This window comes from Vicugna pacos, chromosome 2 (genome assembly GCF_048564905.1).
Source record: "Vicugna pacos chromosome 2, VicPac4, whole genome shotgun sequence".
Lineage (NCBI taxonomy): Eukaryota > Metazoa > Chordata > Mammalia > Artiodactyla > Camelidae > Vicugna > Vicugna pacos.
The window spans coordinates 27410185-27698542 of record NC_132988.1 but is presented as its reverse complement, the minus strand read 5'-3'; the positions used below and the strand labels follow the sequence as shown (position 1 = coordinate 27698542).

General features: G+C 34.0%; 2 long non-coding RNA genes across 6 annotated transcripts; both read right to left on the bottom strand.

The window, feature by feature from the left end:
• Positions 1–1342: 1342 nt before the first annotated feature.
• LOC140700033 (uncharacterized) lies at positions 1343–40024 on the bottom strand. Of its 3 annotated transcripts, XR_012078246.1 has the most exons (6): positions 39946–40024; positions 38423–38504; positions 17603–17704; positions 3964–4101; positions 3071–3136; positions 1343–1542 (listed from the first exon to the last, which is right to left on the bottom strand). It is a non-coding gene; the product is annotated as an uncharacterized lncRNA (long non-coding RNA). The 3 variants fall into 3 exon arrangements; XR_012078247.1 differs by lacking the exons at positions 1343–1542; positions 3071–3136 and having other exon boundaries at positions 3583–4101; positions 17603–17707; XR_012078245.1 differs by lacking the exons at positions 1343–1542; positions 3071–3136 and having other exon boundaries at positions 3583–4101.
• A 14560-nt stretch (positions 40025–54584) lies between these two features.
• LOC116285909 (uncharacterized) lies at positions 54585–286376 on the bottom strand. 3 transcript variants are annotated; one of them, XR_012078248.1, is made up of 8 exons: positions 286143–286376; positions 284481–284619; positions 284139–284225; positions 280226–280445; positions 188825–189033; positions 113158–113189; positions 54745–54823; positions 54585–54648 (listed from the first exon to the last, which is right to left on the bottom strand). It is a non-coding gene; the product is annotated as an uncharacterized lncRNA (long non-coding RNA). The 3 variants fall into 3 exon arrangements; XR_012078249.1 differs by having other exon boundaries at positions 284491–284619; XR_012078250.1 differs by lacking the exons at positions 54585–54648; positions 54745–54823; positions 113158–113189 and adding an exon at positions 183734–183943.
• Positions 286377–288358: the final 1982 nt, after the last annotated feature.

Sequence of the window (288358 nt, the reverse complement as noted above, 5' to 3'; positions counted from 1 at the left end):
TGAATCATAGGAGACTTTTCACATCTCCATCACAGTTGTTTTACAAAGATAATTTTTGAGAGAAGTGTTAAGTATATTCATTATGCTAGCTCCTTCCCGCAGAATTCAGTAATTATTGCTACAAAGTGTGGCCCAAAAATGTGATTGCAATACTGCCATAACTTTAAAAATTGCTATAGATCATAGATCCCATCCTTATTTTATACTATATTAAATATTCCATACTTATAATCAAACCTTTGTTTCTTTCTCTTTCTCTCCTTTTCTTTTTCTTTCTCTCTCTCTCTCCCTCCATCCTTCCTTTTTTCCTTTCTTCTTCATCTTTTTTTCTTTTTTTGTGAGTATAGACTAACCTGGAGCTTAAAGTTTCTAAATGACTCCTCAGGCTAGCTAACTTTCATCTTCTATGACCCATGATGTCACCCAATGCACCAAAATCTTCTAGGGATCCTGATTCACTCACCGTATCTGTTATTCCATGTCTCTTTCTCTATCCTCACAATTGCTGCCAATATTACCCATGTTACTGACTGCGTTTGTAAGTAGAATTATAGAGGTGAAAGAGCTAAATATTATGATAAATTTCTCCCTAGTTTGAAATCAACACATAATTTCGTACATATTTTTAGGAGCACATTATGTATGACATGAGAATTATGCAAATAGATATAACACATTAGGTTCCAACTGCATAAGATAAAATACAGCAAACATTTTCTGAACTCATCCAGACGTAGTTCACTGTAAGTGATGAAAACCTTTACTCCTGCTTATAATAGCTTGTGATAAAAGCCTACAATCAGCAGCTCCTATAGCCATCCACCTGTGAGCCTGGCATCATGGAAAGTGCATCTGTGTGATTCTCGGGCTCAAAGCCTCTTCTCTGCTACAGAGAAAATCCAAGGCACATGGTCGGGTAGTTCCCAACTCTAAGCTCTGCTGTGAGGGGCTAAGTGCCTGGAATGAGCGGAAAGATACAACTTTCTCCCCTACACTACCATCCTAGGTCCAGCCAAGCTGGTCTCTGACCAGTTGTCCCAAACCTGCAACTGACACTTGTGAGGTGCTACTCCTGTTCACATCCTGCTTCCTTGACCCATCCTACCACAGCCCTCTTGCCTGCTTCACACAGGAATGAACTGGAGAAAAACGAGAGCTGAGGAAAGAGAAGATGGCAGAAGGATTTTTAATAAAATAGTGATTGCATTTGACAGAAGAAGATGTAAGCCCTGGTTGGCAAGGAAACACCGAAAGATTGTAAGGGGGTAAGGTGAGAAGGTTGTTGAAAATTTCTCCTTCAATTCTTTCAGTGTTCATAAACACCTTTTTCTGTTTTGTTTTGTTTTGTTTTGTTTTAATATATTGTCATCTTCTTCTTTTTCTGGTGGCTTGTTTGATGATTTCACCAGAAACTTGCAGGCTACAACATTATAAAGTTGCTTGAAGTCATCAGATATTAGCCGTTATTTAAAAGGATCTGTCACTCACATGTAATATTAAATCTCTGATCGTATTTTATCTCCTCTAATAGTCGAACAATTTCTGAAATAGTAAAGAATAATTCGACTTTTTAGCAGGAGCTGGATATGGCAGTGATTGATATATGTCTTTTCCTGGGCACCATTATTATCACACTCTCATGCTAAGAGATTTTTGATGTCACAAAAATCTACAAGAACATCAGTTAAAACCCCCAGGTTTCAGATAGTTTCATCCACTTCCTTGCACTCACCATTAAATATAAAGACCATTTACATATAAGTCCTTAGGAAATGAAGGCAACTGAACAAAAGCTGAGGTCCAGATTTTTACATCTCTACCATTCATATCCTCTGCAGTACTCAATGCAATTCTTTTAACAATGAGTAATTAAGAGATAAAGATAAGGTCTCAAATAGGTATTATTCCGATGGGCAACAAAATTGCACAAATAACAGCTTGAAAACACTCCGTATCAAGAGGGGTATGTACAAAGAAATACAGGGGTAGGTTGATGAGGTAATTAATGAGATCCGGGGCGTGGAGAGGAAAATGCACATCTTTGTGCAGAAGGTGGTACCTAGAATATAGTTTAAACATTGATTAGGACATAGTTTTTTGGAGGCTGAGGGTATTCATATATAACCCATGGTCTTCTTTAATATGACAGTCTTACATAGTTGAACCAGCTCTTTTCTATAGCTGTTTTCTATAAATAAAAGTTCTATAAATGTTTTTGAAAGCATTTAAAAAAGTCTTGAGGAACATTTGTATGTTCTGCAAACTGAATGTTTTTTTAATTGGAAAATAAATTTAGGCAAATTAAATCTGTACTCTGGAAATATTAATCCAAAAAAAATGAGATGAGTTCCCAGGAATCTTCTGCTTTTATTATTTCTATTTTGTGAAACTCTCTCCTTTACCTCTCCTCTTGGTAGAGTGGGATTTGGCCAGATATGGTATGCAGAATTTTAATGAAGTCTCCCCAGATTTTTGTCTCTTGAGCTAGATATCACTACAAATGGACTTTGTTGTAATTCATATTACTAATTAGCTGACTTAAAAATTGACAAACTTTCTTGGATTATCTTGGTAGGTACCATACAATTACATGAGCCCTAAAAATGGAAGAGGAAGGCAGGAGAGATGAGTCAGAGAAATTTTAAAAAGGACAAGGAAATGACCTGCTATTGTTGATTTTGAAGTTGGAGAAAGGAGGGACATGACCAAGGAATGCAGTCCATCTCCAGAAGCTGGGAATGATCGTGGGTTGATAGAAAAGGATACAGGAAACTCAGTCTTATAGCCCCACTAAAAAATTCTGCCAACCACTGGAGTGACCTTGAATGCAGGGTCTTGCCCTCAGCTTCCAGAAAGGAATGCAGTCCAGCCAGCATCCTGATATCCACCTTAGGAGACTATCAGAGAACCAGCTGAGCTACACCGTGTCCAGATTTCTAGCCCATGTAAACTGTGAGATGACAGGGGGTGTCGTTTTACACTGCGGAATCTGGACAAATTGTTAACAGCAGTGATAGAAAACTAATACACCAACAGAGCACATTCTTCCCCTGCTCTATGAACCACCTACTTGATTTTAATTTTTTCTCTGTTAATCCACAGAACAAGGTTCTGATGAAAGCGAAGTGCCACTGCCCTAGAGAGGTAGGAGCAAGAGAATCATCAACGGTGTTGAGCCACATTACTTTGAAATTTCTTCTTTCTGCCTTCTCCTGGGGAGAAGACAATTACTTTTTGTTTGAGAAAACATAGGTAGAGTGTAATATACAATTCTGTTGTGATAATACGTGTTTCAACTTATTTTACTCTGAAGAATAAGTAATAAATGGTTAAATGATCATTGATAAAGAGAGTATTAGTACTTGACTTAGAATACAAAAGGCTTTAAAGTGATCGTCCTAAATTTTTATATTTGTCTTTTAGATGAAAAAATATGACCACAAATTTGGAGTGGGATTTGAAGATGATAGACTTGAAAAATTACTTCAGAGCAGTTAATTGACAGTCTTGACAAGAAATAAACTTTTGAAGCGTGTGAATCACTTTAGTCAGAGCACACCGTCAACCATGGAAAGACATCTCTCTCATTAGGATGGACTTTATCACACCAGATCTTGTAAAAATCTGCATACAGTGGGCCCTCCATATCCACAGAGTTATGCATCTGTGGATTCTGCATCCTCAAATCCATCCACCCAAGGACTGAAAATATTAGGGAAAAAAATTCCAGAATGTTCCAAAAAGCTAAACTTGAATCTGCTGTGCACCAGCCACTATTTACATAGCATTTACATCATACTAGGGATTACAAGCAGCTTGGAGATGACTTAAAGTATATGAGAGGATGTGCTTAGGTTGTATGCAAATACTATGCCATTTTATCTGTGGATTTTGGTATCTGAGCGGGGTGGGTTGTAGGGGTCCTGGAACCACTCTTCTGAGGATACTGAGGGACGATTGTACCTGGTCTGCCCCATCTCTCTCTGGTCATTAAAAATTCTAAAATGACAGATGATTTTTTGTCTCGTCTCCAACAGCTCCTCCTGGTCAAGAATTCTTTTTGTTTACAAAAATAGTGAACTTCACAATTATTTCTTCTTTCTGTTGAATGAAATAATCAGTAAGGACAATTAAGATCTTGTTTGTTTAAAATAAAAATAAGCACTAGAAACCTAGACATGCTCTCTTAATATGATTTAACTTCCCATCTCAGCTTTTTCAGACCTTGGATTTCAGATCTTAATCTTGACTTTTAAAATTAATTCTGTTTTATCTCTCCAAATGTACTTCTTGCTGAATATCCCTGCTGCAACTCAGATGTTGGTGCTCATGTTTCCTACTTTGTGTTAACTTTACAAACAAGCTAAATTGACCCCTTCTGGACTCAAAGACATGTCTGATTGCTCAGTCTAGTCATAATACGTCAACAAATAAATTTTAAAAATTTTCTATAATGTCATCCACAGTGATAGCTTTAATCAATTAATTTAACTGTTATTTAATTTGAAATTAGTTTATGTAGTTTTTAATGACATCTTCATCTTTAATTTTCAGCACCCATCTTCATATGGTGAAGAGGTTTGTTCCAGAGCAAAATTGCCCCATTTCAGCTTCTACTTAGCGTTTGTTGTGCCTTTATTTCCTCATTTGTAAGAGAATGACATTAATACCTATCTCGTGTGCTATTTTCAGAATTAAATACTTAATCATTACAAATTGAAGGGACTACAGTAAGCCTTGAAATGTTAGCTCTTCTTGTGATTGTGATTTTAGTGTAAATTTATAATATTTTCTTTTTTTATATATTGAAAAATTATGCAAAAGATTATGCTTTCATAAATTTATTCTCATCTATTATATTACTAATTATGTTCATGCTATAAATAAAAATACATGTTCCACATTTTCTTCAAAATACTTACTAAGTAACATTATCTCCTGGGTTGGTATGTTATTAAATATGAATGAATAATTTCAGTCCAGTCTAGTAAAGATTGTGAACCACTAGATTTTTCTTATTTTAGAATGATTATCAATTTATGAATTACCTTGTATCTTTTTCTACATTTTAATCTTCACAAAATCTTTAAAACTCTAGATTCATTTTACCTAAGGCACAATTTTTTTTGTCAATGATAGTAAAATGGGATTGAATTTTAAAGCCATTAATCACTACTATCTTAGTTAAGTGCCTACCATATTTAGTCTTGATATGTTGAAGTAATACAATTTGCAAGAAATAAATAATAAGGATGTGGATGGAGACTAAACTATATGCATTTTGGATATGGACAAAAGCTGAGAGGCCCAGGTAGGAAGAATATATGAGTGTCCTCAGTGTCACTAAGGAGCATGGGTTTGTGTAGTGTCCTTGGCAGAGTCAGTGTTGGTGACCAGGTTGACAAACTCATACCACAGAAACAAATAGGCCATACATATGTTGTAATTTTGTAAGCACAAAATCATCTTGAAAGCACTATATTTTTGCCAAACAAAAGCATTTTTAAAAATGGCTCTACACTAAAAACGTATTCAAGGTTTTTTTGAAAGTAAACACAGTCCAAAAAAATCACTGCTTATTAAATTCACCTAAAACATTATTATAGAATTTTTACAGTGCTGTTTTAAAGGAAGCTTTAGAAATTTAATAGACAGATTATGAAACAACAAAAACAAATTATCATTTATCAACGATACTAGACTTTTAAGCTGTACAACAAACCGCAGCCTTACTGATAGTTTTGGAAGTTAGCAATTGCAGGAAGAAACAGCATAAAAGAAATTAATCATTCATCATTCTCCATTTTTCATGTTTATAAGTACATAAAATCCACTAGCAATTGTTGCTGTCTTGATGTAATATTAAAAAAAATGCTTATGAATAAATTTTGGTATGGTCAATTTTCAAAAGCCAGAATAATCAATCATTTAAAAATTATTAAACTCAAATTATATCTATTTTAAAATTGTCCATAGAGTTAAAATTTGTAGTGCAAGAAAGATAATTCACATTAAAGCAGATTAAAAATTAAACATTTTGAAATCGGTAAACATAGATTGCATTAATCAGAGGATATATATCTAACAACACAATCATCAAAAACATCCAGGAATCCTGGAAAAACTTGCACTTATTAAAAACAATACAAATACAGAGCATTGGAATGCATTTTTGAAATATCAAACAATTTAAAAGGATTAAACGCAATTTTAACTATTCCCAAGGTAATTCAGAGTTATGTTAGCAACTTCAGAGAAGTGTTTTAATGTCTCAAACGGAAAAAGTATCACTTATTGTTTAAAAGTAATAAACAATTTTACAACAATATGAAGAATTGAGGATTTTTTATAGTTATTTTCTAAAGAAACACAACTTACATTAGGAAGTTACTTAACAACAGAAATAAATTTCAAAAGAATTTCTACATCAATAGAATTTCATATCCTCTCATTTACTTTCATGGCAAAAAAAGTCAGAGCTTATTAATCATGGCACTTAATTTTCACATCACCTTGTTTAAATAGGATACGAGTAATAGATTTCTATCTAGACATAAATAGACAAAAGTCAACATAAAGAACTAAACTGTACAGATTCTTTTGTATCATCACATTTTTCTGGAAGCCTCAATGAGTCAAAAATAGTAAAATTTTGTCAAATTATAGTAACAACTAATTGTCTTTTATTCAATAGCTAGATGCATACAATGCAACTGTCCTACCAATTAATTTATAATAATCATGTCAAATTTATACATAAACATGTGTTCTCTTCAAGTCTTATCCAAGGCCACCCACCTTTAATTGTGTAAACTATGCAAAAGCTAAACTAAACTAGAGTGGACTCTAGGATAGGCTGCATAGGTTTATGTAATGAACCAATTTATTTGTTTTGTGATACATACAAGTTAATTAGCCTGTCAGGTTTCTCATTTGAGAATGAGGATAATAATTCACATATGCATAACTTATAGCTTTGTTTGAAATTGTATGTCACCATTATGCATGGCAGATGGTAAATGTTTAATCTTGTTACTTATAAGTGTCAACTTTTACAGTCTTTACAAATCATTAAGAAAGAAATCTTGGAAACGTAAGCAAAGGGCATACAGGCAAGCAATTAAGAAATAAGGAAACGCAGAAACAAGAAAATTCTCTTTGATGAGACTGACAACATGAAAGACTAGAATTTCTATAGCCTTTCTGAAATTTGAAAGTTTTCTATTCAGTTTTCTGCTACCCTAAAGCTTTGACCTGGTAATAATGCTCTTAAGAATCTATTTGGAATTAAACATATCTCCATGAGAGCTATATTTAAAGATGTTTACTGCAGTCTGTATTGATAAAAAGAAAAAAAAATGAAATAAAGAGGAGAGAGAGGACAAAACTCAAAACAACTTGAGTGCGTGATAATAGAGAAATGGTTAGAATAATTCATATATGCCCCATCGTTGGGCTTGAGCACATGTGATTTAGCTTAGCATCTTATACATGTCTTCTGCTCATACGTGAAAACAGTGTATCTCTGGGACTCAGCCTTCAGCCTGGATCACAGAATAAGGACACATATGGAACACTAAATGCCAAGTGACCTACAGCCTAGAGCAGAACTTCAGTTGACTGTAGCTTTCATGTAAAGTGAGTCAGAAGTAAGATTTGTTAATGGCATGAAACTAGAAATCAACCACAGAACCACAAAGGAGTTGTTGTTCTAAGACACAGAGACTCAGTGGTTATTTACTTTTACTCCAAAGGCTAACAATCTACATTGGGATATCATAAGCCTATTAAAGTACTCAGAAATATGGATATGTAGTAACCGAGACAGGACAGACATGTGTGTTTGTGTGTGTGCTTATGCGTGTGTATGTATTTATAATGCACAACTCAGAGTACTCTCTAAATTTTGACATTTCTTTTAAAAACTTGTTTAACAAGCATTTAAAATATTGTATAATAAAATAATGTGGAGAATTTGATGACTCTCTGTACTTTCTGCTCAATTTTGTTGAGAACTTAAAATTTTTTAAAAATCTATTAAAATAACAAACTATCATTATAGTGATTTCATATCATCATCATAAATCATTTTAAAAACATACGAATAAATTTTCAAGTTAAAAAATTTGGATTGTTTATTTCTATCCATGAACTCCTCATTACATTCTTCTAGCCTATAGTACTTTACCTGCATATAATATATTTTTTGTTTATCATTTTTTGACCACTTTTATCACACTACTTTATTAAAAAGTATTTAAATTGAAATTTAATATATTTAAAATTTTTCCTTGGTCTGTAAACTTCTAAGTAGTAAAACATCTTCAGAACTGAATTATCATTATGGATATTGTTATTAAAAGCTAATGAAAATATAACCAAATTACAGGCTGATTAAAATAATAAGTCCATGGTTAAAATTACATGGGAAATACATCAGTAAATGGTCTTGATGGGACTGCTGTCTTTCAATCATTTAATGTAGCCACAAAGAAGTTTTACTTGTTACTAGAATGACATTGGTTAGCAAAAATTCAGGCACCAAAGAACAAAAAGTACAAGGCTTCTGATAACTATAGGTCTTATAGAAGTCAGTTTAATGATCCTTGTTTGTTGTATTAGTTACCATAGAAGAACATATTCTGTTAGGGGTATTTTAGTAAATAATGAATGGAATAAATAAGTGAAGAGAGGTAGTTGATGAGGGAAAGCCATTATCAAGATTTCTTCCCATCACGTACTACTTAAGGATTCCCCTTAGGAGACACTGAAATCTGTTGCAATATTGGAGGTTGGAAAAGGCATCCACCAGAACTGACTTTGAACCAGTCTGAGTGTGTGTGTGTGTGTGTGTGTGTGTGTGTGTGTCAGAATATGCAAACAGAGGTCAAGATCGCCCATCTCTAAAGTCAAGCTTCCCTTTTAACAGTTGTAGGTATAACACAGGGAATGATTCATGCCTCACAGTAGTTTTTATGTTGGCTTTGAAGGGTAAGCTTCTAAAACACTGATCTTTAAAACTGTCCCTTTGTTTGAAGGTTTTACCTCTTGAGAAATGTACCAAATTAAATCTCAAGCAGAGTGAGAGGTAACGCTTTATTTAATAAGGTGGAGATAGGGTTACTCCTGAGGGCTTGCTCAAGCAGAGCGATGTAGGAAAGGGTAAGTACAAATAGAAGTTGAAGATTTAAAAATGGATTCCCTCAAAGCTCTTCATGCTGGGATAAAGTCCTTGGAAAGACTTCTGAACCCCAGGGGTTCTCCCTAACCCAGTTTGAAAAACACTTAATGAAAAACAAGATCAATTTAATTGAAAATGGTGTAGCTGGAAACAAAACCTAGTACACGACAGAGCACTAGAGGGAAGAGAATGTGAGAACATAGAAACATCAAGGGTGGAGAACTTCTTCCCAAGCATATTGGCTGTGAATGAAGAGTACAGAGATGTACTGGGGCAGGAAGAGTCGTATCAGAAAATGCTGAGGTCACCATTCAGTGTCTGAAATAGAAAATTACAAGGCTGAATTTATTGTTTACTGTAGCAATAAAGAGTTATGCTCACAAGGCACAGTCTTTGAGTGGGAAGATTGCTGAGTTTATTATAGGGCTATTGGTGGTCAAGATTTGATGAATTTTCTGGAATATGAGCAACTGGGTATCATCTGGAGAAGTTTCAGTTGGATGAGACTGTTCTTGATTGGTTGTTATATAGAGGCAAGTTTATTGGAGAGATACAGTCTTGACTGGAGGACATTTAGAGGCAGTGGGATATTACAGCTCGAATGGCTTGCAAATCCCCTTCAGAGGCAAGGCGTCCTAGATCACTCAGTCTGGTTCAAAGTCAGTTCTGGTGGATGCTTGTTATCATGGCCATAGAGACAGCCTTGGTTTTAATAGGTGCCATCATATTTCTTTGCTTCTTTTCAGCAAAACTTCTCAAAAGGAGTTGCCTACATCCACCGTCTCTAGTTCTTCTCCTCCAATCTGTCTTACAATTTACTCCCTTCAGGATTTCCCCATCCCCCACCACGAAAGCTTTCATCAAGGCCATGGGACCTCCATCCTGTTAAATCTGATGGGCATGTGAGTCTCAATCACACTAATGAGTTAGTGGCATTAGCACAGTCACTCCTCCCTCCTTCTTAGTCATTTTCTTCACTTTGCTTCCAAAACAACACAGTTTAAGTTTTCTTCTTACCTTTACATCCCTTCTGTCTCAGCTTTCTTTGATAGCTCTCATTTTTATCCTTGGAGTCACCTAGTGCTCACTGGTTGAAACTCTTTTTTATTTCAATACTCACTCCTTTAGTGATCTAATTCAGTCTACTGGTTTTAAATGCTATCTATACCCTAACAATTCTCAATTTATATTTCCCCTGAATCTGACACATGTATCACATAATCATGTGCTCAGGGTGACTGGATGACAAAGGACTGACTGGCAGAACCTCAGATACGTTTGTGTGGTAAACTTGAGCTATTTTTGGTGTGGTCAAAGGTCAGCTTCCTTCTGTGGAAACTCTTGGGGAAACAAAGTCCTTAGTGAAATTTATTCATTTTGAACAGGGAAAAGTTAGAGATGTAGGAGAGTTGATGCTTTGTGAAGAAGGAGGGCATGTATGAGAGAATGGGATGCTAAAGATTTTGGTCAGAGAAAAAGGCAGAAGAAAGTAATTGGAGATGATCAGAGTGAAGAGTGAGGGCTTGAAATCTGTGTTGAGACTAAGGAAATGTCTTGTCATATTTAGCTGTTTGTCAGCCTAACACATCTCAGTGACCTCTAGATGGTATAAACAGTCAGGTAACTCTGATTTCAGCTAGAATCTCATTTTCCTTTGACCTTCCGGTTTGGAAGCCAGTGGGGTGTGGAGAGTGATTCCGGTGGCTGCTCAGCCAGTCAGGCCTGACAGGGGCTGGGATTTTGCTCTGTCCTCAGCTTTGTGGTTTTGGTGAGGTGTTTTCAAAAATATATAGAGTCTCATTTAAGAGTTTTGGAAACTAAAAAACCTACATTGTTTCCAAAGTGTTGGGTGGGGATCAAGTCCCATTTACGTGGTCTCAGTTTCTACCTATGGCTAATAAAATCAATTTAAACTCACAAAAATTAAGGATAACCTACATGCAAAGTGTCAAACCTAAAAGCATGAATTTATCTAATTTATCCCTTTATTTTATTGAGAATATATTAAAGGAAAGTGCCGGGGGAAGAATATGAGTAAATATACTAGGTCATATTTTTATTTTTCAATTCCAAAAGAATTTGTTGGTCCGTAGATAATTATATTTGAAAAATCAATGTTGTTTATCATGTTGGTCACAAAATACACTTGCCCCCACATTATAGTGTTTAAAATATCACAAAGAATAAAATGTTTTAAAATGTAATGTCTGAAAACACATTATGTATATTATTAATATATAAAAATAGCACTAAAATACTCCAGATTGAAATAAATATTCATGCTACATTTAATGTATGTTTGTATAGTCTGTGTTTATTTTCCAGAAGAGAATTTTTCCTAAACTACTGAAATCCTTTTGCTACTATGTTTCAATCTTAAAAAGAAAAGAAAAGAAAGTCAAAGTAAAACAATCTTATTTCCAGCAAATTGTGAGTATGGCTGATTTTTTTTTTAAATAAATAAGATAAATGGTAACTATGTTTGGTAGATAACTTCAAAATATGAGATTCAATTTTTCTATTAAAATGACTAGTGTTTTTATAACAATTTAAAAATAAATTTCAACAACTTGGTATTCATCTCAGTTTTTAAATTAGTATCTTTAAATCTATCTATACATCATATAAATATATCATCTGAGTCTTTTTTAAGAATAATTATAAAATATTTTATATTATCAATGTGTTCTATGTATTTAGTTTGTTTTGAGTATTAAAATTGCACACTACACTGGATCACTAGGGTCTAGCAGGGTAATGTAATGGAAGTAACAGAAATAAAAATTAAATTTCCTATGTCCTCTTTTTCTTGTTATTTCTAAAATAATAGCTTGATCTTTGGCCTCTGACTAGGAGTATCTACTCCACTCTGTTCAAAGACATCTAATAATTCTTTAACTGGTTACAGAACATGCCATTACACAATTAGAGTACAAGACCCTGTAAGGACAAATTTGGGAAAGATAAAACATACAGTCTTGAGCCAGAAAGGAAGTGAACTATTCCTTTCATAACTAGATAACTGCTAGAGTTCTACTTAGCACCTAAGCAGAGAAAATTAAGGTTCAGAGGGGTTGCACAGATTCCTATAAGACCTTAACTGAACCCCACTTTTCATTCTGCAGTTCCATAGAGTAACAATGTTTCCTATAGTGTGACATCAAAGAATTTTACAAAAAGAACAAAAACGTGCATCTCAGTCTTCCCTCCTTTTTGAACTGGTTTCTGGTGGCCATGATAACCACCATAGAAAAATACATCATGGTCCCTCACCCCATTGTCACAGCATCTTTGGATAAGTCTGGATTGACTTCTCTTTCAATGGCCTTTTCTCTATCAGATGTACCTCAAACTCTCATCACATTTAAGTGTGGTATCCTAACTCTCGTATTTCCAAATCATTGTTTTTGGAGTTGGACTGTTCATATAAACCAATTAACTGATGCCTTATTTTGGGTAGGATATGCATACCATTTATTCCATGGGGCCATCACCATTTTTGCTGATTGTATATACGTGTGCATTCATATATAGCAACTGCTTTTGCTTATCAAAATTCTGAAAAACAATATAATACTTTTTTATTTGTAACAGCTTTTATATGCCAAGGGAAAGCCTTCAATTTATTCACATTTAACAAGTAAACGTGCTCTTTGTCTAAGAGCTTTCTAATGTCCAGAAAGCCTGTAGAGTCTTTTATTATGAGACTTTCTGGCCATGATTTTCCCAGAGAGTGAATTACACTTGCCAAGAAAAAGAGAAATCTCAGTTCTGAAAGACTCGACCTCAGCTTCAGACATGGAGCTCGTGTTGTTTTGATGGCTCAAATCCTAGTGATGGAGCTTCCTGCAGAGGGTAATTTTTTATGTGCTTTTACTGTCTCTTAAGTCACCATGTCAGTAACTCTAAAGTTAAATTATTAAAGAATCTTTAAAAGTATGAAAAATTACTGATACAACAATACTTTTATAAAGTCTTACTATGAAAGAATTCTCAGTAATGATTAGAAGGCTGCATCTATAGAATTTTATTGAAAATTTATGAATGTACTACATTAAAATTCTTATTTCTGCTCTTGAAATACAATAAAAGTTTAAGTAATTGAAATCTAGACCATCTAAATTACAAATTAATCTTAAAATTTGATTATGTTATTCATTCTGTTCTCATTTATGCAGAGGCATGTGTATAATTACTTTAACAAATTTCCCCTTTGTATCAGTCTACTTATTAATTGCCTCATGGTGTTTCTCATTTGGAATAACTCACTTTTACAATTTCTCAGCAATAAGAGCTAGAAGTACACCAACAATTATCATATATAAATGTCTATCTTAATTACAACATTCATAATGATACTAATTTCTATATTTATTCAGCATATACCATGTGCTGGGTCTTGAGCTAAATTTGTTAACTGTATTAACTTATTTGATTCTTGACACAATCCTATGAATGCAATACTACTATTATTTTTCTTTTATGGATGTGAAAACTGACTCGTAAAAAGTTTAAATCGATTGTCCCAAATTGTTCAATGATAAAATATTAGAATTGAGATGTAAATTCAGATAGTTTTAGTACAGATCACAAATTCAATAATATCATTCCTTTATCTTAAATAGGCCAGTTATGTGACATACTGAAGTGATTACTTAAGTATTGTCTTTCATCATATCATCATGTATTATTTAACTCTTCATGCCCCCTTACTATATATTAGTGATTTAAATAGTGACATAAAGCTAAATGGGATGACAGAAAGTGCTCAGGTCAGACATCAGTCTTTTCTGACATCTCCCCATCTTTCTGAGTTTGAATTTTTTTTTAATCTTCAGAAAATAATATTGATCTTTTGACTATTTGAGAGGGTGACATTAGACAGTGCAATCTATGAATTGTATATACATATTGCTTATGAAGCAGTCAACCTACAGGATACAGAAGTCCAAGTTATGTGAAATAAAGGAATGGAAAGATAGGCAACAGTACATAAATTAACAAAATCTTAGAATTTGTTTTCTGACTCATCTGTTCACTTTTCATATTTTGTCACTCTTATTCCATAACCTCCCATGAATAACCAAGTTAAATCATTACTATTTGACAGTAAATTGCCAACACGCTGCCTCATCTCCCTGAATAGTTAAGTGGATGCCTTCCTTATCCTGCTGGAGCTCCGATACTCTACTCAGGACAACACAGTTCTCCCTGCCCACTGCTAGACATGAGGCAACCTCGTGTTGTCCGAAATCTAGTGGCTTTTAGGACTTTATTGTTTATAAACGTAAGGGAAAGGAAAAGAAGAAAAAGGAGAATAATATCTCTCTGAATACAATAAATAAACCAATAAACAAATTCTGGTATAAATCAGGAGGTGATATATTTATTTATAGTAAAGCATGCTTGACTAACTCAATAAATTATATCTTCTTGAAATATTTGCATTTTATCAGAGAAGAAAAACTTTTTTTTAAAAAAGAAATGAGTATCTTATACTGAATTTTATGAATTAGAAAACTGACAGAACTTTTTCTCCAACTAATACTATTTCCTCTGAAGGAAGAGTTGTTAGATGTTGGGTATTTGGGACCTGCAGGTTTCCTGGACATTAAATCCTTAACGTAGCCATCTATTTTTTTACATAAAAGATGATTCTGACTAAAAGCCATATGGTAAGACTTAAGAGTTTGGTGAAATAAAAATTCCATACATAAAAGAAGTAAAAGACAAGCTCAAGCTACCATAGTCTACAGGACGTCGGATAACTATCCGGACTTACGGACATTGTTTTAAGCAATTTGCACGCACTAACTAACTTACATTGTATAACAATCCTAGAAAATAAGTTATTTTCTCATTATACAAATAAAGAAACTGAGGCACAGATGTTATTACAATTGCCCTCAGGCTGTACACAACTAATGCGTGGCAGACCTCAAATCCAAGCCCGGGCACCCTGCACGGGTAACCGCTGCACAACGCTGCTTTTTGGTAAGTCAGCAAACACAGTTATTGTTTTGTGCTGGATCAGAAACTTCTCTGATATCCCAGCAACTTTTTATATTAGCAAAGCAAGTGCCAGAAACCTACAGGAATTACCATATATGGTAGTTTGTGTTATCAAATTGTAGAGTTTTCATCCTGCATCATCAGAAGTGCACTTATCTATGAACAGAGAAAATAGACCTTTACTCTTATCTATCCTTTTAAGGCAATAAATGTGATAAGATTTCTTTTCACTAGGACATCTTGTTTATTTCTGACTTCCCTTTTTTTTCCTTTTCATAGAATACGTTAAAACTTGGCAGCTGTTTTTCCACTGACAACGCAGCTAATTCTGCTACTTTTCAGTAGAAAGGTGTGTGAATAGCAGTGTGTCAACCTAAACAAACAGTCAATAGACAATCCCTTCCCTGATGAAGCTCTCGTTTAAATTACCTTTGGATATTTTTCTTCTCCAAGCAATTTGATTTTTGATTTAATCAATTTTCTGATCTGAATCAGGAAATATTTACTACCATTAAAAATATAAAGAAGAAATATAACTAATGTTTTCATTATATGTATTTCCCTTAAATGCTCTTAACAATCTCAGGTCTATGTTAAATAATATATTAGTAGAAAGTGTACATAAAGAATAAGAATGTGTTTTTACTTTATTATAATACTATTCCTCCTTGTAGTATTCTTGAAAAATTTTTAAGATCTCCATTTATTTTTATTGAATATAATGACTTTCATCATCAGCAAAGCAATAAACCCCACATCTACATAGTAGTAGTAAACTGTGAAGTTTCAGTGTTTAAGAAAGTGTGATAACATCTCTTGAAAAGATAATACCACTCATTCTATAGTGCATCTTGTCAGTGTCTCAAGGCAATTAAAAATAAATGGGAAAATACTGTTCTCAGGGAGTTTTTTTCACAGCTAGGTACATCCATTTCACAGTTGAAAGTATTGGCAACAGAATGAGATTAGATAAGTTCCTAAAAATCCACGTTTTGCTAAGAATAGTCCATGCATTCTATAGACTGTTCATATTCTAATCACTAAATAATTCTTCCCTCCTTTTCCGTATAATTCAGTCTGTGAATTGATGTTTCTATGCACTGTTTTGCAGTGCAATACAAAATGTAGGAATGTCTGTGCTGGATCCTGCATTAAACTAAATCTTAGACAAAGGTTTGAGAAAACAAATTTCTAGTGTTGTCTCTACAGTTTTTTAGTAATGTAACTCTAAGCAAGTATTTTGCATTTTAAAATCTTGATTTGAAATAATAACCAAATTACTGATTTCCTTGCCACTGGCAAAAGGATTTTAGGAAAACAAACAGACTAAAAAGAATACAGAGTGAAACCATAATTATTACATATGTAGTTTATAATGGTGATAAATACGGTGAATATAACAATGATGATGATAGGGAAGCAATACATTTTCTAAAGCTGCTAAGTCATCTTCAAAAAATAATCTTTAAAATGTTTCTTATAACTTGTGGATATTTTATTAAAAGTTCAATGAGTCATATTTGCCTTGTGTTAAATATATGATGATTTATTATTCCTGGAACTCTACACAATATAGGTAAAAAACACAGAACCTTTAATTATTTTCAAAACATAAAACTTAAAAAATTGAAACATAAAATAAAAATATTGTGGCATGAATTGAGTTCTGTTAGACACCTAATACTTGTAAGAGTGGTTTCTTGATGAAAATGTGTTATTTCTATACACATAACTTCTCATAATTTTATCATCAATTTTATACAATTTCTCAAAATTGGGCTCAGAGTTACTTGTAGTGGAACCATTCGTATATAGACAGTACATGGCTGCCAATAACACCAGCCTGTCTTTTAAGATCTTGGTATGGTTATCACAAGCATAATTTTCACAGTCTAATATGACAGACCCGTGTCTGTTCCAAAACCAGTTTGAAAATAAACTGAGCCAAGTTAAAAGAAAAGACAGGAAAAAAAGTGAGTTTAGCGCATAAACCATGACAGAAGCCAAATATCTGAATGCTCAATCATAAATAAAAATAACACTTATTTCAAGAACAGTTAAGATGCTCTGTGTAATTTCAGTAAGATTGTTATTGTGTGGGAAAAAACGTTGGTAGAAATAATAATAAAATAATCCCCTACAGCTTTCATTATTAATCTTTCTTTTACAAGTGCATAGTGTGATATCAGTGATGTCCCTATTTTTGTATGAGAAACTCTAAAAGCCAGCCCATACACAAAATTAATTTAAAAAAAAAAAACTGGCAAAACTGTCAGAAGCAACATCATCAGAGCCCTGGAAACTAATCAAAAGCTTGTGGGGAGCACTTCCTCAGGAAAGAAAAAACAACAAACAAACAAACATGGAAATCTCATTAAGAACAGTGAGGTTCGTCGTGTTTCAGCTTACCCTAGATCCATGCTCTCCTCCTTGGCTCAGCGGTAGCCTTGAAAGTAACAGCCTATGTTCTCGGTACTGCAGGCCAGTAGGCAAGGGGATGACATATTCAGACTGCTTAAAGAAAAGAAAAATCTGTGAGACATAAATTCTATATCTGTAAAAATGATCTTCCAGAGATGGGGGAGGAAGTAAGACAGTCTGAGATTAAAAAACAAACTGATACTTTCATTGCCAGTGTACGTACACTATAAAAAATGCTAAGAAACTAGGCAGAAACTTGAAACCACATGAAAAAATAAGGAACTCTAGTAAAGGTAAAGGTAACTACATAGATACAAATAAAAAATAGTACAACCGTATTTTTTCGTTTGTAGCTCTTTTTTTTTTTTAAAGGAAACTACATTAAAAATGTTTGTAAATATATGTTAATGGGCACACAACACATAAAGAAGTAATTTGTGTATTTAACAGCATAAGTGGAGTTATGTGGACACAAATATTTTTATGCTATTGTAATTAGTATTAGTATAAGCTAGATTATTATGTATCAAATAGTTTTTGTAATCCCTGGGGAAACCACTGAGAAATGAATTCAAAATACGTAGTACAAAAAATGACCAGAGAATAGAAAAGGTACCCTAGGAAACAGCTACTTAACACAAAATAAGGCAGTTATGAAGGAACTGAGAAACAAAATATTGGTATATGCTACTTTATTCCATTCACTTCAGTGAGGATTCTGTCCACTCAAGTATTTCAGTATTTTTCTTGCTAAGTTTACCATTGATCTTTACACAGTCAACATGATCTTCAAATTTATCTTCACAATGCTTAGTTCTTAGTTTTGCTTTGAGTCTTTCAACAGCATTGTGAACGCCACATTTGCTTTCTCTTCTCCTTATTTAATGACTACACACACTTCTAGTTTCTTCTTACCTCACTGGCTACTTGAGTTTTGTCCATTTACTTCGCTAACCAAACTAGTTTAGATGTTCTTCAAAGTTGTGTCTTGGATCTCCTTTTTCTCACTCTCTATGTATACTTTTCACTTGCAAAACTCACTCATTCAAATAGCTGTAAACAATGTCTCTATTTCAGAAATTCTAAAATTTAAAAATCGAATCTAAATCTTTTTCGGAGACCCAGGCATTATATCCTACTGCCTTCTTGAGATTCACTCCTGACTACATTTTAGCTTTATCAACCTTAAAAAAACCCCAAACGCAACATCCTTCTCTTGTAACCAACTTGACTACACATTACTTCAGTTATTTGAGCCAATGACCTACATTTCACCCAAAGTATTTTCCTCTCTGCTTCATTTTCACTTCTTTTAAATATTTAAAAAAAATCAAATTTAGCTCGTAAAATGTCTCAAATTCATCCACTCCTCTCCTTTTCTACTGCCTATGCACTCATAATTCGACTGTCTTCTATCATACATTCATAATTTGACTGTTTCCTATCAATTATGCAATTGCTATAACCTCTTCTCTAAGTGTATACTTTCTCTTGCCATCTCTAAACCGCTAGTCCACCTTAATCATAAGCGTCATTATGATGAGAAAGATTTCTTTCTCAAACAACCAAAATGACAAGGTGTCAAAAAATATTTGTACATAGGACAAATATTCTCCAAGAATGCCACTCTTATCTCAAACTTCTCTAATAACTAAAGTGCTTTTATTCCACAGGGCATGCTGTACCCTAAAAAACTCTTTCATCCAAATTTTTCCTTGTGCATTCCCATTCATTCTTCAGATCTGTACTGAAAAGCCACTTTCTGGACTTCTCAGAACCTTCTCTGACACTTGCATGTCCAAAAGAACCTCTGTACTCTATTCTCAGAGAAAGATTCCTTCCGCTGTAGCTGCAACCACAAGGTATAATCATTTATTTGTGAGGTTATTAGTTAATATTTTTCTCATTGTTACACTGTAAGTTTTTATAGTGTAGGTCTCGTGAAGATTGTGCTCCAGAATATACTAATTTTCTTTGGTGAGACGAAGAATTCAGTTGGAGACTGAGGAAGAGATGTATAAATTATTTCAAAAAGAGGTTTGAATGAAACAATAATGATCCCATGCCATGAACTAGGTAGTATTATCAACAAAGATTCCAGTTTGGCTGTACCAAGCCTATAAATCATTTCAGGTCTCAAAGCTCCCCTGCATAAAATTTATTATATATACAACTTACGGTTTATCAGCATGATCAGAGTTTTAAATATAATATTATAATGATAATTATAAGCAATCTTTTTTAGTACAAAATTTTATTTTCATTTTGGCCAATATATTAGACATTTTTCTATAATTCTTCTTTTCTACAGAAAGGCTACCAACTCTTAACACAAATAGGTAGTATATGTAGAGAAAACTTCATGTTTTCCCTTTTTTTAGTAGTTTTAAAAGTCTTGTCACAAATTCTTTTTATGCAAATACTAATGACATACATAATATAGTATATGATATGAGATAAAGAGGAGTTTTTAAAATTTAAAACTTAAAATGATTTTCATCAACTTTCCTTTTAAAAAAGTATTTAAGTTTGCTTACACTTCTTGGAATTACATTTTTTTTATAAATGCTAACAACTTATAAAACAAATATAATAATTCCATCTTAAATAATTAGCCTAAGCACTAAGATTTTATTTAGATAAAGATTGGCTGTATAGATTTTAAATTAATATGGTAAATTGCTTTTATTTCATGCTATTTGCAAAATAAAAATTTACTAACATGTTGAATAGTAAAGTTACTATAACTGTACGTTAAATCAGTACAAATAAAAATCTAGTCTATGACACCATTTTATATAAAATTTTGAATTTTATTGCTGAATATATGATCAGGTTCAGAAAAATTAAGTATGTACGTATATATTTTGGCTTCTTGATTTCTCTTGTAAGACCATGTATGTCTAAAAGTAATGAATTAGAAGGAAAAAATAAACAAAAATTCTCTTTATTGTAAAAAATGTTCTTGATTTTTGTTTCTGTATTTAATTCTAGATGAAGCTTGAGAGAAGGACACAGAGATTTTGTTTGCACAAATAGATGTCTTAATTATTCATTTTAATCTGATATTCAGATTTAACCATGTCCTTTAATTGCATAACTCTACATCTTCTTTGAATAATCAGTCTGCAGCTAACAAAGTTCTTCTTTCCGTTAAATTCTCTGCTTGAGCAGAAATTTCATAGAAAGGGTCCATCACCCAGCCATACCCTTCTATTGTAAGAGGGAAACATTCAGTGAGTTAAGTAAAACTTGAGTCTTGCCGATATCACTCCTTACTTTTAAGCCAAAGCAGCAGTGAAAACATTTAAAAATTTTCTTTAGCCACATGGTTTTCCAAAGAGTTATTTTTCTTTTAATTCTCAGCATTCTGACACTTGATGTCAAAACCATATTCTCCAGGGGCTTGCAAGTCAAGTAGTTCCTGTGATTATAAAAAGTCTGCTAAGCAGGCTAGTTTCTGCCATCACTTTTTCATCTTCAAAAAATTCAGCTGAACCTGGCCTACCATTACTTGAAAGTACTCCTGGAAAGTACACCTTCCAGCTCAAAATACTGGTTGAAAGCACTTCTGCTATGCTGCCAGATACCTGTATGTAGCAGACCTCTGTGCTTTTCCCCCTTTCTTCCTTCCTTCCTTCCTTTCTTCCTTCCTTCCTTCCTCTCTTTCTTTTGTAGCAAACCTCTCATTGAGTCAACCATCAATGATGCAACATCATTATAGATGCTGATCCATTAGTAAACTTGTTCTTTCCTGACATAAAGAAAAACTTTATATAAATCTCAGGCTGTTAGTTTTGGACAACTTGCTGCTCTATCTGTTTTGCAATATTTATAAATCATACAAATGCTACACTGTAATATTTATTGATGAAATCTCTTGACTCATCAACCTAAATACGGGAGCTATTGTTTACTTTATTACTCAAAACCTCTTCAGCATAATGAGACATATTATTGACACAAAGATTTATCATTCTGTTGAAGAGCAGAAACTTTTCATCTGATCCTAGACTTTTGCTCACTATAATTTTAATTCCTTTATTGTTAGATTCTCGCCAACTGTGTGATTTATCTTTTTCTATGGAATAATTTCTGCCAATAAATGTGTTTCCTGAGCTGTTTCACTGAAAATGATATTTTTTAAAACAATATAGTTACAATTTTTTGAGGTTACAAAAATAAAACAATATTTTATTTTAAAATAATCAGTACATTTGCTTGTCAAATGACAGTGAATTATGACAATTATGTTTTCAACTTTGCAAAATACAAAAGGATAACTTGGAATACCAGTATACATAAAATTCACTGCTCACTATTTCTGTATGTGTCCCTTTTTGCTCAAGAGAAATAACTCAAATGACTGTGATCCTTCTTCACTAATTTCATCAAATTTATCCATAAGCCTAGGCTTAGAATCTTCTTCTAAAATCTACCTCATGTTCAAAAATTGCAACATTGGACCATCAGATGTCTTTGTAAAACACAAGCAATAATCAACTATAAAACAGAAAGGCATTAGCATTATATTAAACTAAATAAGGAAACCACAAACATACAAGAGTTTTAGCCTATAGTATGTGTCTAACCTATCTGATCCATGCTTTGCAACATTTATAACAGCAAAGCACTATGGGAGAGCTGAGGAACATTAAAAAAAAATCATCTTTTATAATGAAACTATCCTTTGATTTTCTATGACCACAGTAGAGTTTGCTCTTGTGAGTCAGTTGGTGGCAAATAAAAGAGATCAGGAGAGGTAAATCAGGAGGGAGTGGATACCATCAGGCAATCTGTTCTCCCCTGTTCAAGACAGAGTTTATCAAAACTCAGCTGCTGCCTCTGTCTCAGGTCCAACCCTGAGAACTAACTCAACAAGTGAACATGGTCCCTACTTACTGTGCACTACCAAAGGAAACTGAAAGGCTTTCAACAAAAATGGTAAAAGCCTTCTTAGTCAAGGTCCATCAGGGCAAGGTCTAGCATTTTGAAATATGCAAAACTCAAGAATCTTTATTTTTCAGTCATGATCTCTCACAAAATCTAAAGCTAAAACTCATGGGATTTGTGCGATATCCTCACTGAGAAACCCTGCTGTAAGTAACAGAATTAAAAAGGGACTGAATATATTAGAGTGAGCAGAAATCTTTCCATTATTCTGAACTATCTTTGCAGGCAGCTCCCATATCCACATACAGGAAGGAGAGGTAAGGCTTTCTGAATATCTGAACTTGAGTAGATTTCTCTAGGTCACGTCATTCACATAGCAATTGCTCATTGACCCTAAGTTTATAACATTTGTAGCTAAGCCCTTCAATTCTTGATTTCTCAAGGAATCCATTTATGAAATTCTGTCCTATTTCTTTGGCATCAATTTTCTTTCTTTCAAAGATATTATTCTTAATAACAAATATATTTTAGTTATCTATCACCTAATAAATAATAATAATAACCTCTCTGACCCTGTATGCAACAATAGATACTTTCCCAGTTTTCTCTATGAAAAAAATCAAGCTCTTCATATCTTGTGACTTCACTTATTCATGATCAATTTTCAAATTCCAGTTATATCTGGTTTCCATCCTGATTCCATTACTGATATATATTTTTTAGGTCACTATCTCCCTATTGCTCAAACAATCAACATTTCTCTATTCTTGTCTTAATAACTTCCAGTAGTGGTAGAAATGACTGTCTACTCCTCCATCTATAAACAAATATTTTCTCCTGTATGTTGTGGAATCAGTAAGATTCTAGATTGCTTCCCAACCCAGTAGCTAATTATTTTACTCTAATTTGCTGGCTACTTCTAGTCTATTCTATTTTCAGGCTCACTCTTTAGCACTCCTCTCTACACGACTCCTTGCTCTCTCTCTTCCTAGAAATCTCTCATGTTCATGGCTTAAATACTACCTCAAAAGTCAGATGTTTAAATTATGTGCTAGATTTTCTACAGCCAACTCAACTATACTACTATTCTTTCCTTTGACTTCAAATGCTATTTCCCAGAATCTTTTTTATCTATATGGTTTTGTGTTAGAGTTAGCCAATGAGAGAAACTCTTGCAAGTTTTAAAATGTGGAAGTAAAGCAGAGGCCACTGGTCCTTTGACGATGGCTAGAGCCCCTCCTGTGGGCTCGCAGGCTCACATGAACTGTCAGTTGCCAAGGTCTCTGCCAAGACTGCTGCAGTCTCAGAGATTTTTGATTACTCCAGGAGCTTCTAGAAAGACCTTGAAAACCACTCTATTCAGTGCTTCCAGCTGAGATCTTTAGTGTCAAGTCCTCTGGCCATCAGATGCAACCTTAAAATACTATGAGAATGGTAAGCATAACAGAGACAAAGCCATATTCTGGGCAAAAAGTAACCCCTCTTCTTTGTGAAGTCATTGTAGTTCATCCTGAATTTCTGTCTTTCCATCACATCTCATAATGCATATTTACACAAATTTTAATGCGTCGTACTCTAAAATTGACCTTCAGTCAGTCCAACTGCCTCCATCGCAACTATAGCCACCTTAGTTGAAGATCACCTCTAGCTAAATTCTTTTTCATTTCCTCTTTGCTGTTCTTAAACATATAAATATTTTTGCTTCATAATTATCTAATTTCTCTATGGTTTTTCATCTTTTTATCAATAATTTTTATATATAAACGTACATTATTATTGACTACACTGCACTGAATACATTTTAGTGTAAGTAAATTTTCCATTAATTTCATTTTAACTCCTTTATCTATCTACTCCCTTTAACATCGTATTTTTCTTAAAAAAGAGTCATCTGCCCTAATTGTCTCAAATTTTACCTGATACTTTTTTCTCTGGTTTCCAGGCTGGTGTTCCTTCTCATAATTCCACTGAAAATTCTCATATAAAATTAAACAATGCCCATGACTTATTTTCAATTTGCATCTAACTCAGCCTTCAATAATCTGTCTTTGTTATTTTTTTATTTCATACTTTCTCCCTAGGATACCTCATTTTCCCCATGAATTAATTATCTGCATATATATATATATATATATACACACATACATACATATATTTATATATTATTTATTTTATTTATATATATATAAAACTCCAGAATCTCTCTTTTTAATGCAGATATTGACAGTACCTGACTCATAAGCCCATGTGAAACGTCCTTTTGTGTGTCAAAAAGGCATCTCAAACTTAACATGATATAAACAGAACCATGGATTCTTATATCCCACTGCTAAATTTGCTTCTACCCAATAGGGTACATTACTAAATGTTAGATTCATCCATCCAGCTACCCAGGCTTAGAAATCATCCTTGTCATCCTCCCAAATAAATAACATCAAGTTAACCTGAACTATATCCCCAAATAGAGACCCTCTCAGTACTGCCATGGCGACAACCTTATTTCGAGCTACTATAACCATTTGCTATATTCTCCAGCTCCTAAATTATATATCCACCGCCACTTTCTCTTACAGTCTGATCTTTGTCCATATCTATAAACCAGCCTGAGAGAGAGTTTTAAGCATACAATTATGCCATATTATTCCTCTAATTAAAACTCTCTAATGCCTTTTCATTACTGTGATACCAACTGAATAAAATAATTATGAAGTCTAGAGAAGAAAGCACTCTTTCAATGTCCCTTTCTTAAATTTGACAGGCATGTATTTTACAAGTCTTTAAATTCTGTCACTACTCTCACTTCAATTATAACCCTACAAGGATATGGAGAACATATTCAACAATGGAGTGAATTAGCTTAGTCTGATACTGTGGTGATAAGAATAATGTTAGGCACAAGTACACGTAAAAGATACCTGTTAAGACTATCAAGTTGATACTTCAATCAAAGTGACCAGCAACTTTAGCAGGGGGACGACTCAGTGTTACAGGGGCTCCTAGCATTTCACAATGTGCTTGAGAAACAATGGAAAATATGTACAAAACTGTCCTTCCATAAATATTTTTCACCTGTAACAAGATAAATTATACTTCCACTTTTTCAGGAGTACTCTGGTAGAATGAAAATGTCCAAACTACTGTGATATTTTTAGTCATACTAACCTAACAAGGCCATGGTGAGAGAAAAGAAAAAAAAATATCAGGACAAAGTAATGGGTCTGAAAAGGGTTGGAAATGCCTTTGAGTGTGACAGTGCTGGAAGCAAAACCATGGAACAGTACAAGTAACCTCTGTCTTTGAGAGAAATACAGGAAATGTGAAGGTAGGTGTATAAAGCCACCAAAGTGAGCTTTGTGACTTCTCACATCTGTGAAGAACCTACCTTGTCTCCTCGTTTCTTTTGCTAATTAAATTCACTTTCCTTGTGCCTACTTGGCATTGCCAAATCTGATTTTCCTTTTCAGAACTGATTTTTCTCAGGAGAAAATTGGGAGACCGGACTGGTTTTACCTCAAGATAAATCACAGAATGTAAATTTTAGGACTTCAACTAAGTTTGCAGGAGTGCAACCCCACTAGGAAGTGTGTGATCCAGCTCCACCTTCACTGTGTATGGCTGAAGCGCTTACCTCTGGCCCCTAACCTTGCCCTTTGGCTGGCAGACTACAAAAAAACATTGAAATAGTTTAGTTTTACTTATTTATATTTATTTGGCATCCTGAAAACTCACCTTTAAAAATATTCTTCACTTTTCTCTTGCTTATTCCTTCACCATTCCAACATCTATATTCAAGCTGCAGATCTATTCTGGGTCACATGCCACCAGAAGTTGAGTGCCTACTAAGTTGCTATGGTGATAGCAGATATCCCTTATTTACTCTTGCTCCTTCACCCAAGGAGTTTTAGAGCAAACAGAAAGCTGGTTATAAAATCAACTGTGGGGTAAGCTCTTGATTAAATGACCAGATTTCTCACTTCACCTTTCAAAATGCATGCATTATCCTATGTTTCAATTTTTATGCATTTTTGGCATAGCTCTTGTAGGAAAATGATCCTGTTATGCTTTATGCTATTGTAACTCTCTAGTCTCAGAAAATTTAAAAGATTATATCTTACTAAAATACAAAAATGAATTAATCATTTTACTTGAGGCTGTAACGACTGGGGTAGAATAAATTTTTGAATTGTCTTATAAACAGTGAAGTGTTTTGTTAGGTTTTATTATCACTAAACATGCTATTCGAACAAAGTAAAGCAGGTAAGTTAATCAGTAATTGCAGTGACACTGACAAAATGATTTATGTGTGATACACACATGTATTTATATAGAGATGTATATATATTTATGTATATATATATGTGTCTATGTATGTGGTTATATCTACACCTACCATTCCATCTATATCTGTATCTCTCTCTTTAGCTGTGTATACCTATCCATATCTATCTAATCAAATACCCAAATCTATGTATCTATATATCTGTATCTATTGATGAGTTCATGGTTCTTGAGTTAGTACAAGGATAACAAAACACACACACATACTACACACACACACACACACACACATACTACACACACACGAAAAACAAAACAAAGCAAAACAAAAACTATGGCATTTTATATGGCACAAATAGAACTGGAAGATTAATTTTGAGGTATCAGTTTTCTACAGCTAATTTCTGTGTTTCAATATGACATTCTATTTAAAGGATATGTTAAATCTATAGATTTTTAAAATTTTAATAGGTTAAAGGACAGAGAAAACAGCTCTATAAATGTAAACAGTTATTTGGTTTTTCTTTGAGGAAAGTATGATTTTCTAAGGTGTAAATGGTTCTAGTTTAAAATATAAAAATAGAAAAGAAACCATTCTCTAACTTAGAAAGTCTTCTGTTGCATATAATCATAGAAGTATTAGTATAATACCTTTTTTTCTGACTGTATTTCCAGTCAGAAAATGATAAATGATATTAACACTCACTCCCTATATTTGTGATTGTTAATATCACAGGGTATTACATAATTTCTAGTGAGCTATAAACCATATTTGTCTCTCTTTCTCTTTTTTCCAAAAGAAATTCCACTAAAATCAGTGAATAATTTATCTTTGCACAGGTTCACTTTACACTACATGGTAGCTTTTAAAACTTATCTTCATTATCCATGATCCAAAGCAGAAATAGAAGCTAACAAATATTCCTTGAACAAGTTATGGCAATGAGATATGTTTCAGTAACAATTTCTTAGTGTTTTCCAAAAGAGCTAATATATTACCATATTGATGAAGATTTTGAATTAATAGACTGCAGTGTCTTGGGCAATTTTCACAATTTCTAGCTGGCTGATAGGGTCTAAGTAAAGTATAATACATTGAGAAAATCTTAAATTCAGACTTTAATGATCTATACCGCAGTAGAAAAAATACCGTATACATGCTGCCCAGTCTCTATAAACATCTTTGTTTCCTAAGTAAATTATTGACATTTGATTTTGCCAATCAAAATCTTACCCAGTTTAGTAAAATGTTCCATTCCTTTAATAATAGTCTTTGATTAACATTTGCTGTCTACATATCATATGCACAAAAAAATCTGTTCTTATTTACAAATTAAAAAAATAAATGATGAGATAAATCATAAAACAATAATAAATATAGTTTCCTACACTCAAGAAATCTACATTCTAACATAAGGGATGAATTGATGGGCAAGCAATTTTAACAATGTGCAAGTGCTACAGATTGTTCAAAGTGGGAAGGGAGCACGAAGACAGAGGGCCAACTTCTTTCAAGACTTGAGAGAATTACAGTGATGAATGAATAGTTTCCCAGGCAGCTTCTATTCCTCCTCTTTTTCTGTGCCTAACATATCCAGATCATCTTTAGCAAAACCACGCAGTAATTAGTAGATAACACTGATGAATTTTTTGTGGTATTAATCCTACACCTGTGTCCAGCAACGGAGCCTGATTGGCGAAAGTCAATTGGTGAGATCTCATCTATCCAGCTAAAGCGATTGATCCAGATTTTTCCAATCAGAACTTTTGTGTAATCATTGAATTGTAATTTTACCTACCTCTAGAGTATGAACTTGAAAGCCAAATACAGGCAACCGCATACATAGTATTTATGTAAATTTATGCATATTATATATTATGTATGTATTATATATGTATAATTGTATTATGCCCAGAGTCTTCTTATCTTCCCTCTTCACCTAGATATTTATTTTATTCATGCCTAACTCTATTCATTACTCAGTGACAGATGCTTATGTCAACTGTTCCTCAAAGAAATGCAGTCTCTTTAAGTACCATTAAGCCTTTTTTCCTTTGCATTTGTTATGAATGCAGTTTTACATAAGTTAGTGTGCTTATTTGATTAGTGTCACTCACCCACAAAGACTGCCATCTCTCAGTCCAGGAATGATTTTTTTTTAACATTTTTACTGTGTCCCTGTTCTATAACCCAGAACTGTATAATAGGTGATATGTAAATAAATATGAACATTCAGTACATCTGATTTCCTATAGGTAGTATATATATATATATATATATATATATATATGTTTTTCTGTTACTTCCATATCATTTTCTTTGATTAGGCAGATAAATCTTCCAGCTTTTAAACTTGGTGCAAGACACAGCATTCTTGAATCTTTTCTCAGTTTGTAAAGAGTAGGCCATGACTACAAAAATCTATTTTTCAAACTGAGGCTACCATCTGTAGCTTTCCAAACTCTTTACTCATAGTTTCTAATGAGAAAAAACTTCAATTATTCATGGGAAAAATATTTATTATTGAAGAATATATGCATAAGTAGAACTGACTTTGAAACCTGCATATTTTGTAAATATAGTTGCTCATTTGAAAATTCCTATATGTCCAAGCAAAGCAATCTCTCTATGTTGCCTCTCCAATGAAGAGTGAATATGATCGAAATATGGAACCACAGCTTACAAATCTTGATTATGTTAAGCCAGTCTCTTTTACTATGTAAATGACCAGGTTATTTTCATCTGAAGAATTTTTTAATATTATGAAGAAACATTTCAGAGTGACTAAAAGGTGTTCTAAAACGTTTTTCAAATATGACAACAGTTAGTGAAAGAACTCCATTTCTACCATGTTGAAGATATAACTAAATAGTTGAACACACTCAAAATACCAAATTTTAGATATTGATTCAGATGAATTCTTGAAAAAGACCTAATGGAATGAATTTTCATCATAATTCTATGTTTAGGAAATAATTCTCACTATGCAATATTTTTAGAGAAGGCACTTACTGTATTTTACCCATTCTGGTCACATGTATGTGAGTTTGGTTTGTTTATGTATGTTAATAGGAAAGAAATTACAGGGTTCAACAGCCTTATTTAAACCAGTGACAGCGCTGCATGTTGATTATCCGTAGTTTTCCCTTCTGAGCGTTAGCTGGACAGATGGTCATCAAGGTATAATTACACCTCCCAGGTTCCATTACTATTTAAGTTCTACCCAATAGGATGTGAGATTCTGAAATGATGTTTGCCCCTCCAAGGTCATGAACTTAAAGGCATATGGATGTCCGCCATTTCTGTTACGTCTCAGTGCTTTAGGAACCACTGTAGCAGGCATCATGGAGCCAAAGATAGAAGCCACCTGTACGATCAGCCTTTCACCTGCACTTTTAGACTCTTCTATGAGCTAAGCATCTTTGTTTTTAAGCATTATATTCTGGTGTCTTATTTTCTAATAATACAGTTTAGGTGGTACTTGAATAAAACAAAAACTCTCATATTATTTCTAACTTAGTAGCATAAAACTGACAAATAACCATAGATGCTTTAATTTTTATATTGTAAATATTGACTGATTTTTTTCAAAAGACATTATCTTTTATCATTTTTTAAAATATAAATTTATAATTTTAAATGTAATAACAGTTTTCATTATGCTTATATAATTATCCTCATTACATATCAAAGCATGCTATTTTTTCCTTCATGATAGTGATGTAAAACATTTATACTTAGATTTTCTTGGAGTAAAATGTGGGTCAGCCTAAATAACAATATTGAATAAATAACTATATAGATGATACATGAATATGGCAAAAATCATGAAAATGGCATGCAAATGCCACTGCAGAAAGCACATTTAAAATGTTAATGATTCATAACAAGAAGCAGTTTGAAAGAATAAGATCTATATGCTCTGCCAATGCTGTGATTCTGCACAATTTACTTAGACTCCATCTCTCACTTTAATTCTTGAGTAATTTTCTATGGGTAAGTGTAATAATCATTCCAATCCAGTAAGAGTGCAGTATGGATAAAATTTGAACTGTTTTGAGCTTTCAGAAGTTAGTTTCTGAATAGTGAGTATTCATATGGCATGGTGTAAAATGATGTGTTCTGATTACCAAAACTGAGATTCTATTGTTTATGTTATAAAACCCCCTATGACAAGAACATTTCTGATGATACAGAGCCCTAAAATGATGGCATCATCCTTCATTTGCACATAAGTTGTCACTAATTAATCTCTATAAGCACAGTCCTTCACCATTATGTTTCGTCAGGAAATCATCAAGGGCAGCTTCAATGGACTTTGAAAAAAGTCTATAAAAGTACATAATCATGATTTGCTGTTTCCTACTCTTAAAGAGCATTAAAACTGTAGAGAAAAATATAAACTGCCTCCCAAACTTAGTTAAGAAATCTAAACAATATATGAAATTCAATAGAAATTATAAAATTGGTTTTTTAATAGATAATCAAGATCATTCTAAAGTTGAACCCTGGCATTTGAACACAGGTGTTAAAGCAATGAGAATCAAACTGCTAAAACAGGGTTTCATTCTTTTATGCACTAGACTGAAAAAAAGAAAACATCCTTTGGTAGTTCTTGGAAATGGTAGATAATCAGGTGAATATAATTGTTAGTTTAGATATTTTTAGTCTGTTGAAAAAGATACTCTTGTTATAAATTCTTTAATATTTGATCTTGATGAATTATATTATGCGACTTTATGAGCACGTATCTTTTGCTTTAACATTTCAAACAAAGTCAATACAGTTCTGCTTTGCAGGACTTCTGTGCAATCTACAGACATCCTCATTTGCACTCAGGACTTATAGTTACATGGCAACACTAGCTATTTGATGAGTACTTGCTTGGACAGCTACTGGTTAAGTCAGGCATCGCTGCACATCATAATGCAATTTTACCTTCAATAAAAAGTTAATATTTTTACATTTCTAAATTTCTTTATTTCATTTACTGAGTTTCCCAATTCTGCCTACTGTTTTATTTAACAACTTAATAAAACTTGTGAGGTTTTTCCTTTGGATAGGCTTTAGGGAATAATTTCTTTATTCCATTTCCTAAGGAAGAGTTTTATTATCCAATAAGAATTATTGCTAACTTGCATTCATTCTTCAGGGAAAGAGCATACAGCCTGGTTTAATATAGAATTTAATTATTGTTAACATTAATATATGATGACCACTAAGAGAATAAATCATTGCAGGAAAAAAAAAAAGAAAAGAAAAAAGGATACTTCCTTTACCTTAAAGTGAAGTAATAGGATGCTGAGAGTTGCTGCCCAGGTAAAGTTACTGTACTTACATTGTTCCTTTTCTTTTTTCCCTTTTTAATCCCCTTTAGGTGATGCCCATTTTTTTTTCACCTGTCCTCCCTTGTTCTGGTGCTACCTTATTATTTCCTAGACCACTTTCTCCATTCCTTTCCTTACACCTTGAAAATATGCCTCTGAGAATTCAAACTCTAGTTTGATGGAGCATTTAGGTCACTATTCTAAGTTATATTGAATTTAATCATGGGGTCACTTGAACCAAGTAGCTTTGCTGTTTCTAATCTACTAAGTGCACATTTTCTCTGAGATTGGATAGGACCAGTCCTATCAGGATTTCTGACACAGAAGGTCAGTAATTCTTTATTTCATCCAGAATTTTATATTTTATTGTTCTACACCACTCAAAAGTTTCAGAGTTTTTGTGGAGAAAATGAAATATTCTATTGCTAAACTAGATTGCCATTTTTTGTCTTCTTTATGTTATCATGGGATTTATTATTTTTTTGCCTCAATTTCAAGTTTTTCACTTGGTAACCTATCTTTTATCTTTTTATCTCTAACTTGTATCTATAATATGACACATATAATGCACTTTCATTTCCACACAGTTGTATTTATTCATTTGAAAAATTCTAATTTAATTAAATTGAAATGGGTTTTAATAAAGATGGTAGGATTATAAACAATTTACTTAATGTGCTTTTTAATATCTTTTTGATGTTTTAAAAGTAATTAGCAATGCCATTCTATATGATATTTTGAGTAATTCTATGGAAATATTAAGAGAACATGTAAAACCGATCCATCATAAATTCTTTTTTAAAATTATATATTGGGAAATTAAAAGTAGTCAATTTCTAAAATATACCTTGAAACAAATGCAGAAGTGTTTGTTACTTTTAATTGGAAAAAGAGTCTTCGCAGTAAAAGCTAGGAAGGCAAAATCCCATGTTTTAGACCAGGCTGAGCCACTATTTTCTGTGACACTGGGCAAATTGTTAGGCTTAGTCATATTTAATGATATATGCAGAGCACTGTATAGTTAACAAACCCTTGCAAACATTGCATTAGATCTTCACAAAACACTAGTTAAGAAAGAACAAACTGAGATTTAAGATGTTAAATAATACAGAAAAACATTATAAAACATTTTATTAGCAAAATATTCAGTAGAACTTAGGTCTGGCATCCTTATGCCATGTATTTTCAATTATAGAATGCTGCTTCGTTCAAATCAAGACAGTGACTCTATTTCCAAACATATGAAAATAGTATGCTATTAACAAAAACAAACAACTACCTCCTGGTGTTCTTATGTGACAAATGTCAAATTGACTTTACAATTATAGAACACTGTCTAACTTTTCAGATTTTATTTTTAATGTGGTTGATATTTTTAAAAGCAAGTTGTCCAAATACACCGATGAAAGACAGTTATTGTCAAAGCAGATTAAACAAATACCAAACTACATGCCATCCACAAGCAATTTGCTTCAGATATAATGGAATGGGTAAGCTGATAGTAAAGGGGTAGGGAAATATATAAGCATTGATCAAAGGAAAATAAGAGTGGCTATATTAATATCAGGTAAAGGAGAAACAGAGCAAATAAAGTACCAGAGACAGAAATGGATAATATATAATGATGTGATGGTAAAGCCATGAAAAAGTCATGGAAATCTGAAATGAATATACACCAAACAACAGCCACAGAATATGTGAAGCAAATACTGATTGAACTGAAAGAAGAAAGGGACAAATATATAATTATAATTGTAGACATCAGCACCCTTCTCTAAATAGTTAATAAAACAACTAGACAGAAATTCAACGAGGATATGTAAGAACTCAACACTGTCATAAAAAAGTGGATCCAATTGATATGGATAGAATATTTCAACTGCCTATGACACATGTACCAAGACAGACCATATTGTGGACCATAAAACAAATCTCAACAAATATAAAAACAAAATTAAATAAAATCATGTGGAGTGTGTTGTCCAACCACCACAGAAACAAAGAAATCTGCTATTACAGATAACAAGGAAATACCCAAATACATAGGCTTTAAATAATACATTTCTAGTTAGCTTACAGGTCAAAGAGAAAGTCTCAGGAATATCAAATTATCCACTGAACTGAATAAAAACGAAAATGCAACAGAATAAATCTGTGAAACAAAGCTTAACAAATGCTGACAGGAAAATGTACAGCACTAAACGCTTACATTAGAAAAAAAATCAAATCAATAATTGAAGCTCCCACATCAAGAGCCTAGCAAAAGAAGAACAAAATAAGCCCAAATCGAGTAGAAAGAAGGAAAAATCAAAGAGTAGAAATCACTGAAATTTAAAATAGAAATACAATAGGTAAAATCAAGAAAAGAGAGTTTTATATATATTTTTTTTTCTGTATTTAAAGCCTCTGTGGACTCAGTATTTCATTTTTATTTTTTTAAACTGAGATAATTGACATATAACAAGCATTTCAAATGTACAACATAATAACTTGATATTTTCTGGACCCTCCATTTTATACTCAGTAGAGCAATTAACATGCTTTAATTTCTGGTCCTTAGAGAGTTACACTTTTTAAAAGATTAACAAAATTGAGAAACCTCTAGCAAGACTGACAAAAAAAGAGAAGACCAATTCCCACTATTAGGAAAGAAACCAGGGTATCACAACATATCCTGCATACATGACAACCAGAAAAAAACGACACATACATGAATTTGATAAATCAGACAAAATGGGGTAATTCATTGAACACCAACTATCACAATTCACTCCGTAAGAAATGGATACAATAAGTAGTCCCACTACTTTTAAGCAAATTGAGTTTTAAGTTAAGATACTCCAAACAAATCAGGAGGCCCATGTGGTTTTGCAGGAGACCATGAACAAACATTCAAAGAAGAATTAACATCAATTCTGCAGAAGCTCTTTCAGAAAATTGATGAGGAGGAAATGCTTCCCTCTTTATATTATGATGCTAACATGACCCTGTTATCAAAACCAGATAAAGCCACTACAAAAATCAAGTAAAAATACCTTAAAATAAAGTAGCAATCAATAGTAAATACTTTAAATATTCAAATATTTGGAAGTTTAAAAACAGATTTCTAAAAACTGTCTCTAGTGTTTCTTTGTGATGTTGTAGGCAGAAAATTCTAAGAAATCCTTCAAAATTTACAATAATGATACTAAAAATAATAAGAGCATTTTACAATTGTATAAGACGTGGTTATTAAAGAAAAGTCAACGGTAGTCCATAACTAAAAATAAACACTTTGAGAATGAAATAAAAACATTTATAACAGCATCATAAAATATAACATTTATATAAATAAATTTAATGAAAGATAAACAAGTCCTCTCCACTGAACACAAAAGTTTCTAATAAAATAAAGCAGACATTTACCATATGATTTGGTCATTTCGGCCCCATATATTTACCTGAGAAATATGAAACAAAACAAAAACAACCACCCTCACCACCACAAAAACAAAACAAAAAGACATTCTCAAATACAAAAGGAATCAAGTTCATACCAGCAGCCATATGACTTCCCACAAATTCTACTGGGAGATGTAAACCAGAAACAAGAAATTAATTAAAATAAAATTTTGTGATAAGAAAACTGTAGGGGAACAGACAGTTGATGGCCACTGAATCAGTTTAACATATAACTGAGAGTGCAGAACTAAATATTTTAGGCACAAAACACCATCTGAGTCTTAAAATATTTAAAAACAAAACTCGCTCTAAAAGATTAACACTTTGGTTAACTCTTTTTACATTTTAAAAGTGAGTATTTTATATGGTATATTATGGAAAATGAAAACTGAATGGACATTTTTGGAGAAAATAAAATATTCAACCCCAATCTAACTCTTTTCCAACCCTTTACTTTCCATTATATGCTTTGCTCCAGGGTTTACTCTATACATTTTAATTCATTACAATCTAGTTCAGATTCATATTCATTTGATTACAGTGAAATATAGAAATGTTATTCCTATATAACCCTGTTTCCTATTCTCCATTCAGTGCTTTGAGTCTATATATCACATATATACTTATGTTAGATATTAAATTATATATAGGTTTTCTATGTACATATACATTAGTATATATACACATGTATATAAATACATGTACACAAAATTACATAGAAATATGCATTACATATATGTTACAGTTCCTACAATATATATTGAATTTTTATTTCATGTATTTTTATGTCTGTTCAAGAAATTGAGAAAAAAAGGAAATTAAGTATATATGAACTCTGCTGTGTTTATCTTATTTATCACTTCTGGTTCTGTTTATTTGTTCCTGTGGGTTCAAAATACCATCCAGTGTCATTTCTGTACTCCATTTACAACTCTGCTCCCACTAACTTCCTTTGTGAGCTTATTATCAAATAAATGACCTTTCTTTATGTCATAGAAAAAACAAATATAATTTAACATATGTGTAAAAAACTCCTGTTTAAATAAGCTAAGAAAAGGAAGAACAAAAAACGTATTTGTACTGTCTTTATCATTATAGAATTACCTTTATGACTGTTCTTTGATTTTTAGGTAGATTTGAATTCCATCTGGATATACTTGCTAATAGCCTGGAGAACTTCTTTCAGTGCTTTTTGTAAGGCAGGAATGACAGGACCAGATTCTCTCAGTTTGTGTTTATCTGTGAATGTATTTATTTTGCATTCATCTTTGAAAAGTATTTTGCTGTATATAAGCTTTTTGGTTGACATTTGTTCTTTCTGCATGTTACGTCTCCCCACTGACTTCTGGCCTCTGTTGCTTCCCATGAGAAGTCAGGTTTCAATCTTCCTGGGCTTTCCTCATTCATGATGAGCCATTTTTCTCTTGCTATTTTCATAATTTTATTTTTGCTCTTGGCTTTTGGCAATTTTACTATAATATGTTGGAGTGTGAGTGATTTGCATTTAACCTACTTGGAGATCACTGAGCTTACTGGATATGTAAATTAATGTGTTTTATCAGCCATTATTTCTTCTAATATCTGCTTTTGATCTTTCTCCTCCTTCCCTCCTTCTGGTACACCCATCATGTGTATATCCCTGCACTTAAAAATGTCCCTCATTTCTTCAAGGCCTGCTTATTTTCCTTCATTCTATTTTCTCTCTGTTTTTCAGGTTGCATATTTTCAATTGATCTATCTCCCAATTTATATATTCTTTCTTCTGGCTTTTCAAGTCTACTGTTATCCCCTTTAACTAATTTTCAAGTCAATTACTGTACTTTTTACTCCAGAATTTCCATTTCGGTATTCCAATTTGAACACCTCTATGATAGCTGACTTGAATCTTTGTTAAATCTGACTTCTGGTCCCTCTTACTGGCCAAGTCTTTTGCTTGTTGTTGTTTGTTCATTTTTCCTGTAATGGGTCACACTGATATTTCTTTGCATGTCTCATAATTTTTGTTATGGCTGTAAAAAACTGGGCATTTTTGGTAATATATTATAGCAACTCTGGATAGTGATTTTCCTCTGCCATTCTCTGAGGTTTGTTTATGTTGTTTATTTGTTTTGTGACTTAGCTAGGCTATGTTACTGCAGTCTGTTTCCCTTGTCTATGACGCCTTTGATGTGGCTTCTTGGAGAAAGCAGTGTTGGGTGTGCTGTGACCACCCTGAGATGACAGTGATTTTAGCAGGGCAGTATTTCTCTTTCTCTTTTTCTGATCTCTCTGGTAAACTGCCTGCTTTATTTGGTATTATACACCTGCTCCTTAAGCTCTACTAATCACCGCTGATTTCTTTATTGACAATGCCATAGGAGATAAAAAATGTTCAGTAGTCTGATCAAATTGTGTTTTGGCACGAGTGGTTTTTGAGGCCAGTTTTTGAGGTTTTAACTCCAGGAGGGCTCTTTGCTGTCTCTTTCTCTGGCTTTCAGCAGTGAGCTCAATGGCCTATGGTTTAGTGTGTTGTTCTTAATTAAAAGGAACTCTTGTTTCAAGAGTGCTCTTAGGCTAAACTTTTCACACTCTGTTTACAAATAAAGTTAGTCCCTTGGGGAGAGCTTCAGAGCTCTCTTTTTTTATGCATAGCTTCCTAGGCAAACTATCTGAGCCTCTATTCTGGGTTTGGAGTCAGGAGGAACTTCTGTTCTTCATGGCTTTCCTCTCCTTGCCTCTCCAGTCTGGCCCGCCTACTCCATGCATGACCTAAGAAGAGAGCATCTGAGGCCCCAATATCTTTGGCCTGCTGTGCCTGGAGTAGGGACTCTGTCCTAAGAGGAGGGGGCTGCCGGAATATGGGAGTCCCAACCTCTGAGCTGTACCTACCAAGAATTCAGCCTCTTCAATGTTGACTTGGAAGGGATGAGAACTGCTGGTGGTCTGGCCCTCTCGGAGAGATACAGTAAGCCTGGATTGGAGCATGAGAAGACAGCAAAGGCTGTATTCATCTTTTTAGATATTTTCACCCAGAGTGAAACTTCCAACTAGCTGAGCTATGGAAAGGGAGGAGGGGGCAGAAGAAAGTGGGTGGTGGCTCAAACGTCAAAATCTCACCGATCTTACTGAGTTTTAGTAGATTATCCTAGAGAAACATGTCTTCACTTATTCTATGCCCTTAGGGCAATTTCCTGAGCTGCAGAATAGTTGAGGGTTTTTTTTTTTTTCTGCCTTTTGGTTTTGTTTCAATAGGTTTTTTTTTTTCCTCCCCACTTTGCTTGTTTTGCTGGGGAATGAGTCTGCTGAGCTGCTAATTCTGTCATCCTGGAAATGGAATTCAACTTACAAAACCTTTTTTTCCTCTCAATGCATGACAAAAGCAAAACTCAAAACAACAACAGTCTATATTAACTGCAAAATGATCTAGCAGAGGGAGCGCCACACATTTTCAAAGCCTATAAATGCATTTTCAGCAAGAGCACCATTGTCATGGTCAGCCTTGAAAATTGCTCCTCAATAAAACAGGATGGCTTCCTACCCTGACTGCACTCGATTTTTTATTCACTACATAGCATTTCTGCATATTCTAAAGTGCATACACTCCTTTAGCCCTAGTTTGCCAAAATGCTTTGTCTGTTATTCTCAATTAATTGAATCCAGCTCTACATACATTTCTACTTGGCCTTCTACATTGAAAACACTGTCATATAGGTAAGTTTCCTGGGTTTTAAAAAAAGTTATAAACATTAATAAGTAACTTGATGATATAGCTCTGAAGATGTCTCAGTACATATGTGAACAGTTAAGAAGAACAAGTCTTGTCTTCAAAATGTTTATAAATAAATTAACAAAATGTAAAAAACAAAAATGTTTTTTGAATAATGTGAAAACAAGTGAACTCATAGAGAAAAAAATTAAAAAAGCCCTGGCTAGGATCTTATTAAAAACTAGAACACATAAACAGTATAAATTTTATTACATAAAAACATCTAAAAATTGTTCAACAAATAATACTCCATATACAATTTCAATAAAATCATCTGAGAAAAAAGATATATAATTCAGTCAGTGGTTCAGTCATCCTACTAAATCAAATAGCCAGTGGAAATTTGAGGAATTCTAATTTAGAAATGGATGCAGATCAAGTGTAAACTTCATAGAGGTATTGTTAATTCAGTAAAGCTGCCAACAACCAGGAATCTCCTACCCAAGTATGGATCTTAGAGTCCATCTGTGGAGACAAAGAGGTCTCAGACCAAATGCTTAACTAGCCAGCTACTTGAGGGATTACAGCCTTCCTTCTCCTGACTGTCGACTCATATAGCACACATACACCTTTTTACTGTCTGTCTTTTTAGTTGGTATATTTAGACCTCTGATGTTTAAAATGATATAATTGCATTAATATCTACTTGTCTTAGTCCATTTAGGTTGCCATGTCAAAAGTACCATACACTGAGTGGCTTAAACAACAAACATGTCTTTCTCACAGCTCTGGAAACTAAGAAGTCCAAAATCAAGTGCCAGAGATTCAGTGCTTTGTGACAGCCTGCTTCCTGTCCTCTCACTGTGACCTCACAGTAGGAATGGGCTAAGGGAGCTCTTGGGGCTTCCTTTTTTAAGGGATTTTTTAAGCCATTCATGAGGGCCACATCCTCATGAGCTAATCACCTCTCAGGGACCTCCCTCTCCATATATCCTCACACTGAGGATTAGATTTCAACATAAGAATCCGGGGAAGACAGGAATATTCAGCCTATAGTTCCACCACATTTGGTACTGTTTTCTATTCATTGCCCTTGCTCTTTATTCCTTTTTTTGTCTTCCACCTTTGTCTGCCTTTTGTGCATTTTATATGATTCCGTTTTCTCTTCTGTCTTAGCGTTTCAGTTACGCATTTTTTTTCAGCATTTTTTAGGGATTGACTTGAAACATTCAATGTGCATTTACAACTAATCCAAGTCCAATTTGAAATAACACTACACCACTTCACAGGTACTGCAAGTACTTCTAAGAACAAAATAATCCTACTTCCTACCTCCTATCTCTGAATCATTGCTGTTACTCATTTCACCTATACATAAACACGCATAAGCAGTACGCACACACATAACTGAATAAATATATTGTTGCCATTCTTATTTTGAACAGTTATCTGTTAGATCAATTCAGAATAAGAAAAACAACATTTTAATTTTACCTTTACTTATTCCTTCTCTAATGCCTTTTCTTTCTTTTTTTAGCCCTGAGTGTCTGTCAGGTGCTGCCTATATGATCCTAATACAAACAACAGCGAGCAGAATAGGAGTAACCATACTATGCTGCAAATACCGGTAGTTACTGCTCCACATGCACCACTACTACTAGTAGTAGTAATCATAAGCAATGGTTGTAACTGTACTTCAATTAAAAAATAGTTACAAATATATCCTGCTTGCTCATCATGGTCCTAGGACCTTAGACATTCTAGCTTACTTTACTCTGCAATGATCTTGGGAACAAATATATATATATATATATATATGCATGCTTGAGGAACCAAAGGCATGGGAAGGGTGTTTAACTGGTCCAAAGTCACTCAGAAGATAAGTAATGGAGCTGAAACAAAGCAAAAGTGACTATGCATAATTACTTTTTAAAAGGCAACTCTCCTCAACTGAGTCGAAGCTCAGTTAGGATGAGGAAAGATTGTTTTATCTGGCCAGCAGATCCACAGCATTGGTGTCTGGTACTTACCATGAGTTCAGTACATACTGAGGTAAAGAATGAACAAATGAATAAACTGCATCACACATGCTTGTGTCTAACTCTGTTATTTTTCATTATTTTCTCAAGATAAGCACTTACAGAAAAAAAATTAAGGTATTTTCTGTGTTACCAACAACATATGAGTGTAAAACCAATTTACATTGCCGTAAGAAACATTTAAGAATGTTTCTGTGCCGACGTAATAAGCCACAGTGGTTCTTAAGCATATACCAAATTTTGCCATTTTGAAAAGCAGGGTGTATAATTTAATATTTATTACTAAAATTTTATTTATAATACTAATGTTTCATTTGTAAACATTATAAACATTGGCCATGTCTATTTATTTTTCTGTGAATGTCTGCTTATTTTTTTTATAGAAAATCATTTATGTGATTAAAGAAATTAATCTCATATTAAAGTATTTGTGATTTGCCACTTCTTTCTTGAATATACCAGTAATAATTCTACTTACATGTCTTAATTCAAACCAGTCTTATTAAAATCAGCTTTTTTTCATTCTAATAATTGTTTTAACAAGGCTAAAATGCTGCGGCAATTTTATAAAACTCATTGGTTTCCTCTGACGTATATAAAAGGAAAAAAATTCTAACTATTAATTAGACAGCTATAATGAACCCAATGAAGCACTGGGACAGTATAAAGAAACCCTGAGAGAATAAAAAAGAACACCAAAATTTGTTTTAATCCATATAAGGAGAAAGCTTTGGAAGTACTAAACAAACAAAAAACAAATAAAGATTCACAGCACTGGGGGAAAAAATAAGATCTAACATAGGGTTTCACTATTCTTGCCATTATTAGTCTTTTTCTCACAGAGAAATTTTGAATAAAATGTCTTAACTACGTATTGCTGCCAATAAAATTGACAAGATAGTTACAGAGAAGCTTTCAAATCCATTGCAAAAGCAATTCATATTCCATCTACCCACATGTACAGGTAAAGAACAGCACTGGGATTTAGCTGCTTCTAAGTAGTCTTAGAATGAATTTCACCAACATTGATTTAGTCAGTACAGTAAAAATATGCTCTTTATTATTTTTTTTCCAAAAGTAGTGCATGCTTTATATCATGGCAGGAATGAAAAAGAAAAAAAAAAAAAGGTGTACTCTTCTACAGAACTCCTTTGGTGTTATATGTGAATTTAAAAAAAACCAATCCCAATCTAATAGTATACAGTTAGCCCACTAATCTTGATATACACTGTTAACATTTATAAAATTCATGATTTAAAGTTAGAAAAACAGGAACCCAGGATCTCTCACTGCTACGAAGAGCACTTTTTCTTTTTTGACTATTTCTGTTTTCTTGGAAGAAGTTTAAAGGACTTCATGCACATGTACCTGCAGTTTCATTCGAGACATACGGTAAAGGATGTCTTGCAATGGCTCCCACCTCACCCTGGAGAATGAGGTCAAATCTGTTCCTATAGGTAAGAAGTGTTCATTCAGTCTTTATTTCTAACAGGAAATTGTGGGTTGACCCATCTTAACTATAAGTTAATCGAGCTAGTAAAAGATGCTGGGGGAAAGGGAAGTGAAAGGTGGTAAAGGACTGGAAGGTGGACCATCTGTTTTATATAGAAGTGAAATCCATTTCGTAGTTTAGCCTGTGGTGTGTAGTGATTTATAAGGAACTTAGATAACGAGGATGATTGAAATGGATACAAATGCATACATTAAACCTGCTTTAATATTCCACATATATTTATATTTTATAATTTATAATGTATAAATTATTATAATTATAATATTAGAAATATAATTTCTATATCCATCAGTATTCTCCAGAAAAACACAATCAATAGGCTACATGTGCATATATTGAGTTATTTTAAAATACATTATTTTAAGAATTGGCTCATCTGATTGTGGGGCTGGCAAATCTGAAATTCATAGGACAAGCCAGAAGGATGGAAAGTCAGACAAGGGTTGATATTGTAGTTGTGAGTCTGCAATCTGTAGATTAGGCAGGAAGGTTGGAAAATCAGGCAAGAATTCTATAGCACAGTTGTAAGACAGAATTCCTTCTTAGAGAAACCTCAGTTTTTGTGCTTAAGTCCTTCAACTGATTGGATGGGGCTCACCTACATTATCAAGGATGCTCTCTTTTCTTTAAACTAAGCTGGCTGTAGATGTTAATTCCATCTGTAAAATATCATCACATCTAGTGTTTAGCCAAACACAACCAGGCACCATAACCTAGCAACGTTGACATGTAATCATTACAACTTCAGTATGTGATAACTCACATCTAGATTTGTATAAAGCAGCAAGTATGTAGTGAATATAATAACTTATTAAGCATTATATATTTTAGGTATGTTTTAATGTTTGAAAATGTATAAGGCAAATAAACAGAAGGATCTGAGCTATCCAATAATTGGAAAATAATGAATTAAAAGGGAGAAAAAATTTCAGTAGATTAAGTATTCAGAGTGCAGGTATAAATAATATTTTTAAACTGATGTTTTCTCAGACTACAATACCGCTTTCAGTTGAGAAGCCATAAAACAATTTGAAAAACGTGAATATAAATCAATAAAGAGGATCTAATGAGCTTAATAGTTATAATAATTAATAAAACTGAAAGGAACACATAAAGTGAAGGATATAAATGTTTCCCATGGAGAATATGCTTAAAATCCAAATAATCAATGGACCAAATATTTAGTTTTTTTTTAATTAAATATTTACTAACCTAAGTTTGCAAAAACCAAGAAGCACAAAAGGGAGAATCAATTATTGAAAAGAGACTGAAAATAATATATTTTTACTTTGAATAAACAGATTGATCAAAATAATTAATATTAAGTTTATTCCATTATATCTCATTTTTTATTGTTATAACTTACATTTCTATCTTAAATTCTCAGGAGATCTGATTTTATTTTAGAAGTTTTCAAAAGGTTCTCAACCTAAGCCACATTTCAAATGGAACTGATTAAGAGAATACAACAATGTTTTACATAACTCAGGGGTCATCTTGTACACTTCCCGGTGGAAAAACTGTGTGCTGGAAAAACAAGAATGTTTTCAATAGAAACACAGCAGATTCCACTTACTTTTCCAATTGACTTCATTTATGAGAAAACCTTTAAAAACCTGAGACATTTGAGCTATGAAATACCCATAGCAATGAGAAAGAGATTATAATTATTTTTGTTGTTGGAAAAACACTTCCCCCTAGTTTTTCCGTGGCATCTTCATCAAACCGTCGATACACTATTCATTTTTCTGTTTCTGTTGTTGGTCAGGAACAGTTTAGACTGATACTGGGATTACTTAAGGGACAGGGACGCATTTCAAGTGGCATTAAAACTTGATTATCTTTCAAAGGAACTTACAAGTATGCTTTATGAATTATTTAAATGTAATTTCAGTTTTAAATTAGATGTTGTGATTACTATAATATTTTCATGAGTGACCACAAAAAATCATATCAAAATAAATTAAAACTAGATAAACAGAAACTACATTATGTTTAGAAGCAAACCCTTGGGGTTTGGTTTTCACTGTTGCTGTTGCTGTTTTTGTACCATCAGCTTGTTCCAAGCTTCAGTTTAAATGAGAATCACAATGAATCTGCCTTTTACCCTTTTCCTGGGTGTCAAGATCTTAAATCTGTTACTTTTTCATGATAATTCTAAGTTTGCTCCAAACGAAAGGGGATGGCTAGAGTAATGTGTATGCTTCTTAAAATTTGTCTTGATGGAACAAGATCAAACAAACAGTAATGAGGCAATGTCTATTTTATACTTCAACTATATTTTTAAAAACTTACTAATGGTTAGTTTATTTAATGAATGTGTGACTATTTGAATTTACTCTATGTTAAATATAAGTTATGAATTATATCCCTCTTTGTAGTTTTAAACAAAATGTTACATACATTTCAGTAATGAAACAATGATACACATATTGATTTCATGCATTGACTTTTTCCAGAACAACTTCTGCTATCATTGATATAGCTTGACTTGTAAAACTAAGCATCATTTGAATTCAACTGCAAACTGCCTTACATTGTCTTCCTACTTTAATTCTTTTGAAATAAAATGAACTGTTCCCACAAAGCATTCAACTAAACATTCAAATAATGTGTAAACTTGTTTCAAAAAAGCTGAATTTTTTTGTTATAAGATTAATCAAAATCCATTTTGAGTTACTAAAAACATTACACTGAGTTACATTCGGTGGGCTTTAAAAAAAATCTGGTGACTCCACTGAGTTTAGTTTTTTTTTCATACTTTCATTCTTTACCTCAGACTATTCAGAGGTCAACACAGGATGATGCAGAGATTTTCAAGTTATGACGCTCACACTAGTGGGGGATAGGAGAATTTCAGACTAGCATGCTGGTACAGTTTTGTGGCAATAACTTCCAGGTCCTTAACTTCCATATAGACTTTTCCCTAAAACTGACTTTCCTGAAACTGCACCTGCAGACAAAGTTCATCTCCAACCATTCCTCTCATTCCAAGGCCTTCTCCCTCTGCTACCCTTTCCAGCTCTATAAGGAAGACATATTCTCTGGAATGTTTCCATGGTGAATGTGGGGTGCAAAAATGCTGGGGTGCTAAACAAAGAACAATTTAAAATATATATAGTCGTGACGCTTCCTTTAACTACCACGAAGGTATGTCTTTCTCTCTTTTATAGGTACCGCTATTGAGGGTATCAAAACAGCGTATTTTTTCCTTGTAGGGATATTATATTGCAAAACGTGGTGAGATTGATGACAGATTTTATTTCATGACCTCACCTCTTGTATTCCCTAATGATCACTGCTGAGGAGATTTCCATGACAGAAGAGAAGAGAACAAAATGAAACACTGAGGATGGTGACATCTTATTACATGCAGGTAACAAATGTGTGGCAAGGTCTGAACTTTGCTTATTTTATCTTAGAATTAGAACTCAGAAACCAGATAGTTTTCATGGAAATGGTCATTAGCATGTTTTCTGAATTGAAAAATGAAGGCAGACATTTTTGGATAGAAAGTCTGATTTGGTTGATTCGTTTGACACTGAATTCTGGCTTTGGCAATTAGGTTACATGGCACACATTTTCTCTCAAATTGCACCAGTTAAATCTCACTTCTAAACTTTTGAGGAAAATACATTTAAATACATTGGCAAAAGTGTTTTCAAATCCCAAATATTATAAACTACCAGTCTTATAGCATCACGATGCTTTAATGTAATAATGAAATTTTCTTAAACAGGAGCACATATATAAATGGCCTTTCTGAAATGTATTCACATGTAATTTTTAAACTTAAAATTAATAGTAAGGTAAATGTTATTCCTATCGCCTTGCTTTTCATGTGTTTAATGTATCTTTTGAACTGATACCCTGTGACAGTCAACAAGCTGGCTATCTTAATGAGCACTTGTGTGCTTACAGCTCTGAGATGTGACTTAAAGAGTCTAAAGATTTTTAAGATCAAAATACTTCCCTGAATATCACAATAAATTAAAATTCAATATTAAAACTGTCTTGTTGAATTTGTAAGAAATTGTTTACAAACAACATTTCCATAATTTCATTTAGCCTTATAATATTCGATAGCTAAGTAAAAATTAAAGGGCAATGTATGACTGTATTCTAAAAACATCTTTTTTTATAGACCTTCCTGGTGATAGCAGTCACCACAACTACATTTTCTTCTGAAATAAAATACATGTAAAAAGGCTTCACTTTGTCAAGAATGTAAAGTAATATATGAGAGGTAGGAAAAAAATAAAACTATAAAACCTCAATACCATGTAAAAACTTCTACAATTAAAATCCACCTATTTATAAGCAACATTTACGTATAATATTTCATTTATACTTCAAATTCTGAGTCCGTACTATTACTGTCCTCATTTTACAAAGAGAAGTATAATTTTATTAGCAAAAGATATTTCCTTGCACTCTCAAAACCTGCTCACTCCCTCATTATCCTAATTTGCTTCATATTTCGAGTGGTACTTCTACTAACCTAATTATATGTACATGTATCCCTGAATCAGGTAAACACATTCACCGTAATTCACGTGAGAGACAGTATGGAGATAAACCGTCTTCCTGAAAGCCCTGGAATATGATGAGAGCAAATCATAAACTTGTCCTCAATCCTGCAGGCCAACCAGATGAGACGTGGAGAGAGACAAGAACATTCATCAAACAAAGCCGTCCTTCCACCCTCTTGGACGTGTGTGGCCCTCCCCCCGCCCCCACATGAGTAACCGGAGAGAAGGGTGGGAGGTTAAGTAGCGGTTAGGAAAGTAACTGCAAAATCATAGGGCCTGGAATATTAATCCTGGGACTTTACATACTAGCTGTATGGCCTTGAGCGTAGAATTAAGTATTCTAAGCTCCAGTCTCCCTGCTGGTATTGTAATAGCATTTGTAATAGCATTGTTCTGAGAGTTAAGTGAAGTAATCCATTGAAAGCAGTTAGCTCAGTGACTGCCATGTAAAAGCACAGCCAAACTGGGAGCTATTGACTCGTTTTCAACTGAGGATATTTTAGGTTCATTTTCCTTCTTGATTTCAATTTTGGGGGAGTTTTATTATTAATTAGCATGTGTCTCCAATACCTAAATCACCGGCCATTCTATTTAGTTCTCATTTTTAGCAAAAAGAAACGCTCTCTTACGGGTGGTAGTTGAAACTTCTGGCTTGTTTTGGGTATTTCCTGTGACTTTTTAATGGTGTGACATCTATAGCCAATTATTGTGATTGGCTAGTCAAAGAACACTCGAATTAGCAATTTTACCAAATCATCACTACTTTTAAATTAGTGCAGAAGACAAAAAGAAAAAATAGCTATGTTAGAATTGAAAATGTTTTCTTTCATCCTCTAATTAGAAACGCACGTAGATCGGCTGCTGTTTATCAAGTCAGCCGTCACACCTGTCTACCTCATATTTTAAGTCCCATTTTTTTGTAGACTGATGTTGGCTGTAAATGCAATTATCTCTCATTATAAGGCTTTGTAGTTAGTGTTTTATGTTTTTTGAAAGCTGTGTTATACGCTACATGGTTTATTCGGCAAGAGATGCATTTTGTATTCTTAGAATGATCAGGATTGTATTCTTAGTCATCGAGAATATAGTATAAATGTTTAAGTCTTTAATTAATGCTTTAGTACTTACTCACCAATGAAAAATATAATACTCCTCTCATTACTAATAAATTACATATATAGAAATATATATAAAAGAGTTAACTATATTTCCTTCAAATTAACATTCAAGCATGTAATACATGCTGTTCATTTGCTAAATCCTCTCACAGATTACCTGTTTAATCATACTCTACATAACCTTAATAAATGCACTTTTTTGATAAAAAGTTATTCTCTTGAAACAAAGCACACAAATCAAAGAATGTCTTTTTCTTGCTCAGATAATTCAATATCCCGTTTCTCTTACATTCTTATTCTCTCTTAATCTATAAAGGTACATAAAATACTAATGATGTCACTTCTGCTCATACAATTTGGATGATTTTAAATTAAATTGATTTTCAACTTATAAACAAATACCTACTTCAGAGAAATTATTAATGTACACATTCTTTAGACTTTCTTTCAAATTAGCTTATTTTTCATTTTTTTTTTTTTTGGCCTAGGATCCCTCCCCACCCAAAATCTGGCTTGTTTTTATTCTTTTTTTTTGTAGTGTAGATTATATTAGAATAGAATTTATTGTTTGTTCAAAATATGTTGCCTCTAAATCATTAAATATATACTTTACATTAATATATAAAATGCTCTTTAAGGTAAACTATATAAATAACTCTGTCCCCAAATACTCTTTCCTTTAAAGCCTCTGGCTGAAATGCAAATACATAAAGAGAAAGATGGTGAGAGTCTATGGTAAATAATTTGCCTAAGAGGTCATTAGTCCTGAAATATAATCTTTTTTTCAATATTATAAACTTCTATTTCCTTATCCTCAGAAAGATGAATTTAAGAAAATTAGGATTATTCACCTACTAACTGTGTGATTTGATTTAAAACTGTATCTCATACATACAAAATAGTCTTGAAATTCCACTAATGTTTTATAGATCGATAGGAGACTTCTTTTATCTATAATAAAGCATTATACATTTGATAAACCTAGATTGTGAAAATGATAAATCCAAAACGCATTTGTTCATGACCTTTTAGATTTTCTTTAATTAAAGCTCCTTTTAAAAAAAATCCTGCTAGGGTACCAGTCTCTATAGGAATGACATATTTTGTATGATATTAGAGGTACTGAAAACTGAGCTACATTCTTCTAGTTCTTCCCTTGACCTCTATAGCTACCTTCCTCTCCCATGTCTCTTGTAACACTTTCAGCTAATGATACAATAAAATTATTTTTTCTTACATTTTCTATCTATCCTAGTACTATAAGTAGATTTACCAAAAAAATTGGTTTATATTTAAACTCAGAAATTTTGTAAGCCAGAAAGAGAAAGAAAAATACCATATGAAATCGCTCATATGTGGAATCTAAACAAACAAAAACAAACAAACAAACAAAAACAAAGCATAAATACAGGACAGAAATAGACTCACAGACAGAGAATACAGACTTGTGGTTACCAGGGGGGTGCACAGTGGGAAGGGATAGACTGGGATTTCAAAATTGTAGAATAGATAAACAAGATTACACTGTATAGCACAGGGAAATATACACAAAATGTTATGATAACTCACAGAGAAAAAAATGTGACAATGAGTGTGTATATGTCCATGAATGAATGAAAAATTGTGCTGAACACTGGAATTTGACACAACATTGTAAAATTATTATAAATCAATAAAAAATGTTAAAAAAAAAGAAATTTTGAGAGGGAAGTGAGGAGATAAAAATAATTTAAATCACATATTTTTTATTATCTAAATTTCAGGTTTGCAGCGTTAGATGTCCACATCTGTGTACACTATAAAGTGGTCACTCCCACAAGTCTAGTTACCACCCATCACATACAGTTGACCCTCTTCACTTCTTTCATCCATCCCCCAACTCATTTCCTCTCTGGTAACCACTAATCTGACCTCTGTATTTATGAGTTTATGAGTTTATTTTTGTTTTACTTTGTTTGCTCATTTGTTTTGCTTTGTTTATAGATTCTACATATGAGTGAAATCATATGGTATTTGTATTTCTCTGTCTGATTCATTGTACTTAGTCTAGTACCTTCAAAGTTCATCCAAGTTATCAAAAATGGAAGAATTTCATTCTTTTTTATGTCTTAGTATTCCACTGCATATATATACCACATCGTTATCCATTTCTCCATTGATGGACACTTAGGTTGGTTTCATATATTGGCTATTGTAAATAATGTTGCAGTGAACATAGGATTGCATTTATCTTTTTGAACTAGTGTTTTCCTGTTATTTGGATAAATGCCCAGAAGTGGAATAGCTAGGTCAAATGGTAGTTTTATTCTTACATTTTTGAAGAATATCCACTGTTTTCCATAGTGGCTGCACCAATCTACAGTTTCACCAACAGCCTACGAGAGTTCCATTTTCTCCACATCCTCTCCAAGATTTCTTGTTTCTTATCTTTTCAGTACTAGCCATTCTAACAGGTGTAAAGTGATATTTCATTGCATTTCCCTAATAATTAGTGATGTTGAACGTCTTTTCATGCATCTGTTGGTCATCACTATTTCTTTTAAATAAATGTGTATTCAGATCCTCTGTCCATTTTTTGATTTGGTTATTGGTTTTTAGCTGTGGGCCTTTATTATATTGAAGTATGTTCTCTATATATCCACTTTTTGAAAGTTTCTATCATAAATGGATATTGAATTTTATCAAATGCTCTTTTGTATCTTTTGAGATGATCATGTGATTTTTATCCTTCACTTTGTTAATTTGACGCATCATATTGATTGATTGGAAGTTGTTGAACCATTCTTGCATGCTTGTAATAAAGCACACTTGATCATGGTGTATGATGCTCTTAAATGTACCATGGGATGTGGTTTACTAATATTTTGTTGAGGATTTTGCATCTATGTTCATCAAGGATGTTGACCTATAATCTTCTATTTTGTGATGTTCTTCTCTGGTTTTGGTATCAGACTGGCTTTGCAAAATGTATCTGGAATATTTCCCTCTTCTATTCAGTGGACATTTGACTCATGCCACCATAACTGAGAACATGGTGACATTCACAGTACAAAGTGGAGTTCTAAAAAATCCATTTGGAGCTTAGTTTATTAGTTATTAATAAAACTACTTTGCTAAAAGATAAACATTCCAGGACAAATGTTGGATACTGTGGAGATGCCTGACACACCGAAACACACAGGGCCCCTTTAAATTGATTTTATGTCATAATCATATTTCCATTCTCAAAGTGTTCTGTATCGTCAAATCAGAACTGCATCATCAAACCTCACAATTATAGCACTTGATATGTAGTTTGCACTCCCTATTGATTCCAACCATTGCATAAATAAGGAAAAATACATTGTGAGATTTTTATTTCAGGAGTGTTATGTAATTAGTAAATGAATGAAAACTGTACTTCAATCATCTACATTTTCTTTCTTTTCTGCCCACTCTGCTCCCTTAATTTATGCAGTGTGTTTGCCTGAAAGAAACTAAATTATCATAACTTAATGTATTCAAGTTCATTCTTAACTTTTTCTCTTCCATACTTAGAATAGTAGTCAGGTCTTCAAGTCAATTTAGATCATATATGAAAAATAAAATTACTTTTTAAAAATGAGTATTTAAAACCTCCAATAACTTGAATCATGCTTATAGCCTGTAATAATCTAAAAACTTGGTCAGCAACAAGATGATAGTTGAGGAAAATCTATTGATCTTAATGGGGTTTATGGTAAAATAGAAGGGAACTGGACTTTTTGAAAATAAAATTTAGTACTATTTTTTATTAGTAACATTAGATCTTAAGAAACAATCATGAGGCTCCCTTTGATTTTGGTAAATAGAGTAAAACATATGATTGTTGGAAGGAACTGAATCTGATAATTCATGGGAAAACATTTTTCACAATGGATGGTACAAATGTAAAGTGCCATTATCATAACCCTTATGTGGTTTGTGATCACTCACATAATTTGATACAGACTCTGAAGACATTGATAAGCGTTCCCTAATATTGTTCCTATGCTAAGTCCATGCAAATGGTAGTTGCTATTCAAAATAATAAAACTCTACCTGGAAACGCTATGTGATACAGGCTAAAAATATATCTCAACAACAAGTGGAGTACTTCTTTTCTAATATAAGTATTGCTACCCAGGAAAACAAGTGGTAGATTGCTCTGAACTTAGAAATTGTGTTTCCTTAGGATAATACTAGCTCTGAATACTTCACATGTTTACCTAAATTAAGAAATCTCCTTCATTTCTTCTTTTGTAATATATATGTAATATATATATATTTTTCTTCCTTGTTATATACATACACATACATATATACTATATGTATAACAGATATATATTACTTATATATACTTAGTAATTTGGTAAGTTAACCATTCTTCACAAGTTAGGTTTTATTTCTGTCTTCAAACATAGTTAATAGTGTTTATGTTTTGTCCATTTGATAAATAAATTATCAAGGCCACCTTTAAAACACTCAAATGTCTTTTCTCAACCTACTGGCTTTCTGTATTATCTTTCCTTATTAATTTTTTCCCTCTTCTACTTTTATCTTTTTTCCCTAATATTTCTGTAACTTAGTTTTGTATTCTGTTTTGGTAATTCCATGAATTTTATATTTTATCTCTTTTACGACCCTTATTTACCCTTGACTACTTTTTCCATCTTCTCCTCCAACAAACTGAAACAGCATTTTTATTACATAAGCTTTTGGCAATATTCTGCTGAAGTTTATTTAATATGATGCTGTGAACTGATTTCTTCACTTTTTATAATTAATAGTTAAATATTTTGACTAATTATTAGTGGCATAACAAAGTTTTTAAAATAGTAAAATATCAGAAATCACTGTAGAATATAATTATTCTGGATTTTTTGTTTTTATTAAATTATGAATCAGACTAAAAATTAACATGCTCTTATTTGCAGATTCTTCTATCTGACCATATTTTTTTTCTATTTTCTTTAATTAAATAAGAAACAAAGACCTACCTAAGAGTAATTTTATTCAGTTCTATAAAGATAAATTTATTCTTTTCTCTTTTCCTTTTATTGACAGGCAACATTCTATTTCACAGAATAAAGACTTTTTATAAACCTTATGCATATAAGTTACAAAACTTAAAAAATATATAGATGACATAATTTAAAAGTCCAACAGTTTTACACTGATGATATGAATTAGTTTACTCAATACTCACTCTAATTCCTTTTAATCACACCTCCCAGTGGAAGAGTAGAACGTGAAAGGTTAAACTACACTTCCTAGACCTTCTCCTACTTAAGATTTTAGGTGTGACATAGATTCAGCCATTGGCTTTTGAGGAAGGGTTAAGCTCCATGTAGAAGAAGGCATCTATTTCGAAGAAGCAGATTATGGAAGAGAAAGTGTGCTTTTGGATCCTGCTGCTGTTGCACTGATGTCCTGATCCAAAAGACTGCTTCAGATCTGGCAGCTTCCTCTTCTTGGCAGAGGAGAGTTTGTTCAAAAAACAGCACTCATAGCTGTGCCACTTTCTGATTGTGAGCCAGCAAGTACTACTCTTCTTGGTGGTCCCATTCCGCAGTGTGGAGTGGGAGATGTTTCTAGAGGTCCCACCTCCACATAGCTACAATCTATCTTAATAGCTAAGACGGGACTGTTGCTAACAACTCAAAGCATTACATACTTGATTAATTATTTCAGTAACAGCCATTGGCCACACATTCTCAAGAAAATGGGAACTTGGTATTTTCTAGTTAGGTTTAAAGGCAATAACGTGAGGAAAAGATTAGCCCATTAAAACCCCATGTTTATTACTTGGATTATCATTATCATTACTTGGAGCACCTGAAATTAAGTAACATAAGTCACTGAAGGTAAGTCCTGGTGTCCAAACATTTGCTGTGAAAATGATTAGCGGTTTTGCAAGTAATAAGAAGACCACTGGAAGTCTGGGTGCTTTAATCCATCAGGAAAACCTTTAAAAAATATAAAATAAAGGGCACCAGCTTTTAATTTCTCAATGCATAGCAAAGTCAGAAGATCAGAGGGTTTCTATGACTGACATAAAAGAATTATTTTAGCTCTTATAACAATAGGGTTGCTATACCTGAAAATGAGATTCCAAGTCTCATTCTGTGGGTTGGTGAATTACAGTGTAGGTTCAATTTGCCAGATATCTTTAGCGAAAGTTAGAAAATTTATGGAACTAGGTGGATCCTGAAATGTAATAACGGCAATTAGGAAGTGTGGATGACTCACAGTACTTTGAAATATCCAACTCACACCAAGGGTCTCCCACAGGAATAAGCCAACCTTCTTCTCTGACTGATGAATCACCCAAAATATTCCTTTGTAACAGCAAGTCAGGTCTTTCCATGCCACCCTCCATCTGCTGCAGATTTAAATTAGAGGCCAGAAATCAGCATAGCACAGAGAGCTAATAATTAAGCTGTACCTTGAACGAAATGCTTACCCACTAGACGAGATTTAACATTTTATCATTATAAGGGGAATAGAGGGAAGAATGTATGTTGGGATGCATTCTGAGGCATCTAGAACAGAGAGTGAAAAACAATTTTATAGCAGAAGAAATTCATAGATATGAATGCATATACCAGACATCTCATATAAAAAATGCTACCTTGATTTTCTGAGAATGGTTCTAATTACCAAAGCGTTGATGAAATGTAGATCCAATACTGGCCTAAGATAAGTTGAGATTGAAAGTCCAGAAATTCCTTGATAGAAAATGACTACTACAGTCATTTGTTCTCATTTTAAGGCAGCTCTGAATGACATGTGGATTAGGAACTTCAGGGAGTATATTTGGGCGTCCTAATTACCAAGAAAGAAAGATTACCACTGGAGTTTTAGATCTACAGTGATTTTTGGACATAAGTTAATTGTTTTCATGAAGGATCAGGGAATTGTGTAAATCAATAATAGAAAGTGTAGCTAGACATATAAGGATAAACCTCACAAAATGCTTGTTTCCATATGAATGCTTAATATCTTACAGAACATCTCAATAACCAGGTGAACAATACAATTTCTTCACAGAAATCATATTTCTCTAGCCAGTCATCTCAATGCTTTATCAAATGGCTCATGCAATTTGCTGTGGTGACAGGAATAGAGATTATGCACTGGATCAAAGATATGAATTTTCTCTGTCATGGGTGATCACTGCTACTGCTAAGTGTCTAATCTGCAAATTTAAAGACACATGATAAACTGCTCCAACTGATGTCACATCTTAAGAAGCCCAGACAGCCACCCAGTGTCAGATCAAATACATTGGTCCCCTTCTATCATGGAGGACACAGTGATTTTCCCTTGTTTTTTATCTTTACTGGTCTTCCTCACCAGCACAATTCTACTGGCGGTAGCGACTATGAATCTTCTAAATGCTTAACAGCCCATCATGATATTCCACACAACAGTATCTCAAAGAAGGGCTTCATTTTATATAGAAAATGAGCTTGTCTTCAAGATTCACTGGTCACACCATGTAACATATTTACCTAGAAGCAACTACTGTTATAGAATAGAAGTAGAGACTCTGGAAAACTCACTTACAGGCAAAGATCTCAAAAACATCTTGAAATTCAGCAGTGCTGTTCTCAGATCCACAGTTTGCTCAAAGTAACAGCTAATATAGTATGATCTTTCCTTCATAGCCAATGTATCATTTCCAATCCAAAGAATCTTATTCTATTACAGCTAATGAGATACTTGATTTCCCCCCACTTCTGCCATTTTGGACTTTGCTTGTTTGGAGGTTCTGGTATTTAAGGGAGGCATAATCATTCCAGGGTGTAGCACATGGTTACATTGAAGGTTGTTAATGCAGCCATGTTGGACTCCATATGGTCATAACAAAAGAGGGAAAAACGGGGTTGACTTGGGAAATTAATCCTGCTTATCAAAAGAACAGATAATAACATTATATGGCATATAAACTATAAAAGATTGAATCACTGTGCTATACACCTGAAACTAATATAATATTATAAACCAACTATACTTCAATAAGATTTTTTAAAAATTTTATGATATTATTACCAAGATGGATGTAAAGGTGTATTTCTGGCATTCAGTTAATCCTCAAAGTGCCTCTAATTGCTTCAAATATCAATGTCCCCTGATAGGTATTAGTGGAGGATATCAGTGTGCAGTGCACACAGAACCACCAAGTGCTGCAAGGGTAAATATCAGGCTCACTCCAAAGATTGAAGAACCAGCTGAATGTTGAAGGCAGAAGTAACATGGTAATGGAGGAAGGCAATGACTGACATAGGTACCCATGATTTCTTTCTTGCCTTTTTTTTTTAATTGTAGCAGTAAAAAAGACCATTTATTACTATGACCGATTTTGTGCTAAGCATTTTATGTACGATGTCCCTAGCTCTCACCAGTCTTAGAAGGGAGGTATTATTATCCCTATTCTACAGATGCACAAACTGAGGCACCCAGAGATTAACAGTAGTTCAACAAAATGGCACAGATACGAAATGGCACAACCAGGCTTCCACCCGATGATCTGGCGCTCTACCCACCCTAACAAAGACCCGAACGCAGAGGTCTTGGTCTGAGACACACCCTGGTTGCTAGAATTTTCTCCACCCACCAACCCTGCACCCCAAGCCAATGCAGACACTGAGACACCCCCCAGACCTAGTCCCTGGACGTGCCCTTGGAGCTCACAAGAAATCTTCTTCCTTGCTCTGCTTTTTTAAGTATACATTTATATTGATTAAGCTTTTCTTTTTCTTATCTACCCTGCTTCCCAAGTTTTCTTTTTTTTTAAAATCAGGTATGTTGGTGTTGTTAAAATAAAAATTTGGTAGAGAGGTTACAGACTTAAATGGGATTATAACTGAAGCAGAGAAGAAATCACCTAAAGGTGACACATTCCAGAGAAGCAATCATCTAAAGGTGACACATTGACTTACTGGACTTCTGGGGGCCTGCTTTCATTTATAGATGTAACTGCATTGTATCAAACTTGCTTGTTTTGTTGTTGTTGTTATCAGGAAGCTTAAATATGGGGGAAGTATTTATGTGGAAAATGAATAAATAAAGGATATCTTTACTTATGAATAAACTTTATAAAGATACCAAGTATTGGCTCATTAATGCTGATTCCACAGGCCGTGCACAATTCCTTCCTGTACGTCATAGAGGGAAACGTTTATAAACACCATCTCCCATTGTTTCTTACAGCTAGAGTTTCAGATGTTGTTTGTCCTCGTCCAGTTCTCATCCAGATACCTTTTCAAAATGTATTTCATCTTGCTACATGTGAAAAAGAGACAGGCAGAAAGGAATGTTTTTGATGGCAGAGATCATCTTCAAGTCTGAGGTTCGTAGCCTGCTGCTGGTGTGGCTGGAGGTAGCTTTCAGATATTCTAGCCTCCTGACTGTGGCAGGGGTTCTAGTCGGTGACTCAGTTATCCAATGTAGCCTGAAGAGTTTTTACTGCTCTAAAATTTGTTAATTCTAAAATTACAAATTTATCTGGACAATAAAGGGCTATCCGTCTCTGTAAATAAGAACGGATTTCTCCCATTTCAACTGCTTTCAAATTCAACACAATAATTCCTTGTTAAAACTGAAGGAGCCTAATATAACTATCACAGGTGTCAAAATTCAGAAATAAAAATTATTTATCACAGCCTAAAGGCAACTCTACTGAAATGAGGAGAAGCATTAGACCGGTTATCATGGGAGTATATTCATGTCTTCTTATGTGAGGGATTGCTCTAGCTTTAGGAATACTTAGAAATAAAACATGACCTGTGATATTTAGGCAGTAGTGAAATAAATTATCTTACCTTCAAATTCAGAAGTTATTTCAAAATTGAAAGACACAAAGTAAAAATAAATTCTAGAGATACACGGTGTCAAGGTACTGTGGATTTTCCTTAATTATACATTTGTGCAGGTAGTAATAAAATAACTATACTTTTAGAACTATATTTAACACATAAAAACACACAGATTCTTTATTAGAAAGTACAGAGGGTGTTCTGTATTATTAGACTACACAGTGTTTTCAAACAACACTCCCATAATTGCCCTGTTTTAACAAGCCTCAGGTGGTTGTGGAGTGACCTCCCCAAGGGGGCTGCCATGTAGCGGTGTCCACGTAGGTCCTAGTGTGTTGCAGCAGTGCTGCCTGGGATGACACCTCCACCTCGTCCTTCGTGTCATTTCACACAACTCCTGCTTTCCCTTCGAAACACTGTCCATGAGCCACCTCCGAAAAGATTTCTCTTCCTTTCCCTGAGGGAAATTCTGAGTTGGTGCACCATTTCTGAGTTCCTGGAGCACCCTATTTGTATGTATTTTATGCACTTACCATCATGTACAATAATTGTTGGTTGGTTTGTTTTTACCACTAAACTATCATGTCTAATGAGCACTTTTAAAGCTCTTTACCTCATTATCTACAGTTTTCAGCACAAGGCTGGTGATTTTACTTCATTCATAATAATAGCATGAAAATCTTGATTATGGTGGTGTTTTCCACAAAGATATGATCCGTGGATAGGAAAATCATGAATGACTGAAATATAATTAAGTAATACCCGGGTACAGGCTACAGTACCTGTCCTTGGATCATTCATTATCATAGAGCCTGTCCCCCCCAACAATGAGGGTGGCTTTTCCCCATTCTTCACAGAAAGGAACTCAAAATCTTTGAGTGTATTGGAAAAAGTAATTCTAACTTAAGTTCACCAGAGATTCTCTTGGAGAACTTGAGCCAAATACATTTCTAAAATAAGATTCATTGAAATTTAATAAAATTAACATTGATTTCAATAAATGAATAAATAATTTCCTATCATGATCTTGAAAAATGAGTAGCAAATTAGGTACCAGTCATATCAATTATCAAGACCTTTTTAATCAAAAGTTATTTAAAAGGTTTATTTTGATTTGAAAAGAGCTAAAGTGTACTCGTTATTTCTTGCATTGTAATAAACAGAAACTTAAAAGGTTAAAAGAATAAACATCTGCCATTGCTCATCAGTCTTTGGGTCAAATGGGAGGTCCTACTGAACATATCCAGGCTCAGCTCATCTTATTACAGAGATAAGGTCCCTGAACAACATCAGGCACTCTGAGATTAATAATCCAAGGTCATAAGAAATATCACACATTCAACCACCATCTAGTTATTTAATAAGTATTAATTAGGCACTTAATGCTCAAACTTCCTTGATACACAGAGGAGGCAATGAGATCAAATACTGCAGTATAAATTGTGAAAAAAATGAGTAATGCTAAGAATAAATGCTATCTGCCTTCCAGAAAAATAAAGGCTACTATGAATTGACATATTTCTTTTATTCAAATAACAAACTACGGTCGAAATCTCAAATATGAGTCAAATCCAAAGGAAGTAAAGATTGCAAAGACAAGGCAAAGGTAGAATGAATGAATTAGTATTATTAGTGTTGCTTGTTTGTTTTTACATTGCAGCCTGGGTAATAATAAAAGAAGCTGAGACAAGGGACAAAAAGATACTGAAACTTTATTATTATGCCCAATTGTGAGGAGAAACTAAGATATAAGCTGAGGTCAGAGTATTCTCTTGTGTTGTGTTGAGCTTTAGCCGAAGTTATTATTGAAAACAAAGCAACACAGCCATGTGTACTGAGGTGAAAGATTAAGAATAACCCCTAGATGCACATGGGAATCTCCTACGCTCAAATAAGTAGGCTAATAAAAGATTTTTAAAAGATTTTTCTACATATGGGAGTTAACACTCAATTCACAAATCCTGCCAAACCTGAAAAATCAGTGTCAGTACAACTGCATTCTTTAGCTTACAGCTCAACTCAAGTTTTCTGTCTCATAAAAAAAAAAAAAAATTATAAAACCTACCCATGTTTTCTAAGGGGATGAGGAGAAAATTCTAAAACTGGAAAGGTAGAAATTGGGTTTCTACTTGCTTAGCTCTTCCTTTTCTTTTGGATTCTTTGCTTTCAGAAAGGATACATTCTTCACTGTTCTCTCATGCCATAAATGTGGATTATGGTGAAAACTCTATTCTATGATAAGAGGCCTGTAATTATCCCACCAGCCAATAAGGTGGATGCTTACCTCTGCGTGCTGCACAAGGAAGCCCTTTATTGCCACACATTCAAGTTATAAACTTGCTTTTGTCAGGTAAAAAGAAAAACAGTATTTTGTCTCTACCTGTCCAAATCCGTCGTCTGTTTAATGCTTTAGAATTCAGACAGACAAGCTAGGTGTTACTGACTTGGCTCCTTCCAAATCTATAGGTATGAAACATGTAAATTAATTACTACTTTCTCTGCGTTGTCAGAGATGGAGATTTGTTCATGATTGGGATATTAGGAAGGGTTTAGAGAACAATCCTATGAGGGAGTGAATGAATCAGGAGTGACTGGATGGAGAAGTTGAACCATAATTCAGGACAACATGGGCCACCTCAATATCATGGGCAATTGTGAAACAGGGATGACTTTCTTTCTTTCCTTCCTTCCTTCCTTTTTGATTTGATTTGGTTGGTTGATTGTTTGCCTAGTCATTTCGTTGTTTAGTCATTTTCTTCCTAAGATGCACTGGAAGAAGACAAAAGATAAGTGAAGACTGAAAGAGCAAAGAAGAGGAACATGTCATAGCAACATGGTGGGAGGACAAAGGGTGATTTGAGCAAAACACTGAACAAATTTTTAAGAACGCGCATGTCTAATATTCAACTTCATAAGTAGTAGGCAAACTATAGATGTCATCTATGTATCCACTGAAGCCATCTCAGAGGTACGTTCTTTTATGAATACTATTTATTTCAACAAGTAAGTATATGTGAGTGCTATTAAACATTTATTCTGTTTTACAACTCTTCCTATTAAAAAAAAAGTGCTGTTCTCCATCTGAGCAACACAGAATATAAAAGTAATAATGTATATGAATAATGAGAACAGTCCTAAATTAAATTAATTAAGCAGAGGTGAGAGGTCCCTTCTAGATGGGACTCTAATTAATACTATCCCTCAGGAATTTTTAGAAATGTCTAGGAAGGCGTCTGACTTTCAGTAATGCATGAATGGAAATTAAGTTAACCTTACATATATCTTAGAGAGCAGAGGGACTCTGGCTGATAAATTAATTATACTGCTTAAGACTCTTCCTTTTTTTCATTTATTCATTTATGTGACTAATAATTGTGGAGCACATATTACTGTCCAGGTAACACAGAAGCCACTGGGCATGTAATAGTGGACAACACAGACCCAGTCTTTGTCTTCAGGAAGTTCATACAGCATTTCCCATTTTATTGTGCTTTGCTGATACTAAACTTTGTTTCAAATTGAAGGTTTGTGGCAATTCGGCATAGAGCAAATCTGTCAGCACCACTTTTCCACCAGCATTTGCTCACTTTGTGTCTTTGTGTCAAACTTCAGTACTTTTCTCAGTATTTCAAACTTTTTCCTTATTATTTTATGTATTATGGTGATCTGTGATCAGTGATCTTTGATGTGATTACACTACCACTGAAGGCCAAGATGATTGTTAGCATTTTTTAGTAATAAGGTATTTTTTAATTAATGCAAGTACATTGTCTTTTAGACACAATGCTATTGCACACTTAATAGACTACAGTATAGTGTAAATATAACTTTCATATGCACCGGGAAACCAAAAAATTCCTGTGATTTGCTTTTACTGCAATATTCACTTCACTGCAGTCGTCTGGAAGTGAACTCGCAATCTCTCCATGGTATGTCTGCCATCTAGGGTAGACTGCAGGCAATCAGGAGATAAACCAAAAGTAAACCAAATTTACAGTTTGTGAATTTTGTGTTTCAAAGGAACTAAAGAGTGGTGTGATTGCTAAACCAGAGTGATTTCATTTATAGGCGCAAGGAGATGGATTCCAAGAAGAAAACTAAGGCCCAAACAATTAGAAGAAACTAGAGAAGAATTTTCAGGCATAGTAACTGAAAAGTGGAAAGGCCTTGAGACAGAAAAGAGGTTGGTATACTTTGGGCAGTGTCAGAAGTCTGTATAAATTCAAGCTTCATTCTGGAAAACAACAGCCACTTGTGAATTCCAGATGTAAAGAATTTAATTTAGAACCAGGGATTAGGATTTCAGACTGGCACATGGTCAGCCAGTACTCTGGCGGCAGGAGATGAAGAAACTGTTTCATCTCTCTTTAACACAATATACCTTTTTCAGGAAGCGCTCTAGCATACTCCCTTGGCTTCCTTCAGCTAGCAATGCCAAGATGGGAAGGGGACAATACACCTAACAAAAGAATGACTTACAATAATTTATCTCTTCCAGCTTGTGGACACACTTCCTGACACATGGCAGAAAGAAGGTAATGAAATTTGGAACAAAACTTGTCTTCCAACAGTAAGAAATGGACAATAGAATAGATCTGCATAGGCAAATAGCCACGTTCCCCACAGAAAGAACCTTAATATATCATTAGGTTAACTGTGTTAATTCTGTTGTTTAAGGCTTCTACACATTTTCAAAATTTTTAGGTTTGCTTTAACAGTAAGTTTTGAGAAGATAAAGAGAGATTATGATTATTTGCTATGATTATATGTAGTCATTTCTTTAGTATTTTGTCAATGTGTTTTTAGACTATCTAAATTTTGTTAGCACCATGAAAGTTATAGTGGTAATTCTGCTTGATGGACTATTGTTTTGTAGAAAGATAATACACTAATCACTACATATCATGAATATAATATATTAATGATAATACACTAATCATTGTTCTTTTGTTTGCTCATATTTTTGTAAGTGACTTTTCTTCTAGTTAGTCCATAGCAACTATACTGTCTGGAGAGATAGAGTGATTGAGTGATAAAGAAGCAGCCAATATTAAATTAATTTGTAAAATGTTTTTCTGAAAATTAAGAGTAGGTCTTGGTAAGAAAACATAGGTTTTTTTTTTTTAATTTTGAAAGCAAATATTAATAGGACTCTTTTCTCCTGGAGAATAAAATAAAGTCACTTGGACTGAACAGGGAAAAGTGAGAAAAAGACTACTATGTAGGTGCAGGAGGAGCCAACAGACGCAAAATTCAAAGGCTTGCTAACATTAAGCAAAGTAAAAAACATTCTTTAGTCATTTTTGCTCTGATTCATGCTACCACCAGATAACCACCTTTATGAATTTACTGCATGTGAACTTTAGCATTATTTAATCTGAAAAGATTATTAGTCTGTATATGTGCTGACTGAATCTCTCCAGAACTATCCCGTTCGAAAGTAACTTAATATGTTAAATACACATAACAGTCTTTTAAATGCAGATGTTATGGCTGAAATAAAGAATTCTATTTGTTTCATCAAGGGAACCACCCTCCTATCATAAACATACAGAAAACTAGACAAAACATAGGAAATTGTTTTCAGAATGATCCTTGAGAAGGGAAACTGCCCCTGAGAAGCTGAAACCCAAACAGCGCTGTGGTTTTTCTGAGCTGAAGAGACAAAGATCATATCTGATAAAGCTAGAATGTTCTGGGTACAGGATGAGAAATGAGACAGCTAAACAGAGAATAAGCTCCAAAGATCTGCAGAGGAGTCTTAGACAGAGTACAGTCCTGTGCATAAAACTAGGGTTTGAAATTCCTCAAGATCAAGAAAAGAACCACCAGTGAATTACAGGTCAAACCTTTCTCAGAGCAGAGAGCTGGTAAGAGTTTCCAGTCTCACCAGCCAGCCAGAATCAGGAAACCTCATAAAGACAAGGCGTTGGGTGGAAACGTCCAAGGGGTCATACCCCAGATCAAGGTGAGATTAGTCCTAGAGGAAAGAGTACTCTCCACGCACATAAAAATGCTTAAAAGCAAATCTCTGAAAGATAAAACTAATCTTCACTAATTTATGTGTGTGCAAGAACAAAGTCCTGTACTCTTTGAATATAGCACTGAAAATACAAAATCCATGCTGGACAGCATCCAAAGAAAATAACTGGCAAGAAATGAAGCAAGAAAATATAAAACATAAACAGAAAAACAATTAATAGCAATCATAGAGAAGACGAAATAGGCAGGTGACTTTAAAACAGAAATGTTTTACAAATTATAAAATATTATTATTAGGCTTAAGGATGTACAGGAAAACTTGAACATGATAAAGAGAAATGAAAGACAAAAAAGCATGAATGGGACTTCTATATATGAAAACTAAAATGTTTTATTTAAAAAATAAACAGGATGATAATAACAGAAGAAAATGTCAGTGAGTCTGAAGTCATACCAAAAGACACTATCTATCCAAAATAAAAAAGCAAGACTGAGAACAGAAAAAATGAATAGCCCTTCAGTGACCTCTGGGATACATACACATACTGTAATTGAAATTCCAGAATGACAGTGAGGAGGGGGAGAAAAAATATTTAAAGAAATAATAACCATAAATTTTCTAAGTATAATGGAAATGATAAAATCCCAGACACAAGAAAGTAAAACAAGTTTAGAATAACTTTAGACATAAAATAAACCACACTAAGCACATCAAATGACTGAAAACAATGAAGAGCATCGACAAAAGCAGTCAGAAAACAAAAACAAACATTATGTATAATGGGGAAAAGACAAGCATTACATACTCAGAATTCTATGCCAAGTAAAAATATCTATCAAACATAAAGATAAATCAAAGATGTTTCAGAGAAATGAAATCTAGGGGAATTCTTCACCAGTTGACCTGTACTATCAGAATGTTTTATGAAGTCCTTTAAGGAAAAGAAAAAATAATACCAAATGAAAATGTGTATGCACACAATTGAAGAACGCATTAAACTGCAAATATGTAGGTCTACGGAAGACCCAGTGTTCCTTATTTTTAATAACTTAAAAGATAACTGACTCTTTATGGTGGGTTTTAGAGCATATATTTAAGTAGAATAAAGCCAAAATAGCACAAAAGATGAGAGGAGGAAATTGGAAGCATATGTAATGTTATAAGGATCTTCAATCATACATAAAGTATAATATTATTTTAAGGTAAATTCTAATAAGTCAAAGATATATTTTATAAACCCAAGAGCAACCACTGAAAAGAGTTCTAGCTAAAAAGCCAATGTGGACATAGTATAGAATCGTAAAAACAATCTAACAGAAGGGGGAAAAAGATGGACGTGGGAAGAAAAAAGAAATGCACAAAAATAGAAAACATAAACCAGATGGTAGATTTTAAAACCATTTACCTAAATGTAAGTGGCCTAAACTAAAACTGTTCAATATAAACATAGTTGGAGCCACTAACATAATTTAAATATTTCTGTGATCCACATTAGGCAATAAAAAGGTTAATTTAATAGTATATTATATTTAAACAAATATTATTTCAACATGTAATCAATATAAAAAGCATTAATGAGACAGTCTCCATTTTATTCTGTATCACTGAAATCTGGAATGCATTTTACACTATAGCACGTCTCATGTATCAATTCAGCAACATTTCAAAGCTCACCAGCCACATGTTCCTAGTGGCTACCACACTGAAGCGTGAAGGTATAAACCATGCTAATTAAAATACAAGCATTGCCAGAGTGTGAAAAAAAAGGACCAACTGTACGATGTCCAAGAAAGTGATTTTAAAATATACAGATAGAGAAAAACTAAAAGATGGGAAACAATATACCAGACGAACACCAACCAAGAATGCTAGAGTAGATATATTAATATTAGACAAACCAGACTTCAGAACAAGACATATTACTAGGGATAAAGTGGGACACTTCATAATGATAAAGGACACAGTTCACCCAGAATATCTAATGAACTAATCTGTCTAAGTATCTAATAACAGAGTTTCAAATAGATAAGGAAGCAGAAACCAATGGTAACTTTTGAAGCCACTGTGCACTTATAAAATACTGAAGAATACGTGTGTTTGTATGTTTGTGTGTATGTGGAGAGAATGACAGAGAGAGAGAGAGGAGCTTTACTTTTAAAATTCTTAATGTATAATACAAATACATAGTTAATATGGCAAAAATATTTATTTCACTGTGTAACTCATCTGGAATACCAACTATTCTATGCTTTGAAGATAACTGTAAGTTATTCCTGATGACTTTAATTATTCATACTTTTAGGAATTTTGTGTTCAAAACCTCTTTGTCATGCACGCCAAGATATTCTAGGAAATCATGCTTTCTAACATTCTTATGCATGAGTTCCTCTTGTTTTTATTTTCTTTTTTTAATGATCCATTTCACAGATAAGCAGAACAACAGGAGTTGGTATACACAGATTGTAATGAATAGACCTATAACTTCAAGTATCCATTGTATTTCAGTTTTTCCCATGGAGGCTCTTTCTATCAATATGTTATTTTCATGGAAATAGATGAGAGAACAAAAGAAAGTATAATCCAAGCATATACTATTATAAACTGCAAACAGTAATTGATGATATGAAAATAATGTCCTCAGGTATTTGTAAAAATTCATTCCATAAATAAAAGAGTAATTAAGAAAACCAAAATTCATACAATGATAAATAATGATAAAATGATAAAAACTGAAAATTACTAAAGATTTACTGAAGACAATGAAGTTATGATTCCAAGAATCTGTACAATGAATACAGACAGATACGAATACAAGCATAGAAACTGACGTGTGCTTTATATGCAGGAATTGATCACCTTTCACTGCCTAAGAGATTACAAGCATGATTCATTTTGACAGTGGAATAGGAACCTTCTCAAATGGCTTCTTAGTTACAGATATATCAGATAGACCATAGTCTCACATCAGTAACTTAAATGAAAATAATCAACACTTGATAACTTACAAGAAAGATACAGCATAAACATATGAGTGCAAGTCTACAGCATTCCATTTTTCTCGAAGACTGTAAGAATTTTTGTAACTCATACTTCATAGTTTGTTTTTAATTTGTCAGCCTCTTTACTTCTTTGTATTTTAGATAAATGAAGTAACAATAATTTTGCTGACAACCTTCATTATGTAAACGAATCACTTTAATTGATTAATAAGTTTGTCAGAACTATAAATTACATGTATAGGAACATGTAACGTAAAATAGACGTACAGTATCAATTACAACTATGAACCGTTGAAATATTTAATATTTGAATTAAAAACCTAAAATAGCCAGTATATTTTAATGAAATGCAGGCATAGATTGGTTGGTAGAAAATTTTATTAGAAGACAGAAATACTCTGTGCCAACCCCCAGGCTCAGAGCTATAATAAATTATCTCATTACAGTCTTACGACTCTTGAAGGATGTATCAGTGCTTATTTCACATGAGTGCAGTGATGCTGAGAGGGTTTGGTAGCTTGCACAAAGTCACTTTCATTTTTGTGAAGTATAGTTCTCTTACATTTCAACTTTGTTGTGTTATCTTCAATCAGAGAAAAGAAAGGAAGCTAAGGTAATGTCAGTCTCTCTGACACTTTTTGTAAGTATCTTTAATGGAAAGGTGCTAAGGCAAGAGCAGTGGGCTGCTGGGACTTTAAATTTGCATGCTTTGTAGCCCCCTGGAATGTTGAGGATAGAAATTCCTCCAAAAGTTTGGCTTTTCTGAGTAACAATGATAAGGGTATGGTAGAATTTTCTCTCCTCTTGCATTCCAGAAATAATAGTTTATGATCTATGAAGTAATGGATATGTTTTCTACTCTATGGTATAAATATATTAAATTTATTTGTATAGTGATTGTTCATATCCTATAAGCACAATAACTTTAAATCTGTATCAACATTCCTAATGTTTACAGGGAAAAAATATACCAAAAAAACCAGCCTTTGCCTACTAAACGTTTCCACATCATCCTATTCTATGATAACACTGGCCTTGGAATGCACAGTTCTATAGTAGAGTAGGGGAACTTCAGTGCCTCCCAGTTCAACCTTAAGAAATCTCCAAGGCTTCTGGATGACTGAGGTCTATTATTACATCTGAGAAGTCTGGTAGAATGAATGCTATTGATAGGTATAAAATCTCTGCATTGAAAAATGACTGGAATTATCCCTCTCTACTCCTTCATTCTAAGAATTGTAAAGTTTTGCAAGAAGACACATCCTCAAACACATACACCTGGATTATTCCTACGAAATAGTGACAAAGCAAAGACTAACCGCCTGCTGCTCTAACAAGGTAAATAAAAGCTTTGTGTCTGAAAGGCCAAGTTTTGAGCTGTTTATCTTCTATAAAATATCTTATCTCTAGGATCTCAGTTTCCCTTTTAGAGCATGCTCACTCATATAATAGGGGAAAATATTATGTCTGAATTACTGGGTTCTCTGAAAATTAAATAAAATATGTAAAAATTTTGGTTCCTCACAAGGGCTCAAAGATAAATTTAAATTCTCTTTCTTTCCTCACCAGTTTTGAATTACTAATATATTACAGGTTACCCAAACAAAATATATGCCCTTTGAAGTCACAAACTTAAAACAACAACAAAAAACACTTTAATTCCTACTTGACCACAAACGAGACAGACATTGAGTAATTAATCCAAAAGTTGGAATTAGTGTAAATGATATAGCTCCTTCTAATTGATATCCACTTCTGTTTTCAGGATAATGTTTACATACATCTTTTGCTAAAAGATCCATCTACAGATGAAAAATATTTTTTACTAGTTTAATTGACCTCCCTAAGTGAAACACATGGCTGCTGACTTAACCCATGATTCTGTTTCAGTACAAAATACATACATATTGTGTTAATTATGATCAAGCTACAAAAACATTAGGGGCCTTTGAATAACAAGTTTTCTATTTTACTTACTTTTAACATTTAATTGTAACACATAAACTTAAATATAGTTTATAGCTGACTTTGATCTTGAAACATTTAAATTATCCCTGGTAAAATGGTCTTCCCCTTATTAGATGGTTTCTTTGCCAATATCATGCCTGGAACAAGGTTCAAATTCAGATGTGTGAATGGCATTCCTTGAGCTGCTAATGCATGATCTGTGATGCCTCAGACAAAGGTCTTGGTCCCTAACAGCTAGGTGTTTAGTTCATGCCTGTTCCAAAAAACAAACAACTAATAAAGAACCAGGTGTGCTGAATGACAGCAATATGTATATGGAATAACTGAAATTCATTAAATATACTATGACATAGAAATAGTCATGAATATTGTGTAGCTATCAGTGATATGTTTGAAGACATGCTATTTATGGAGCCTGGTATCACTAGTTGAAAAAAATTACCTCTTCTAGTTTCTTTTTAAGAAGGTAACCTAAGATTGAATTTCACAGTATAGGTAAGGTATATTGACTATCTTCTTTTAATTCCACAAGTCCAATTTATTCCAAATAATAGGTTCTACTGATGAAAACTCATTTTCTTATTTCATACAGGTGAGATGTAATAACACCTGAAACCAAGTTCTGGCATACATAAATCAATATTTTCAACTATAAATGTCGTTTTCCCCATAGGTTTTGCTACTTTCGATTTAAGAATCATCATGGTTCAAAGTACAGGTTTATTCCTTAGAGAAGCAGGTTATTAGTGACAAAATAATCACCCAGATATGAGCCACTGAGCACTGCCCTTCTAGGTGAGCTGTATGTTAAATAGAAATCTATGCAATATTCCCATTAAGAAGTGCTTATTTACAAGGGGCATAACTAAAGTCATTAAAGTGAACTAACAATGAATTTAATTTTAGACATCAAAGGAACAAAATACAAGGAACTAGAATGTTAATGTTATGATAATGATATGCTACGGTAAGAAGAGCTAAATCTTGTGTTTCCTAGGATATGAAGCATGATACGTGCTTTCCTGGAGTGCTCACTGAGACTTTCAATGGTTTTAGTTCCCCTCTTGCTCTTTGTGATAAGACATCACACAAAAATCAAGGCAGCAACAATTTACAAATGGATTAGGCAGTTATTTTTTTCATCATCTTAGGGAGCAAATTATGCTGACCATGGATTCCCATTAAAATGTTAAAATATTTGATTAGACCATATGGAGACTATTTGATAGTAAAGCAAGGTGATCCACTGCTCCGGAGAGGAACATTTCTATTTAAATTTCGTGTGCATCTCATCACACTACTACATGCTTACCTGAGTCTTGACAGGTGCTTGCCCATAGTTTCTAGAGTTATAGACTTTGTTCTTTGGAGGAAAATGAGTTTGGGCAGGACAGCAGTAAACTCCACTACAGTATTTACTTGCCTTCAGAATAGCACGATTCATAGTGAACAACCACCCTGGTTTTGCCCAGGATTGAGGAAGTTCCTGGGGATACAGGACTTTCAGGATTAAAACAAGGGAAGTCTCAAACAAACTGGGATGAGTTGCTTACCCCAGTTTCCCTAATCTTGCTTATTTTATTTTATAAATGAAATATTTAAAGAACAAAATGCCAAATGAACCAGACAGATAATGTAAGCCTTAGGGAGTTGACTTTCCTGTTCTTCCCATCATTAACAAACAGACCCACAAAGAATAGACTCGATTGCCATTAATGACGTTACCTATTTTCCCCAGAGACTTTTATGTCTGAACTTTTACTGTTATGCATATTAAGACAGACTTGTGTTGTTGCCTCACTGCATCAGACACCCACTACCCATTTGAGCGCTACATTCAAAAGTAAATGCAAAGGAGTGAAATTTAGTAGAATTAAGAAAATAAGAAGCGACTCATACTAGAATATTGGGGAATGTGTGCATAATCTAAAATAATTAAAATTTTAAAAATCAACAGATTTCTGATCTGTATGAACCAAACCTGTTTTAGGAACTGATTTCAGCTTACCTGCCACCAGTTCGCAGCCTCTGCTTACAGCAACTGCATATTATATGCTCCTTGTTTTTAAAGTGTTTTCAAACTGCATTTCAAAAAAATATTTTTTGGCCACTTTGAAAGCAATAACCTCCTTTTCAAAATCGTCAACCATATTAAAATCACCAGAATTAAATTATTCATTCTGCTTGCAAAGTATTCGTTCTCCCTATGTAATAAAAGGTATGTTTATAAACTATAAATATATATTATAATATACATCATATATAAATATATATACTATATATTCAGTCATTTAAATACTAAATCTGTAATATTAGTATTAAATAATACATTTATTCAGGAGCATGGATCATTGACTTTAAATAAACTAATTACTATTTTAAAATATTCAGAAATAATTCTAGATATAGATTCACATCTACCTTTTCAAAGTGGTTAAATCGTAGAGGAATGGAATTTTTTTGCAAATATTTTAAGATTAATAAAAATATATTAAGGTTATCAGATATCCTCCCCCTTGGAGTTAATTTACAATCATTTACTGTTTTCTTCACCCTGTACAATACACAGTTATTTGAATGTGGCCACCATTTCCCCTTTGACAAGACAACTTACTCTAACAGACATTGTCCTAGTTTCAGGCATCACAGTTCACCTTCATGATTTTTGCTATGTCTAATTACCAACTGCAGTGATATTTCAATAATATTTGTCTTTACATTAGCTATCCTTTTTATATTTAAATTATTTACACAGGGATTAAGGCCTTAGCCAGACACAGCAGTCTCACTATCAGTATCCATCCCTCTGTGTATCAAATTCAAGTCATTTGGTCTGATCTGGTTTTGCCCCTGAGATTACAATGTAAGGCTGGTGACGCCCAGTTTCATACCAGAGAGGAGTGTCTCTAGTGTCCTAAGTCCTTTTGTCTTTTCAGGGATCTGCTTCCCAGGGCAAAATATTCACTCCTCAATATTCACACCACTGTGAGCTCCTGCTATTTGCCATTGAAATTACCAGAACAAGCACTTTTACATCTCTACTGAACTACGGGTATTTAGATACAGTAGCAGGGAGACAGTAGAGCTGTCCCTCAGTATCCCTGGGGATTGGTTCCAGTACTGGTCTCCTACAAGACACCAAAATCTGTGAAATCTCAAGTCCTTTGTACAAAATGGCTCATATAACCTATGCACACCCTCCCAAATAGTTTAAATCATCTCTAGATTACTTACAAAACCTAATGAAATGTAAATGTTATGTAAATAAGTTGTCGGTGCATGGCAAATTCAAGTTTTGGGTTTTGAAACTTCCTGGATTTTTGTCCCCAAATATTTATATCACTATTACTTGAATCCACAAATAGGGAATCTGGTGAGACAAAGGGCTGACTATATTCTTAATTGATATTGACAAATAACACAGTTTCTTAACTGGCATGATGCCAACTAAGGGTTGTCAAGATCCACTTTCTTTTGGTGGCTTTCTTTCTCCACCTTAGTCCTTTCTTAGTAATATACAAATCCATCCTATCAAAGTTTACCCGTGTAAATCACTTGTCACACCTTGATAAAAACATCTGGAAATGGGAAAAAGAAATCTTCTGAAAAGAGGAGAATGCTGGGCATTTTCTGGCAGATCCTCAAGGGATTATGATTCCACGAAAGTGTGCACTTCAGATTGATTTGCTAGTAACTGAGCTGTTTCACAATCCTGTATGGTTAATGTCACAGTAAACTTAAAGGGATGGATATTTCTCCTGCCCACAACAAAGCAAATGATTCCTGTTCACAGATTGAGTTTTGTCCACTAGAGAATATACAACTTTGTAAATCAAATTCTCATGTGTACTGGTTTTAACTGATTCTTTTGACTATTCTGGTCCATTGTATTTCTATATGAATTTTAGTATTAGCTTGTCCATTTCTGAAAAAAGGGGGGAAAAAAAAGCCAGCTAGGATTTTGACAGTGACTGCACAGAATTCTTTAGGCTATTACTGCCATTTAGACTATATTAATTATTCTAATCCATAAACATAGGGCAACCTTCCATTTATTATGTCTGCGAAGTCTAACATCCAGCTTGCTTCATTAAGCAGTGCTTATAAGCCTTCATTTCCCCCTGTATGTGGATCGCACATTCCTGTTTCTTTGTATATCTCATAATTCTTACTTGAAAATTAAATCTTTTAGAAACTATATTTAACAACTCTGGATCATAATCCCCTTCTTCCTCAGAGTTTGATGTTGAATTTGCCATTTTCCTGGTCATTTATTTGTTTAGTGAAGTGGCTGAAATAACTCTCTGAAATCTATTTCCCCCACACTGTGAAGTCTCTGAGGCACCTCCTCAGATGGTTTTTCTTGTTTTTATATTTTAGCTCTGGAGCAGCATACGCCATTTATTGGTCAAAGATTGCTTGCTTAAGCCCCTTTAACCAGATAGATTTTGACCCATTACAGTTGAAAGTGTCATAGCTTGGAGGGGATTATCAGTTCAAGTTACATTTTTTTCTCTCAATTTTCAACTAGGGACTAGCAGATTGGATTTTTTCCTCTCTGATTATCTATGAAAGGGCTTGGTCTTGGTCATCCCTTCCAGACCACGGGGATGTATGTGATCTTATTTTTAAGCCAGCCTTCCTATGTCAGAATATCAGGTCATTCAGCTAGTGTTTGGTCAAGGTCGTGCTTAAGCCCCTAGTGCCAGTGAGTCTTCCACCCTTTGTGGATCTGTGTGTGCTTCGGGGAACATTTTAAATCCTGGTTGCTCCTGCACGTCTGCAGTCTTTCCAAACCCCTGTGTTGCCTCTGATCCTACAAGGGCTCATCTGGTCTCTTTCCCTATTTCTTAAACTTCTGCTTGCTCTGTTTACTTGTTGTTACTAGTATCACAGAAATATGAGTGCCTTTTTCCCAGGACTCCCACTTCATTTCTGGCATTGGTTATAAATATCTTTTGTGCTGAGCTTTATGTTAAGGTAAATATAAGTATCTCCCAGACTCTTAAACTAAATATTCTTACACTTCTACTTACACTTCTGCCTAGCCCTGCTTACTCCCCTTTATAAACAGGTTGAAACAAAATCCAACTTAGTATGTGTTTTGGTTTTTTTTTTAGTTTTCAAAGGTAGTTTCCTATATTGGTTTAATAATGTTTTTACATTTAATGTTTGTTTGATAAATACTGCATCTTGTTGATTGCAGACATAGAACAACATTGGGGGATATACTAGCAGAGTTCTCAAAGAAGAAAAAAAGGATGCAAACTTAAAGTACAAGAAGAATATATGGTTTGAAAGCATTTTAGAAATATTTTTCATTAGGTTACTTGCAGTGCTGACAAAGGAATTCAATAATGTGCTCTTTGGAAAGATGGCTATCATCTAAGAAAACACTAACCTTATTTCTAAAAAATTGGGTTATTATAAAAATAAAGGAAATAATACCTTAAGAACCTAAGACATTTAAAGGACACTGCTTAGTAACTTAGTATATATTTTTAAGAGCTTTACCAGCAACATATTTATTGTCAGTCTGTATTTATGTGGATCCCTGGAAGTCTGTTGGCTCACAAAGGACAGAAACTGTCTTTTCAATTTAAATAAACAAGATCTAACTAAATGAAGGATATAGGCGAAAACATCAGATTAGATAAACACACAAAAGAAATATAAAAGAACATATTTTTACACTTCCATATTTCATAAAATATATTTCCCTGTACCTATATATTTATATATACCTCAAGAGAAAGAGACAAAGAGTATTAAGTAAATGAATAAACTCATATTTGTATATCCTGGCATTTAGTTGGTGCTCATATTTGTTAAACTGAGCCCTTCCAGGGCACCCAGAATATACATATTTTAGCTCTTACCAATTTGTTGTAATTATTTGTAGAAACCTGACTTATTTGATTATAAGCTATTGAAGGGCATGCTTTGTCTGTCTTGGTATACCTGGAACTTAGTAAATTATAAAAGGTCATGGTGATACCATTAGACATGTTGCTAAATACATGAATGAGTGAATGAATGAATTAATGACCTGTGGTTACTAGTTATTCAAAACTTTTATTTCTCATAATATATTTAGCAATTTTATTAAAAATATTTAATGATGAAATTACAGAAGCCAGCAATATTGCATAATAATGGACAATTATCACAAGCTGGTTTACAGTATACATTTTGTTTTAATGGGGCAATACTAGTAGAGTACATGCTTACTGGCAGAGTAAGAATCACAGGCTATTCCCTGTCAATGACAAAGTGAGGATCTTTAGTTCGATAGCTAATGGACTGCCTAGAGAAAGTCTGCTTTATTTTTTAAAAAGTTATCTCTCCTACAAAATAAAAATAAAATCCTGAGAATGTAATCATGACTTAAGATCATTTATTTTAGAAAAATAATCTTTTCCAACTTATATGCAACCTGATTTATTCTTAATCCTTTTATCCAGCTCCTAGTATTTGTTGTTTTGCAAATGTTATTTTTTCTCTCTAATCTCTCTAGAGAGTTAATTTGTCTTAAAACCTAAATATAATTTTGAAAAACAGAAATTAGTTAATACAATTCCATATTGTTGAGTGTATGAAATTTAGAAAGTATTTTATAGAAGATACATTTGCCTGTCACTTACTTCTTTAATATCTTCATTAAAAAAATTAGTCATAAGTGTATATAAAAAATACTTAACTTGAATAATAAACATTCTAACAGTGTTGCCTAGTTTTTTCAAATTTTGCAAGAATATAAAAATTGAAACATGACAATGCAAAGTCATACTATATGAATAATTATTATAATTTGTATTAAAATTACTAGAAATAATTTAATATGGGTGAATATGTGTTTATTCTTGGCTTAAATTTAATACCAGTAAGTATTTTCTTACTGTCACAATTTTAGCCCACTTTGTTAAAGCCAATTCCAATGCATGTTTTATGGTGAGCCATGGAAAATTAATTTTCAGAATTTGTAATACTGCATTTCTCACTGATGCATCATAAATGAACCGAGCTGAAGTGATACAAAGTGAAACGAACACCACAGTCTTAGCAAAAGTGACAGATTAGATGTACCTGGTGATGTGTAGTCAGAGAATCACAGACTTCTTCTCTACAAAGGTTAAAAAAGGGAAATGATGGTATATTCTGGAAACACAGGTTATTGATTCTACACTTTCTAGAAATATCTGTATAATATTGGTCAGTAATTAGAAAGAGTATAAAAATACAGTAAGGAAGTATATTTGAACAAAATGTGATTTGTACTTTAATAATTTTTAATTTTTTTTAATTCTGCTTTTCCGTATAAAGCTACAAAGACTTGGACTTCAAATTTATTGCCCTATGTGTTATATTATTCGGTTTGACCATTTCCAGGCCTAGAGATGAAAAACTGTAAATGATATGCAAAAGTTTGCATGAGTTAACTCAGTTGGTGAGAGGGTAATGCTAACGGATCTACAATAGCACAGAGAATCCAAAACCTCAGGCAGAATCTCAATTGCTAATTTTGGGTGTTGGATTCCTCCCTAAGTGCTTTGAATGACTAATTCATGTAATAGTCACAACAAAAATACTAAGTAGGTATTATTATCAATGTATTAGAAATGAAGAACCTGAGGCATGACAACTTTACATAAATTGTCATTATTGTAATTCTTGTGGTTGTATTAATACCCTGTGCTCATAATCACAACACGATACTACTCATGCTTACGCTGTTTGAAGCTCAACTGCTATTATACAATGAAACCAGTGATATCCCTTTAAATGTTTAAAACAGATTTGCTTAGAGTTAAATCTTTCCTAGTTAGAAGAAACATAAATAGTTTAAGGGAGGTAGATTTAACCTTCAACCAAAGTCACATTTAAATACACTCTCTAATTATATCAAATTCAAATCTCTCAGCTTGGCAACTATAGGCAATTTTTGAGATTTAATGAATGTATCCAATATTATATTCTTGGTTGAAAACAATAAATAATAACATCCTAATGGAAAGCATCACTCTTATATGCTTAAACCCATTCAATCTCAATGGTATTATTTTGATCATGATCTCAAGCTTGATCATGAAAATACATGAGAAATTTTGTAGGCAAAGCTCTGCTTGAAATTATTCTTAAAGTTTCTCTATAGATTTTTCAATTCTCCTTCCTGTCTTTATTTTTATTTTTATTTTTTGGCCTTTCTGATAAATAAGTACCTGTATACTGCTGTGCATGCAAACCAAATAGTGTGAAATCTATTTACTTAAAAAAAAAACACTCAAAAAGATAAATTGTAAGCCACATATTTCCTTTTTCAGTTCCCAATATTATCAAATAATTTTCTGTACATTTATAGAGGTGATTCTGGAATGAATATTTGAATGTAAGACTGCTAATAGCAATATGCACATTTTTGAAGGTCTCAGAAGACTGATATCTGTTTGGCTATTTGCATGACAGCAGTGAACAAATATCTTCTTATTCCATAATGTTTTAGAAAATATCCAGTGTCTATATATATATATATATATATATATATATATATGTTAATGTAAGTGTTGGACTAATACAAAATAGTTTTAATTATGTGGTAATTCAAATATTAGTCTCTACAGATAATAACAACAGGAAAACATCACGTGTAGACTCGGAAGACTGACTATGTAGATACACATATATAACTATACCAATTGTAAAGACTGTTTGGCTCAGATATTGGTAGGAATTATATGGGGAAAAATTTCTCTACAAAAAGAGAGTGGTATTATATCTGGGTTAGAGAATGCCTTTACCATATTATTCTGACAAATCCCCAAACAAGTTAATACATTGCTTCTAAAATGAGCTTTCATAACTCTCAATCTCTTTGATTTTTCCCAACTACACTTCGCTCACGTGTTACCTATGACAACTCCTTTGAGTCATCATATAAATGATGAATTCAGTGGGGAAAAAAAGGTTGAGAGCAATATATCTGTTATGAAATCTACATAGCATTGTGTTTTGTTAACAGGCTTGGAGGGTAAAGACATACCCATCAATTCTCTCTTATGAACATCCCTAAAGCAAGTAAGAGGCATTAGAGGATGCTATAAATATTTGTGACACCATTTCTTTTATGAAAGTGTAGTAACAGATATTTCATTCCATGGGTATCAGAGCTTGTCTTAATATACTAAGTGAAACGAAAGCAGACATTTTTGAAATTCTCCAGCGTGGAAATCATAGGTCTCAACATATGATAATGCTGTGAAAACATGATCATGAGTCATGTTGACTAGGAGGAGTGTAGTAGAGTGGTTAAGTACATGGGCTCTGGAACTCTAAATTCTGCTTCTGAACCCTAGCTCGGTCATAACAGCTGTGTGGCCTGAGTAAAGTAACTATCTATAACTAAGTGTGGATTAAATTAATACCCATTCTACAGACTGGTTTGGAGGATTAAATAAAGCAACTAAAATAGTGTCTAGTGCATTCAAATTGTTAGCTATTATTATTCTTAGTCATATGCATATATATTTTCAGAGAATTTTGATTCCATTAGAGCAGGAAAAGTATACAAAATCTGCATCAAGGAACAAAGCATTTCCAGATACATAAACAGTTTTAGAGATTAGATAAAATCATTAGCCAAAAATAGAGTAAAATGCCATAACTTGTACATTGTACATATATGAGTACTTATCACATTATGTTGCAAACCACTTCCTTAATTTTGTAGAAAAGAATAAGAATTATAACTGAGATGTATTCTATTAGAACTAATAATTCTTCATCCTATCAAATTCTTCTGTTGTTGAATATCACAATAAAAATGTTAGAAGTCATGAAGTATAGAAGCTGCACAACTTATACAATGACAAAGTCAGAAATTTTAAGTGTATTCTCTCATCTCATCTCATTATTATCTTTGTCTTCAGAATAAATTAATTTTGTGCATTTTTCCTTCTCATTATAATGCTTGTCACAGGAGAGAACAATATGAATTATAATAATACACAAAGGAGTTGAACATCATGGTGGTGTGTTCCATAATTTTTATATATTTCAAGACCGCACTTGATTTTCTTGCAATTTCGTTATGCTTGTCACATTAATAAGGCTGTACATATGAACTCAAACACAAGATACTATGGAGGAGATATGTCTTTTCTATTTTCTTACCTTTTTTATTTCACAATAGGGTTCAAAGTTACATAAATGAAGTTTCCACAAGGACCACATGAGTGTATTCATTATAGGATAAAATGCATTATGTAGGTGAAAAAGAAGAAACTTTATATATTACTCTGTGGTATAAATGTCACAATGAAACATGTTGAAAACTTGAAGTAAACAGAAATATTATAATTATAATATAAGAAGAACCTGCTATCTTAGAGTGTAAAGAAATATTAATGATTATTTTGTAAATTCCTAAGAAGCAAAGCAGGAATATAAGCAAATTTTTCACACAACATATTTTACAGGACGTTGTGAAATGCAGAAAAAATAAATTTAATTTTTAATGTAGTTAAGTAGTCAATAATAGTTCAGTAGTCCTATTTAATATAGTTCAGTAGCTGTAGAAATATTAGCTGTATATCACATTTGGTTCATCATTTTCTCTCCAGTAGACCATTGTAATAAAGTATTTTATATACATTCCACATTAACATTTCATTTGACTTGAATGTAGTCCATAATGTGAAAGTGCAGGATAATGTATTCATTTTTATTAATGCCGAAGATTCATATAGCTTAACACTTTAATAAATTTCAACAATCTAGTTTAGGCCATGCCAAAAACAAATGAAATTAAATCAAGTTTAAAGAAATCACTGGCACATACACAGGAACATCTCAAGTACAGTTGTCTCTCCGGATCCGTGGGAGTTTGGTTCCCCCTGAGACCTGCTGATACCACACTCCGCAGATGCTCAAGTCCCTCATGTTCAACGGCACAGCGCATTCGGCCCCAGATATCTACGAGTTCCCATCCGCAGATTCAACCAACTTAGCCAGCAGTTTGTCGAATCAGCTGATGCAGAACCCGCAGATAACAAGGGCCTAATGTACTTCAAAACTTTATTCCACTGTGGTCAGATAGCATATTCTGAATGCTTTATATATGTCTTTAAAGTTTGTTGAGCTGTGTCTTTTATCTCATTTGCTTCCGGATTTTAGTATTACTAATTTTATAGTTAATGCCTACATATATTTATAGATATTTATCTTTTCTTCTGAATAATTTTCTGATTTTCATACCCCAATGTGACACTATTTTCTTGCAGTTTGACAAGACCTGAACAAATAATTCCCATGTGGCCTTCATCCTTATTCTTCACAGGGTAACGTATGATCACATTTGATTTATTTTTCTTATTCTCTTTACTCCCTCAAGCACTTTGAAAGTAAGTTATAAGCATGGAAGTTCCTCAGCACTAAACATTTCAATATGTTTTTCTTTCAAAAAAGGGGGGCATTTTTCTTGTATAACCAAGATTTCACCAACTGTTCTAATAATATTATTTGGAGCTAAAGAAAATTATTCAGTTTTTTTTAAAAATCCCTTTTAATCTAGAGTAGTTCTCCAGTCCTTATATTTTACAATATTTATCTTTTTATAAACTACAGACCAGTTACGTTGTAGATTGTCCTGTAATTTGTGTTCTTCTGATACTTCATTTTTAGAGTCAGGTCAAGCATCTATGTCACAGGCATACAGAAGTGCTGTATCTGTTTGTCACATACCAGAATATCTCACTTGTGCTCTCTCTCTCTCTCTATATATATATATGTGTGTGTGTGTGTGTGTGTCTGTGTATGTGCATAAATGTTTAAAAATGTGCACATAATATACATGTATAAGAATTTTTTATAAAAAAAAGAAGAAAAGGACACTAATGAACTTATCTACAAAACAGAAACAGACTCGCAGACAGAGTAAACAATTTTATGGTTACCAGGGTGTAAGGAGGTGGGAAGGGATAAATTTGGGAGTCTGAGATTTGCAAAAGTTAACCACTATGTAGAAAAATAGATAAGAAAACAAATTTATTCTGTATGAAACAGGGAGCTGTATTCAATATCTTGTAATAACCTTTAATGAAAAAGAATATGAAAATGAGTATGTATGTGTGTGTGTGTATATATATATACACACATCATATATACACACACACACACACACACACACATGACTGGGATATTATGTTGTATACCAGAAATTGACATACTCACTATGCTTCAATTAAAAACAAGGACTTTTTAGAGTAGCAATATTGATACTATCCAAGAACTGGAAATAGTAGAATATAAACAGTATAATAAATGAAGAGCTATACAGTAAAGCATTGATAATTATGTTATAATAAAATAAACAAACCACAATTGTATTCCTTTCTGCAACCATATGAATTTCTAAAACATAATGTTGAGCTATGGAAGCAAAAGGCACATGCATAAACTCAGATTCATTCCCATGTTTATATTTTTAAATAGCAAAATTAAACTTTGTTTATGGATTTGTGTATATGTAAAAAAATAAATGGTTATTATGAGAGTCAGGACAAGGAGAAACACCATGAGAATAGGAGAGGATTGTGGGAACATTAGCTACCAAAATTCTTTCTTTTTCTGGGAAATGGTCACATGGATGCTACTGTATATGTATCTGTTAAGCGGTACATATATGTTCTATGTACATTTGCTATTGTGCATTATATTTAATAATACAGAGTAAAAGCTTTAAAAAGTCAATTTGAATAATGCTCAAATGTCGATGAAATCCTAAAAGTGTGAAAACATACAATTATTTCAAGTTTAACAAATATAAAGAAAAGTTGGCTTAAAATATGAGAGAGGAACAAATTCCCATATTAGGTACAGAATTAAAGCATCTCTACCTTAATAGTTCTGTTTCTAAAGCAAAATAATACTAACAACACCATTATTTTATTTTACTTAACAAAAATACTGTAATAATAAATTATAATTGATAATAAATAATAAATGATAATTGACTAGTACTATCCAAACTGTGGATAAATTGTGTTGAATACAGGTATCTATGTTGATCTTCTCCACATGTGCTTCTTTTTCTTTATCTTTTTGTCATATACCCCTCAATTTACCTCAAGTAAAATTAGCAGTTTCTCCATGGAGTGATCAAAGGATGATACATGCCATAGGTCCAATTTAAAAAATTACTCTACAGAGAAAAATGACAATTGCATGTATGACTGAAGCAAAATACAGTAACAGTCCTCTGACTTATACTCTTAGTTGTGGCTTTCAACAAATCCTAGTCAATATCCAAGTATCATTTAGGTCAGTGACGTGACCCAAGGCTCAAAAGTAGTCAATTTTAATCCCTGATACAGCTAAACATTTTATCCATAAATTGTTTGTCATATCCTAAAGCAGACCCACTGAGTGCAAAATTGCTTTTAGTGAGTGTATCATGAGAAAGACTTCATTACCACCATTTTGAAACCATTAAATACATTTAACATAGTCTTTTTCATTCTTCTGTTCACTTTAGGTAAAGATATTGTTCAGTTGACCATTGAACAATGTCATAGTTAGGGGCGCTGACCCCTGAGTAGTGGAAAATCCAAGTGTAACTTTACTGGTTGTCTCTCTGTTTCATGGTTCCACATCCATCACAACTGCAAAGTGTAGTAGCAATTTACTATTGAAAAAAATTCTAGTGTAAGTGAACCTGTGCAGTGCAAACCCATGCTGTTCAAGGGTCAACTGTATTTCAAAGTATCTGATAATGCATCAAGAACAAACATCTAAGGTTATCCCTATTTTGCAATAATCAATTGACATTTAGGAGACAGACAGTTTGTAGTAAAATATTGTTAGATAAATTAATTACCAAAGTAATGAGTTAGAAAAAATGTAACATTTACTGAGTTTTCCCAGATCTTATTTGCTAGATCTAAATTCCACTCCAAGCTATTTATGTGGAAACTTCCATTGTACTTAGTGATAGTTACAGATAAGTGTATACTGGGAGAATTTAGTCTCTGATTTCTCCAAACACTACACTTTAAAGAAAGCTTCTAGTAATTCAAATGGAGCTCACCAACTAATTAGAGTACAGAAATTGAACAAAGCCCCTGACCCCCTCTGGTTGAACTTACAAATTGTTTTTCCTTCCTAAGACTGCTTCATCAGTGTAAGTTATAATCTCAAAGAGAACAGTGATAAATCCTTCATGGTAGACAAAAATATAAGAGTAGGAAAAATTCCACATCATAAAGACTGTGATTTTATTGTACATTTTTACAATCAAGACTTTTCTTAAAGACATTTATTCTAGCTCCCATTTTTACTTTGTACGTGTAAGAACAATAATGACTTTTTCAGTTCAACATACGTGTTGATGACTTTACAAAGAACCATAAATCAACAGCACTGCTGGAGGAGACACACTTATATTAACAGTGTCATATCATTTTCTTTACATTCATAACTTGATGGTTTGCGGAATATTATTTCCATATTATTACACAGGCTGAAAGTCAGATTCTCAGAAACTGAAAATAAGTCTCTGAATCCCTATTTTCTCTCCTTTTAGGTAGGTACAAAGGCGCTTAACAACCTCAACTCTAAATAGAATGTGTATTCTAAACTCTTCTGTGTCTTAGACTAGCTTCTAGTGTGTATCAAAAATCAATATGAGAATATTTGGTGATTGTCAGGAGTATCCGAAGGTTAAAAATAGCAGTCATATTTATCATTATTAAAACAAATTACTTTTATTTTAAAACCATTTTGGAACAGACACGAGGCTGCATCTGCTAGCTGCCAAGAATACACATCAAACATGCTTGAAGATTCTAATGAATGTTAAAAGTCTTGGCGGAAATCTAGCACTTCCTGAACCATTCTACTTACCATATTACTGCTCAATTGGGAGAGTGAAAATAATTCAGAAGATAGAAATTTGATTCACATAATGTTAAATTTTATTGTCAACTCACTGGGTGCCCCTGCAGTGAGAATTCGGAGAGACTGAAAGAGGCAGCAGATACCTTCATCTCCTCTTACTATTCCTAACCAGAAGAGACAGACATTCATTGTTATCTCAACTGATAGAATTTGTTTTAATAAAGAAGAACATAAATATTTTTTACACAGATAGGTGACATGAGGGAAGATTGACAAGTTAAAGTATCTACTAAATTTCTCATTACATGGAAGAAAATGACACATGCTTTATGTCAGTTAATTTTCCAGATTAAAAACAAAATTTATAAGCTTCCATTGACACAGAGACAATATAAAGATATGAAAAAGACACGTGTTACATCCTAAGCATTTCTAATCTGTGTCTATATATGCAGACATCAAATAAATACACTTTTTAATGTAAGTACCTGAGGATAAAGAATATTTTATATTCTTAACATTGTAACATCAGTCTGAAATGTTTTGTCAAAATTTAAACATTACTCTCCCAAACATAAAAGTTGAGTTTTAAAAGCTATTTTATTTTTCCTCATATTATTATAACATAAGCATGAATAAATAGTTTATTTGTATGAAAATGGAAAACAGAATGATACTATGAACAAAGTAAAACAAAGCAATGGTTCCCCAATTGAGTGATCCCACTCTTAAGAGTCATGTGGAGAAAATATTGAAAAGATGAACAAAAGAATCTATTGAAAAATATAAAATCTAAAATAACCAAAGTGGATATCAGATTAAGTCTTTACCCATGGTATAAAGTATGATACACCAGTTTATGGAATATTATGTAACATTTAAAAATTGCAATTGTGAAAGCATAAAAAAAGAAGAAATTCTAAATATGAGTATATATTTATAAATGTAACTGTGTATAATGTAAATTATATGCATGTAAATGAATGTAAATCAGTGCAGCCATTATGGAAAACAGTACGGAGGTTTCTCAAAAAACTTAAAATAGAACTACCAGCAACTCCACTCCTGAGTATATACCTGAAAAAACCAAAAACACTAATTGGAAAAGATACATGCACCCCAATGTTCATGACATTATTGATAATTGCCAAGATATGGATGCTGTCCAAGTGCCCATCAACAGATGAATGGATAAAGATTTTGTATATGTGTGTATATATATATATATATACATAGACACACACACAGCACAAACAAAATGAAACATTACTTAGCTATATAAAAGAATGAAATTTTGCCATTTGCAGCAACATGGATGGACTTGGAGGGCACTATGCTAAGTGAGTTAAGTCAGACAGAGAGAGACAAGTCTTGTATGATGTTACTTATATGTGGAATCTAAAAATACAACAAACTAGTGAATATAACAAAAAAGAAGCAGACTAACAGATATAGGGAATAAAGTAGTGGCTACCAGTGGGGAGGAGGGGGTACAACACAGGGGTAGGAGAGTAGGAGGTGCAAACAGCTGGGTGTAAGACAGGCTTAAGGATGTATTATATAACACGGGGAATACAGTCACTATTTTGTAGTAACTGTAAATGGAAATTAATCTTTAAAAATTGTATAAGATAAAAAAATACTTAAAATATAACTATAATTAAATTAAATCAAATTCAATGTGTACATAATTAATACAGTTAGAAACAGACAGCTGCTTATATTAACTCCAGTTAGGGAGGGTTTGGGGGGATGGTCACGGCAAGGATTCCAAAAGTTCTCAAGGAATCTGGAGCAACCTCAACGGCCAAGTCTGAGGAACGGCAAGGACCAGGAAAGCTCTAAGGCAAACAGAAGTCGGATGCCAGAGATTTTTTTCACTCTAGTGCTCCATAAATTACTCTATGTACCTGTTTCTTTCCATCATGTTACTGAATGACATACACTATTTGAGTCCTAATTAAAAATTCAGTGGAGACAAACTACTAGAACTACTTCAACTGTTAGTGCCAGGGCAGTAGTAACTGCTGCTTACAGAGGGGTTTTCTACACATCAGGAGAATGAGCACTCCAAGTGTGGCCAGAAGGTTAGAGACAGAGGCATGTGGTCACTGCCCATTCTTCTGGAGCTTTGAATTAAAGAAAGTTCTCTGACAAAGGGGTCCGACAAGGAAAACCAGGTTGTATTCCAATCCAATATTTTATAAAATGCACCAAAGGGGGAGTTATGAAGACAGTTTAGCAGTTGGGTAATGAGCATGATTTGAGCAGAAATTTCTAATAATATACTGTTCTTTTGCACATTAAATTTCTGTCAATATTATGTCACTCTTATAGAAATTATTATCAAATTTTGTCATCCTGGACAGTGCATGGTAGGAGATATAAAATTATTCAGGATCATCACATTAGACAATAATCAATCAATAAATAGAATTTTATCATTCTTTACTCTTTCAATACCCTCTGTTATCTTTATCATAGAACACATTTTAGTTAATGAATATTCTCCTTACGTCTGAAAAACTTGCCAATTCTTTCTGTATTATAATAGTTCTCATTTATTCAGCAGCCTTATGCCCATGCTACAAACATGTAGACTTAATATTAGAAGATTTTTTTGATCCCTTAAAGTCTTTAATATTACAGGAACCAAGAAATTTTCTAGTCCAAGATTTAAGCATTACTCTAGCCCCATTCAAAGTTGTACTGTTTATTTGCTTTCCTGAAACCTCTTTAACAGTCATCTCCTAGTTTTGTGGTGAATAACTCAAGAAATAGTGACTGTGGATACATTAACAACATTCCCTAGGCCCAAAAACCAAGGGGGGAAGAGAAAGCTAACTGGGCCACTCAAAAGGAGACTCATAAAAGATAGCCCTGTCCAGAGAGGCAGTACCGTGCGGTCATGGGATACATACAACTACACGTGAATCTACAGACAGGAACCAGATGAAGCTGCTCTGAACGTACTGTTGTCACTCCCTCCAGTTTTCTGCTAGGTGTCTCCACTGGCCAAACTGAAACCAGCCAAACTGGCCAACTGAAAGCTCAACAAGAAGCTGGCTCATAAACATAGTCTATCACGTGGATTTCTTGGGCTCTTTGAAATTAGTGAATATAAATTACAGTTTTCAATATTATTGTTAAGTTTTCTGATGGTACGTCTACACTATTAAAAAAAAAAAATCCTTCCGTAACCCGTACATTGCATTTCACACACAAAAACATTTTCATCATCCATTTCATTTCATTATAAAGTTTTATTCTGTCGCCAATTCAGGAGCACAGATTTCATTTTAGCATTCCTTCCTTGCTTATTTGTAACTTCTTTTTCTGAGAGTGAGAAATCTGGTTATCAGTGTATTTACTTACTAATTACACGTGTTAAACTGAGGCATATTAAAAATTTGAAGAGTTTTTATTGAGCCAAAATTCAATTCAAAACAGGTAGTGCTAAACTGAATGTGGTCAGGAGCTCCAGGGGAAACTTATAGAGAAAAGATAAAGCAATATAAGGAAATTATTGACCAGCTATAGCTTAAAGCTTAGTTGGCTGTTTTTGACTGGTTGTCCTTTGATTTCGATTAGGTGACCTTGAGGAATTTATAGGTTCAGAGTTTGGTTTGGTTACATAGGCCCCCATGGCATTAGAGTCCCCTCACTCTAATGATTTCTTTATTTAATTAATTTGACACATGTAAAGTAGTTTTAAAATTGCTAAACTAAACTGCTGTGAGAAACAAATACACAATTTGAATCTAGTATTTGTAATTTATAATTCTATGCATTTCCCTGTAACTACTGCTCTAGCTGCATCCCATAAATGTTTATATGTTGAATTTATATTTGTTCTGGTCAATATTTTTATTAATTTTTGAGGCTAACTTTTTGACCCACATATTTCTTAAAAGTGTGCTTAATTTTCAAATATTTGGAGCACTTCCAGATATCTTTTTGTTAGTGATTTCTAGTTTAATATTTTTACAGGCTCAGTGTACCTTGAAATAACACAGCACTGCTTCATGCCTTCTTTCAAAGACCTGCTCCTCAAAGAGGCTTCACTTTCTCTTGTCTTTTAACTTGCAAGTGGTTTCTCCATCCACCATTCACCCAAGCAGAATCCGTCTGAGTGTTTGTTACTAGTGGCCCAGGTAAACCTCCCTGACTCTTCTTATTTTATGAATCAGTTTGTTAGCCTGTGGCTGCAACAAACTTCTGAGTTCAAAAACCATGCACATTTTTTGTTTGGCTGAATTTTTTGTTGTTGGTTTATTTGTTTCAGTTTGGAATTGAAACCCTTCTCAGCTCTTCACATCCTGAGCAGACGGTGGAAGCCTGGGAGGTATGCATATCTTTTAAAACTAAATTCCTGTACTGTTTACCTCAGGTTCCCTGAAGTGTCTCTCAAATTACAATTCTAACTGATCAAGTCCTTTAAAAAAAGATGTTTTTAAAATGTAGAACATGAAATTTATTTGACATGAAAAATGATGCAAAAGAATGCTAGATGTAAAATGTGTAACAGCCAGAAAAAGTTACCTGGTATAAGGTTGAGTAGAGAAACTGGAAATCTTGCAATATGTAAGGAGAAGAGCAATTAAGTGGTATGAGTTAGGCTTAAGTGTGCAATGAAACTTGTGGTATCAAGTGAGACTACAATTTAGGGATTTGGCTAATAAGCAAGGGATCAGATTAAATTATTGGTAGGTTAAAATAAACAAAATGATGTTGGCCCATATTAATTGTTGGTCAGTTCAATTGTTACAGAATATTGAAGTAAATACTAGTGCTTGGAAAAAATGCCAGGTTCGCAACTTTGAAGCTAATCATAATGATATGGCCTTGACTGCATCACTAAATATATAAAACAGTCCAACTTATTCTATAGGAGTTCTTCATTACAACAGTTCTAACCCTATATAGTAATATGCACAGCAACTCCACTGGATATTATTCTAATTTCACAAACAGTAAAGCACAGTTAAGTAACTGGCCTGAATTAATCCTGTTACAGCACTTGTGTCCTGCACCAGCTAATTTTGAAGAACATACCTGCAGTATATTTTAATGTTTTCTGTTCTTTGTTTAGATTCATTACATTAAGTAGTTTGGTAATCTCACATCAAAAATATTGATAAACACTGCAGGTCAAAATGAAGTCTGGACAATGACTCACTGATACATTAAAGACTTCTGCTACAAGAACTGATAAAAAGGTCTAAATAAAATGCAACTGCTAAGAAAAGTAGCTGAACTGAAAAATGGATCCAGAGCTTGTCTATCTATGACTGTTTAGAATAGCTATATTAGAAAAGGCTCTATACTTTTTTGTGAGGTATTACCATGTCTAAGTTTTCTTTCTCAGTTTTATTGAGATATAATTGATACACAACTCTGTATAAGTTGAAGGTGTACCACATAATTATTTACATACGTATATTGGCGTATTGACATAGATACATTGGGAAATGATTACCACAGTAAGTTTAGTTAACATCAGTCTCCTCATATAGTTACAAATTCTTTTTTCCTTCTGATGAGAAATTTTATGATTTACTTTTAGCAACTTTAAAATATACCACAGAGCAGTTAGACCTCATCATCAAATTTACACAAAGAGGACGAAAAGAAGAAATAAACTGCTAGACTTTGTGTGTGCTCTTAGAAATATATCTATATCTATATTTATCTCTATGTGTAGATATAGCAATAGTTATAGATATATTCATGGAAGATGGATATTAAGGACAAGAAGTTGTAGTAGCCATTGCATAGATTAGCTAATGATTGGAAGAATCAATTTTTGGCCTTAGCTTCATATGCAGATTTTAACCTAGCTATGGTATTCTGAGTCAATAAATTCAACCAAACCATTTTCCATCTCAGAATAACTGTGCCTGTAGAATCACGATGTCGCCACAAAGTGGGAATCAATATTTCCTACTGGTACTTGTGGCTTATAATAGCAATGATTATTCTGAGTCAAAGTCTATTAATGATATAGGACTTTTTACATCAAGAATATTAAGCAAATAATATGTTAACATTCAGAACATACTTCATAGCAAAGCAAATCAAGACCAAGGATGATTGCGATTAGATCCAAGACAGTTCCCTGAAGCAGAGCAGCCATCTAGGGAATGCCTGAATTTAAGACAAAAGGAGAAAGTTCAGGCAGATTAGCAGTATGTAGGAAAGAAAATCATTAGTAAACTATACTCTGCTGCCTGGAACAGTTAGTGGAATTGTAATATTGGCGGCAGAGGAAGAGGAAGATGTAGAAACACTCACTAGAATTTGAAAGGCAGCACCCCAGGTCTTACCATAAATATTCTAACAGTAAAAGCTTGGCCAAAAAGATACTGTTAGTGGATTTGGGTACAATTCTGCAGCATAAATTGTATAAAGATGATTGGGTTATAGCAGAACAGATACAAGCCAATTATAATGGTAGTCATGACTCCACTTATACCAAGCATGGGAGTTGGGGTCTGTGGTTAGGACACCAGAGATTATTGCTATAGATTGAACTGTGTACTCTTGATAATTCACACGATGAAGCCCTAACCTCCAATGTGGCTGTATCTGGAGGTGGAGCCACTGGGAGGTAATTAAGATTAGATGAGGTCATAAGGTGGAGCCCTCACAATGGGATTAGTGGCTTTAAAAAGAGGAAGAGAGAGACCACTCTCTCTCTGCCACTTGAGGACACAGAGAGAAGGGAACAAAACACAGACCAGGAAGAGGGCTCTCACCAGAAGGAAACTGACCTTAGACTTATAGCACTTTGACCTTAGGCTTCCCAGCCTTCATGCATTTCTACGTTCATAAATGTCTGTTGTTTAAGCCACCCAGTTTATGGCATTTTGTTATAGCAGCCTGATCAGACTGAGACAGTTACAAATACATTGTAGGAACTCTACTAACCTAATTCAGACTACTTAAATGTTAGAGTCAAAAGGCAATAACCACTGTCAATAATTAAGGAAATATCTGTGTGTCTAATTGCATCCAGACAAGACTGGGATGGACATATTTTTCTCTTTGATGTTTGCTTTTAAAAGGGGAGGAGAGGGAGAACTTTAAATTTCTCTTCCAAGGCACAGGCAGTTACCAGCCAGCTTTTCTCCTCCCCAGTGTTTTTTCATTCTCTGTATTTTCTTAACTAGAAGTTAGTTATTTCAAAAGGAACTGATCCTGGATATTTTTTTCCGCTCTCTGCCAATTCACTTCATAGCCTGATGAAAAAAAATTTTTTGATTCTTTTTGGCATCATGATGAAATGTTATCTAGCTCATTATCTGTTCTCATTCTTCTTCTTTTTTTTTAAACTCGTAACATTGACTAAGAATTTTTCTCCCATTGGACCCTGCAGCCAGGTGATACGTGGTGGGATGGAATCCAAATAAAGAGATTATTCTTGCCTCCTTCTTTCTGGGATTCTACTGCAATCACAAGACATCCATAACTAATTAAAAGCCAGTTTTTTGGTCAAATATTATATATTAGTGATGATGATTGGTGATTGAGCTTACAACTAAAAATATGATGTGCTCTTACTTATAGTATTGCTTTCTCAAATTTGTTAGTGCATATATAAAACACCAGAGTTTTATCGGTAGAATTTAATCTTAAATCAAAGTATTTATTTTCATCACTTAAAAGAAAATGAATATAGAAATTTTTAAGCATTGAAAAAAATGACAGATGATATTTAAATCATCTAGTATTAAACTATGGTAGAACAGAGTTCTATAAATATATTGAAAAATCAAATTTTAAAAAAAATTGCACTTTGTGGTGTACAGCTCCTTTGCTTTGCAATTTTTCAGTTACTAAGTTTTTTCTGGACCTACTGAATCATTACAGCCATCAGTGATTGTCCTACTATGCAGAAGTTTATACTTTCAGGAAATTTTTTTTTATTTTAGTGTTTTTAATATCTTGTAGAAATTATATAATTAAGATGCAGTTTTATTATTTCCATTAAAAAAATCCTACTACCTTGCTTACATTATTCTTCATTTTTGACAATTTTTTTCTGAATATTTTGCTGTCTTTGTGTACAGACAAAGCTAAAAGGGATTATATTTGGCATGTCACTCTCTTATCACAAATCTTTATTCTTCTTGGATTTTGCTTATATTTTTACCACTTGGACGAAGAACATTCCTAGGCTCAAGGAAGACAGAGCCATCTCAGCTTTCTATTTCTCTTGCTTCTCCTAAATCAATATTTTGTTTACTGTCCTCCTGTACATGCTCTGATAACATGTTTATGGCATCAGACCTCAGTCAGACTCACACCTGACTGACAGAGACAGCTGTCACTAACAATGAACTTCTAAGACTGTGACCCTTGCACGTGTGCTTTCTTTTCCTTAAATGTCAACACTGACGTATGAATGGCTCCATTGAAACTTCTTCAGTAACTGAAGGTGATGTCTGGCAAGAGAGGCCCGTGTACTCATAAACAAGAACAGTCTCCCTGATCAGGCTGATATTTTATTTATGCTGCACTCTCTTCGCTTCTCCAGGGAGAGTGTTTCTCAGTTCTGTTTTTCAATTATTCCACTGATTTTGGCAGGGCCAACACACTCAGCCTAAAATTAGATCATGACTATGAGTATTTTTTAAAGCTCTTTGCACCAGGCAGGACTTGAGGACTTTCATTTTTTGGACACAGAATCAGGTAGTATTGTAGAAGCAAGTATGGTGCAGGGATATTTAAACTCTGTGTCTCTGGAGTCACCCATGGGGCTTATTACAACATGTCCCTCCTCCAGAGACCGTGATTCAGACGGTGGTGGTGAGGTTGAGGAATACACATTTAAACGTGAATTCTCAGGAGGCTTTGCTACATGTTGCTGGATCAGTGCTCTGCAGAAACCAAGCACACTGGAGGAAGCACGATGATTCCTGGTGAGTCAAACCCAGATTTAACCTCAGCAGGAAAATTTTCTAATGTCATAGAATGGCTGTGAGTGTTAAAAGCCTGGCCTAACTGTTCAGTTACTGTTATTTTCTTCCCATTAGCTAGTATTTTGTTTAATCCAAGAAATGGGCTTTGAATAATCTGGCTTTTTTAAAGTAGAGCTCCTTCTATTGAAATCAAATAGATCTGTGGACTCTATTAACTGAAAGTCTCCTCCAATATATTTTAAATAATACAGACTTTTTAAAGAAAGGAGGTTTTACTTAACCTTATATATGTTCCTCCACACAACACACTATATTTATATTGATACTTCCAGCTTCTTACTTTGTGCCAGTTCATTGATTTTTATTTTTAAATATCTCATCCTACAGATTTCATATACAGGAGTTAAGCATTTTAATTTTCTTGTCATCTTTGAAGCAATATATCAAATGATTCTCAAAGTTTAGAACACACATAGAACAAGTGCAACTCTACCTTTTGATTGGAATACATTTGACTTGCTCTAAAGGGCAAACTAAACCGTCCTTTTAACAGCTCAATTTATGAGGACACAGCATTTACATGAGAGTTTCTACCAGTAAGCGGAAATGATATGATCACAATCACAGGGAAATATAATGGTATGATGAGAGAAGATGATATAGTGTCTAAAGGCTTCTGAAAAATCCTCATCAATTTCAAGCTTTTACAACCTCCTAATTATACTGTGATTAATGCCATTTGTCTGATGTAGAGAATTATCAACCTAACCACATAGCTCAAAGTTGAAATTCCTTGCAGAAGAAAATGTACAATTTCATCCAAAAGAAAAAGCATTCATAACCCCCTCAAAGATAAAATAACCTTGAAGATAAAAACAAGAAAAGTTTCAGAATACAACTGCACATTTTCTAATGAAATGACGAAGTTGTTTCTATTCTAGACATCATTTTTGACAAAGTTCCATATCTGAGGTTAACGACAATGTCTTAAAAGGGCACAAGTTTTGAAGGAGAGTAGAGTTGGTTTAGAAAATTGAAGGAAAAAGAAGGGGAAAATACATGGATAAGTGCAGTGTACAGGGCAGTAAATAAGAATAAAAGTGAAAATGGGTAATCAGGAATATGAGTTAGTCTGAAACTCAAATAAGAGGTATATCACCATCAATATGGGTTGTAAAATGTGTACATGCCTGCTGCTAAATTTTTTCAGGTTATGTCCAAATAAGCATTCAAATAATAATAATAAAAAGAAGTGTCAAAACCTCTCCATGCTGAATAATAGTAAATCAGCTTGTCTGTACCTGAAAACATTATTATTTACTGGTTCCCTGAGTAGTCACTGTTAGAACGTAGTACAAAATATGAAGGATGAAAGTGATTTGTATACTCCAAATAAATAAATGAGCAGCAATGGTGGGAGGAAGCACTTGTCACTTCTCATTTCTTTTATTAATGAATTATTCTCCATACCCCATCTAAAAAAGGAAGTTATTTAGCTTTAGCCAGTCAACAAGTTGACATCCTCATAATGCACCTTATGATTAATCACAATCAAAATAACAATGAAGCATGGACTGTACTCAAAGCAGAGAAAAGTTCTAGTAAAGTTAGAAGTCAGTAGAATATTTTCTCAGTTTTACTTCTAGAGTTTTTCTATTATGCTGTAACTTAGTAAGCAATCATTGAAGATCTCTCTATAGGCATAGAGAATTAGGTTTTTCTGGGACTTAAGATACACTTATGTTAACAATATAGTTTAAGAATAAAAAAAGTACTGATGAATATTTACAAAGTATCACATGGGAAAGATAATCTAGCAATGTTTTGGTATTAAGAGTCTTGAGAAAATAAGAGACAATGCAGGGGGCAGGAATTATACTTAAAAGTGAAACATGTTGATTTTGGTGTTGAACCAGTAGATATATATCTATGCAAAGAAGACAGAAATGGTAGAACTCTGACAGTGAGCCTAAAAATAAACAAATACTCCAATTTTCTAAAGTAATGGTTGCATATCTGGAAGTGATTAGATGAACGGTGCTTAAAAAAAGAAAAAGAAAACAAGGTTTTTGAACAAGAATTATTGTATAATGATATATTATTTAAAGTAAATTAGTTGTCATTTGTGGGAGGAACTGGAAGGACAGGAGACTAAAGAGAAACCGAGGATTTGTTGAAGAGACATCCAAATATGTGAAAGAAGATATAGTAACGGTTACAACCCATCCATAGTCTCACCTTCATGCATTCAATAACCTGTCTTTCCAGCTCACTTGTATCTTGACTCCAATGATCCTTCAGCTCCACCAGGACTTCCAATGCATTTGGGCTGATCAACTTTGATTTTCTTTAATATTTGATAGCTCTTTGATATTTTTGCTTTCCAGCTCCCTACCTGGAACCTGTACCAATGCAGGAAAATGTGGCTAGAGAATAACATACCCCAACAATTGCTACCACTTAAAGATAAAGTGAGTGCAGTGAGTCAAAAAAGCCACCATGCAATCATACTGTACTTCACTAGTCTACTGACTCTCCCATCTTCAACATTTCCTCCAGGTTTTCTTTATCCTTCACCCCTGAACTTCCTTCCAATCCTCATTCTTTTCCAATAACCTTGCTTTTGAATTCTCTGAGGAAACTGATGTAATCAGAGTGAATTTTCCCACAAATTGACAATCTAGTCACATATTTTGCCTTCTTCTTTTTTTTTTTTTTATCCCTTCCCACCCTCTACCCCCCTGGTAACCACAAGTCTGTATTCTCTGTCTATGAGTCTATTTCTGTCCTGTATTTACGCCTTGTTTTTGTTTGTTTGTTTGTTTTTGTTTTTTGATTCATCTTTTAAGTTACCTGTGTACTTACTAGATTCCATACCCTTTCTCCATGTCAAGGATGTCATTCCAGTAAGATTCCACTGGTCCTTTGTCTGTGCTTTAAATTTTCTTTTCATACTCAACTGTATAATTCCCTTCAGCATAAAAAAGTAAATTCCTCCTGTCTTAACTGAACCTCCCTTTCCCAGAATTCCCCCCAATAGCTATGCACCATTTATTGGCTCAACATTGCAGCAACATTCATCAAAAAGATGTATATGGTCCTTTCTCCTATCCCGCTCCACGTATTTATTTTGTGTTATAATTGATATAAAACTGCACACATTTAAAGAGTGCAAATAACTGTTTTAACATATGTATTCGGCCATGAAACCATCAACACGATGAAGGCAGTGTGCATTATTTGATACATCATCGTATCACTTGGTAATCCCTCTCTCCTTCCCCTTCTACCTCCACACTTGGTCTTGGGCTTCTCTTTGTTGGGAGGTTTTTGAACTTCAACGGACTGGGTCAGTTTTGAACACCATCACTGCAGTAGTAACTGAATTGGTAAGAAATAGTACCTGAGTATTTAATAAAATTAGACATTCCCTCAGCCTATTTGTGAGGTCTTCATAATTTTTAAAATTGAAGTATAGTCAGTTTACAATGTTGTGTCAATTTCTAGTGTACATAATTTCATTCAATTTGAAAGTAATACAATATGTTTTTTTCCCACATCCAAGTTTACGGACTAAAATTCTAAATGTAGCAACATTTTCATTTGCCCAAAATAACCAAAAACATGATTTGTCATTTCTGAAGTATTCAGTTATTTTCCATGACCTACTACCACATATGTGCTGGAGAAGTCATTTAATAATAGGTTTGCATATTGTTTAAGTCCATATAATTTAGAAGGTAAAGGCATTTTTTATGTGTCTACACCACAGGTACTGCTGGTATATCTACAGGCAGGAATTTATTTTATTTTTTTACAAAGCGTTTATTTTTCATGTTAGTTTAGGCTAAATATCTCCTGCCTCTCTTCCTCATCTTTCTTTCACTATGCTAAATGCATTATTGAGGAATAGTGTTCTAAATATTCTCTTCTCTATTCATAAATAACAAAATGAAAATGTGCCCTTTATAAATTTTAGCTGATTATATTAAAAAGGGCAAATACTAATTCTCCATCTTTCAGACTATAAAAATGTGACTAAAGCATTATGAAACATTTTTCATCAACTTCCAGTAACTTAGTAGTTCTCTTTTTGATAACGAATAAAATACAATCTTGTAGACGTTTGTGTTAAAAAGAGGCGTGTGAGAGAGCATACATATGCGTGTGCAATTACACATACATATTAGACTTCAGAATAGTAGTGGTGCTTTGAGAGCTGGCTGGGAAAACAAATAAATGGAGCCTGCTTTCCACTTAACTGCTGAGTGCACCAGGCATTTATCAAGACACACTCACTAATTTTAGAGTTAAATCAAACAATCTTTTCAAATTACCATGAACTTTAAAAATCTATAGAAGTAATTCTTCTTTATTTAATCAAACTAAAAAAAACACAAGTTTCCTTGAGACACAGTATGAGAAACCATCATTCAATTAATAACTCTGGAAAAGTGTGTGGTATCTTAATAGAACTACTTTATTAAAATCCTTATAAATAATAACATACATAAACATCACAAACACATAAATCTGATACAAACAATAAAATCTGTATTTTTGCCATTGACTTCTTTTCATTTATGTTAATTCTCAATGCCTTTTTATAATTCATAACTGAAATATCCTTTAAGCTAAATTGTTGTGAATCTCAAAACTTAGTCCATTAAGGTTTATAAGGATATATCATCGGGTTTTTAAGGCTTTCTGTGTATACTAAAATTGAATTGTTATGTACTACTTAATATCTTGGAATAACATTCTTCCTAAAATTTATTCAGAAAGCAAGAACACTGGTTTATACAATTTTTCTAATCACCATGTCCCTAAATACTAGTAGTTTATTTGGTTATTTTTTCCCCTGCTTTAGTCATGAATAAACTCTTTACTTTGATGCTTATCAGAAAGAGAGTGGGGTGTATAATTTACTGCCTAAACTCCACACTTTTGTCTTGAAAGGAGCTGCAAATTGTCTACCTTGTTAAATTTATATTCTTTCTAAAACGATTAAAAGCTCTGTAGCCAGACGCAGTTAAAGGCAATTTTTAAAATATTCTTAATGATTAAACATAAGATCTGCACAATATACATTACATATGTTTAAGGTGAAAATATAATTTACCGTCAACTAGGGACAATTTTGAGGGTGCAACAGGATATTAATGATTACAGCAACAAATGTTCCTTACTACAGCATGTCTTGGACAAGATGGATGTATGGGCAAACCATAAATTTCAGTTTTTTCATTCATATCTGCTTCTAATACTTTATCACTATCACTGATATTTTCCCACAAAATCCTTTTATTTAAAGAAAATTGACCTATTTGGCTAATTTTATAAAAATATATTTTTATAAAATTTTTCCTATATATTTTATAATACATTTGAAATTTTGGATCTCTTGATTTGACTACTTTCTATATATGCAACATTTTTACATGAGGAATACTGACTGCCAGGGCTGAGGAAGCTGGCGAGCTCAGCTGCAGTTCTGTGTAACTGGATCCTCCCAGTTCTATTTTTCCTTATTAAAACATACAAACACATAAGCCCAAATAGTTTTATCAGTAGTTTTGGTTTCCACTATCACTACTTTACTTCTACAAATACTATACAAAACAAAGCTCACTAAATATTTTGTTTCCCTTTTGTGTTCTTTTGACTGCTTCCCCAAATTAAGATTCTACACAATCACAGGCTTTCCCATTTTCATTTTCTTTCAGAAAAAAAAGTTTAAATATATCCCATTTAAATAATAATCAAATCCAAAAATGTCTTGACTCAGCTTGAGTTATTTCAAATCACAATTCTAGAATTTCAAAGTTTACCCTAATATACAAGCTCTTTGATTTAATTATCCAGTTACTAAATTGAGTAAACTAACCTTGATTTTCTACTTTGCTTTTACTGGGATAAATGTTACTGTCCTTCGATATCCAAATTTTATTTTAAACATCTTCAATTTGACAACCTGGGGTTTTTGAGGCTTCATGTGTTAAATAACTTGATAAAATATTTCTGAGGCCTGATTTTAACAACATATAACAGCATACAGAAAACTCATTAACAGAAAAAGTTAAATAACATTGTAGAAAACTTAGGTTGATTTACCAAGTAATTCTTTAAATGCACAAATATTTCTAAAGTCAAACTGATGTAGGATAGCAAAGAGAGAACTGTATACTGTTATTTAGAGTATTAAAAAATAAATATCAGTATTTTTGAAATTTAGTTTGGTAGTTCAACTGTGAAGACAAAAATAATTGTGAAGTTGTCAAGGACAACTTATATGTCCTATATTGCCACTTTTTTTTAGTTGCAGTAATACATTATGTACATAACACAACCAATTCCAAATGCATTTATTTGTTACAAGTTTCATAATGTGGTAGGAGCACTGCTTTTATTACAATACTGTGCGCCATCAAAACTGACTTCTTATTGGCAGCATCTGATAACACTGAAATAATTTAACAGTGATGATTTTCTTACTAATGGAGTTAACACATTAGATATTATTGTGAATTTTGTACATTCACAGAAATACTGGGAAACAATAATTAGCCAAATTAATTTAGGAGAGTAACCCTTTGACGTAAATTATAGTCATATCTCTGCTTTCACCTCCAAATGACAGAATCAGAAATCAAGAGTCTGTATAATTAAAACATCCATCTCAAATTCAGCATTTTGAGTTCCCAAATTGCAGTTTCTCCTAAGAAAATATTTTCTCAGCAACTTTTATCCTTGTTATTTTTCAGCACTTAGCTTCTGCACCATTAGACTGGATATTTTCCTTGCATCTTCATATTATCTTTTCCCTCAAGACCACTAACAACTCCCGGAAATGATTAATGCAAAAATTGACTTGAACAGAGACCTCCTTAGAGCCCTCTGATGTGGGTGAAAGTGCATCTTCTGTCACCTTCTGGGCAATAACAGCTTTTAATTTTCATGGTCTAAAAGATAAATAAAAACATGTAACTGTCTAGGTTCAGAAAGTTATCTTCCTTTTATTCCCTGGTGAGTTAGAAGATTTAGCTGCCCCATGTCTTGGGACACTAAATTGGCACCGGAAGTTTAGGTAGGGGTTTGGAAACCAGACAGTAGACTATGGCCAGCTTTCAATAGCCCCAGGGTACCTGGAGGGAGAAATCTGAACTCGGTAATTGACACATAACAAGAATATCCATATGGAATGTAGTCTCCAGTCCAGAAAGTAAAAATGCAGTGGGCTGGTGTTTTGGGGCTCTTCACTCCCAAGAGGCTGTTAAGATCAACTAATTTTTAGCACAATTCCATGAGGAATCAGAACTCTACTAAGATCTGGCAGACACTCCTTGTTACTTTTCATCTCATACAGCCTTTGCATTTCTTGTTTGTTGTTTCAATAAGAAACCAAGTTTAAAGCAATCTTAAGTTGGACCGGTCACCTGACTAATCCCCAAATATAAGCCAGACTTTTATATGGATCTTTCGGGACTTACAATGGGGTTATATCCTGATAAACTCATCGTAAGTTGAAAATATCATTAAGTCAAAAATACAGTTAATATATGTAACCTGCCTTAAGTGTGCTCAGAACATGTTAGCCAACAGTTGGGCAAAATCATCTAACACAAAACCTATTTTATAATAAAGTGCTGAATAGCTCATGTAATGTAATGAATACTGCACTGAAAGTGAAAAATAGAATGGCTGTCTGGGTGCAGTGTACTGGTTGTTTACGCTTGTGATCACTTGGTTAACTGGGACCTGTGGCTTGTTGCCACTGCCCAGCATCATGAGAGAGAGAGAGAGAGGGAGGGAGTGTCCCATACAGCTTATCACTAAGCCCTAAAAGATCAAAATTCAAAATCTGAAGCACAGCATCTACTGGACGTATACTGCTTTCACACCATCATAAAGTCAAAAAAATCTTGCTGAACCATCGTAAATCGTGTATCTATATGTCTGGCTCTTTTGACTGTGACTTGAAGGTTTTGAACTCAGAAGAGGCACATTACAAACTCTGTTAGACTTGTCTGAAGTGGCAGAACTGTCTCTTTCTCACACAGAGAGTAGTTAACAATCACATCACCCCTGTTTTAAATCCCTTTTGTTGTGTTAACTGTACTTCTAGATAATCTTCCCTGGATCTTCTTCTTCATTGAGGGTTTAATTCTCTCCTTTTCAGCTATAGCTAATATATCGAACTCTTTCAAAAATAAAGTTTCAAATAACATATAAATACATGTGAAACACTCTAAATCATAAATGTACAGATCAATGAATTTCACAAAGCGTTAAGAAGCATCCAGATTACAAACAGAAAATTAGTAGCAGTGCCGAAGTCCCCCTATCTTCATCTCCCAGGTGTGTTTAACCCAAATGCCATCAATTGCTCCCTTGACTTTTAACAGAAAAATACTTTGCCTGGTTATGAACATTATGTAAACAGATTCATGTGTACTTTTTCCACTTCATGGAATAATGAAGTAGCTTCTACTCAGGAATACAGTTATTGTATCCAGAAAAGGAGAAAATGTATGTAGATGTAAAGCAAACAAGAGAGCACTCCAGGTAACAGCATTATAACCAATGTAGTTAAATGCAAGGGTTCCCCCATTAAGTGAAGGGACACTTGGTACTACAGTTAGTATCTCATTGTACAAACAAGATAAAAGGAGATGAAAATCCATGTGAGCTCATTTATTAGATAATCTTCTATAGGTGAACATTTAGTTTCATGGTTTTGTTTTAAACAAATCATTCATTATTAGGATAGTAACATTTATTAACATTTTCAAAATGTGTTACAGAACTTAGAAAGGAACTGTGTAACTGCACATTACATACAGTTTTTCCAAAAGGCCTTTTTAAGACTTCTAGTTGTTAAAAAAAAATAGTTCCAGAAAGTCCTATTTTGGAAATTCTAAAACAAAAATCACAGTATTTGACATTGTAAATGACTTTTAAAGGGCAGAAAACTTAATAGCCCTCTTTGATAGAGTCTATAGTTCACATTACAAAACATCAAGGAAATGACCAAGTTAGCCTTGGTTCTCAAGGTCCCTCTGTTTGTTTGTTTTTATATTCCCTTCTACTTTCTTATTATACTTGAGTTCAAATAGTGAGTTTCAGAGCAACACAATAGTGTACATATCCTCAATTTAATATATTTAAGAAGTCATTACTTACAGTTTTTTCCCTTGTTCTGAAAATGTTGAAATAACCCCAAAAGCTAAGGGGTTATAAAGATCACTTATTTTGCTATGTCTCAATCTGTCTGATTATAAGGTGAGAACAATGTGTCCCATCTACTGTGGTCTTTGGGATTTTAAGACATAATGAGTGCAAAAAGTTTCTAAGGACTTTACAAGAAAGCAGGGACATAAATAGTATTAATAACATGTCTGCTAGATGGCAACGGGAAATGTGTGAAACAGTATCTCCAAATATCGAAAAAAGTCAAAACATACACTTTTATCATCTCTTAGCACTACTTCTAAGAAGATCAAAGACCTTCTCCTTTGTGTAATAATCTTTGAAAGCTATTTAGCTCAAATTTTTTTAAAAAGCCGAAATAATGGGGAAAAAAAGTTTGTAGCATTAATAAAAAAATATAAAAGTTTAACACAGACCTATAGAATAATATCAGATAACATGGTAACTAATGCTTAAAAAAAACCAAACTACCAAACTCTTTGAATCAGGATGAAAATGGAATATATTTGTCTGTCATCTATAAAAATTCGTGTCATTTTAGAAGTCGGCAAAGTAGCTGGATAAGTACACAAATGGTCTTTCATTCTATCTTCTTTAAGAAGGTGTGTGATCTTCAAAATGGAAAGAACAAAAGAAGATACGGAGAACATAACCCAAGTCAAGAAATCACGCCGCCCTGAATGAATTCAAATCTACAGGCCTGAGGGAGTAAGAGGAGCCATTGGCAGCTACCCGCCAAACCAGATTTGACAGTCTTTAAGCAACAATGGGGAAAGAAAGACTTTTCTGAAAACTGAAAATCACTGTAGAAAAGAATACTCTGACTTGGCTTAAGATAGAATACCAAGAGGGTGATTTTGAATTTCTTGTAACAGAAGTAACTCTTAAGAAGTTACAGCCTTTTTGGACCTGGAATACATACTAGAGTCCATCTGTCTCAACACAATAATGTTACAGATTGTAAAATCAAAGTGCTGAAGTTTTAGGGATTTTTCTACAACTTTTGCAAATGACAGTATATTATCGTACTGGAAATTGAGCAAGCCATGTAAACTTCTCATGCCTCAGTTTCTTCATATATAAAATGAGAGTAAATAAGGCTGATGCTAAAAATAAACAAACAAACAAACAAGAAAACAAGGCTGATGCTTAAAATTTCCCAAGCCAAATCTAAAATTTATACATTCTAGTACAATATTTGAGATTCTCTTTACACCTGAAAAAACTAAACCTATGTCTATATGACTCCAGTATCATACATCCATTTATTTGTCATTTTCCACTTTTATATGCACACTGAAAAAAAAAAAACATATGGTGAGTGTGGATTTTATTCAGTAGCCCCCACGGTCTTTTATGCCTTTCCACATGGAAACCTAAATCCTTCCACGTTTCTTGTCCTTGGAGCAATAATAACCTCAAGGTCCTCTTGTCTTTCCATCCCACGCTTTTTCTGCTAAAGTTTCCTCTTCCTCTAAAATCTGCCCAGACTCCCTTCCCAATTCTCTTTGCTTGAACTTTTATTTCTTATTTTATTCCTCTGGTGGTCTTGACAGCGTTCCTTAAAACAGTCTACTACAGAAGTTGCAAGTAGCTGTCATTAACATTTATTTACATAGGGTGTCTGACAGCAGTGCTGGCTGATTTTCTCACTGGGTTCCTGAAAACACCTGAGACCTACTAGGAAACAATCTTGCATCTCATAAATAGAAGATGTGGCAGACTGCTGCGGGGCTGGAAGGTAGGGAGACACTAGAGCATAGCGATTTTTTTTTAACCATAGAATCACTAGGTGATCTTTAATAAAATCACTGTGACCAAGCCGCTCTCTATACCAATTAAATCAGAATTTCTGGAGGTAGGACCCTGGCATCCATATCTGAAAAGCTCTGCAGAAGATTCCATGTACAGTCAAGATCAAAAACTACTGTTTAGAACAAATATCCCTTGAGATTTTCAGCTCCTTCAAGGCAAGAAAGGTTAGAAACAGAGTCTCTCTAGGACTTGGTGGAAGTCATTGTTGCATAAGAGGAGACACAAGGCCAAATAAGAGGGAAAAAAAAGCTATCTGATTAGTCTACCAATAGCTCAGATTATATATAAGCGATATTAACAGCAGATTTACAGAGCACTGGATTTTTTTTAAAAAGAAAGACTATTTCTTTTCAGCAAGCAAACCAACAGGAATGATCTCTCACTTCTAGCATCTTAACTCACACAAGTTAGGCAAGGAATCTCAGAAATAAACCATAACTAAAAAGAAAAATCAAACTGATGAGATACAGCACACTTCCTAAACAACACTTAATCTTTAAGAATCGTGACAAGACAGTGTACTTTTTCATGATTAAAATATTATAATGTAAAATAAAAATGCTAGAGAGGTTTTTTATTTCTTTGCTTCTCCAGTTAAATTACCATTTACTGTTTATAAATAAATACCTCTTCTCCATTACTTCAGAAAATTCTATAGGATAGAATTACTCTGGACGGTAACAATGATTTTAAATATCTTCAATGGCTCTCCAAAGTGAATATTAATTATGTCACACAATCTATATTATTTAAACCCAGATAGTTGAAACATGACAGGTGAAAAATCTATCCACGGATTTTGTGTGATGATTTAACAAGTCAATATGCAAAGTTAATTGTATTTAGTTTCTTTTTTGGAGGTCTTATTCTGTGACTACATAATTGCTTACCATTTCTGACTGCTCTTCTCAGGCCTTTTTAGGAAACCTCCAATAAATATCATGTATTTATTCAAATACAAGAAGAAAATTGCATCATCTTCACTGAAAAGATGGGCTACCAAATTGAAATGGACATATATGTAGATCCCATTTGACAAACTTTTCATTTAATTAAATTCAGAACATCCATGTCCACAATGTTCTTTTAAGTATGGGTTGCTGGCAGGAGTGGAAAGCATTTTGCCTAACAGAACCATATACTTTGAGATATTTGTTAAAATCTGTTTCTCTGTGCATTGAAACATCTTTGGAAACACTTGTCCATGCTGAGCTGGGAACCTTTACTGCTTCCTTACAGATCTCCCCTTATTCTACTATAGTTTTTGTTGAAGCTTTTATAGAATTGCAAGAAACTATAAATCATGTACTTCTTGAAACATAATTTGATGTTATTCTGCGATCTCATTTTTATTGCTTTACGTTGTCACCGATTTTCATCCCCATCTAATCTTAAGTAGCTGGAAGTTTTTAAACCATCTCTTTTACTACTGCATTTTTGAAATATACAAAGCATTAGATAGAGCTCAGTATAAAATATTGCTGTCTAGAAACAAGAGGGCAAGATTTGTGAGAAAATAAGCTTTTAAACCACTTCAGTTTTAGTTATACAATGTGGGAGACTGGAGCAAATGAGTAATAAAAGGCAGAACAACTGAGTCTCCTAGGGTGCTAAATTAAGAATTTATAGTCTGAATGATGTCTCTGTAACCTCATTCAATTTTCTATTATTGCCAATCTTAAACAATTATGAACACAGATGACATGGCAATTTTCACTTATACATCTGCAACGGTGATAAATATAACATGCAAAATTCATTCTGATAGCAGTGTTAATTGGGCTAATGTTCTCAAAACAAAGAAAAAATAATTTTTAAAAAAGCAACATTTTGAGCAAGTAAAACTGGCTTGAAGAGCTAATATATTTTTATTTTACAACAGATGGGGTATTTACTATTTTAAGATGGTTAGTAACTGCAGACGACATTCACATAAACATTACAAATGTGCTGTGAAATAGGTGATGCTTCTGGAGTTACAATATAAAAAATTATAAAACAAAACAGATTAGAATTTAGGTTTTTTTGCAATGGTACACAATAAAAACAGTTCATTAAAAAAAAATACTAACTATTGACAGATGGGTGATCCAATGTTTTCCCTACCAAAAGAACTTTAGTGTTGCTATGCTTTCTAAGAATTAGCCTTCAAATCCATATAAAATTATATCTGTTTAAAAGTATATCAGAATAATGGAGTGCAGTAATATATCTAAGTCATATAAGACAGTGATGATTACAGGGGTAGATTCTCCGTTCTGTGCAGTGTTTTCTTTTTTATCCTACCAATAAATAACATAAGCTTCAAGTGATATACTACATCAGCTTATTGGCTTAAGGAATCAGATAAATTTGGGGAAAATAATTAGTTCCCTGAATTAGATTAAGCTACCAGTCTTTAGTTGCTTTTTTCAGTTTTGCTTATACCTAGAAAGAGGTTGCCTTTTACTTTTTAATGGGACCTCTATCTGAGCAAAACCGAAGCGCTATTTGTGTTAAAATACGGTAGATTAGACTCTTCACACGGGAAATCACATTAAAAGAAAATGTATTACCCTTGCGTTAGTATATTCCACTAAGAAATAAATATAGGTTACAAAGGTAATAAAGTCATGGATATTTTTTAGTGCATTTTTATGATATTCCTTTGGTGAATAATTATGCCTTAATATAACTTAGATTTTTTTTTCCCCAGTGTTTGAAATGTTTGGCCTGTAATTATTTTGGAGGATATCAATGGAATATAAGGTAAAAATCTTAAATATAAGAAATGAAATATCTAAAAGAAAAGGAAGGCATTGGAATTGAATTGGAATAATTAGAATGTTTTTGTATAAATTTACACTATCTTAATTCAACTCATTTTTCCAATTTCAAGAATGGAGACTAGATTAAAACTTAGAGTGTGTACTATTAAATACATTCCTCTACAGCTAAAATGTATTAGATGCATCTCAATTTTAAAATGTAATAATTTAGGGCCACCAAATATTGTAAGTACATATATAAAATCAGATATTCTAGTATTTTTATCTGGTAAATAATTTATTTTATATACAAATAGGTAATCAATAAGGTGGGTGAAATTGAAGAATTTAATATTCTTTTGAATCACACTATTTAATAAATCAAATACTGTCATTTTATAAAACACAGCATATAAAAAAGCCATGTTAAATATATTTATTTTATTGAAAAAAGTTATTTTATTCATTAAATAACTTTTTAAATAGAAGCAAAAATATTGGCACATTGAATAGGTTTCTACATAAAATGCCACATCTTTATAGTATCTAATTCAATTCACACATAAGCCATTACTCTATCTAAAGAGACAAAAGATAAAAAATCTTTATAAATTAGCCTGTAAGTTGCTACTAGGAAATATAGGCTCTGAACTTTCTCAAGGATAAATGTTCTTAGCCTGGGAACTTCACCTTCTACAAACACGTTATTAAATTTTAGTTCACAGAACAGAAACCCACAAACTTATTTTAAAAGCCTGCAAAGAAAGATAAGGCAAGGTCAGCTCTGTAACTCTTTAGTCCTGATATACTTAAAGCATTTTCTGTAATATTTTAAACTTAACTTAGATACAGAATGTTTTCCTATTCCAAGAATGGAACCCAAGATATGTGTGTAGGAGAGAGAAAAATGGGATAATATACTAAAACATGTTTTGCTTAATTTATATAATTTTATTTCTATATACATCAATATAAAAAAATTTTCCAATAACCTATACTTTAAAAAGTCAAAAATTCAAAGCTATATTTAAAAGTGAGTGCAAACGCCAACACTGAGGTAAAAGAGACTTTTAAATTTTAAACAAGTGTAGAATATAATTAGGAAGATAAAATATTAAATTACAAGTCTTTCATAATATTTTTGAGAGATTTTCTTATGTCTTCATCTTCCATGTCAAAAAAGACATGACTTTAAGTTTTTCGTTAGGATTTACAGTTTTTGACAAAGTTATCTCTGTAGGTTTTCCCTTTTATTTTCTCTATAAGAGAGTATGATAATCTGCATGCATTGGAGACGTATCAGATCTAACCTGTCCATCTATATACACACAAACTTATCTACATATAAGTATTATACATATACACACATGTACATATATATATGTAGACACAATTATATATATGTATACATGTGACACTTAAAACTCATTGTGAAGTATATAAATGTATTTTTATGTTTTCATATAACACATTGTCTGTTAGAGATTTGTAGGTTGGCTGTGGTTTCATTTCATTTCACTCTTACATCTTTACAACAATCTAGGAATAACCCATCCCATTCTTGATGTGTAAAGCAGACAGTTTAGGGGATTAAACTTGCTTTCTCTGAAGTTCTGTTTCCCAGGTACCCTCTATATTTACTTTAGAATATTTAGAAAGCTACTGCTGCTCTCCTAAGTCTGTGGACTTGGCTGAGAATCATTCAAGTCCATTCAAAGGCAATGGAATTTATAATGCTGAATTTATCATTCAAGATTTCAGTGTTGATAGAAAAAATAAATGATACAAGCCTATCTCAACTACAACATTAACTCTAAGAATTTCTCTTTATAAATTTGAGTGTCCACTGGTAATATACTCAAATTTTCTTCATGAATCCTGTTTACTTTATTCGCCAAAGAGATCCTATACATTTTTGAAGAAAAAAATATATATTTTACTAAATTCTAGTGAAAAATCCTAAAGAGGAACATCTTTCTTAAAGATATAAAGTTAGCATCTTCAAGTTCCTACTTTAATATATTGTCCTTGTAAGCTAGCAGTAGTAGTAGTAATAATAGTAGTATCCTGGTGTTCTTGAATGAGAATTCAGTATTTTCCACCATATTTTTCAGATTATCATCAAAAATGTTTTTAATGATTTAGACTTTCAAGAACTCAAAAATTTTCTTTCCACAGTATTTTTGAAGGATTCTAATAAACACTTTTTTATGAAGAAATAGCAAGTTTTTAGATTCTTATATTTCTTAGGTAATTATAATATCAATAAAATAGAATACTTATAAAACTGGAATCTACAATAATTTTCAAAATGTCATAAAATGAGTATTATTATATGAAATAATATTGAGATTAAGGCAGATTAATATTTTGGGGTGAATATAATGCATAGAAGCTTGAAGCAAAAGATGCTATCAATATATGTTTTGTTTCTTTAATTTCTTTTTTTTTTCTATGTGATTTATCATAACATTTTGTGTATATTTCCCTGTGCTATACAGTGTAATCTTGTTTATCTATTCTACAATTTTGAAATCCCAGTCTATCCCTTCCCACCCTCTACCCCCCGGTAACCACAAGTCTGTATTCTCTGTCCATGAGTCTATTTCTGTCCTGTATTTATGCTTTGTTTTTGTTTGTTTGTTTGTTTTTGTTTTTGTTTTTTAGATTCCACATATGAGCGATCTTATATGGTATTTTTCTTTCTCTTTCTGGCTTACTTCACTTAGGATGACATTCTCCAGGAGCATCCATGTTGCTGCAAATGGCATTATGTTGTCGGTTTTTATGGCTGAGTAGTATTCCATTGTATAAATATACCACTTCTTCTTTATCCAGTCACCTGCTGATGGACATTTAGGCTGTTTCCATGTTTTGGCTATTGTAAATAGTGTTGCTATGAACATTGGGGTGCAGGTGTCATCCTGAAGTAGATTTCCTTCTGGATACAAGCCCAGGAGTGGGATTCCTGGGTCATATGATAAGTCTATTCCTAATCTTTTGAGGAATCTCCACACTGTTTTCCACAGTGGCTGCACCAAACTGCATTCCCACCAGCAGTGTAGGAGGGTTCCCCTTTCTCCACAGCCTCTCCAGCATTTGTCATTTGTGGATTTTTGAATGACGGCCATTCTGACTGGTGTGAGGTGATACCTCATTGTAGTTTTGATTTGCATTTCTCTGATAATTAGTGATATTGAGCATTTCTTCATGTGCTTTTTGATCATTTGTATGTCTTCCTTGGAGAATTGCTTGTTTAGGTCTTCTGCCCATTTTTGGATTGGGTTGTTTATTTTTTTCTTATTTAGTCGTATGAGCTGTTTATATATTCTGGAGATCAAGCCTTTGTCGGTTTCACTTGCAAAAATTTTCTCCCTCACTTGCAAAACTTTTCTCCCTCTTTAATTTCTTAGAGACTTAAGAATAGGAAATATTTTCTTTGCCTTTTGACAATACAATAGTGCAATAAATATTGACACTTGGTTTTAGGGTCTGTGAGTCAATAGGGAGTATTAGGGACTTTGATGATTATAAGACTAGAATAATCATACATCATTTCCCTGAGACAGTTCTGGCTTCTGCATGATAGTGAGGCATGCAATTTAATAGAACACCCTTTCATTCCCCAAACTATATCACTTTGGCTGGTAACTTTAATGGTGACTCAACTCTGACATCCCTAAAGTGTGTAATTCATACCATGTGAATTTGATACTGCCAGATATTCTAATTTTTGAAAAATATAAGCTTGGATTTTTATGTTATTTACCAATTTTTAAATATTGATAATTTATTCAAATACACTAATAATTTAAATCTCTGTTACGCAGACTGACAAAACAAAATCCATTTGATCTGGGCTTACTATTGACAGACAGTTATCTTCTCTGAACAAGAATACAAGAAGGGTTTCTTACTGATCATTGAGAAGAAAATTATCGTGTTTGCTCTTTTTTTTTCTCTTTAACTATTGATGATCATAAGGTCACAGTGAAGGCTTGAAAAATATTCCAAACCTGTAGTATAAACTTTTTGAACTCAATTCCTGTTTGTCCATTGACCAGAGAAACAGAGGTCTTAACTGTATGTTCTTAAGATGATTTGGTTAAAGTGTAAGTTTATTAACAGTGGTCTTCTATGCTATCTCTTCTCAGTATATTTACCTCAATGTGCCTATATATGCTACTTTGCTCTTTCCTAAATAATGATGACTGAAATTGTATTTCTCTTAAGATGGTATTAAAAGAAACTGAGAAAAGGAGAAGCGAGTAGTTGACAGCCATGAACGTGGAATTGGAGAAGACTGGATTCACACACCACTTGTGCCTCATTGTTCGCTGAACAAGCTATTTAAACCTAACTTTGAGAGTGTTTGCTGAAATGAAATGAACAGCACCTGTAAAATATTTCTCCACAATAATATGATTTTTTAGGCTCTGAAGTCAAACACAACTGGCTTCAAACCCTTGTTTCTTTGTCTATGTATCATGGACTGTGTAAATCTGAACAAGTTAGGTAAACTTTCTGATTATCAGTTTCCTTGTAAACATTGGGCATAAAAAGGCCAAATTTTCAAGATTATAAAGTGGTTAAAGACTGTATCTCTGTTTGTCTATCTATCTCTTCTTTCCAGGAGGAAAGTGTCAAAAAAGATAGGAGGTAGCAGGTTTTACGAATGGATAGGATGTACTTTAAAAGACACTGATATTTAAGGAGCGTTTTAATAACCAGAAGACTGATCCATGCTATTGACTGATTCTGTTGTTGTGACTATTGTTATTTCCAATTCTCTCCTGCCTATTCAATAGTACATATTTTGGACACAGTACACAATTGGTAATCAAATGTATTTCCTTTGTGTGTGTCAGAAACAACTATAAAATTCCTTTTTAAATGAAAAGGCAAATAGCTATTTACACACTCAGGGAGAGATCAAAGTCTACCTAGAATCACTGATTCCCAGAGGTTACAAAGGGTAACATCTGTTGAAGAATTAAGTAGTTATTTCATTTATTGCAATAAGCTCCATGATAAAGAATGAAGAAAACGAAAGAAAACACCTCTCCATGTGGTATATTGGAAATTCCTTAACTAAAGAAATATTTTTTTCTCTTACTATGATCTGTGCTCTTCTGCTGGCTCACCAGTATGCCATTTAGTGTATCTTCCTCAACAGTTTGCATAGCTCACTAAGAAAACTTCAAGAGTTAAAGATATGCTGCGTTTTCACATGGTGGTGGGGGTGGGTGTGGGGACGCACTTTACACTGAACAAAGAAACTAAACCCGTAGAAACTTTATCCACACGTGGTCCCATAGAGAGCTAACAGCAAGATACTCCATATAACGTGAAGGTAATCAATAAGCATCACTGACTTGCCTACAAGCCAAGCTGAATGGGGTTAGAATCCTGAGGATCCATGTAGGGAAGAGAGATGGACCCAGAAATTAATTCAATTCCTTATGAGTTTGTAGGTCATTTCTCACAAAAGGACAGTAAAAAGTTGAAGAATGGCAGATGTGTAAACCTTAAAACATGCTAGGAGTTGTTAGGAACCTTGAGAAAATATCATATTTTCATTTGTGATTCTGGACTAAGTTCAAGTGAGCAACTTTTAAAACACCCTCTCCTCCTGCAAAGGTGCACACACACACATCTTATGGGAAAAAGATAAATTGCATACTTGCTCAGGCTGCACATAACTCTTTTCCTATATGCTCCCTGACAACAGAGAAGATGGTCAGCAGTACTATGGCAAACAGCAGCGCACAACAGCCACAAACTAAGGGGAAAGAGCACCCTACAGCTGAGTTAAGAATTCTGAAGAAATCATTGGACTTAACCGTACAATTTAGAGTAAGTGACTTCTGAAAGAGGATGGGGCAGACATCTTGGTTCCACAAGCAGTAGGTAAGAAAGACATACTATCAAATTTGGTTCAAGTTAATGCACATATAATTTAGACTCAATAGATCCTAAGAAAGGCTTGTGCTAGTAGTTGGTCATAAAATATTTTCACTTATCATCCAATAAATTCTGGATAAGTCTTTCCAAATGTGATTAATTTAGTTGGCAAATATATTAGAAAGAGGAACAATAGCAATTTAGAAATATTCTTGTTTTGAATAACAACTAGCCAAACCAGGCAACGTACTAAGCACTTTATGTGCATTAATACATATTAATACACATACTTGCAATCTTAAGAAGGTACAGTATACTGGGATTTACGGATAATTAACTTCCTTCAAAGAAGACTGAAAAGTGAGATGCAGAGATTAAATAATGGTATGATATTCTCAAAAAATATAGCTAGAAATCCAAATGGACATAGAAATTTAATGAAGTCAATGTACTTACTTTATTCTCTGCTTCTGTTTTCTCTTTTGCTTCTGTAACAGATAAGAAATGAATAAAAACAAAATTTTAAATGTGAATCTTGATTGTTGACCGTATGTTTTATTTAAAATTGTAGCTATTAAAATTATTTGACATATCAACTTAGACATACGGATAACTTTTTCACAACTCAAGGATCAGTCAGTTAAAAATATGTTTGAAAGCAGACGAGGTTTTGTAACTGAATTATCTCAAATGTAACATCCTTGCACAGTTAACGGAGTCAATCGCAGACAAAAGATGATCAGACCCAACAGACATCAGAGGCGGTTATTTTATAGCATCTGAAATAATACTTGCCTCTGTGGAATTATTTCATAGACCTCCAAATGAATGTACAAAATTTCAAGCATAACTCTCCTAATTTTTGAGCTTATCTGGACAAATAAACAAATATCAGGACAGAAATTTGTTGGACTTAATCAAAACAAATGCCAAGAGAAATGTAACATGACAATTTTTGTTGTGTCATCAGTTCTAGTACTGATAGTAGGGAAATGACACCCTGCTGGATCAAGCTGATTTCCAAAGTTTTGCCAGAAACCTTTAAGATCCCCTGAAGTACTCCAGTTTTGTTGGAGAATAGACTAAATGCAAGGCGAATTTTAGATAAAAGTTACCTCCTAGTGTGAAAATTGTTACTCTCTTCTAATAAAATGTACTAACAGGCCAATGATGAATAGATAATATTTGAGAATGAATGACCTCATTCTTTTTTGAGAGTGACAGATTGAAAACATACCCTAAACTAAGAAGACAGTTTACAAAAATCGGCAGTGGAGAGTCTACCATATTTAATTTCCCTTTATCCTGTGAAAACAAACAAATCAAATTTCAAAGTTTTGGTGTTAAAGAAACTGTTACTGAATAACAAAAACCTGATGGTTATAATGTTTAAACAGTGACATTTCAAGATCTAAAGTAATTTCGGTATCATCCTCAAACAACGTTTAATATGATTCATATGTTAAGCATAATCTTACTCCACTCTATTATTTAAAACAAGACCTCACAAAGTGTGCTTGATATCTTAGGTCATTTTCATTCCATCAGGCAGAACGTTGTATTCCACAATCATCTTAGATGAATCGGTCTAACGTTCATATATCTGAGACGTTGAATAAGCATAGTATATTTTAATTAGCTTTGCAATATCACTTTAAAATGAGTGGTGTCTCAGAGTACGAGCATGGGGTTTCCTGGAACTGAGTATGCTCACTCACTGGCTGAAAGATCCCTTTTTAGGTACATTGCAACTTTCTACTTTCAAGCATATGACAATCTGTTCTATGAATTTAATCACCAACCTGACCCATGAAGGTGATAGAGGCTCAGTTAAGCCTAAAATAGACATTCATACAGTTTCTGTGTACCACACAGGATGTTAAAGTACTTTTCCAATGGACTCACAACTTGAGCTAAAATACAAATGTTTGGAACAGCAGTTAATAAAGACACTGTAGATTAACTTCCAGAAACCCCCTGAAAGAGCAGTCAAGCTTTTTCTCTCTCATACTATTACAAACATTTATTTGAACTAAGAAAACAGATCAAATTTGGCAGTCATTATTCTTGGGAAAAAGAAGAGAACACGGTAAGAAAGCGCTTAGGATAGCCTGTTGACATAATTCCTCTGGAATCTGAGGCACACGTGGACATACAGATTGATGTCTGCCCAGCACCTCTGTGTCTGGAAGTGTGGACAGAACTATTGTCAAGGGCAGGATGAGGGGAAAGGACTGCCTGAACTGGCACATTCTGTCACAGCAAGAATTTATGAGTTTCCTTGTGCAAAAAGAACCTCGCAATATGAGGTTGCTTGGTATATTACCGGAGACAGGATGGAAAGATGCGAGAGCGATTAAAAAAAAAAAATTTGGTTAGGATCACGTTGCCTATATAAGATAAATTTTCAGTGTGCAGGTGCTAAGAGGACTTTTAAGAACCTATACCAACACTGTACAAAAAGACACCTGCCCTGAAGAGGCATTCATACCAGACCAGTTACATACTACAGAGAAAACTGGAAGACTGGGAATGGTTACATTAAACACAAATAAGTAAATAAATAAATAACATTTTCTTTCACCTATTCCTAATTTCTACTCTCTCCATCTCCACTCTGAAAGATCCAAAGGAAGAGTAGGAGGACAAGGAAAAATCATAGATAAATAGACTATGTCCCTCAGACACATTGCAAGATTCTGAGCGAAAAGGCAGTCCTAAGTAAAAAAAAAAAAAAAGGAATAGGAAGTAAATTGGATCTGAATTTTTTTGGATTTAATTTATTTGCAAGTGAGCCTTCCTCATCTTTCTGGAGGTATTTACTATGAGTTTTTGCTTAATTATTTTCCTCAAGACTCTTGTTTCTTCCTTACTTAGGGATTCTTCAACTTTCTGCCTTTGTTGCACAGTGATGTTGCTTTTCAGAGAACCCATTTTGTTTCTTTGTAATCTTATCTTTTAATCTCTAATGAAAGTCAGGCCTTTTAATTATTAATAACTATCTGGGTTTTGGCCAACAGCTGAGGCTTTAGCTTATGCTTTTATGTATGAGTTTGGGAGATGATGGACACAGAGTAACTGTTACTGCCGGCTGGGCTTACAACTTTCTTGCCGCCACTCCTTCCAGAGCTCTTCCATTAAAGAGCCCATTGCTTTACCTTGTGGCCATTCATCCTCTATTGAAATTGCAGAGTACACAGCAGGAGTTAGGGATGCTCAGAACCTGCCAGACAGCCTGTATATTTCTACATGATCCACATAACAGCCAGGCTTCAAAACTACCCTGGAACTGCCTCTAAAAAGCTGTAAGGCTTATGCGGCATTTTGCGTCTCGTGGGTATATATATATAAACACTTATCCAGACTCTGGACGGTACTTCATCTCTGTCTCTCTCTGCCTCTGGCTCTGGTTCTGGCTCTGGCTCTCGCTTTCTTTTCTTTTTTTTTTTTTTTTTTTTTTGGTTCCATCCTATAATTCTTTTACTGACAAAGAAAGTTTCCTTGAGACACTATTCTTGCCTCAATCAATTAAGAGCCCAAGTATTTCCTAAGATTAAGTTACCCCAGAGGAACCCAGCACTTCCTATGCCACAAAAAGTTTAACTAATCAGTGGAATTAATATCTCAACTGAAAAAAAGTGCACAACCTAAAAGTTGAGAGTTATGTTTTATTCAGCGGACTTTCTGAGGACTCAAGCCCAGGACTTTCTGACAGGAGGCAGCCTCTTAAGATTACTCTGAGAGACTGCTCTGGAGAGGCAAGGGGGGAGCCAGAATATATAGGAGCTTCTCGGGCAAGAATCGGGTATTCAGAACATCAACAGATTACTGCTAACTAAAGAAAACTAGATAGTCCAAGTTAAGGAATTAAGGTGCAAAGGTCTGGGCTCACACCGTGCCAGACAGCTGGCATGTTTCTTTGCACCTTCCCATATGTGGCTACCTAGGGCCAGTGTCCTGTTCTTTCACTTCCTGAGTTCCCTCGGGGCACCGGTGGGGGTGGCTGCAGAGGCTGGGCTGCCTACGCATCTCCATTCTAAGCACCCTCAGCTCATCGTGGGGCAGTGGTAGTGGCTGATGACTTGATAGCCGCAGCATCCTTTGTTTACTTATATGACTGGCAATATTCTTCATTCATAAATAGCTAGTTTATTTGCATGTTTTCCCCAGAAGACAATAAGCTTTATAAGGGGATATAAATCCTGCTTTCAACTTCATTTCCAAATTTACCTAATCTACTTTTTACAACACTTAAAAAAAAGAGAGAGAGAGAAATGTAAAAGTTCTTCAGTCCATTAGGAAAGCCAAATTTTGATTAGATCTATTTGGTGGAATAAACGTAAAAATTCAAATATAATTACACACATTATTTTCTCAGAACTCATTATTTCACTGTTTGTTCTGAATAATAAAACAAAATGAGAAAAAAATTATTTTCATACACCAGGTACTTCCAACTATGGAATTCAACTGCCATCATCTGTAGATAGAGTATCCCACTGAAGTTCATCCACACATGCAGCCAGAGTAATAGATGATGGTGGAGATAAAAGAAAAACTTTAAACCTTAAAATAACAGTTAAGTACACTAACTGGATTTGGCTTGATAGATACAGGAGGGAAACTTGGAAAAAGATCAACTGTTGGAAATTTTACCTTAGAAGCAGGGCTCTAAATGGAGTGAGAGGGTGGTGATCTCTGTGGACCTCAGATAATCTATGCTTGAAGGAGTATAAAGCAAACTAACAAACTGACTTCCCGGATGGGAAACTGTTTGCTGATTCACACTTTACTGAGAATAACTTTAATGTAGAGGCTGTACTCCAGAAAGGAGATACTGAGACAGGAAGGGGGCAGGGCAAGCCATTCAAGGAATGCTACAGCAATTAACATCAAAATGGTGAAAGATTCAACCCCCAGTAGGCCTTGAGGCTCCAGATGGTGGGAGATTTGACTCCTAGCAGAACTTGAGCTTCATTATACGCCCATTGTAATATATTAGCATGGTGAATAACATGTCCACAGGCGCCATGGCTGTCCCAAGGCTAGCCACAAAAGGTCAAAGGGTGGGAAATGGCCAACTTCCTGGGAATCCCAGCCCCTTCCCCAAACTAGTTAGACCGGTCCTTCTACTTATTTCCATCTGAAGCCACTGAGCCCATAAAAACTGGCAACAGGAAACCTGGCGGTTGCCGCCCTCTCTCTCTCCCACTTCAGAGATGACCTGCACTCTGTGTATGGAGCGTGTACCTACTTTTAATCTGAGCACCCAACCCCCACACCTCATGGCCTTTCTTTTGCCTTTCAATGTATCTCTGAATAAATCTACTTTCACTCATCTGTGGCTCGCTCTCGAATTCTTTCCTGCACGAAGCCAAGGACCCACACTTGGCAGGGCACGTCCCAGGGGCTCAACCAAAGCCTGGGACACGGCCCTCCTCACGCCCCACATCCGTTTTCCTGCATCAATACCAGGCTGATAATCTCAGAAGGATGGACAGACCCTCTAGAGTTCCTCTTGAAGACTCATTGAGGTCAAGAAGTATGTAGCAGCACCCCGTGAAACGCCCTGATTATCTGTTCCTATTTTCTGTTCCATCCAGTTTTTCTATAAAACCTCAAGACACCAGCCCCAAGATGGGCTCACAGTCTCTAAGGCATTACCCTGCTGTGAGTTCCTTTGCTGGACAAAGCAACAAAGCTGTCCCTTTCTTTGCTCCCAAAACTCTGCCTCTGAGTTTGAATTTGCTTTTCAGGGTGCAGAGGCCGATTTTTCAGTAACAAACTCACAAACTGATTCAAACATTTTGGTTGCATACAGCCTTCCCATGATTTCAGCTTTGCTAAGGACTTGAAATCGCATGTCAACTAAAACTCAGTGATTAAAAGCATGAACTCGTCATTAGACTAGATTTAGGTGAAAAATCCTAGGTCTTCTCAGTTCATGAGTGACTTTGGGCAAGTTACTTAAAATCTGAAAGACTGAATTTGCTTACTGAATAAAGAGAATTATCGTATTTTTCTATAAAGCATTCCTAAGAATTTTGATAATATGGATAATAAAAATTATAAAAATCCATATTTGACAAACAAGAACTGACAGAAAACAAAGAGTTAATATCATGAATCAAAAATCCAATAATATAACAGATTACCTATAAAAATGTATCAAAGCAATTGTGCAGGACATACAGAGCACCATCGGTTTCAGTGGAAAGAACAACCATATTGCATCATCTGCTGGTCAGGTTGTTTATGCAAAAGAATCTTGCAAGATTCATAATCTTAGAAAAAAAACATAAATAAAGGCAAAGGGATTTTAAGCCAAGGGGCAGGGCAATTCAAGGAGTGTGATACTGGGAATGATTCCAAGTTTGTCAGTCAGCTTTGAGCTAAGTGATATGTCTGTTAAATGGAAATTGTTGTTAAGGCAAATAAGAGATTATGAGTTTATTCATTTGAGAGATGGAGAACAAGTTGAAGCTACTGAACAGATGATTAAAGAAAAACAGAAATAAATAGTTGTAAAATTATGCTTAGAAAATACAAATTAATGAATGTGGTTAAGGATTTTAAAATCCCATTTCTATTTTTAATAAAGTAATAAAATCATCATTATAATATTTTATGGCTCCCCAAATAAAATTATTATATTACATCAAGTTTTAATAACAAAAAATAATATCTGCCTGTATTAAAATGAGATTGCCACTCTTATTCTTTCGTCTTTTTGTATGAGCTCTTCCTCATCTTTTTCTTGTTATTGTTGTTAAACATACACCATCTGGCCTTTATTACCACAAAGCTATAAATTCAAAATCCAAGCTATTTGTCTGTAATGTGTATAAAGTTGAGATTCTGCTTAAACTATTAGAGACAAGACTGAGTTATAGGTTTCTTTCTCCAAAAGAGTGGGACCCAAAACACATAATTTGAAATAGCACAAGTTGCACTTCAGATTAAATAAGCAGTTTTGGTATGCTCACCGTATAAATACTCTGCTAAACTTACACTTCCCAGTCTGGTTAAGGTTCAGAATAGATTTATATCAACTTAATGAACCCTACTTCTGCTGACATACTCAGAAAAGAGTTTAAATTACAAGATGCTACTCTTACATAGAATTGGAATTTTTAACATAAGCTAACATTCAAAGAACATCATTTTAAATAGAACTTCATGATGTCTTCCTTTACTACACAGACTTTTAAGAATTTATTTGCATGGTATTTATGCCAACAAATCTGTACTTACTACAAAGGCTCAAAGTTAACTCTTTGGTAAGCAATTTAAGAGTGCTTCATATTTTCCTTGTTAATAGTTTCATCAAGATACATTATTTTCTTTTCCATAGGCACTATAAAGTTTGGATATGGATATTAATAAAAATATACACGTACATCAAAATACATTGACAGATCCAACAACTATAGGTATATTATCATTTTCCTTGCACTGACTTTATATATAACCTCATTACAGAAGAGATAAGAGAAAAATAAAAAAGGAGTTTATAAATAAGTCCTCATTAGTGGAAGTCCTCTTAATTTAAGGCTGGAAATTTAAAAAAATAGAACACCTTCACTTTAAATAACATGTTCAACTGGAGACATAGCTAAGGCATGAAACTTAGGTTTTAATCAGATTATGTTGGATAATGACACTATAGTTTAAGCATATCAACTTAAATCTATTTGCTCTTTTTAAATACGTGATCATAGATTTTCTCATCTGTATAGTGGAAATAGAATTATTATAAATGATGTACGGGTAGTTAACAGCCAAGGAAAATAAGTAAGGCAACTGGGATTAAAGAAAACTATATAAACGAAGCATGCTTTTAAACCTGTAATATGTTTTAACCTCAAACAGTAAAGTTAATTAGCAAAGCATCTAATAATATTTCAAATAACCTTGATAGAAGATTTAAAAGCATCTGTTGTATAAATAATATCTTCTAATTAGCAAGAAGTTAAACTAAGACAACTAAAACCAAAATTTCAAAAACATACTTCAGTTCTTGTATTCCACTAATGTAAATTTTTAATCTATTTTTGCCATGTGAGTGGGAAAACATTCTAACATTTCATACAATGATGAAAAACATGTTACATAGATAAATATCTTGAACTAAAGCATTAAAAATATTAATAAAATTATAGAAATCAGAAAAAAATACAATTATTCTTGCATCACAAATAAATACTGTCTAAAATTTCAAAGCAAGTTATGAAGGCAATTCAGTATCAAATAAATACAATGTAAAGAAAACATTATTCATATAGCAATAAAATGCACTTAAGGAAGGAGGAAAAGAATATAATAAATATAAAATTAGAAATATACAAAGAGTTAATATTATAAAGTGGGAAGAAATCATCACAGAAAAAAGAAAAATAGGAGAACTGTAAATGAGTGCATTCCTAAAAATCCATGCAATTATTTTTGAATACCTGGACAAAAGAAAATATTTTCTAGGACATTTTGATTAAAAAAAAAATACCTCAAAGAGATAGATATTCTAAAGTGGAAGGGAAAGCAATTAAAAAGATTGCAGTAACCTAACACCTTAAACTAAAAGAATATTTCAAAGATCTTTCATAAGGGAATTGCTATAAACTGAATTTTGGTGTCCCCCCCCTCTAAAATTCATACGTTAAAATCTAACTCCTAAGGTGATGATATGTGGTGGTGGTGCTTTGAGAGGTAATTAGGTCAAGAAAGCAGAGCCCTCAGGAATGGAATTAGTGCCCTTGTAAAAGAGACCCCAGATCCTTGCTCCACTGGCCACTGTAGGACACAGCAGAGAGATGGCTCTCTAGGAACAGGGAAATGGGTCCTCCTCAGACACTCGATCTTGGACTCTTAGTATCCTAGCTCTTCATAGGCCCTAGAACTATGAGAAATAAATTTCTGTTTTTTTATAAGCCACCCACTCAAAAGGTTCTTCATTATATAGACCCAAACAGGTTAAGATAGGAATTCTTTCAAAATGTAAAGAAACAGATTATTTTTGTGCTCTTCAATTTTTTCAAGAAAACAGATTGAAGGAAAAATTCAAATGCTTTTCGTCAGTCCAAAAAAAAAAAAAAAAAAGCCCACATTGCCACTAAACTTGAAAGAGAAAACACATTGAAAATATATATATACTATGTAGCATATGTATATATTCAATAAGTACTCACAAGAAGCAATGGTGAAAGCCCTAAAAAAGGGTCCCTATGACAAAGGACTGGGCAGAGTTTGACGACATTCACTGTATCAAAGACAGGAAAACGTTCCCTGATGTTTTTCCCCACCTCCTCTAAGTAGTAAAAGTCTTAACATATTAGAAGAAAGAAAATAGATATCATTTCCCAGAGGGAATTCATAAGCCATTGCAGCTATAGGAAGAAGGCAGAATATTGTTGAAATAACATCAAATGTGTGCAGAAGACTCAGTCTGAGGTGCAGTAAAAAGAGAAGGCATATTGCTGATGTTGGAAGAGAAACTGAGAAATTTATCAATACCAGATGCAGAGCAACTGGAACTCTTATACACTGCTTGTAGGAATATAGGATGCCCTTGAGAAAACAGTCTGTTTCTTACAAAGTTAAATATATGCTTATGATATGTCATTAGCAGAATAATGATACCTTCCTCCCACACCCAAAAAAAAAAAAAATGTCCATTCCCTAAGCCTGGAACCTGTCAATATGTCACACAGAAAAGGAGGAATTCAGGTGGTAGATGGAATTGTGTGCTAAGCAGTAGACCTTAAAGTAAGATTATCCTGGATTATACAGATGGCCCAACATGGTCCCAAGAGTCCTACAGAGTGGGAGACAGAGGCAAACGAATAGGTCAGAATAAGAAAGAAATTTGATGATGCTACTATGTTAGTTTTGAAAAATGAGAAATTAGCCAACAGGACAAGGAATGCTGACAGCAAAAAAAGAGAATTTCCTTCTAGTGCGCCCAGAAAGGCTGCAGCCCTGCTGACATCTTGATTCTAACCCAGTGAACCTTATTTTGGACTTCCAACCTCCAGAAATGTAAAATAGTATTTTTTTGCTGTTTTACTAAATGGACAATAATCTGTCACAGCAGCAATAGAAAACTAATTCATCATATGGTCCAGTAACCCTATTCTTAGGTATTCAGCTAAGATAAATAAAAGCATGTTTACACAAAAACTGTACATGATTCTTCAGAGTAATGTTATACATAATCACCAGAAGTGGAAATAAATCAAAATGTTCTTCAGTCAGGGAATGGATAAAAAAATGGTAGTATATCTGTACAATGAAATATTAGCCAGAAAAAAGGAACAAATCATTAAGGCATACAAACACTCTGACTGAATGCCAAATGCATTTTGATAACTTCGTTGCAAAAGACAAAAATACTGTATAATTCCACATATGAGACATACTAGAAAAGACAAAATGGTACAGGTGGAGAATATATCAGGGGCTGCAATTAGACAAGGAAACAAACTGAGGTAAAATACTGAGCAACAGAAGCAAAATAATTTTATGTGTACTTTCAAAACCAAAACTAATAATCTCACAAACTCATTAAAACAGTAAGAGAAAATGCTGATGTCTACATGTTATTAGTCACTAAATTCATAGTTTTTAATATTTTAATTATGTTATATATAGGAGAGAGAGACATACCATAAATTTAAAGTTATATCTAGTCTTTGTTCTATTTCTAAAGTTATATCTAGTCTTTGAATCCATTTCCCATGGATTCAAAATCCCTTGGAATTTCCTGAGTGATAGAAGTATCTCCTTTATGCTAATGAAGTGACTCATCAAGGGTCGCGAGATAGTTTTAGCATGGGAGAGGTCACTAGAAAGACCAGCTACATGATTAGAGGGTTGCAACTTTGGGTCCACTAAATAAATATCTAGGGAGGGGAAAAAGTCTGATGATTGAGTTCAATCACATGGCCACTGAATAAACAAATCATGCCTATGTAATGAGACCCCCGTATAAACTATGGACACCAGCACTCTGTGGAGCTCCCCGGTTGGTGAACACACTGATACAGCGGGAAGGTGATGTGCCCTGACTCCATGGTGAGAAGGGATGAAAGCTCCATTCTAGGCCCTCCCCAGACCTCGCCCTATGCATCTCTTCGGTTTGACTGTTTCCGAGTTGCATCCTTCATAATAAAACTGTAATCATGAGAATAACATCTTCAGTGAGTTCTGTGACTCATCTGGTGAATTATCAAACCTGAAGAAGATATAAGAAGCCCTTACTTTATAAGCAGCTAGGCAGAAGGCCAGAGGCCGGGAAACACTCAAAATTCAAAGCTGGTATCCTGTAAGGGACTTTGTCCTTAACTTGTGGGGTCTGCACTAACTCTGGGTAGTTGGTGAAAGAGAATTGGTGTCAGCACAGTAAACACAGAATGACTTTATTCATAATTTTAAAAATGGGACTATTAAACCTAGCAGATTCTGCAACATACCACACAGTTAAGGTTTAGGAGGATAAAAGGAAAACAAATGGATAAGTTGAATTTTTTTACATGTATTAAAACTAGACAACAATGCATGTGAATTTAACATATACTAAATGGTATTTCAAATTATTGGCAGAAAAACTGGTTAGTGTCTTTTTTTTAAGAACGGAGAGTTAAGTGGGTGATGGAACCAACAGTTTTCTTACAAGATGGATTAAAATAAGATGAATTAAAATAGGGTAGGGTCTTTTGGGGCACAGATGCCATCCGTGCATGCAGACAATGTGCGTGGATGAGTCTCAGCTACATGTAAGAGTCACCTGAGGAGATTTAACAATCCTGATCCTGTTGGATCTGGAAAACAAATCTTACAGAAAAATAAATTATGGCTGGCTCAAATTTGAATGTGAAAATAATATTTTAAAATTATTAGAAAAATAAATCTGAAGTCATTCACAGTCTCTGTGATAGAAACCTTTTTTCTTTCTAAAAAGAACATAAATATCAATGCAGAAAGCAAAAGATTAATCAATTTCCTCCACAAAAATTAAAAATTTGTGCTTAACAAATATTGCTACAAATGTGAGACAATAAACTTAGTTTGAGATACTAGTCAAGCAGATCACAGAAAGCTAATTAATTAAAATGAAAATATCTTACAAATTAATAATAAAAAGAATGAACAGCTAAAGTTATATAGACTGTTAACCATATGAAATAAAATAAATAAAACTATCCACAGAAGTCATGCAATTTGGTTCATCTTCAAAGATAGCTAAAGTAAAACAAATCAAATAGCGAAGGAAAAAGGTTGTTTTTTTTTTGTAATAGGGCAATAGTTACAATATTTGATTAATGCTTAGCCTCTGCAAATTTGTAGGCTAAAATATTCTTCTCTTCAACTTTTTAGAGTTATGCTCACCAATAGGCAGCCATTGGGCACATGTGACTACTTAAAAGTAAATAAAATTTAAAAATCAGTTCTTCAGTTATACCAGCCATATATTAAGCTACATGGGAATAGAGTTTATCTTACCAAACAACACAGATTTATCAAACATTTTCATCATCCACAAGAGTGTTCTTTTGGACAGCACTATTCTAGAGAATAATTTGCCTATATTAAAATTAAAAGCACACACAAAACACACAAACATACACACAGATTTTAATCAAGCAAACTCACTACTGATTATTTCCTGTATAGATACATCTTCAAAATGACATTAAGCTCAATGAAAATGGTCTTTAGTATTATTATAACAATATTATTTGTGATAATAAAACATAGAAAAAATTCAAAAAACACCACTGAGGGAGCAGTTAAATAACTTACGGTATTTCAAAACAATAGGTTATTTTTCAACTGTTAAAAAATGTATTTATGATAACTAGAAAGTAGGAGTTTATTTTTGGAGGTGTTTGTGATCAAGAGAATTCTATTTGTAATTTTACACTTTCCTATCCAGTTTGAAATGTTTACTTTATGTGCATACCACTTTTACATAAATAAATTGATAGAAAAATAAATACATGACTCTGAAAATACATAAAGAAATAAAACCATATTGATCCAGTTAGAGGGATTACTGAACTGATAAAGTGATCTTTATATTAAGTGCAAAATAATGTGATTATGAATTGTAAGACTGAATTATGCATATTATTGATCATAATGTATCCTTCTGCTTGTTAACAGAATTTATGTGCTATTGGATATTGGTTTTGAGATCACACCAAATTTACAGGTGTATCTGTGAATTTAAACTTTTTATTTGCTGTTGAAAATTTCATCTAAACTTTCCATCAAGCCCACTGATTACTTTAAAGATACTATTAGGAACTACCAAACCAGAGTTTGAGCAGAACTACCATAGCCAGCCTCCGAGAGTTGAGTTCATGGAAATTAGAACCCATGATAATACCATTCTAGCGGGGGAAAGGGAGAGGGATGTTAAAGCAAAATCCTGAAGTAAATGCCCTCAGTAAACTTTAATAATGTAATTTTCTTTCCTCAGAGACTGCTAGAAAATGCGTATTTTTGTAGATGGCTGGTTTGGCTGGGTTTATACATATATATATAGAGAGAGAGAGAGAGAGAGAGAGAGAGGATTTACTTGATTTATTTGAGCAGCGGCTCGGGTCTTTGACGTTTAGGGCAAAGAAAGGAGAGTGATATATTGGGGACTCCTGATCAATATCCCTATTACTTTCTTCTGAAAGAGAAAGAAAATTGACAATTAGATTTGAAAAGAAATCTATTTCAGCAATGCAATTTTATACATTCCCAGATTTAACTAAATTTTTCATTGCTCTTCTGTCACCCCAAAACATTTTAAACCCAGAAATCATTTTATGGGTATGTTTGAATCATGATATATGGGATACAATATTGAGGTAAATGTATTACGCTAGAGCTCTGCATGCCTGGTGAAGGTGATTTTATTTCATTTCATTCTGACTGTCCAATAGTATTTTTTTTAGTGAAACTGACATTTAATGTTGTAATTTTATATCTGATCAATGAAGCTTTTATTTATATCAAAGGCTTTCATGATGAGAAAACAGAAATTACAATTTACAACTCCTCCTCTCTTATCAGGGCATATTTTCCAGGAATTACTTTCCGTATCAATTCAATTTAAAAGTTTACTGAAATAAGTTAATGAATGGATGAATGAATGAGTGAATGAGTGAATGAATTTACTGACTGATAAATATATAATGCCTCAGTACTTCAAACTTCTTAGATTGGCTGCAAAGTAAAAATGCCAGAATCAGCTCCTATGGCTTCACCAACACCGTTCTTGCTAAATTTTGTCTTTTCTTGCTAAATCCATTAAAGCAATCTTAGTCCTCAGTTAACTTAATCATTCCAAGAGCATCATATAAAAGTAAAATTTTTAATTCTTGAAATTTATTCTTCTTAGCTTCACAATATTACCCATTTATCTGTTTGTCTATTCCTTCTCAGTCCCCTTTTTAAACCACCTTTGTAGTAACTGCCATGTGAATACCTGTCAAATAAGGCTAATTTCAGTACTCTCTTGCCTACACTTCTACCCTCCATCTTCTTCAAATTGATTATATCTACCCTTCTGTCATCATTATGATGGTAGTTCACTTCATTACATATTATACCCACCTTTAAATTCTTTTTTAAAGTCCAAAATCATAGATTCAAGATCTAATTACTTTGCTTCTATACTGAGATTTCTCACAACCATTATTAACTACATAACTTCAGAAATTTAAGCCTACATTTCAATCCAAAGTTTTGCTCCCTTACAAATACTCATTTCTTTAAATTGTACATCCATATCCTCATGCGCTCAAATTAGAAAACTTGGGATCATCCTAGAAACCTATGCTTCAAGTCTGTACATACAAAATTTTATTCATTCCACACCCCTAACATGTCCATGTTTATCACCTTCATTACCTATAATCTTACACAGTCACATCATCTTTCACCTAAAGTTCAAAAACTGCTTCTAATAACCTCTTTGCTGCTATTCACATTTTCTTTATAGTTCCCAATAAAGCAAAGATCAATTTGATTTTTTAACCATTGTAACTCAAGTACCTATTCTAAAACTTTAAAATAGGTACCCTCTAAATATTTTTGATCAATGAATGAACCCATCTAATTAAACTGTTGCTTAAAATTACTTTCATGAAATTTTTGTTAGTGACAAAAAATCAGTTGTATCAGTGAGCATAATTCAATTTATACCTTTACTTTTATATTTCCTGCTCACGAACAGCTTTCACCATTTACTATTTCTTTCAGTTTGATAGCATTATACCTGCACCTAGTTTTGAGAAAAAAAGAAGCATGCTTAGGAGTTTGATGAGTTGGATTTCATGCCATTTCACGCTGCATAAAACAAGGTAAGCAGTTTAACCTCTTTTGCCTCATCAAAAAGAAGTGGGTAGAAACAGTCAAGAGACAAGCAAACCACAAACTGGAAGAAAATATTTGCAGAAGACATATCTGATAAAGAACTATCTTTTATCCAAAATATACAAAAAACTCTTAAAACTTGACAATAAAAAAAAGCTCGATTGAAAAATGGGCCAAAGACTTCAACAGAGATTTCACCAAAGATGATATGTAAATGGAAAATAAACATGAAAAGGTACTCCACATCGTAAGTCAAGAGGGAAGGCAAATTAAACAAACAAACAAACAAAAACCCAACAAGATACCACTACACTATTAGAATGGCCAAAATGTGTAACATTGACTACCTCAAATGCTGTCAATGATGTGGAACAAAAGGAACTCTCATTTATTACCGGTGGGCATGCAAAATGGTACAGCCAGGTTGGATGAGAGTTTGGCAGTTTCTTGCAAAACCAAACACACTCTTACCATACAATCCAGCAACTGCCCTCCTTGGAATTTACCCAGGGAGGTGAAAAATGATGTCCACACAAAAACCTGCACATGTGTTTATAGCAACTTTATTCATAATTGCCAAAACTTGGAAGCCGCCAAGATGTTCTTTGGTAGGTGAATTTATAAATACACTGTGATACATCGAAGCAATGGATCATTATTTAGTGTTAAAAAAGAAGTGAGCCATTAAGCCATAAAAAGGGAAATGCCTACTCTGAAGTGAAAGAAACCAATCTGAGAAGGCTGTGTACTGTAAAAACTCAATAAAATGGCATTCTGTAAAAACTGTAAGGATGGAAATATTGAAAAGATCATTGTTTGCCAGGGGTTATCCGGAATGAAGGACCAATTAGCTGTTCACAGTAAAACTTTGAGGGCAGTGGAAATACTCTGTATGATACTATAATGATGAATATATGCCATTATACATTTGTCCAAATCCATAGAATGTACAACACCAACAGTGAACCCTAAGGTGAACTATGGACTTGAGGTGATTGTGACAGGTCAGTGTAGGTTCATCTTTGGTAAAACCCACAAAGCCTTGAAAAAAAAGTAGATATTTTTATAAAACAAGAATAGGATATAATTTTTAAACTAGGCATAAAACACTTTCATAATGGAAGAGATTAACAGTTTTGAATACTGTAAAATGAAGACTATGGTCCACCAGAAAACTTCAAAATAGGACTAAAATCCAAAGTCAGAGAAGATATAGGTCAAAAATATGGTCAACAAAGTATTAGTTAACCGAAGAATATATAACCTGCTGGAAAACTAGGTAAACTATTTGAATAAGTAGTCTGTAATCCAAATGGGAAATAGATTTATAAAGTGATGACTAACCTCACTGTTAACAAGTAGAAAGGAAATTTAAAACAGGTCCATCATACAACAAGCAGACTAAAAAAAGTCCAAAAAAAAAAAAAAACCCAAAAAACATTCTACCTAATGTTGGTGAAGTTAAGGAGCAATGATAGCTTTCATACTCTAATGGCAGGTGTATTATTAGTAGAATCACATTGAAAAGATTTTGGCATTGTTTATGTGAGTTACAGATGCAGAAACATGTAACCAGCAATTCTACACTGAGGTACGTCAGCTGGAGAAAAGTCTACACATGAGACCTCCAGAAGATGTGTATATGAATAACCGTGGTTGAGTATGATGAATTATCCTACAGCAGACCCTAAACATGAACCAAAGCTGCACACACACGAAGGAATGATGAATCTCACAATAGACAGAATTTTGAGGGGGGGAAAATATACCAAGTCACAAAAGATCAGAAACAGCCTAAACTAAAATACATCACTAAGGGTTGCACAGATCAGTAGCAAGCTTTCTGGGTTTTGGGTTTTCTGTTTTGTTTTGTTTTTTAATACCAATAGAGTAGATTATCTTTTCCAGGGGAGAGAAAGATAGATGATTTAGCTTGGCAACACAGGGAGTTTCAAATCTGATTCTGATGTTGTATGTTTTGCTTTATGATTATGTGTGTTTTATATCTTCTACTATATATATGGAAAGATAGCCTTCCATGTTTTCTCATTTCCTACTTTACAGGATAAGGTTCAGATACACTCCTTAACTTGTCAAATGACCTTTTAAAATCAGACTGTAGGTTACCTTTCCAATCTCATTTCTTAGCTTTCTTATCTCCATGCTACTATCAAGCTAATGTGTTTACTTTCAGGTTACTACTCTACTCACTGTTAACATTTTACGTAGTCCAATAACTTGCCCACTTCTGTGGCTTTGATTTTTACATTCTTACTACCATTCCTTGTTTTAGTTCTCTATTAAATGAAACCAAACTTCATGGTAAAAATCAAATTAATACTTTGATTTTTTTTTAAGTTTCTCTGAAAGTTTAAATCAAAATTAACTTTTATCTTCTGTCTGTTTCCATGGTATTTTGTACACTGTTCTGTGATAGCATTTACTGCATTATAGTTATCTATTTACATGCCTACATTCAAGGATGAGACATTATTGAACTTGAATTCATATTACAGTATTCTTTGTCACCCAGACTGAGTCATACTGAGGTCGATTGTTCCCTTTTAGATGAATCAGCCTTGGAATTGTTACCTTCCTGTTGAAATATATGTATTTGTGTGTCCTGATATGAATTTGAAACCTCACTGATAGCTGTTATGAAATTATCCAAGTTGTAGCCTCTACTGCATGTGACTGGCATGTGACTCCACTGGCATGTGCCTCTCTGTGTTTGTGTGTGGTACTGGGGTTGGGGGTTGAATGCAGTAAGTTTGTCCATGTGTATGTGTGTGTTGCTGTGTGTATTCTTTTGAGTGTGGCTAGTGAAAGAAAACTGTGTAGATAAAATTTCATTTCTTCAAGGTACAACTTTAACAGGCCTAGTAGCCTATGAACCTGAGAATTATCAGTTTTGTACCAGTCTTTTGGTTTTGCTGCTTATTGTAATCATTGTAAATTGTTTGTGGTACAGAGAGTTGAAACTGGGGATTAGATTTTACTTTTGCCACGCTTGAGAAGAGGAATTGAAAGAAGAATGAGAACTTTAATAGCATTTTATTCTTTATTATATTAATGGAACTAAAAACTCATGGCTAACCCTATGGAAATTTTACTGGTCTAACATTGAGTGAGAAATGAAAGTTAAAAAATAAATTATCAAAAGTGAAACAGGTACTATTTAATTATTGTATCTCTTCTATAAGAGGAAATAATCACATTCAGGACAAGTAATATCTAACAACAAAATTCCTATTTATTGACTACATTTTTATTTTATATATATATATATATATATATTATTTAATCACCACAGAGTTATTTGCATCTATAACACTTTAAATCAGATATTTAAGGAAATATTTGTTAAAATATTCTGTATGTATCACTAGAGGGAAAAGTCAAAATGTATTTTTAAAAATTTAATTGGTCTTACACTAATTCCAACTTTCTGTTCTATATCCATATACAAAAATCAACATTACTAGGAGTTCATAAAGTCATTGTTTTGGAAGACCAAGCAAGATTTTACATCAAGCTACATGATATTATTATTTTGCCTTTTATTTCACAAGGATTTTTTTCTATGGTAACTGCACATGTTTTCCACCATTAAATAACAAGTTTATACTGTATAGCACAGGGAACTATATTCAATATCTTACAGTAATCTATAATGAAAAAGAATATGAAAATGAATATATATATGTATATGTATGACTGAAACATTATGCTGTACATGAGAAATTGACACATTTTAAACCAACTATACTTCAATAAAAAAAAGGAAAAGAAAAGAAACAAATCCCACCCTCTCCAAAACATCTGCTGAAACAGATTTGTCTGCAGAAAGGGTTTCCAGATCTGAATTGCACTGTTCAAACCATTGTCAGTATTCAACTAATAGCTAGTTCCATTTCTGGGGCTATATTTAAGTATTCATTCTTGATTCAAGTTGTCTTGTTCCAAACACAGAAGAAGTGCATTTTTAGATGTCCTAGCTAATTTTCAAGTCAAACTATCATAGTCTACTGCCCGATTCTTCCAGAATTGACCGCTCAGTCCTTAGCACATTTATCCTGAATATAACTAGCAACTATAAACCTTGTTTGTCATTGTTCCTTCACATAACCTTCATATTCAAGGTGACCATGAGCTCCTTTGAAATAAGTGACCATGTCTTACTCTTGGTGTTTCCTGTTTTTTTTTCCTGCTGTCTGTGAAAAGTGTTTAATTAAAAACAAATGAATACATGAATTAATATCATGATAAAATAAGGTGATTGCAACCAGAAATATCAATGAGATATTTCTCCTAGTGTTTTTTTTTTTGGACTCTGTCAGTTAACTTTATCAATAATATGTTCATTTTTATTTCATGTTTCACAATGATCATAGCAATAAGAGGAAGGTGGTAAATATCACCGTGAAAAGAGGACATCCTTTAATTTTATTTAAGGAAAATCTAATATGTTATCTGAACAGTTACACAAAATAACCTTTTTTGAATCATGTATAACAAATATATTCTTTGTATAACTGTACTGTAACATACTCATTCATGGAGAAAACTTTTTGTCTTATTTTTATTTCTTGCAATTAATAATCATAAGAATATTGCAATTTGCCCCCATTTTGCTGCACTCTAAAGTCAGCAATTTTGAGCAGGAAAAGGAAAATGTATTTTTTTATAGATTTCTGATGATTTATTTACTAAATAATACTTGTATTAGTTTGCTAGAGCTGCCATAACAAAATGCCACAGACTGTGTGGCTTAAACAACCAAAATTTATCTTCCCACAGTTCTGGAGGATAGAAGTCCATGATCAAGGTGCTTTCATGTTTGGTTTCTCCTGAGGCCGCTCTCCTTGGCTTGGAGGCGGCCACAGGCTTTCTGTGCCCTCACATGGTCCCCTCTCTGTGTGCTACATCTCAGATGTCCCCTCCAGTGAGACTGGATTAAGTCCCACCAAAAGGCTTCATTTAGCTTAATTACTTCTTTAAAGACTATCTGTAAATACAGTCACATTATAAGACACTGGGGTAAAAGTTTCAATATAGACCTGGGGTAGGGGGGGCAGGAAGTAAGTCTAAAACAGTGCTTAAATATACAAATACAAAATGTGAGGAAAAGAGGTATAGTTACCTCTAAAATAGATTTTGATGCAAGATTCTAATTGTACATATAAATACATTACTTATTAAATATTATAAATATATTAAAATTATTCTAAAATGTATTTTGATCCTAAATATATAGATGACTGAAAATATTTATGAATTTACAAATGATTATTTATAAGTTGAACGTTACCTTAAACTAAAAATCAAACACTCACATTTATAAGTAATTCTTTATCACCTTTTTTAGTAATGAACATGGCATTAAAAGAACAAGATTGTTATATGACATCTTTTATGTCTCCTTTTAAAGTATAAATTCTATTTTAAGGTTTATTTTAAAATAAAGTATAGAAACAAGTGTATTTCTAATATTCACTGAAATAATTTCTACTTTCTTTTTAAGATACATGAAAAAGAAAAAAACAACTTCTTTCAATACTAAGACTACATCTGACAGTATATTTATTGCTAAAATTTAGAAGAAATTATGACTAATTTCAGCTATACAAATTACACTGAATATACAGTTTAAGGCTGCTAAAAATGACAAGAAAATGTAGTCTTAAAGTAAACTGAAATTTTACCCTTGATTTTTGGTTCAAAAATATCTCCCCCAAAGCCCTTCCCCCAGCACCCCTTCTTCTGTATGTAGTCAGAGACCAGCTCCTAGAATTAGCAATTCTCACCTGGGGTTAGAAAGTGGGGTGCTAAAATACCAGAGTCTCTAGGGAGAAAGGCAATACACAGTGTCAAAATACGTTCAATACTATAATAGAATTCCAAATAATACAAATTTCAGAAAGTATCAGTGGATAAAACCTTTCTGACCGGTGGGAATATGCAAACAATGGGCTCTTCACTGGCAAATAAATTTTCAAAAGTTAAGTTGTGAAGCATTGCCATAATTATTCCATAGTCTAAGGTTATTCGGCACTTGTCTACATACCTTTAACCTAAGTTTACTGTAACTTGATCCCCTAACTCCGTTTCTACCACATTCCCTGATTTTGAACACCTCCACTTGTCTCACATTTAGAACAAAGTTCTAGTGTAGCCTTTTTTCCTGTTTTCATTTTTCCTTTATTTCCCATAACAAAACTCCTAAGTCTTCTTTTCTGAAATTCTTTAATATCCAGACCCTACCCTTCCTGTATAGATCCTTAGTTGCCATACTCAGAAGCAAAAACTAAACCAAAAAAGAGAAAAAAATTTTCTTTCAAGAATCATTTTGGACGTGAAAACAAAGTGACTGGTTAACACAGGAGGTCAGGATATAGCAAAATCACCAGTTTTAATGCTGTGCTGTGACTCGCAGTGAAGGGGAGAAAGAGGTTATAAAAAGTTCTATCTCTTATGAAGATGTTTCAGAAACTTTTTAGAGTCATGATATTGTATTTTCATATGTATGTAAAAAGGATTTTTACAATAACTGATGTTACAGCTTGATGAAGCATGACACTGAGAATAATCTTCACCAAAAACCATACGGGCAATCAGTGCGATTAAATTGTTGCATTTATCACAGTCCAATACTGGTCTTCAATTTTGTCAGTATCACAGTAAGAAAATGTACAAATAAAAATCATAAAGGGACCAAAGTAAGTAAATTAGACAACTGATTTATTTCTATAACTATAATTTTTTATGTACCTACTATGTGTCACACATTGCTGCTAGTAACTTATCAATGGTACAGCTATCCTTTACACATATAAAACTACACAAAAATGAGTTATTAATACACTTGGGACAATCCGGTAAAATGGAGGCAGTTGTGGTCAGGATCAAGAGAAATTAAGTTATGTGAACTGATTTGCAAAATTTTGTACACAATTTTATTGTCCTCCATCAAATATGAGGTTTGTTACATTGACCTGTCAGTTCAGCTAACACAAGAATGTTCTTCTCATGGCAGACAGGAGAAGTCCCCACAAATGGTGAGAAAGGGTCTTTAGAGACATGCAAAGCTCCCTAAGTCTTTGTCTTCAAACCAACACATAGTCACTTCCACCCATATACTGTTGGCTTGCCCAAAGGAAGTCATTTGGCCACACTTTTCTGCATCTGTTGATAGCAACGTGAGGTTTTCTTTTTTAGCTTCTTGATGTGATGGATGACATTAACTGATTTTTGAATGTTGAAACAGCCTTGCATACCTGTACAAATCCCATTTGGTCATGATATATAATTCTATTATACGTTCTTGAGTTCCTTTAGCTGGTATTTTGCTGAGAAGTTTTGCATGTATGTTCATGAAAGATACTGAAATGCAGTTTTCTTCTAGTGTCTTTATTTGGTTTCGGTATGAGGGTAATACAATGAAATAGGAAGCATTCCCTCTGCTTGGTAGATTTTACCACTCAATCTTTCTAGATTTGGTGCTTTCTGTTTTGAAAGGTCAGTAATGATTGATTCCATTTTTTGGTAAGAGATACAGGTCTATTCAGATTGTAGATTTCTTCTTGTGTGATTTTGAGCAGAATTTCTTGTTTCTCTTATCCATTTGTTCTTGCACAATGTCTACTTTACCCATGAGAGCCCTTAGCATATGAATCATAGTTCACTTAATGAACATTTTAAGGTCCTGGTTTGATATTGTCAAAATTCCTGCCACATCTGAGTCTGGTTCCCATCCTTGCTCTTTCTCTTCACACTATGTTTTTTGCCTTGTAGTATGTCTTGCCATTTTTTATTTATAGCGGAACTTGATCTACTGAGTGAAAACTGCTCTGAATAGGTCTTTGGTAATATGGTGTTAAGCTGTGGTGGGAATGGGGGCATTCTATAGTCCTGTGATTAGGTTTCAGTCTTTTAATGAGCCTGTGCCTCTGGACGGCGAAGTTCACACATGCTTTTCTGTTCTACCTCCCCCTCCCCTTAGTGGAGCAGGATGGCTAATGTGGCTGAATTCAGATAGTCCCTTCTTTTAATCATGAAAGACTGGATGGGGCTGGAGTTGCGTCCTTCCCTTTTCCCAGGTTAGTAACATTATGGTAAAATAGATTCTTGAGGGCAGGCCTTGTTATGAAAACAAAGTTGTTATTTCAAAATGGCTACTTTTTCCCTTTTCTCTGCTGGAATCAGGAGGGGATTTTTCTCCAGTCTTCATAATGGGAACCTGGGAGGGCTCCTGAATGTGAAACTCACAAAAGTATGGGGATCCACTATGACTGGACCGCTTGAAATTTTTCATTCTCGAACTTGTTCACATTGTGCTCCTGGAAATTCATCAGTTATAGATCAGGTATTCTTACTTTGGCACTGATTCCCTGAGAGGTTTTAGCTCTTGGATTTCTGCTCAGGTAAACCATGGTTCTCTGAACTCACCTGCTGGTGTCTCTAATTTAGTAAGTAGCCCTTTGCCCTGTGACCTCGTATCACTTACGGATCTAAGAAAAGCTGTTGCTTTTTCAGCCTGTTAAGATTTTTACTTAGAATTGAGTGGTGACTTCCAAGCTTCTTACTACAAGTCTCCTTCCATTTTTGCTTCTTGCCTTAAATGACTACTCCAACATTTGGCAGCTCAACTCACTCTCTACAACTCAGTTGGATTTCTGACAATTAATGCTGTGAGCAGGGTAGTTGATTAAACACAATGCTATTTGGAAAGAGCGAAGGCCTGAATATTCCTTTGAGATATCACCTTTGGGAGTCATTAGGGGAGTCCACGGAGCATTCGACAGGGGTGCTGGCAAATCATCTGCAGAAGTCTGAGAGCTCCAGGGGGCACTTAATGGATAAGTCTTGGGAAGGACTGGCAGAGCTTCTGGGACTCTTCACCAGCCATGTCAGTGGGTCGTGGGAAGGGCTAGCAGAAGCCAGGGGGCATTCTTAGGGGATGCTAGGGGGTTGTTTTTAAAAGCTTTTCAGTCCTGAGGGAGACCACTGGCCTTTCTCATTCATCTGTGACTCTCCAGTTGAGCTTGTCAGGATAGATCCAATTAGAGACCAAACATCTCAACAAAAACAAGGAAAGCAGTTCACTTCCTACTGCTTAGAGCCCTCTACCAATAGGGGCAGAAAGTCCAGGGGGTGCTTACAAGCTGAGTAGCTCTAAGTAGTAGCTGTCACTGAATCTGATAAATACCCAGCAGTACAGCAAGATGTTGAAACATCAGGAGGGGAAAAAAAAAAAGAGTGTAGAGCATTCTGGTTCACTTCGCTTAGCACCCTGAAGAGACCTCAGAGCTTGGAAGCTCTGGAAGCCTGTCTCTGCTCTAACCAGCCTGCCCTGCACTGCCCAAGGGGAGTCCCAGCTAAGAGACAGCTGTGTGACCCAGAGCGCTGTCCCTTTTCCCTCCCCCTGTCCCCAAAACCTATAACTAAATGCTGTCAAATGGACCTAAACTGGCATGGGTTATGTTCCCTTGTCAGAGGGAACCAGAGGCCCTTTGCCAAGGTTAGAGGTCAGTGGAGAAATAAAAGAAAATTGCACTTCTTGGGTTTCTTAGATACCAGCCACAGGTAACTGTTTTGCCTGGACCAAGATGGGAAAAAACAGATAATGCTCTCTGATTTGAGGTCTGAGGCCACCACCACTGGGACCTTTACCAAGACTGACTATCGGTGGGTCCTTCTGGTCGCTACAAATAATTGTCGAGGGCCCTACTGTGGAATAAATTGCTGGGATTGATGCAGTGTCTTCCCTGCTCCCCCTCTGCCCCAGCCCTAATCTAACTGCTACAGGTAGAACCATTGCAAAGGGGCATGTGGAAGACTGTGACCCTACCCGACTCATGTGCTATGGTCAATGGGCTGGTTTTTCACTGGGGACACTGGCAAGCAGCAGACTGACATATAAAAGAGGTTCCGTCTGAAAGTAAAACATCTGAGTAAAAGTCAGTTCTGTTCCTTGTAAGATTTTTGTTACTTATATGGATGCTTACCAGAGAGGCTCCCACACTGACAAGGAAAAACCGAACCAGTGAGCTGACCCTGCTTGTCAAGTAAATGCAGAGACTGGAGTGTTCTCCACCCTAGAACAAACAGATGAGCAAACAGCTGGACACAGGGGAAGACAGCTTATGGAAATTCAGATACCATCCTAGACTGGGCCTGCACACATAGACAGCCACTGTCCTCAGAAACAGCACAGAAAAGCTACCCTGGCTGCCAGCGACCCTGGCCAGGCTAAACGCACTTCCCAGGGATAGATGCTATGAGACAGCAGACCAGGAGATTCTTGCAGGTAGATTGCATTGAGTGTCTCATCCCATCCAAAGGGTTTCACTGGATCCCGACTGCAAGTGACACTTTCTATAGGCTTAGCTTTGCTATCCCAAAGCATTCCACTGACTCTGGCCACACCATCCATGCCCTACAAGACCACATTTGTTTCCTGTCAAAGGTACTCACTACACTGCATCTCAAAACAAGCCCAATTTGTAGCCCAAGCTACAGATCAGTGGCTCAGTCATTGGACATTCCACAGACTCTCCATGATCTACATCACTCCCAGGCCACAAGGATTATAGCTTGTTTTTAATGGTCAATTAAAGGACAAACATTAGTACTGATGAGAGAGGACAAGATAACCCCAGCCTGGACCACACATGTTAGGTAAGCCATCTCATGTCTCAATGCAGCAATTCTCCAAAAGGAGACTTCTCATCTGTGCCACATGCCCAGTCAGGCTATCAGCCCCCCATGTTCAAATTTACAGCCTTCTTTTACAATTACTGACACCTCAGCCTCATGGGGGATCCTGTGGGGACTCTGCCTTCCCTTCAATCCTTTTCTAAGACTCAAAACCATGAGATCAAGATTAAACAACAAGGGAAGGGAGAGTACGTATAAGCATTTTAAAATCTATTAAAAGTTCAGGACTGTATGCAAACCAATTCTTGAACATAGTATGTAAATGTCTTTTTCATTAAGAGATGCTAAAATATTTTTTGTAAATTTTTTTTGTCCCTTTGGCCTTTATATAACCTTTCCAAATGAAAAGTCTTGATGGGAACAAAGAACAAATTTAAAAGGAAAAGGAAAGTTTTGCTTACTAAACTGAACACACTGATAATAACAAGAAAGCAAACAAATACAAAGAAAAATCTAAAACTTGCCAAAATGACTAAAGTCCTCACGTTAAATACCATCTTCAGCTAAAGACAAAAGAGGATGTTGAGGGTAATGGTTTGGGTTTCAAAGGGAAGGAAGGCAGCTGACATGGAGATGGGAAAGCAAATGCTTGGTAAACCACTGTTGGCTGGGCCATGCAGCGACAGTGGGACACAGAGTGGACTCTGATCTCTGGGCCCTGGCAAGAGCTCCCCTCCACACTTAGGCCACATTCTTAGCAGATATCAGTGGTGATGGCTCTATTCCAAGAAGAGGCTCTTCATCTAAACACTTTAGGCAGTTACGGGGGAAGTAAAAAGACTTCCTAAGTTTTCTATTTCTTAAAAATAATCAGCCTAAATTAATCCTCATGCCAAAGAGATACATTTTGTGGTGGCAAATTTTGCTCCCCTACAGCTTCAACTCTCAAGAGCAATAATTGACATCTATAGGTAAGATGCTATTAAAATATTAATATTCCTGTTTCAATAATTTATAGTTCCAGCATACAGTAACCAACAAAATTATAGAGTTGAATATTATTCCAAGCTAGATCGAATAAACATATGTAAAATAACAAGTCCAATAAATGGAGAATACTTATTTGTCCAAAGTTAGCAACAGACAAACGGTTGTCACTGTGCTGGTCCAAAATGCTGCATCCAGTAATGTATAATGTTTGGATTTCTTCAAACCGCAAACTCTGACTCCAAGGCAATCAAGCTAGAAATAAATAATAATTAGAAAACAGTATCTTTATTCAGGAATCTAAAAGTATAATTCCGAAAATATGAGTTAAAGGAGAAATCCCAACAGCTGTTCTACAATTCAGAGAGCTGACTTAAAATGAAAAAAAAATTATACAATAAAATGTATGGGATACAGTGAAAGCACTATTTAAGAATAAATATATAGATGTAAAAAACTACTTATGAAAAGTAGTTATAAACACAAGCAGAGAAAAAGTAACAAGGAAGGAAGTAACTAAGGAAGATAAAGAAAATTGAATACAAACATTCAGTATAGTTACACAAAAGTTTCTTTTTTTCCTTAAAAATGCAATAAATTAGATAAACACTTGGTAAGGAAATTTAGAAAAGACTAGATAAGCATATTCATTATGGATTAAAACGAGGATGTAAGTAAATAAGCTGAGGGAGATATATTTGTATTATGTATATATATGTTGACTGAAGACAATACACAACCTAAAAGCTGAGAATTATGTTTCACTAGGCAGACTTGCTAAAGACTGAAGCTGGGGAAACTTAAGATTGCTCTGAGGGAACGGAAAAGCCAGGAAACATATAGGAATTTTTGAAAAAAAAAAAAAAGATACTTGAAACATAAAAAGATTACTGTTAATTAAAGAAAATCCAGATATCTCAAGTTAATGAATTTAGCACTTTTCTATTTCTGGGAAGGTGCGAGAGTCTGGGCTCACTGAAATCATTCCTTTGATATGCACCTTAAGCATCTGAGGCCAGCATCCAGCTTTCTCCTTTCGAATCCCCTCAGGGTGCACGATCAGGAAGCGGAGGAGGGGCCAGGGAAGGATGCTGCAGCGGCTGATGGCTTCATGCCTACAACATCCCTGTTTACGATATGGCAGGTGACAGCCTTTGTCCACACACACATATACATGTACATATAATAAACTAAAGTCACTGTGGTATACAGTTCTAAGATGGCTTCTAGTTATCCCCTTAGTATACACGGCTTTGTGTAATTTCCTCCCCTGGAGTGTGGACTGGACCTAGTAACTACCATTTAAAAAATACAACACAGCAGAAGGAATGGGATGTCATTTCTGAGATTAGGTTACACAGAGGTTTCCATCTTGCTCTCCCCCTCTTGCTCTCTTGCTTGCTGGCTCCCTGGGAAAGCCAGCTGCCATGTTGTGAGATGTGCTATATGGAAAGGCTAATCTGGCCAGGAATTGAAGGAGTTAACCAACAGTCAATGAAAAACGGAGGCCCTCCATCCCACAGACACTGAGAAGTTGAATCCTGCCAACCACCCCATGAGTGAACTTGTCAGAGGACTATCCCCCAAGCCTCAGAGGAAAACTCGCGCAAGAGACACCCAACTAAACTGCACCCAGTTTCCTTAATATCAGAAACTGCAAGATAATACTGTTTGTTTTAATTCACTAGACTTGGAGGTAATTCCTTACATAGTAACAGGTAAAAGTAACACAAACATAAAAGAGAAGTACAAGAAAGAAAATTGCAGGAAATCTCAAATGTGCTAAATGTAATAGAACATAGAAACACTCCTAAATGTAATTGTGAATGATAAGAGAGATTGTGTAGAAAAGACACCACAGCATAATCATAGTAATGTGTTTTACATTAGAGAATTGAACATAATTTACCATAAAAACAATTCAAAGAGGAAAAAAATGATCACCAAGATATATTCAGAAATGTCCAATAGAATTCAACAGCTGCTGTAGACAACGTGAGTAACTGCTAATAAACATTATTAAATTAACAGAGGCATTTACAAAAATATAACAGCAAGAATTATATTGAATTTTGAAAAGTATTTAAATATTTCAAAGTATTTTAAGATCAGAAACAAAACATATGTCAATTAGTCAATATTTTACTTCAGGGTTTAGCTAGCAAAGTAAAAGAAATTAAAAGAAATATAATTAGTAAAGGATTGGAAAGAAAAAATAACAGTGTAATTATTTTCTAATTGCAAAAAAATAGATTGTTTTGTTCAACTACATTGAATTTAAAATATTTGTTTATAAAAAGTTACCAAAAAGTTAGTGAAAATGCTTGAAGTTACAGACCAGAGAGGCAAAACAAATAATTAGCAAAAAAAGTTAGTATGGATCATATACAGATTCAATTCACTAATAAAAGGAAGAAAACTGGAAGGAAAATTGGCAAAAATATATAAATAGACACTTTGCAAAGGAAAACATACAAATGGCACATAACAGGTACAATACCACTTATATCACTATTTTTCAGGGAAATGTAAATCAAATTCACAATAGTACAACATTTCACACCAATCAGATTTACAAAAATTTAAAGTCAGGAAATATCTTGGGTTATAGATGATGTGAAATAATGAGAACTCCAAACGGTGATAAGTATAAACTAGCAAAACTAATTTAGAAAATAAATTATATACTACTAAAGTTGACAAACTAAGACATCAATTCTATTATGCAGCATTAAGAAACAAACACAAGAATATTCATCAGAGCATTCTTCTTCATACCAAAGTACAGGAAACAACCTGTATGATTTTTAAGACAAGTACGGCTAAAATCATTATAGGCACACAATGTCTATTCTAATCAGAAGGAATTCTATGAGACACATCCATTTGGATGAATATCCTAATCATGTAATTGACTGAAAGACTGAATTCACAGATGAATTCCTTCAGTAAAGTCAATTTATATAAATTTCAAAAACAGGAAAAACTAGGTAGTGTATACCTATGGACACAAATAGGTAAGAATTATTAGTCAGAACAAGAGAATAACACAAATTTTAGGGGTTAAGAAAAAAGTTTGCATTGAGGGGCGCACTTAGAGCTCCTAAAATACTGATAATATTTTTACCTGTTAGTCCAATAAGGTATGGAAGGGTATATATTTTAGTATTATTCTTTAAACTATATGCATATATTTCAGTAGGTATATTTCACAATAAAAATTTTTACAAACTTCTAAATGAGTTTTTAAATTAATGAAGTCTTGAAAGTATTTATCTCATTTTTATTCAAAATCTGTTGTCAGGCTCCAAAAAAGTAATTTCTAGCAAAAAACATCTTCCTAACTGCTGCTTTGGAAATGAGTAACATCTTTACCATCTCTGGAAGAAAAGAAAAAAAAAACCCAAACTGAGATTTTATTGAAGGTATTCTTCAGCTTATGAGATATGTCACATAGTATCTTTTAAACTACTTTTGAAGTTTTTTCTTTTTTCCTTGTGAACTCATTACTTCAAAGAAGATCATTCTCTATTCTTTACAGAATCCAGGGAGATCTAGATTTATGCTTTGTTGAAAAGGAAAATACAGGTATTCACATCATGTTAATATCATAAATGCAAAAATTACAGAATCAGAGTGAGAAGAAAGGTGCAATTTCTTTGGGTTTTCAAATTACCCCTCTGAAAGCCATGGCAAAATTCTCTGCTACCAACTAAACTCTGTGTGTGTGTGTGTGTGTAAAGCTAAGTTCTAGGAGCTATGTTAGTGCAACGAAAATGCTAATTCAGGAATTATGGAAACAATAATTGCAATTATTTAGTAAAATTTTAAAACCAAATTATCTGACTAAAATAAGTTTTGCCCAAGTTATTAATAAAAGAGTCTGTAAAAACACACACACAAGGAATTTTAAATGAGTTCATTTAAATCACTTTATTCCAAAATGTACATCCATAGCAATGTCTAAAATTATTTCTCTCACTTTTTCAGCTGGAAAAAAACATATTTTGAGGTTGTTATACACATTTAGACAGGCCTTCAAATATATGCATCAACTGTTTTCTTTAAAATAGTTCTTCATACGGATGGCATTTATTCAAATTTCTGTTTAAGTTCTATGCAACATCATAGGTAAATTATGAAAAGTGGCTATGCCAATATGCCTCTGAGAGATACATAGTAGAGTAATAGGTGATCACTTACTGGTTTTTTTCAAATGTATTTGAGGGGTATTCAATTCTACTCTAATGCTTTTACAGGTATTAAAAACAAACCCTAAAACAAAAAGACAAATACAAGTCCACATCAAGATTAAGATGAGAAGTGTTTGCATCTTTTTTGAGAAACTAACGGTTTATTACTTGTAAGTGCCTTACTCAGATCTCTACACACTACAGCTAATTACCAAAGTCTTAATGTGACTGAGTGTATTCAATTGTTTGGAGCATCATGTTAAAAGGGATTTATCATTTTAATTCCATAAACACGTCATTTTGTTCTTACTAGTCTTCATTCCCATGGCAAAAATAACAACAAAACAGCCCACTGATAATCAAGAGTACAAACAAAGAAGTTCTAATGTTTCAATGTTCCTCAAAACGATTACAAAATGTATGAATTATAAATGGTACCTGAAAATGCACAAAACCATCATGGGGATAGGACTGGCAGGTATGTGCTAAAAGATCATACACTGAAATGCATATAAGAGGAATCAATTATTTTACTGACAAACTTCTAAAAGAAGTCTATAATGTTCTTAAATATATGTAAAAAATGTCTAGAGTTTGATATTGAGTCTATCAAAAATTCTTAGCTATTTATTTACATAAAAATATGAGGAAATGATGGGGCAGGTATAGCTAAGTGGTAGAGTATATGCTTAGCATGCACGAGGTCCTGGGTTTAATCCCCAGTACTTCCATTAAATAAATAAAAGGTTAATTACCTCCTCCTTTTAATTATCTGTAAAAATATAAGGAAATGATGGATATATTTATCATCATGAACCTAATGTTACAGGGATAATCTAATACTATAGTTTGATAGGAAATATCTATAACAATGAGGCAAATGTATCAGAATTTTAAAAAGCTGTAAATCCTTCAACATGTGAAACAGTCATGCCTAACATTATAAAATAAAGTCTTGGCTCTGGACTGGGTATTTTCCTTAATATCTCATAAGGATCAACGTTGAGGCAGCAGAGTAGGCTTCCTGTTAGCAATCTGTTAGTTTTCAGTATGCATTCAGAAACAAGACAGTTCAAAATATCTGGTATGAAAGTAATGAGCAGTAGAACTGTCATCGTGTATCCTTACCGTATTCTTCACGACATCATGAAGAAGGTACTGATTAATAAATGAGAAAGCGAAAACACAGAGAAGTTATGTAAGTTGTCAAAAACTCACACAGGTGCAAAATAAGAGACAGCATCCTAAGCCTGCTGTCAGTCCTGATCCTACGCTATTCCAAACCCTAAAATAAGTATTTTGAAATAATTTAAAGAGTGGGGAGACCTCAATTTGAATGTTCAGGAGAAGAAGGGAGAACATAACTGAAATGTATCTATTATATTAGCCATAAAATTTTCAGAAAACTGGAAGTTTCAAAAGGCAAGAAGACACTGCATTTATCAAACGGTAAGAAAAAGGAAAATAACAGAATGAGAAAAGGTGATAGTAAGAGAGAAGACTGTAGACATGACACAGGAAAAGATTATGATAATTAAGATGCAATAGAACATGAGTTAATACATGGAAAACATTTAGTGAAACACCAGGCGCCAAGAAAGCATGCCAGTAAAAAAGGCAGCAATTATAATTTTTATAAATCCTGTGCCTGGAGAAAGCAAATTTGATCCAGACTTTGTTGTTCTGATTTGTTAATTTATTTTTGTTTTCAAAATGACAGAGATCAGATTAACAATTCCTGTCCTCTGTGACAGTCAACACCACTTTTCATATATGAATCTTGAAAGCAGGTTTATGCACATGAGTCCACCTTTAGTACTAGTTTCTAACAGTCATTTCAGAATTAATATATGGTAAAGATTTCTTTTCTACACTGTCTTTTTCCATGATTCTTGAATGAATAAATCATGTGGCCAATGCCACAATGACAAGTTGTGACCAATTTGATTTAAAGATTCACTGCAAATATGATCTTATCTCTTTTCGTACCCTCACTTCTGGTTCTTTACTTGTAAATAGCCCTCCCATTCATTCACTCACTCTTTTTTAAAAAAAATTTATTTGATAAATGTATATATCAAGCACCTATCAAAGGCCAGACATGTTGTAAGTGCCATTCTGTCTAATATGAGTTAGACTGTGTTCCAGCATTGGATATGATGAAAGAGAATATATCTGAATGGAAAAGGAGATTCTGGATGCAAATGGAAAAATTCACAATAACCTAAGGGGGAAAAACTGAGAAAGATAATGAAACACAGACATATCTCATCAAATATTTTTAATTATAAGAAATAAAAATAAAATAAGGTGAGAAGCAAATCATATTTCAATTAAATAAAGTAATTACATTAAGTAATTAAAATGAAAACTAAACCTAGAAAAATATTATTCATTTGGTTAGAAATCTGAATGAAAATGATAATAATCACCATTGATTGAATTACTGTGAATCAAAAAATCCAAATTATAGTGATAAAGATAGAGATCCAGTAAACAGGAGTGAAAAGTGATATTACCAATAATAAAGTATTCCTAATATACTCATATAATAATAGCATCCATTAAATGATGATGTTTAAAAATTACAAAGTACAGTTAAAGGAATAATTTTTGAATTTTGAATCACTAACAACATTTTAAATAGTTTATATAGTTTTCAAAACACTGGAAAATATAAGAGCAAAGCATATGATAATCTTTAAGTGAAAGGAATGAAAAAAGAAAATGTGTATTAAAAAAATTTTAAGTACGTTTCACTAGTAAAACTAAGTATGAGTTATATCAGTGAGTATAGTTAGTTTAATATCTCCTGTTTAAAATATTCACTTAGGAAATTAAGAAATCCACTGACTGAACAATCAATATGAATAAGCTGTAAAAAAGAAAAGGAGAAGACCAGCAACATATAAAGAATTGTTAAATTCACTAATTAAAAGATGGAAATTACAATAGCAAAGATACGTTATTTTCAAATGTCATATTGGAAAATTGCGTGTTTAAATATTATCCAATTACTTGATGTGATGTCTTCCACATATGACATTATTACCTATTACTGACAGGTAACACTTTATATACAGAAAATAACTGTACTCTGTACAAAAGCAGAAATGTATTCATGTATTCAAAGAAAGAAGATGAGTCATTTATTTTAGAGCACAGTTTCTAGGTGGTGGGATTTGTATGCTTTCCATTATCTTATTTACATTCTTTTGAAAATTTCCAAATTTTAAAAATGAACATGTTTCTTTTGAATCAAAGTAGCTTATGTTAATTGTTATAAAAAATAAGAAGAAAATAACACCTTGAGATGATTAAAGTATGGTTTTCTAAGAAGCAGATGGCAAAGTTAAAGGTAATTTATCTTTAGAACTTCATAACTAGCATCTTTCAGCCTATTATATACAGAAGTCAATTTTATCTTTAATCTCTGATTCTGTAGACACATGGAAGAAAAAAATGACCTTTATTTTAAAGACATTATTAAATAGGTATATGAACTCAATTTTACTATGGCTCCAATTCTAACACTTCTACTTTGGCTGTTTGTTACTTGTCCCTTATTTGTCCTATAATGTTGACAAAAATCCTAGCAATCTTCCTCTGTTAAGAATATTATATTATATGAAAGTATTGCATAAAACTAATACAGTAAGTTGAGAACTTAAACAAATATCTAATAAATTTAGAACTTTGTAAACAAAGCTTTCAATTACAGATGAATTAAACTCAAATCAATGATCTTAAAGGCAAAACAGTTAGCATATGGGCTTATATAGTTAAAACCTATAGGTTTAGGCTGGTTTTAGATATAGTAGGGTCCAACTTAGTTGATGTCACTCATTAACCATCTACTGCTCTCATGCTTTGCCATCTTTTAGCTCTGATTTGTAATATGTAGGCTTGGTTCTCTACATAGATCCCTCCAATCTTCTAACCACACACACATACACACAAACACACACACACACACCCTCTGCCCAGAGTTGCATAGCTCTTACATCTTCTCATTAAAGAAAAGTAGAGGCCCTCTTGCCATCCATTGTGATTCAAAATTCTGAATCTGTTAGGGGGATCTGAACAGATATCTGACCCTGCCTGAGAATGTGCCCAACAAACCAATCACTGACGTGGATCAAGTAACTGCGAAAAGAGTTGCAATCATTTAACTACCATTCCCACTAGAGTTGTAGGAGGGAAAAATGCTAAAAGATAATGTGAGGCAGAAAAACCATCTCTGAGGAACTTAGACTTTAAGTTATCCTTGATGGTCAAAACTCCAAAAGGTCAAAACATACACACCATGTCATTTTCAGGGCTGCCTTTGTCAAGAAACTTAGACACTGTCTTTCTCAGACTACAGAGACAATTAGACACTTTTTGTACTCGGTGCACCTATAGGTCTTGCTTAAGTCATTGTTTCATGATTATCCTAAATATTCTGAACATTCTCTACCTCCTTAAAACATGTACTCCCTAGTCTAAGGATATAAGTTACTAAAGACAGGGACAAATCATCTCTTCATTAATATATTTTAGTTAAGTGAAATCATATTGGTAAATTATGAGTGACTTGTCACTGGTAGACCTTGTCTGTTGTCTATTACAAAGCATGAAGTTCCCAGATGATCAGTGGGTGACTCCCACCTGTGCAGTTCTGTGCGTAACCACCAGGAGGCACAGAGTTATAACTAGGCTAGTATATTTTGCTCAGTGTATTTCACTTAGTAAATTACAATCTTTGTTGCAGACATTTCTACTACTTCTAATGGAGAATGGAAACGTAAGTTCTTACTAGTTGAGTGATTTCTTCTGCTTAGTGTCTAAAAATCCCAAGAGATCATTACTGTAAATACACATGGCGATGCTTCTTGGTAGTAGTTTACCTTCTAATCATTTTGTTTATTACTTTCTTAGAGTCTGAGACAGGAAAAAAAAGTAACATAATTCTTTATTTTTTACACATATACAGAAAATAATGGTATATAGCGATCTTATCAGTGGCAGATTCACTGATATCCTTCTTTCTCTTATAGATAGCACCTCTCCAAGGGACCAACTTTTATCATTTACTGTCCATCTAGAAGCCCTAGAAATATATCCATTGGAATAAAAATTTCCCTTCATAATTCCTTCAGAACTAGGGAACTTATGTTATTAGGATTTAGGAGTTAGGGGATTTAAGAAAAATAGAATCTCTGGTGATCTTATATGTCTCCTAGAGCTTTTATTTCCACTGTTTAACAAGTCAAATAGGTCACTGAATGAATATAATTTGATACAGCTCATGAAAAAGTTATGCAAGAAAATATACACATTAAGTTTTCTAAGCCTGAAAGAAAGAAGCGTAAGCAATAAAACTGGAGCAAGCCAATCTTCTAATGTAATCCTAAACACATTTTCCCTTCTTACTTGGACAGTCAGTATATTAAAATATATGCTAAAGTCTTTCTAATTATATCACAGGAAGACAAAAACTATTTTCTGATGCAGGTCATTAGATGAAGCATATTTTCCCAAGGTGGAGCTCTACAATATTCTAGCTCATATCAGCACAGTTGCTTTACATACCACTAATTGTTTCGGGCTGTTAAGCTAGTGGCATTTTAGACTCATTGATTAAACACCCATGGTGCATTAAACCATTATGAGATATACAACTCTGATCTGGGTATATTAAATTGCCTTTGGCAAGCCTTAGCTAAAAATAAATGCACATTTGAAAATATAACACCAGTAAAACTAATGAACATAGTCTCTAGGTCCAAAATTAAACAGAAAACAATTGATACTGAAAATTCAACAGAAACAAGAAAAGTAAAAGTCCCTCATCTTGCTGGAATCTTTGTCACTGTCTGTCAAAAACAAGAGTGTGAAAGCTTTGATGAGTCCAGTTAGTGCAGTGCATGGATCAAAGGGTCAGGCTGATAGGATCAAAGGGAACAAAATGAAGTCGTAATGTTGTGCACCAGATTTGAAACCTCGGCAATGATGAGAGGTTCTCACAGGATGGAACAGGGAAGCTTTGATTAGTGCACCTTGTTTGTACTGTGAAGGCATCAAAGTGGCAAATGCGCCTGGATCAAATGGGGCAGAATGCAATGGGTAATGGAGCACTCACAGCTCACTAGAATTTAAGCAGAGATGCTGATGATGCGGTGGAGGCCAATGCACACATCCATCTGGCAGCTGGGAAGAAGAGCAAAGCAAAAGGGGAAAAATGGACATAATTTTCATCACTTGAAAGCTAGATGGTTGTGGCACAACCAAAAGACCAAACGGCATTTTCAATTACTGCATAGGATGTGAAAATGAAATCATTTAAACTTGGCAATATTACCAATTGTTTGTTGTAAACTGTGCTTCATGTATTGCTTATTCATTCAGAATAATTCTCGCATGCTTGTTAATTCATAAAGTAGATTAACTTTGAACTTACATATGTGTAAATCTATATTTGCTAGGGAAATTTGTGTGTGTGTGTGTGTGTTGTCTCTTTGGAGCAGATTGCATGGGTAAGATTCATTGTCATGGTAAAATTTCACTTACTGTGCTTCCAGGGATTTTGCATTCCCTGGGAATCAATTCCATTTGCAAGTTAAGTCTAAAGACATCTGTCTAACTCATTTGATTCAATTTTCTTTTTTCCCCTCAGTCAGGAGTTAATGCGCTTGTAGTGAACAAATAAGCATATTATCGAAATACTGAAAGATTTAAATAAAATATTGTCTAATATAGTATGGTGATTATGTTTCAGATAAAAATATAGAAAGGTGTTTAATTGTATTAACATTAAAATAAAATTAAATATTATATTTATCATTATTATGACTGGTGTTAATAGCCACAGAACGTAACTGCTATGTTTGAGGACGTGTGCTGGTTGCTCTCTGTTTATTCTTACTTATGCTTACAACAGCTCCATAAGTGAATATTGCCACAATGGGATCAGATTTTCTGATGATTTGGAGAAGTAAATGTGGTTTTAAATAGAAAGGAAACGAATCATCATAATCAACAGGGCAGAGTTGTACTGCTAGCTTACAATCGTCTTTTGTCCTCACCTTTGCTATGGCTGCCTCTCTGCAGGAGGAGTGAACCCAGCTGCCCCACTGGGTTTGGATGTGGCCCCGTGACTCACTTTAGCCAGTGGAATATTAGCAGACAGAGGTGACCACCAGAGAGATGTGAAGTGTGCTCATAGTGCTTGGCTTTTCACTCTTGCCTTTTTGACCTTCATTTTGAGAGTATGCTCCAGACAGCCACTGCTCCAAGATGAGCAGACAGAGCATAAACAAGAACCAAATGTGAAGCCTTCAGTCAAGCCCAGCTAATCTTTAAACTAAGTCCAGCAGAGCCACGACCTACACACTAAATAATGAGCAACACAAATTGTCTATTAAATATCACACGTTAACTTGGCAACCACTCTCCAAAACAGCATTATGCCCATCCCTATGTACACCTAAAGAGGTCATTGATCAAGTATACACTATTCTTTAGTTGAATGGATTTATCCTTTTAAATAGAGATTGTAGTTGTTTTCCAGGTACTATTACTTCCTCCATTATTGCTCTGCTGTCCTATTTTCCCCAGAAGGGCTTTGCATGGGTTACTAACTTGACAAACCTCTGTGTTTAGATATTTGTTCTCACAAGAGCAACAGGGGGTGGAGAAACCTACTGCCTGTCCCTCTTGAGTATTTATACTAACAGAGTGATGCTGTTTGTACATCTGTTTTCTCAGGACTTCAGGAAATGTGTTCTCTTTTTTTTAATCCAATATTGTTTTATCCACTATTACTTCATATGACTTTTAAAGTCAAACATAAGAAAATCACCAATTGTCTCAAAATTTACTTATTTTAATTATATTTTTGTTATTGACAGTGTAGATTTCAAATATGGGCAGATGAATAAAAAGGCAGATTTATGTTTTAAGTATGCTATTGATGTGCTTCAGGAAGTGAGGAATATCTCTGTTTGAGATAGCGTTGTAAGGTTATAAAACCTGACCCAAAAAATGGTTGATCTCATTGCAACAAATCTCTTTCTTCAGCAATTAAAAGTAGTAATTTGGAAATACGAAGAAAATTGGAAAAAATAAAAAAGGTTTTCCTCAACAATGAACTGATTAGGAGATTTAATAAAAGTTAGAAATCTTAGGTCTATAAACACTGTAGCATAAAACTGATAGTGATAAATACTGAAGTGAGGAAAGAACAAATTCTTTTTATTCTTTTGGATATTGTTTTAACCCTAAGACCATAAATTACAAGGTAACTAAATCAATTTTTTAAATTATTAAATTCAAATTCTGCTGTTAATATTTGAAATGTATTATAATTTGTTCATTAATAACAATGATAAAATGTCCTTTAACAAAAAGTGACAATATTAGCATAAATAATACTTTAATTGATGAATTCATTAGTAGAAATTATTAACCTCCACCAAATATGTTTACTGATATCCTGACTCATGCACATAATTATACCAGGAAGTGCTCATAAAACTTAACCACACAATAAAGATCAACAGTTCCTTAATACTCTTTAAGTAAGGAAATACAGTCCATAATATTAGATTATAACATTTGTTAATTCAGTCACTTAGTTTTGTACTAATTGTCCTGAGAAGCACTGGGTGTTTTGTTAATAAAAAGATAGTTCATTTTGCATAAATCTAGACATACCATAAGTAAAATTATATTCTCCAAACTCAAATGATTGAAGTAACACTTAAGATGATATAATAGGATTAAATCAATTTACAATTCCCATTCCACAAGATCAGTTATGTGTACTGTATTTCAATTTTCAAGTGTTTTTATTTCCCTTAATAAGTCATTAAAAATCAATGTGCAAACTACCCTCAACATTAGAAGATTGGTTCATGATTAAAATTGACAAAATTTACCACAAAGATTAAAAAACAAGCATGTTCATCAGGATCTAATACATTCAATTTATCCTCAAATATAAGGGAAGATTTTAGAGTATATTTTTTAAAAAGTGGCATTTTCTTATTTATACCAGAGTATTTATACATGTGTCAGTAGGTACATATCTTACATACTCTAACTTTGTTGCTGTAATTATAACTTCAAATGCAAGTATTTCCAATAAAATATACTTTAAAACTAATACATAATAGATAATTAGTAAAATTTTAATGGAACCTAAAATATTCAGGGTATATTTATAGTGTTTAATATTTATGTTAAAAAGGAACCTTATGATGTTCATAAAACAATTGTTTATCATGATCCATGATAAGCAAGGCATCAGTTTAGGGGAAAAAACTTATTTTCCTATTTACGCTTTGTTATTTCTCAGCATACACAGAAGATGTTTAAACCAGTATATTCAATTTATTTGAGAAGGCTAATATTCTGTTTTCTAGCATCATTGGAATAAAGTTATTTTCTAAAAGTATTATTACAGTTGATTTAGTTAAAAGTCCTGAAATGAATGTTATGATATATTAGACTCATAGTATACATTATTTGATACAAATGATAGTAACAGCAGTTTTAGACATGTATTTTTTTAATTGCCAGAAATATGTACAAATTGAATAATGTACACCCTACTAAACTTCTACACCCATTCTTTCATTTATTTAGTTATTTAGTTATTCATTTAGCTATTTCCCTCTCATCAGTTGCTTATTGAGTGTCTACAACAAGGTGCACAGTTGAGAAATAAAAAGAGCATCTATACAAATTCAGGTAGATGCTTTCAGTTGGAACCTCAGTTCGATGGTCTGTAAACATGTGAAATGCGAGAGCTCACCCTTTCCTTTAAAGATGAGATGAGTTATATCAAAGAATTTAGCCAACTACAAGGCACGTGATAGGCATCTGCAGAAATTCAGCATCAATTAATCACTGTTATTTGTCTGTGCTAAGTCCCATTATTTTTCTCTGGCCGAGTGCTTGCTTTTACAAGTGGCCACGTGTAAACAATGGCTTAATGTTAGTAGCCTGTGGGAATATAGCTAAATTCACAGGCATTGGGCTTGGATGAACTAGTCATACGAACACAAATTTCAAAAAAATACTATGAAATTCAGAAAAATGAACATTCGCCATTGACTCTGTTAAAACCCTTAATATTCCAGGACAACTGTCTCAGACTATTAAGATAACTGATGAGATTTCAGAGTTTAATGTTTGGGGACTGAACATTCACAGCTACCATATTCACTGCCTCAGAGTAATCCCTTAAATTAATACAATATTATATGTCAATTATATCTCAATAAAACTGGAAAAATTAAACAGTAAAAATTAAAAGATGAAGAAGAAGAAAAAAAGACTTGTGTAACACCAGATGTGTTAGGGAATAAAGCTTGCTCCACACGTTAGGTAGTTAGATAAGTGAGGGCACCAGGCAGATAGGTGTAAGTGAGGGAGGATGGTCCAGAACATGGCATTATGCCCACCGCCAGCATAAAGGGGCTTTACTTCCTCTAAATGAGTGCCCGCAAGGAACCAGTTAGGACCTGAAGCTGCGACTGTGCGGTAGTGAGAAGGACCTAACTGGACATGACCCAACGCTCACTGTGATATAATTAGCATTGCGGTTTAGCTTTTTCTGTGTACACCACGGGTAAGGACATGCTCAAAGAGGCCAAACATGACTAAGCGTTCCAGGGACAAGAGCCATCAATCAATCAAAAGGCCGCCTCAAAGTGAGGGTATAAGAGAAAGGGGCAAACAAAGACCAACACTGCTTCATCTCCCTTGGATCAGCCCACCTCCCATTCTTGGACATGTACTTTCCCTTTGCTAATTAAACCGTTTAAAATCTTTCACTACACAATGCTCCATTTCCCCATCTGAAATCTTATCTTTCAGGTATAACAAGAAGTGGGGTCTTTTACCCTTTTGGGGTACCACATACATTCAGTTAGCAGTGTCTGATAATGCCTTAATTCAGCAAATACTTAACATCATAGGGAATTACACTTTTGTGTGTTATCTACAGCCCTGCTACTTCAGTGGTATTACTTAGAAGCCTAAAATTAGCTTTTCCTTCATTAATGTGTGATTACAAATACAAACCAGGCAGCCATGACACTAAAATCAAATAATTAAATCTAGTATTCATCCTCTTTGAAATTTACAATGAAAGTATTGTGGAGAGCAGAGATCTTTCCTTTTCTATTAATCTTTCAATACTGAACAGTAACTATGTCTACTAAATGATTTTCATCATATCTCTTTAAAATACCAGTCCTGTATTTTATGCTTATGAGAATTCAATCACCTACCTGGTCAAGGCAATCATTTTGCTTTATGCCTGTTGTAGCTTGTAAGTGTCGAAAGGTTCTGGTGTTATTTGCTGAAGAGGCCATTTGTCGGAATGACTATCAAATTGTTGCTTTTACAGGATCAATTTTCTTTATAATTACTATTGGCATTAACAGTCATCGCGGCTCCTAGAAAACTGACTGATGGATTGGTAAGCAGAATAATCAAAGGGGCTACTGGAGATAATGACATTTCTTTACAGGGAACTGCTTGAGGAAGATTTTCCCTTTTAGCAAGACAACTACCACATATGGTTAGGAAGTTTAGAAAGGATTTCCCTTCCCTTTCTGGCCGAAGGCAAAACTATAAGCTCAAATAGACTTTGTCCCTTGTCAGATGTTTGCTTTCTTCAGCAATTCTTAGTTTAATGGGCATAACAAGAAGGACTGGATTCTATTGTGCGAAACAGCAAATCAGCACTTAACTCATGTTCTGACTGCTTTTGAAAAAAAAAATCAGATTTTCTTGCACACAACAGTTAGAAGATTTTCTCTTACTAAGTGCATTAGTTTGTGTTTTACAAGGCTGATGAAAAGTAGCAGGATTAGAGTTTTCCCTTTTTCACATGCAGTGTCCTCAATTTCTTTTCACACAACCGTGTGAGTGCAATGTGACAGTAAAAATAAACCCATGTTCTTTTTACTACACTGCGTGAACTTAAATGACTCCCGGCTTTATCTTTTTCTCACATTATTAGCATTGTTTTTGGAGGCAATTTGTTTGGTTTCTAGGTCTAATTTGATGAAGAAATGTCAGGAAAATATAGAAATTACACAAACAGCTGTGAAACAAAATTCATATTTTATGGGAAGACAAGAAAAATAGAAACATAAAAACTCTTCTCTGCCCTTTGGCCCCTCCCTCCCCTCTCCTGTGCACTGGGTATCGGTACTATGCATGAACCAAACCCCACTCCCGGCCGAAACACCTGCTCAACCATAAAGAGCAACATCCTCCAAGCACCAATAGGACAACTCCTAAAAAATAACATTCCTTCCTGATCTGGTAAGGGGCCACGATGACCCATCACTTTGTTCTTACAGATCTAGATTGTGCAAACTATCTACCTCATTTAATGTATAGCCCTCTGTCTTAGAAACCTATATAACTATACTTTGACTTCTCCTGGAAAGAACAGTTCTCGGAGCTTTCTGAGAGGTTATTCCCAGGTTATGATCCTCAATTTGGCTTGAAAAAAATTTTCCATTTCTTTCTTAGATTGATTAATTTTTTGTCGACACAGCAAGCACTGAATTTTTCCTATGCCGAATATTGGTTAGCATTCCTTCTTAACATTTCCGAACATAAGTTCCCTCCTTTCATTTCTTCTTTCCTATAACTTTCCTGGGTTCTCTCCAGCATCTGTGCTATTTTATCACCTGCTCATTTCCCTAGAGTGGAAAATTAGGGATTTGGATGATGGTAAAACCGATGTTGGTTTGGAGAAAGAAAAGACAGTAATCCAATGCTATATATAGGTCAATGTTATTGTCAGTTTTCCCCTGATTCCTGATGTTTTTCCCTAAACACACACACACACACACCCCAGCTTGCCTTCTAGAAGGGTGCTATCCAATAGAAATATAACACAAACTACAAATGCAAGATGCATATCTAATTTCAAAATTTCTAGCAGTCACATTAAAAACAATAAAAAGAAACAGATAAGGTTAATTTTTTAAAGATATATTATTTAAACCAACAGATCCAAAATATTATCATTTCAGTATGGCACAACGTATCAATACTAATGTGACATTTTTTACCTTTTTTTTTCCAGTCTGGAGTTTACTTTACACTTGAATTATTGCAGGGCTCAGATGCAGGAAGGGCAGGGTTGGCAATACTGAGTCAAAGGATGTCTGGAAAACATTCACCATTGGCCCCGCCCAGCTTCTGAGTCCAGTTGTCCACTACAACTATAAATTCTAGGAACCACCTGCTACCTACCTAACAAATTATTTTTTATATGAAAGGGTTTTTTTTTTGTTGCTGTTTTATTTACAAGTGTTTTGCCACCAGGAACCCCAATTGATATGAACTCCTATCTTTCTCAAGGGCTCCTTTTTCTCTGCATTTAAACCATCCTTAATAAGCAAAACCATTATTAGTTTTTTCTAAATAAATTGCAGTCAGCCGTGCTTATCAAATTAGCAACCTAATTAACTAGATATACTGCCGCATGTATAAGGATTGAGCTGAAATGAAACGTTAAGGCTCTATCTTTACCCTCACTCTCTGCTTCCCTCCTAAGCAGATTTCTTCTCATACGACCACAAAACTATTGCTCTTTTCCAGTCTCTTCTCTCGTTTATAATTACTTTGACTTAATTTTCATGGGCATGATGGCAAAAAGGCATACTTCATCTCCCTCCTCCAAGACATTCTTTACACGATATTGGGGATTTATCTGAAAAGTAAAAAGCTGACTCTGGATACACCCTGTCTACAATTCTTCAAAGCCAATACCCTCCTGGCCCCTATATATTTTAGGATAATATTCAAAAATCCTTAGATTAAATTCTGAGCGGTTTCAATATTGGACCTCTCACCGTTATAACCAGAATCATTTCTAGATGCCCCTCATTTCAAAAATGAAAGTCATGTGATCTTTTGTGATGCATTTTTGTCACCGAATGAGACACATGCCTCCCACTCTTAGCGCTGAAACACTGTTTACAAACTTCCACAATGTTTTATTTGCAGCATTAAAGCATTTATTATATTGCACTGTGATTGTTTGCTCATTTTTGTCTTCCCCCATATACTCTAAATATGTGAGATAAATTGAAAGATAAATAAGCAAATCAGCAAGAAAATGAGTTTAATAATAGTGCACGTATTTGTCTTAAACTTACTTATAGTGAATAAACATAGTTGCTCCACTCTGTGGTATTTGTTGGAGAAGAAACATTCTCACTTTGAAATTGGACCTGCATCTTAATAACTGTTCTACCACTTAGGAGTCCTGTGACTTCAGGGAATTTACACGACCTATCTGAGGCTGAACTCCTTCACCTCTATCATGGAGCAGTGCCTATTACAGACACTGTATAGATAAAAGGAGTTATAACTAAATAAATACACAAAATGTTCTATGTAACACCCAACTTTAGTAAGCATTCATTAAATTTCACTCATTTATTATAATATTTGTTGGAAGTATTTAATATTTTGATTATTCAATACATTTTATTATACTAAGTACAAAGCAATACTGTTAGCACTTTTCTACAAATCCTAATCTAGTCAGAAAAAAAACTGAATCACAAGATGTTAGACACTTCTTAATGATAATGCACTTATATGTGAATGTGGTGAGTGTGAGTATGTGTATGTAGAGATGGAGAGTAAAAACCATTTCTGTTTTCCAAATTTAATGAAGCTATGTAAATATGAATTCTAAAAACAATCTTTTGTTTCAGGATCCTTTTATGAAGCAGGGCACCAACCCCTAAATTTATATTTTCCATCTATTAACTTTGACTAGAAAAAATAAAGGCCTAATTTGCCCAGTTGTAATAAATTTGGTATTTAGGTTTCCTCAATAATTCTTTCCACTTGGGCATCTAATACATTTGTTGAAAATTTTTCTTGATATATATTCATATGCTTGTTGGTATATATATTCTTGATATATATTATTTGAATCTAAATTTTCTGTATATATCTATATTTTTCTCTATATATCCATATATATCATTTTTCTACATATACCTAAATTTACATATATAAATTCACCTATCTAAATTTTTCTTGATATATATTTATCCTTTTTGATATATATATATACTTTTTTCTAGATATATAATCCATATAATATTTTGTTGAAAATTTTTCTTGATATAATATGTATATGAGACATATATATATATATGTCTGTGTGTGTATATATATATATATCTTTGTCAAATGTAAAGAAATCTAGGAGGAGGGTGTAGCTCAGTGGCAGAGTGCATGTTTAGCATGCATGAGGTCTTGGGTTCAATTCCCAGTACTTCCATCAGTAAGTAAGTAAGTAAGTAAGTAAGTAAGTAAGTAAGTAAGTAAATAAATAAATAAATAAATAAACCTAGTTACCTGTAGCCCTCCGAAGAAAAAAAATTTTTTAATGTAAAGAAATCCACTTTTCTATCTCATAATTGAGTGCTGCTACCTTTTCTTTACTCAAATGAGTAAGTACTAGGAGTGCATCTCCAGATGCACTTATTTGAATGAGAAATGAAAACCAATCATTACAAGACTTTGGTCTTAATGGTATTTTGTAGAACAATGAGAATCACACTATATCTCCTAGATTAAGATGGATTTTTAAAACTGTGTGAACATATGTTCATTTAGATACCGATTTGTGATGGGCATGAGAGCCTAATCACTTATTTTCATTCTTAATTTCCAAACATCTTTAATAGATCTCTTCAGATTCCTAACACCTTTAAAGAAAACAAAGAAAAAGTGTTGTTTAATATTCTGATAAGATACTTCTCTGGTTGGGACAAAGAGCTTTTATCCTCACTGAATTCTCTTAATTCATTAATTTTAGCTATTTTAAGTATATGTTGTCTTTTATTCAAGCATGAAAGATTCTGCAGTACTTTCTATGACATGAATTCAGTAGTAAGATCACTATGAATTGTTATTATACATTCTCTTTGATTCTCCATGATTTCTGATCTAGCAAGTAGTCACAAATTTAAATTTGAGCCTACATTTGATTAACTTAAAGATGTTTTGCAACACATGACGTCAAAAAGGATAAATTATTTCTCTTATTTTCATATACAAAATGATGCATGGGAAGAGGTTAAACATGTTTGATTTTAAAAACTGACAACACATAGGTAATTTAATGATAAATTATGCCTGCTTAGAACAGTATATTTATGTCAAAATATCCATTCTTTATAGATGTTATTTGTATTTTAATATTATCATGTTATATCTCTAGTTCTTATTAAATTTTATTAAATACATTGATTTTAATGTCATTTCAAGAACTAGTGCCTATGATGTGACATTGCTGGGAAGTAGTATCACAGAGTTAACCAAATGCAGTTGTCAGCTATTGACATTTTGACTGAAAGTAGCCCCTTTTATGATAGTCCTAATAGGACTCCTGAAAAACAAGAGCCTGAGTTCATTTAATTGAGCAATATTCTGTAGCAAGATGAGACAGGAAAAGATTCCAATACATTCATGGACTTCTGAACATGTTATGGCATAAGATAATTGCATTTCTTGAAGTAGTCACTTCAATTTTATCCATTACCTATAAAACCAAAGTCTATTGCTTTCAGCATTTTGTCATATAGTTAACTTGTAGAGCTGACCTGGAAATTTCCAGGAATAAAATAACTATATGTATAAAAACTCAGTTTTCCAGGAATTCTTTGAGAACTCGGATTGATACTATTTTTCTTAGTATATCTCTATTGAATACTAAAAAAAAAAAAAAAAAGAATAACATCACAAGATTCAGGATCGTATTTTCAAAGAAACATACAAAGATTATTTGAGCTAATTAAAAAATAAACAATAATCTTATTATCTTCTCCCCTAAAACATAAAGACCTTTAAAACAAACTTTCTTGGGCCAATATTTCTTTCTTCTGTGTTTTCAAATTAAGTACAGTTAAAGTCCATTTATTTATTGAACAAACATTTATTGACCAATTAAAAGTGATTTGTGCTGAGGATTCAACAGTGTGCAAACACAGACTCTTCTGTTTTCTGGTAATTACAATTTCCAATGCTAAAAACTTGTATTCAATAAATAATTACTCAAATAATAATATATTCATAAACAGCATTCATAGTAGGCTATAAACTATGGTGAAATAAAAGTATAAAACAGAGGGTATGATCTAATAAGCTTACCCTGAGAAATCATTCCTATGCTTAAATATAAAAAAAAAATCTATGTGTTAACTGGGTGACTGGGGTGAGGAACAAAACAAACACAAGGATAGCACATGCAAAGAATCTGTGTTTGCAGGGCCATTTGGGATGGTATACCATTTACAAAGTTGAGAGCAGTAGGAAATAAAGCTGCAGAAAGAGGCAGAAGTTAGAACATGCAGTAGTGCATCTACCATGTTGAAGGCAGCATATGGTATCCAACAAGAAAAGTTCTGTTTTAAAAAAATTTTTTATTTGTTTTAAATACTGGACATTTGACATGGTAAATCTGAATTTTGAAAACATCATTTTGCCTGCTTTATAGAGAAGTACTGGAAAGGAGATTGGGAGATCCATCATTTCCTAGCTTTCACGGATTTATCTATTTATCATCTATTTATCTACTTATCATTTCTGTTTTCCTAAAACGTTTTCTTTCCTAATGTTCCAGGAATGGAACGTAGCGTTGATGTAATATTTATCATTGTATAATCTAGTGATTGTAGACATGGGGAGAGTACATAGGAACCTGCCTATTATCTTACTGCCAGTATGTAAGGAGAAGACAGACAGATCTGGGGACATTTTCTGGAGTTCAAAGGTGGGTGTTATTGATCCCAAACTGCTAAAGCCTATAGGAAATACACATGGTTACCAGAAGCCTAAGTGTGCAATTACTTCAGAGTGGAGTATAATGGTCACAGCTATAGTTTTTCCTATCTAACATATTTACCTATAACAATATGGCTTGTCATGAGAGATGGATTATTGTGTTAAAAAATTACAAGCACTAAACCTTGTTAAATGTTTATCAAAATATATTCATGAAACTGGGCTTGTGTCACTATATTGCCTGTCCCTTCCCCCCCGATCCTGGAATTTTCAATCTTTTCAGCCAGACTTTGCCCATTTTACATCCTTCCAGTGATACCAAAAAGATCAAAACTACTAAGGAGAAGACATAGCACACTGGAAAATTAATTTTATCTTCCTAAATGTCATCAAGACACATAGATACTCCTTCTCTTCCTCTAAAAGATAAAATTTGTCAATATATTCTATCTGATAACTGAATCAAATGTGCATGCACATATGTGTTTTCTCTAACAATAACTTGTTTTGTTTGAAGGTTAATATTGATTAATGTAAACAGGAATAGATGCAATTATTACATGTAATTGAAAAATAAGAAGATTGAGGAGAAAAATCTCATAAATCTCTTCAGCCTCTTCAATAAATGGTGTTGAGAAAATTAAACAGCCAAAGAGTATAACTGGACGACTACCATACAAGACACATAAAAATTAACTCAAAGTGGATTACAGACATGAACATAAGACTTAAAATCATAAAACTACTAGAAGAAAACACAGGCAGTATGCTTCTGACATAGGTCATGGCAATAATTTTTTGAATCTGACACCAAAAGCCAAGTAACAAAAGCAAAAATAAACAAGTGGGACTATATCACAATAAAAAAGCTTCTGCATGGCTAAGTAAAGCATCAACAAAATAAAAAGGCAAACTACCAAATGGAAGAAAATAGTTGCAAATCACATATCTGATCAGGAGCTACTATCCAAAGTATGTAAAGAACTCATATAACACAATAGCAAAGAAACAATCAGATTGAAAAATGGGCAGAAGATCTGAATAGACATTTTTTTCATAGAAGACATAACAATGGCCAACAGTTACGTGAAAAAAAATGCTCTACATCATTAATCATCAGGCAAATGTAAATCAAAATCATTAAGAGGTATCACTTCACCTCTGTTAGAAAGGCTATTACTAAAAAGACAAGAAATAACAAGTTTTGGCAAGGATGTGGAGAAAAGGGAACACTCGTGCATTGCTGGAGGAAATGCAAATGGGTTTAGCCACTATAGAAAATACTATGAAGATGCCTCAAAAAATTAAACTTAGAACTATCATATGACCCACTAATTCCACTTCTACGTATTTACCCAAAGAAAACAAAACACTAACTTGAAAAGATATATACATTCTTATGTTCCTGACAGCATTATTTACAATAGTCAAGATATGGAAACAACCAAAGTGTCCATCAGTGGATGAATGGATAAAGAAATTGTGAGAGAGAGAGAGATATATACACACATACCATTATATTATATCTACAAATACATGCATATATATAATGGAATATTAATCAGCCATAAAAAAGAATGCCATTTGTGACAGCATGGATGGAACTTGAGGGCATTACGCAACATGAAATAAGTCAGGCAGAGAAAGACAAATGTACAATTTCTTTTACATGTGGAATCTAATAATTAATTAATTAAAAAACCAAGCTGATAGATACAGAGAAGAAATGATCTGCGGTTGCCAGAGGTGAGGGATGCAAAGTGGGAGAAAAAGGTGAACTGCTTTATTTTTAGTTTAAATTAATTGATTAAAAAATCTGGTTATACTAACATTTAAAAGAACAATCTGAATAATTTTGTTAAAAGATCAGTAAAAAAATTAATATAGAGCAGTCAATGAGGTAGGAAGCAGACCAGGAGTAAGTGTCAAAGAATACAAAGAAACACATTTTCATAGAAAGAGATTATTTTATATAATTGTATACTAAGCTGTAGAGAGAGAGAGAGGGAGAATGCAATTTTATTTAATGCTTTTATTTTAAAAAACAGACACTTGATCCAACCACAAGAGTGGGCATTTGGTCCTTCAGATAATTCAAGGACAGAATGAAATCATTTCAACTGCTCTGGGAGGGCAGACCATCCATTGTGTTCCAGTAGACAAAAACTTTTTTTTTTCCTGTAGGATAAAGAATCCCTGTGTTGTTAAGGGCTGGTGCTCATTCTTTCATTTAGAACTCCTATACTGTGGCAGGCTATGTCTCCGATCTGGGGTCTAAAATGAGCTAAAATGGCTAATGTCCCTGTTTTTATGAAATTCAGAGAATACTAATTGCAGAAATAGGAAGAAAATTGCAACTATGGTAAGATCCACAAAAAGAAGTTACAACAAAGAAGGTGAGAACATTTTCTTTTCTGAGAAAATTAGAGAAAGTATTAAGAAGAAAACAGATTGAGTTGAGATATGAAAGATGAGAGATCAGATCATTCAAATATGAGTCACAGTACACACAAAAGCCCTTGAGAAGGAGGAAGGATTATAACTGCATAAACTAAGACTAGTGTCCCTGGACAGAAATGGTTAAAATGCGTACCAAATGAGTAGACTAAGTAGAGGTTAGGGAGGGAGAAGACATTTCATACAAACCCTATGGTACTTTAGTCTTTCTCATCTTTCAGGCTTCAAAGTGTGGATGAAAATAATTAAATGAAAACTCTTGAATGAGGGTCTAGGTAGGGGATTGCAGAAGAAGAAGGGGTAGGTAAGAAGGGACTTATAACTGAGATACAGTTGCTGGGGCCCATATTTAACAGTTCTTGCCTGCAAAATGCCACAGCCAATGGCCTGGAAGAAAGGCTCCTAGGGGACCATCATTTCAAGTGACTGGCCCACAACTCACTCAGAGAACCCAGCACAGCGGCCTTCACGCAACTTATTACAGCAGTTTCTCCGTGGGATAAAGAAAAACAAACAAAAAAACCCTAACAGTAGTAGCAGTAGTTGTTGTAGTAATAAATAATGATACAAATTTGCCTCAAGACCTTGCAACCAAATTTCCATTTAATTTGATATCAGATTAAGCTGGAGACACTTCATGTCCTAGTATTCCACATCACTTAATGACCTTATGAGGAAAATCTTTCCATCTATATCCAAGTTATTCATACTCCTAAACATAGGGGTAAGGAGAGGCTCTTATATCTGGAATTTGAGGCTAAATTAAAGCACATTAAAAGATCCAAGTTAGGGACAGTGGGGAGTGACAATCCTGTTAAGATAATATTAACTACTGTTTATGCAGTGTGTATTCTAAGCCACACACTGTGATATACCCTGTAAATATCCTAATTGTATTCTCACAATAGTTTCATTTAAATACCACTACCATATTCAGGATGTTAGGGGCTGCAAATTTGATTAAGAACACTTATCTATGTGGGTTTTCAAAAATCCACATCATCCTTTATACTCATCAACAGTGTTGAGTGATGAAGGGAGGTTGAGCTATATGATGTCTGGAAAGATGTCATGGAATTTGATGACCGGATGCCTTGGTAAGGCCAATACTCATGGAGTAGTGGGAGAGGAAGTCGGGTACAGAGGGAGGAAAAGTAAAAGAAAGGTGAGAAAGTAGAAAGTGAATGTTTAGTTTATTCATAAGAAAGCTCATAGGAAGGAAAATTATAGGGACTTAGGTGAAGACAAAGATTACTTTATCTTGAAGAAACAGAGTAATACATTTTAGGAAGAAGGAAAAGAAATAATGACAAGAAACAAATTGAGGAATTCAGAGATCAAAGATGTAACTAATGTCAGAATGTTTCAGAGGTGACAAGCAGCGGTGCGACTGAGAATGTGCAGGTGGAGTGCTGTGCCTTAGAAAGGAGAAAGGGTAGCTCTTCCTTTGACGCAGAAGGGAGTACAGTAAGACCATATAAAAAAGACATACAAACAAATTACTGCAGAAGCTATTATTTTTTTTCAGAACAACAGAAACACTGCTTATTCTGGAATCCAAGCTCTCTATTAATTGGTACTGAACTGCCCTTCCTTCTCAACATTTCACAAACCAATCCTTTATACAGGCTAAATTGCTATATTCATTGTCATTGTTATCTGAATACAAGTCCTATTTTCCCACTTCAATGTCTCATTTAAGGGATTCTCCTGGCACAGATGTCTCTCCCTGCCCATCCCAGCCACTCTCATCTCTTGCGTCCAGTGCAAATTTGCCTCCTCCATGAAGCCTTCCTTAAAAGCACATTTTAAAATTATCAGTCATTCCTTCTTAGAAGGGATTGCATGCACAAAATATTAATCATTTATCTTAACATTTCTGGGAATAATTTCATGCATTCTACCAGATAGATGATCTATCTATCTATGGTTCACAATTAACCCCAAAGTATGGTTTCACCTGAAATATTTTATTGGTAAGTTTGCATTTTGTTTATAAATAAATCTTTTCTTTCATTTCAAAACTAAGTGTACAAATGCTTAGTTTCAATATCAATATTATAAAATTATAGGAAAACTGAAATTATATTTAAAGTAATCACAAGCTTGATAAATACTGAAACACAATCTCTACAAATCTACTGACCACTGATTATTAGCACAAGGTTTGTCTTTTACAGTCTCCACATAAACATGAAAAATAGCTGTACGTCATTGAAAATATGGAATAAAGCACTTCCTTGCATAAAAAACTGAATAGTATCTGCATTAAATATAAAACTAGTATTCATGAAATTTGTAAGTTTCTGTAAGGATCAACTGAATTTAGATTCAAAGCAAGTAAAAATCTGAACAGGTATATGAACAGCATTTTTTGGAAAGCAAAATTTGGCTTTTGGCGGAAAAAAACACATATCTAGATATGCAATTGTTTTAATAATCAATAGAATTGCAGCTTTGTTCAGTTATATCCAATTGAGCAAACATTTTAATACAAGACATTGTGTGAAGCACTGAGCATACAATCGTAAATAAAGCTCAGAAAGATTTCCTTCAGGAACTATTTTAGATTGGTATTTACTACTTTAGTTAACACATTCATTCATATTTTCTTATAATGAGTAAAAATACAAACTCATTTTACATATGAATAAGTAGCATGAGAACATAGGATAATAGCCATAAAGATAATGACGCTTTTGAAAACTTGCTATGTGCAAGGCACTCTGGCACACACTTTATATCAATTATCATATTCAGTCCTTTCAAACACACCATAATGTTTTAGATACTTTGGATATTCATCCGTTAATTATTAGGAACTTGAAAATTAGGAAACATAAATTATTTGTACAGCGTCACATAGCTAGAAAGCCAATTGGAATCCAGGTACTCCCAACTGAAGAAAGCAAGGAAATATCTAAGAATCTTCACGTAAAAAGCCTGCACGAATAAACAATATTTCTATGTAAGTCCTGACCTGAAGTTGGAGTTACTAGAAAGTTTGTGGATAGTAAAAGGAATGGTTTTTATCAATATTAAGAATCATCTTTTGCTCCACTACATGAATTTTTTTAAAAAGGTTGAACCTAAACACTGGGTAAGACCCTATCTACAATATGTAAATTTAAGACTGAACATAAATAATGATATGAAATGGTATTTGCAAGAATTTCTTGACACAGAATTCAAGTTCTTCCTCTTTAAGAAACTGGGAAGACTGACATCTGTAGTCTAAAGGGAAATGTCTCTATACCGGTAATGTTCTGAATTTTCCTATCATCCTACATTTCAAGTGCTGTGTAAATTTTGTTTTCTGTGCTGTTCTTCATTCACAATATATGAGCTGAATTTGACTACATCCTCTACTCATGTTCCTTTTACTTTTTGCAATAGGCTTTTTAGTTCTTTGCACATATCTGAAATGCTGAAATTTCAATCTTAATCATTCTTCATCTGGAAGGTTGCTATCATCAAACACTAAAAATACTGTTTGACTGCTTTACTTACTATCCCACAGTAATTTCCCTCTGATTGCTTTGCCCTGCATCTTTGTTTCTTCTGTATGTCTATCAACATCTGTCGTGTCAGATTACCCAACAGTCAGACTAAGTTCGGGACACCAGCAAAGCCAGAGAGTAGGCCTGCACACACACACACATTCATGCAGTTTTTCAAAGTAAATTATAAGAGAGGTACTCACAGAATCTGCAGATAAAGATATTTTATTTTACAGTTCCTACTTTAACCTCTGATGATATATATATATATAATTACTATTTTGTTGTTGGTTTTTAGGGGGAGGGAAGGAGGTAATTAGGTTGTTTACTTATTTATTTAATGGAGGTACTGGGGATTGAACCCAGGACCTCATGCATCTGGGCATGTACCCTACCACTGAGCTATACCCCCCCCTTATCTGATGATATTACATATAGTAGTCTGTATTTTCAGACTTTATGGAATCTCTTAATACACACACACACACACACAAGCATAGATGTTATTGTTTGGAGATAAATCAGAACATTCTTGAACCTTCCTAAATTTATTTAATCATTTATTTTATTTTTAATTATCTATGAAGAAGATGCTGTATAGTACTTTGAAAGAAAATCATTTGTTTCAGATTGTACATGAAAATAAACGCACAGTTGATCAGTAAAAATGAAAGTCATGCTAGTTTCCACATAACTTCATTAGACATATACATACACCCCATTTAAACACTGTACACATGACCAAATATTAGACACAGAAGTGCAGAGAGAAGAGGAAAGCACAGACCTTTCAGAAAAGGGGCTATGGAAGGCTTCAGATAAGAGGTGACATTTAAGGTGGATTTGGAAAGATAGGTAGGACACGGCAAGCCTAAAAGAGGAAGATGTTAGATAGAATAATATGGGAGAAAAGCTCACAGGTGTCAAAGCCTAAGGCAGCGGCCTGCTTTGCAGTCTATCCTTTCTTTGAGCAGCACCTGTAAAGTACCTTCCCAAAGCTAGCTCCTCCATGTCCTTCAGTTCTCAGCTTAAATATCACCTTACTTCCCAGCCAGGCAGTATCTCCTCACAGACTGAGAAAATCTTTATCTCAGGACCCAGTTTTACTCATTTCCTTTTAACAGAGATCACTACCTGCCATTTTAGATAGTACGGTTGGGAAATCCTTCTCGAAAAAGTGCCATTTAAGCAGGGACCTGAGGGCAGTGAGGTGATAAGGCACATAAGGCTACTGAAGAGGAAGGCTCCATCAGAGGAAGCAGCGAAGGCAAAAGCATCATTAGCCTGGTGTGCTCGTGAACCACAGGGGCACCAACTTGGCTCGGGCGGCAGGGTTAACGAGGTAGAAAGTGCTAAGGTGTGAGGTCAAAGGCTGGATAATGAAGGGTTTTATAAATCATGAAAAGTAGTTTGGATTATAATCTGAATACAGTGAAAGGCCATAGAGGGGATATGAATTAAAAGAAAACTGTATTTATGTACATTTTAAAAAATATGATTTATGGAAAAATGTCTCTAAGCTTGGCAGTGTAGTTCAGCTCAGCATACAAAAGAATAATTACATCTCTTATACAGTCCCAAGTTCTTGGTAACAATAAAGCGATAATTGGTAAATTTATTTCCCAAAATGTTCCAGTCATTCATGTTCATCCATCTAATAGACTGATGTCTCAGGTGCAGCAGGAAACAGGATGAACAATGAGTAGATTAGGAATCTAGTCTAATCATAGGAATCTAGGTGAGGAGTGATGAAATCTTGGTTTTGTCTGCTCAGGGTGAGTGAAGAAACTCTTCATGGCTCCTAAGAAGCTTTTCCAGGAGAATAAATAGATTGCACTATCGACTGTATTTTCAGTCCTAAAGACCTATTCTCTTAAACTGGGTGATATGGGTTAGGTGAATCCTGAGAGCCATATTACTTTAAAGTAGACCAGTTCTAAACAAAGTCAGAGCTGCCTACATCTTTATCTACCACTGATTTAGATTTCCACGGGAATTTCCATCTTATTACACCAATGAGAAACAATCAGAAAAATCTCTGTTAGACCAAAAGGTGCCTTCACATTCACAAGCAGCATGTATTGGGAATACTGCTTAATTTTCATTAGAAGCAGCTGGAATTAGCAAATTGTGACTAATGTGTCTTATTCCTAGAAAATCGTATCAATACCTTTGTAGCCTTTCCAGAAATGAGTCTAGATGCAAAACCAGGATATAAGATGCAATTTTACGATTTTATTATTAAATAACTCTGTATGTTTATAAATTTGTTTGGTTTATTTTCTATGTTACCATGAAAGAATACCGAGAAACCTGTCATTGGACTCCCAATAAATGTAAGAGAGATATAACTGGTTGTAATCAAGAGCCCAGTTTCTTGCACGGAAATATATGAAAATGAAATTTCTTCTAGTGAAACAAATATCCAACCATCCCAACTTAGCTTCATTTAAACAAAAGGGAGAATCCTCAGTGACCCATCGCCACCAACAAGTGAACCACAACAACCTGAAGTCACTGAATAGTACCACTTTTACCAGAGCTCATGAAACAGTGTAGGCAATTTGTGTACATAGTTTAGTATTGAATAAAATAAGAAATGAAGAGATAGTATACATCTTTCGTATCTAAAGTCTCTTGGTATCCTAAGACTTCAACTTTGTCATTAGTTTAAGAAATCAAAATAAGGTCTGGGAGACAGACCTTTGGAGTGGTTTGAGGAAGGACCTCTGAAAATCCCATCCTCTGTGCATGTAACAGGACACTGGAAAAAGTTGTCAAACTTTCTACATTCGTGTACCAAAAATATGGCCCCAAATGACATGGCCCCAAAATTGCAAAAACTGAAAGAACTAGAAGAATAAATAAATTCCATAAGAATAGTTAAAGGTTTTAAGATACCTCTCAGTGACTGTCAGAACAAAGGAACACAAAATTCAGCAGAGATAGAGATCTGAACTATATAAGTAACAAGAGTGACCCAATCAAAACATATATAGAACATGTACCCCTAAATTGCAGAACTCATATTCTTTCCAACTGCACATAACATGTTAGCAAACTGACTTGTATGTTGACCATAAAGCAAGTCTCAACCAATTTCAAAGGATAAAAATAACAGAAAATATGATCTGTGATCACAGAGGAATAAAACAGAGAATCAATCACAGAAAAATGACAAGAAAAATCCCAAAGTGTTTACAAATTAAGCAATACATTCTAAGAAACTAAGAGCTAAAGAAGAAATCACAATTGAAATCAGAATAGTATTTTGAGCTAAATGATTATGGAAATACAAATATCAAATCATGTAAGACAGTTAAAATTGTGCTAAGGAAAAAAAAAAAGTTCCAACTGCAGACCCTGGAAAAATTAAAAAGAAGACAGTAGATTTAATTAGGTCCCCTCCAAAATTATTTTGAAGGCTTAACCACTAGTAACTGTGAATGTGATCTTATTTGGAAACAGGGTCTTTACAGATGTAATCAAGTTAGGATGAGGTCCTACTGGATTAGGGTGAGCCTTAATGCAATATGACTGGTGGCCTTAGTAGAAGAGACCTGAAGACACAGATGAGAGACCCAAGGAAGAAGGACATCTGACAGTGGAGACAGAGATTGGAGTGATGCAGTTATAAGCCAAGAAACTCCAAGGATTGCCAGCAACTACCAGAAACTAGGAAGAGGCAAAAATTCTTCTGTAGAGCCTCAAAGGGAGCATGATCCTGGTGACAACTTGATTTCCAGCCTCACATCTTCAGAACTGTGAGAGAACAAATTCTGTTGCTTTATGTCAAATTAATGGTCAAGATTAATGTTTTTAAGGCCTCTCAAAATTATCCAAGGACTTTCAACCATCTAATGGGCAGTTTTTTAAATGGCTGAATCTTTGTAATAGTGAACTTTATGGCATTTTAATTTGCTCTACTGCCATCCCCAGCTTCTCAGTTCTGTGTTACCCTCAAAACCCAGCTACCCAGCAGCCACAGTAATTGAGAAAAACAACAGTGGAACAGCCAATGATGTGGGCAGAATGGACTTAAATCTTTCCAAACAGCCCCACTATCAGTGGATTTTCACTATTTGACTAAGTGTCAGCTCCGTAGAAACACCCGGTTTGCCAGATCTGTCATTATTTGACCTGCCTGTATCTCCTTCAGCTGGAAAAGCTTTAATCCCAGGGTACTTGTCAAAAACAGCAAGTAGTGATTGTTCAAATCACATCTTCCTGAGATGGCAATCTAGTTTTAAAATACAGACACTGGCAAAAACCATAAATCAGAATCTTGTGAATCAGGTGTCCCTAAAGGGCTTTCCCAAGCTCTACCACATTCCTGGGGAACGGGAAGATCACATATATGTGCAGGACTGTGGCCACGTCTAGGAAAGACCTGAGGAGGGCTGAACATCTCAATGCTAGCTGATGTTGAAATCACTGCAGGAACTAAAAGCTAAGAGAGACCTGTAAACTTCTAGAGGATGGCAGACAAGCACCAACACACACAGGGCCCAGCAGTAAGGGCCAAATGAAAGACTAGTGATTCCAGGCTGAGCAGTGATTTAAATGACCATACATGGAGGGAAGTATGCTTTAGAAAATTAGTACAGGAAGGTCACTAAACAAAAAAACAATCATTGACAACAGCCAAGGATGATGTATAATTTATCTGAGGTTAAGATGAGTTTTCCAAAGCAGTCAGTGAGTGTAAATTAAGACAGAAAGAGAGAGAGAGAGAAAGAGAGAGAGAATCCTGTAAGTTAGGTAGCTAAGGACAATCAGAAAAGAGGAGATAGGAAGAGGCAGCTGGCCAGGTAAGAGTAGAGCTACTTGTGTGCTGTCTTAGAAGCTAACTGAAGAAAAGATAACAAGGAGAAAGGAGTTATCAGATATGGCAATTACAGCTGACAAGTCAAACATGGAGTGGGAGATGAGGTCAGAAAAGGGAAAACTGATGGCCTGGAAATCCTGAACTTCTTAAAATGACCGAAGATTCAAAGACGAGCATGACAGTAAGGGCAAGGCCATCACTAGGATGAGCACTAATTAACTGATATTGACTACTTTATAAATAATATAATTAAACCCATTTGAATATCCACAGTAGATTTTTTCTAGAATTTTACGCATCATAGAATAATTTGTAATGATAATTCTAATATAGCATATAAAGCAAATTGATTATTAAAGATGACTTTTTGAAGTCATATAGAAGTATCATCAGTTCTCCACAGTGTGTCTCATCAGGACAAAGGAACTCATATAAGCTTTTTCAACAGAGAGAAGTTTATAGAGGGTATCAGTTGCATAAGTGTTTAGAGCTTAAAGCAAAAAAAAATACAAATAAGATTTTTCACAGAGATAACAATTGGAAGCAACAACAACTGTCTGAAAGACTGTTGAACAAAAGGAATATGCTGGGATGATCAGACCCTAGAAGAGACTCTGTAGAGTAGGTGTTCAGAACGGGGGGCTTAGGTAAACTAGCCCTGAAACACTAGCATGACTAGGCTGGTTCTGGGAGTGAGGAAACAACCTGGAGGCTGGAATTAGTGGCTTCTGGCAAATGAAGGGCAGTTTCACCCTCCTGAAAGATAACAGTTTAATAATATACACAAGTATGAAGCTTAACAGACTTAAAATCATTAAGCATTACCAATTAATTAATAAAATGTTATAAAAATCTCTATTGTAAATCCTGTGTTAGCTAGAAATCTGTATTTTGATTATCAAGATAAAGTGGTTTCCTGTGATAAATGTATCAAAAGATAGAATTCCAGGTCAGGGATATTTAATTTTCATTAGGCAATGGTATATAAATAATAAAAGTTACATTTACTGCAATTATTATAGAAATTATTACAGAAATTTTAGTAAGCACTCTTGTATCCAAAAATAATCAGAAAATTGGGTCTTTTGGTTAATTGAACATTCTTGTTAATTGACATTTGTCAAATATATCATACATGGATTAACAGTGTTCAAAGAACTAGAATAAAATAACACGCACTTGACATCAGAATTATGACTTTAAGGCTCTTCCTAGCTATATAATTCTGATTCTCTTCAGAATATACAAATGTTCAGACGTTAGTTAGTTAGTATGTCATTGATGCAAATTAATCAACAAATAATTGTAGTTGTGTAACATTTAGGAGTAGAAGGTGAAGCTAATAAAACTGAATTGTTACTGACTCTTAGACACAGCTTAGAGTTTGATTATATAAGTACATTTCTGAAGTAAAATTAAATTAAGCTACAAAACTTTATGGGGTAAAAAATAACTCTATATTTTTAATTGTTGATTTTCTGGATTAATGGATGCATACCCAATCATGTCTTAATATAATGATAGATGACTCAGCAAGATACAACTACAAATATCATCATTATTTTTCTCTACATCTATATGCTCTTGGGATATATTTTTATTTCTCCTTTGAATATAATTATCAGCTAATAAACTTTTAGAATGTAATGCAAGTAAACAAGAGTTTCGTATTTGTGCTATGAAAACTATTTTTATGGTAAGCTGATTAAAGAGAGAGCATGCCATTCTTTTTGTTCTCTATTGATTATCACTAACTACTGACTGGTTCAGAGAGTTTTAATAATTCTTAAAATACTATGACTGGGACAGAAAATGTAACAAATTTGTATGTTCACTGAAAAATATAACCCTTTTCTTACTGGACCTATCAAAAACTATTATATTAATCACAGGATTAACTGATATAGGCAGAAAGAAAAGGGGATATTTTAACAAAAAGTCATTTGCTCTATGACTTAAGTAAAAAGGATATCCTGAAAACCACTAATATGTTTGAAGAAATAAAAATCCCACAATACACTCTCATTAGACAAGTATAGACCATTAAGAATAAAACTTATTATCAGTTAAAGGGCGTTTGTACTATAATATCACTGAATGAATTCTGGAAACAATAAAGTTAAAATTAGCATCAAGCATACCCTTAAGTTTCCTTAGGACCCTTGGTAATCCCTTTCACTCACATTTCCCAGCCCTCTTCTAACCCTTGGCAACCTCTGATCTACTTTTTGTCACTATATAATAATTTATATTTTCTAGAATTTTATATAAATATAATTATATAGAATGTATTTTGGGGTCTAGTATCTTTCACTCAGAATAATTATTTTGATTCATCCATACTGTTAGATTTATCAAAAGTTAATTCATTTTTATTGCTGAGTACTAGTCCATTGTATGTGCATACAATTTGTTTATAGGTGTATGATTAACATTTTAAGAAACTGCCAAATTGTTTTTTAAAGTGGTTGTCCCATTTTCATTCCCAGTAGCATGAGAGTTCTATTTACTCCAAATCCTCACCAACACTTGATATGATTAGAAGTTTCAATTTTAGACATTCTAATAAGTATGCTGTGATATTTCATCATGGATTACTTTTCATTATTCTAATGACTGAAAACGTGTTTTCATTTCTAATTCTTTGTAAAGTGTCTGTTTAAAATTTGGGCTGTTTTTAAAAAAATTCCATTGTTTATTTTTCAGTTGTTGAGTTTTAAGAGTCCTTTCTATATGGTAGAGTCTAGTCTTCCATCAGATGTGTGATTTGCAAATATTTTCTCCAAGTTTGACACTTGTCTTTTGATTCTCTTTAACAGTGTCTTTTACAGAGAAGAAGTTCTTACTTTTGATAAAGCCCAATCTGCAAAGAAAATTCCACAGATGTGTGCAAAATAGTTACATGCAATTATGGTAGTACATCAAAATAGGACCTAACTATCTTCTTTTAATTATGGTAATTCTTATTCTGGATAATCATCATGATCATTATCATCAACAGTTTAAGCAGGTCTTCAGTCAGACAGAAGAGTTACTAGAAATAGGTAAAATGTTATTACTTTTCAACTGGAGCCCATTTCCCTTTGTATTACCAATGTGCACCATATTTCCCACACTTTCGCGCAGTCATTCCCCAGAAAGAAATCTACACATTTTATTTCTGAAAGCAAGTGACACCAGTGTGTGAAAACATGCATCATTCCAGAGTATTCATGTTCGGAATATTCTAAACATCCTTCCTTTGGTAGGCTGGATCACTGTTCTCAATCCCTCACTCTCTGCATGTACCCGAACTTTTTTTGCCAAGTGACTTTGCTGTTCCTACCATTAGAGTGACTGACACGACTGACACCACTGACGTGGGTGCAAATGACTTGCTTTGACTAATGGAATATTAGTGGATGTGACATGAACAAAGTGCTTACATATCCCTAGGTGCGTTGGCTTCTCTCTTGTGTTTCACAAGCACAATGAATGAAGCGTGCCCGTCGCTGTTGTCCCTTCAGTCTGGACCTCAGAACAGATCAGTAGAAGAAAACAGAGCCTGGACCAGAAGCTTGAAGCCAACCCAATTTTAAGATAAATCTACTCTCAATGACTCATGGAAGAGACGGCCAGAAAATGCGTGTATTGCTTTAAGCCTTGAGTTATGCAACATTATTGCAGGAACATTTAACTACTATATTTATATATATAAATTTGTGGATGATGATGGGGTCTTAATATTCAAATCATCTTTTTTCATGAAGAAGTAACATTCCTCCTTTATGAAGGAATATCATTCTTATAAGTGGAAAAACATCATCCTCATTTCAAAGAAGAAAAAATTATGATACCAAGAAGAATTCTATAGATAAATTCTCAAGTATATTTTTGAAAGAAAATAGGGAAACAGATATTTTAAAGTTATAACGATAATGATATCAGCTAATTAGCATTTCTTGAACTTTACATTCTTAGGTAGTTGGGGATAAATGTTTTATAGGTATCACATCTTTTAAGGCTGACTAGTAATCCTATGAAAAAGAGAGGGATTATTAACAGTATTACATAAAGCAGTGTTTCTCAAAGTGTAATTCCCACACTACAAGTAGCAACATCACTTGGGAGCACGTTAGAAATGCAAATTATTGGGACTCACTCAGACCTACTGAATCACAAACACGGGGAGTTGAGACATAGGGATTCATATTTTCACAACTTCCTAGGTTATTCTAATGCACATTCAGCTTTGAGAACCACTGAAGATGGGGGAGGGGAGTAGGAGATACAGAGGTTAAGTAAGTTACACAAATAAAACAGCTAATTAATGTTTGTTTTAGGATTCTTTTTTTTTTTTTTTTTTAGAATTTCAACCAGACATTCCTACTTTCATTATGTGCTAGGTGTTTTGTGTACATACTCTTATTTAATACTCAGCAAACCTGTGAATTAGATACTGTCATTCCAGTTTTTACAGAGAGGGAAACAGAGCTCTTGGGTCAATAGTTAGTAAGTTGTGAACTGTTACCTATAACCAGATCTGTCCAACTCCAAACTCAATAATTTACTACTATACAAAAACTCTTTTATAAGACATTAAAAACAAGCAGGGGATCAAGGAGTTTTTCCATGTGTAGAATATAATCTTCCAGAATTGCTCCAAGATCACTGCATAGAAAATAAAAGATTGAGTGTGCTGTCATGGTGTCAATGAATTGTGTCTAACAGAAAATTAAAGAACCGGAAGAACTTCAACTTATAAAACAGAAGCTATTTCGAAGACAGTTTTATTGAAAGTTACTTCAAGATAAATGCATTAACAAAAAAGCACAAATAGTTAATGTTACTCACACATTAATCAGATCTTTAACTTAGTCTTTTGGAAGGTTGTAAAATATGCTCAATGGACCATTTTCTGGCAAGTTAGAAGTTTTGTTTGACCGACAAAAAGTGAGTTGTTCCATTTGCTTTTCTTTTTGTTGTTGGTTTTTGTTTCTGGGTTTTCTTTGACTTTGGTTGACTTTTTATTTTTCATTTTTGTAAGAGCTTAAGTCTAAGCTTAAAAATGAGGTTATACAAAATAAAATCTATATATCCAGTGTCTTTTCAAAACTCAGTTCTGGCAACACTGGAACCAAGTTATATATGACATGGCAGATACAGCCACCTCCAGTGGAAGCACACTCTCTCCTGTTCGCCATTTCCTGTTAACAGATGCCAGCCGAGTACCTGTCAAGAGTACAGGCTGGAGTCAATCATCCCTGGGTTGAATCCTAGCTTTACTACGTACCAGGTGCGTGATTTGGGCAATTTCCAGATTCCATATCCATAAAATAAAGATAACAATAATAGTGCATTAATTTCTGAGAGATTAATGATGTAATGCATGAAAAAACATTCAGATTCTTTCCTGGCATCGAGTAAGTAAGTGCTCAATAAAGGTTAGTTATTATTTTGTTATGTATTATTATTATTATTAACTATTAGTTATCTTTTTTTCCCAAAGGGAAAGAATATTTCACTACACTCAAGCTTTTCTCTCAGAGATAGGGCTGTTAGCCAGTAGAACGGGTGTTTTCAGTAGAAAACAGATGGTATGTACCAGTTATGATAAATTAAAGGAAAATTTAATTAAAAGACTGTTTAAAAATGAGCAGGGAACAGGGAACCTCCAAGGAATAGTGGAAGCTGTCAATCATCCTTGGCCTGAAAAACAAGGGGAGATAATGGCTACCAGCTTCCTGAAGGAGGGAGAGGTTTGTGTGGAGAGGAATGACTTAAAAATTGCTGTGGCTTTTAGATGAGGGAAGCAGGCAGATTGAGAAGACCGTGTAGGAGAGAAGAGAGCAGGTAGAATAAACCCTGAGATCTCCGTTCTCTCTTCCATTCTCATGACCAACTCAGCTGAAACCCAGAGGGCTAAGGAGCTCAAGCGATGCAGTCTACAAAGTCAGCCTCTGGGTGGACAGACATCAAGCTGAGCATTCATTGAAGATATCCAAGTACACAAGTTGGAAGCCTGCCCAGCAACCATGAAACAATACTCTTCTATTATTAATGCCACATTTTCTAGACCCTCGTGGCTGCTAGAAAATCATTATAGTATGGTATATTATTGTTTCTTGCCCTTTACTGTCTGGTTCCCCCTAACTTGTCACCTCTTCAAATCATTAAGTAAATGAAACTGGGTGGTTAAGTTTTCTTTTTTTTTTCCAAATTACATAGATTTCAATTTCTATTACCTTAAAGGTAATAGAAAGTCAGCTCATTAGATGATTAACTTTGGAAGTTCCAGAAGCTTCGTATTGGTACTTGGGATCACATGATGTAAACAGGTTGCTCTCTGCTCAAAAACACCTCAGCATAGCAATTTGGACAAGGCATGCATTTGCATCTCCCCAGAAGGCACTGTGCTTGATGGAAGTACCATCACTTTAAGGCAGCTATGTACTGTGATGTAAAACAATGTATTCTTTTTTACAGGTGTGTCATTAAAAGACACAAGCACAAGAAAAAAGGCACAGATGCTGACAGAGAGAGCGCTCCCTGCCTCTAATCAGCTACACACCTTCCTGGTAAATGCTCAGCAAGCCAAGCCAACACACCCGCAGCTTCCAATTAGCATTTCACTTTCTCCCACTTAAAAATGGAAAGGCATCAAAAAGACTGCCAGACATCTGAGAAAATCTAACACGAAGGACAGACCCCAAAATAAAAAGGAAAATAATTAACTTTGGATAAAACAAAAATATAGAGAGCAGAAGATAAAAGAAATTAAAAAGCAGTTAATATTTTGAGAGAAATAAGAGATCTCTGATGCACGAAAAGGAAAAAAACAAAAAACAAAAAACTACCCCGGACAAGTTGAAACAGAGAATTTTGTTCTGAGGAACAGCAGCTGCAACTGAGGGTATGAACAAATCTTACTAGTGGGAAAATAAAAGGGACTATCTGTAAATTTAGTAAGTCCCTGGGAATCCTTCCCTTAAATATGTCCTTGAATTCTAGCTACCAGGTTTATCCCTTCAGGCATCACTGTACAAAACAAGAATAGTATGTTGGATTTTTTGTTATTGAGTCAGTAATTTGCAGGAAAAGGTCAAGACTATCTATTTTGAAAACTAGAGCTGGACCAGCTGGACAGGACATTCAGGGTTTTTTTTCAGGGTGCAAAGAAGGTGTGTGTTAATGTGCATATGTGTCTGCCAGTGTCTGATTTTCCCATCTGTGTAATAAAATACACATCCAATCATACTGATGCCAGGGCAAAGTATAAGCTTTGCTTTAATACTTCAAATATGCTAACATTTTTCCCCAGATATGAAGAAACTATTTTTAATTGAAAACAATCACTTCTATGTAAAAATGGAGTGTGAAGTATCCTGAATGTTCAATAAACTGAATAACAGTTGTGTTAAGAATTATTAAAAAAAAAAACAGTTGAGCATGCAGAAAGATTTTCAGGAAATACCTGAGCAAAGCTTGCATTTCACTGTTAAGTCCTAACTATCAATTATAAGTCCTAACTATCAATTACATTACTAAAAAAAATATAAAGTCATTTTGATGATTATGAAGACTTTATAACTCCAAAACCAGAACATAAAGTTTCATAGGCTTTGAGAACAAAATATGAACTTAAAAGGCACTGGGTCCTACTCTCAGAAAACTAAACTCCACAGAAAGTAAATGACTTCTTAGGACCCCTTATCTTCTAATGTCAGAGACCAAACACAACCCAAATTCTTACATGATCCTAATTGTGTGGATTTCTCAAATCATCAGGATACTTAAATAACACCTCCTATCTGAAAAATTCAAAGGAATTTCATCAACAGACTTGCATTCAAATTTCCACTCCCCGCACTCATGATATGTTACACTGGGGAAAACAGTTTTACTATATTTTATTTTTGACTTATTTCTTAGATTTATTTCTTAGAATGCAATATGAAAGTTCTTTGTTTTTAGTCAAGTGCTATGTACATTGCATTTTGTTTTTTTGTTTTATGATTCATTCATTCATTCAATGACAATTTTCTGAAGGCCTTGGGTTGAACAGTATGAATACAGAACTCAATTAAGCACAATCCAAAACCCAGTGAGCTTTCAATCTATTAGGGAGAAACTAATACCTAAACTATAAATGCAATATTAAGATTCAGGAACCACTGCAGAAGCAGACAAAGGGTTCAGCTGTACAAAAAAGAAGGAGTAGTAAATTGTATCTCTAGGATAAATGGAAAATTCACAGAGAAGATTATACGAACTTACTCTTGAATGATGAGTAGCTTTTAACCATAGAGACAGGTGGTGTGGAGACGGTGGCGATAGCAGGGGGTGGGGAATTTTGGTGGGGAGGAACATTCAAACAGAGAGGATGTTTGTCAGAAAAGGAAAAAAAAACCCTGAGAACTGAATTTGAATATTTGATGGTGATATCTGAGGGGAACTTATGAAAGGATGATGCTGGCAAGTCAGCAGAGGCAGAACTTGATGTCTCCTGAGGCAATATTGAGATAAATGGATATTTTCTTTTCCCCCTACAGGCAAACATAACTGAAGCAAGTCAGGGAATATTTATGTTTTAAAAATATATAAAAATTGTTATCAATGAATTAGATGAGATACTCAATTCTAGGAGACCAGTTGAATAGTTATTATAACTGTCCGAACCCTGAAGTTAATGTAACAGACTGAACAGGCACACGTGCTTCAGCGGGAGTCGAGTGAAGCTATGGTCACAGGTACGATTTGGGTCAGAGAATTACGGTCCATTTTCCGGTTACTGACGTTCATGATCATGCAAGTTGTGATAACACTCCTTAAAGCTGGAAATAATGGAAAACTGGTAAATTCGTCAGGAGAAAGTAGAAAGTTCACTTAAGCAAATTCTTAAGGGAAAATGGAAATGCTGATTAGACAGTTGCATATGTAGATGAAACTTGGGGGAAAAACATCACTGTATGGGACAGAGAAAATCACTAGGCAGACCATATGTGATGAGAAGAAAAGAGCAGCAATAATAAAATTCCACTGGAGTTTTTGTTTTTAAATATTGATAAATTATAAGACATTTTGGTAATACTAACTTCAAAAATGCACCATAAAAAAAGTAATACACTTTCAATTTAAGTTTGCTATATCTTTAAGCAGCCCAATATTTTTCTTCATTTTACTTTCCTAAGAAAGCACTCTATCAGAGCAAAAAGCTCCAAAAGTACATATTTAAAGCAGCAAATGTTAAATATTTACTTGCTATATTCATTTAGAGTCAATTTTCTTCTGTACATTGAGAATGAGTTTTCTTGAAACTGATGAAACATGAAACATGAAAACATTGCTAGGAGTCTCTGAAATGTTCTCAATAACCGTGAAATATTCACTTAAAATAGGAAAATTCTTAATCATAAAAAATTACTAATTATCTTACCCAAATCTTCCAATAAACACTCAGACTCATTTGCATTTTATTCTAATAGATCGAATTATTTACATGACTGAATGAGTGAGTAGGCAACAGAACAGCATAACATACAAGATTTCTTTGGATTCATGGTCAGTCATAGATCTACCTACATGGTCAAACTATGTGGTGTTTGTTTGCAGGAATTTAAATACCAATAACTATATTATAGGCCATATGTCTAATTTACAAAACTGGACAACATTTTAAAAAGTTTTTTAAACATGATATTCTTTGTGGACTTATATGCCTCATAATGAAGAAAAATACAGAGCATATCCAGAACAGTGTCCAATTAAGCTATACTCATGAGTAGTGTAAATCCTTTAAAGTAGTAAAGAAAAGAACACAAGATATATTTATGCTGTATTTCCTAAATGTTACAACAGAATGAGCAATTTTGTGACGGTAAAATAATTTCCACGTTCAGATACAATTTTAAAGTATTATGCTTTCATTCTACATAGAACTTCTGTGTTTCAGACATCTGGGAATTTAAATGTCACCTAAAGCTCAACTGTGAGCTATGTAATCATTGAATGATCATTCAATGTGATATTTATAATTTTCATCAATTTTGCATATTAAAAGAATTTTCAATTATTTAACTATAAAAGTTTTGATTTGATTTCAATCTAATGTCTATCACATCTGATTGTACTTGACGTGTAATTAGTTTGATGAATATATATGTTTGATTTAAGTTTGCTTACTGAATATTTAAAAGGTAAACTTTTTCCTGTTTTTACTCATTGTCTTAAAATATGTCTTAGTCTGTACTAACAATATAAAATGAGTTACATAATCAACTACCCCTCTAATGCTAGGCTAAAAAATTTTTATCTTAAATGTGTAATTCATAACAATATAGCATAAAAATGTACCAAAATATTTCACTTCATTTTGCATGTGGAAACCTGGGTTAAGACAAATCAAAGACATACATCTTTGTATTAAGAAAATATATCATGATGATAAGGTATTAATCAACAAATTATACACTATATTCTATTAGTTATTGCATAGATGATGTGCACATATAAATGTGTTTCACACAAGGGAAAAATGAATTGGCAAGAAATATTGTACTGGTTTATTTCTTTAAGTTCTGTTACTGATATTCAAACATAAAGAGTGAGAAAAGGCACACATCCTATGTCGCTGCTCCTATGTAGTTTCCTGTAAAGTGCTGTGACTATTTCTACTAAGAAAAGAGTGGATCCCAATCTATATTTTAATTTAAATACTATAGCACATTAGAGCACTGTTTGCTATGAAATGTCTATAGGAGTGTTTTTATATCTACTCTTAGTCAAACTCTGCCAATCTAAAAAGATAAGTTAATTAATAATTAGCAGTGACAGGTAGGCATTACTCATGATTCAGATTCCTTGGTGAAAAATGGACCAGTAAAAGCCAGCATAGTGATCGTGGACAAGAGCATGATGGGCAGGGGGTGGTGAGGAAAGGGGGACGATAACAATTCTACTCTGAAAAATCATTTTATCCAGATTAAAAAATTCTATTTCTGGTCCACTCCCACCACTACCACCCTGCCTGTGTGAGCACATTGGTTCAGAGTGATTACATTGGTGCCATGGAGAAGGATCTCTGCCAGTTAGTGAAAATTCTCCTCTAAAAACATATGCCCAATGTTACTCAGTTTTGATTTAGCAGTGTAGCAATCTCTATTTGCACAGATATCTGGCATAAGTATAGAGTGGTATTTCTGCCCATTTTGGTTGCAACAGATACTCACAATATTAGTGTTACCAAAAATAGAAGTTCACTGCTTTCTCACGTAAGTATTTTGAGGAACAAAATCCTGGGTCTGTTATGGAGGATTTGGTCTATCAGGTCCTCAGAAAATCAGGCTATTTCTTTTGCGTTGATTAGCCCTGTGCTAAATCCACTCTTAGTGTAACCTCATAGTCCAAGTGGTTGATGCAATTCCGGCCATATTCTCTGCCTTCCACATAGAGGAAAAAGGAAGATACAAATGAGAATAGACAAGAGTCTTATCTTTAAAGAAAGTTTATGGAAGCAACACAGGACATTTTCTAATTACAACCCAATGGGCACACCTAAGTATTAGAGGGGATAAAATATGTAAGTTGTCTTCAGGGAGGCATATGTCTACTTATTCATTCTGTTATCAGGTAAGAATGTTAGAACACATACTGGGAAAAAAGTAGCAGTCTGGGCACAATGTTCCAACATATTGGAAACATACAGCCTGAACTATACTTATTAAAATCGCATTATAAAAGAGTATTTTATAAATACTGGTAAAATAAAAATAAATAAATAAAATAAATTGAAATGAAATAAAAAGGTTGGGATGATAAATCACTAATTAGGAAAGCAAAGTTTGAAATAATATGCTATTAACTGATAATATACACAAGGAACAACAATGAGAATAACTTAGCAATTTATACAATATTATGAAAACTCATTATTTCAAAGTAATGGAACTGTAGAAATAAAAGGTCATTATAATATAGAATTAATAACTCTGACTTCTGAGAAATATTGCCTATCTTTGGAATCGGACTCTAATTCTCAACTAGCTGTATATTCTGGGCATCTTATTTAACCTCTTTGTGCTTGAATCTTCTCATTTGCTAAAAAGCAAGATATTTATTACCTTTTTTATAAGGTAGTTATGAGGATTAAATAAGTTAATATATATAAAAACCTTAAAATCATACATGGAAAACAATAATAATTCAAAAAATATTAGTTACCTATATATCTAAGTGGTTTTATTTTTTTTCTTACTAGCAATTTTATATTTAATGTTTTATTTTTAATAGAAGTTATATATGATAGATATATATAATGTATATACACGTGTGTTTATATATTTCAAATTCAGAAGACATTACAAGAAATAAAGCAAGAAAGCTTCATTTCCAACATTTCCTACATAGAAAGTACTAATAGTCTTTCATGGCTAATACTTAGGGTAGAAATTTATAGCCATTTCTAAAACTTTCCTAGGTAATAGGGGACATGGATATGTGTGTTTGCTTAAGTCTACACACACAATGTCAGCAATGTAATCTAGTTCCCTCTGCAGTATCTGCCATGTAGAATCAGTCGATACAGTCCAAGATTCAGGAAATGGTACTGAAAATGCTGTAAGTGGTTCAGTAAATCCACATGTAGAAATTTCCATCAGTGGCTGCATGGTTAAAACAAAACAAACTATAACATAAACCCAGCTTTTAAGCATCTGACCGAGTATTTAAGGGAAAGTAAGAATAAGAAGTTATGACATAAATTATGAAAAGCAAAAGGATCAAAGAACTCCAGAACAAATATGTCTCTGCACAGATAATGGTTATTGCTATAATTCCACATTACTAACATAGCTTGTATTTCTCCACCTTGACAGGGAAAAGAAAATAACCCATGAGCCATCTGCATTTTATCACAATCTTTAATTTTTTTAATAAATGAAAATAATCTCAATTTTGGCTCTGTTTAAAATTAAAATTTCATGTAAAGGATTTCTTCTCCCTCTCTGTTTAGCTAGTTTAGAGGAAAATTATGCCTTTCCAATCAAGATCTGATATCAGCAAAACATTCTCTGACATAAATCTCAGCAACGTTCTCATAGGGCATTCTACCCAGGCAATAAAAATAAAAGCAAAAGTAAACAAATGGGGCCTAATTAAACTTATAAGCTTTTGCACAGCAAAGGAAACCATAAGTAAAACAAAATGACTACCTACACAATGGGAGAAAATATTTGTAAATGATGTGACTAACAAGGGCTTAATTTCCAGAATATACAAACAGCTCATACAACTTAGTAAGAAAAAAACAAACAACCCAATCCAAAGACGGGCAGAACACCTAAACAAACATTTCTCTAATGAAGACGTACAAATGACCAATAAACACATGAAAAAATGCTAAATATCATAAATTACAAGAGAAATGCAAATCAAAACTACAATGAGGTATCACCTCACACCAGTAAGAATGGCCATTATTCAAAAGTCCGCAAACGATAAATGCTAAAGAGGGTGTAGAGAAAAGGAAACCCTCCTACACTGTTGGTAGGAATGTAGTTTGGTGAGCCATTATAGAAAACAGTATGAGATTCCTCAAAGAACTGAAAATAGACTTGCTATATGATCCAGCAATCCCACTCCTGGGCATATATCCAGAGGGAACCCTAATTCAAAAAGATACATGCATCTCAATGTTCATAGCAGTACTATATACAATAGTCAAGACATAGAAACAACCTGAATGTCCTTCATCAGATGACTGGATAAAGAAGCTGTGGTATATTATACAATGGAATACTACTCAGCCATAAAAGAAGAATAAAATAATGCCATTTGCAGCAACATGGATGGACATGGAGATTGTCATACTAAGTGAAGTTAGCCAGAAAGAGAAAGAAAAATACCATATATATCACTCATATGTGGAATCTAAAAAAAAAAAAAAAAGACAAATGAACTTATTTAGAAAACAGAAACAGACTCACAGACATGGAAAACAAACTTACAGTTACCAAGGTGGAAGAGGGGGATGGAAGAATAAATTGGGAGTTCGAGATTGCAGATACTAATTACTATATATAAAATAAACAACAAGTTCATACTGTACAGCACAGGGAAATACTCAATATCTTGTAATAGCCTATAATGAAAAAGAATATGAAAACATACATGTGTGTTTGTGTGTGTTGTGTATAACTAAATCACTATACTGTGAGACAGAACTTAACACATTATACACCTACTATACTTCATTAAAAAAAAATCTGACATCAACTATTTTAAATGGCAAAATAAAAGATTTAAAATTAACTGTCTAGAACTGTAAACAGAGATAAGAGGGCTTGTAACTGGAGAGATGTAAATGAAGAATAACAGAGAACCATCAGCTCCCTTCAATGATCAGAGGAATCCAACCTACAGCAATTTTTTTGTCCTGAACTACTCAGAGAACTGCCATTCTCTAAAGCTGTTACAGATAAGCCTGCAAAATAATTCTTTCAGAGCATAATAATGTAAGAACTACCCCACACACACTGAGCTCTGCAACCGTCTACTGGATTCCGACTGTGAAGCCAACCAATTTAAATCATATCACCTCATTTTTTTGCTGAGTAGGTAATTCCTTCTTGTCTCCTAAATGAGCAAAACTCTATAATTCATAGTTTTTAAGTTGTTTAATAAAGGCTTTTTAGCAAGGAAATTGCCTCAAACTGATAGGCCATGGAATTTGAAGAGCTGACAGTTCGGTTGATACTGCCTTCTCAGTAACTTGCTGGTGCTATATTTTGAGCAAATAATTGGATAACAGTTTTCTTTCCTCCAAAAAGTCTCAGGATTTTACAGTGACATTCCCAGTGTCAGCAGTGGCTTCATCAACAGTTATGTAAAATGTGAAGATGCCACCAGGAAGTCCTGTTTCACACTTCAGAAAACTAATGTTAGTGGATGTGTGGGTGGGAGGGTGTGGAAAAATAAGCTGTGTATGGCAGCAAAGTTTGTAATGGAATGTTTGAAAAAAAAGAAAGGATTCCCAGAATATCACTCTGTAGGCAGTGGGCAACCTAGTGATTCTGTGAAAAATGCACACTTCTGAGGAAGAAGGTTTTTGCATCTGTTTCAGGCAAAAATTTCATCTACTCCTAATGGGAAATATATGCAATAGAGAATAAAAATCATTTTACAGGTGGTAGATGATCTGCTATCAATTCCAGTCTTTCTGTGGTCCTCAAGTAGAGTTTGTCAATAAAGCTACAAATCCCGTCAGGAAACAGAACACTACACTAGGATTCTTTAAATAATCGTTCTAAGAAAGAGGCAAAATAAATGGCCAAATGTGCACTAGAAATGAAATGCTATATTTAAAATTTTCTGAGCACATCAGACAATGAGTGAAGGAAATAGTATAACTTAAAAAGCATTTTTGATTAAAAACAGTAAGTATGACAGTACTCCCTTTGTTTCTGCCTCGGCCCTATTACAAGCAAACACAATGATGATATTTGATGTAAAACTGTCAAGTGAGACACAATCTTATTTATCTTCCAAGTGCATCTTTTTGGCACATGATTTTGCCAGTTTGCAGAAAATCTCTCCCTACACTCTTGGATGGGATATGACTTTATGTGACTACATCCACTCTGCAAAAAGAAGTATTCTCCATAAAATATTTCAGTTGTGCTTCAGAAGGATGACTCCCAGCTCTCAAAATATCATCTGACTGAATACTGGCTTTCATTTTCAAAGCAATTTCAAATTTTCATGACAAATAAAAATCATTACATAGAACTACATATGTGTGTGTGTGCATGTATATGTGTGCATATATATATATATTTTTTTGAGAGCAGTGTGCTACAGTGAGAACCACATAAAGAAATCCAAACCTGTGAGGATAAGGATGCTACACTGTGGTAAGACCACGGAGACCACTAAGCTACTGAATAACTGGCAAGTTGAGGTTAAAGTTGCTTCCAAGGATTAAGACTTTCTAAGCCACCTTGGAAAAAGAATCTACCCATAAGTTGCTCCTCAGACCCTCCTAGCAGGATACCAGGTAGGAAAGAAATTCACCCATAAGGTATGTTTGAAACACTCTAGTGGAGTTCCAAAAAACAATGGTAGGATTTCTAGTTTCAGCCCTGATATAAAGAACTTTGATGATTTCACTCCATTCCCAACAAGTACAACAATAAAAACTGAACAAACTAAAAATCATTAACTTCCTTGGACCCATCAGAGAACTGAAGTCCCAGGATAAGTATCATCTTGAGATCTGAAGAAACAAGTGAACCTGGAGTCATAGTCAAAAAAGATCTCCTTACCCTGAGCAGAAGCCACTGGAGCCATAACTGAGAGGAACAATTAAAAGGTAGTTTTGATGACTTGTTGGAGGCTGAGTGTAGCTTTAGATGAAAGTCAGAAACTTCTCAGGGCTGCAGTCTTCAGAGGATTCTCATACTTTCATGGGATTTTTGTTTAAGAGCCCCATTAGGTTCTCATGATGAAGATGCAGAAAGATTCCATTGAGGCTCTAGAAGAGGAAAGAGATGAGTAATTAATCCTTGTTATACCACTATGCCATGAGCATTGCCTCTAACAAAAGCCTACCATCTGGGAAGACTCTACCACAGTCCTGTCCCAAAGCTTTGATAGAAGGTCATTCCTCCCACTTCAGCCTCCTCCAGACTTCCTGTCTCACATAAGGAGGGAAAAAAACTGTACAGGAAGAATACAGTATGAAGTTCTGAAGCCAGAAACACAGGTCTACTAAAAGATTGAGATAAACTGGAAGGTTATAGAAGCCTCCTCGCCAACACCTAACACCATATTAACAGGACTATAACAATAGTGGGTGATAGCTGAACAAGCTACAAGACAGACTCTTTCTGAGGAAGGGTATTAAGAATGCTTGCTAAGTCACCGGCAACCAAAGATGAAATAATAGATGCTAAAATGTTGAGAAAAAGTGTGGTCCCTGATAGACTAAAGTGAGCATTAGAAATCCAATATGGATTGTTTGGGAGTTAACTTACATTTACTCTATTTTTATTATCATGACACTATAATATCACTGGCCGATGGGGCCTGAAGAAATTCAGATTGCACCAGAAGATGAACGTCAAAGGAAAATACAGTACAACAAAATGAACAGCACAGTCAATACATTGCAAAGGACCATCCTCTATGTTTTAGTAACAGGCTACATCAATAAACACAAATAAAATTTCATGAACTTTAAAGAATTCAAAGGAAAAAATCTGTATTCAACCTACTATCATTGGTTATGCCAGATCTAGAAAATGGAAGGAGAAATCATGTTGGGGGCAGGTGGGAACAGATCTTGCACAGAAGGTCAACCTTGAGATTCTCATGTTCTGGTGCTGCCAGCAGCTAAGAATAGAAGTGCAAGGTCTCACCAAGACACTGACACCCACCACCACCACTTCAGAGACATTGCAGGACAGTGGCCTGCTCTAACAGCTAACAATACCCTGGTGAGATTGATGAAATTTACTGTGGCTTCTATGTGTGTCCTGTGAATCAATGACTTTTAGGAACTTCTTCCCCGACGTTCACCCAACCCTTCCAACAATGGTTAGGTGAGCCTAAAATGGCCTATGTTAAGTCCTTTCTTCTCCAAAATCCTGGAATGGCTATTGTTTTCCTGCCTGAAACAGGACTTTTCAACTAAATGAGGAATACCAATATATATTTTTAAATGATATAAAGTTTTTAAATTACTCCTCTAGGATTTGAGAGAAAATTATTCTGATTTGTAGCTTTTACCACCTTAGAATCAGAGTGCTTAATTTAGTATCTCTAGGGTTGCGTTTCCTCTCTCAACTGAGAGCTCTAGCCGAGAACTTTTCTAGTTCTGTCACTCCACAAGTCCAGAATGTTAAGATTAATTTGGTTAGAGAGATGACAAAGATGAATATTCCACATTGTAAATATTGTTGGCATAGTGAGTTTAACAGAATGGATAATTTGTTTTGACATAAGAAATCACCTTTGCCTTCTAAAATTAACTTTTTTGTAGTAAAAGATAATTATAAAATATAATGGACACATTCTTCCTATATCAAATCTTTGTATTTCTCATGTGTATGATGAATTCTGACAGTTTCATACCTACATTGGTAGCAAATATCTAAGATAACCATTCAAGGTAAGAAATGACAGTGCTAAACACTAAAAAGCTTAACAGTCATTTATATTTGGTCCCATTCCAAATACAAGGTCCTATCTAATTGGTTTTTATGTCAGCTGTAACAAATTATTACAGATTTGGGGGCTTTAAACAATACACATTTATTCTCTTACAGTTTTATACATTGTAAGTCTGAGACAGGTTTTACTGGACTGAAATCAAGTCATCAACAGGGCTGTATCCTTTGGAGTTCTAGAGAACCTGTTTCCTTGCCTTTCATAGCTTCTGGGTTCGGCCGGTAGGATCCTGCTTCAGTGGTCACATTGTCTTCTTCTGTTCTGTTACCAAATCTCCCTCTGCCTCCCTCCGGTAAATTCACTTATGATTACATTTGGAGACCACTGGGATAACCCAGGGATAATCTCCCCACCACAAGATCTGTACAGTCACATTTCTAAAGTCAGTTTTGCCCTGTAAGGTAACATTCACAGTTTCCAATGATTTGGACCTCAATATATTTGGGGGCCATTATTCACTATAATACATCAATCTTAAATTATAATCTCATACTGCTTAGTACTTCTGTTCTTACAGCAAAACTTCCCATTCTTTCTAGAGCAAACAATAAAAAAGTATAACAAACAAAAAGAAAAAAAAAAAAGAAACCATTAAAGTAGAAAGAATGACAAAATTAGAAACTAAAATTATTCAATTAAGCCTAGCAAAGGCAGAAAAGAAGAAAAAAGAATTAAAGAACATAGGAAACAATTAGAAACTATGTAGGAAAAAAAAGATGGATTTTAAACACAGTAATTATATTGCATGTAAATATACTAAATACTCCAATTAAAAGACAGTAACTGTCAAAATTTTAAAAAAGGAATATATAACTACATGCTTCCCAATGATGCACTTTAAATACAAAGACATGGAAAGGTTAAAAGTCAAATTATGAAAAAGATAAAGCATGCAAATATAAACTCATAAAGTTAATGTGGATCCATTAGCATCAGACAAATTAGACTTCAGGACAAGAAGTGTAACCAGAGGTAAAGAAGGTCACTTTATAAAGACAAAACAGCCAGTTGAATATTCTTAAATATGTACTAAATATAAAGCATCAAAATTCATGAAAGCAAAATTAACATCACTAAAGTTAAAAAAGGATAAATCTACAATTATAGTGGAGTATTTAACATCTATTTCTCAGTAACTGATAAGGAAGGTAGAAAAAAATAAAATGACATAGAAGATCTGAATAACACAATATATTTATAGAACACTACACATTATAAGAAATATCAGACCATAAAACAAACTAAATAAATTTCAAAGTCTTAAAATCCTACAGAGTATCTATTATGATCCCAACAAACTTACACTAGAAATCAAGAAGATACCTAGTTATTTCCTCAAATATCTGGAAAACCATCATACTCCTAAATAGCCTATTAATTGAAAAATAAATAATAAGAGAAAATAAAAAATATCTCTAGCTAAATGAGAGCTAAAGTATAATACATAAAAAAAGTTAGGGATGAAACTAAATATGTGAATAGAGGGAAATGTATAGCTTTAAATGCTTATATTATAAAGAAAGAAAGATTTAAAATCTATGAGCTAAGTTTTCAACTTAAACTACAGGAGTAAATTAAAGAAGCTAGAAGATTATATTACAGAAGATATAAGTATAAATTAAACTTGTTTAGAAAAAAAAGTAATAGCATAAAACAATGAAATAGAAAAAAACAAAAAATCAGTGACCGAAGTTCTTTAAAATGATTAAAATGGAATTGTCAGATATATAGCAAAATTAATCAAGGAAGAATTTTCAACTTCAGAAATAAAAATTATTACTAGATATTATTCCATAAATATAAAGTGTATGGTAACAAATATTACGAATAAGGTTATGGCAATTAGAAGAAATTAGAGGGAAATTAGAAGAAATGCACAACTCTTGAAAAGTACAGCTTGCCAAAACTATCTGAGGAAGAAACAGAAACACTAAATATGCCTTTATCTTTTTTTAAAGGAACTTATAATTTAAAAATGTTCCAACAAGAATGCTCAGTTTTACTAGTAAAATCTTACAAATATTTAAACAAACTTACTGATTAAAGAGAAGACTCTCTAAGTCAATTAATTCTTTTGTCAAAACCTGACAAAGAAATTACTTTAAAAATTTTAGATCAATATCCTTCAAGGATTTAGATAAAAATTCTCAAGAAATATTAGTAAATTGAATATAGTGATAGATTAAAAAAAAAACTTAATAGAACATGACTAAAGGAATTAAACCTAGGAAGAAAAGGTTGGTTTAACATTTGAAGATCAACTGATATAAATCACCATATTAAAATATTAAAGGAAAAAAATGCATTATCTACATAAATGAATAAGAAGTACTTGCCACCTGCCAAAATTAAATATGTTTTCTGGATAAAACCTCTCAGCAAATCAGAACTAGAAAATGACTTTCTCATCATTAACAGTGAAATATTAAATGTTTATACCCTAAAAAAAAGTACAATTGTTACTTTAGCTTGTTCCCTGAAGGCCTTGCCTGTGTAAAATGACAAAAAAGATAGAGGGTTTATGAGGATGGAAAAGAAGAAATCCAACTCTGTTTATTTGCAAATGACATGATTGTAAGGCATGAACATTAACATTAATGAAAAAATTAGTAGGAAGTGGATAGAGCTAGAAACGGAATATAAGGTCTATAAAATGGATCTTAGATGTAAAGGCTAAAACTAAAAATCTTATAAAATAAAAGCTAGTAGAATATGTTCATAAGCCTGGCTCAGTAAAACATTTTTATTTACAGGACAAATTGAACTTATCTAAGAGGAAAAAGAAATTAATTGGACACCATTAGCATTAAAAATACCCTGCACATGAAGATAGCCTATTAAGAAAATGAAAAAGAAAACCAATAACTGCAGAGGAAATATTCCGAATACATATCCCTAACAAAGAACTTTTTATAGAAAACATAAAAAGAACTCTTATTAATAAATACTAAAGGGCAAACTTTATAGTTATAAAATGAGTAAACACTCTAGCAAACACTCCAAAAGAGATGTGTGACTGTCCCACAAAGAAACAGAAATGTATTTAAAGCATTTACTTATCAAAAAAATGCAAACTAAAATCATAACGAGACTCTATGTCACACTCACTAGGACAGTGCAAATAAAAAGACAACATCAGAACTAGGATGTGTAGTGACTGTAATTCCAACATACTACTGGTAGGTGTATAAAATGATTCAAGTACTAGAAAATCCTATTTATCAGTTACAAAGTAAAAATAAGCCTACCTGTGACTTTACAATTCCAGCTACCCAAAAGAAGTAAAAATATGTATACAATAACTGTTAATTTTATCTTTATTCATTTAACCAAAAAACTGGGGGAAAATACAAAATGTCTACTAACAACTGAATGAATAAACAGACTGTGATAAATTTATTTTATCAAAAAGTAATCAACAATCAAAGAAACTATTTATTAATTCATAAAACAAATGAACCAATATCAAAAACATATTGTTAAATATAAAAGCCAAAACAAGAGTACATACTGTATATTTTCGTTTGATGATATCCTAGATCAGTTAGTCTAATATATAGAGCTAATAATCAGTAGAGTGCTTGTCTCTGTGTGGTGAGTAGAGTTTGACTGGAGAACATGGACGAATTTTCTGGGATAACTGAAATGTTCAAAATCTTGATTTGGGTATTAGTTACATGAAAAATCTGATTTGGAAAACTTACTGAACTTCATATGATACATATTATTTTATGTAAATTTTATTTCAATTAAAAAGAGTTGGAGAAAAAAAAGAACTGGCAAAAAATGAAATGAATACTTACCATATGACTCAGCAATTCCATTTTTAGGAGCTTCTTGTGTGAATTAGAAACTTATGTTGACACAAAATCTGTACACAAAAGTTTATACCAGCTTTATTTATAACAAGTAAAACCTGGAGACAACCCAAATATCCTTCAACAGATGAATGGATAAACAAACTGGATAACATTCATACTATTGAATGCTACTCAGCAATACAAGAAGAATAAACTATTGATTTATGCAACAAGGTGAATAAATCTTAAGTGCATTTTGTTAAGTGAAAGAAGTCAGCTCCCGAAGGCTACATATTGTATGATTTCATCTATACGACATTCGGGAATAAGCAAAGCAACAGGAGTAGGAAATAGATCAATGACTGTCAGGAAGAGGGGTAGAAGGAGAAGCTATCTACAAAGGGGCAGCATTTGGGGATGATAGAATTGTTTTGTATTGTACTTGTGGTAGATACATGACTATGCTTTTGTCAAAACCCACAGAACTCTACCGACAGTGAATTTTCCTACACGCACATTTAAAATTGACAACAACAGAAGCCGTGGTATCAGGGATCCCACAATGGAATGCAAACTATATAAGAATGAATCCAATCATATTAAAAATAAATGATACAACCAAATTGAAGGAAGTGAGTAAAAAAGCTGATGTCTGTACTTTGGAAAACAGTGTTCTGAATGGACAGTGCAAAGATAAAGACAAAGAGAACTGTATAACAACACTGCACACTAGGTAGTAAATTTCTTTCATGTAGAGCTTTGAGTCAGCAATTCTGAAACTACACGTATATTAGGGTTGCAGAAATAAGTAAATACACTGTAGATAATAAGAGCAAATTTTCTTACTGTTGGAGAAACAAGTTTCAAAAAAAGGAAAGGGGACTGACAGAATGAACCCTATGGTGCTGCAGTGTAGCCAAATATCAGCTCGAACTCAAGTTTTATGTGTGTGTGTGTGTGTGTGTGTGTGTGTGTGTGTGTATCACATATTATTCTTGCGTATGTGATATATATTGTATATTATATATTTTATATATGCACACACATGCAGATTGGTACAGAAATAAATGTGGAAATCTATGTATACATAGGTTAGTACATGTACATATGCTTCCTAGCTCTGTTTACTGATTAGGCCCAGAAGTGATGATGCTCCAATAATAAAGAGTATATCTGGCACCAAAATCACAATTTCTGGACACTCTCCAATACCATGAACAAAGGATCCTTGGGAAAATAGTTGACATTTCTTCCAAGACTGGGGAAGATGAGTGTGGAGCAACTTGTGTGAGATGATAAAGAAGTGTTAACAACAACTAGATGGCAGCACGTCAAAAGGAGCACACAAGAAACAGATGGAAAGTGCCCCCCGGTGTGAAGCTCAAACAATTTGAAAAGCAAAGTAAATGATGATAGTATTGGTTTCAGAGTAAAGAATAAAATAAACATCCATGAGTTCATATACTGATATAAATAACTGATTGAAAAAGTAAATACATGGGTGAGAAGGACAACTCTCCAATTTAGAAGTGTGGAATGAATGAGGAAATAGACAATCACTATTAGAGCAAGACAGTCATTTGCAAGATGCACTGATGAATGGTGAAATAAGTGGCTGTAAGGTTGAGGCAAAGCAGACTACTGACATAGTGTCAATGTTAACTCTCCATAATATTTATTAATTACAAATAAGGGGGGGACTTACAGTATAGAAACCTGGCAGATACCACCTCATTCAGGTGATCAAGATGAACATCACAAGAAGAAAGCTACAATAATACAGTGTTCCCTTGGATATGATGTAAAGGACAATTCACCCCTGCGGTATTCTTCCCCCAAATTCACCACCTCAGTTGAGTAAGAAAATTGTAAGACAACCAAAGCTGCAGGACGTTCTACAAAATTCTACAGAACTCCTGACTAGCAATCTTTAATTTCCAAGTCATGAAAGACAAGAAAAACTGAGAAACCATCACAGATTGGAAGTGTCTAAAGAATAGAGAAAACTGAACATAATTATGTAGGCCCTGAATTGAATCATGGAATAAGAAAAAATTTGTATTAGTGGAAAAACTGATGAAATCCACATAAAGTCTACAGTTTAGTTAATAATATACCAATGCCAATCTCTTAGTTCTGGCAAATGTGCCCTGGTTACACAAGATGTTAATACTAGGACAAACTGAATTAAAAGTATACAAGAATTCTCTATATTATCTTCGGTGCTCTTGTGAATCTAAAATTATTTCAAAATTAAAGTTAAAATATTAAATTAGAATTTTTGAGTCTTTGTGTACATTTCAGAAAAGTGAAAAGGCTATGGGGATTATCTACTCTTCCAAAATTTTCTTACGTTATCTTGCAAGGTAGGCTGTGGCTGGCACATATGTGAGAGATCCCATTTTAATAAAAAATTCAATTAGAATTAAAAAATGGATATTAAAAGACTGGCCCTCTGCTACTAACCTACATTCTCACTTCCCAGTCATTGTTCGATCTCTTTAAATGCTTTCACAGCTTTATTGAGTATAATTGGTACGTAATAAATTGCATGTAATTAACATACACTGTTTGTTAAATACTGATACTTGTACAAACATAAGGAATCATCACCGTAATCAAGAAAGTGAACATATGCATCATCTCCAAACATTTCTTCACATCTCTTAGTAATGTTTTTGCTCGTAGATTCCACTCTGCTTATAACATTCAAATCCTGGTTTTGACTGACTAGATCCTAGACCTTAAGGTCTCACCTTGAGTTCCCTCATTCAAAAAGCTTTCCTTAATTAGTCTCACTCCACAATCGGATTTCTGTATATCCTAATTTCACTTAACTTACTACATTACATCATAACTATGTGTCTGTGGCAATTGTTCCCAGATTAGAAGGTGATATTGATGGTGGAAGAAATTTTGTTTCACCACTGGATCCATAGACCTTAATACAGATTAGCTGCTAAACAGACATTCACCAAATTATATAATTCCATGTTTTTGTACCCTTTGCAGAAGCCCACCCTATGCTTCTAACTGTTAAAATATTTCATTTCAGACAATATTATTGGACAAATGAAATCACCATGCTTGTTACGACTCAAGAGGTCTATGAAATAACATGATTGTCTTTTTAAATTAAAAGCCACTGATGTGTGTATTTAATTATTTTGGTTAATCAAAACATTCTTGAAACGTTCCTAAAAATGTGACTGTTATGAGTTCAGTGCCTCTACTATTCCAAAACTCTCTTAATTTGATGCAATAATGACTTCCAAATACAGTTTGTGTGTTTATTTTCTTTGTTGCATATGGTTGCTTTATAGTATAATTATATGTTCTCCATCAATGTTTAAGAACTTTACATATAAATTTATATGAGATTATATATTATATTTTGGTACATCTCATGATCAGAACTATAGTAAATCAACAATTACAGCAATGAAAGTTATTTGGTATAAGTATATCCAAGGCACTCTGTTATGCAGTATCTCAACTAATTTTTTTCAAAAACCTATTAATTAGGCTTTATTACTCCCTTTTACTGATAAGCTGAAACTTAGAAAAGAAAATCATGAGGAATCGAAATGGTTACCTTGTGAAAATATCTTTTAAACTATGGACTAACTTAAGTCATTTTAACTCCTACTCACCTCACCAAGTTAGCATCTCTACTCAGTGCAACATCTACCAGGCACAGGGGCCAGACTATTTGAGTTACATCATATAATAAAGCAGTTCGAAAACAGTAACTTAACACATTTGCAGCCGTTTACAATTTTCAATATACTCTGACAAGCATTACCACTTCAAAACCCTGAAGTAGTTAAGGCAGACTTATGTCTCTGCTGTGCAGTTAAGGAAACAGCAGTTCAGTGACTTGAAATGACTAGCCAAGGTCACAAGTCAACCTACTCCTGAACCTGGAACAGTGGGAATTCTCCCTCTGGTATTCCTGCTTCCTCTGTTTCCTTCCTGTTTCCTTCTTGTTTCCTCCTCAATGTTTACTCTGGCCTCATGGCATTTACACTCACGTTTCCACGGCCCTAAATTCTTTCATTCCGTATATTTTAATGGCACATTTCCTTTCCTCATTATAATCTGGTCTTCAAGACCCCCCTTCCAAAATATTTACTCATTTTTTCAACCCCCAAAATCTTACTATTTATAGAAGTTTTTGTCATAGAAGTTTTTGCCTATAAATCATAATTCACAATAGAATAGGATTGAACCCTGGAGCCTGAAACAATACCTGGTAAAATCTATCTTTATATAAAAGAATCAGTAATTACAGTAATGAATCATTTTTCTTCAAATTTATTGACCATTATATGTAGGTTTAGTTTTAACTGAAGAAACAATTTAAGAATATGTTGAATGATTTCTGCATTTTACATTATTGTGGTACACTTTGATTATATATACACCAAGACTTTGTGATTATATATTAAAATAAACTAGTCGCTCATTCAGTAATTAATTAATGATTTCAGTGTGATAGTAAAGTACTGGCTGTTACTGTCATTAAGAAATGTTAATACATTTAATTCTGGTTTTTAACCCAAAAAATATATAGTGCTTATTTTTACTTTTTATAAATTAAACAGTTAATAATATCTATTAAAATTTGAATTCCCTAAAATCACTTAAGTATGTAATTTTTAAAATGTGTTGCAATGTCAATATGTCAACCTTGAAAAGTTAAACCATAATACTAATATCAACATTAGCATAATCTAGTTATTTCATTAATTTTGTCTATTCATCAGTTGATGGACTTTGAGCTATACATGGTTTATAGCAGTGACTGACAGTCAAATATTAGCTATTTCTCTTCAGAATTATGTGCCTTAATAATTCTTTACGAATTTTGATGAGACTTCTTTAGATATTTTATGTTGTATCATTTTTAGATTGAAAACTTCATTAGAATGTCCTCTGGCATTTCGGCTAGAAGTAAATTACATACAGACTCCTAAAAAATAACTACACTGCTCTGCAAATCAACTGATCGTGACAAATTAATACCACCATTAAATCTTATAATGCAACACAAATTTGGGTTAGGCTGAAAAAATATTCAAGTTTCATTTGATACTCTTTTTAAAATATTTAAGAGTTTCATTTGAAATATTAATTGTATAGTTTTTATAGTTTCAAAAGGCAAATCCAAGAGAGCTAAGTAGTCTGTTGCACAATTTCTAATTACAAGGAAAGGATTATTTTAATCATCATGAATTTTAGTCCTTCGAAAGAAGTACAGTTTATAATACTTCTGATAACATAATAGACATACAAAGTATTTTTATAATTATCATGTTATTTATATTTTTATTTGCATACCTATATTGCTAAATGGCAAAGTTTTAATATGGAAACTAATTCACAATTTACAAGTCTCATATTAAAAAATGATTGCTTTGGAAAAGAACAGAGGTAATAAAATTTAGTAAGATGGAAATTCAAATAAAATAAATGCTAATTTTATTTCATTTTTTACTTTCTTTGATTTAGCACTTAAACAGTGTGGGCTTCTGTTTCACTCTCTGCATGTAGAAGGTGACTCTATGTTCAGGTCTGCCCACGGTAGTTACAGCTTATGATTGTTGCCGTGGTCTGATCGTTCCTCATACTCCCACTCACTTTCAAAACTGTCTTAGTAACGACAACAAATTCTACGATCATACTGTACTTTGGGAAAACTATGGTGTTGCAGGAAATGTTAATTGATATAAATGATCTCAATTTTCTTAATAATGATAAAAATTAGGTCATTTGCTTACTTAGAGATATATTCTATCTGTTATTTACTAAATTAAATATTGTGGAACACAGATACACAATCATAATTAATGTGAGTATTGTAAATACTGCAATGTGAATATAGTCAAGATTGTATTCATGTAGATTTAAGTTATATAAACATTTAATAAATTTTAATTTGTATGTTTTTCTTTTTCTATTTTTATTTGTGGTAAAATATACATAGCATAATTTATCATCTTAGCCAGTTTTAGGTGTACAGTTCAGTAATGTTAAGTATATTTACATTATTGTGCTTAATTTACATTTAAAGAATGTACAAGTAATGAATCAATGCACCCTAAAAATCATAACCAAACAGAACTTACACAGAATTACAAAATAGGTAAAGGGTGGTCCTTGGGTACTACAGACAAACAAGACCTTCTGAGACACAGAAATCCAACAAGCCTGGCACTGTGCCTGGAACCTGATCAAGTAATAATTATCTATGTATCTGTACTTGGATCAGAATGGTTAAGTAGTTTGGTTGTAGTCACACAGTGGATAAAATTAAAATTGACCTAGTGTGTTCTGATTCTAAAGACCTGATATTTTTATTACCTTTGTTAGCTTTTAGTCAGGAAACATGCATCAATAAAGGAATATAATTTTTGAGAAACACATATCAAATTTTTCTGTGAGAGACCTGGGCCACAAAAGACAGTTACATCCATAACTAAGTCTCTGTAAACAAATGTTTTCAGAATTGACTGCCTTTTTCGTTTCATATAATAACTAAAGGTGCTATTTTTAAAGCACATAATATATAGAGTCCAACTCTTTGAATTCATGTTCTCTATTTGAAGGCAACTAGCTATGTGGACTTAAGGTAAGCAAGCCCCTGAATTCTTACAGCCTCAGTTCCCCCGCCTGAGTAGTCACTCTTCACTTGGAAATGGAGGTATGAAGACAACAATAATACTTATCAAAAACTTATGAGACTCAAACCCCTTTTCATGATAAAGTTCTTTGTAGTTTATTAACAGATCTTTGGAATCACACTAGCTAGGTTCAAAATTCAGTTCAAATACTTTTAAGTTCATTAATTCTAGCATAATGCTCAACTTAGTGCTTTAGAGTCCTCGCTTGTAAAAATGGAAATAATTATAACACTTATGCTGTAAGGTTATTGTGAGGATTAGATGAATTACGTATAAGGTATTTAGAACAATGTCTGCATATAATTAGTGCTCAAAGTGCATGAGCCTTTATTGTGATAACTTTCTTTCATTTTTCTAGTTACAATAATGTCAGCCTCAATTAAAAATTCAGTGTTCACTCATCCTTCTCCCTAGTTCATTAAGCATCTTTATGACCATTACTTTGAACTTTTTATCAGGTAAATCACTTATCTCCATTTTATTACAGTTTTTTTCCTGAGGCTTTACTTTATCTTGTTCTTTCAATTGGAACGTATTTCTCTCTCTCCTTTTTTTATTTTTAATTTTACTTGCCTTTTTATGTTAGTTTCTGCATAGCAGATAAGCCTTATGTATGTGAACCTTTGAGGATCAGCCCTGCACCAGCCCTTGGTTGGCTCTCACACTTGTCCAAGCAGCTGACTATATTTTTATCTCCTAGTAGTTGAGCTGCTAGTGTCCCAAAAGTGAGATTCTCAGCACCTAGATTCAGCGAACTGGAAGCCAGACCCTCAGGAAACAGCTCTTAAAAGTATGCAAAAGAAAATCTCCAACTCCCAGTTTATCCCTTTCTACCTCCTTGCCCTTCTAGTAACCACAAGTTCGTTTTCTATGTCTGTGAGTCTGTTTCTATTTTGAAAATAAGTTCTTTTGTGTCTTTTTTTTAAGATTCTGCATATAAATGATATTATAAGGTATTTTTCTTTCTTTTTCTGAGTTACCTCACTCAGAATGATGACCTGGGAGTTCGAGATTTGCAGATAATAACTATTGTACATAAAACAGATAAACAGTAAGTTTATCCTGTATAGCACAGGGAACTATATTCAATATCTTGTAGTAATCTATAATGAAAAAGAATATGAAAAGGAATATATGTTTGTATATGTACAACTGAAACACTGTGCTGTACACCAGAAACTGACAGAACATTGTAAACTGACTATACTTCAATGAAAAAAAAATATGCAAAAGTATTCAGTCCTGAGGGGCCACAAAAGTAAGCCCACTGGCCACCAGAGCCAATCAGGAGGTGTCCCCTGAAAGGCAATCACAGAAATTGGGCCTTCAGATGAAGTGTATGAGCCCCTTTCTGGGAGATACCAGTAAGCTGAAGCAAGGCGGAAGGAGAGCACCAAGACGGTGTCCATAGCCTATGACCTGTAAAAGCAGCTCCACAAGCCACTAAATGTGCGCCAAACCTAAAGCCTGCCCCTCAGATCACAGCTCCAGGACAAGCAAAGAGGCCTCCTTTACAGAAGACTGGGAGGTGTGCCTCAGTCTGCTGTCTGCATGGAGCCCTAAGGGTGGTAGCCTGCCAAGAATTATCTCTCCAGTTGACATAGTCCCATGGGATCCAGGGATGCAAGACCCTCTGGCCACCAGGCTGGTCAAGGGGTGTCCTTTGGGTGTCAGCCCTCCAAAACGAGCACCGGACCATTTAAAGCTCCCCTCCAGCAGACACTGGCTCTCTAGAGTGTGGCAAATATGAGTAAGTATGACAGCACCTGCTAAGGTCTCTGGCAAGGATTACAGTCAGCCCCTAGATGCATGGTTAATTACAAGTCTGCCTTTCAGGCCACAGGCATGATGATTAGCTAATAGGTCTCCTTCACAGTAAGACCAAGCCCCTGTGTCTGTTGCATGTTTCTGTGCCCTGGGAGTGGTAGCTGCTTAAGAACTCTTTCTCCATTGATTATAATCCTATGGGACCCACCAGCACGGACAACCATAAGCAAAAGGATGAAACTGGGCCACTGCCTTACACTACAGACAAAAATTATCTCAAAATGGATTAAAGACTTAAACATAAGACCTGAAAGCATAAAACTCCTAGAAGAATATATAGCCAGTTAGCTCCTTGACATAGGTCTCAGTGATGAGTTTTTGAATCTGATACCAAAAACAAAAGCAAGAAAAGCAAAAATAAACAAGTGGGACTACATCAAACTAAAAAACTTCTGCACAGCAAAGGAAATCATCAACAAAACAAAAAAGTATCCTGATGAATGGTAGAAAATATTTTCAAATTATATATCTGATAAGAAGCTAATATCCAAAGCATATAAAGAACTCATAAACTCAATAGCAAAAAAAGAAACAATCCAATTAAAAAATGGGCAGAAGATCTGAATAGACTTTTTTTTCCAAAAAGTCATAATAATGGTCAGTAGGCACATGAAAAGATGCTCTACATCATTAATCATCAGGGAAATAAAAATCAAAACCACAATGAGGTATTACCTCATGCCTTTTAGAACGGCTGTTATCAAAAAGACTGGAAATAACAAGTGTTGATGAGGATGTAGGAGAGAAAGGAACCCTTGTGCACTGCTGGTGAGACTGGGAATTGTGCAGCCACCAAGGAAAACAGTATGGAGGTTCCTCAAAAATAACTAAAACCAGAACTACCATATGATCCAGCAATTCCACTTCTGGGTATTTATCCAAAGAAAACAAAAACACTAACTTGAAAAGCTATCTGCATTCTCATGTTCCTGGCAGCATTATTTACAGCAGTCAAGATATGAAAACAACCTGTGTCCATATATAATGTACTATATGTAATGAATAACTTTAAAGAAATAAAATGCTTTCTTAAAGAACAAAAATATCTAACTGGAGTTTGTATCTATAATACAGAAATTTAGAGGAACAAAATTTTTACTGTTTTTTAAGATTTTATTTTACAAGGACTGTCACCTACACATACATATTTTTTCACTAATGAGATCGCAAGGTAAGCATTAAAATCCTCAAAGGGAAATCAGGATTAAAAGATGTTCTAAGGTCATTATAAAAGGCAATTCATATCCTAGCACCAATGATCTTAAGCCCACCAAGGGATTCATCTTCTACACCAGGGTCAACAAAGCTCAAAGACTGTTTAATTCTATCCTAATGGTAAGGGGAAAATTGAAAAGTGGAAGTACTTTCTTGAAAATCTGATTCTATTTGTCCATGGGTGTGTGTGTGTGTGCATCTTTCATGTGCAGTCAAATACTAGTATTCTGTGCAGACAGAGCAGATATTTGATGGGGTTTCACACACACACACACACACACACACACACACACACACACACACACACACACACAGATGATTTGAAGTAATTGAAAAGCTGTTAAAATGCTTTTTCTGAAAAAGCTTTTTCTAGAAACTACTTGTTTTGGGCTGCAAGTCCAGTTTCTGCATCAGAGAATATACAAGAAACATATAATAAGGCAAGATAGTGTACTGAGAATTATAGGAAATGACTAAGTCAGTACCATAAAAAGAATACAATTTCTTTGGATGAGAGTTAGGAGAAATAACTATGAACTGGGTTATCTCCAGCACTAAAAAGAAAAATTCCAGCATATGGTTGGTACTCAATAAATACTTTTAAAGAATAAAAAGACAAAGATTTTAAGAGTATCTAGGTTAAAAAATGTGCTGGAAAAAATTTTTAATTGAAATGGAAAACAAAAGGTAGTAAAATTCAATAGACTCAGTTCCCATATAAAATGTATAGGAACCATTTCCTGGAACACTTTATTTTTGCTCCTTTCTCCCTTCATAGATTAGGCAATATATATCTACATTGTATTGAGATTATCAAGTGCTTTTCAAAATGCTTCATTAGTCAGTGAGATGTATTAGTCATTTCAATTTTATTTATAAACTTAAAATTCTATGCTATCTAAGCAGGCTACCTTAACTTTGTGAATTATGTGCTATTATTTCACTTATAATAATGCATAAGACTTTTTCAATGATTTAGTAAAGACAGTATTTTCCAAGGGAAAAAGGGACAATAGAGAGGATTGGTTATAACCTGCCATCATCATCACCATCACTCACAAATGCATATGTTGTGAGCTTATTTGCACATGATGCTTTGCCAGGTGCTTCTTCAAACACCTTATTTAGTGAATAAATCAGCAGATGGATGATAGCAGTCTTCCCGAAAACAATCCAACTTAAAAACAATATTGAAATATATGGTTATGCAAGAAAACACTTGCCTTAAAAATTCAGGATATTATGGGAATTCAATGTAGACATTCAAGATTAAGTACAATATAAAAGCATGCACTATACTTTGAGAGCGATACTTATCAGAGAGCTCCTACTCTCCTAAAGTCCTTTTGCATTTACTAGAAACAAATTAGAGCTGAAAAGTAACTTTTTTCCCCCCAAAATATTCCATTCATTGAACTTTTATTTATACAGAGCTTTGAATCTGGTAAGAGTTCAATGCAAATCGTTCAAGTAGCATGTCCTTTTGCAAAGCTCTAGGATTTAGTTTCAATTTTTCCTCAAACAAGCCTCTTCCTTTGCTATCTCAGTTTTCCTTTTCAGTATGTCAAATAGAAAATCGCAAAATAGAAAGAAAATAGCCTGGATTTTTCATGGCACTAAATACCAGCCCCGATTCTATTTTCCCTAGACTTAAGGGGAAGAAAAGTATCTGAGAGGACAGAACTTTCCCCCTTCTTACCATACAATACTTTTGTCTCATCAGCCATAAGTCAGGCCCAGACCTGTTTAAAATGTGTGTCCTTATTTTCTTACCTAGGTTCCGTTCTTATTCATACTTCAGAGCTTCATTATTTTTTCTGAGAATTGCACAAAACTAAAGAATTGAAAATCAAGCCCTATCAACTCTGTTTATTATTGGTACAAATTTTTACTCTATAAATACCAATTTCTAAAAATTATGACACACATTTTCTAAACAGGTGTCAAACTGATAGAGTGTGCCACCAAAGTATTCGAATGCAATAATCTTCTACAGCAAGGAGGCCACTTTCATTCCTTTGTGATTTTCCAACTGTTCACTGACTACAAACGTTGGAAAGCTGACATTCCTGTATCCCCCGTTTCCAGGGTCACCAGCACACACATAAGGCAAATACAGTGGCTCTCACTCCACCCTTATTTATATAAGAAGTTTTTTTAAATGTTGTCTCTGGTTATCAGTATAGTGAGCACGGCATTGTCCTTAACCAGTAAAATTGGTTTCTCCTCTTTCTTCCCTACCAGGAAATCACTCCCACCATCTGAGAATTTTGTACAGAGAGATTGAGCAGGAAGAGGAACGATTTTCTCTCTCTCCGGTGAAAAAAAGAACAGCGTGAGTGAGAAGAAGACCTTCCTCCCTGTTTGTTTTGAACGTTCATTCAGCAAAGAGAAACGTAACGGTTGGAGTTGCTGCACCATGTTGTGACCATTTGGGATGTGAAGTCATCTAAAATTTGAAATATACATATAAAGCATACAGAGAAAAACAACCCAATACATAAGTTCATAAGCTAATGAGTTTTCAATTAAAATATGAAGTAATTAAGGCAAATGCTAAATTTTATCTTTTCCCCCTAGAATTAGTGATACATGCACTCTGTAAAAATTATTTCCATAAATCCAAGTAAGAGAATTATTTCAACCAAAGTATAACCTGGGTGCTAAGAGTCCATTTCCTTGTGTATTACACAGATACACACAGAAAACCATGATTCCCACAACTTAAGTAATAAGTCACCTACTTTATAAATTTCATGGATGTGGTTTTCTTTTTGTGCTGTGGTGTAGACATCTCTATATAACTTAGAATAAAACTTTTTCTCCAAGAGCCTGTGCTAGAATTAATTACTTTTGACAGCAACCTTATAGCATCTTATGATCAGAAATGAATTAAGGGTTGGCTAAAACTGTGACATTAATTTCATCAATTTTGTATCACTCAATGTTAATTCCATATCACTTTCTGAAATACTCCCTTGCTTTCTATGTATGTCTGACTACATCCTAATAAAACTTAGATAACTTCAGGAATAGAAAACTTCCTTATTCTCTGCTCCCACCACCGTATCTTCTAAAAGTGCAGAATCTAAAACAAATCTAAACTATTGAAACATTTTGCTATGCAATTTAAATTAATTATTTAACCAAAATGAATAGATTGTATATCTGCCAAAATCTTTAAATTGCAATAACATAATCATACAATTATTTATATTTATAAAGTTTTCTCCAAATGTTCCTCATTACTGAAGAACACTGAAAAGAGGAAATCCATTACCAAGTTTACTGTTATTACTATTTTAGGAAATAGTTACAATGCAAACACTCAATATGTTCCTTTCCTTTCCTCATCTTTCTTATGACCATTTTCAAATTACAAGAAAGTTGCCATAGTGACCAGGGTTAACTTGTTTAAATATACTAAGCTCTATCACATGCATTTTAAAAGGCAAACTCATTTCACTGTGTTGAGAGATCAGTCTGATCTCTGATCTCCCTAAGACATTTGGACAGATGATTATAGCTGTTCAGTCAATGCATGAGCCACATCACTGCCAAGACTTCCCCCCTCCAGTCATGGATTAGTGACCTCTGGGCAGCTGCCTATGCAAGAACGAAAAGATGCATGTGTCTCTGGCTGAAATCCTCTGTAGTCATTCTAATTGACTGCAGTGATATCTACTGGTGACAGTGGGAAGAGCTGACAGCTGCAGGCCCTCTTGTTGCAGCCAAAAAGCCACTCTTGTGGAGATCTTAGAGGAGTATATTAAGTACTTTCACTAGCTCAGCTGGTGAAGTTACTTTAGCTCACTTGGCATGAGCACTGGCCTGAGAATAGTAAATCAGCTCTTAAAAGTATCTTCTTGTCATCTGAATTGTAAATGTTCAGTGAGCTAATACTAATCCTCTTTTATAAATAGAACTGACCCTTTAGTGCTTTAGTGTCATCGAGAAACATTTTCTCTCATTTTGCTAACTTTTCTTTTCCTTTGCTTAACCCCACCTGCCTGTCTACACACAGTAAGCAGAAAATCTTAGAACAGCTCAAGATTAGATATCATATAAGAGGACCACAGGTGAACAATCGAATACTTTAGTGTGCTGGTCTTCCACAGTAAAATGCAGGCAAGAGCTAAACTTTACATTGTTTGTCGAGAAGAGTAGGGAAAAAAATATCCACTGACAGAAAACTTAGAGCAAATGAAACATATTGGTAGGTAACTCACAAAGTGCTACCATTTTTAAGTGACATATACTGTCAAACTTTCCCCCCACATTATCTGAAGCTGTTCATGAAGCTCTAGTTTAGACGCATTAAGGATATAACAGAAGTTCATTATTTTTAATATACTGTAATTCATCACTGGGAATAAACTGTTCCGCCCAATTAGAATGATTCAGCCCTGCTTCAGGCTTAATCGAATCTACGTTTACACATCTCCATTATGTAACAATACATAACATACTCCTCCATACACAATCACAAACATTGACAAAATATATGAAGACTCTGAAGTCCTGCTTTTAATAGGCAATTACTAGAGGCACAAAACTTCAAGTTTTCCAGCAAAGAAAGGATGTAATTAACAGAGAAGCTAACTGAATTTTTTCTTGCTTGAAATATTTGACAGAATGGGCTGTGTTTTATTGCCTGTTACAGACCCAGTGCCTTGAACACAGAACAGCAGAAACAGTAGATGCTTAATAATTCACTGCCAAATTTAAAAAAATGAATAAATGACATTTATAAGTAACAACATATTCTGACCATTTCTGAACTTAACTGGAGACTAAAATTGACAAAATCTAATCTGGATGGTACAGTGAAATCTACAAAAAATGAAATAATTTATCTATCCTTCCCAAGATGACTTTATAAATAAATTTAATTGCTTGTTTTATCTAATTAGAAAATCTCTAAATATCCCAAAGATTATTAAGTTTCTCTCATTCATCATATTTTAATATTATCAAAGTGTTATAAATTACATGGTTTAAGTATTTTACTAACATAGTTCTGTTTAGGATAAGTAATATTTTCTCATTAAAACCTTCTTTGTTATTTTTCCCAAAAACTGTGAATCCCATTTTTCAGATATAGATCTTGTTATCTGGCTTAATTTCAAATTAATATGCTTATAATACTTTTTCTCTATAGGAAAATCAGCGTAAGTCACTTCTGCACTGAAACAGGTTTACAAAAGGATAAATCAAATCCCTTACAGCATGTAATTATATACAGTATCACCATGAGGAGTAAGTTGGACTTTGAGCTGGGTTTTGATTTTGTCTTCCCAAAACCAGTACCACAAAGGTTTCCAGTATGGCTCATTTTTAAACATGGTCATTTAAAATATTCTCAATACTGCTTCCTTGACAATGTTTATTTACTTTGCCAAGCTCAGGTGCCCTCAGGAACACCTTCCCTTGCAGATGCTAAAGATCACAAACAGTTTGAATAGGATAAAAATAAGAAATAGTGGCTGCAAGACAGAGAAGGCAGCTTGGTCTTCTCCCGGTAGCACAAATTGCCTCACATACCAAGATGCCATCTACGTGTCTTAGGCCACTCACGATGAAAACGCAAACAAGAAATGTCTATGGATCATACTGAGACATGTTTAAAAATTATTTGGTGGGGGCTCCAGACCTGCTGAATTGCTTAATTGCTCAAATTTAACTCTCCAGAATTATTTCTTATTATATTGGCTTATAATGACAGCAAAATAGAAATTAAAATGCAGAAAAGCATCCAGGCCGTAAACTGAATAAAACTCAAAGGAATAATATGTACAGACCACTCGTGTGCTTTTTAGAATCCTGGCTGCAGCCTAGGTCTTATCTCTCCTACTATGTGTGCTTAGTGTCATATTAATAATAGAATTTCACAACTGAAAGTTTATATGAAAAGTTTGTTAACTCTACAGTTCTTGCCAATTTATAATTCATTTTCTGGTATCATAATTATCTGTAGTTAATCAAAACACATGCATTATTTTTCTAAAAGGTGGCATGGTGTATTGACTATAATTTACGTTTTGTTATCAGAGGGTCCGAGCTTGAACCTAGGGTTCTCTTAGTTACTCTGTGCAATTACTAAATCCTCTGAATCTGTTACCCACCTACAGATATAGATAATCTCTTTAATTGAGCATTGGTATAATATCTTTAATTGAACATCTGTATAACTCCTTCAGTTGAACATTTCTATATATTTATGTTAATAATAAATGCATTAAATTAATAACAATAATAATAAAGTTGTGATTATTTCATGACGAGACATCTTTGGGACTTGATAAAGAAAATCAGTGCTAATGTTGAGGTCTACAGGGTATTTCATCAACATTCATTCCATCATTTAGGAAAGTTATAACTGAAGATGGCATCAAAAAAATTACGTTGTCAAATGTGCACAACCTAAGAAACTCATCCTTCCACCAATCCACAGTAACACACACAACTCTGGGATACAAACTGTTTGCAATTATAAATTTTCAATATGGATTGCCAAGGAGGTGTGTTACACCATTCTTTTGGAAAAATAATTTGCAAAGCGTCACTATTTACCTTTTTTCCGCAGGAGGTGGAAAGCATGGGTTTCGTGGTAAACCAAGAACACACTATGTTTCTCACTTTTAAATTTTTAGTGTGAATTGACTAATAGAAAAGCCTGAAGAAGTCCTGCGATAAAAATGTATTTTATCATAAACACTTGAGTGGTACAGCTACAGAAATGCTGCTTTATAGACATCAAAGAAACAGAAACACAAGATTAAGAAAAACGGTGGAAACAAAGTCTCTTATAGGATTAACCGATATCTAAAAATACTCAATTTATTTCAAGAAAAATATATAAGCTTATTTGACTGAGTTCCAACTCTCATACTTACATCAAAATGATTATTTTGGCTCAAATAGATAAAAATCACGAGTAATCACATCAATGACTATACTGAACAGATATCTGAACAACATAATGAAGCATAATTTCAAGTTATGAAGAACCAAAGATTGTAAAAGTTTAAAACAGGACATGTTTGCGTACATTAGCCCATATGTCATGAATCCACTTTTAAAGGGCTCTGCAAATTGGCATCTGCAATCCAGTAAATACCGTAAAGTATTGTTTACGGTGGTCCTTAGGGTTTGTGTCGTATACAGTAGTTTCTTCTGTTACATCAGTAGAGAAAATATCATACACTGAGACTACGGTTATCTTTGAACATGAAAAACAATTAATGGGAAAGACAGGACATCTGGCAGGGGGACAATCCCAACCTAAGAAGATAAGGAAAAACAGCAAGATGACCTTAAGAGGCAAGCAGGTAAGCTTACCACTAGTTTACAGTGCTAAACCTCACGGGAGCCAGCAAAACAGTTTGTTACCCACAACACAACAAACAGCAGGAACATGAGTATGGTAATGCAGGCTTTTCTGAGCCAGAGTCCCAAGGGGAGGGAAGACCCAGATAGAGAGTCTCTCTACACCAGGGGGGTTGGGCCACAGCAGAGGAGCCAGGTTCAAGGGCTCAGCACTTTTTGTCACAAGCAGCACAAAAGCCAGTCCGTGCCCGAGGTGGGGCGGGGAGTTGCCTAGTAGTCACACGTGGTTTCCTTGACCTTTAAGTGTCTGTGTGATGAGCTAGTGAAACTGCTCATTATCAGGAAATATTTGAAACTTGTCTGATACACCAGCTAGGATGTACAAGGACACCACTCAGGAACCATGGAGGACTGCTCTCTTAACAAAAGCAATGTCTGAATCAAAGTAATACAAAGAAATTAGACTCTGTAACACATTTGCTGCAATTAAAAAAAAATGGTTAGTGTGATAGTTGGTAACCGTATCAGATTAACTGTTAGCTATAGCTTTAACTTAGTTTTTTTTTCACCCATCAAAGTAGAATGTTCTTAATTTATTTTTCAATTTTTGGATTTTAGGGCAGTGATCTACCTGTTTAGATATGACCTAATTTACAGACTAAATTAGAAACTATAAACATTCTTTCATCATAACCCTTTATTTAATATTTACATAATGATGCATCACTATAAGAATTCTGTAAAAGGAAGCTCTCTATCTGAGCCTCAATTCAGGTAAGTTTAGGTGAAAGTTGGGTTATGGCCCAGTTATTTCCCAGATGGTAGGGTAAGTCAAGCTATTATAAACTGAAGTTTTATTATCTATTGGCAAAATGTTATAAATGTCATACTATAAAAGGTCTGATTTTATGAAAATGCTAATCATGATATCCAACATTAAATTAAATAGCCTTTGCAAACATTTATGTACCAAAAGATAGACAAACAACATTTGAGGGTTTTTATTCCATTATATCATGAATGTCCCTTTAGTATTCACAGTCTGGTGAAGGATACATACATCTGCATAAGTACCTTTGGTGCGTACTACAGACTGCTAAGAGACCGAAGAGGATGTTAGTGATTGTAATCGAATGTGAAAAGGGAGTAGTTTGTTATCACAACAAAATCTAACAAACAAATGTATTTGGTTCAGTTTAACATGTCACGTCTGAGTTATTTATTGAGAACTTGAAAGAAAATATCCAATAGGAAGTCAGCTGGGTACAGAAGGTACAGAAATATTAAGAGGCAAAGGATGAAGATCACAAAAGAAGAATGCACCTCTCAAACTGTTTTGTCAATAGGAAAGAGGATTCTTAAATAAATGCCTTTTTCTTGAAACTACATTAAGAAGTCATCTGCCACACATCTGTCTGAAGAAGAGGGTGTGAGAGTACAGGGCTAAATTTCAGTTCCCAAAGTGAAAAACTTTTTTGGCTCCAAGAAAAGCTAACACAGGAAAGCATGTAACTGAGATGATGACTAGACTTGTACTCAGTGAATGAGCCTCATACAATAATGACTCTTGGAAATTCTACTTTACATCATTATACCCACAATTTCTCTAGAATTATTAGTACCTTGGGATTTTTTTTTTAACTTGGAAGAGTAATCCAAAGTGCCATCAGAAAAGTAGTTGACTCAGTTTTATTCATGACATAAAGTGTTAAGATGTCGGGCTCTAAGACATTCTGACTTTCATTTGATTTCAATCTATTGCAGCCTTAAGCATGAGGTGGGTGATAGCAGCCCTCTGAAACTTTTCTGTGTGAGTTCACAACTTTAAAGTGTTCCAGTATCTTCTTATTAAGCAAGTTAAGCTCTTATTCTATCAGTAATGTGGATTAATTTTATCTTTTACCCACCCTATGACCTTCCAGGATTACTTCAGCTGTAAGAGAATGAACCATTTACGGAATGATAACCTTGCCAGAAGCATAGTTCATCTCAGTTCCTGGGTCATTTATGCAAACCATTTTCTTCCACTGTAAATATCCAAGTTAACAGGCAATTTCTAGAGGGTGCATGGCCTGTCTTTTTTTACAGAAGTCACAAGTATGTCTGAACATATTTTACTTACCCCCTAACACTTAAGGAATCAAAAATTGAAAACAAAAAGGCTTCAAGGGTTTGTTATTCATTAGCACATTCAGAAAAGAACAATGTCTTCTTTATTTCTGTATCTTCAATGTCTAGCCAGGACAAGGCACATCATAATAAGCATTAAAGAAAAGACTGAAGAATGCCTTTCTCAGCCAGTGCAGTTCAGTAATGTATGCAAGGATGTATAATTGCACGTGAGAAGTGCTTGAGGATACATGGCAAAGATCAGATTTAGCCAGTGCTACTAATGAGCTGATTAATAAAAATAAGTTTGAGACAGAGACATATAATTTGAGATGTAGACAAGTTTTGAGTCCAAAACTAGATATCCAACCAGGGATTTTTGCAAGGGTGTGTTCAAGCTTTACAAGCTAAACAGTGCTGTGCAGAAAACCAAGTTATCTTAGAGAGATGAGGCAGGGTACCGCTTACACAGCATGCACTGAAGGTCAACTTTCAGAAATTCAAACTAAAAAGTAAATCACCAAGAGAAGATTCCAACTGTACAGCATGGGTCTGATTTTGATATTTGATCTGCGTGTTAAGTATACAGGTGAAAAATAATTAGGTAGGAATGTCTCAAGATTAAGAATGATGGGCAGAATCAAACAAGAGAATAGGATTCTTGCATTGTAGTGGTCTTTCTATATACACCATCAAATGTCTGCTCCACAGAACAAGGTGTGTTTCAGTAAACGCTACTCATAATGGAAGAGGAATACACTTTCTGGAGAGATCTCAAAAGTCTTCCAGTTGGATTTTAGGAGAGAAATATCTCTGCAGTTTATTTTCTCTTGTAATTGTTCTGTTTAAGAATATATGAATAGTGTGTGTCTGGATAGTTTATATGGTTACTAAATAGGCCAATATTTTTTAAATGAATTTTAACTTTTAAATTTAATTAAAGCACTAAGCTTTAGACTTAATTTGTCATAGCCATTTTATGGAAATGGATATTATAATTAATAAATATGTACAATCTGCATAAATGTAAATGTAGCTCCATTTTACCACCAAAGGTTCCATATTTTGTCTTCACTTTGAAGGTGATAAGTAATAAAATTTGCAGAGATGGGAAAAAAAGAAAAAGAATGTAGTAGACTAGAAAAATACCTGGATAGAATAAAGAATTCTGCAGATCTCTGTATATCTTGGAACACCAAAAACTAACTATGACTCTAGATGAAAGAGGAAGAAAGCTAAGTTAATTGACATATTGTTAATTATGTCATATATGATACTTTGTGATCATAGGAATTCTTTTAAAAAGAAACTATTATTTCCAAACAATATAACTGCAGTTCAGAATGCTCAAGGAAATTGTGCAGAATCACATAGCTAGAAAGCAAAAAGAGTTTTGATATAAACCTACCTCTCTCTTACTATTTTATTCATGCAGCAAGCATTTATTAATAATCTCAAGTAAGGCCGGGAACTGCTCTAGGTAAATACAGATCCAATAAACTTTGAAGTTTCCTGTTTTATTTTCTTAGGTAAATCATTTAACCTTTTTGATTGTCAGTCTCTCCATCCATGAGTGCAGATAATTCTATCTCCCACAAGAAGTTAAATGATATACATGAAATTGTTTTATAAATTATAAAGTGCTATTCAAATATTAGTTTAAAGTAAATAATTGGTTTCATGTTTTTATATTAGCATAGGCAAATATTTGTACCCACTGTGGCCAGGATACAGAATAGAATTTAGGGAAAGCATTAAACAATTGCATCTGATTGTCCGTGTCCATTGGGCTGCTATAACAAAATACTACTGATTGGGTGACGTATAAACAACAAAAATTGATTTCTCACAGTTCTGGAGGCTGGGAGGTCCAAGATCAAAATATTGGCAGATACAGTGTCTGGTGAGAGAGCCTGTTTTCATACTCAGAGTCAGCAATTTTTTTGCTGTGACCTCACATGACAAAAGGGACTAGAAAACCTCTGTGTGGTCCCTTTTGTAAGGGCAGGCACTAATCTCAATCATGGAGGCTCCACCCTTATGACCCAATCACCTTCCAAAGGCCCCACCTTCTAATACTACTTTGGGTAATGGGTTTTGAACATGAATTTGGGGAGGACACAAAACATTTAAACCACAACACCAAAAATAATATAAAGTACCACTATGGAAATAGGACTTGGATAGAAGAAACAAAGAATAAAATTGTTTGGAATATAATTCTTAAATTCAAGATGGGTGAGTTTTCAAAGTTAGGGTCAGAAGTAAGTAAATTTTATGGATATATGGGTAGGCTTATAATATTAAACTATTTAAAAATAGGTTACCTTGAAGTGCTGCTGGCCTCTATTCTGCAGTGATTTGCAATGGTGCAAGACACATCCCAGCAGTTCAGAAAAAGTTTGTCAAGTGGACCAGGCATTAGGTAATGAGAGATAATACTAACAGGCAAAGGCAACAGACGAAAAGAAAAAAAAAAAAATGACAGAGAGAGATGGAAAAAGAAGAAAGAAGTAGGACAAAGAGAAGAGAAAATGAGATACTGAAAAAAACAACTGGTGGAGGTCTTGGCATCATATATACTGTTCTGACTTGGCTGTACAATTTCTTCATATATGAATATTGATATTCTTTGAACAATATATAAAAATGTAATATTACAAAGCCATCATAGAATATAACTAAATATTGTACACAATTTAACTGGGTTTGAAAGAGTCAAGAATTAAGATCACCTAAATTAATACATTGACTGTTTGGTAGCCTTTTTACTAAAGTTCACATATGCCTTAAAATTTTCAATACATCATGGTGTTACTTTTTTAGAAAATATTTAAATTTGCACATTTACCAAGTAAAAAAATGAATCTTACTATCAAGACTCAACAGACTATAATACTTTTCATGTTTATAGTTCAGGCATGAAGTTAAGGAGTTATTACCCTATTTGAGAATTATTTTGTATCATAGAGCCAAAATTATAAGGCATTCTGCCAGAGTAAGAAAAACTCATAATGGTTTTTATGGGTAAAGTGGGTAAAAATAAGGGAAGCAAACATTTATAGTGAATGAATCCACACATTAATAATTTAGGCTGCCTTGTATGGACCTGGTCTTTTTTTTGCTATTTATGTATACTTGAATTCCTAAAGTATTTATTTTATACCATAAGCAATTAATTATATATTAATGACTAGTTACAAAAAGTGAAACCATCATAAATTGTAGGGAATTAGAAGGAACATTAAAATTATATATTCCAGTGGTACTAAAAATTTTATAGCCTCAACACTATTTATTCAGATGATATCTGATGTGAAAACCTGATTATGGAAAACATAAAATGCTGGGTAAAATAATTTAATATGCTTTCAGATTTATAGGTCTAAAGAAAATTAACAGAGGCCAGGATATTAATGGAATGTGGTTCTAGAAATTATTAAGCAATGAAGTTGCCAGATGCCATCACAGAAAAGAAAAAACCCAGGTATTAGATTTCTTTCATATAAAGAGCACAAACCTGTAAAAGGTAGGGAGATGGATTGGAGAAAATCACACACAAAGCTAATCTTGGGATAAAATAAATGTGTGGGAAAAGGTAAGAAAGAAATAAAACTGTAACAAAGAAAAGCAGAACATAAAGAAAATTCTAACCCTGCTTTGTTATTTGATGATGGTAAATAAATAATTAATTAATCTCTTTTGACATGTAATTGGCACTTTAACAATGGTTCAGTAAAAGATTTGAGTCCAAATTTATGGTGCTAATTCAAGATTTTAAAATTTAAGAGGAACTGGGCTTGTAGTGCTCCTAGGAACCTGATAAGATCAAGTACAATTTCTTCTGGAAGAAAAGCCATGCAATTCAATTACCACAGATAGAATGACAGAATGATGAACTCACAATCCAAAATTACAAAACACGTAAGAAAAAACCTCCCATGAGTAAGAGTCATCTGTAATAACTAACAACAGAACCAACCCCAGAGGTAACTCCAAACTTGAATATGTTGTTTAAAATGCAAAACTATTATATTTCTATGTTTAAAGAAATCAAGTAAGGAAAGCAAAGTATAAATTGAGAACTCTAAACTATTATAAATGGTTAGGAAGCCTTGATATTTAATGAAATGGAAATTTTAGAAACAGTGCACAAACACATATGCACACAGACAAATTTTTACGTAATGGTGATGCTAAACATTAGATAAAGAGCTAAAACAGGAATTAATAAAATTAAAAGTGGAAATAAAGGAAGTATACACAATGCAGCAGAGAAATAACTTTATGAAAAATACATAATAAAGAGTGAGATTAATAGAAAAAAAAGAACATCCAAGGTCTATGGCACTAATATATTATATATTCATATATGTGATTTTAACTTATGAATGATTTGTTTTATTATATTATAATTAACATATTATATGTTAATATACATGATTTTAATGTTATCGATTCCTATATACATATATGAATGAAGCTATCAATGTGAACTTGTGAACTGTGAATGTCTAAACACACTAAATTCATAGAAGGAAGAGCATTCCTCATTTTGCAGATATCAATGGCTGCTTTCCTCAAAGAGGTGGATACTTCATTCTGTGCATGGGGATCAGGTCAGGCATGATACAGGTTTTGAGACTCTCTAAGTTATTTCACTTGGGCTTTTCAGGATGCAACATTAAAGGGAGCTAAAAACTCAAGCATTATAGACTGAGTGTTTATGCCCCTCCCAAATTCAATGTTGAATCTCCAAATCTCACTGTGACTATATTTGGAGATAGGAGCCTCTAAGGAAATAATTAAGTAATTGAGTACAGAAGTAGACCTTCATTTCTTTTGCCACTGGATAAAGGCATCAAAGCAATCCGATATTCAAAAAAACGGTGCAGTAGCAACTGGAAATCTAGGATGAAATACATTAACCTGACTCTTATTTCACAATATTCTAAAATTACTTCAAATGAATCATAAACCTAAATATAAAGTTAAACTATAATGATTCTAGAAGGAAACATTTCAAAGTATATTTATGACATTGTGTTAGGCAAAGATTTATTAAATAGGACATGAAAAGTATAACCAGGAAAAAAATAAATGCCTTTATCAAAATTATTAAAAATCTGCTTATTAAGAACACTACTAACACATTAAAAAGGTGAGCCACAGAGTAAAGGAAAACAGCTGCAATTCAAATACCTGCCAAGGATTTCATATTCAGAATATATAAATTGTGCTAATAAGAAATGTAAAAAACCAATTAAAAATGAGCAAAAGATTTGAAAATTCTCCCCTAAAGTAGAATATTCGAATCAATTATAAGCTTATGAAAAGTTAAACATCATTACTTCTTGGGAAAATGCAAATTAAATCACAGTCAATAACAACCAGACACTCACCTAAATAGGAAAATCAAAACTATTTACCACTCCAAATATAAGTCTCATACATTCCTGGTATAAAATTCTAAAATAAATACTAAAGCCATAAACTACTAAAATACTGAAACCATACTGGCGTTATTCATTAGAGAAATGCAAATTAAAATCACAGTGAAATACTATTATATAACAATTAGAATGTCTAAAGTTAAAAAGCCTGATCACACCAAGTTTTATCAAGAATGTGGTGCAACTAGAACTCTCAAATATTGTTAGAAATTTAAAATAGGACATTCACTTTGGAAAGCAATGTTTTTCATTTCTTAAGAAGTTAAACATACACCTATCATATAACACAGTCATTTCACTATCATCTATTTACCTAGGGGAAATTAAAGCATAAATCTGCACAAATACTAGCACATGAATAAACATAACCTTATTCCCAATAGCCAAAAACTAGAAACAACCTAAATGCCCATCAACAGTTAAATGGATACAAACTGTACTTCCTTGTAACAAAATGTTACTCAATAATGCAAAAAATTAACTATGGATACATGCATGGACATGGATGGATCTCAAAATAATTATACTGACTAAAAGAAACAAGATTAAAAAATTACATATTGTATTACTCTATTTACATAAAATTTCTTAAAGATAAAATCTTTTGTATAATGAAGTGTGATGGGGTGGGGCAAGGGTGTCAGGGGATGAGATTGCAAAGGGACAAGAAAAAATATTTTTGCAGGGAGAAAATATAATAGATATGTCTATTCTCTTGACTATGGTTATGGCTTCATGGAGTATACATATGTCAAATCATTAAATTATACACAGTAAACATGAAGTTTATTGTATATAATTTTTTTAAATTTGTTAAGCATACACATACACATTTGAAGTTTTTCAGAAGTTGCTACTAAAGTTAAAAATACATATACACCATGATCCAGCAATTCTACTTCTAAAGAAAGGAAGTTACATAAAATATATAAAATACTTGTAAAATAAGGTTTAGAGTCATGTTATTCATTGTAGCCCAAGTCTATGCACACCACAGATGCCCACAACGTGGAAAATGGAAAGAAAAGAAAAAAAAAAAAACTATTGGGTTATATTCCTCCAAAGCAGTAATAAAAAAAAGAGATCAAATTACTGATACATGTTAATAGCATTATGCAATAAAATAAATTTTCTGTCTTTATGTGGTTGGTTGATACATACTACATATATGTAAAAATTCACATGTAATTATCAAATTGTGAATTTAAGAGTTCATTTCATGTATGAAATTATACATCAATTAAATCCCCATATGTATGTATGTCTCTGTGAGTTTATATATATAAGTGTATGGATCTTGTTTCCTATATATATAGAAATATAATAAATATACAGATAACCTGTATATATATGTGTGTAGAAACAGATATGGGTAGGAATGAAAAAGCTATGAAGGATAATATGAATTAAATTAAAACTGATATATATTTATAATAGTCAAAATAAAGAAGTTACATAGTCATAGAAGGCTCAGTTTCACAGGAGGACATAACAATTCTACATTTGTAAACTAATAACATAGAATCTAATAATAATCAATTTAAACAAAAAGAAGAAAAATTAACAAATCAAAACTTAAAAATAGACAACCTCACAAAGTGTAAGATTATGTTAAAATCATCCAATTATAGGCATTAAATATACCAAGAAGATGTAATATCTGTACATTATCAATCTGTAATATATGGAAGATTTTAAGAAAACAATTAGCACACTTTATTCAATGTGTGTTTGTGTACTTTTTTCATATACCCAAATAGAAAATATAGCTGTACTATATAGTACATAATACATTAGAGAAAATCAATGAATTTCCATCCACTGGCTAAAGAAGAAATCAAAAGTGCTGATAATATCTACAAAAACTTGAGGAATGCACCTAAATTTAGAGATAGAAGGAAATTTATATAATATGCTTATATAAAATACATAAAATTTACAGTCAGAAAATTAGAAAGAAAACAAATTAGAAGAAATACAAACGAAGCACAAAGAAGAATAGAATGAACATAAGAATGTTACTTAATGAGATAAAGAATAAAATATAATATTTTAAAAATAAGATAACATACTAAAGAGATTTAGCAAGACAAAAAGTTGAACCATATTAAAAAAATAATGAATTTGACAAATCTCTGACAATAACAATGAAGAGCCTAATGAGAACACAGAAATACACAGTATCAAAAATTAAAATATAAATATAGCTATAGATGTTGCAGACACTAAAAAGATGGAAAAAACTATAAAAATCTGTTGAAATTTTAAACAGAAAAATTTCTGATAAACTATAGATTTCTAAAAGTGACTCAATAAAAAAAATAAAAATCTGAAAAGCATTAAATCATAAAAAATCAAATCAATAATTTTAATTTTTCACCCACCAAAAGAAAAAAGGTCTTGATGGGTGTATATGTATATGCATGTACCTTGTTTCCTATATATATATAAATATAACAAATATACAGATACCTGTATATATATATATGTATATTACTTGTATAATTTAAAAGTAAATTCAAGGAACTGGTCATTTCAATTTAGTATAACATTTAAAAGTGGTCTGACCTTTTTGTTTTATATGAAGGATACTGAGATGTGTTTTTCAGAGGTAAAGAATTAAGATAGAACTGGATTCTAAATATCAATGAAGTCAACTGATTCTAAATAGAGTGCCTTTTAAAAATACTGCACCAAAAGTCTTTTGAATTAAGATATCTGACCCATACTTAGACTCTATGTTTCCTGGAAAAAAATAATAAGCTAATAGAAAGAGCATCTTTTCCCCAATAGAGAAAGGCTTGTGTGGTCGAATAAAGACAATTGCAGATCCATTCTCAACACCCAACATACAGGAGAGTCATCTCCATTATATAGAAAGTAAATTGTGAAACTGGATGCTAAAATACCACTTACAGACTTCAAACATCAAGAAAAAGGCATTATTAAGGAAAACTACAAATGTTTACTGCTAGAAAAATGGTGTAAAATGATTTTTAAGACTAAGTATTTATATTATTCTTATTTTCTCAAAACATTTACAAATAGGAACTCACATACAGAAGCCAAGTGGTATGACTTATGTAGCTAAAATGACAGAAAATAAAATACATGGAATTATGCATATTCTTATCTAAAATGAGAACATGAATAAAAATAAATTTTAATAAGAATTCCTCCACATTTCTCCAATGAAATATAATACAACTATAGCTTGAATCAATTATAGACTTCTAACTTATGTTAAAAACATTTTATTTAATTATGCTCTTTACACTATAAATAATCCAAGAAATATAGATCATGTGCTTTTTACAGCACTGCTTCAAGCTATAAGAAGGATTTTCATTTATCACTATTTAAATATTCATTAATATTGCCTATGGAACAAGTAGATGGGAAAACAAATTATAGTTATTATTAAAATTTTATTGTGTATTGTTATTGATGGCCAATATTATGGAAATTATTTTTACACAAAAGTAAAACATTAAAGCATTTAATAAGGAAAAATAACCCTATTTAAAATACTTGGCATGTTGAAGATGCTTAGCAAATCTGCAGAAGAACTAAATGCATGTTTTCTTATTTCAGATAATTAAAAGGCATGTATACTCATCTTCTAATTATGATTTGATACCCATATTTCAATTTGAAAGCTACTCTTTTTAAGTGGATTAAAAAAAGAAATGTTTTAAAGTGGTTAATGTATTGACTTAAAAGCTCTTACTTTATAATGTTTAAGTTATGATCTGTTATTTAAATAACAACCAAAAATACACGTATAACTAGATATAAACATGTTACAAAAGAGTAGTCAAATTTAGCTTTCCTATCATTTCAAAGTTTGCTATTTTATTATAACAATAATCAGTACCACAACAGAAACAGCAGCATTTAATGGCACTATTAACTCAAGAACCTAAAACAGCAACTACATTAATTACATTCATTATACTTAATTGAATCTAATCATCTAACCTAACAATTCCTTGTACACTAATTAATAAGACAGCATGCCTTCTGGATCAGAAATGTATAAAAATAGTCTTTCTTTTTGAGTAGGTCATTTTTAGCAAAAATGTGTGAACCACAATTTACTGCAGACAGAAGATACTGAATTACATTTAATTTTAATGTAACTTAGTGTCATATTCTTACTGATAATGACTTAAGAATCCCATGCCAGATTTTTTTTAATGTAAACAAATGTTTCACAACAGTCCTTTAGGATTTTTACTGCTCTTGTTAGCATGTGATTTTAGAGACATTGTTACCCTCAGTAGTCATTCCAACCATCATCTCTTTTATCAAATAGCCTATACAAACCCTTTCACCCCCATTCCAAGCACATGATTTTGTGTCTGACCTAAAGAAATATTTATTTCAATTCTGCCTCTACAAATAACAAGTTGAACTAAATATGCTTGTATTATCATAGTTTTACAGCTCTCTGAATGGAGAAAAAATCTCCTCCTCCTCTAAGGTTTCTGTAGCCAGTACAACAACTCTTGTCAGTAAGGACACTGACACCTTTCCTACTCCTTTCTTACCTTCTCTGCAACCACTGACTGCAGTTTCCTTCTCAAACTCCCTCTTCTCGTTTCCCCTCCTTCCTGGTTTCTTTTCCAACATCTCCTTCAACAAGATTTCTTTCCTATTCAGCATCAACTTTACCAACACCATTCATTTGCCCTTTTGGGTATCTGTCTTTCCTTCCATCCTGTCATTTCTCCCTTAATTTTTACATTACATCTTACTCAACTCAATAGAATTTTTTAAAAAGGAAAACTATATGCCACATCTCCCCAAATGACTTTATAATTTTTTTCACCCACTGTACAGATCACATATGATAATGACCAGGATAAAAACAACTTTCAAATGTCAACAAATGGTAAAGTACTATTATAATGAATAATTCTCAAATCGACTTAATATTTCAGTATTAATAATTTGCTTTAATGGGAAAAAAATGTTGAGGATCAGATCATTTAAGTTGCTTAAGTTTTCACAGCTTGTAAACTGCAAAGCCATGACTGAAATCTTAGTCTGACTACAAATAACATGTTTTTCTACCAAGGCAGGTTGCTTCTCCACATTCAAATGACCAAGAGATGTCTTAGACATCCAATAGGTAATATGAACCATCCAATGTCAAAAGTGATTCGATCATCTCTACTCTTCCACCTTCTCAAAGAAATCCAAACCTCCTCCTCATTTCTTCTCTATCACAGTTAAATCACTGTATTTCACCGTCATTCAAGCCAAAACCAGTGAATTGTATGGACTCTTCTATAAATATATATATATTTATTTATATATATATAATCTGTAGACAATTCCTATGAATTCTATCTGTTCAATATTTTTTCAAGCATAATCTTTCTTTGACTGAGAAGAAGGCCATTGATACTGCTCCATTTTAAGCTCTTATCATTTCTAGCCAGAAGCGGAGCAAACTACTTGTCTCTCTGCTTCCAAACTGTCTTCCCTACAGTGTTTTTCACGTAAGAGTGAATGATTTTTTTTCCATCAGAAACTAGATCTGGATACTTGCCTGCTTGAAACAATCCACTGTAATTGGAATCAAAACTAAATTTCTTTACTAGATGAAGTGGTCCTGGAACACCTCTCAACCTGCACTCCCCCCCAGCTCCCTGCATTCAGCTCCTCCGCTCTCTGTCTAATCTGCTGGCACAACAGTCAGCTTCAGGGCTTTCTACTTTCTTTAAGATACTCACTTCATTGGCTCTTCTATGCCATTTAGCTCACAAATTACATAATTCACCCATTAGAATCTAAACTCTTCTCTAGTCATTTTCTATGAAAATGCTCTGATTAATTGTTTCAAAGCATTTTTTTGCATTACAGTTAGTCCCACCTTACCCTTAGTTTCACTTTCCCCATCAACCATGGACTGAAAATGCTAAATGAAAATTCCAGAAATAAATAATTCATAATTTCTAAATTGAGCACTGTTCTGAGGAAAGTGATGAAATCTCACTCTGTCCTGCTCCATCCACCCAGGTCGTGAATCATCCCTTTATCCAGCATATCCCACCCTTTAGTCACTTGGTACCCAACTCGGTTATCAAATGGACTGTCCCCATACTGCAGTGCCTGTGTTCAAGTAATCCTTATTTTACTTAATAATGGCCCCAGCACAGGAGTGGTGATGCTGGCTGGCAATTTGGATATACCAAAGAGAAGCTGTAAACTGCTTCCTTTAAGTGAAAAGGTGAAAGTTTCTGACTTAATAAGGAAAGAAAAAAAAATGGATGCTAAGGTTGCTGAGATCTATGGTAAGAATGAATCTACCATCCTTAAAACTGTGGAGGAAAAAGCAATCCACACTGGTTTTTGTGTCACACCTCAAACTACAAAGTTAGGGGCACAGTTGAGTGATAAGTAGTTACTTAAGATGGAAAAGGCGTTAAATTTGTACAAGATATTGTGAGAGAAAGATCACATTCACATAACTTTTATTACAGTATATTGTTATAACTGTTCTACTTTATTAGTAGTTATGGTTGTTAATCTCTTACTGTGATTAATTTTTAAATTAAACATTACCAGAGGTATATATATATATATACATATATATGTGAAAAAACAGTATATATAGGATTTGTTACTGTCCTCCTGTTTAAGGCATCCATTGGGGGTCTTGGAATGTATCCCCTGTGAATAAGAAGGTATCTGAATCTGAAAATGCTGGCTTCATTTTTATTTACTTATTTATTATCTCCTCCTAATACAATGTTTATGCAAGCAGGTATCTTAATCATCACTCACTCTGAATTCCTAAAGCAGTATCCGAAGCTAAACAAAGTATTTATTTAAAATACTTAGTGTCGCTCCAGTTCTTAACAGTAAAAATGGCAAATTTATGATTAGATCACTTAAGATATTAATTATTTCTAATATCCACAAAACATTTTATTGAAATATGCCTGTGACTTCAAAGTTACAATTCCCTCTGCCATTTCCCACTTCTTCACCTACTTAACCCATGGTCTTCATTCCAGACAGTGTTCACGCGTTACTTGATGTAAAAGAGTGTTACCTGGCTTAACCTAATCTAACATACATATTCTATGCTACAATATAGGAGGTCCCGTAGCACTCTCAAAGCACTTTTGTTACTTTTGGAATATAAAATAAAGTTAAGACACACATAGAAACTTCCATTTCCAGGAATATGGCTGAGAGGTAGCTTTGTTTATGGTCAACAGGAAACGGCTGGCTAGGTATTAGGAACCTCTTTAACCAAAAATCACTAAAAATGAATTTAAAAGATGATAAAATACAATTTTCTGGCCCAAATCCAAGTGAGAGTAAATGGTTTTGGAAAGCAGACCCAACCCAAAGAATTGATTATTCCTGAAGTTACATTTGCCATGAGAGCATTTCTTAACCCTGGGGCCTTGAACTTCAGGTTTTTCTGCTGAGGCAGCACATCACCAGAAACCAAATGCAGGCTATGTTCCCCAGGGGCTGCAGAATGGAGATCTACTCACCATAAATGTGGGATCCTAAAGGCACCCTTCAATGTAACAATACAGCAAACTCATCTGCCCCACCACTCATGCCAGAAGCCTGCCAGGAACTGCACTACCTTCAGCAAGTCTGGAGGAGGAAGGATGAGGGGCCACAGACGCGTAAGCAACAGACCTAAACTGCTTGGGATTCATTATTCTAGCATATTAATTTCACATTCGTGACACACTAGAAACTAAGGTTCACTGAGCAACCGCAGTTATCCTTCATTTAATAAACGGGAAATGTAAAGCAAGGCAGGATACAGTGCTTTGCTCAATGTCACAAAGCCAGCAAATGGCAGAGCGGAAACTATCCAAGGCAGCAATCTTTCTGAACTATTAAACTGCCTCCCAGTTTCATGTTGCTGCCACAAATGTCACTTGAAAATTCTGATTGCCAAAGTCGTAACTCAAAAGGTTGTATTCCTACACTCCAGATTTTATGGAATGAAAATGTCATGGTGAGGGTGTATGTGAGTACTGAACTGCTTTCAGATTCCCATGGTGGTTTTCTGCTGCTAAATCCAAGTATCTACACATTTTATAGACAACATTCATAAAATATAATGTTTGAATTAGGATAATGGAATAAAGAAAAAGTTAAAAATAAAGGGCACATTATATTATTTCTGTATTTTCTATTTTATAGATACGGATGGTACCTAATAGCATACGTAATAGATGTGTACATATATGTATATATGGTAAGATTTGTTGAGTTTCTTTATAAAACTTTAAAGGGCCCATTTCTTTCTTTATTCCATTTTTTCAATCCTATATCTGTTTTAAAGGAATCTGTAATATCATGGGAACATTCCAATATGGACAAGTTCTTAAAAGAGGGAAACAAAAAAATTTCTCTTAAATGCAAAGACTAAACAATGATATCACTCCTACTACTAAAGGGTAAGGCCAAAATGGAAATCAAGTTAGAAGAGTTTGAGGTAAAATGAGAAATAAAACGAGTTAAGACAGTTTACTCGAAATGCTCACTGTGGTTAATCTAAACAATCCTGGTCTAAAATTATGAATTAACTTAGATCCAACAGGAAGTAAAACACAGGCACAACAGAAGAGGGAAAACCTCTAACCCCTCTGAATTATAACCCAGCATTGTAACCTATCTGTGTGCAAAACCAAAATCAACCCTTCCCACTTTACGTGTTTTATTTGACCTGTCAGTAGTCCTTTGACCATTTGTAAATTAATCAAAAATTAAGGAATTGTCTCATATTCTGAAATACCTTACTCCTTCTGTAACAGACATTTAAGAGCAGGGGAGCAGGGTAGTTTAACCATAACATCTGAAACATGTCAATTGTTTGAATTGTTTGAATATCACTCTCATACAATGACCTCCCTGTGTGGTAGCTATTGTTCCCTTTACTCTGACATGAACTTGGAACAACATGTGGCAGCAATCCAATGATTCTAAAAACATTCTCTCTTTAACTTCTCATATGTAAAAATGTTTTCTTACAGGACCACACGTATTACTTTGTCATGAGTTTGCCTCATTAAAAAACTGCATGTACTTACCATATCTTTCTGTGTGGCTGCAAGCCACTTTCCATGTTCACAGACTACCTGATAATATATTTCTAGTAATAAATACAACTAGATACCAAAATAAAAAATTTTAATTAAATTCAATTATTTATTTACCATATTACAAATGCATACTGTTCATTCACTATGTCCCAAGCATTGAGCTAGTTACCTTGGACAAAACTGCAAAAAGCGAAGACAAGAATCCTTTGGTAATTCACAGCCAAGCAGAGAACACAGACATGAAGCCTGTGACAGATGCTTTGAGGGGCAGTGCAGGGCACTAGAGGGGTAAATAACAGGGGCTCTTCACCCGGCTAAGACTCCATGAAATAATTCCTAAAAGGTAATAAATAAGGTATAATTTGAAGAATGAGTAACAATTAGGCTCTAAGAGGATCTGGAGAAATGGAAACAACTTATGGTAAATAAGCAAAATGTGAGCAGGTTTGTTCAAGGAAATCCAAGAAAAGTTAGGTATGTTTGGAGCACAGAATAAAAGAAGAAGAAATCAAACTGGACAGGGAATCTTCTGCCAGGTGATATAGGACTCTGTAGGCCATGCTAATGTTTTGAAGTTTTATGTTAAGCATAATGAAAAGTTTTTGAATCATTTTGATTCAAGAAGGATATGATCAGTTTGCATTTTTCAAAGATCAATTGAGTTTCATGTTATAAATTAACTAGAAAGTAGACATTTGGGAGACTGATGAGGAGTTATGAAGCTATCACAATAGTCAAGTTAAGATATGGATGTTGGCACTGGAGGTAGATAAAAGTGGAATGGTTTCAGGACTACTCCAGAGCAAGAATAAATCCAATTTGGTGGCCAGTTGGAGGTACGGGTGAGAGGGGCATGAGAAACCAGCCCAGACTGTAAATGAAGGGATTAGCTTTGGATAAGAAGTGACTCCTCCTCCATTCTAAGTAAATGGTGATAGAGATGGTAGAGGTGGAAATTTAGGCCTACTGTCAAAAAAGTGTAATAAGTTTGTTAGATGGTTTCTATTTTTCAGGGATACAGAGTCACAAGAATGAATTATCTTACATAACATTTCCAGAGGAACTGAAAAATATTACCATGATAGGGTACAGCTCAGAAAAGCACGTCATAACGCCCACTTCATTTATGATAACGTAAGCAGCTGATCTGATCTTAATGATCTACTGAAATAAAAAATTTTTGATGATGTTTATATGCAAAGCATATACTGGGTTTGAGGTTATAGGAGAAAAGAGTTACGTGTTCCTTTTGGCCCTCAAAACTAGTTTTAATGTTTTCTCTAAACAAAGTTATGCAGTTATACAGTGAAAGTATTGAAAGAAGATTGAGTAATCTAGTTTAAGCTTGAGTCTTTAGTACATTACAAGATAAGCTTTCTTACAAATTATAGAACCACCTTTGGAAACACAATTAAATTGCACAGCATTTTAATTTAGAAGTATAACTTGGAAATAGCCTAATTTCTACCAACTTCTTAAACTATCGCACAGAATGATATAAAACTGACTCAAAAGTAAAACTAATATCAACTCGTCTTAATGGAAAGACTCAACCAGCAATCGTGCACAATTGATCTGCACGACTATCAGGGAGGTGAAGATTCCCTGGTATACAGTCTTGGAGTAACAATTACACAACTCTGGGAATTAGGCTTAAATCAGAAATCAACTGACATAAACAGCATGCTGTTCTCTGAAAACAAGTAAATTATTTCAGGAGTATAAGTGAATGTATTAACTCACATACCCTGGATTAACACTCCTGTTAACAATGTTCAGAGAAAAATGTTTTGAGATTTAATTTTCAAAGCTTTAAAATGAGAAAAGTATTTTGCAGCTTTATCACAAGGATCAGCTACATGGAATGCATACTAACATGATTCATCAGTCATAGCACATCACACTTTATTTCTATTGGGCACATTTATTCAACATAAAGAGATCAAGCAGAGAAAGTAAATGACAAATGCTTCTTCAGACACCATTTGACCCAGCAAGTGTTAGACTCTGCTGGCAAATCACAGTGGCTGTAAATAATAGAGTTAATTGCAGGCCTTTTTTCTGTTTCAAAAACTCAGTTGTGCTCATCAAGATTAAAAAAAAGAAAAAAGTCCAGCAGTGATTATTATATTAGTAAGCAATTTCCATGTTGCTCATCATTACTGTTGTTTATCAAAACTAAGCATGCTGCTCCGACGGAGCCGGGATGGGGTGCATGAAACCTTTAGTTTTGAACTCAGGGCCATTAGGTATCAATCTAAAGGGACACACTTAGCATACAGTGACTGGATTCCCCAACCCACTGGTTTGCAACTCTGGCTGTGTATAATTGTTACCTTCCAAATCCCAGTTCCCAGGTCCCATCCACAGCTAACTACATGGGAATCTTTGGAAGTAGACCCTTGGCTTCAGGATTTTTCAAAAATACCCCTAGATGATTCCCATGCGCATCCAGGTTGACAACCAATGGTCTATAATACTCTTCTCTTTCTTAAAATAATCTGATAGAGACCTTTGAGGCTGTGTGGTCACTAAAACATTATCAGTATTTCTTCCTTTATAAAGCACTCAGCTAGATCTATACTTAACCAAAAGTGCCTAATAGTCAGCTGGAGCTGCACACCTACTGAATAGTGAACCCAAGAGTTCCACAAAAGGTAAGAGCTGCCAGCGGGCAGAGGTTTGTTTATTCCAGCTACTGTGTATCCTGAAGCTCATCTTTCAAAGTATGAAAATATATGATGTGCTATCTTCACATACAGTTTGCAGCAGTATTGAAGAAATCCCAATTATTTTATTACATGAGTGATCACAAAAGCTGTCCTTCTCAAAACATGACAGAAAAACACTGAAACCTATCTTTGTTTTTACAGACCAGCAATGATTTTAAAAAATAGAGTTCATCTCCTAACCAGTGTATTCACTGTCAATAAGTATTGACAGCAGACAAAACGCCACCATCAAAAGTCTGAATCACTGGCCCAAACGTATGCTGTTTCTTCATTTTAGGGACTTGCCTGCTGAGCAGACTTTGCAAAACCATTAACGAGCATGACATCTATAAAGAAAAGAGAGTAGATAAGAGAGACATCTAATTAAGGAGAAGAAAGATATGGAAAGTGGAAACTTATAAACCCTACAAAAAGAGAAAGTAATACCTTAAATCCAAGTGGCACATAGAGCACTTAAGAGTAAGACGTCTGATAAAAAAACACAGAAATTAATCAAAAAGCCATTTCCAATCCAGGCTGTAATGATGTGCTAACATATCTCATGTCATCTAATATGTTTTGCCTTTCCTAGTATGTGTTCTGAATCTATCCTGGTAGGAGTTAAAAATGAGCCATTTTGTAATCTGAGCCTCTCTGGAGAAACACCAGAGTGAATATGGCTCATATTTATGACTGCTGAATATTTTAATTTCTACTTCAAGTAGAAAAATATCAAGATTTTGCCGTATTTCCAGAAATAAGATGTGGATAAAAAGTAAGGTCACTATGTAGAGGAAGAGAGAAAGGGCTAAATTGGAGAACTGATTAATTTTGTTGTTCATGGAGTGATTTTCAATATTGGTTTTGACATGTCCTACAAAAAGATTGCTTTATTGAAGTCATTATTTTTTTAACAATCCAAAGCAATTCTTTTTTATGGAAATCTCTGTAAATAAACTATATGTGAATTTGATAGTATGCTTTGTTTATTATTACAGCAAAATCTTAACAATACTAGTAAACACTTACATGTATGGACAATTTCAGTGTTCAAATCACTTTACGTATTAATCCAACTCTTAAAAAGAACAAAAATTAATATATTTTCTCAATTTTTAAATGACATAGAATGATTGAGTAACTTGCCCAAACTGACAAAGCTACGTAACAGGATTCAAACTGAGACATCTCAAATCGTGAACAGCAGAGCAAGTATGCAAATAGTCTAGACCTCAGAATTGCTCTTCTGTTTTATTGTTGTTGTAAAAATCAAATTCAGTAAAGAAACAGTAAAGGCCAACTTCTTTTTGACATTCTTAAAAACCAATTCCACACTCAGAGGATACACTGTAGAGATTTGGGAAGGCAGAGCAAGAACGCACTGTCATTTTGCTAGCTGCCCTGCCTCTACCAGTTCCCAAACCTGACAGTTAGATATGTAGTCAGTTTGCTTTAGACAGATCCCTAATTATCACAATGAGTTTCACAGAACTCTAAAATAACTGTAATTTGAATTTTAAATACTTAAAATAATTACATGTCATATAGTTTTGGGGGACAGAAAGGGGTTTCATGCTATAAACTGTAAAGTTGGAGGTTTCAGCCCATCCAAAATGCCAGAAATAATTATTGCAGAATTTCAGCTAAAATTAACCAAGAGCAACACGTCTTCTCTTAGATTTGATAGAGAGCATTGATAGAATCAAATCCAGCTTTCCATTTGGTATATAAATCTCTTTTAAAAAATTTAATACAAGAAGTGTTTGAAGTCTCTTGGCAAGACACTTCAATGGAGTGCACTGTTCTAGTCAGTGTTCATTCACAGTGATGGGGTCCTTATTTGATGTGTACTTTGCCAGCTACTTTGAAATTGCAAATAACAAAACAGAGAATTGACCAGGCAAGGCAATACTCATCCAAAGAGCCTTTATAACTTGCTGCCAATAGCAACATATCTTGAAAGGCTAGAAACAAACTTCACTCAAACATTTTCATTATTAAATACAGTATTAATCCAGTACTAAGTTTCTTAGAGTATACTGCATAGGTTCAAAATAGTTAAATTTACAATGATCTCCATAGCTTTATTTTTTCTTCAGTTATAAAAGTTTGCTTTATATAAGGAAGAACATACTTGTAGATTGAAATATACTTGTAAATTGAAATACTTCAAAGTAAGTCAAAGACTGAAGTAATCATACCACAGGACCTCTGGCTTCAGTGGTGACATGTAAACAGCCTGGAAGTCGTCACCGCTGCCCTCACAATGACAATAACAACAATAATGGAGAAACAGAAAAACAATGACTTTTCTTGGACACATCAGAGAACTGAAGCAGCAGGGCAAAAAGCCACTGAAAAACATGCAGAGAGATGAGTCCAGAGTCACAGCTGAGATCAGCTCCCTTGGAACATAAATTGCTGGAAATATAAATTGATGGGGTATCTAATGATAATTTTAATGGCATGCTGGAAGCTGACTGTTGATTAGCATGAGAATGAGAAAATCCTGAGGGACAAAGTCTTAGAGAAGCCCACAGATTTTTGTGAGTTTCCCCTCCAGGAATCTCCCCCTCCCCGAGTTCTCACAGTGGAGAGCCAAAAATGTGCCTTCATGGCTCCGGTGAGGGGAGGGGAAATGTAAATATTTTGGAATAATCCAAGTGTGTTCTCCATAACAAGGTGTATACTCCAGAGGAAAAGGCTTTACTAGAGCTGTACCCTAAATAAGGGAAAGGGATTTCCCCAATTACCGGCTCCTCTAGGCTTCTGATCTCACCTACTGTGTGTGTGTGTGGGGGGGAATAAACTGCATAAGCACTAGGTTATAGAACATCCCCCTCCCTCACCTTTTCCACACCAACAGGGCTTCAGCTGAATAATGATGGATTAGAGCTAAGAGAGCACCAGGACCCAAACTATCTAAGGAGGAATTATTAAGAAAGACCAAGGACCACAGAAAATGCAAGAAGCAGGACAGCAAAGGAAGGAATCAGAAGGCTTGGAACCTACAACTCCAGAAAAAGTTAAAAACAACCCAACTTCAAACTAGATAAACACAAATTTTCACCATGTCCAGATGTTTTTGACAATGAATGCTATCAAAATTTTAAAGATGAATGTTGCCAATTCTACCCAATCTCTTCCAGAAAATAAGGAAGAGAAAACTTTCTAACTCTTTTTATGAGACCAGCATTACCCTACCAGCAAAATCAGATAAATCTATTACAAGAAAGAAACACTACAGATCACTATCTGTCATGAACACAGCTATAGTACATGTACCACGAAATATTAAGATATCACATCCAGCATTGTGCAAGAACAATGATGTACCACAAGCAAGTAAGAATGATTTCTGGCAAACAAGGCTGTTTCAACATTCAAATATAAATCAGTATAAGCTCTCACATCTACAGGCTAAGGGAGAAAATCATATAATCATATTATTCAATACAGAAAAAGCATTTAACAAAATCTAATACCCATTCATGATAAACTCTGTCCTGATGACCTCACTTATCTGTGGAATCTAAAAGACAAAAAGGGAAACGAGGGATCCTTTTTAACTGAATGGAAATGGAAACATAGCTTATCAGAATGTCTAGAATGCCAATAAAGAAGTGAAAACTTAAATGTAAATTCCTGTCAAAAAAGAAGAGGTTTCAAATAAATGTTCTCAGCTTCTACCTTAAGAAACTACAATTTGAAGGGGAAATTAAGTCCATAGTTACCAGGAGAGATAATAAAAATCAAGAAAGGAATGGAGAAGAAAATAAACAAACAAGAAAACACTAGAGAAAGTAAATGTAATCCAACTCTGGTTCTTTAAGTGATATATAAAATCAATTAACTTCTAGCCAACCTTATCAAGAAAAATGAGAGAAGACACAAATTATTAGTATCAGAAGTGAGAGAGGTAACATCACAATGGATTTTACACAGATTGAAAGGTAAGAAATTATCAATGATCTTGTGCCATTTAATTCAACAATTTAGATTAGTGGAAAAATTCCTTGAAAGATTATATAATATCAAAGCTCAGTCATGAATAAATAAATACATAGATCTGCATTTATTAAGCAAATTGAATTTGTAGTTAAAAATCTTCCCACACAGAGAAAAGCCCAGGACCTGGTGGTTTTTCTGGAAAATTTTACCCAATATTTAAGAAGAAATAATACCAACACAATGTGGTACTGTCATTCAGTTATAAAAATAGATCAGTGGCATAGAATAGAGAGACTACAGATAGACCCATTTATATGGTCAACTGTGTGAATGAAGAATACTGCAAACCATTATCAGTAAACAAAGAATGCTGAAATCACCAAATCATCAGAGGCTGCCGCCACCCCCCAGCAAAGACAAGCCTGCAGCCCAGCCTCTGCAGCCACTCACAATGGTGCACCCTGAGGGGACTCAGAATAAGAAAGGACAGGACAGTGGCCGTAGATAGCTAGGTGCTTGTCAAAGGAATGAATTCAATGAGCCCAGATGTTTGCTTCCTCCCATACACAGAAAAGCGCTAAATTCTTTAACTTGAGATGCCTGATTTTCTTCAGATAATAAGTAATCTTTTATTGTTCCAACTACCTGATCTTTGTTGTAAAGCTCCTATATATCCTAGCTTCTCCTCTACCTCTTCGGAGCAGTCCCTCAGAGCCATCTGAGAGGCTGTCAACCCGGCTCGAGTCCTCCCGCCAAATAAAACAACTCTCAACTTTTATGCTGCAGATTTATTTCAGTTGACAACAGATTTTTGAAAAACTTGCAAAGACAATTCAAAAGTAAAAGGGTAATCTTTTCACCTCATTTCACTGGAAAAAGTTTCAATCCATATCTAGCATCATATAAAAACTGAATTAAAATATATCTTATATGTAAATATAAAACCTAAAATTAAAATTTGTAGGAGAAAACATTGGAGAAAATATTTGTGAATTTGAGTTAGGCCAACCTTTTTTAATATGACATCAAAAAATCAAAATTTGTACTGTCAACTGAAATAAATGCACAGCCTAAAAGTTGAGAGTTATGCTTTATTTAGCGGACATTTCTGAGGACTCAAATCCCTTGGAGACCAGGATGACAGCCTCTCAGATCGCCCTGAGGGATTCTCCTAAGAGATAGGGGAGGAGCTAGGATATATAGGAATTTTACAACAAGGACCAGGTAGTTGTAACATTAAAAGATTACTTACTAACTGAAGAAAACCAGACAACTCAAGTTAAAGAATTTAGTGCTTTTCTATGTATGGGAGGGAGCAAACATTTGGGCTCATTGTATTCATTCCTTCGACAAGCACCTAGCTATCTAGAGCCAGTATCCTGTCCTTTCTTATTCTGAGTCCCCTCAGGGTGCACCATTGTGAGTGGCTGCAGAGGCTGGGCTGCAGGCTTGTCTCTGCTAGGGGGTGGTGGCAGCCGCTGATGACTTGATGGCTTCAGCAATCTTAGTTTACTGATATGGTCTGCAGTATTTTTCGTTCACAGTGCTTTATGAAAATTTAAAACTTCCCCTCTTCATACAACACTGATAAGAGAACGAAAAGACAAGCTACAGTTTGGAAAAAACTATTTGTAACTATATATGTAATAAAGGACTTGCATCCAAAATATATAAAGAACTCACACTGATTAGTAAGAAGGCAAACAATTCAAGAAATAAATGGACAAAATATTTGAATGGACACTTTGCTGAAGAAAATATAGGGATGAAAAATAAGCATATACAACAATGTTCAACATGATTAGAAAAATGAAAAGTAAAACCACAATGAAATACTACTACACACCCATTAGAAAGGCTATCCATTCCAAGTACTGGTAAGGAAGTGGAGCAGCTAGAACTCTCATACACCAGTAATGTAAATGGAAAATGGTACTGCCACTTTGGAAAGTGTGACCGTTTCTTACGAAGTTAAAACACTTACCACATAACCCAGCCATAAAATTGCCAGGCTCTTTCCAAGACAGATGAAAGCATATGTCCGTACAAAGATTTGTGCTTGGATAGTCATAGCATGCATATGATAGCCCCATACTGGAAATGACCAAATGTACAATAGGTGACTGATAAAATAAACTACAGTATATCCACATAATGGAATACTACTCAGGAACAAATGGAACAAACTTGTGATATATACAAAACCTGAATTTTCAAAATAACTATGTGGAATGAAACAGGCCAGATAAACAAGAGGTAATATAAACAATGTAAACATACTATATATTTTCATTTATGTAAAATTTTAGAATATGAAAAATAAATACTATTGACAGAAAGCAGGTAAGTAGTTGCCTTGAGGTGTGGTGAAGGGTTGGGAGGGGTAGGAAGAAGGTACAAATAGAAGCATAAGGAAATTTAAGGGCTGCTGGCTGTATTTAGTATTTTGAGAGTGATGATTTCCAAGGACATACATATTCCAAAACCGTCAAATAATGCACTTTAAACATGCACAGTTTACTGTGAGTCGATTATACCTCGATAGAGTTAAAAAAAAAAACTTGGTCAGGACACGTTCTTTTAGCTATCTTTCTTATCCTCTTCATAAGATTTATATCTTGCAAGAGTTGGTATTTTCTTCCTGTATTTCTTTCCCTCACCTTGTGTTCAACCCTGAACCCAAGCCATCTGGCTTCCACCCCAAGCTTCTGTCAAAATCCTTCCCAGTAAGTAACCAATGGCTTCTCTATTATTCTAAATGACTTTTTCATTTTCTGTCTCACTGGACTTCTCAACAGCATTCAACATTCTTTACCTTCCTTTTTTCATCAAACCCTCTGTTTTGTTACTAAACAAAAATTCCATCAGGGTTTCACCTATGTTGTGGCCAATCGCATTCTCTAACGTTGGCTCAGTCTTCCTAACCTGTTCATTAAACGTCACTGTTCCTATGAATTAGACATAACCCCCTCTGGCTTTTTTCGGTTCTTAATCTGCAACCACATTTATTTTAGTCAGCAGCTCTCTACTCCAAATGATTTCACAGCCTAGAGCCCTCCTCTGAATTCTAGCCCTCTATGACATACATATGTCTACTTGGGGTATATAAAAATACCTCAACTTTTTTAACCGTATGTTTCTATCCCCTTTTGTTTTCTACAATGCAGCCAGGGCAGTGTTTTAAAAATAAAAATCCCATTCCCCAGCTCACTCTGGAAAACACATCACAGCCTTCCCAACGATCTCAGGTTAAAATGTAAACATTCAGCAAGATTTAAAAAGTCAAATTACCCTTACCTACTTGTGGACCATCTTATATACCCTACTCCTAATTCTTTGAATTCCTGATGCCTTGTTTAAATCACAAGAACACTGCTTTCTCTCAAACAAGGCTTCTGTATGCTTTTCTTACTGGTCGGCACTCAATCCCAAGCCTTCTCTGCTTCTCATCTTTTTCAACTGTCCTCCTCAGATCTCAGCTCAAATGAATTATCATTAGGAAAGATTTTTGATTTCCTGTTACCTGATCTGGAACCAGCCTGTTTCCTTTTCCCTTGGCACTCTTAACACATTTTGATTATAAACTGATACATTTGCTTAGGGGTGATGTACTCCACTAACCTGAAAACCCCAAAAGGCCACAACCATATCTATTTTGCTCTTTACTGTTTCCTCATAGCCATGAACAGCGCCTGACACGTAGAAGGTAAGTGAATAAACAAATTAACATTGTGTGTGCTGTAGAAAGAATTATTACAGTTGACTTTTAATAACTTTTATAGGACACAATATTATAGTCTAGAAAGTACAGGCTTGGAGACAAGAAATTAGAGGATCAAATTTAGCTTCCACTATTTTTTATTGGTATGACTTTAGATAATTTATTCAACTTTCTCGGCCTAAATTTCCTCATCTCTATAATGGGTATAATTAATAATAGCTCTCCCTCGAGGTTTCTATGTTTATTACATAAAATGATCAATACAAAACTCCCAAAAGAGAGCCTGTAAAACTGCATGGCCAGTACAACTTAAATATTATTATGTACTGTACTACATTTTATAGGGAAGTTGTAGGCAATAAGCCTGTGTATAAAGTTCTGGGAAGAATTAAATAAACAAAAAATTGGTTATGTTTCAAGATGACAGCCTTTCAAAGATAATATTTAGCTTAAGAATTTGAATGCAGTAAGCCCAGTTTAGAAAATGACCAGCCCATGTTATGACAGCATGCTTGCCTAACACCCATTTGATTATTTTAAGCTCTACTTAGAAGTATTTTCATTCTGCAAACATGTTTTCAAAAATAGATCAAGGGTGTGATTTTTTCACACTGGTTAGTTTTATAAAACTATGTATTTAAATTTTTATATCACACTATTTACCAGCTAATAATTTAATTAGCTCCCCGTCTTATTAGAAAGTGTTCAAAGATTTAAGAGCACTATCATGAAATAATAGTCATAAATAATAGTATGTAATAATTAAATTACCTTTAAAGTCATAAAGAAATATGTGGATTAAAGTCCTATCACTAATTTCACAATTACTAAATAACGATTCATGCACATTTTCAGCCATTATTAAGTGTTTTGATGGATACAATCAGACAAATGTGTGAAACAAAATGTGGTAATTTTTTCTTTTTCATGGAAAAGTAACAGGACTATATTTCTTTGGCAGTGGAGTGGAAACTGTGTGAAACTTCAACAGCTGAAAGACTCTAAAAATGTATTATAAAAATCATTACTAAGGAAAAAACTACAAAGTAGTGGTTTAATATTAATAATAATTAGATTGGAAAAACAATACTAAATGTTAAGAACATGATGATGAAAGTATAGTTTTTAATATCTCTATTTTCCAATAACAAAAATATTTCATTCCATATGCTAACAAAGCATCCCATAATACAGTTATAGAAAGCTTAGTTAATATAATAATGTTGTATACTTTAAGCATTTGTGATTCAAACAGTACAAGAAAAACCAGAAATTAACAATTTAAAACATACCTATAAGGGAATTTTAATTTCATTATATTAAAATATAAATACTAAGATAATTTTTATTGAAATCAACCTGACCAATTTGGTAAACATGGTAGAGTAAAATGGCCACACATTTTTGGCCACATCTCCCAAAAAGAGATGGAGTCTATTCCTCTTCCCCTTGATTCTGAGCTGGACCCAAACTTTCCTTGACCACCAACACAACAGAAGTAACCATATAACTTATAAGGTTGGGCCTTAAAGAGATCTGTGCCTTAAGAGACCTGCAGTTCTTGCTTTGATAAGTTTAGAAAGTTTCCTCTTGGAACTTACACACCATACAGAGAGAGTTTCAAGACAAGTAGGGAGGCCGTGGGAAGGACCGTCAAGGCGTTACCACTGACAATCTCAGCTAAGTGTCCAGCCGACAGCCAGCACCCACTACCAGCCCTATTGAGTAAGCCTTCTTAGATGTTCTCCTCCAGGTGACAGTAGTCCCAGCTGGCACCACGTGAAGCAGAAGATCTGCCCCACTGAGCCCACTCTCTTAGTGTGTTCAGGCTGTCATAGCCAAATACATACACAGGTGACTTAAAAACAACAGAATTTCTTTCTCATGGTTATGGAGGCCAGGAAGTCTGAGATCCAGTCACTGGCAAATTCATAGTCTGGTGAAGGCATACTTCCCGGCTCATAGAAGGCCATCTTCTCCTTGTGTCCGTAACTGGTGAAAGGAGAAAGGAAACTCTCTAGGGGTCTCTTTTACAGGGGCACTAATTCCAGTCATGAGGGCTCCAACCCAACACCTCCCAGAAGCCCCACCGTCTAATACCATCACATTGGGATTATGTTTCAAAATATAAATTTGGGAGAAACATGAACATTCAGTCTATGGCACCAGTCAATCCACAAAATTAAGAAAAATAATAAATCGTACTGTTCTTAGAACCACTACGTCTAGGGATGGTTTCCTATGCAAAAGTAGAAACTGAAAGAGATGTTTGTAAAAGTTCAAATGTGATTTAAAATGACTCTGGAGTCAGACTTCCTGCTTTTACTCCTTGGACTGACAGTAGTATGACCTTGGTCAATTCACAATTCACTTCATTTCTGAGTCTCACTTCATGGGACTGTTGTGAGAAGTGAAGAGAAGCATTCCTGTAAAGCACTTACACAGAGATGAGAGCTTAGTAAAAAGTTCAACACGTGTTGCTGTGTTATTGTTACTGACATTGATGTTAATCTGGTCTGTAAGATATATTATATGAGGTTCCACTCTGTTGAGGACTTATGTTAAGGACAGAATGGAGTAACTAAGAAAGCATAAAATCAGAGACAGCATACATCCAATATACATATTTCAAAGGCTACATATTTTAATAAGCTGTTATTTTAAATAACAGCATTGATGTACAGCAGGGTAATTTCCACACTGAGTAAATAAAGCTACGATTTATTCTTCCTAAATTGTTTTAGACAAAGTGCATTAATTACCCTTTGCCATTTTTTTCAGATATATTCAAACTGATACATTTATTATGTGTAATTATGAAGCTTAAATACCTAAACTTAGTTGACTGTAGTTTGGCATGATGATGGAATTGATGTCATTGTTTATCTAATAAAATAATTGATTCAGCTGTTAAACATAAAACTGAAGTTATCTCATTCTAGAAATATGCCATATATGTGTCTCAATATTATTTCATTACATGCTCCATTTTGTCCTTTATTTATCTGATTAAATTTTATTTCTGACAAGAATTCTCATTTATGCTGGGCATTCAGGAAATTCTTTCCCCCTTTATTTATATTTTTAAATTTCCCAGTAGTATTCCCTAATTAGCTCTAAGTTTTGACTTTGCATTTCAAATGGCTTTTCTTTGTCCTTAGGAGAAAATTAAGATGGGATTGAAACTAATAACTAGTATCTATTTGTGTTATCCAAACAAGTATTTTTATCTTTATGTTTGACCAACTGCACATTGTAAACCACTAATTTCACTTGCAAGGAGTCAAACTCTTAATTTCCTCTGCATTTACTCTTTCCAGCTCAGCAGGATATGTCTCTTCCCTTACGCCTCCAGTATAGACCTGACTTATCCAATAGAGAAAGGCAGTCATTCTGATAACGTAGTTATGAAAAGCTGCTACCGCTTCCTATTGATCCGTCTACCAAATCCCATGGACATCTCCCTTAAACTTACCCCTTTAGATCAGAGGACTCTAATGCTTAAATAATTTCTGTATGTTCAAGATATTAACATAAATCTAGAGTGCTTCCAACTAATCATAGGAGAAATGCAGGAGAGAAATAAATTATGGGAAAATCATATTTTTGAAGATAATAAAATTTCATTTACAGAATTGACTAAAGAGAAATACATATTTAAAAATCATCCAGCAGCTCCTAAACCCTCCATTTTATTTAGAGTAGATTTAAGGAAGCTACTCAAGCTAAGTCAGCCCAGTTTGTTCAATTTATTCTCTTACTCAGAGTTGTCTTTCACACAAATGTCTTGATCAATATGAAATCTGCAATAAAATTGCTATTTTCTCTAATTACATCAATCAACAGGAAAAAAGACAGTAAAAAATCACAGAACTTGCACAGTATTTTTCAGTTATTAAAGAGAAAATCCCAACAGAGCCAGAAATATGATGAGAAAATTTACTTTAATGATAATGATATAAGGACAAGTTAATTGGCCGATGTCAATTAGCAAATTAATAACTACTGACTAAAAAAATCAGGCTTTAAATTTTTTGACTACACTTGTGTTTAAGCCTTTTAATAGTATTACTTTAAAAAATCTTAATTGACATAATATGGGTTACACAACTGAGGAAGTATTAGGGGGATCCTAAAGCAAGGGCAGCCTCTACAGTTGTCCAGGCTGAGATGGAAGTGGAACTCACGCTTAGTCCTTGTCACCTATTGGTAATTTCACAGTGGTATCTGTACCAAAATATAAAACTATACATGCAAGAAAGAATCATGATAAATGTAACTTAGTTGTCAGAGCAAAGCCACATCCCTATAACAAATAAATAATTTGATTTAATCATCAGTTCCTGAGTTCCATGCTCCATAGAGACGCAACCAAGGATTACATGAGCAAAGCTATCCATCATCAATTCAGAGTCATTTGATTCACCTACCATACTGATAAGTGTGTCTAGCAATACTTGACACCAAGTGAAGCAGCATATAGAGAACAGGACCCAAGCTGGTTCTGCAGGCACAGCTAAGTTGCATGTGGAGCTGGTTCAGACTCTCACTTCCATCTATTCTTAGTGCATTGCCTTCTCTCCCTCAAATCACAGCTATGGTCCCATGAGTCCCTAAATTCAAACCCAGCATATAGATGGCACCACATATTGGTATAATCCAGATGTAAACTGCCATAGCAGTTCTATCACATTCGGGTGGTTCTAAAAGACAACAGAGAAGGAAAATCCTCTCTGTGGGCAGAATTCCAAGCAATACATTTGGCTGGTCATTTCACCTAAAGGAGAGATGGCCAGAGATAGAGATCCAAGGAGGGCAGATACTCCTCCTCCCCATCCTCAGTGGGTAGAGAATGAGGTGTTGCTCATGACTGATCACTCAGACTCTCCTTGCAAAAGTTCTGAAATTTGAAGTCAGAGGAATTTATACAGAGATATAGAGTCAAATTAGAGATTTGGTCAACTGGCAGAGTCAATTGTCCAGGGGCAGCAGCAGCAACAGTAAGAGTCAATTAAGAACCGAACCAGTGGTGATGTTCTAACCAGGCAGTTTCTCTGGGTTGTCATGTTGACATTAATCCTTGTCCAAACCTAGTGCTACAGCACTCCTTGAAATTCTATGATCTAGCAGACACTTTTCTACAAATTACTATTTTATTCAAGGTAACTAGAGTTATGCTCTTTTTGAAATCAAGAAACCTGACAAATACAATGTCATATGCTTCTGCAAATAAAGATAATTCAAAATTTTTTATTCACCAAGAAATGTGTCCTGTGAGTTTAATGCTAGGTCTATGTGAAAAAGAAAAATACCTTCACTTCCTATATATGGGAACGTATATCTATAGAGATCTGTATTTCAGAGTTAGACTGACATTCTGGGATTATGTTTTATAGATATAATAGCCATAGTTAACAACTAATCTTCTAAACTGCAATGCACTAAAATATTATTTGAATGATTTTCCTAATCATATAATGTGGAAAAAAATTGATTTAAGATTATAAAATTTCTAAAGTGCTGAAAGCATTATAACAAATATTTGTTAGCTGAGATTAATGTTCTATTTTTAAAAGAAATAAGAATATTTTTAGAACCTTATTTCAGTTGAAATAGAATAGAAATTAAAATTAATTCATACATTTTAACTGGTTTTAGTATGAGAACTAACCTAAGTATACTAACGTGGCAGGACTATGAAACAATCAGCAGGTAAAAATAAATTTTAAAATGCATAATTGGAAAGCAAGAATAAATAATGTTTACTTTGTTTTGAATAATCTATGAACTATAATTACTGCTTATTTTTATTCAAGTCTAGCTCAAAACATAAATCAACTTAAGACCAAGTAAAAGCTGCTGTTTTCTTCTTTTGATCTTTTATTTCTTTAAGAAATATTTGCAAGGGACAAGATTTCTACTTTGTCCTTAATTTGGAAGATCCTGTTGAACTCATAAACAAAAATTTAACTTAAAACCTTATGTCATCACTAACTGTATAAATTATTATAAGCATGTGACGTGGGTCATGGCTCCAACATCTGTGCTCAGAATATTCAGATATGAATACTAAAAATATTGTTCCTCATTGAGCAAATAAAGAAGTATCATCAAAGGGAGCAAGTGACTGAAAGGAATTGTGGTGACTACAAATAGTCCTTTAAAAACCAGCTATGCAGCCAGTGAATGCAGAAAGGGCAAAGCTTATGAGTCATGAGTATAATCGAAGTAACAGTTGAATGGGCTACTAATCAATTAATAATACAAACTAGAATATTCCAACATTTAAATTCATTTAGACACAGTCTATTTAAAAGACCATATTTCATGTATAAAGAGATATAGCATTTATATTACTAAAACATGTTTGTCTTTCTACCTTTTTTAAAGAGAAAATAAAAATGATCTAGAGCCAGGGTCTGAAACTCACTCTGTACTTAAACATGAGGAAGAGAAGCAATAGAAATAATAAAGAACATTCTTCTTTTCCAATCTCCAGACACACAATTTAATTGAAATAATGTAACTGATGGATGTCCTCCACAAAAATATGTAAAGGTGATGGATCATGCCCAAGTTGTTCATAAGGCACTTAATAAATGAGAGTGAGACAGAGACAGAATAATCAAGTATTTTCAGAAGGAATGGCTCTAGGTTTTTCCAGGTAGAGAGACATAAAGGTGTCAGAATTATTTTAAACTGTTTGACACATAAATATGTAATAATGTCTTCATATCTCAAAAGAGATAATGCAACATGCAACCACTGTTAGGTCAGATTTATGTACTAATTCTATCTCATTCAGAATCTAAATCAAAAAAAAAAGAAAAGAATCTAAGTCGAAACAAGCCTAACTCTGATTACATAGTGACACAAATTAGTTTGTCAAATTTATGATAAAATATAAGCTTTTGATAACATTGATTCATATATCAGGATCCACAAAATGGAGGCCACTCTGGTGACTGAACCCATGTCACAAATGTAAACTTAAGTCAGTCTGTGCTCTTGGGAAATATCAGTGAGAAAACCTAACACATACCAAATACAATCCTCCAACTGTCGTAGTTGGAGATGTCAACACCCCTCTATCAGAAATGGACTGATCCAGCAGATAGAAAATCAGTAAGAACATAGCTGAACTCAACAACAGAGAGAGAATTAACATCTATAGATTACTTCATCACTAACAGCAGAATACACATTTTCTCAAGCTAACATGGAACATTTATCAAGATAGACCATATTCTGGGACACATCTTAACAAATTTAAAAGGATATAAATCATAAAATATGTGCTCTCAGACTACAATGAAATTAAACTAGAAGTCAATAACAGAAAGATAACTAGAAATCCCCAATCTATGTAGAGATTAAACAACATACTTCTAAATAACACAGAAGTCAGAGAAAAAAATCTAAACAGAAATTTAAAATTATGTTAAAGTAAATAAAATGAAAACACAACTTGCCAAACATTGTGGGGTGCAGTAAAAGCTGTGTTTAGAGGGAAATGTATAGCACTGAATGCATATATTACAAAAGAAGCAAGATCTGAAATCAATAATCTAAGTTTCTACTTTAGAAAAGTAGAAAAAGAAGAGCAAATGAACCAAAAGTGAGCAGAAATAGTATGTTAGTAGAGAAAAATCAATAAAACTGCATGTTGGTTCTTTGAAAAGATCAATAAAATCAGTAAGACTCAAGCCAGGCTAACCAAGAAAAACAGAGAAAGGACACAAATTACTAGTATCAGAAATTAAAGGAGAAAGCTCACTCCAGATGCCATGGAAATTAAAAGGATAATAAAGGAATACTATAAAAAATGTTATGCCTACCAATTTGGTAACCTAGATGAAATGGATAAATTCCTTAAAAGACACAATCTGCCAAAACTCACACAAGAAGAAACAGATTATCCGAATAGGCCTATAACTATTAAATAAATTGAATCAATAATCAAAGAGCCTTCCAAAACAGAAAGTAACAGACCCAAAAGCATTCAATGGTGAGTTCTACCAAATATTTAAGGGAAGAAATTGTACCAATTCCCTACAATCTCTTTTGGAGGCTATAAGCATAGGGGTACTTCTTAAATCATTCCACGAGGCCAGCATTACCCTAAACCAAAACCAATCAAAGATATTAGAAAAAAACTACAGATCAGTATCTCTCATGAACATAGATGCAAAAATCTTCAACAAAATATAAGCTAACAGAACCCAACAAAGTATAAAAGGAGTTATACATGTGAACAAATGGTATTTATCTCAAGTATGCAACATTCAAAAATCAACTAATGTAATTCATCACTTCAAGAAGCTAAAAGAGATGATCTCATGATCATATCAATAGATATAGAAAAAGCATTTCACAAAATCCAACAACCATCCGTGATCAAAACCCTCAGTAAACTAGTAATAGAGGAGAAATACTACTACAAAGTAAAAAATTTTTTTAAAGCTAATAAAAACTACGAGAAAGGAAGATTAAATTAAAAATAGCAGTTAAATTTAGATGCAAAAATTGTAAACAAATTATAGACAAACTGATTCAATCATGATTAAATAAATAAATAAATAAGCAAGCACAGGAATGGAAGTGTGGTTTTATATTTTAAGAAGCCACTTAGTATCATAAACAATATCAGTAAATTAATAAAGAAAAATCATATTGTGCTGTCAATAAAATTGGTATTACAATGAAATATCCATCCATAACTTTTCAAGAAGACTCTTAGAAAATTAGAAAAATAAATTAGTCCTCTAAACTTGATTAAAGCATGCAGAACAAACAAAAAAGTTAAAACCACAATTAAGATATTCTCTTTAAGATCAAGGACAAGATAAAGGAGCTTATGATTGACATTTCTGTTCAGCAGCATGTATGAGTTCAAGCTACGGCAGTAGACAAGAACAATAAACAAAATGCTTAAGAACTGTGAGGGGGGAAGCAACTCATTCATAGATGACAAGATAGGCTATATCTGAAATATAACTAAAACTAGTAAAACTACGGAAAAAATACTATAATTAACACGGGATTACATAAAGGCTGCTGGGCACAAATCAACATATAATCAATAGCATATAGAACAAAATGACCTCTTACAAATAAAGTTTTTTTGTTTTTTAATTCCGTGGGAAAATGAGTAAAGTGTATGCACTGGTTCTTCATGGATAAAGTAACATAAAGGATAAATAACATAACATACATATATATACTTTTTATAATCCTCAAATTTACCAATCATCAAGGAAATGCAAATTAAATCAATATGGATTTTTTTCTCATATGGACTAATAATACAACTGAGGCCATGTATTGGGAAGAATTTATGGAAATGGGTGCTCTCATATATATTTGATGAGAATGCCCATTAGTAAAACCCATTGGAAGGACAATTAGGTGGTACCTCATAAAAACAAAATGTCCATAATTTTAGACAAAGCAATTCAAATTTCTGGAAATCTATACCACATTAACTAACATTCACACAAGATCACACAGGCGTCTTAGTTTATTCATTCATTCACTCATTCATTCATAACTGACTGTCTCCATATACTAGGATATATTCTAGGCACTGCAGAATTATCAGAGAATCAGACAGATAGGACTTATCCTAACATGCTAGAAATCTTACATACCAGATGGATAGAGTAAGAACAAACAAATCAATAAAGAGCGTAACACTTACAAGAGTCATGAAAGAAATAAAAGAAGTAATAATTAAGAGTTTTCCTTTCCTGAGGCATTAATAAATACATTGTTGAGCAAGGAAACATCATCATGATGAGTTGTATGACAGCTGTTCTGTGAGGAATAGTGTAAGGAAATTGGGTTCACTGTTTGTGGTGGAAAAAAATGGAATCCCAGCACACTACAGGCCAGGTGAAAAATGCACATGGAATTAACACAAAATCTACAAAGAGTAGTATCTGAAGTACACTGACTTGCAAGGATTTGAGGCAGTGGTTATTTTATTACCCTAGAAATGCAATAAATAGGCAACTTATGTGTCCTTGACATTAATAAGGAGACAAAATATTTCAGTCTAGTGGGTACAAAATTAACACAGCTGATTAGCAAGTTCCTGGCTGTAAGTCAGTTCACAGATCGAGAGTACTCTGAGTGATGAACAGGGAGGCTTCGAGGACAGATCCCTGCAATCATAGCTGTGCTGAATGAGTATGTGTCCAAGCTCTCCCCAGAGGGACGTGCAGCCATTTATCTCGGTGCCTTATAATAGGAGAAAGAGGAATAGCCAGATTTCCAAAGGTTTGTTCAGTGTAGGCTCTGAACTAACACTGAAGTCCAGAACACAGAAATATACCTGGTACCCAGCTGTCAAAGTGGGAGGTCAGACGACAGAATCTGAGTCTATGTCTCTCAGAGGATCCTGTGAGCCCACAACCCATCCCACAGTTACATTTTCAGTTCCTGGATACAAAGTTATAATCCTCATAACGGTCCCCACAATTAGGGTAATGAAAGCCAAGAGGATGTTCTTATAAGTCACCCTTACATACAAATAAGTAATTTAAAAAAACAGCACCACACCTGTAAGGGAACTGTGAAGATTTTTACTCCTATTAAAGATTTGAAAATTGCAGGGCTGGTAATTCCCATCCTATTCACTTTTACCTTATCTGCTTGACAGTGAAAAAGCCTGATAGATCTTGGAAAATAACTAGAGATTATTATATAAAAGTGATCAGGTTGCACAGATCCAATAATGCTGGAAGCATACCTGGCAAAGGAGAGAGTATCTGCAAGTCTCAGTAGGAGAATCACATTGAAGACACATTAGTTTTAAAGCAAAACTATGTCCACTTCTGCCAAAAAACCTATTTTACATTTGAGAAGTAACTCCTGGCAGTTTACCGGGCTCTGGTAAAGGCTGAAAGTCTAATTAAAGAACACCAAGTAAGTATGCAGCATGAATTGCTCATCATGAACAGGGATATATCCACTCTACCATTAAATGGAAATGGTAAGTATGGGACTGAGCCCAAGTTCATCAAGAATAGGCAATTAAGTTGCGTGAGCCAGTGGCTCAGAATGCCTTGGTGGCTATTCACGATGCTCATCAGCTCTTCCTAAATCTACAGCTACGGTCTCAGGGGGAAATTCCCAATGACTAGTTGGTAAGAGAAGAAATGCAGACCTGACTTGTGCGAAGGTGATGACCACAGGATTATTGCATCACTGAGGACGGGAGGAAGGGAACTCCCCCAGAAGACAGAACTTCAGTGTATCTGGCTGTCCATTCTTTGCAGAAGAAAACAACTTTTGAAAAGAAGTCTAGATTGTTTTTTAAAGTTCACGGATATCGGTATATTAAAAGGCATTTTAAAAATCGTAGTTTTTTTTACTACCACTTAAAAGAAGACAAAGCTTCATGGTATCACAGTTTTCAAAATTGATCCTAGTTGATAAGGAATGGTGAATGTTGGCACCAGAGGATCTTATTTGCAAATGGCAGGTGAAGGAGTCAGTCCACAGGACACAGTTTAGCCAGAGCGACCTTGCCCTCCTGCTCTCCAGCCTTCTGTGATTAAACGGCAGTACGCGCACAAAGGAACGGGCTTTTGGGGCCACAATTTCCAGCTTATTAAATGAGACATCTCATGGTCTGGAGTATAGTAGTCTGTTTCCACTTCACGTGAAAAGGACAGTGTCAAAGAGTGAGGTTATCCTGCAAATAGTGTCTGAAGCCGTCAGGTCACTTCATCGCTACAGTTTTTATGGGAGTATCCTGTATGTATAGATATGAAAAAAAGTGGGCATTGAGGGGACATACTAAAAAGGAAATAGTATTGTACATGTTTACAACAAGCTCACAGGTTTTTTTGTTTTGTTTTGCTTTTTCACATATATACCCATGGGCAAGAGCTGAGGCTGGCTGCTGTCCAGACAACTGGAAAGGAAAGGTCTGAAGATTGGTAACAAACAGTTCTGAAGGGCAGGTATGCACAAAACTTTTAGAATGACACAGGGTTTGAAGATATTTGAGAACGACCACGCAAAGTTCAGTCCTCAAGATCACTGTCACTTCTGACACCAGCTTTATGCTTGGGAGCATAAATCAGGTTCAATAATTTACTAAAAGGACTCACAGAACTCATAAAAAGCATTATACTCGCAGTTTATTACAGCAGAAGAGTACATATGGATATGAACAGGGTCCAGGAGTCACTAAGCACACGCTTCAGCTGTCCTTGCGCAGAGAAGTCATTCATACTGTACCTCTTTTTTTTTTTTTCACAAGTGTCTAATGCCCATGGAGTACTGCCAAACAGGGACGCTCACCTCATCCTTGAGGTCCCGAATTTGTATTGCGGATTAAACTACATAGACACGGCTGACAGCTCCCAGGGTAGACCACAGCCTCCCGCCCCTCCAGAGGTCCCCAACTTAAAATACATCAAGTGCTAGCAAACCTGGCTTGGCCCCAAGGTGAACAGATATTCTTACCAAGCAGGCACCCCAAGGGCTTAGGGTCACCTCTCAAGAGCAGAAAGCAACAACCAAACCTCTCTCTAGGCAAGTCAATCCTTTACTGCACAGGGCAATGGAGAAAGCACACTGAAGAAGACAAAAAAATAACAACTTGTTCTATGAATGCAAACCAGCTTCGTACCCAAGCTCACATCCTTAAGGGGCCAGAGCCCTTCACCTGAGACTTACTGTCCTCGTTTTTCTTTTTGGTCTCCAGATTGATTTTTCTGTTTTTTAATTACTGCTTGTGTACATACTCTTTCCCCTTAAGAGAAACAACTCTCCAACCCACAAGAGTATGTTCTTGTCGTAGGTTCTCCAAAAAGATAGCCCATCAGAACACAGCAACTCATCACCTATATATTCCCGAAGTTTACATTATTCTGTATGAAATATTAGTATACATGTGCAATCAATGACTCAGCTTGGGTTCAGATCTCTTAGACTCTCTCCAACAAAAGGAGGCACCCCTTCAACCATCTTTGGATCGTAAATCCTATGAAAAACTGCTTGAATTTTAACATAGAACACTACAAGGAAAAACACAACTTACTCAGGTATGTTGTGATCTAAACTTGCTACTAGAAAATAAGCATTTCTCTTAAGCAAACCTAATTTACAGAAGAAAGTTCCAATCATCTCTTGGGTAGACCAGCTCTGTAACTGGGCCTCCTGCTTCCACCCCTGCCACTCCATGGCCCTTCCTCTAGCACTTGGTAAGAAAAGTGCATTTTCTAGTCTTACTTCCGTGTCTTCTAATCACATTCTTCTTCTATATCTGATGTGCACCCTACTTAGTCTCTAACTCAGCAAGCACCCTGTTGGCTTTTCTTCGCAGAACTTTGCATAATTTATAATCATTTATTTACATTCTCATTCTCTGTCACTGTCTTTATGTCTTTCTTTGTCTCTTTCTCTCTCTCTCTTGCTCCTCCCGTTCCCCATTCCCTCTCCCTCCCGGTTTATTCAACTATACCAACCCCCTGCTATAATCTCAGGAGGAATAGGAGTCAGTCTGTCTGTCTTGTTTCTCTAAGCTCAGTGCTTGGCACATCGTAGCAACAAATAACTTCAGGTATTTATATAATGCCCTCTTTTACAGTGTTTACTGTGCCTGGCAGGCACAGTTCCTAACATCTTAAACACAAAAAATTAAGACACATTCAGTTTTCCTTCATAGCAACCTGAAGAAGTGCCGTTTTCAGCCCCATTTGACAGCTGAGGAAACTGAAGCACACACAGGAAAAGTAACTTGATCAGGGCACAGGTAGATGAGACAGGACTTCAGCCCAGGCCCTCTGGCTTTATGGAACCTGCCCTTAACCCCTGTGCTGTGCTAAGTAAATTAATGGAGGGGTGCTTCTGTTTTCTTGCAAATAGATTTAACTTCCTAGAACTACTTGATGGAATCTTTCATTTGAGAAGCGGGGCTCTGCTTTATATTTGCTTAATTCAAAGTCTCACTCAAGAGATTCCTCTCTTCATGAAAGAGAGAACGAGGAGGGAGAGAGGTTGCCCCCTATGGTGCTTTCACATTACACTACAACCTTTAGAGAAAATATCTGCTAATTTAAAATGGAAACACACAAAGGCAATCTTCTAGACTTGAGAATTTTAAAAAATTTATCTCTTTCATTTAGCTGAAGAAAGGGTAACAGAGCAGCTACACTTAGGTAAATCCAAAGGAAGCTCCAAGTACAGTAAATAAGGAGAATTTTTAATGATCATCTCACTAAATGTTCTGGGTATAACATTTGTATCTTGAAAAATTCCACTAGCCAGTGAAATATTTTTCATTCAGAGTAGTTGAGTGAATAATAGCAAATACAGCTCACATTTATTCTAGAATGTCAGAAAACAGTCCAGTTGACAATATTAATAGAGTAGAAAATCCATGATTATAGAAGCTTTCCTGTCAAATATGACAACTTTCTAATTACTTGCCAGTGTTCACCTGCCCATGAGTTTAGCTGAACTAAGTTAGGCAAGTTAACAGTGACTATAAAAGTGAGAGAAATTTCAGAATTTCATTGATACTTATCACTGTACAAGTCTTGAAACTGAGTAGAGAAAATAAAAGGAAAAGCTTACCTACTTCCTGTAACCAGCTAAGGATGAAAAACATATGTACACCAAGTTCAGAGAAAGGAGATTTTTACCACGCATTTAATGTAACCATCAAACAAGTGTGATGAGGATCTGTTCTAATTTACCATCAAATGAAAAGAATTGTTAATGAGGCTATCAATTAAATGTGTATGGTAAAATCAAATGATAAAGATGGTATTTATAATTAGGGAGATTAACTTCTTTTCTAAATTCAAACTTTAAGTTCTGAAATCTAGGACTAGAATATACATAAGGAATATTTCCATGAGCTAATCTATCATTCAAATGTATTATAAATGTTCAGCATATTCTAGATGAAAGATGAAAGTAGTTTTTAAAACTTAAATAATATTTCATGCAATGTATACGGATATATTCTGAGGACAGATATTAGAAGTTAATTTATTATTATGGTTAATATTTAATGAACACTTACAATGTGTTAGGCACTCTTTTGTCATCTTCTATGAAGTATCACTTATTAATCACAATCAACTCATCACAAGGTCCTATTTCTAGTTCATTTTTTTAGATGTGAAAACTGGGGATCAGAAAATGTAAGAATTGGCTCACAATGGCAAGCGTGGAGCCAAGATGAAAACAGATGTTAGACCCCATGTTCTTAAGCACCAACAAAAGGAAGACTATTATGTTAAAGATTTTATATTATTGGATTTTTGTTTTGACAAAATGACCCAAACACATTCTCAGTCTGCAAACCCTTCAGGTGTCTACAGAAGTTTTATAGCAAATAGTAAATTTGCCTTTATCATCCTTTCTAAAATGTTTATCAAGAAGTCAGAGCAATTCTCCTCTCACTATATAGTAAAGGCTAATTTTTATTCTGGAAGAGATCTTACATTGTACATGCTAATATACTTCAAGAAGCTGAGCAGGATGTGTCAACACATACTTTGAGTTTATTGGGACACAGCAGACAATCAGCATGCAACAAATGACAGAAAAAGAAAGAAGTCAGAAAAAAACTTTAAAAGTTACTGGCATACTCAGATTGCTTTCCACGGCCTCTTGTGAAATACATTCCTAAGATATTAGAGAAACATTTGGGCTCTCCATTTCCTGATACTGTAATAGTTATTTTATTATGCACATTAATTAAGCAAGAAAATTCTAGATTCCTCTTGGTGCAAAAAGAATTTCCTGGCAGCAGAGAGAAGCGGTATTTCTTAGAGCTGTACAAGAGCGGTGCTGTAGGCCCCCCGAGGTCTACAGTCAGAGGGAAATCCTAAAGCAAAGTAAGTAGCTGCCATTTACTGAGCAGCATCTGACGCCTATGACACCCTGTCCTAGCTATTTTCAATCATCCCTTCATTTAGCGCTCACAGAAATGCCTGCAGACACGTGCACACTTCAGTGTATTAGATGGCTATAATTTTCCAGCATTGGAAAGAAAATTTTAATCTGTAAACAATTTTGGGTCAGAAGACACAGTGTTTACTTATTTCATATTTCCTTTCAGTACTTTAACATAGAGCTTTGCATGGCATTAATATTCAGTAAATGCTCCTAGTATAATAAGAACTTGTTTTATTATATTAAAATCCTTGAAGAATAGTGTCAGTATTTTATCAGTGGCCTTTAGCCTCCAGTTCTTCAATTCAAATGATGAACAGGAAGACACAGCTCAGATTCTTCTTCAAAGAGAATTAAGATAAAATATATTGGTAGTTAAAGACCTTAATTATGTTTTTTAGATTGCCTTACAGACATTTACTGAGATTTGACTATATACTGGTCATTATGCTTCATGCTGGAAGCTATGACACAGACATTCACACAGGCATTCACATCAACATGATGAGCTGTGTGTGCATATTGGTGTGTGTGTTGGTGAGTAGGGTGCAAAGATAAAACCTAATAAATAAACTAACCAAGTCTAATACATATATGGCTAGATACTACAGAGGTAGATTAAGCAGTGTTTCCCTATCCCAGATTTTCACCTTTTATTCTGACTCCCCTTCAAGAAAGTAGAAAGGTCTGTGTTCATATACTCAGGGTAGGTAAGTAACGAGAAGAAAAGGGAAGAACCTGCCAGAATTCTTAACCTGTGTTTTGTAAATCTTATACCTACTGATCATCACTGTGTTGATGGTAAATCAAAAAGGGACTTGGAAAAGCAGGAGGCAAGTTGGGGTTCCCCCTAAATTACAGTTTTCCTCATTTGGGGGGGGCCCAGAATTACAGACACAGTGATGGGACAGTGACCCAAGGCCGATGGGTGGGATGCCTATGAGGGACAAGGGGACACGTGGCCATGGTCACTGGTCACCAGCCTCAGCAGAGATTCTGTCCCTCCAAGCATGGTAGGTGAGCAGCTGAACAGCAGCAGACCAGCAGACCATCACCGTTAAGCGTGGGCAGTGGGAAATTCAGCGTGGATCACTACGGTCAGCAGATGCTCATTTTCATTCCCTGGACACTGAGTAGGGCTCTCAGACTCCAGAGGGACATTAGGTTGGGAAGGCGAACCTCCCACGTAGAAGATAAGCTCTCCTGTGAAGTTAGAAAGTTACAGGGTAATGGTAAAACAAGTTTTAAAGGAACTAAAGTGGTATCTCATACACATCTTGGCTTGTAGACTGTAATTAATATCTCCTCGGTTGTAAAATAATAAATGTGTGAAGTACATAAGAAGAAAGACAAAGGCATGATTAATGTGTCACAGAGAAGGTGACATTTGAGAAACTTGAAAGATGAGCGAAGGCTCCCTCAGCAGTGGGAATAACACATGCCAAGTCAGAGATAACGCTGGCAGCATATTAGCATATTTTGGCCTGGGTCCCATCAGCAATCCATTAGTGTAGGGCTGGAATATAAAAATTTACAGCAACTGATTTTAAGAGATACGAGGAGTTGAGAAACATAAAATATTTTGAATGAGCTGGATAATAGTCTTCAACAAAAGTGGTTCTCCAAGTGTGGTCAAGGGACTCCTAGGGATTCTGACAATCTGTCAGGGGGTCCACAAGGTCAGAAGTAGTTTTCTAATAATAATAAGACATTATTTGCCTTTTCACTCCTTTTCTCTCGCAGGAATGCAGTGGAAGCTTCCAGAGGCTAAAAGACAGATGAGATCACAGCAAACTGAACGCAAGAACACATGAGAATCCAGCTAACTTCTATGAAGCCAGACGTTAAAGAGATTTGCCAAAATGTGAGGAAATGCTACTCTCCTCACTTTTTTGTTTTAAAATTGCATTTTTCATAATAACATGTTATTTATGTTAACATGAAGTTAAACAAATTTTAAAGGTTTTGAATGTATTTCTTTTAATTTCTAATGCAGTAATACTATTAGATAAGAGACTCAAAAACAAAAACTGCTTGCTATTTGTCTCAACAATAAGTCAGTACTTAATAATGTGAAGAGGTTTCAGAAAATCTGTGAGGATGTGTTTTGAAACCTGATATGGGTTAAGTGTACAGGCTTTGTAATTCTTAATCCTAAAAAAAGTATTATGATAAAGTGGATAATATGAACAATCAACATGGTTATTAACCACAACTGCAGAGTTGGCATAGGTAAAGGGTGCCAGTGCATTCAGAGTGAAGATGGGTACAAAGTAGGTGGCAGAGGTTTAAAATGGAACTGGAAAGTAGTATAAATGAAAGAATTTTTTAAAAGGGAAAGCAACCAGGTGGTAAACAAATATGCCCTTTATTAAAAGTAAGCCCCAATGACATTATTTTTGCTAAATAAGAAAAAAAAACTGATACAAGTTAAACTTTTATAGGTTAATTAGCACTTCATGCATAAATTTTTAGACACTCTAAGTGTCCTGTACTCAATAGTAAAAAAAAAAAAAAGGAAACATTTAGTTTTTTGTGTCCAAAATGAATATTTTCTGGGGTACATTAAGAAGGTCAAAAATCACCTCTTCCAAAAGTTTATGTTAGGAAATCCTATGTGAGGACATAGCAAATGTTTGGATAGTTGATATCAATGTAACATTACTACAGATGGCTAGTCAATTTTTAAAAATAATCTATTACTAAATATGATCAGCCTTTAGGATAATGATTTTAGCAATATTTCTAGAATCATTGTCCTAAATACTGACCATACCTGTTACGTGGCTTCACAACTCAAGGACTATTCTAATAAGTCATATACAACCCAGATATCAAGGAAGCAAACTGCAAATTAAGTTGATTTGGATATGGATATTTATAATGATCTAACAGTACAATGATAAACAGTAAAACTTACTTAGATCAAACAAAAACTAGGAGAGAGACTATACAATCTTGGTTAATTTTATTACTGTTTTGTAGAAATGCTATTAGGTAGTTCCATAAAAATTTTACATAAAAGTAAATGCAAATAAAGAATTTAACCCAGTTTTACTTACTATGTCAAAAATTGGGTTATCTTGCTGTAAAACATGATAAGTACTAAGAGTAAAGAAATACTTAGTAATACTGCCATTCTCGGATGAATGAGGAAATTATAAAAAAGCTAAGAGAGAAAGATGAACATTTTTACTCACAATCAGTTTTAAGAAAGAGAGGGCAAATTTAGGCAAACAATAATAATAATAATAGTCCTAAAAGAGTTTGTTAAAACAATTACTTCTGAGATTCATATTTGATTACTTCCAGTGAAAACAATACAATGAAATCCCCACGTTTTAATGTTTCACAAAATTCAGCCTAAGTTAGTGATGGGTCATCTAAAAGAGCGAACATTAAAGTCAGTGTATAACACTTTGATAACAAGAAAAAGAGAGTTTCAGTTTTTGTTGTTCATTTTTCAGCATTTTTCACGAGGCTACAATGTTCTTGTTAGTCTGACAGAGTGTCTCCCCCAGCACAAAGCCTAGAAAGGACTTTAGGGACTATTTTCTTTAGAAGTAATCCATAAACACAATGAAATAATCAATGTTTCCTTCAAAAGATATCTTCTAATTCCATAATGTCTTTTATGTGGTTTCTATTTTATCTATACTGTGCCAAATTATTCTTACCACATTAGAACACATGATATATCCTTGAAAACCAATATCATGAAAAATAAACAAACACAATAAAAACCTAAAAAAGTCTCAACTGACTCAGCATTTGTAAAGGGTCTTTTGGTTGATAAATAATAGTTTCCTCAGTATTGCAGTCACCACGTGTATAGAAACTACTGTAATGAAATGGTTGTTACTGGCATCAACGCCAAGAGGACATGCTAGATTTAAAGGCAAACTGGAAATAGAAAATATTTCCTACAATGCAAAATGACATGATTTTTACTAAGGCATGAAACTGGTGGGAGTTTTTTTTTCAATTGTGAAACACTATCTTTCTTATTAAATATCTCTTCTCCTAAAGCTCTAGTGCCACAGAAACTTTTAGAAATGTTGTAACATTTTGTTCTAAGAATTTATTACATTTCTTTTTTTCTGATCTACACACTGACATTACACAATGACTGACAGTGTAGCAGACTTCACTGCCTAATAACTAAATTCTCCTCTTCTCTGCAGTAATAGAAGGACTATGCAACTACACTGCACACAGCAGCCTCCCTTGCAGTTAGATGCAGCCACATAACTAAACTCTTTCCACGGAATGCAAACAAAAGTGAGGCAATGCTCCATCCAATCTGGACTCCCAAGACCACAGTATTTTTTACCTTCCTGTGATATTGAGCACCTATGTATCTACCTTAGACGTAGAGCAACAAATTCCTGCATTATTTTAACTGCTGAATGTCTGGCCTCTGTTATAGCCACTAGCATTTCCTGGAATATAAAACTTTGATCAACAAGTGTCTTGTCTTAGTCCCACTGCACTTTCAGATCTGTTCAGATAAAGATAAGGCCTCTTCCCTCCAAACATCACATGCTCATTCTTCACTGATTCTAGAATGTCTCAAATGGGCTTGAAAACTGAAATCATCCATCTGGTCTCAAGCCACTTTATGCAGATAAATTACAACCAAAATAAGAAATAAAGAACCACCATCGTTCACCATAGCATTCAGGATTTCTCCTGCTACATTAAGTCAGAATGCTAACTCAGATCAGTTTAAGCAAAACATAATATGCCCACCCCCCCCTTCTTTCCTGTTCTCTCTCTCTCTCACTCTCTCTTTTTCTCGTTTTTCTTTTTATCTTTCCATATGCCTCTGTTTTTCTTTCTATATTAGACAATAGTGGTTGCTAGGTAACTCCAGTCTTAATCGCCATTCTTTACTGCTGACAGAGTTGTGTACGTGTTCACCTTTCCACAGTAAAGTCATAGGAAAGAAACTAAGTCTCCCTTAGTGCAAACAAATCATGGTATTCCAGTACCTTTAACAGTGATTGGTTTGGGACTGGGAACAAGAAATTCTAGCAAATGACACACAAAATGGGAACAGTCTACTGATACGGTAAAACACATTTAGGGATTTTCTCTTAAAAAGAGATAGATGACCCTACTGTAGACATCAAAAAACGATAGGGTATTATTAGAAATTCAAATTTACTTGATATTTTAGAAGAAATGGACAAATTCCTGGAAAACTACAACTTAAAACTGACTCAAAAAAGATAATACCCAAATTTCTTATGACCATAAATACATTAATTTATATTATGATTTAAGCAATCATAGCAATCAATTAATCAATTAATGGTGTCATAACAAAAATCTTCCCAGAAAGAAAACCGCAGGCTTGAATGTCTTCGCTAGAGAGTTTTACTAAAATCTCAAGTAAAAACCAATTTCAATTTATATAAATTTTCCTCTCAAACTGAGAAAGAGAATATGCACCTTTTATCAAAAACTGACAGGGATAAAATCAAAAAGACAAGTTATAGACTCATTTCACCTATGAACACAGGTGAGAAAACACTCAGCAAGTCTGCAAAGGTATCAGTCATGGATTATATAAAAAGGGTACTATACCATAACTAGGTTGTGTTTGCACCAAGAAAGAAAAGTTGCAAATCCATCTTTGTATTTTGCCACCTTAAGACACTACAGGAGAAAAATAAATCATATGAACATTTCAGTGCAGACAGACAAAGCACTGGTTAATACTCAGTATTAATTCATTATAAAAATGTAAGAAAATTCTAAGAAGGAATTCCTTACATCTAGAAAAGTATTTAAAGCACTTATCATAGGTACAATATTTAATTTTGAAAGCTTTCCCTTTGAGATTGGAAATAAGAAAAGGATGCCCAGTATAGCTCCTAATGAACACTACTAGAATCTGCCATCAGTGTAGTAAGGCAAGAAGAAGTAATAAAATGTATACAAGTTTTAAGAAAAACGATATGACTGCATTTAAAAAAAATGTCCAATAATTTATAGTTACGTGAGTTAGCAAGATTTTAGAATTTTGAATTAGGAAGAACATAATTTTGAATGTCATCAATATGAAAATAAATAAAGGTACTATCAAATTCCTAGCAATAAATCCAAAAATAGTATGAAGAATTCTTTAAGTTTTTACTGAGACATAAGAAGTAAATAAATCCAGATATATAGTATTTTCATGAACTAGAAAAAATAATATTGTAGAATGTCAATTTTCCTCTAAATGTTTTAGGATTGATTTAATGCAGGTTTTTGTTTGTTTGTTTGTTTTAGTTTTTTAGGACTTTTAATGCAGTTTTTTTCATTTTTTAGGACTGATGTAGCACAGTCCTAAACTGAAATGTTAACAGTTCTGGGTGTGTGTATGTGTGTGTGTAGAACCATGTAATTAAAATATTTATGTGAAAATCAAAGAGGCATGGTATTTTTAAATAGCCACAAAAATGACCAGTTCTTCTACCAGATAATAAGGTGTATTATAAAGCCATTGATAATTAGGACAGATTGGTTCTGGCAAAGAGACAGACAAGGAACAAGGAAAAAGAAACAGACCCATGTAGATATGGATATTTAACTTATGAAAAAGAAGCATTGTGGATTTGAGGGGAAAAGATTATATGGAAATATACCTTTCAAGAGATGAGACAATTAGGTATCTACAAAGAATAAATAAAATTGGACCATACCTATCATACTAGGCAAAAAAATAACACCAGGTGAATTACAGACTTATATGTTAAAACAAAACAAAACAAAAACAACAACAAAAACCTGCAAAGCCTTAAGAGGACAACACAGTAACCTAGGAGAGTCTCTTTATAATCTTGGGAAATTTTTTAAACAAAACACAAAAGCACTAACCATAAAGCAAAAACAAACCAAAACAAAAAAACACACCAAAAAATCGGCCACTTTAAAATGATCATCAAAGACAGGATGAAGAAAGTGAATGGCTATCACAGAATAGAAAAAGGGTTTGCAACACATGAAACTGACAAAGGGTTTATACTTGCAATACAAAATAAACTCCAAAATATCAAGAAGAAAACCAGAAACAACGCAATGAAGGAAAAAAAAAAAAAACAGGCAAAACACCTGAAAAGACACTTCACAGCAAGAAATATCCAAATGGCCTATAAACACGTAAACAACCCAAAGGCCCAAAGTCAAATGGATTAACACACTGTAACACACACGCACATAATGGGACTATTATGCAATAATAAAAGGTAAAAACTCGTCAACGTGTGATGGCCTGGATGAATTTTATAAACCGGATATTTAGTGACTGTAACACCACACAAAATAATTACACCTCAAAATACTGCCATATAAAGTTCAAAACAGGCAAAATCAAGCCACATATATTGTTAGAGTTGCATACATAGATTTCAAAATCCTGAAAGCAAGAAAATTCTTCCCATTTTAATGGGTGAATTTCAAAAACTGGACATCAGGTAAAGGCAAACAGGCTCTCTGGCATTAAAAAAAAAAAAACTTCCTCAATGATCACAGCTACTTAAGAACGTACCCAGAATTATCTACGAAGGCAGTATCTAATTAACTTGTTACAGTTTCCATCATATCTTTTACCATGTACTACAACAAAAAAAACCCTGTTATTTTCTGAAATGAATACCAAGACATATATGGGTACATGCTATATTTTTCTTCTTCACGTAAAAATCATCACAAAGCTTCCTACACTCATTATTCTCAAGGAAGGCAAAATGACTGGGATTTGTAATGAGCTAACATAACTAGATACTTTACAGATACAGTTATTATCAACTCAAAACTTTTTAAAGTTCCTACCAATGATGCAGATTTGACGGCTTTGCTAAGGCTGAAAGGAGATTCTTTACAGCTATTCACAGCACTGTCATATAAGGTGGTGCAGAAAAAAACAAGGACAAAAGAATCATGTTTGTTGGTAACCTCAAACAGATCCGAGGTGCTGGATGATCTAATATTTTAAAATTTTAAACCATTTCCTTTATTGAAAGTACATGCAAGAAAGGGCAGGGCTCCCTGGAATTCTTTCTTCTGTTTGTCAAACACCTTAAAATGAACATCACTCAAGCACAGTCTTGTGTGTTCACTAGGATATTAATACCACTACTGTGATCTTTTATGTCTATGCTCTTCATATTAACTACCCTAGTTTCTCCTTGGAGATACAAAACCTGTGGTTTGTCACTGTTAAGACAGTAACTTGATGAAGTCACTACCACTTGCTAATGCTTGTTCTGTGATGGCTATGAGATGGATTATACCGAGATGCTTTGCTTTCTCCTGCCTTTTCCGTAAATCTCGGGGCTCCCAACTTATCAGCAGACCCAGGAGCACAGCAAGGTGCACGATGCTCACAGGAGTAAAACGTCCACCTCTCCTTCTAAGTCTTGTCATCCTGAGCCACAGCCCACAAGCTTAGTTTTGGAATCTTCGTATGAATCCTTCCTTTCCCTATCCTCCCATGCATCATTCGCGGTCTCCAAGGGTAACAGTGCCTCCTTCACCATTCGGAACTTTGTATTTATGACATATGGACTGGATGCTGATTCTGAATCTCAGAAAACTTACTGTTTAAAAATAAAAGGGAAATTACCCTGGAAATAACCTGTAAATACACTTCAAATCTTTCTTTTAGTTGAAGAAAAAAATGAAACGTATTTTTCTTTCCTTGTCTGGTCTCAGTCAGATCATATACAGAATAAACACAGCAAAGAAGGAAAATTACTAAAAAATGACACTTTTTTTTTTGTCAGCTAAGAGAATCAAGAGTCTCTGGGGGTTTCTTTCCTCTCTCTCCTTGGTTGCTACTGTCAAATTTTGTAATAAAATGTACCGCTGAACTGAAAAAAATATATATTCTGTAAGGAAAGAACTGTCTAAACTTTATGTGGTGCTTTGAGAATTATTTAGCTTGTATAATTTCTTTGATATTTAAGGAAAATAAATATACCGAAATCCCACTCTGAGAGGAGATGGTTCATAACTGCACATATTTTGACTTAATTTGATTTTAGATTTTGTTCAAGGGAGCTTAGTAACCAAAAAGATTCCACCAATCACAAGGAATAAAGGCTTTGAACCCAAGAACATAAGAGTAAAGAGGCTGTCTTGCACCATTTTCTCTATTCAATAAATTTAAACTATCTGGACTCCTCCATTTTCCTATATTTTCACATAATCTCCCCACTTTATTTCCCTTTTAAAAACATTTTTGTTTCATTTTGCCTTCATTTCACATTTGGAAAAAATCTGAAAAAAAAAACACCACAGATTTAGAGCTCAAAAAAAAAGTTTATGTAATTTTTTTTTAATTTTTAAAAAAGAACATACTTCTTTAAAAGCATGACTTTCATATACAATTGATTTTTCTGTCCTTATATAAGATATGCTTATTTGTAAACTTCATTAAATGAGAGCTCATTCCAAAACTGACCTTTAGTGTTGGCATTCTGTTAGTAATCCTATGCTTACAAAAATGAACATTTTCCTGTTGGTTCAACTGTATGAATAAAACAGGGTATTTTAATACACTATTTAATGACATTTTTCTTTTGGAGCTTAATAGTGTACCCGGCTTGCCATGAAGAGTGTTACTAGTCTGAGAAGAGCAGAAAAGACAGACACATGATACAAAATTTAGGACACTCCAAACACATTTCACCTGTGGGCGAAATGGCTGCAGAATAGTTTCCTTGGTAAGAATGTCATATGTTGTCTGTTGTGAAAAACTGTTTTAAACTGACGGTATGTATTCATTCACTTGTGTACATTTCCTCCAAAAACACAGAAAGAGTGATTTATCATGGTATATCTTTAACTGTAATAAATAGCCTATTAATACTCAATTTGCTTTAGCACACATTACAATTAAGGCATAAAGACTTACAGGCCAGGCACAACTCACATCTAAAAGGGAACCAATCAGAATCTGGAACCACAGAATGCATGTTAAAGGTTTTGACAGATGGTTTTGTATATTTTTTTAAATGGATTATCATATTCATTTAAGATAATTATTAAAAACATTACAAAATTATCTGGTATATTGAGAGGATATCTGTAAAAGAAAGCTTTATTGATATAACAAGAAAATAATTTCTTGTCCAAAAAATTATAGAGCAAAACATATAATTTTATATGCATTCACAATAGCTGGAGTTTTGGTATTCAAATTCACCATTTAAAAAATTATTAAGTAAAGATGCACCTTATGTGTTTATGATACAGTGACAATATGTTAAGCATAATAAAATTATACTAAGCTATTCACCTTGAAGAATGCGTCATGCACTTGCATTCTACAAAGGGGCAAAATCTTAGCCCTCACCTGCCATAGATGAGTTTAAGACTTCTGATCCCTTAAAGATGTTCTAGAAAATGTAATATTAGGCCACTCCCTATACAAATTCTTAGAGCAATTCCTCAGGATTTCACTGGGAGAATAAAGCCATAATTCAATTAAAATCCATGACTTTTTACTACCTAGAACTCCACACAAGGAAATTTTGGGATTTTCTGAATACACTGTGAACACAAAAGCAGCGTATGGAATTAATGACAAAGAGATGCACATATATACCCACCTTGCACATGCACATAGACATAATGTGTATGCATCAAGTTTATAATGCTAAAAATGCTTTACACTATTGGGAAACTAAAATTTAAAATATATTTACACGTGGAAATTGTTGCAAAAATGTTTCTGAATAATCAGACTCTGCAGTGTAAAGAGAAAAACAATGGATCATTTGAAACATCAGTACCAACACACTTTTGAAGAAAGCCAAAAGTGTGTGTGTGTGTGTGTGTGTGTGTGTGTGTGTGTGTGTATATATACATTTTCATTCTTAAAAGGTTCCAGAGGTCCTCTTTATTTGAATTTCATTATTCAGACAATTCAGTCCTAAACTGAGGACCAGGTTCTAACTGCCATTTTACCATTGCCATTTCACTTTATCACTTAAAACAAACCAATTAACCTGTCTAAATCTTAGCTACCTTCTTCTTAAAATTAGGAAATAGATGAGATGATTTTTATGGTTGCCTCAAGCTCTAGCAGTCTATGATGCTGATTACAGTCTGGCTTGAGACCAAAAATCCTCTGTGCAAGTTAAGAGGCTCCCGCTTAATGACTCTGTGACCTTTACAAATGATATTCCCACAAATGTAGGAGAGGCACAGCCTGAAGGCAGTAGAATGAAGGACTTATACTTCTCCAGAGAGCTATGAGGTTCATCGCACCACTTCATTTGGGGCTGTACTGAAATATCCCCTCATCAAAAAAGCCTTTTCTTGAACACCCCATGTAACCACTCACCTACTGTTTCCCACACACTACCATTTTTTATTTTTCTTCCTAGTATCCCTTGCCACCAGATATTTCACATTTTTTATATTCTGGATGTTTATAATCCCCCCACCAACAGATACTTCATGAGAGCGTTTTATTTTGCCTTGCTTTAATTCATGGCAGTGCTCCTAATGGAATAATAGTGCCTATTATACCAAAGGTGCTCAATGGGAATTTGTTGATTGAATGACTGATGCTTTCAACAATAGGTACGTGCACCTGGCTGGATCACAGTGGTGTACTGACACTATGTAGAAGAAAATGAATCTGGAAAAGGAAGCTGGAAATGGCTATGGAAGGGATGGTGTTAACATTCTAAGGCAGGGCTGTCTAATAGAGCTTTCTGTGATGATGGAAATAATCTAGATTAGTGATGTCCAATTTAGTAGTCACTACCAACATGTGGCATTTTGAGGACTTGAAATGACACTGTGATTGAGGAACTCAATTTCTTTCATTTACTTTTAATTTTATACTTAAATGTAAATAGCCACATATAGCCAGTAGCTGCTGTACTGAGCTGTGCTGTTTCTAAGAAATTTGAAACTTTAACTCTGATAATAACAGGAATCTATGGAAGGTTTTGTAGCAGGAAAAAATGGGGTAAGAACTATATTTTTGAAAAAATGATACAAAAGTAATGTTTATAATGCACTGGAATAGAGAGAAACCAGAAAACAAAATGGCCAGATAGAAACTTAGAAAAATCTGGATGTTAGGAACTGAGGAGACCAGTTTGAACAGAAGGAAAAGACATGACTGGGAAACATGGAAGAGGCAAAATCAACAGAAGTTTGATGTTTTTAACTATGACCCCATGTTTGCTGCTGTAGATGATTAGATGGATAACAATACCACCCACAAAACAATCCAGGCAGTGGAGAAAAACCATACTTGTGTTAAGAGATAGTCACTGTTAAAAAAAAAAAAAAAGCTCATTTTGAATACTTTTTAAATCTTGGTGCCTAAATCTCAATTATGGCCCCCAAAGTATGCAAAAATAAAAAAAAAAAGGAAAACATTTGTCCAAAGAAAAGTTCATATATAACTTGACATTGCCATTAAATTGAAACTGTTTCTAACATTGAATACATATGTGTGTGTACATATACAGATATATATGCATATGTTTGTAAGCACATACATATATAGTTTGAAAAATAATGTGAGATCTAAAACGTTATCAAGTGACCCACTTTGGTCCTCTCTCCTGTAGAAAGCCACCTGGGACAAGGAGGCACTTGCGTCTTTAAAAAATGGAGGAATACATTTTTATTTTACGTTTATGTCTCAACAGTGAAACCCTTTCTATCACAACACAAGGAAGACTTCTCCCATATTGGCAACTGTTTTTATATGGTTGGCAGGTTTCAAAGAGTTTGAACATGAATAAAATCCAACTACTCCACAGGATGAAAAGCTCATGAACTTCCGCTTTTAAAGATGAAGTGGAAAAGAACTGTCAGATATAAGAAAGCCAAAAAGTGATTTAGTATCTCAGCAACAAAGAAGCCTTGACCCTTATTTGCGCTATTAAAATCTTAATATAACAAAGTCATATAATGGGACAGTCAGAATTTAGAAGCAAATACAGTTTCTTGGCAGACTAAGGATTTTTGCCATCTGTATCTCAAAGCAGAAGGAAACATACACTGCGTTCAGGCTCTGTAATAAGCATATGAAGTCAAAGGTGTGTCTGTATATCCCAAGCTAAGTAAAAATGAAAAGAAATGCCTGCAGGGCTCATGTTCTGAATACAACTGTCTGTATTTGAGAAATTCCACTCTCTATGGTCTTCTAATGATTACAACAGCAGGAGATGGTGCCAAAGAGACTCAAAGCAAATGGAAAAGCATGGTTTTAAGGGAAATCCTCAACACCCAGTAGAATGATAATACAGATTGACTCAGATGTCAATCTATATCAACTAGTAAGACATACATTTGGCCAATAACAGCATGATAGAATATAATTCATCTGAGAGACTGATAATGGCCCCCTTTTCTCTTTTTCTTCTTCTGAAAGAGATGTGATTATAATTATAAAGCACAAAAACATTACTTTAAAGAAGAATACTAGGGTTGTAAATCTAGGAGCTAATGACAATTTGCAAAATGAAAAATGACACTAAAAAGTGACCATGGGTAGAAGCAAGTGCAGAAGATAGCTTACCATGTAGGTTAATACAAGTCTGATAGATTCACCCTTATTTGGTAACTAAATTTTCATTAAAATTCAGTATTATATGGATAATATCATAATGTCTAAGAATTAATTAAACAATAAGTCGTTCACAGTCTTAAGCTAGAAAGTAAACAGAAATTAGAAAGTCTCACAACTGTGACCATACTTATCTAAAAGTACTGCATGAACCTAAAACCTTTAAAAACCTTGTGTTTTTAAAATTTTTATCAGGCCACTACTATATTTTCACGTCTTTGTGTATATAGGGTCAAAAGGTCCCACTTTTTCAACACTTCCCTTGCCCAGCCCATCACCTTAGAGATGCAGCTTTCCTCACTGGCTTGGATCTAGTACGAGACTTCGGAATCTGCATCTGGTTCTAAAGAAGTGTAACTCCAACAAAACTACGAAACCATTTTCAATATCATTGATAATTAGGGATATTTAAGTGAAAACTATCATAGAATAGGACTGCACACCTTTAAATCATCAGGTAACTAAAATGTCAGCCAACACTATGAGCTATTAAATACGTGAGAGCAATGGGAACTCACATAAACTGCTGATAAGGGGTATACTGCTCCCATTGCTTTGAAAAACTTCATCATCTAATAAATATGTATCTCACATAAAACTGCAGTTATACTAGAACAAGTAGAAATTTCATAATAATAGCACTTGTGATAGCCAAATATATATATATAACACACATATGCAAGAAAAGTAACTAAGTTGTAAAGAAAATACATTAACTACAGCCACCATCAGTGATACATGTGATTCTTGTAAAATTAATAGAAGGACAACACAAAACAAGATACACAATTATGCTTCATTTATATAAAATATAAAAATATGTAAAACTGTATTCTTTTACTATATAAGTAAAATTTTAAAGAAAAGCAAGGAAGTCATTCCCATAAAGTCAGGCTCATTCTTGTAAACAGGGATGAGAGATGACTGATTATTAAAAGAAACAATGCATTTTCAAAGTGCTGGGAATGTTCTCTGTCTCCATATAGGTGGTGGCTACTCAGGTGATCCCTTTATAATTATTAACTATGTTGTACAGTATGTATTACATATTTTTCTGTACTTTGTCATATTTCACAATTTAAAAAGGTTTAGAAAAACTTCAGCCATGCCCATTGTAATGGGTTAAACAGTGGTCCCCAAAAAGGTATGTTCACCCAGAACCTCATAATGTGATCTTATTTGCAATAAGGGTTTTTGTAAATGTAATTAAGATTCGGATCTCAAAATGAGATCTTCTTGGATTAGGGTGAGTCCTAAATCCAATGACAAATGTCTTTATAAGAGACAAAAAAGGAAAAGAGACACAGAAACACAGGGGAAAAGACCAGGCAAAGATGGAGCTGTTAACTAGAGTTATGCTGACATAAGCGAATGAAAACTGTGAAGCTGGTAGAGGCCAGAAGGATTCTTCCCTAGAGCCATTAGAAGAAGCCAACACCTTGATTTTGGACTTCTGGCCTCAATAACTGTGAGAGAACAAATATTTGTTATTTTAAGACACCAAGTTTGTGGGGATTTTTTTTTTTTTTACAGCCGCCCCGTAAAACAAATACATGCATGCTACAGACAATAATGTAAAGTGAGTCCTTTAGATTTGGGGCTGTGGAATTGGACATGGTTACAATTCTGACTCAACCATTTACAAGCCTTGGACAATTCATAGTAGCTTTTTAACCTCAGTTTTCTCATGTGTAGAATGAGAATATTATCAACTTCAAAATGTTTCAGTAAAGGGTAAATAAGAGTACTGTGAAAACCTCTATATGCAGGGCTCAAGAATTACACATTGATACCCTCTCCTCACAATGAGTCACAAATAATGGACTGTTCTTCGGGTAAGACCATCATATGAGATGAATGCATTAGATAATTTTAGTGATACTATAAAATTAAATCCAATTAAATTAGCTTGCCTTGGTCTCATTTCAGGAACAGGACGCAACTGGTCCCGGCAGGGGCTTAACTACATGAAGGAAAGGGGGCTTCTGCAGTCACACAGGAGTCCACACCTCTGGTCTCTGTTAGTTGCTTATCATTGTACTTAAATACATTCTGCTAGCATACATCTTACACTGTTGGTCAATGAGAAATGACACCAGAGAAACAGAAATAATCTCTGTATAGTAAAAGAATCAGGCTCTTAAGCTACACTCTAGACAATGAAAAAGTCAACAAACTGTTGGTCCTTCCCAAGAGGAAGCCATACCCTTTTCCTATTCTGTACCCTTACTGATTCTCTAGAGTAATAACATGGTTCTAAGGAATAAAATCACATAAACATGTAGAAACTAACTACCCAGAAATCTGGAGCATCTTTTCATATAAACAATATTAATTCAAACAAAACATTATGATAGTTATCTAACTGAACCTTATTTATAATTTTAAATGATGGGAGACCAAACAAAAATAAAGAAGGAAATGTAAAGCCTAAGCACTGATTCTCCCCACTTTTTAAGCAAGATTTATAGTTCAATGAAGATTAACAGTATTAATTTTACTTCAAACGTCATCATCAGCTTCTGCTTTGGAAACCTAATCAGAATTTGTAAATTTGGCACCTAATTCAGTTTCCTGGTTAAAAAATGGCTTTGAAATTTGTCACCACTAAAAAGTTTTTTCCACTGAAACCTTGCTCATATACTGCCCTTTCTGACGAAGACCACCTATTTACCTTCACTGAGCTCCTTAACTTCCTAACTAAAAAAAAAAAGAAAAAAAGAAGAAGATGGAAGTCGGATGGTGGTTAAGAGTAGAGTTCCTCCAGGAACAAGAAGATAACAAGGCAGGTTGTGACTATGCATTGACAAAGGGGGTTAGAATAAAATTCTCGGCTCTAGGCTTTTGTCAGCTCTGTGTCTCAATTTAAGTTATTTAATCTTTCAAGTCTAAGTTAATTTTTATAAAATGAAGATGATAACAATACCTACAGCAAAGGGTTAGTACATATAAAAGCATTCAGTCAGCATCAACAGCATCATTTAATAAATATTAGTTGATTATCAGTCCTATACGTCCTTCATTTTTGACTCACCTTTTTCTGAATTCACTTTACTGTCCTCTCCCACAAAACCTAAACTTTGGAGCAACTGTCTTATCTCTCTCCCCTTTCATCCAAGCTTCTGGAAGGATTTGTCCCTGTTTCTCTTTAGAGCCTCATTTGTCATCCATTGCTCAATCTACAAAAATCTGACTTAAAAATAAGGTTTTTAATATACGTGCTGTGATTCACACATACCCATATATCTAAATGCAATCTATATGCCAGTGACTTAATTTAAGACTGTGAGATGCATACACTGTCCTCCATTCCCGTGTTTTTATTTAAATATAGAAAGCCATTTTTTAGCCTGCCACAGTACCACACAGAATAAAAGATCACATTTACAAGGCTTCCTGGTAACTTGAGGAGATGTGGCTAAGTCTGGTGAAAGAGATGTAAACAGAATGGGTCAGAGGCTGGCTAAGTCTCTTTCAAGGGGAGAGGCTATGCTACCTTCCTCTCTTCCTCCATGTTGTAACTGGAGACACTACTGTGATGAAGCATCTCCATCAGCAACTCTGGACACAGTGGGAGGAATGCCATAACCTGGGATGGCAGAGAGGAGATCATGAAGGATCCTGGATAACTTTTTAGTGCTCATTTCAGCCCAAGTTGCCTTCCACCGTGCTCTTCCACAAGACTGAAATAAATTTCTGTTTTACTTAAGCACCTGTGATGGGAATACTGCCATTCTGTGTAGGTAACCTAATCCAATCGAATCTGTATATTTAAACCTGAACTCTGTGATGAGCTCCAGCCCTATATTACAGGTTGCCATTTAATATTTCAAAGGATTCTCAAGGTTGATGTATCTGAAACCAAATTCAACATGTCTCCTCCAAAATTGTTTCTCATATTTCATGTCTCAATTAACCATGCCAAGTTCTGCCTGCTTATTCAAAATATGAAGATCTGCCTAGCCAAAGTGGAATTCCCCAGCCCATTTCTTTGCAGGAGATTAGAAGAGCTTGCTCTATGAAAAGTAGTCCAAGATAAATGATCTCTAGACACTGATACGTAAGGATCCCCAATTAGATGACTCTCCCTACTGTGAGGGACATGCTCCCTTCTCACACTGAGGTGTGCACACCAAACACCAAATCAACTCTTTTATTCTGAGCATTAAGTCAACATGTTAGTTCTGCATTTCAAACTGAATGGATGAGCATCACACATAAAATAACCCTGTAAATGAAAAAGACTGAACAAAATCAATTAACAGAAAATCAATGAGAAAAGCAAAGGGAATTTGGAGATGATGGCATGATGATGAAAGTTCTGACTGATAGCTGTTGCAGAATGGAATAAGAAGCTGGTAGTAAGAAAATAAAAAAAGAACCTAAATTATCTGACTTATCTGATGTGCTTGTACTGAGAGAATTTTACAACACTTTTGGAGAATTTGGAGTGATAGGGATATACAAATTAAACACACAATAAAACAAGTTATTAACTCTAGGTGAAAAGAGTAGCACATGAAAGCCATTATATTTATAATCTACAGTATTTAGCTCAGATATAAACAGATTTACATACTCATAATATTGTAAAAACTGAATAAGGTTTTAACCAAAAGTTATAGTAAAACCAATAAAATAATGGAAATAGAGGAAATGTGTTTTTACATGTATGAGCAAATTGTTAAAAGATCTTCTACTTTGGGATATTAATAGATACACATAGTCTAAAACTGAGAAATCAAGAAATAAAAACATCAATAAGCTATTTAGATATATAGGCACAAATACCAAAAGAAAAAGCTCACAAAGGTCAAATACTTGCCCCTGATGATTGGGGATCTTGGTGGGGAGGGCAGCAGTAGCAGATTTCTATTTTCTGAACACTGTACTTTTTGGTTAAGATGTATGTTAATTTACTACACTAAGAAAATTAAATTAAAAATAGTTATTTTTAAGAAACTATGGTAACTTGAAATATGTTTTCTAAAACAATCAAATATTTCTTAGGAAGATAAATGCTATAATTAATAAGTGAGCTGAAACTGTCAGCTCAAAGTGATTGACAAATAATGCTTTGAACATTTTCAATTTGTTTTCTTTTTAATCTTTTTTTGGGGAAGGGGGGATTAGGTTTATTTATTTATTTTTAGAGGAGGTACTGGGGACTGAACCCAGGACCTCATGCATGCTAAGCATGCACTCTACCACTTGAGCTATATCCTCCCCACTCAACTGTTTTTAAAACCTGGAAAACTGCTTCATCTCTAAGTATGTGTACTTTCCCTACCTAATTTTTTATGCTATTTATTTGTTTAACAAGCCTCTTTCCACTGTGTCAAAAAAGTTCAATATTAGACTCACATTTTCAAAAATTCTAAATTAATCAGGTGTGAATTAATGTTTGATAGACGCTAGACAGCAAAATCCCAAATGCTGGCATAAATTCTGCCTTTGAACCAATCCCAACTGTGAAGTAGCAAAACTGAAAATAATCTCCATAAAAAAGTTCAATATTTTCCAACATAATAAACCACTATTGAGACAAAAAGAAACCAGTCTTCATTATCTATCTGAGGTTGAGGTGCGAAACACATAAACAAAATATTCCCTCACTCTATTACTTGTGCATTATCAGAGGTTTCAATTCTGCAGTGTAGATACCCCTCATTATGTGCTAATTTTGTGAAAAGTTACTCTGCTTTTTTCCTGAAGTGAAAGGGAAATGAAAACCTTTCCGGGACTGGCCTGGTACAGTGCATTTGTAAAGGTGAAAACTTAACGTGAAATAGAATGGGGCACAGGAAATCAAATGAGTTTAAGGATTTAACTGTAACCAGGGAATAAAAGGTTATTCACTTTTGCAAAATCAAAGCACTCTCTGACGAGTCTAATTAATGAATAAAATTCTTGTTTCTTTTACAATAGACCTTTAAACTGTTTCTACTCAGCAGTCTCAAAATGATTTCACTAGGAGGTCCTAGAGTTATCAAGCTGAAATGGCAGCTGCTGTTCTTCTCGGTTTCCTTTATTCCATAAAAGGATTGGTAACTTGCATTTGGCTTCAAAACATTCTCCACTGGCTACTCCCCTCTGCTTTGTCTCTCCCCCAAAAGTTTAATCTAATTTAGAGTATTCAAAGGGGGAAAGAACTAAGTTCTTCTCTAAAAGTAATTAAAAGCATGATGCCTTTATTCACTTGCTTCTAAATTAGGAATGCCCTTTCAGAGAAATATTAAGCTGAAACAGATAAAGTTCATCTTAGTAAATACTACAATTATCTAGGGAAGGAAGGCTCTATACGTAAGCCTAGCTCTCCACACCTGCGGTTCAGCAATACCCACACGACAGGAAGATTAAGCAGCTCTCAAACTGCATTTGAATTGTTCAGTAGATGTCACCGTATTAAATTCCTTAGTCTTAAAGATCAATGAGATACATTTTCATATTTGAATACTTTCTTATCATAAAAATACATTCAGCACCTTTCTGGTAACAAACCAGGATGGACATTGACTTGAGATTTGACCATAGACTTATAGGCTTCCACAAAACATTGCTTAGATGAAGATATATAATCTGGGATTTATTTTTACTGAGTCATTTTGGAGAACAGAACTAAACCAAGTGAGAGGGGAGAAATGTAAAAAGTAAAAAAGGCTCTGATTCAATTAACTAAGGGCAAGCTCCCTCAGATTTTTCACAACTAAGGATTCTTCTGAGGATACAAATAGGCTAATTAAATAGGTACCTTTCTGCTTCTTAATTACTTTCATTTCTCCCAGAAAGATATTACAGGAAATTTCACAATCATTCTATGGAAGCTAAGATATAAAACTGAAAAAACTAAAACACAGTACCAAGTCTATTGGATGAAATTAAATTAGAAACCAGCCAGCTACAGGTCAGTATGTATAACATAATTCTATATATTGTACTAAAGTAGAAGTCCATTGTATGGAGGTGAAAGTGATTTACACATCATTTTTTGAACATTTAGAAGATTTATAAATCTAGTCACTAGCTGCACTGCAACTCTATAAAGTAATGGAAATTTTTTATAGAAAACAGGTTTGTAGCAAATCAGTAAGCTAATATATGGAACAATTTAAAAAATACACTGAATATGATCTGTAATGGTAAAATTTACCCATCCACGTTTAAAAATAAAATACATACAAAGTAATTTTCTGACTTTAAAAATTTCACAAACTATTTAACTATATAAATGTAAACAATTATTATCAGTAACATAATTTGTTATTAACTTTCTATAAAGGTGGATTGCTGTGTTAAAATAATTCTGAAATGTAGTAAAAATGTCTCTGCCTTATTAAGAGGAATATAGTCAACAACATTTAACCTTTTCTCTTTGGCATCATTATGAATATCACTTAACAGAATTCTTCCAGTTTGCTTCTCTGCTTCCAAACCTAGTGACACTTCTGTCTACATCTTCACCATCATCTATCTCTCCTTTCCTAATTTACAGGTAGCTGTAACCTAGAAAGAACTAGTGATTCTCAAACTGGATACAGACACTTCCCATATCACTGTCCAGTCTTTCATATGAAAACATTTTTATTCAGAAAAAGTTTCTGTAAATGCTTAGCACAATGTCCCAAATATAAAGGAGTTCATTTCATATTTTTAAATAAGTGAATAAATAAACGTGCGAAATTAGTAAGTAAATAAATATGTAAGCGTGGGATATAGGCATATTGGTAAAATCAATGAAATTTTAGAAGGAGTAAACCTTCCAGAACACTACACGACCGAGTACTTTGGAATTACAGATTCTGCATGGACAGAGGGCATGACCTGTTCTCAGACCACTGCTTGTCTGATTATATAACTAAACGAGTTGAGAGAAACCTTATGAAGTGTGTACAGGCAACACACTATACTACTGGCAGACAGTACATTTTAGAAGAGCCCATCAGACTGACATTTAGTACTATTAAGCATTTTCATTGAAACTTGAATGCAAGTCATATTTTTGCAGAGGCCAATGCAGGCAGGCTCTTAAAGCAGCCAAATTTGGCAAAGTCCTTCGTTATTAGTTTCCGTGTGAAACTCACTTGTTGGGATGACAATAACTAGATTTTTCCTTGCTTTTAATTCCTTTACTTTTATTAGTGTTTAACTATTCCCCATGGAAGATAAGGGTTTTGTTGAGGCAACCAGGAAATTCTTCTGAAGTCTCTTGCTGGGGATTCAATATCCTAAACTAAAATTTTACCTCCACCGACACATTCTTAAATACTACCTTCTGTTTCTGGCAGGAAAAAAAAGCAACAATTAAAAAATAGAAAAGTACTCTACATCCCATCTAGAAATTCCTTTGCTTTAAAAATCTTAAATGACAGAGTTGTTTTAGTGGTTTGCCCACTAATTTAGTATTTGGGGCAAATTGCCTACTGGGAAAACATTCAATTTAGTGGTTAATGAGAAGTCTACTTTAAAGCAACTCCTGAAGGAAACCTTAAAAAAGAACCTAATGTTGTGTTTGTTACCTCCTCTCATGGCAATACCACCACAGTCACTTACTAATATCTTACTCTATTTCATGTCTGAGTTCCATTACCCTCCCACATTTAGGAGGGAAAAAGCACTTAATTTTAAATTAAGCAGAATATGAAAACAAATATATGTATGCATATGCATGACTGAGACATTGTGCTGTATACCAGAAATTGACACATTGTAACTGACTGTACTTCAATTTAAAAAAATTGAAAAGAAAATGAAAAATAAAAAATAAATTAAGAGATCCTCTTAACTTGTTCTACTTTTCCTAGTCTCCATGGCACTTTTCACCTTCTAACATACTCAATTATTTATTTAATGTGTGTGTGTGTGTGCACACACACAGTGAGACCATTTCTCTATTTTATTCATAATGTAACCCAAGCACTTCGGTACACAGTAGGTGCTCTGTATGCATTTCTTGAGTTGAATAAATAAATTAATCAACCGACCAAAATGTGTTGCCACTTTTCATCTCAAATTCAAGTTACATGGCACATTACAAGTTATTAGTTTCTGGAGGGCCCTATATTTAATAAACGTGAGTTCATAAAAATAAAGGGTTTAAAACCTAGATTATAGTACATAGGTCCATACAAGCACAGCCTAAAAATATGATCATTCCCCCCTAAACCCTAACTTAATGTGCAAAATAAGTCAGCTATACTTACATTGCAATAATCCATATCTTGAAGATGTTTACTTATGTTTTATTAAACCTAAACATCACCAGGAAGCATCAGTGGGAAGGACTGAGATCTCAACCAATATGTCCTTAAAAACTTTGGGGAACACATATCCAATGGGACTCTGTTAGCTCTTAAGCATAGTATTTGTTTCAGGTGAAAAGATACTCATTCTTAGCTTCTGTTTCACTCAGAAGCCATCCAGGAGAGTAAATTATTCAGAAATAGGGAGGATAAAACCTGGGGCTCACTCTCCAAAACAAAAAGGAGACCTTGGGTTAGTCTCCTACTGTAACAGATTCTTCATAGCTTCCCATTATTTAAAAAAAATAAACTTAGCTCGATACATTTAGCCAGTGAATCCTTGGGTTTCTACAGGTTTATGCCTACTTTAAACCCCAAATGTTTAAGAGTGTTCAGACTTCCAAATGCTGGAGAACTTACTTCTCATCAACGAACAATAAATTTCATTGCAAAGTGTTTTTAAAACATTCAATTTCATAGAATTTATTTTACTGACCTTGAAAAGAGCAGAAAAATAAATCTGAAGAAATAGTTTCTCCCTGAATTTCTTTAAGTCTACTTAATTCATATTAGAATTAATAATGCTTACACATCAGCTCGAGAGAACCAAATGATTCTAAAACAACTGTCCAGCAATAATGTGAGCATTTGCAAGCAAGCATATCTATTTGCAAATTATAAGCTACACATGGGCCAATAATTGCAAAGTAATTGAGTGCATTAAGACAAACACACAAATTAGGGTGGCAAAGAGGACAAAGTCAACAAACAAATAAAAAATACTGGAGAAAACATAAACACAAAGTAAGTACTGCTTATGTATCAGTGGCAGTATTCCCTAAGGTCAGCCCTACACTGATAATTATTGACCTGACTCGGTGAGCGTCTGAATCTACTCAGCTCTCAAATTTCTCCTTTTCACCTGAAGAATCTGGATTAGATAAAAAGGATTTTAGTTTGAAAGAGAAAGGGGTGTGGTATTTCACAAAGTTCAATGTGTAAAACAAAACAACAGGAAAATTGGAGGGCACCAGAGCTTGCCTCTTTGGAAATCACGCCCACTGTCCCCGCCCTCACCCACCCTACCCCCAGCTCCACTCCACATGGCTCTGGGTAATCTTCATGAAACCCTGGATGCATTTTGTGAAACTCTCCCAACAGACTGCTATAATGCCTAACTTTCTTCAGCTCCACCAGATGCCACAGTATGACTACGGATCGTCAATATAAGGTTTTTTCTGTTTTGCTACATCATTTATAATTGTATTATTATTCTCATGAATATAGTGCTTTCAATGTGGGTAACAGGCCTAAAGAATAGCAATTTTGTACTTAACATTCTCAAAAATACATATCACGCCTCAGGATAGTAAATCAAGAAAGTATTGAGTTTTTACAACTTAGCAATCAAAGCAGATTTGCCTGTAACTTTTAAAACAAAACATGTAAAGAGACAGAATAAAAATTTCTCTGTTATTGGCTTGAAATATAATTCTGAGTGCTTTCAGTTTAAAATTCTGATTTTAATATGAAATCAACTGGTCAATGAATATTAGAGTATTATATTCTTTCTAATGTATCTTTAGTAAAATGAAAAAAAAACTTCCTATAACAGTGTTTCAGAGTAAACCTGATACTTAAAATACTTCACAAGGGCACTCTCTTACCTAAGGGAGTTTATTTTATGTTTCTTATATTAACAACAAAAAGGAGGGAGGAATTTAAAATGGGGACTAAAATGACAAAAAGCCTAAATATAAAATTGTTAACCAACTGAAATATCTTTTAGATACCTGCAATAAAACATGGAATTTAGCTGTGTATACTGCCACCTACAATTCACTGAAATATACATTCTTCTCAGATAAAAGAAAGAAATTCATAAATGTTCCTGAACACAATCAAAATTCAGCAGGGACTGTGTGACCCTCAGCAACTAAGACAACAGCACCATATTAAAAAGATGTCCTTAAATGCCGTGGCCTTTTCTTTTTTTATCCATTTTAAATTATTTCATAATTATTAAAGTTGAAATAAAACGCTAGCCACAACATTTCTGCCTTTACACGTAAACTCTTCTTCATATGTGGGCAAAACTTAAAACCACAGAAATAAATAGAGGAGTTCTTGTTACAGTCTATGATCTATGAATCAGATCTCATGCTCCCATGCATGTCCTTATTTTAAACATAAAAATATTACATAAGTTATGAGAATGCCAGCTACACCCAAACTATGAACTTTAAGGGGGAAGAAGAGGTGCAGTTTTTTAAAGGGGCATTCATTTTAAAACTGGAAATAAATTTTCCCATCTCAGCAGAGCTTAATTCAGATGTGCTACTAAAAAGAATCATGATTTTAAAAAATAAGGTTTTTAAAACAAATGAATCATACGTTCTAGACTGACATCTACTCACTTTCTGCCTTTCCAAGATAAATTCTAGAAAAAAATAGATAAGGAACAATATACTAAAATTCAGAAATAAATGCAGAAACAGAATACTTTAGAAAAATTCTAATGTGAATTACAGTAGTAAATAAATAATCATAAAACAACCAGTAACTTTATCTTTCCAATCAGAACAGACTGTCAAAGCGATATATCTATGCATGTTAGAAACATCTCAGCACTCCAAAAGCATTCTCCACTTGGAATCTGGAAAACAGGGTACTATTTAAGGAATCACCAACCAGGAGAAGCCTCTTCCTAGAGTTTCTGGAATCTCAACACCAAAAATGGGGATTTTTTTTTTTTAATCCTGTTAATGAAGAATACATAGAAAGGCAAACAATCTTAATTCCCCGTCTTCCCGCACCAATGTCAAAGGGACTCACCTTGCAATAACAGAGATGCCCCAAACTTTCAAGTCTGGATTTCCCCTGCCAGCATCTCCATCTGTTGCCACCATCCGAGGTCGACAGAGGCTACATGGGAGTGGCTCCCATGAGAGGGTGACGGCTCTTCATTTAAGCGTCTGGCAGCGCGGGAAAGCTCTCGAGCTCTGCTGTCCCTCAGGTATTTCTGGGGAATTTCTGTCTGCCTTCTGGAGTAGACCTGGACAACAGAACGTTAGGCCCTTTAAGAAACTTCACTGAAGTTACACAAATATTTGATATGTGAAAGGATTTCAGTCTAAAATGGAACTGGAGGTTATGAAATGGAGACTCACGAACATGCCCTCAGAAAAAACGAACTTAGTACCGAGAGACTGATTTCCCGCAAACGCCTGATTTACGTAAGGCTGAAACTTATCTCTGGACCAATGAATAGCCGCCATCAATCCTTCTCCATCCGCAAGCCAATGAACTTACTGCTTAGACTCTGGCTGGACTCGCGCCCTCTGCACTCTTGCATGTAAATACATCCCGCTCCAGACCCTCAAGGGACTGCCCATAGGTTACTGCAGTCTGTGTTTCCCGAATTGTAATTCCTCCCACTATCCCCGAATAAACTGAAATTTCTGGTAATTCAAGCTTGCCTCAGTTTACCTCTTCATGTAGGCTGACATACTATTTTGGGATCTAGTTATCTTCTGTTTTATGTTTTGAATTAATGCTCAAATCTGTCTGGAGATCATTTTTATATATCGTGCAAGATGAAAAAGGAAACGTTTTCTTTCACAACAGACATGGAACTTCTGTATTGTAAGTCAAGCGAGCTTCCACGTACAGTACCATTCAACTTTGATCTGTCCTGTTTCACTGATATGTTTAGATATTTTCTTATGCCAAAAGCATCTTTTTCACTACCGTGCCCTTTTTTTCTTACGTATATGAACCTGTGTATGTACTTCCTATTTACACTTAAACCCTTTCATTCTGGTCAAATACTTAACGGTTTTATTAGCCTGTGAAAAACCTTTCGGATTACTTTTAAACCTGCATGCATAAAATAATTACTAACCTAATTACAGAATTATTTCTGAACTCCATAATATCCATACCACAAACAATACAGGTGTTTCAGTTATGGAAAAAGAAAGCTGAGGAATAAGAAAAGAAAATACATATACACACTATGGTGATCAACAGCCCTTTTCTGAACTGACATTCCTTCATTTCAGGACACTGAAGAACAGAAAACTAGAAGCAAGGCAGTGTCCCCTCTGGCTTAAAACTCAGACCATTGCTTTGAATCCATCAAGTCAATCAACCTTTCTTTTTAACTTAACCCTGAAACACTTTTAAATTACAGTGTCTCCTGATTCTACCTAAGACACCTAATGTCCTCCCATCTCAGCCATATTTACTCTTAACATCTAACATTCTAATCACAGAGGACTCCTTAGCTTGTCATCCTGACCTTATAAAAGGAATAAAACAATTCAGAATCCTGGACATTGCACTTACTCTATTCATAGTTACACAATCAACATAGTATATATGAAATAAGATGAAAATTATAAGTCAAAGAACATTATAAGATGACATATTACTTTTGAGGAGTAGTTGTCTAGAAAGAGAAGGAATGCATTTCATGAGTTGTAAATGGGATGAAGTGTTTTGAACACATTTGTAATGTACAGTGGATTTTCCACTTTAAGCAAGGTTTCTTTGAAATAATCAACTGTAAAAGACCTTTCTCAAATACAGATTATTAAAAAATATAGCTAGTGGAATTGAGTATAATATCTCAGAAATATTTTTTAAGATGAATAACAGTATAAAGTTAAAAGGTCAAGCATTCATTCATTTAGTCAGCACATCTTTATGTTAAGAACTGGTTATACAGCCAACAAATCTATCAAAAATGTGACCATTCAGCTGAATGTTTGTTAGGTTCCTTGGGCTTAAGCAATACTTCTCTCCATTATCCTACCTGGCCGAAGGAAAATACATTCTTGTTAAATTAGATTCTTGGTTAGGTAGTCGAACCAAACAAGATTTTTAAAATATTTTGAGAAAATCAGCCATTAACAGTTCACCATTAAAGCAGAAGCAGCAGCCAAGATTCTCAAATACATATGCTAATGAACAAGCAATAATATTAGGTTTTATCATAATTCTAAGGCTGAACGCTGGCTGTTAGCCCAACCCATACCAAAAGCATTGCTCAGGTGTGAAGGCTAAATGAGAATCTCTGCCATCTATGCCGACCTTAAATTTGGCCAAGTTCTTGCGAGTGGGGCCGGGGAGGAATAAATCCAAAGAAACGAAATTGAAGCCGCCTGGCTTCATAGATTTAAGTAGCTGGATCCAAAGTCAGGATATTGGCCTGTAGTTGAAAAGCTCGATGTGCTGTTTTTATGATCTCAATAGAAAAGCTTTTTGCTATCACTGTTTCCAGTTCTTTACTGTGCATGTACCTCTAACCTGCTTCAGATATTTCTTTGTACTAATCTGTAGCATTCTCACCTTTAAAATTGTGACAGAAACTGCCCTTTTCTAGAAATCTTTGCTTAATTAAATGATTTCATTCTAGTCTTTTCTGTACTCCCCATGTACTCAGCATTCACAGCCATTCTATGTTTAAATGTATTCTCCATGCTGTTTAATGAAGTAATTTAAACATTTTATGCATATTCTTTACTTATCAAATTGCACATGAATCCTAGAGAAATATATCCACGATTTACATTTATTTTCCATTCTTTCAGTATCCCTCTGGCTGTGCTGCTATCACACCAGCACCAATGCATGTTTTTGTTTCTTAAGGTGTAAGAAGTTACTGAGGAGAACACTAATAGCAGTGCTAGACAGAAATATAACAAAGAGGAGAATGCTGAAGAGAGAGTTAAATACGATTGAGGCTTGAGGCTCAGAATGGGTCATTGTAATAAATTCACTCTATTCTAAGTGATTTTTCACCAATTTGTTTTTAATCTGGAGAGTTTCTAGTACTCTTCGGCAGGAATATAGGAGTCGGTATTAAGACTTTACACCAAGGAATTGGAGGGAAATAGTGAATATATCAAATAAGAGTCCTTTAATCCTAAAATTTTGATAAATATAGAAATTAAAAAAATAGTATTTTACAATGAAAGAGCCATATTTTATCAAAGTGATTTTTAAGTCTACACATGTCTTATCACAGAGATTAAAACAGAAAATTTAAACTTATCTCAAAGAAAAGAAGTATTAAAACAACACAAAGAAAAACTCAGTATTGATTTTTATGTTTTGATGCTTATTTAAAATTTAACTAGTTTTGTCTTATTCATTTACTGTTTCCATTCTCTTTGAAATTATAATTTCCTGCAAAATAAGGCCAATACAAAATTGTCCTCAAAGTAAATAGTTTGCGTTTTGTGAAGAAAATAAAACCACCAGGAAAATCAATACGTATTATTGTCAATAAATATCTTATTTAAGGATTACTTCAATCAAAACATCTTGCTATAATAATAGATAATATTTATTGAAACTCTAGTATGGGCTGAGAATTTTACATATATCGGGTCAGTTTAAGCCTCCCAATGACTCAACAAGATCAGATGTATCATCATATTTTAACAGATGTTTAGAGTGTTTAACACACTTTGACAGAGTTTCAAAGGATTTAACTAACTGGGCCAAGTTCAAATATCTGGAGAAGCAGGGATCTGAGCCCAATTTGGTTTAATCCTTCATAATTTACTGTGTCATCACCGCCACAATTGGGTGCTTTCAGAAATGAGTAAGATCTAGAACCTACCTTATAGGGCCCACATTCCATATATTCTAAATTACTGAGCACACTTTTAGAAGAAATATATTTTCCTTCCATCAGTACTTATTACCAAAATAATAATACAAATATTTTACTTACAGTGAGTAAATAAGATTCCACATTCATCTTCCTGTGGTTAATTCTTTCCATATTTAAAATTATTTTTAAGTCATTTCCTTTCATTTCCTGCTGGCAAAAGATTGTCAAATAAATTTAATTGTTTAATTTTCAGAAATTTTATATTAAAATAATCTTTTCTGAGCAACAATGATGGAATAAAATAATAGTTGCAATTTTGGTTAACAAAACACAATTTCCCTTTTAAAGACCAGTTTGGAAGCACACACAAAAAACACAAAAACCCACTAATATTTGCATTGTATAAAATGGATACACTTAGTTTTTCCTAGCTTTTAAGAAACTCTAATAAACTATACGAACAAGGCAATACTTTTTGGCCCATTGATCAACAGGGTGTTTTTCAGGACTGGATGAAGCAGAGGTGTCTCCTTTCAGCATGTTTCTTTTAGCAATTTCCATTTCCAGTCAGTAAAATCTGTGATTCCTATGCCAGGCACTTCTGCATGAGAAAGAGACGGATGTTTGTAATCTGTTTCACTTGTAGGAAAACATATTCCAAGTTTGGTTTCCTCGCAAAACCTCAAAAAAAAAATTCTCAAATATATTTATGAATTCTTCCATGGCTCAACTCAGTGACGTAACAGCCATTCTACTAGCATAAATCCAGTACCCGTGTTGGTACAAAATCTACATGAATTCCATTTTTAATCTTTAATTCATTTTTTTCTTTTAGTCAATCCAATCATATAGACTAGAGAAACATCATGGTATAGTACCCGAGCCTCAGCCTGAGCACCAGAAGGCCTGGATTTGAATTTTCTCTTAGTTTGGTGAGTTACTTAAATTCTGAACATCTTCAGTATCCTTATGTATAATGTTGGTATGATAATACCTATAGACATGAGGAAAAATATTATAATGTAGCTAAGAATGCTTGGCATACCTTGGCTGTTTAAAAACTATTAATCACTTTCACCTAAAAAAAAACTCAAGAAATTGCAATAAAATAAAGCTTTTTACAGCATAGCATTGCCAAACCCGTTTAGATAGGATAGCATGAAAATCAAGTTTCTTACACAAAGAGTTATACTAACCAGACAGTCAAACTGCAAGTTTCTTATAGAAGGAGTTCTACTACTAACCAGCCAGTCAAACTGAGATACTTTTTTAAACTGAAGTTTCTATTTTACTATTTGTTCTGTTTACTATTGTAATTCTAATAACTAATGTAATTTTCAAGCTATGTTTGATATTCTTTCCCTAGTGTCTGTCTGCAATAACATTTTTAAATCTTTCAAAATATAGCCGTATGACTTGTAACCCCAATTACAATTTGAGTAATCTCATTCTGTATTCACAAAATCAAGGGGCTTCCCCTTAAGAAAACAATTCATACTTGCCAGACAAACACTAGCATTATGCTAACTGTATCACCATCAAATAAGAAGAAAACCCACTGGGAAATAAAAAAGAGAGAATTCTAGACACCTTTTCTCTTATATAGACTTAATCAGGGCTTGCAATTAATTTTTGAAATTGTTTTATATCGACCTTAATGTTTAAAGCTTCATTGCTACCTCTGAGCCCCATCAGTAAAACCCACACATCATCCCTGTTAGCAAAGCAGCTGGCTTTTTAAATGTGATGTCTTGTAGTTCTTACTTACAATCCTAATCACATCATTGATTTCAGTAATCTTCAGGAAGAGTAATTATTAATGCTGTCAAAAGCAGAGGCTGGGATTCAATTTTTTTCCTTTTCTTTTTTTTTTTTTTTATAAACCTGGATAATTAAGATTAAGCCTAATAATGTGACTCTAGAGGCCTCCAGGTAATTAGAAGTTTCCTATGGTTGAGTATGTATAATACAGCAAAGACACTGTCTTCACTTAAAATTCTTCACACATCCCAAATACTTAGTTACATAAGCCACAAATGGTTAAATAAAAATGCTAGACGTAGCCACTCACCATAACTTGATTTTTTTTCAGACTCAACAAACAAGCACCACACAAAATTTTACCTGATTGATTTTTTTCTGTAATTTGAGACAGCCGTAAGATCTATTTTGTCTCCTAATGCCAAAAAGACTAAGGCACATGACCTTTCTTTCTAGTGTCTTTAACACACTAAGGAATTAAACAATTTTCTGGGGAAAAAAAAAAACACGATAAGCCAATATGAAGAGGATAAGAGACATTTTGGAGAAATCAGATTTTTCTATAATCAAAGCAATTTAAAAAAGAAAGCAGGTAAGATGAGGTAATGCATTTTGATTTTCAGAAAGAGAGATCATGATGTAATAAAGATTGTCATTCTAAAGCAGAACCCTATTTACATTCTGAAAGAAGTTGTGAAACATAAGTTTCCAAAGGACTACGTATTTATCACCAAAAGACATAATATGTGAAGGAGCTGACAGAACGTTAGTGTGCTCAATGTTGATCACCCCCCTGTACTCAGGAAAGTATACATACATTTGGAACCACTGTCAAACACCATTGCCTAATTTGAAAATATTCCTAGACTTCTTATTGATCAATATCTCTTATAGAAAGGATAAGAGTATAGCATCTGGACTGAAATAGTATTATTAGAAAAAATGATATCATGAGCATTAGGATGTATAATTCATGTTGCTTTCATTGGCTCAGACCATTGTAAAAATCCATAAATCATTTTCTTGTTCATATATTGCTTAAGTGCAATTTGTCATTCTGCATTAGAGGGCTGCTTCAGCTCATCAGTGCTTTTAATTCACTGTTTAACAAAATGCTGGCTCTGTCTGATAACTGAAGAGACACTGAAATGTGAAGCCACACCAATATTAACAAGGTTAAATAAAATGAAGAAGAACATTTCCACTTTGAATATCAAGTAACACTTAATAGCTAGTATTCTCAGTCCCCAAAACATGGATTGGTTTGTTCTCTATTGACTTCAAAGCATTAGAACACAGTAACTAAAGAGTTACCTGAATGCTGATAACAGCATGTATATGCTATAAATCTTTTCCAGAAACTCTAGTCAACACTCACTCTAGTCAACTGTAAATGAACAAAAATTAACAGTGTTTGTGGCACTGGCTCCAAAGCCTTGCCTTCCCACCTCTTAAGCTAGGTTACACTACTTACAGATAAACTGATTTCATGGTTACCCATTAGAGATGCAATACAGTCCAGGTCCTTTGCGTTTACTCTGGGCACTGTGCTTGCTGGGGACGTCAAGTGCCAGGAACCATCTAGCTCAACCCTGGTGGGACTTGGCGTTTGAAAGACTCCTTATTGACAATTTAAAATTTTTTTCTTCCATTTCTTAAAAAAAAAAAAAAAGAAAAGAAAAGAAAACCAAAGCTCTGGGCACACTGCAATAATAAGAGGATTTAGAAACAAATTGCTTTCAAGTCAAGTTAAATCACTGCAAACACTCATTTATCCAAACCCTGGTTAACAAACTTGTTTCCCTCCCACCTTTTCCAGAAAAGGGTAGGGAAGAAAGCAACCCGGTTAGCTAGTTTCAAAGTTTGCAACCATGTATATAAAACGAGTTTATGAGATCCTTGGTACCCCCCACCCCACTTCTGCTGCCCTTAGAGGACAATGAAATAGACGAGGGTGCATTAACACTCACACACCAACCAGGAGTTTTATGAAAATTGATTTTGATAATCTCTCTTCAAATATTAGCTACTTCCCCCCTCTGTTTTAGGATATAATTTGTTTGGGCCCAGGCGGTTGGCGCTCTTGGTGAGGGCTTGGGGTGAGAGGGTTATGTTGCTACGTTTTGTTTAGTTTCTCCCTGCAGGTTTCAATAAAGGTGGTGGCGGCGAGGTCAACGGATGCTGCATTACACGATATTCTGCACTTCAAAGCGGTCGTCAACTCCATCACCGAGGCTGTTAGTTATGTAATCACGGCCTCACTAAATTCTGGGGTTCACTGAAGGGAGACTGAAAAATAAAAAGGGGAAGGGAAAAAAATCTAGATTGATACAGCAAGGAAGAAAGTACAGCGGTTACACTGAAGAGGCACTTTTAAAGGGCAAATTTAAAGTGTTGTTTTGTTTTGTGGGTGACGGGGTGGGGCTATCAAATGATTCCAGAGTAAGGAGGCAGAGAAGGTTGTTAATGCCAATATCTGAATCTCGGCCCAGGACAGAATGCTCTTGCCATTGCCCTTGGCTGGAGATACTAAAAGGCAGGCGGACGGCCAGGCTCGTATCTATTCTCCCAGGCAGAAG